Genomic DNA, 280,877 nt, shown 5'->3' on the forward strand with positions numbered 1-280,877 from the left:
ACCAATGATGGGGCACTATTCCTCCTCCCCAATGACACCAATGATGGGGCACTATTCCTCCCCCACTTACACCAACGATGAGGCACTATTCCTCCCCCCACTGACACCAACGATGAGGTACTATTCCTCCTCCACACTGACACCAATGATGGGGCACTGTTCCTCCCCCACTGACACCAATGATGGGGCACTATTCCTCCCCCACTGACACCAACGATGAGGCACTATTCCTCCCCCCACTGACACCAACGATGAGGTACTATTCCTCCTCCACACTGACACCAATGATGGGGCACTGTTCCTCCCCCACTGACACCAATGATGGGGCACTATTCCTCCCCCACTGACACCAATGATGGGGCACTATTCCTCCCCCACTGACACCAATGATGGGGCACTATTCCTCCTCCCCAATGACACCAATGATGGGGCACTATTCCTCCCCCACTCACACCAACGATGAGGCACTATTCCTCCCCCCACTGACACCAACGATGAGGTACTATTCCTCCTCCACACTGACACCAATGATGGGGCACTGTTCCTCCCCCACTGACACCAATGATGGGGCACTATTCCTCCCCCACTGACACCAACGATGAGGCACTATTCCTCCCCCCACTGACACCAACGATGAGGTACTATTCCTCCTCCCCACTGACACCAACGATGGGGCACTATTTCCCCCCCCCACTGACACCAATGATGGGGCACTATTCTCCCCACTGACACCAATGATGGGGCACTTTTCCCGCCACTGATACCAACGATGGGGCACTATTCCTCCCACTGACACCAATGATGGGGCGCAATTCCTGCCACTGATACCAATGATGGGGCGCTATTCCTCCCACTGACACCAATGATGGGGTGCTATTCCTCCCACTGACACCAATGATGGGGCGCTATTCCTCCCACTGACACCAATGATGGAGCACTATTCCTCCCACTGACACTAATGATGGGACACTATTCCTCCCACGGACACCAATGATGGGGCACGATTCTTCCCACTGACACCAATGATGGGGCACTATTCCTCCCACTGACTAATGATGGGGCACTATTCCTCCCACTGACACTAATGATGGGACACTATTCCTCACACACTGACACTAATGATGGGGCACCATCATTGGTGTCAGTGGGAGGAATAGTGCCCCATCATTGGTGTCAGTGGGAGGAGTAGTGCCTCATCATTGGTATCAGTGGGAGGAATCGTGCCCCATCATTGGTGTCAGTGGGAGGAATAGCACCCCATCATTGGAATACCATACTGAAATAGCATACCATATTGAAATCAAATCTGATGTTTTTTCATTTTTATTTGGTGTGTGTTGGAAGAGGGGTTCTCCAGGGTCTCTTCTTTCAATATATAATGTTTAGGGGTTTTACATCATCTTCAATGATTTTTAAACATGTGTGCAATACATGCAAAAATGTCTCTGGCAGTGAAATGATTGAAGTAGAGTTCAGAGGCACAACATAGCACACAATTAATAAGGGACACTCATTACAATGAGCCTGTCTGTTCCTTGGTATTAGCAGTACCTCAATCTTCATGCGCAGAGGTACACTTTTATGGCTTATGAACAAGAATGGCTTCCAAGTAAGTGCTCATTAAAAAACAATTACAGGAGCTTTAAAAATTTGGCAAAGTAATAAAACTGTGAAATCGTGTGCTCAATTATCAATATAGCCACAGTGTCGCATCATTGCAGTCTTATAAATCTGTTCCTCAGTGACAAAAAAGTGCAATAAGAGAGGAAATCAGACAGAGGCAAGCCATTGTTATGGCAATGTAAAGAGAAATGGGGAGATTTACTTAAACTGGAGCACACAGAATCTGGTGCAGCTTTGCATAGTAACCAATCAGCTTCTAACGTCAGCTTGTTCATTTAAGTTTTGACAATAATTCCTGGAAGCTGATTGGTTACTATGCAAAGCTGTACCAGATTCTGTGTGTTCTCCCCCAAAGTCTTGAGAACTAAGTGTCTTCTATTGCATAGAGCAGGGCTTGAAATTTCCACTTGCCTGCTCGCCAATGGCGAGTGGAAATTATGGTGGGGGCGAGTGTGTCCCCTAGGGCCGTCTTGCTGAGCAGGCTCGGAGCTCAGGCCGGATCTGTCATTGGCACTGGGAGCTGTCAGACTGCTCAATAGCTGAGCACAGTGAAAGCAAAGCAAGGAGTGTGTGCTGTGCTCTCTGCCTCCCCCTAGAGTGCAGTACCCAGATCTGTGAGTGAACAACGAAGTACTGCAACCTTTTATAGGGGTGGGTGTGTGTGTTTGTGTGTGCCTGTGTATACATGTACAATTGTACATGTGTATGTGTGTATGTACATGTGTGTGTGTATATATATATATATATATATATATATATACAGTTGCAAGAAAAAGTATGTGAACCCCTTGGGATTACGTGGAGTTTTGCATGAATTGGGCATAAAATGTGCTCTGAACGTCATCTAAGTCACAATAGAAGAACACAGTCTGCTGAACATAATACTACACAAACATTAGATGTTGCCATGGTTTAATTGCACATAACATGTAAACATTCACAGTGCAGGGAGGAAAAAGTATGTGAACCTTTGGACTTAATAACTGGTTGACCCCCCTTTGGCAGCAATGACCTCAACCAAACGTTTCCTGTAGTTGCAGATCAGACATGCACAATGATCTGGAGTAATTTTGGACCACTCCTCTTCACAAAACTGTTTCAGTGTAGCAATATTCTTGGGATGTCTGTGTGAATCGCTCTCTTAAGGTCATGCCACAGCATTTCAATGGGGTTGAGGTCAGGACTCTGACTGGGCCACTCCAGAAGGCGTATTCTGTGCTGTTGCAGCCATTGTGTTGTTGAATTACTTGTATACTTTGGGTCATTGTCCTGTTGCATCACCCATCCTCTGCGGAGCTTCAGTTGGCGGACAGATGGTCATACGTTTTCCTGCAAAATGTCTTGATAAACTCTGGAATTCATTTTCCCATCAATGACAACAATCCGTCCAGGCCCTGGGGCAACAAAGCAGCCCCAAACCATGATGCTCCCTCCGCCATGTTTTACAGTGGGGATGAGGTTTTGATGTTGGTGTGCTGTGCCTTTTTTTCTCCACACATAGTGTTGTGTGTTCTTCCCAAACAACTCAATCTTGGTTTCATCTGTCCACAGTATATTTTGCCAGTAGTGCTGTGGAACATCCAGGTGCTCTTTTGCAAACTTCAAACGTGCTGCAATATTCTTTTTGGACAGCAATGGCTTCCTCTGTGGTGTCCTCCCATGTACTCCATTCTTGTTTAATGTTTTCCTTATTGTAGATGTGTCAACAAAAATGTTAGCATGTGCCAGAGATTTCTGTAGGTCTTTAGCTGACACTCTGGGATTCTTCTTTACCTCATGCAGCATTCTGTGCTGTGCTCTTGCAGTCATTTTTACAGGACAACAACGCCTAGGGAGAGTAGCAACAGTGCTAAACTTTCTCCATTTGTAGACAGTCTGTCTTACCGTGGACACATGAACATCAAGGCTCAAGGAGATACTTTTGTAACCCTTTCCAGCTTCATGCAAGTCAACAATTCTTGATGGTAGGTCTTCTGAGAGCTCTTTTCTGCGAGGCATGGTTCACATCAGACAGTGCTTCTTGAAACCAGTAAACCCAAAACAGGTGTGTGTTTTTTAAGGGCAGGACAGCTGTCAGCAACACATCCAATATCATCACACTGATTGGAGTCAAGGTTGGCTCACTCCTGGCTCCAATTAGCTCTGGGAGAAGTCATTAAGCTAGGGCCTCACATACTTTTTCCTCCCTGCACTGTGAATGTTTACATGTTATATGCAATTAAACCATGGCAACATCTAATGTTTGTGTAGTATTATGTTCAGCAGACTGTGTTCTTCTATTGTTGTGCCTTAGATGACATTCAGAGCACATTTTATGCCCAATTCATGCAAAACTCCACGTAATCCCAAGGGGTTCACATACTTTTTCTTGCAACTGTATATGTATGTGTGTGTATACATGTGTGTGTGTGTACATGTGTCTGTGTGCATGTACATGTGTGTGTGTGTGTATGTATATACATGTGTCTGCGTGTACATGTGTCTGTGTATGTATCTACATATGTCTGTGCATGTGTATTTCTGTGTATTTACATGTATTTGTCAGGAGCTGACTGACAACTCATGGGGCCCCCGGGCAATAGGGATCATGGGGCCCCTGTGTCCTTGCCCAAACTCAAAAAAGCCAATGAAAAAGGTACCAGGGGCATCTCATGGGGCCCCTACTACCCCCGGGCCCTTGGGCAGTGCCCGAGGTTCCAAATGGTCAGTCCATATGCCTCTGTGCGTGTGTGTACATGTTTCTGTGTGTGTATATGTCTGTGTGTGTGTACATGTGTCTCTGTGCGTGTTTGTACATGTTTCTGTGTGTGTATGTGTGTATACATGTCTGTGTGTGTGTACATGTTTCTGAGTGTGTGTACATGTCTGTGTGTGTGTACATGTGCCTCTGTGCGTGTGTGTACATGTTTCTGTGTGTGTGTGTGTGTGTGTGAGTACATGGTTCTGTGTGTTTGTGTACATGTCTGTGTGTGTGTACAGGTGTCTCTGTGTCTGTGTGTATGTACATGTCTGTGTGTGTGTACATGTTTCTGTGTGTGTGTGTGTATGTACATGTATGTGTGTGTGTGTACAGGTGTCTCTGTGTGTGTTTGTTGGTGGCGAGTAACTCTAAGGCCTGGCTAGTAGCTTAGGGCTCGAAATTGTAAGCCCTGGCATAGAGTATGTGTATACATGTATATAATATACACATCACATACATAGTCACCTATTTAAATTAAGTGGTTTTCAGATACTTGAAAATAGCCAGGGTAAAGAAAAACAAAGTAAGACAATAACATTGATGCCTTGACATCTATAAAGCGTAGATCCTGTGAAATGCCTGTTTATCAGATCATCTATAATAGATGTTTGCTGATAGCTGGAAATGTGGAAAGGAACAAACAGATTGCCCAATTGCTGTTTCCAGAAGCAGAGCTGTGATTGATGGTTGTGTTCCCAAAGATGTGCCTCAGCTGTCATTTTTTTAGCCTGATGTCACCTCCAATTGTTTCACTCACAACATATGTTCTTGAAGATGTGATGGTATATATACATCACTTTTTAATACTGATGAGGGAATTGCAGTAGAGAAGATCAACAGTTTCTTCATTATGACATCCTGTAAAATAAAGACACCAATTACAGAAGTTTAATTAATCAATTAGAAATGCTCTGTTTCCTCCATTTACAGTGTATTATTACGGCCGGGTGCGAGGAAGCAAGCTGTGTCTCCCTGATAAACATGAGAACTTGCCAGGCTAAGTGTGATCACACTTCTAGCAAAATAACAAAACCATCGAGATATATTTGAGTGCAATACAGTCCAGTACAATTCGCCGCGGCAAGAAGTAGAGATTTCGAGTGACTGCGTTCCGCTTAATCAGTCTTCTTTTAAATGGATTTCTAGGAGAACATATGCTGCATTGTTGGAAGTGCACAAGCTCCATCTAGTGCAGCTTTCGCAAACTGTTGAATTCACGTATTGGAAAAAAAAAAGCATATTGTGTGTCAGATAAAGTTGAGTGAAACATAAAAAGAAAATGCTAACAAATCTGTACTTGGCCTGCATTAGTTGAAGTTTTGACAGGATGGGAGCACCACAGCAGCTTGTACAGACTTGCTAAAATATTTTTATTTTGTAACAAAATAAAAAATATTTTACAAAACAATAGTGCTGGTGTGGCACTCCCATCCTTTCAAAACTTCAACAAACTCCTCTAGGGGTCCTGCAAGACCCCACGGTTGCTGATGAGAAGCCTCTAGGACAGGGGTGGGCAAACTTTTTGACTTGAGGGCCGCAATGGGTTCATATATTGGACCCGGGGGCCGGACCAAGAGTAGATGAATGATGTGTATGTGTCATCCATAGTAAGTATAGTAAATTTCCCCCATAGTAAGCATAGTAATTCATCCCCCATAGTAATTCATCCCCCATATAGTAATTCATCCCCCATATAGTAATTCATCCCCCATATAGTAATTCATCCCCCATAGAGTAATTCATCCCCCATAGAGTAATTCATCCCCCATAGAGTAATTCATCCCCCATAGAGTAATTCATCCCCCATATTAATTCATCCCTCATATAGTATTTCATCCCCCATAGTACTATTCCCCCCCAAGTAGTAAGCCAAGTCCCCCCTGTGTCAATTCACTTACCTTTGCTCCGCGCGTTCCTCTCGCCGTGTTCCCGCGCCGCTACGGTCTTCAGGGCGGACTGTGAGAGGAGCCTAGCTCCCCTCACGTTCGTCACGCTGCCTGCCCCGCCTACACACATCCTGACAGCCAATGTATCACGCTCCGTGGGCCGAATTAAAAGGTCCGCCGGGCCGTAGTTTGCCCATTGCTGCTCTAGGACCAAAAACCACCCCGTTGCATTAAAACACATCCACATAACGTGCAGCGCTCCTACATCACAAAGTTTGCCCACACAAGGAGAAGTATCAGACTTGCTGTACTGTATGCCCCAGAACAGGGGCGGACTGACCATTTGGAAACTCGGGCACTGCCCGAGGACCCGGGGTCAGTAGGGGGCCCCATGAGATGCCCCTGGTACCTTTTTCATAGGCTTTTTTGAGTTTGGGCAAGGACACAGGGGCCCCATGATCCCCTATTGCCCGGGGGCCCCATGAGGTGTCAGTCTGCCCCTGCCCCAGAAGTTGTTTTATCTCCTCCCTTGCTATCATAATGCTGACAGAGAGCTCTGCATTTCTTGTGCAAGTTTTAATTTTCTTAAAGTGATTGGATCCTCCACTTGCACTCCTCGCTCCTACCACCGTCAAGTGCACCAATACCAAGCTGTTGGCAAGGGGGCACTTGTGCAGGCTCAATCCTGAGCTGTTCTCTGCCCCAGTTTCTGCTCGCTGGCTGTGATTGACAGCAGTAGGAGCCAATGGCTCTCTCTCTCTCCTCCATCCAGTGAGGAGAGAGAGAGAGCTGAGAGAGCACTGCTCTTGATCGTAGTGCTGGATCAAGATCGGGCTCAGGTACGTATAAGGGGGGCTGGGGGGGGGGGCTGCATACAGGTTTTTTATCTTAATTCAGTGAATGCATTAAGGCAAAAAAAAAACAAACAAATTCAGCCTTTAGAACCACTTTAAATCCCATCTGTAGGAAAAACTTTAACAACCTGCCACTCTTCTTTCCCTCCCCTTCTAACCCATTAAGGAATTTCTTTTCTTCCTCTTACCTTGTAAAACATTTATACTTAACTAAGACTGCCATATTAGGGTCCGTGTCAGCGCCGATTCCGGGTGCAGGAGATCAGTAATCTAGCACTGGTTCTTGGTTGCTCAGACACAAATTCTGAATTATGAGAAGGCAAAGGGGGTGTTATGTGCTCCCTCATTCCCAGAAGTAGCAAATATTTCTTAGTACTACAGGATAAGTATTGGAGAATTGGAGAGGTATATATGGTGTCTACAGTGTATTACTGCATTGGGAAGGTGTGTGGCAGCAGGGGCGGACTGACAACTCAAGGGGCCCCCGGGCAATAGGGGATCATGGGGCCCCTGTGTCCTTGCCCAAATTCAAAAAAGGACTGTTACTCAGCGCGGTGTTGACCCAGCTGTTCTTTATGATGTGCCTTGACTATATTGTCGTTTGTGAGTACAACATCTACTTTATTTATTTTTTATTAAACATTTTTTATACAAATAGTACAATGACCACATTACAATTTCTTATCAGTTCCATTTCTATTGACCATGGTTTATTTTTACATTTACTTTTTACTAAAGAGTCTAAAACTGTCCTCCATCTATGAATAGTCTTACCTAGATCACCTAGTATGGCCAAAGTACACAGCTGACTTTAAATTAGTATGTAAGCAGTTCACGAAGTGCTAAGCATACTGCTAAAAAACTAACTTGAAGAAGCACTGTGCAATTGTATTGGAAACCTTCAGTAAAGATCGCTAGTGGCAAGAAAGACTTTATCCCAACAACCTGCAGCAGAATAACATGTAAATTCTGGTGACAGCCTGATAGATGACAGTTGCAGCACACTTCCCAGAACCTGTCACTTGTTATTGTAGTCATTTACTAGTTGGAAATATTCCAGGTACAATATTTTCTAGGAATAAGATACAAAAATGATGAGCAAAAGCAAACACTATTACAACTTAATACCTGTGAGAACTCGCTACAAATGGTAGAACTTTAACCACATGCCAACCAGCCACTGTAAAAATACGGTGGCAGGGCGGCACGGCTGGACAAAACCGACCCTACCTGTCCCGCCGATCACGGCCGTGGATGTCAGTCGCCGGGTCACAGCCGGTCGTTACCGGCTATGTCCCGGCGATTAGCGGCAATCACTGACAGAGAGCAGGGCTGCAGTAGCTGTGCTTTCTGTCAGTTCCCTGTCAGCTCCTGACATGCTGATCAGGACAGAAGAGTTTATCTGTCCAGATCAGTGTGTCTCTGTGCAGTACACACCCCCGCCCCCTAGTAAAACACTCCCCTCACACAGTTAACCCTTTCACTGAATAATAAACTTAACCCCTTCCTCCCCAGTGCCGTTAGTACAGTGTCAGGGTTTTTTTTTTTTGCACTGATCACTGTATTGGTGTCACTGGGGATGTCAGTGACCCCAAGTCAGTTCCCCCCCAGTGTCAGAGTGTTCGCCGTAGTCCCGCAGTCCCGCCATAAATCGCTGACCGCCGCCATTATTAGTATAAAAAAAATTACAAATCCCAGTATCTTTCCCGCCATTTGTAGACGCTATAACTTTCACGTAAACCAATTAATTTACATGTATTGGAGTTTTTTTTTAGCAAAGACATGTCGCAGAATGCATTTTTGGCAGAAATTTATGACTAAATTTGATTTTTACATTTTTTTTTATTGGACATGTTTTATAGCAAAAAGTCCAAAATATTGTTTTTTTTTCCTCAAAATTGTCAGACTTTTTTTTTTATAGCGCAAAAAATAAAAAACGCACAGGCGATCAAATACCACCGAAAGAAAGCTCAATTTGTGGGAAAAAAAGGAGGTAAATTTCATTTATGTACCATATTGCATGACCGCGCAATTGTCCGTTAAACTAGCGCAGCGCTGTATAGCAAAAAAAATGGCGTAAATTGCAGTATCTATACCATAGTTTGTAGACGCTATAACTTTCACACAAAGCAATCAATATACACTTATTGGGATTTTTTTTTACCAAAAACATGGAGCAGAATACATTTAGGCCTAAATTTATAAATAACTTTTAGTTTACTATATATTTTTTATAGCTGAAAGTAAAAAATATAGTTTTTCTTCAAAATTTTTGGTCTTTTTTTGTTTATAGCGTAAAAATAAAAGCGCACAGGTGATCAAATACCACCGAAAGAAAGCTCTATTTGTGTGAAAAAATGGACGTAAATTTCGTTTGGGTGCAGCATTGCATGACCGCGCAATTGTCAGTTGAATTAGTGCAGCGCCGAGTAGCAAAAAGAGGCGTGGTCATTAAGGGGGGTAAATCCTCTGGAGGGTAAGTGGTTAAGGACATAGCAACTCACTTTCCTTCTTTTTTAAGAGCTGTTCTTGCCAAATTTTAATTAAAAGAAAGTTTCGTAAATTAAAATCAAAGAGTTTACCTCGCAGGGGTTTTCAGCATTTCTCTTTCTCAAAGAAATACATATGTAGCCTACTGGCTTTTACTTGCACTGCTTCTCTGGCCTTATACTTTAGGCCTTTGTATGTCTTCTACAGTCTTCACACACGGAGGTTCAGTTCACACATTTACCACCTCCTTGTTCTGGCTCCCACCTCTCTTCTAGCTGGAAACCTCCTGACTCCTGGCAAAGACCTACTCTGTCTGCTGGGGTGGAACCCAGAACCATGGCCAAGTCTCTACAAAAAGCCCAGCACACACCTGCCCAATTAGTGTACTGGAGGTTCCAAAATCCATGACCCAAGATTGGAGATTTCATCCCTCCCAGATCACTATGAAATCTCTGGGCTTAAGGCCAGAAACTAGATTTTACCAACCAATGAGTTACGGTAACTTAAAATTTCCTGAGAAGGACATAAGTTTCCTGGAGGCCCTCAGCCTGCGTTGAGGGGCTCTTATAAAGTTCTGTAGTAAGCTTCTAAGTCCTAATGATAACAAGAACCTATGTGTTTCTGAGATATGAAAGCAATTGCAGTCATTTAGACAGAAAGGGGATTAAATTAGCAAAATATTTGACATGGTGTGATTTTTAAGGCACAACACAATTGCTCTGTTAAAACATACAATTTATTTATATGCACATATTTAACCTCCTTAGCGGTATTCCCGAGTGTAGCTCGGGGTAAGGTTTCTGTACCAAGAGCGGTAACCCCGAGCTACACTCGGGCTTACCATGCGGCGTTGCTCTGGGGGTCCCTGCAGCGCTTACCTTGTTCTTCTCTCCCACGATGCGTCCCCTGCAGCGTCCCCGGCCATCTCCTCCGGCCGATGCCGGCATCTGGCTTCCGTGTTCCGGTTCCTGTGACGTCGGGACGTACGGGCGCCGGAACCGACGGCAAATTTGAAAATTTAAAAAAAATGACATTTTTTTTTAAAACGATTATTTCATAGCAAAACATTCCTCTATCAAAGCATTTCACATACATTTTGTCCCGAGTGCTTTGTCTGGCGCCCTGCCTGCATTTCGACTGTTCTTTCTGCCTGGAAAAAGTCCACGGCGTCCAAAAAGCGTCCCTTTAGGTCAAAATCGGTTTTAGACCGGCTAGAGAACAGCGATAGTAAATCAGAACCACTTGCAGAATTGAGTGATAATGATTCGTGGGGGAAATTCATCATCAGACACTGAAAACAATTCTGCGACTTTGCTCAGTGATGTGCGAACTTGGCGCTATATTTCAAATTTCAGTGGTTTTGGTTTGATTATATTATTGAATTAAATTTGTTATTATATTATTATTTTTTATGAGTATTTATTAAATTATAATTTATGATTTTGTGTTTCAAGTTTTATCATACCCGGGATGTTTACTAGACTCTTGTTCGGACAGATTTCAGGGAGTTATTCCTAAATTACAGGCCTACAATAAAAAAACTACATATTTCCATGCAAAAAAATGGTACAGCTTTCAGCACCAAAAATCTGAAGTAATCAGACCGCCAGGGAGGTTAAAGAAAAAAAATTACATCAAATTTAGTGTCTAAAACCACAGGTGTTGAAATTTGCATCTCAAATACAGTACAAATTACAAATTCAGATTCTCATAAGGCTCAACGCATTTCATGGATTTTATCCACTTCATCATATATGGTTTTATTAGTTTCCATTTACTTGACTATGTTCAAAAAAGAGAAAGGAGAAAGGATAGCTGTTGGAGGCTCAGGCCGGGAGGCACATATTGATGTAAGGATCCCATTAAGATGATTAGGATAGAAGACACTACAACAGCATATTGGTGGATTATCCCACGTATCAGGTAAACAAAAACTAAAAAAAAATATATGAACGTTGGGCGGAAAACAGAATATAATATGTTTTAACAATATACAGTATATGTTTTTATGTTTAGCTCTTGATGAAGTGGATAAAATTCAAGAAACGCATTGAGCTTTCTGAGCATCTGAATATGTACTTTGTACTGTATTTGAGATACAAGTTTCAACACGTGTGGTTTTAGACACTACATTTTTTTTTGTTAAATATGTGTGTATAAATAAATTGTATGTTTTAACAGAACAATTGTGTTGTGCCTTAAAAATCCCACCACATCAAATGTTTTGCTAATTTAAATGAAATAGGGATGTGGCACTTCTTGGGCCATTTATTTTGAGAAAGGGGATTAAAGTGGATCTACATGCAAAACGTTTTTATTCTGAATAGAATAAGGGAGGGTTAAAACCCCTGTCAGTTTTTTTCCATCTTTGTCCCACAGGAGATATTTCCCCTCACTTCCTTTCTCATAGCCAAAATGGGAAGTGAGAGGAAATCCCTCCAAAGTGAAGGAATCCCTAGCTGTCCGCAGAACTAGTTTCCCTACTGGAAAATTTCCCTCTATTCCCATTCTGGTGACAATACAATATTAGGGATTTTCTTTCAGCTTCACTCCCAGTGATAACAACAAACAGTACAAACAGAGAAGGTGAATCTCTCTAACCGGTACAGGCAGGGGCGGACTGACAAGTCATGGGGCCCCCGGGCAATAGGGGATCATGGGGCCCCTGTGTCCTTGCCCAAAATCAAAAAAGCCTATGAAAAAGGTACCAGGGGCATCTCATGGGGCCCCCTACTGACCCCGGGCCCTCGGGCAGTGCCCAAGTTTCCAAATGGTCAGTACGCCCCTGGGTACAGGTGTTCTAAACTCTCTCCACTCTGTCCAAAACTTTAAAAAAAAAAATTTGCCTGTTGATAATATTTTAAAATGGTTCTAAAGGCATTTTTCCCTGAAATTACAAATATGGCATACCTATCTGCAATGGTATTGCACAAAGCCAGGGGCGGACTGACCATTTGGAAACTCGGTCACTGCCCAAGGGCCCGGGGTCAGTAGGGGGCCCCATGAGATGCCCCTGGTACCTCTTTCATAGGCTTTTTTGAGTTTCTCAAGGACACAGGGGCCCCATGATCCCCTATTGCCCAGGGGCCCCATGAGTTGTCAGTCCGCCCCTGCACAGAGAATCCCCGAACCTCCTCTTCTGGGGTCCCCCACTAGTGCTTTTGGTGTACCGTAGCAAGCCTCTTGCTATAGGGACAGATGTGCAGGATCGATCCTGAGCCAGGCTGTTTGTGTCTATTGACACACATAGTGTGGGTTTTCTCCACTCCTCTCTCCCACCTAACTGAATTTGACTGACAGCAGCAAGAGCCAAGGGCTCCTGCTGCTGCCTGTCAGTCCTTGTGTGAAGAGGGACTGACAGGCTATTCCCCAAGGTCCACCTGCTTTAAACATTACAGCAGTTTACTGCGATCCCAGACTCTCTGGAGAAATGGGATAGCCTGGGAACCATCACTGGCACCTGCAGAGGAGAGCGGCACCTCGCAGCCCTGGAGATCAGGCAGCTCTAGTGCTGAGCAGATCACTTTTACTAGAAAGCCAAGACTTAGCTTTAGAAATCAATGCCAAGCTCACGGCTGAGCTTATTTTTAACTTCTATGAATATTATTAGTAGTATTATTTTTATTATAATACAAATTTTTTTTATAGTGTCAGCATTTTACAGAGCACTTTACAAAGTGGAGGGAGACAGTACAGTTAGTATACAATTCAATACAATATGGAACAGAGGGCACTGCTTGTTTCTAGAGCAGGGTTTCTCAACCAGGGTTCCATGAAGCCCTAGGGTTCCTCCAAAGTTTGCTAGTGGTTCCTTGAGCAATGATCAGCTTCTGCCTCTCAGATAAGTTCTCACTGTCATCAATGATCTTTTTAGAGATCTATAAGAGTTTAATTCTTCCCAGTGACATCAAGTGTAAGGAGCGTTCTACCTACTGACCATCACACTAATATATCATGGGTTGTAGATACAGTCATTTTTTGCAGGGGTTCCCTGAGACCGGAAAATTATTTCAAGGGTTCCTCCATGTTGAAAAGGTTGAGAAAGGCTGTTCTAAAGCATTCAAAGATGTACCTTGTGAGACAAAGGGGTAAGGAATTCAAAGGGCAACTCTAACAAGAAACTTATTCCAATTAAAGAAAAAAAAAAACAGGTTTCATTGGCGGGAATCAATGTCTCCAGCAAGTGTGAAAGGTGAAAGAGAATAGCCAACTTGCTTTCATAATACATGGGTGTATTAAGCACAGAGATTATGTCTTTTTTATGCATAGACCGTAACTATTAGACACCACTGCCTCACTGCACATTAGTTTAATGGAAACTGTACAGTGTTTTTTTTTATATATTTATTATGGACAGGACTGTGCTATCTAAGGCAGCCTTTCTCAACTAGGGTTCCTCCACAGAGTTATAGGCGCTCCTTGAGTAATGAGCAACTTCTGCCTTTCAGATGAGTATCCGCTGAGAACAATGATCATTTTAGCTATCTGTAAGGGGGGGATTCTTCCCAATGATCATAAATGCTAGAAGCATTCTTCCCGCCGATCATCACACTAACGTACTTTGAGCTGTAGATACAGTTATTAGCAGGGGTTCCTTGAGCCCAGAAAGTTATTTCAAGGGTTCCCCCATGTTAAAAAGAGGCTGCTCTATGGCTTCTGTTAATCATTTATCACATATAAATGATTATTTGTAAAATTGGCCAATAAATGGCATTGTTCAGTTGCACAGGGCTTATTTAAACGTACTATCCTGCCCACTCCCATTGTGTTGATTGTGTCCAATGAGATGAATCTAGTACCTAATTGATCTAGTATAATAAAATATTGGAGGCTGTGGATTGTTGGGGCATGTGCGTCACTAGTAACAAGCAGGGGCGGACTGACAACTCATGGGGCCCCCGGGCAATAAGAGATCATGGGGCCTCTATGTCCTTGCTCACACTCAAACCACACCCAAAAAAGCCTATGAAAGGTACCAGGGGCATCTCATGGGGCCCCCTACTGACCCAGGACCCTCGGGCAGTGCCCAAGTGCTCGAATGGTCAGTCCGCCCCTGGTAACAAGTGTTACACTAGCTCATAAGGGAAGGGCGTTTTGCCAAATTAGTATTAGGAACACTAACTGCAACATGCAATGAGCTTGGTGAGTGTTTAGTATTTGAGTATGAAGTAATTTTATCCCGGACTGGAACTTTTTCTTTGTGCTAGCACCAAGATCTGTAAAATTTCAGCTGAGCCATGCTGTAATGCCTGGAACCAGACTTCCCTGTACAGCCTATACAGACAAGCTGAGTTTTCAGAAATAGATACGGAGAATGTATATTTCTTCTGTTTTTTAATAAATTCCTCATTTACAAATAAGAATGAGCAAATCAATTTGCAAATCAGGTGAACTGGCAAATATTTGAATTGCAAATTTTATTGACTTTCCTGAATATATGCATGCATATTTATTCTATCATACATACATTTGCTAATTCATGATTGTGTGGATTACTGAATGTCATGATTATCCACAGATAAATCAGGTTCCCATGATTCAGGTGAAAATGTATGTTTAGTCAATATGCTAAAACCACTTTATTAATTTTCCAAAAAAGCATCATACATATATCATCTATGGATTTAAGTCTGATAAGTTAGCCTATTACATTTTAATACAAAATTATTAAAATACACCAGGAAATCTTAATCACATCTAAAATCCGGCATTTGTATCATGTCATGAAAAGAAATAAGAACAGATTATAACACATTTATGCATTTGCTCATGAACTATTATCTATAGCCAGCAAGAATAATAAAACAAAACATTTTTATACAAGTATATGCAGAAAGGTTAGAACCTCTATCAGGGCTTTATTGTTGGTGGTGTCCTATTTACAGAGATATCCCCTAATAGTTTATTATTGTTGCCCATTGTTTCTGGGTGTATATACTGTATGTATTTATTTTTGTATTTATTTATATTTGTATTTATACAGGTGAAACTCGAAAAATTAAAATATCGTGCAAAAGTTAATTTATTTCAGTAATGCAACTTAAAAGGTGAAACTAATATATGAGAGAGACTCATTACATGCAAAGCAAGATAGTTCAAGCCGTGATTTGTCATAATTGTGATGATTATGGCTTACAGCTCATGAAAACCCCAAATCCACAATCTCAAAAAATTTGAATATTACATGCAATCAATAAAACAAGGATTGTACATAGAACAATATCGGACCTCTGAAAAGTAGAAGCATGCATATGTACCCAGTACTTTGTTTGGGCCCCTTTTGCAGCAATTAATGCCTCAATGCGGCGTGGCATGGAAGCTATCAGCCTGTGGCACTGCTGAGGTGTTATGGAAGACCAGGATGCTTCAATAGCGGCCTTCAGCTCTTCTGCATTGTTCGGTCTCATGTCTCTCATCTTTCTCTTGGCAATGCCCCATAGATTCTCTATGGGGTTCAGGTCAGACGAGTTTGCTGGCCAATCAAGCACAGTAATCCCACGGTCATTGAACCAGGTTTTGGTGCTTTTGGCAGTGTGGGCAGGTGCCAAGTCCTGCTGGAAAATGAAGTCGGCATCCCCATAAAGCTAGTCTGTGGAAGGAAGCATGAAGTGCTACAAAATCTCCTGGTAGACGGCTACGTTGATCCTGGACTTAATGAAGCACAGTGGACCAACACCAGCAGATGACATGGCTCCCCAAATCAACACAGACTGTGGAAACTTCACATTGAACTTCAAGCATCTTGCAGTGTGTGCCTCTCCATTCTTCCTCCATACTCGAGGTCCTTGGTTTCCAAATGAGATGAAAAAGTTGCTCATCAGAAAAGAGCACTGTGGACCACTGAGCAACAGACCAGGTCTGTTTTTCTTTAGCCCAGGTAAGATTCTTCTGACGTTGTTTGTTTTTCAGGAGCGGCTTGACAAGAGGAATACAGCATTTGAAGCCTATGTCCAGGATTCGTCTGTGTGTGGTGGCTCTTGATGCACTGACTCCAACCTCAGTCCACTCCTTGTGAAAGTCCCCAACACTTTTGAATGACCTTTTCCTGACAATTCTCTCCAGGCTGCGGTCATCCCTGCTGCTTGTGCACCTTTTTCTTCCACACTTTTCCCTTCCACATAACTTTCTATTAATGTGCTTTGATGCAGCACTTTGGGAACATCCAACTTCTTTTGCAATTACCTTTTGAGGCTTTCCCTCCTTATGGAGGGCGTCAATGATGGTTTTCTGCACAAATATCAGGTCAGCAGTCTTTCCCATGATTGTGATTCCTACTGAACCAGACTGAGAGACCATTTAAAGGCTCAGGAACCCTTTGCAGGTGTTATGGCTTAATTAGCTGATTAGAGTGGGACACTTTGAGCCGAGAATATTGCACCTTTTCACAATATTCTAATTTTCTGAGATTGTGGATTTGGGGTTTTCATGAGCTGTAAGCCATAATCATCACAATGATGACAAATCACGGCTTGAACTATCTTGCTTTGCATGTAATGAGTCTATCTTATATATTAGTTTCACCTTTTAAGTTTCATTACTGAAATAAATGAACTTTTGCACGATATTCTAATTTTTTGAGTTTCACTTGTATTATGTATTTTTTTTATTTAACGACTAGTGACAGAAGTATATCTGTTCTCTTGTGAAACTCATGAAGCCAATTGAAACCTCATATAGCATATTGTTAAGCCCTCATAAGTGCTCAAACAACTCATACAACAAAAGAATGACATCTCTATAAATTGAAGTGCTCCTAAATAAACATAAACCACATGTACACATCTATCCAGTACTCCAACAACCTGTAAACAAATCTTCAAAAATGTTAATTCAAAGGAAATACAACATTTCCAATTCACTCCTTCTGTGCATCTCTCAGTTTCCAATAACAACAAATTCTTCCACCCTGGGTTTTGTTCTGTGCATGAAATCCAAAGTACAGGTGATCATTAGATCAGCACCTACTAGACATTAATGCCTGTATCTCTGAAGATAGGCACATATTAGCTATAAATTATCCCTCTGTTGTTTGGACAAAGTGACCCACAAGTCAGATTCCCACTCAGTAATATAATAAACAGGTTTCAAAATCTTGACATAGAGGTACAGAGTACCCTCCACTCTTCATAGGATCTTCCCATAAACCTCATCCAAGTGCTGGAGATGTAACACCCAGGAAGGCACCTACCTTAACATATTTTGGTCATGTCTGGTTATACAAACTAACTGATGTACAGCTGGAAGATGACCCAGTGGCCTACCTGCTTCACCTGGCTCCCCTGCCATCCAAACATTATAAAGCTTTCTCACAATTCATTTGCTTAATGCAGCCAAGGAATGCCTTCCACTCTTTTGGCAACAGCCATTCCCACACCCAATGGTGGTCTGGTTACATAAAATGCAGGAAATCTGTACAATGGAGGAGATTCTGGTCTCATCCAACCATAAAGAAGAACAATTTCATAAAACCTAGTTCTATTAGTTTGATTACACTTTCTCTACAGCATACCCTGCGGACCTTGTTAGTGGAATTCTACCCCTGATTTTGGACTCCTCTGGTTCAACAGCGGATCCAGATCATCAAAGCCCTCTGATATCTTCATTTGCCAGGGCACTATGGGCTGCCTGATGGGTCAATGGGCCCCAAACCCCATCACTTTTTCTTTCTTTTGTTTATGTAGTGATATGGCGTGACCCCAAAAATCCGCTGGTGTGAGAGACCCCCTGCTTTTATCCAAGTCTCACCTGAACTACATCATGCGGATGTGTTCTGTGATAGCATACTCAAGAGTTATCCATCCATGTAGACTCCCAGTGTGCCGTAGCACACCCTCCCATACCAAAGTTCACAGCCAGATGCTCTGTAAATGTGAATGACTCCTGGGCTCCTGCACTGGATGTGCCTGTCTACACTGTCATGCCCAGGGGCGGACTGGCAACTCATGGGGCCCCCGGGCAATAGGGGATCATGGGGCCCCTGTGTCCTTGCCCACACTAAAAAAAGCCTATGAAAAAGGTACCAGGGGCATCTCATGGGGCCCCCTACTGACCCTGGGCCCTCGGGCAGTGTCCAAGTTTCCAAATGGTCAGTCCACCCCTGGTCATGCCATCCAACGCATTTCATCACTATGGTAACTTTATCAAGAGGATCTTTAATTATTTTAATATCTGTTCCCTTGTTGCTATCTAACATGCAATGTACCAGGTAGATTAGCCTGTGACATAGTGTGCATGTGTAGTGGTCACCCTGCTTTATATGCAGCTCCTGCTATATTAGTTAACCCTGTCCCTTCTGAATGGGGATTCTATAGCTAGTTTTAGCTTAGGACCTAATAACCAGCATAGACTAGAGCCAGGTTAGGCATCTGAGAGCCACTTCTGGTATTTAGAGGTCTGGTTGTATGACAGATTAATTGCTATTAGATATTAGGCACTGAGAAGATAAGCTGACTGTCACATCATGGTTTTTGCTGGTAAAAAATCTGCATTCCAGGCTGGCAGGACAATGGCTGAATGGTCTTCTCATCACTGCAGATCCATACTGATGTGTGTCTATGCAGTTATGGTTAATGTTATATGCTGGTTACAGTAGTTTCTTTGCTCCCAATTACCTTGATTACTGGTTGAGTTCCCAAGAAGGGAATCCCTTCTGTTCACAGAGGCCCTGTCCTGCGTGGAGGTACTGCCAACTTTATTCTCAAATCCATTCTTCTACCTAGGAAGGTTCTCGTTCTCTAATTTACCTACAGGTTTAACGTAATATCCTTTTTAGGTTGGGCCATTTGTCATACCCCCCAAAAAAAGAAGGCTACACTAGTTCTATGTAAAAATATATATTTAAGGGTCCATATTTGGTGGACTTGCCCCAAGGTGTGCAAATTGTGGATCAGATTTTCTGCCCTTCTCCGCACTATGTTCCACACAGACATTAAACGCAACCCGTACGAAGCACTGTTATTTAAACCATTAGTGGGCCTACTTCATCCTGAACGGCAGCTGGCAACGCATTTGTTCATGGCCACCAAGCTGACGATTGCGAGAGCTTGGAAGACTCCCCTCCTCAGCTTCGAGGCTGTCAAAAACCGGATGAACTTTATAATGGTCAACGAAAAGTTGACAGCTATACTGTTAGACACCCATACAAAATTTTTACAGACATGGCGTCCTTGGCTTGATATAGCTCAACCGTCCAGATTCGACCAATCCCTCTTGTCGATATAAAACTTATATACCAGCTTATTTTTATATTTCTTTTTTCTTTTCTCTGCCGCAGTCCCCCTGGAGCCCCCCCCCCCCTTTTTTTTATTTGTGTCTGTTTGTTTGTCTCCTTTCTCTTCGCTCCTTTCTTTCCTCTTGTCTAGTCTGTCTTCTTCAGGTCATTTGTGTGATTGTGATTCCTGTTTTGAGTCCCGTACCAGCAATACTGCACCCATGTGCTGGACTCTTTGAGAGCCCTCGTGTTAAGTACCTCTCTGTACTCAGAGAGGCTCTTTCTCCTATTCATCTCGCTTTCTGCATGTTGACTCTGCAACAATTTTTCCTGAGAGTTTATTATGTTATTAGTCTCTAAATGTCTGTCAGGGATCCCCGCCGCGATGGGCTCGGCGCAGGCGCAGTGCACCGCCCTGTGTCAGAATGCGGGCACTGAGACCTGGCCGTCCGCAGCGAGGGAGTTCGCGCATGCGCAGTAGGGACCGCGGGCGTGCGTGGCACCAATGGCAGCGCAGGGCGGGATATTTAAATGGCCCTGAGCTGTCATTCAGTGCCTTCTGGTCTTTCCTTGTATCCTGTATTTGCGAACCTGTTCTAAGTAAGTTACTGACCCGGATTGTACCTGACCTTGTTGCCTTCTCCTGCCCTGACCTTGTTGCCTGACCTCTCTCCTGAATGCCCCCGTTTGGATCTGACTTTCCGTTGCTGACCTGGCGTGTGACCCGACTACTCTCTGCCCGCTGCCTTGTACTGCTCCGTCCCCACTGTTACCGACCCGGCCCGTTTGACCTTGCACTTGCTCAGCCATCCATCCCGACGGGATCACCTGACCTCCTCATATCAGGCTCTTCCCTGTGGGAGCCCCTGGCGAATACTGCTACCACTGACAGGCGTGCTCAGTAGCCACGACCTGGTCTCGGGGTACTTCAAGTCCATCCCCACCATCAGGGGCTCTGGTGAACACGTACCCTGGGGCTTAGATTCCGTGCGCTGGGGACGTCTGGCCAGTGGAGTGCTAGTGGTACCACCAGGTGGTCCCTTACAATGTCTATCATTTTTGCAATTCATTGTCTTTTCTTTCTGTACGGCACTTATGTATGTAGTTTATTTTCATGTTTTTTCATCAGTACATATTCTGTATTATCCATCGAATCTTTTGTATGTTATATTCCTGCTGGTCATTGCATATGTTCTTGACTGATTCTTTGCTGTTTCCTATTCTATAATAAAATTCTTTGTAAAAGAAAAATATATATTTAAGGATGTGCTATTGAACACATAACTGGAATAAATTGTGATTTCTTATATCTGTCTAAGTGAACACATTAAAATATTTGTCTAGAGTTAACACATAGTAACACATATTATCACATATACATAATATTCTTCACAAGTGCCCGTAGAGCACATTCTGTTTTCAAGATACCGTATATACTCGAGTATAAGCCGACCCGAATATAAGCCGAGGTACCTAATTTTACCACAAAAAACTGGGAAAAACTATTGACTCGAGTATAAGCCCCATAATTAGTATCAGTGGGAGGAATAGTGCCCCATCATTGGTGTCAGTGGGAGGAATAGTGTCCCATCATTGGTATCAGTGGAAGGAATAGTGCCCCATCATTGGTGTCAGTGGGAGGAATAGTGTCCCATCATTGATATCAGTGGAAGGAATAGTGCCCCATCATTGGTGTCAGTGGGAGGAATAGTGTCCCATCATTGATATCAGTGAAAGGAATAGTGCCCCATCATTGGTGTCAGTGGGAGGAATAGTGCCCCATCATTGGTGTCAGTGGGAGGAATAGTGCCCCATCATTGGTGTCAGTGGGAGGAATAGTGCCCCATCATTGGTGTCAGTGGGAGGAATAGTGGCCCATCATTGGTGTCAGTGGGAGGAATAGTGCCCCATCATTGGTATCAGTGGGAGGAATACTGCCCCATCATTGGTGTCAGTGGGAGGAATAGTGCCCCATCATTGGTGTCAGTGGGAGGGATAGTGCCCCATCATTGGTATCAGTGGGAGGAATAGTGCCCCATCATTGGTGTCAGTGGGAGGAATAGTGCCCCATCATTGGTGTCAGTGGGAGGAATAGTGCCCCATCATTGGTATCACTGGGAGGAATAGTGCCCCATCGTTGGTGTCAGTGGGAGGAATAATGCCCCATCATTAGTATCAGTGGGAGGAATAGTGCCTCATCATTGGTGTCCGTGGGAGGAATAGTGCCCCATCGTTGGTGTCAGTGGGAGGAATAATGCCCCATCATTAGTGTCAGTGACACCAATGATGCGGCACTATTCCTCCCACTGACACCAATGACACTTGCTGACCCCTGTTGCAGTATGGTGCTGCTGCAGCCAGCATATGTGGTTGCAGCAGCACCTCTGCACTGCACACTTACCGGCTTTTCCCTCACTCGATTTTCGCGGGTCTGCTCGGCTCCGCCTCCTCGCCCGTGATTGGCCGCCTGTGTACCTTTCCTGAGCTACAGTTCTGGCGGCCAATCACCGGTGAGGAGGCGGAGCCGAGCGGCAGGAGTGAGGGAGTGGCCGGAGTGACGGAAGGAGCAGCACTTCCTGGATGGATCATCGTGGGAGCCAGGTAAGAGACAGCAGCCCTCTGCCCACCCCTGTACGCGCCCCCCTTGACGGAGCCTCGCGCCCCCCCTGACATCTGCAGACGTTGACTCGAGTATAAGCCGAGGGGGTCGTTTTTCAGCACAAAAAATGTGCTGAAAAACTCGGCTTATACTCGAGTATATACGGTACATAGCCGGAAATATTAACAAAAGGACAAAACTGATTTGCCTTGTTGTAGGTAAAATGTAATTTTTTTTCTGAAGGCACTGAGAGCAGAGCCCGAAGAAAGAAGCTAAATCCCCTGGAGTTATGATTGAAAGTGATTTAATCCCATATATAAGCCTTGTGAATATTAAAAATGACTAGATTTAGCTTCTTCTGGTCATTTGTACTTCATACGAATCTTGTGGAGTGCGAACATACTGTAATGCTTGAAATAAATTAGTGTATGAATTAATTTGAGTTCTTCATTAGTCATGATTGCAGTTAAAGAGATTACGTATTCAAATTTATTGAAAGCCTGTGATTTAAACAGGTATTTTATGTCTTTCTAACAGTAAGACTCTAAAGATTGAAGGTTCCCAGCATAACATTTTAAAATGGCAAACCGTTTTATTCCTCATTATAAAAATTAATTAATGTACCCTTTATACTTCCCAGACCAGTAGTGTCACCTTCAACCCTAGCCCACTGCTATTTTAAATAGAAAGTTAGCAAGCTATTCTGGTTATTATGAAACATTTGGCTATGTATATGTAATAACTATTAAAAGTTATGGTTCAAACCATTTGACCTAGATTGATGATTAGGCCCCTTGGACCAGGTTTACCAGTGAATGCAGGAGGGTGGCTCCTACACAGTGGTGTATTTTGGTATTGTGCTGCCCTAGGCAACACAAAAATCATCTGACCCCATGGACACTGACCAACACCTCCCCCTTCCCCCTCCCAAGGAGAGAGCCTGACATTGACCAACAGCACCCCTACCCCCCATCTGGGAGAGCCTTCCACTATCCCCACCTTCCCGGCAACAGAGAGAAAGACACCCATCTTCACAGCTCTGGACATCCCCAGAAACAAGAATCAGGCTCTACATAGACCATCAAGCAGCCCGCAGCCTCTCTCAGATCCCATCTGGTTTCCATGGCACACGTGTCCCTTCTTCCATCCCTTCTTCTGGGAAGAGGTGCTGCCCCGCTGAAAAATGCTGCCCTAGGCAAGTGCCTTGTTTGCCTTGTGGTAAATACGCCCCTGCTCCTACAGGCACATGATGTACCTGTATGTTGCTGCCTGTTTCCGGGTTCACGGTGTGCACGTGCACCCCCATCCACTGATTCCCACTGTGATCAGCTGTGTTCTATCACAGCCCAGAGCTCTGTGTTGACAAATCACTAGGGCTCTGTACAAAGGGAATGGTCTTTTTGTTTCTTCTCCCTGCAAAGCAGGAAGAAGAAACAAACAGATTTTTAGCAGCACACAATACACATATTAAAACTTGTTAGGCACTGTCAGGGATCCGGATGTGACCAGAAATGTGTGGACTGACACAGGGAAGTAGCAGGCTTCAGGAACACAGGCGTAGTCAGGGCTGGAGAAGTGGAATGGTCAAGCAGGCCGTAAGGTACTGTCAGGCACTGCCCGGCGGGATCTCTAGTGACCCACAGAACAGGATTCCCCAGGGCGCGGAGTCTAAGCCCCAGTCTGCCTTTTCACCAGAGCCCCTGATGGTGGGGATGGACTTGGCGCAGGACTGAGACCAGGTTGCGGCCCCTGAGTGCACCCAACTGTGGTAGAGGGGTCCGCCGAGGGTATGTACCGGGGGAAAGCCTGATGTGAAGGGGCTGGCAGGTTTGGACAGTAGTGACTGGATCCATGCGTGATGGATGGATCGTCTGGGTAGTGTCAGGCAGGCCAGGTCAGCAACGTGCGGGCAGTGAGGTACCGGAGGAGCAGGCAGAGAATAGTCAGGGTCACAAGCCGGGTTCAGTAACTCACGGGCAGCGCGGTACAGAGGATCAGGCAGAAGGATGGTCAGGCAAGCCAGGGGTTCAACAGGAGAAGTCAGCAGAGGTCAGGATCAGCAACAAATCAGATCGGCAGAGGAACAGGACATAGGATACAAGGTACAGGGGCTCATGGGAAACATACACCAAGGCACTGATCACAGGCCTGGTCATTCCTTAAATACACCGCCTGCAATCAGCTCCAGGTGTTGGCTGACTGCAGGAGTGAGCTTCTGGCTGCTGAGAGCACCCGCTGGTCAGCCCTGGTACTGCAGCCCACACGGCAGGTGAGTCCCACCACCAGTGCTGAGTCCATTCCTGACAGGCACACATTTAGCCTCTTGATTACCCATAGATGTTAACCCCTTCCCAGCCAGTGTCATTAGTACAGCGAAAGTGCATAGTATTATCACTGATTACTGTATTGGTGTCAGTGTCAGTTAGTCAGTTCCCACCCAGTGTCAGTTAGCAGCAGATTGCCCACTATCGCAGTCCCCATCACAGTCCCATTAAAAGTCGCTGATCACTGCCATTACTAGTATAAAAAAATAATAAATAAAAACTGGATGCTTTAACTTTCATACAAACCAATTAATTATACACTTATTGGGATTTCTTTTTACCAAAGACACGTAGCATAATATTTTGGCCTAAATTTATAAACAAATTTTATTTTTTTTTAATGTGTTTTTTATTGGATGTTTTGTAGCAGAAAGTACAAAATATTTTTTTTTCAAAATTTTCAGGGTTTTTTTGTTAATATAATACTAATACTCCCAGGTATGAAGAATCATGGGTCCTTCTCCCACAATGCAGTGATCTGAGTGTCCAATCATTAAGCCTAAACACTGTCACATGAGATGAGGGTGGGGAGGAAGTCATCATGCCTATGTATGCTTGCACACTATACAACACAAAGTTTATACGGGCTCCCAGCTCCAATGGGCTCCTGGCTCTGGTGGAGGAATGGAGTCATAGGAGCTTGGATGGGCAAGGTGGTTTGTTTTAAGACATTATATATATATATAGTGCAGCGCTGAAAATGTAATAAAATAAGATATATAAAATATATAAAAGTCTTTCTCATGACAATAAAGTCAAATATGTGCAGGTCTTCTCCTCATTAGGTGACTGGAAAATAACAAGATTGCGCACTCACCGACCGCACATTTAAAATGCGCCTGTGTATGATATATTCCAAAAGACCAGCCAGGTATACAGCTCCAGAGACCACACGAAACCTCCCTCTTCCACACTCTCATCCGCCTTGGGTGTAGCAATATCTCCAGATCCAAAGGTAGAAAGACAGAGATCCCCCTTTTTTGGTTCCAGACACCCCAAGAATGGAAGATGTATATCTGCACTCTCCAACAGGAGAGTCAAAGAAAAAGGGAACGCCAATAGTGTGGTACTATCAAAACTTTATTGGAGCAATAATGCCTGGGTCATATGCACACACATATCCATACACCATAAGCCAATAACGGACAGGTAAGTATGAAAAGAAAATTGTACTAACCCGGCAATGGCATAAAAACAAAGACCACTAGACCTCCTCTTGGTCTCAGTGGTCTGGAAGTCACACTTGCTACTTGGCTCCTCCTGAGGCCTTTCGTGCAAAAAGCACTTCTTCAGAGGATGGACGCCACTCAACGGGTTGTTTTACAAGGTGAGGGTTTACTATCAAACCTTCTGGGTGTAGCTCCCCCCTCAGCCCCCTCTTATACTTACCCAAGCCCCAACTCGATCCAGCGATATGCATGAGAGCCACAGCTCAGCTCTCCCGGGTCTCTCTCTCATCATTGGCTTAAACAGCAGTGGCAGCCATTGGCTCCTGCTGCTGTTAACCACAGCCAATGAGGAGAGAGCTATATATGAGAGAATACTATGGTTGCCTCTCACCCACACAGCACTCTTGAATTGATAAATAAGTTGTCCTAGATAAGAGAGCAGCTACATAATACTAACCATAAGTGGTTCAAAATTGATATGTCATTAGACAGAATAAGGTCAGTAATGCACCTGGACCGGATGGCATACACCCACGGGTCCTAAATGAATTGAGCTCTGTCATTTCAAAGCCATTGTTTCTCATTTTTAGGGACTCTTTAATGACTGGCATAGTACCACTGGATGTGTAAGGCCAATGAAGTGCCTATATTTAAAAGAGTATCAAAGCCTTTGCCAAGTAACTATAGACCTGTTAGTTTACCTTCTATATTTGGAAAGATAACGAAGAATTTAATGAAAGATCACATGGATACATTTTGCTAGGAAAAAAAAGCATTTTAAGCAACAGCCAGCATGCATTCATTCATTCATGGATTCAGAAGTTGTCAAATAAATCTGATTTCTTTTTATGAGGAGGTAAGCAAAACCTTAGACAAAGGAGTGGCTGTGGACGTTGTATACTTGGATTTTGCAAAAGCGTTTGACACAGTTCCCCCCCACATGGCTAATTTTAAGGTAAAGTCTACAAGCTTGGAAAAATCAGTATGTAAATGGAAAGAAAACCTGCTTGTATTCAGAGAGTAGTGGTTAATGATCCATATTCTGAATGGTCTAAGGTTCTTAGTGGTGTACCCCAAGGTTCAGTGTTGGGATATATTTATAAATGATAAAAGATCTGGGAATTAAAGTACAATATCAGTCTTTGCAGATAGTTACATAGTTAGTCTGGCTGAAAAAACACAAAAGTCCATCCAGTTCAACCATTACAATAAAAAAAAAGTTATAATCCTATACCCACAGTTAATCCAGAGGAAGGCAAAAGAAACCCAGCAAAGCACGATCCAATTTGCTCCTGCAGGGAAAAAAATCCCTTCCTGATCCCCCGAGAGGCGATCGGATATTCCCTGTATCAACTTTACCTATAAATGTTATATCCAGTTATATTCTGTGTATCTAGGAAAGAATCCAGGCCTTTTTTAAAGCCACAGAGCTGGCCAGAACCACATTATTACAGCTCTCACTGTGAAGAAACCTTATGTTGGAGATTACATTTCTTTTCCTCCAGATGTAAAGAGTGCCCCCTTGTCCTCTGTGATGACCTCAGATGACACCAAGCTGTGCATTGGAATAACATCGTTACAAGATGTCTCTAACTTACAAGCCAACCTCAATGTACTGTTGTATTGGGCAATTATGTGGCAAATGAGAAGCTATAAATGTTCATGCATCATACATACTAGGGGGGGGGGGTACAACTGGGGGAATCAATGGTGGAGAAGGATCTGGGAGTTCTTGTAGATCACAAGCTTAATAATGGCAGCAATGCCAAGCTACTGCTTACAAAGCAAGCAAAATCCTCTCTTGTATTAAAAGAGGTGTAGACTCCAGAGAGAGAGATATCATATTACCCCGTACCAATCATTAGTAAGACCTCATCTGGAATATGCAGGTCAGTTTTGGGCACCAATTCACAAAAAGAACATTGGGGAACTGGAGAAAGTACAGAGAAGGGCAACTAAACTGATACGAGGCATGGAGGAGCTCAGCTATGAGGAAAGATTAGAGGAACTGAATGTATTCTCACTTCAGAAGAGGAGATTAAGCAGGGATATGATCAACATGTATAAATACATAAGTAGTCCATATAGTGAACTTGATGCAGAGGTTTTCACTTTAAGGTCATCACAAAGGACAAGGGGGAACTCTTTACATCTGGAGGAAAGGAGATTTAATCTCCATATACGGAAAGGTTTCTTCACAGTAAGAGCTATGAAAATGTAGAATAGACTCCTTCAAGAACTAGTTCTGGCCAGCTCAGTAGATTGTTTTAAGGAAGGCCTGGATTCTTTCCTAAATGCATTTAACATACTTGGATACTAATATTTGTAGGTAAAGTTGATCCAAGGAATATCTGATTGCCTCCTAGGGGATCAGGAAGGAACTTTGTTCCCCCCGCTGGAGCAAATCAGATCATGCTTTATTGGGTGTTTTTTTGCCTTCCTCAGCATCAGCTGTGAGTACAGGATTGTGTATATGGAGGTTTTCTATTTGTGTGTGTTGGTTTTTTTGTTTCTCTATCGGTTGAACTGGATGGACTTGTGTTTTTTTTCAACCAGACTAAGCATGTAACTATACAGTGGGGCAAAAAAGTATTTAGTCAGCCACCAATTGTGCAAGTTCTCCCACTTAAAAAGATGAGAGAGGCCTTGTGATCATTTTGACCCCACGGGGTGAGATCTTGCGTGGAGCCCCAGATCGAGGGAGATTATCAGTGGTATTGTATGTCTTCCATTTTCTAATTATTGCTCCCACAGTTGATTTGTTCACACCAAGCTGCTTGCCTATTGCAGATTCAGTCTTCCCAGCCTGGTGCAGGTCTACAATTTTGTTTCTGGTGTCCTTCGACAGCTCTTTGGTCTTCACCACAGTGGAGTTTGGAGTGTGACTGTTTGAGGTTGTGGACAGGTGTCTTTTATACTGGTAACAAGTTCAAACAGGTGCCATTGATACAGGTAATGAGTGCAGGACAGAGGAGCCTCTTAAAGAAGAAGGTACAGGTCTGTGAGAGCCAGAAATCTTGCTTGTTTGTAGGTGACCCAATACTTATTTTCCACCATAATTTGCAAATAAATTCTTTCCAAATCAGCCAATGTGATTGTCTGGATTTGTTTTCTCATTTTGTCTCTCATAGTTGAGGTCTACCTATGATGCCAATTACAGGCCTCTCTCATCTTTGTAAGTGGGAGAACTTGCACAATTGGTGGCTGACTAAATACTTTTTTGCCCCACTGTATATAACTATGTAGCATCCACTACTGACTTACCTAACGCTGTTTGGAGGATAGCTTTGTCCAAAGTCCACTTTAAAAAATGATGTATTTTTTCTTACTGATGCATCCGTCTGCGCTATTTATTTGTCCTGGAAATCTGTAATTTGTCTCATGTTACTTATATGAGAAATACACACACTAAAATGCTACACAAAACTTTATTTATAGCTGACAAGTACTGATAACTAGCAATCAACCTAGTAAGACTTATCTTTGCAGTTATGTTTGTAACTGATTAATCTTCTTCAAAATGAAACTATTGTCTAGTGTTTCTGTAATATTTTTATTCCCTCTGCATAAGATGTACTGCAGCTGATGAGAAATGTAGTATCAAAATATTGATTCAAAAATATTGTACAACTGAAATAGTACAAAGCAGGCTCAGCCCGGGCTCACACTGCTGAGACTTATCCTGCGACTCGCGACACTTAAAGTTGCATGACAAGTCAAAACACATTCATTTCAATATGTGCCGTCTCAATCAAAGCTACTCAAGTCGCAGCAACAAAAAAAATGTTTCTGCTCTAATTTTCTGTGACTTTGGTGCAACATGAGTGACATGGAGTGCAATGTTAACCAATTCAATACCGGGCACTTTTACCCCCTTCCTGCCCAGGCCATTTTTCAGGTTTCAGCGCTCTCACAGTTTGAATGACAATTGTGCGGTCATACAACATTGTACCCAAACTAAAATTTTATCATTTTCTTCACACAACTAGAGCTTTCTTTTGGTGGTATTTAATCACCGCTGGGGTTTTTATTTTTTGCTAAATTAACAAAAAAAGACCGAAATGTTGAAAAAAAAACACGTTTTTCTTTGTTTCTGTTATAAAAGTTTGCAAATAAATAATTGTTCTTCATAAATTTAGGCCAAAATGTATTCTGCTACATGTCTTTGGTGAAAATAACCCAAATTAGGATGTATTTTTTAGTGTGTAGGAAAGTTCTAGAGTTCACAAACTATGGTATAGATCTGAATATTGATCAATCCTGAAGTACTGACAGCCAATCTAATTTTTTGAGGTCCAAGAATGTCAGAACAGTACAGATATCCCCCAAATGACGCCTTTTTGCAGAGTAGACAGTCCAACGTACTTCATAAGAGGCATGGCGAGTTTTTTGAAGTTGTATTTTGTTTGTCATAATTTTTTGGAAAATTAAAAAAATTATTTTCACTATTTTTTTTTACATATTGTCACCAGTGCAGTACAGCGTCACCATATAACTGGCATGGCGGTGATCAGGGACACTGACTGGTGACAGTATGAAAAAAAAAAATATATTTTTTTTATTTTTGTTTTAATTTTTTTATTATTTTTAATTTTTTATTACATTTTTTTTTTCTTTTTTTTAAGATTTGTTTTCATATTTCACTATATCCAAAGTAGTACAATGTTACTATAGTAACATTGTACTACTTTGGGGAAGTGATCAGTATTTTTTTTTACACAATTTGCTTACAGCAAAGAATTACTTTTCTATAAGCAAGCATTTACCTGAATGACATCGATTCATTCAGGGTTTTTTTTTTTTTTTTTTTTTTTTTTTGTGCTTAGCTGTGATTTGGCCACAGCTAATCACATGACATGTGCATGTGATCGCTGTGACCATTCACAGCTAGACACTAGTATACAACTGTCATGTGACCTGCTGTGATTGGTCACAGCAGGTCACATGGTACCAGCAACGGGGGCCGGTACTCAGATCTCTCATCGGCTGTGTCCGAGGTACACGGTCGGTGACAGATCGCGCCGCTGCGTGGCTCTGCAAGCGCGATGACTGTGCATGCCCGGGAGGACGCCATATGGCGTGCACCCGGAAATCTACAGCATTTTTCCGGCTGCCAAATGGCTATTGACCGGGCGGCTATTGTTTAAATCACAAAAGTCGCAAGCAAGTCGCAAGGAAGTCACAAGAAAATTGCAAGTCCTGCAACTTTGGGGTCCCAGTAGTGTGAACTGAGCTCAATAGAATAGACTAAAGAATACAAAGTGCAATAGACAGTTGTATTAAATAATCTACTACAATGTGCAAACCATCTGTTTGATGTACAATGAGCACAGGTACATCAGTAATGTAATAAAATACATTAGTGCTGGCAGAGATTGGACACAAGCTTCCAGGCCCAGGTACTTGTGAAGTGTATTTACTGGGTTCAAACTGAATTCTTTATCAAGGTGATCTTCAATGAAATTTTAATACATTGCCTTTGATAAACTAAGCAATTTAATTCCTTCCTAGAGAAAATACATGGTTATAAAAAATCTTTTGAAGTACATCAAAAAAGCATTTATATATGTCACCAAATACTTAGGAGCAAGGTCACCGTAAAGTAACTTGGTTCCCCATGTAAAATTGTAATATGCGCTCCTTTATTCAGCAAATAAAGAGAATTCTACTTGTTATCACGTAAATTTAAATCAGGAAAAGCGGCCTTCTCTCTGACTGCCTTATCTTTTTTACAATATAAATGATTCCTGCTAGGCACACAAAGAACCTTGCTCTGATATGTATATGATATTAGAAGTTCATACCATGTTGCATTAGTAATGCAGTGTAGCAATGCAGTGGCATACAAGTCAACTAACTGTTAGATGCCAGTAAGAAGGGGGAATCTAAATGAAATCAGTGGGACAAAAAGAGAATTAAAGTTCCTGGGTATATGCAGTGGTGTATTCAATTCTTGTGCTGCCCTAGGCAATACAAGAATTGGGCCCCCCTCCCCCCCCAAGCACCACCACCTCCAGCCACTAACCTGCAAAAGAAGTAGCTGGCCATCAATGGACCCTCCAGCAGCGCGCAGCCTCTTCACCAGGTCCCCGTCCCTGACACTTCTTTCGGGGGGGAGGGGGGGCGCCCCCCCAAAAAAATTGCCGCCCTAAGCAAACATATAATATTAGTGTATGTATTTATGTCTTCTCTTATCCAATAACTAATGTTGGTGTGTGTTTTTATTTCATGTCTTACCCAGCATCTAATGTTGGTATATGTTTTATATGTTCCCTCTTATCCAACATCTAATGTTGGTGTATATTTTTTATGTTCAAATAGTTTTTTATTGAAAGGTTTTTACACAAATGCAGTAAAACAAAACGTAATACACTGTGGTTCACATTAGAATGAGGTGGTACATAAGGTATGTATAACCTGAGGATGTATTTTCCCACCAATTGGCTGGGGAAGATGTGGATCTGTTTTCATATTATTGGTAGATAAGAATAAACTAATGTGAATCTAGTGGTTTCGGAATACATTATGAATGGGGTTGGACGGGGATGGAGGAAGGGAGGGGGGGGAAGGGGAGAGTACCAGTCAAGCGTTATGTACTTAGTAGAAATGATATTATATGAATGTCAATTAATAGAGCAGTTAGGGTCATTGAGCCAACGAGACCATTGGAATTGGAATTTATGGTATGTGAGGTTTCGGGATGCTGTTCTCTCTTCCATTTCGCATTGGTAATTTAGGTCATTGATAAGGGTTGAGAATGCAGGGATTTTGGTGGACTTCCACAATCTGGTGATATTATTTTTTGCCGCTGCCAATATGTGGATTATGATAGTTCGTGTGTTTGTGTCTATTCCTATATTTAAAAGGGCTAAGGCTGGATTTGGGGGGATGCGGGATTCTGCTATTGAAGAAATTAGTTGAAACACTTTATTCCAAAATGATGTAAGAGATTTACATTGCCATAGTGTGTGAGTGATCGAGCCTAATTCTCCGCAGTGCCTCCAACATTTAGGTGAGTGTTGGGGGTAAAAAAGAGCGAGTTTAACTGGTGTTAGGTACCATTGGTGTAATGTTTTTAAGTATGAATCCCAGTGGAAGCTACACTTGGAAGCATTGTATGTGATGTTGAAGGTTTTTGCCCATATATGTGGGGAGATTGATTGGTGAAGATTGCTTTCCCAGTTAGTGAGCGAGGTGGTGTTTATGGCAAATTGGGCATTAGTCAGTAGTTTATAGAATGTTGAGATTCCTTTTTTAGGATATTGTGTTTTGTGAAAAAAGATATAGGCCGTGGCGGGGATTGTTAGTTCTGAAGATACAGTCATTGTAAATAGGAAGCGAGATATTCTTAGATAATTAAAATTTTCATTATCAGGTAAGTGATATTTTGTTTGGAGAGTAGTGAAGGAATTTAGTTTGTGGTTGGTGTATATATCTCGTATATGTGTTATGCCGTTGGATTCCCATTTTGAAAGGTTTAAAAAAGGGATGAGTAGATGCAGGGTTGAGATAGGTGCATAGGTACTCTTCAATTCAGAATCGGGGTGTTTTGATGATAAAAATTCAAACCAGGCTTGTAGGGTGGCCTTCATACAGGGGTGTTTGATTTGTAGGAGTGTTTTGGAATTTTGTGGTATGAACAATAATTTGTCAAGTGTATATTTTAGGGGAGGAAGGTTTTCCGTGTTGGACCATGTCTTGTCTTTAGTAGGGTGCCACCAAAAGAATAATTGATCTAGGAGTGTGGCATTGTAGTAGGATTTTAGATGAGGAAGTCCTGCACCTCCCTTAGAGGGCGAACGTAGTAGTAAATTTGTCGAGTATCTAGGTTTTTTGGAGTCCCATGTGAATTTATTGAGGATCGTCTGGAGTTTGGAGAAAAAGGAATTGGGAACTGGGATCGGAAGAGTTCGGAAGATGTACAGTATTTTCGGCAAAATACACATTTTTAATGTAGCAATTCTGCCCAGTGTTGAGAGGGTAGATGTACGTAAATGCTTGAGTTCTCGCCGAATAGAGTCGAGTAATGGTTTGTGATTAGCATTATATAGTTGGTTTGTTGTATTAGTAAGTTTAATTCCCAAATAAGGGATATTATATTGTTCCCATGTAAAAGGGAATTGGTTACGGATTAAGTTCTGGATTCTAGGTGGGGTGTATAAGTTCAAAATGGAAGATTTTGGCTCGTTAAGTTTATAGTAAGAGATGTCTGAGTAATTGTGGAGATGAGTGCGTATCGTACAGAGTGATTTGTAAGGGTTAGTAATCATGAGAATAATGTCATCGGCAAATAGACTAATTTTATTTTCTGTTCCAAGATGGGAGATACCTGTAAAGGAGGGGTCGTCTCTGAGTTTGGATGCTAAGGGTTCAATCAGTAATGTAAATATTATGGGTGATAATGGACATCCCTGTCTAGTGCCATTGGAGATTTGAAAGGTTTGTGAGAGAGTGCCATCGGTTAAAACTTTGGCGGAAGGATTGGAGTATAGGGAGAATATTGCTGATAATAACCAATCTATAATCCCAAATTTCTGTAAGGTGAGTTTCATGAATAGCCAATTGATTCGGTCAAATGCTTTTTCGGCATCTAGGGATAAAAGTAGTGAGGGTTGTTTAGTAGATTCTAGGTTGTGTATCAGGGATATAATTCTCCTAGTTGCGTCAGGTGCTTGTCGGCCAGGGATAAAGCCCACTTGATCTGGGTGGATTAGTGTAGGGAGGTATGGAAGTAACCTTTGTGCAATAAGTTTGGCGTATAGTTTTATGTCCGTATTTAATAGTGAAATTGGCCTGTAGTTTTGAACTAATTGGGGGTCTTTATTTGGTTTGGGTATTGTGGTGATGATGGATTGTAACATTTCAGTGGGGAAAGAGCCTGTGGTGGCAGCATGGTTGAATAATGAAGATAGGTGTGGTGTGAGGTTGGGTGCGAATGTTTTGTAGAATTGTAAAGCCGTCATTTCCTGGAGATTTGTGAAGAGGTAATGTTGATATGCAGCGTTGTATCTCTGTGGGAGAAATTGGTAGTGATAAGGATGTAAGCTGAGATGGTGTAAGACGCGGAAGATTGGTAGTGTTTAAAAAATTTTGAATGTTTTCAGTTGTGGGTTGGCATGTGTCAAGGTCATTATTGATATTGTACAATTGTCGGTAGTATGTCGCAAATGCATTCGATATATCTTGTGGGTTAGTGAGTAGCTTTTGTGTGGTTGGGTGATGGACATTTACAATCTTTGATCTAAGTTGCTTTTGTTTAACTGTTTTTGATAGGAGTGAGGTTGCTTTATTACCTAGGGCGTAAAATAAGGATTTGGATCTCTGGAGGTTGAGATCGTATTTGTGTAGTAGAAGGATTCGTAATTTATTTCTATCTGAGGTCAAATTTGCGGCCGTGGAAGGGTTTGGGTTGGTTTTATTGGACTCTTCATTAAGTTTGATGAAGGAAAGTAGTTGGTCAATTTGGTGGGATCTTTGTTTTTTGATACGGGAGTTTAGTTGTATGAGAATTCCTCTCATGTAAGCTTTATATGTGAGCCATAGTGTTGTTATGGATATGTCTGGAGAGGAATTGGTGTCAAAGAATAAGTTGTGAGCATCTTATAGATGTTTCTGGTTGTCTAAGTCAATAATATAGAATTTAATCTCCAAATGGGCGGTAGGGTTGCGCGTTGATTGTCGTCTATCGAAACGTTGATTGGAGCATGGTCTGACCAGGTGATCACGCCGATGCTGGACGAAGTTATGTGTTGCAGTGTCCATTTGTCCGTCAGGAAAAAATCAATTCTGGAATAAGCAAGGTGTGTAGGAGAGTAATAGGTGAAGTCTCTTTCAGTTCCATGTTGGCATCTCCAGATGTCGTAAAGGTCGTGGTTGTGTAGAAATTGATTGAGGGATTGTTTAGGTGTTTTTCTGAGGAAGGATGAGTCCATTTGTGTATCGCCGATAATATTGAAGTCTCCTCCAATTAAAAGTCTGCCTTGTTTTAAGGATGTGACGGTTTTGTAGAGCTTATTGTAGAACTTGATCTGATGTTTGTTGGGACCGTAAACGTTTACTAACGTATAAAGAATGTCATTTAGTCGACAGATGAGGATATGATAGCGGCCTTGGGAGTCGGCAGTTTCGGAGACTAAGGTGAATTGGATGGAGTCTTTTATGGCGGTTATGGTGCCATTTTTTTTTCTTGGGATTAGTAGCCAAGAAGATTTGCGAGAATCGGTTGAGGTTTAGTTTGGGAATTCTTTTTGTAGCAAAGTGGGATTCTTGTATAAAGATAATGTCAGCCTTAGATTTTCTCGTTTCCTTTTGGAGCATCGACCTTTTGAATGGCGAGTTCAGTCCACGCACATTGAGAGAGGTGATATTAATCATTTTGTATCTTTTGCGTGTTGAGTTGAGAGTTGCGTTGGAGTCTTGAGGGAATGAGAGGTTTTGTGGTTATTGGTGTAGAAGAGGATGTGTCGTTAGTTTGGTTGGAGCTTTTTAGGTTAAGTCTCGTATTTATGATGAGATCTTCACAAGAGTGCATCGGGGTCCGGTAATCAGTAGATCTATAGGAGATGACTATTGGTACTGAGGAGGAGGAAGAGGGAGGTGGAGGTGGTAGGGGGTAAAAACAGTACTCGCAGATAATGCGAGTGATCTGAGTAGCTAAATTTGCTACTACAGCTGTGGGGGGTTTAACTAGGCTTTGACCATAGTAAAGGTCATGCCAACTCGAACTGGAAAACATGAAAAGTTTCTCAAAACATGGCCGACCGCCAGTGAATAGTGATTTGTTATAGTAACTAGAGGTGCGAGAATGGTGAGATGACAGAGGTTGGGTGCAGGTGGATTATTCATCTTCCATATTTTGGAGTGTAGTAGGAGTGGGTTGTTGTTGTTCACCAGGGATGATATTCCAGGCTTTAAGGAGGTTAAGGCCTTCTTCAAGGTTTTTGACCGTAAAAATTCGACCTTGTTGTCTGATGGTTAATTTTGTAGGGAAACCCCATTGGTAGGCTATGCCGTGGTTTCTTAGAGCTTTAGTGATGTTTATCATTTTCTTGCGATTAAGTAGGGTAGTCTTCGATAGGTCTGCAAATAACCGGATATTGGCGTGTGACGGTGGGAGTGTAGTTGTGTTCCTGGCTGCTAGCATAATTTTGTCTTTGATGTGATAGAAATGAATTCTAGCCAATACATCTCTAGGGATAGATGCTGAAAGGAACACGGGTTTGGGTAAGCGATGGGCTCGATCAATAGCCAATTCGAGGTCAGAAAGAGATGGAATGAGGAATTTCATGTATTGTTGAAGGTAGGGAAGCAGTGCTTCATTGGTGACAGTTTCAGGGATGCCCCTGAATTTGATATTATTTCTTCTAGAACGATCTTCTAAATCAGCCAGTTTCAAATTGATTTGATCGATTTCGGACAGTGTGTTCAGTATGTGCGTCAATCAGGTCGTTGTGTGCTGTCACGATGTCACTCATTTTAGCTTCAATATGTTGTATTCTGAGTTCCTGGCGTTGGACCGCGTTATCTATTTGTAGTAATGATGATGATATGTCATTGTGCAGGGTCTGTCTTAATGATAGAAGCATATTTTTCATTGATATTTCAGTTAATGGCTGTTCTGCTGCTGGAAAAGCCTCTATTGCTGGGAGATCAGTATTGATTTGAGGCAGTGGGTGAATAGTGGCCTGAGATTTTGGACTCTGGTGATCTAGGTCCAATCTAGGTCTTGATTTGGCCGGGCTACTTGTAGTAGGGGACATAGGGGGAGACAACTCACCAGGGTCCCCTGGGTACAATGAGTGCTGCAGCCTGGGATCTGTCATCTGACTCCGTGCTTCAGTGTCCTGTCTGCAATCCCCTGTATGCCCGCCTCTGGCGCCATCTTGGCTTCCTGCCGTTATGACAGGAAAGAATTGGGACAGTTTTCCAGGCTGTCCCAGGGTTTTCCTCCTTCGTGACATGCCTGTAGAGGTGCGGGCACTCCTTATGTAAGGTATGGTGTGCCCGGAATTCCCTGGTGTCTGAGTGAGCCGCTCGTTTCACTGGCGGCTGGACGGAGAGCAGCGCTCTAAGCGTCCATACGAGTGCCGGCCGCGCATGCGCCCCTGTATATTTTTTATGTCTTCTCCCATCCAACATCTAAAGTTGGTTTAAGTTTTTTTATGTCTTCTCTCATCCAACATACAATGTTGGTGTATATTTTTTGTCTTCTCTCATCCAACAACTAATGTTGGTGTGTGTTTTTATATTGTGTCTTACCCAACATCTAATGTTGGTGTACAATGTATGTTTTCATGTCTTCTCCTACCCAGCTCCTAATGTTGGTGTATAGTTTGTCTTCTCTTATCCAGCATCTAACATTGGAGTACGTTCTTTATGTCTTCTCTTATCCAATATCTAATGTTGATACATGCTTTTATATGTATGTTTTCATGTATTCTCCTACCCAGCTCCTAATGTTGGTGTATATTTTATGTCTTCTCTTATCCAGCACATAACATTGGTGTATGTTCTTTATGTCTTTTCTTATCCAACATCTAATGTTGGTGTATGCTTTTATATCATGTCTTACCTGACATCTAATGTTGGTGTACAATGTATATTTTATGTCTTCTCCTACCCAGCTCCTAATGTTGGTGTATAGTCTATGTCTTCTCTTATTCACCATCTAATATTGGTGTATGTGTTTTATGTCTTCTTTTCTCCAACATCTAATGTTGGTGTTTGCTTTTATATCATGTCTTACCTGACATCTAATGTTGGTGTACAATGTATGTTTTCATTTGTTCTCCTACTCAGCTCCTAATGTTGGTGTATATTTTATGTCTTCTCTTCTCCAACATCTAATGTTGGTGAATGCTTTTATGTTGTGTCTTACCTGACATCTAATGTTGGTGTACAATGTATGTTTTCATGTGTTCTCCTACCCAGCTCTTAATGCTGGTGTCCATTTTTATGTCTTCTCTTATCCAACGTCTAATGTTGGTGAATGCTTTTATATCATGTCTTACCTGCCATCTATTGTTGGTGTACAACGTATGTTTTCGTATCTTCTCCTACCCAGATCCTAATGTTGGTGTATGTTTATAGGCCATTATTGTCTTGAAGAGTTAAGTATTCTTTATGGAACAGTAAGTCGTGACTTGAAGAGAGAACTATGGGGGAAAGTGTGCTTACATGATTAAGTTGTTTCAGTACTTTTATAGTTTTGTCTATAAAATTAGACTAGCTTACGTCTTTGCAGTCAGTAATAAATTAGTTGCAACAAAAAACAAGTCAAAAGGCCAGTGCAAATCAATAAGGCAGTTTTAATGCATAAAACATATAAATAGAAATCACTCACAAACACAGAAGAATGAAGTAGCCTTTTAGTTTGAGTGCTCAGTTCAATATACATGCAAAGAATATTTCAAGCTTAGAATACATGTTGAGTACAAATGGAACTTGTTCTGTCTTGACATTTCAATGGAAGGTTCTGAAAAGCTAATGGTGTCTAACGAAATATCCTGCAGCATTACTACTGTTATGGTAGAGAATGATTCAGAAAATTGTAGTGAGCCAATCTGTTTTCAAATTGATAATATACTCTTTACTACATACAGTGTAGTGCATGTTGGCTACATTGAAAATCGCTATAGTCACATAGATAAAGAGATCTAGCCTTGATTTTTCATGAAACCTCATGATTACAATGATCCATTGTTCATTTTACAATAGTGTCAGCTAAGACTGAGTAGGCCTCAAACTCACTCAGACATTGATGTTTGTTAAATCAACTTCAGTTGAACAGACAAGTTAGAAAACTTTTCAGTGTAACCTGCCAGCACCAATTCCCGCTATCAGAATGCAATGTCCCAGCAGGTGGAATTCCTCCATCCACTTCATCTCTGTGGATGAAGGATTCTATTTGTTTTTTTTTGGGGTGGGGTTGCATTTAGCCAGCCAAACCCATTTACAGCCAGCTTCAGTATGCAGTAAAGGTCATACCTGGAGTCCAACTTTAAAGGAAATCTGGGGTATTAAGGGCAAATGGTTTTGTGCTTATTCTGATCATTATCGAATAGGAAACTGATCCATGCAAGCCAAACTTTTTTGGTGGATCAAACTGCTGTGCAAGGGGCAGATGGATTATTTATGGATGATAATAAGCTGCTATGCCACTACTGGTGTCATCTTGCATCCATGGCTGTGTTTGTGGTGACACTGGCAGTCCTTAACACAACTCTTAACACACACTGTCAGGAATGGACTCAGCACTGGTGGTGGGACTTACCTGCCGTGTGGGCTGCAGTACCAGGGCTGACCAGCGGGTGCTCTCAGCAACCAGAAGCTCACTCCTGCAGTCAGGAGGTGTATTTAAGTAGGACCAGGCCTGTGATCAGGGCCTTGGTGTATGTTTCCCATGAGCCCCTGTACCTGGTATCCTGTGTTCCTGCCTAGTTGCTGACCCTGCTTTGATCCTGACCTCTGCTGACCGTCTCCTGTTGAACCCCTGGCTTGCCTGACCATCCTTCTGCCTGATCCTCTGTACCATGCTGCCTGTGAGTTACTGAACCCGGCTTGTGACCCTGACTATTCTCTGCCTGCTCCTCCGGTACCTCACTGCCCACACGTTGCTGACCTGGCCTGCTTGACTACGCCTGACGCTACCCAGACGATCCATCCATCCTGCACGAGTCCAGTCACTACTGTCCAAACCTGCCAGCCCGTTCACATCAGGCTTTCCCCCGGTACATACCCTCAGCGGACCCCTCTACCACAGTTGGGTGCACTCAGGGGCCGCGACCTGGTCTCAGTCCTGCGTTAAGTCCATCCCCACCATCATTGGCTCTGGTGAAAAGGCAGACTGGGGCTTAGACTCCGCGCCCTGGGGAATCCTGTTCTGTGGGTCATAGAGATCCCGCCGGGCGGTGCCTGACCATTCCACCTCTCCAGCCTGACTACGCCTGTGTTCCTGAAGCCTGCTACTTCCCTGTGTCAGTCCACACATTTCTGGTCATACCCGGATCCCTAACAGGGGTGAAGTGTATAGGTACACAGGTGCAGGCTGACAGGGCACTATGCAGGTGTGACATTGGAAAAATAGTTATTGTAGACAAACAGACGACCTCACTTGGAGCTGAAGCCATTCACTAGGTAGTTTCGAGTGGCAACAAGTTTGATGGTTATTGAAAAGCAACATGGAATAGTAGCTCTCTGTACAGTACATTGCTCCCTTTTATTGACCGCACCCAGGACCACTGTCCAGCCCTTCATACACTACTGAATGGGGGTATGAGAAAGATTGAATATTTGGGAGAACCTACAGTATATCTATTATGCTCATCCTAGGATGTAGACATATAGTAGATACACTTATGCTATCTCTCATCAGCATTTTGTAAATGCAACCATTTTAATTGTTCAGAACGTCTAACCTGAGAATGTTTTGACAAGCATATCATAGGTTACTATAAGCCAGGAGCTATGTTTTCAGAAGGCACCTTTACAGCAGTCCTTAATACATATTTTAATTGCTTGCACAGTAGGGTTTTTTTTTTACTCTGCTGGCAGCTGGCATTAGTTAATAGTGCAATTGAGAATCATGATGACATACGGAGTCAGATCCACCTAATTAATGCCGTTAATTTGAAGTAAAACTAATTTAATGTCACATTAATACAGATTTAGAATTTATAGAGCCTACTAAAATGACATTAATGCTGGTTAATATAAATGATCTAATAAACAGCTATTTACCAAGGTCATCTAATTAAGTGCTGTAAACTGCATTTATTTATATTTTATACATTTCCAAAATATACATGTTCTTTTACATTCCACATTTAACCTCATGAAACTCTTATAACATGTAAATACCAGAACATAATACCTTTACTAAGTCTCAGAATACTAAATGTACAGAAGCTTGGTATAAGGATTTCCTTTAAGATACAGTGAGGATTATATAAAGCAAAACAGCAATTACCATATTTTTCGCTCCATAAGATGCACCTAGATTGTAGAGGAGGAAAACAAGAAAAAAAATATTCTGAACCAATGGACTGCAGACATAGTACAGGAGATGACCAGAGACTGCATATATAGTACAGGAAATGACCAGAGACTGCAGACATAGTACAGGAGATGACCAGAAACTGCAGACATAGCACAGGAGATGACCAGAAACTGCGGACATAGTACAGGAGATGACCAGAGACTGCGGACATAGTACAGGAGATGACCAGAGACTGCGGACATAGTACAGGAGATGACCAGAGACTGCGGACACAGTACAGGAGATGACCAGAGACTGCGGACATAGTACAGGAGATGACCAGAGACTGCGGACATAGTACAGGAGATGACCAGAGACTGCGGACACAGTACAGGGGATTACCAGAGACTGCGGACACAGTACAGGAGATGACCAGAGCCTGCGGATACAGTACAGGAGATGACCAGAGCCTGCGGATACAGTACAGGAGATGACCAGAGACTGCGGACACAGTACAGGGGATGACCAGAGACTGCGGACATAGTATAGGAGATGACCAGAGACTGCAGACATAGTACAGGAGCTGACCAGAGACTGCATATATAGTACACGAAATGACCAGAGACTGCAGACATAGTACAGGAGATGACCAGAGACTGCGGACATAGTACAGGAGATGACCAGAAACTGCGGACATAGCACAGGAGATGACCACAGACTGCGGACATAGTACAGGAGATGACCAGAGACTGCGGACATAGTATAGGAGATGACCAGAGACTGCGGACACAGTACAGGGGATGACCAGAGACTGCGGACATAGTACAGGAGATGACCAGAGACTGCAGACATAGTACAGGAGAAGACCAGAGACTGCGGACATACTACAGGAGAAGACCAGAGACTGCGGACATACTACAGGAGAAGACCAGAGACTGCGGACATACTACAGGAGAAGACCAGAGACTGCGGACATACTACAGGAGATGACCAGAGACTGCATATATAGTACAGGAAATGACCAGAGACTGCAGACATAGTACAGGAGATGACCAGAGACTGCAGACATAGTACAGGAGATGACCAGAGACTGCGGACATAGTACAGGAGATGACCAGAGACTTCGGACACAGTACAGGAGATGACCAGAGACTGTGGACACAGTACAGGAGATGACCAGAGACTGCGGACACAGTACAGGGGATGACCAGAGACTGCGGACATAGTACAGGAGATGACCAGAGACTGCGGACATAGTACAGGAGATGACCAGAGACTGCGGACAGTACAGGGGATGACCAGAGACTGCAGACATAGTACAGGAGAAGACCAGAGACTGCGGACATACTACAGGAGAAGACCAGAGACTATGGACATAGTACAGGAGATGACCAGAGACTGCGGACATACTACAGGAGAAGACCAGAGACTGCGGACATAGTACAGGAGGAAACCAGAGACTATGGACATAGTACAGGAGATGACCAGAGACTGCGGACATACTACAGGAGAAGACCAGATACTGCGGACATAGTACAGGGGATGACCAGGTACTGCGGACATAGTACAGGAGATGACCAGAGACTGCAAACCTTTGGAGAGCGGAGGGGGAGTGGGTACCCAAATTTGACAGGTACCCACTCCCACTTTCACGGAGTTGTCCTCCCCGTAGTCTTGTGGGACACGTGACAGGTCCCAGAAGACTACAGGTGGCCATTCACAAAGCGCAGCGCTTCTCGCACATGCGCAGTGGGCACCAAGCTGTCACAGTCGGGTGCCCACACTGAAGATTCCAGCGCCGGGGAGAGAAGATGGCTGGTGAAAGCAGGACACCGCTGGACCGAGGAAAAGACCGAGTAGCAGGTTCTTCTACACAGTAGAGCCAAACGGCCAGCCCGGTATTCTAACACAGCGGCGGGAATATCGGGCCGGCTGCTCCATATTTGCTTCATAAGACACACAGACATTTTCCCTCATTTTCTGGGGGGGGTAAAAAGTGCGTCTTATGGAGCGAAAATACGGTATATAGTAATGCCTAAATTTTGATAAAGCTTACTCATAAAAATGTTTTTAAAAATAAAGGTACACTCCAGCAAAAAAAAAAAACTCAAAAAAATGTTGAGCCCCCACCCTCATGTACACATATGTACGTACGTAAACGATCATGTTGGCAAATGTATGTATGAAAATGAAATTGCACTTCATGTTACATAATGCCAGGCACATCATAGTGAGACATGCATGAGATTTTGAAGTGTAGCCCCTTAAATTAAGGATGGTTATATTTGTGGATGGGGTACCATTCCAATGTTTGGCCCTCTATATGAGCAGATTATGGGTTATTATCCCCATACATATCATCTTTATTGTTTGTCTTTGGTGGTAGTTTTTTATACAGAGTTCTATGTTTTGTTATTATCATCCTTCTGATGTAGGTTTGAGATTATGTATATTTCTACTACCACTCTTAGCATATATATATGTTTAATACTCACCTATATTTCTATAGGACCATTTGTGTATTTATATGTTATTTTGATTATGACCATTTGATTATGCCACACCAATTTGCTGTTATATGTTATTGCCACATATTCCTATTGACTGCGGAGATTGAGCTGTAGTTTGGTATCAGATTGATGTGCTGATCGACTGCAGCTGATCTCGTATGCGGAAAGGGTATATATTTTAGGAGCAGACGTCTGATATCCACTCCGCCCCTTGAAGATGTCAAGTGACGAAACGCGTTGGGCCTGGCCTAGTGGATGTGACGTTGGAACATTCCTCCCAGCTGTCGGCTGTTTGATCGCAGTGCAGGAGGTTCGTCCCTTGGTTTTTCCCTTGTGGATGTGGCATTTTAGAGGCTGTCATTGCTGGTGTCGGCTAGACACCTTCTCTGTGAGTGCAATACTTTATTAATAAAATTTTACTGGTTTTAAACGTACTGCACCATCATATCTCTTCTGATTCCTCGAGCTTTGCCCATGTTATTGGAAGATCATTTGCTGCTTAGCTGTTCCATATGTGCTGATTGGATCACTATTGGTTGCTGTTCCTCTACTGGGATATCCTGCAGATCATCGCTCCCAGAGCAAAATGCTATCATGCTGGTTTATAATATAATCAGCATATAGCTCTGGTGAGTGTATTCATTTCATCTGCTGTCGGATTTGCACATGGGGGTTTGTTTTCAAGATTGACATTAAGTTGATATTGGACTATCACAGTTATGGTGGCTGGACTTATGTTTATATTTATGAATTCATTTATTTTTATTATTTATCCTTGCATGTTTTGTGAATAATTAGCGCACTTTTTATTTGTACAATATTTTACCTTTTTTGTTAGAGGTGCTGCTTATTTGATTTATTTTGCATTTTCTGTGGCGCTTCTTATATCTGTTACATCATGAAAAGCACCACATTACAACAACGCATGTGTGAGCATGTCCTGCCAAACAAAATGTATATAATGTCAGTCAAGGGTAGGATCAGGGTAGGATGCAGGGGCGGACTGACAACTCATGGGGCCCCCGGGCAATAGGGGATCACAGGGCCCCTGTGTCCTTGCCCGAACTCAAAAAAGCCAATGAAAAAGGTACCAGGAGCATCTCATGGGGCCCCCTACTGACCCCAGGCCCTCGGGCAGTGTTCCAGAGGAAATACACAGTCAACAAAGTTACAGGAATCCTGAGTTCCATATTTGACAGTGACTCACTAACTAGGATGGGTGAAATTGCCTGGACTTGAATCTTTAAAAACACTCTAGCAGTGACACCCCTCAATTTATATCCTAAAGCTGGCCATAGACAGGTAGTTTTTTATCATTCAGCCAGTGGTTCCTCCATCCACACAAATGAGATGGATGGAGGAATCCCCCCTTCTGGGATATTGTATTCTGAATACAATGATCAATAGCCACTGATTGAGAACTGTTAACTAACATTTCCATTAAAAGTTCAAATTCTGTTCAGCCGGGGCAGCCACACACTGACTGAAAATCAGCCAGCCTTGCTCAACCAGACAAATTTCGATCCTTCTTTGGCCAGATTTACAGGTTGCTTTTATTAAATGTAATACATTCTGTGTTGGGTTCCATTTCTGTTAATAACAGCAACGGAGTTCATTAAGGGACACAAGATTCAGTTATTCAGAGACAATTAGGTTATACTTCCACCTACAGGAGAAATTGGACACTGGCAAACAAAAAAAAACATTGGACAGCCATCTTTCCGACTCCCAGCATGCTTCAGTTTTGTAAAAAAGCAGTACACAAAAGAAACTGACTTTACAGTAAGTACAAAAAAACTGTTTTCTTTCTTGTTCATCAAGGGGCACAGGATTCAATCAGTGAGAGACAATTGGGATGTCCAAAAACAGTCCAGCTATGATTGGGGAACAATAGCAAAACACATAAGGAACACATAACAAAACAACAGAAAGGAGGAAAACCTGCAGCTAAAAGAGCTACTTGAGAGAACTTAAACCAGAAGCTGGCATCAGATGAGGCCTGAACAGGGGTGGACTGACAACTCATGGGGCTCCTGGGCAATAGGGGATCATGGGGCCCCTGTGTCCTTGCCCAAACTCAAAAAAGCCTATGAAAAAGGTACCAGGGGCATCTCATGGGGCCCCCTACTGACCCTGGGCCCTTGGGCAGTGCCCGAGTTTCCAAATGGTCAGTCCACCCCTGGGCCTGAATATCCACCTCTAAGTAAAACATAGAAATCGTTTTAACAGAAGACCAGATGTCAAAATTTCAAATCTGAGAAACAGATGCCTGATGCTGAAAAATGCAAGACGCACTCACAGAACTAGTATAGTGCACATTGACAGGAAAGGATGGAACCTTTTATATTAGGACCATAAGTTTGTATGATGCCCTGTCTGAGACACCAAAAAATGTTGACCCCCCCTGGGAAATGTTTCTTTTGATGAACTGAAGCTGGTCAGAGAGACTGAGATACCTAAAGTGGAAATAAGCCCATCTATCCTTTACAGCCAAGGATGCTTCCATCTTGCTTCTGTTTGATCTGCAATTGCCATGGTGCTTTGCATGTGATCAATTGTGGCACAGGCCATTTGTTGGCTTCACAGATTGGTTGAGAGCACAAACACTTGTGACAGTTATCATTCGTGGCATACCTTGAATGTAATTGTTCTAGAAAACTGATAAATTGATGGGTTTAGTTATGATTTAAGAAAGAAGGAGGCTCTAAGTCTCAACAACACCATATCCTTGTTTAAGACTAGATAGGGTTCTTTACAGGGCAAGCTGTCAACTGAGATGCACATTTCACAGAAGTGCTGGTAAAAAATGCTATCTTGTAAGTGAGCGTAGAAAGCGAAATAACAGTGATGGGTTCAAATGATGGTCTTTGAAGACCAGTTTCAAATCCCAGGGAATCCTAGGTGGCTATAAGAGGAACCACATTAGGGACACCCTGTAAAAAGTCTTACACAATGAACAGGAGACCAGTAATCTTTAAAATAGATCACAAGAGAAGAGATTTGCTCCTTGATGGTGCTTATATAGAGCTGACTTCAAAAAATGTTAGGATTCTTTCTATTCTTTCTTTTTCATGGAAACCAGTGGAAACAGGGAGATAATGATGACGCTCAATGATTGCAATAATTGTAGTAGCTCCTGATGATCAGCCCATATGGTGTTCTCACAAAAGAGTCTTAAGAGATACTGTAGGTCATGAGATGCTGTGCCATGGCTTTGAACTTAGAAAGCACTATACAGCTAGCCAGGGGTGGACTGACAACTCATGGGGCCCCCAGGCAATAGGGGATCATGGGGCCCCTGTGTCCTTGCCCAAACTCAAAAAAGCCTATGAAAAAGGTACCAGGGGCATCTCATGGAGCCCCCTACTGACCCCGGGCCCTCGAGCAGTGCCTGAGTTTCCAAATGGTCAGTCCACCCCTGCGGCTAACTAACACAATATACCACAAGCAGAGCCTAATACTCAGCAGCAAATACATGGAGTCTTGCGTTAAAGAAAAAAATAATCATGAAAGAAAATGCTAGAAGAATACTTAAAGTATAACTAAAGACAAAAGATTTTTTTTGTTTATGGACAGAGTGGAGAGGGATCAGAACATCTGTCATGTTTGTACTGCTATCTGTGCCTTCGTTAGGGAAATACACCTTCTCTCTTCGCCCTGTTTACCATTATTGCTAAAAATGAAACTGAAAAAATTCCCAAAGCTTGAGTTGTCATCTGAATAGCAATAGAGGGGAAATATTTCAATGGAGACACTGGTCCTGGTGGCCTTCGTGACAACCAGGACCTTTTTTTCAGTGGGAACACAGGAGTAAGCAGTTCTAGCACCTCCAGCACTTGGATTGGGTGCCATCTGCTATAGTGTCATGCTAGACAGTACCCCCATGGCTGCCAAAAGGGTAGGTTAGGTGCTGCATTGAAAATGAAGGTTAGAAATCCCAGAGGAACCCTTTACACACTGCTATATACCCTTTCCAGCAAATCTTGCAATAAAAATAGGGAGTTTTAGTTCACATATATTGCAATACATGTTATTAGCTGGCCAACTGAGTCAAAATAATTCCTTTATAGCCAATCTCACTCTGCTCTGCCAATGCAAATGCTACTGCGGATCCAATGCCAACCTGGGCAAACAGACACATGGTGGAGAGCCACTAAGTTTAGATCTGGCTACTCACCTACTATGCAACAGAAACAAGATATACCTATGCTCAAATCCCAATGGCTTGTACATGCATTTATCTATCAGGTGCTAAAGAGGTGTAGGCACATATTAACACTAGAGATCCCAGAGGAACCCTCTGCACACTGCTAATTACCCTTTCATGCAAATGTTTCAATACCAATAGGGATTTTTAGTTAACACATATTGAAATACATGTTTAAGCTGGCCAACTACCTCAAAGTAATCCATCTATGGTCAGTCATACTCTACTCTGCCAACGTAAATGCTACCGTGGACACAATGCCAACCTGAGACAAACAGTCACAAAGTATATTTTTATTGCAACGTTTGCTGGGAATGGTAATTAGCAGTGTGCAGAGGGTTCTTCTGTGATTTCCAGTGTTATCATGTGGTGACACCCCTTTAGGACCTGATAGATAAATGCATGTACAAGCTACCGGGATATGAGCATAGGTATATCTTGTTTCTGTTGTATAGCAGGTCAGTAGCCAGACCTAAACCAAGTAGCTCTCCCCCACTTTGTGTCTGTTTGCCCCAAGTTGGCATAGTGTCCACAGTAGCATTTGTGTTGCCAGATCAGTGTAGAACTGGCCGTAGAGGGATTACTTTGACGCAGTTGGCCAGCTTTAACCACTTCCAGTCCGGACACTTTTACCCCCTTCCTGTCCAGGCTAATTTTCAGCTTTCAGCGCTATCACACTTTGAATGACAATTGCGCGGTCATGCAACACTGTACCCATATGAATTTTTTACCATTTTTTGAGACAGATAAAGCTTTATTTTGGTGGTATTTATTCACCGCTGGGATTTTTATTTTTTTTGCTATATAAATGAAAATCCAAAAATTTTGAAAAAAGTGTTTTTCTTATAAAATTTTGCAATAAATAATATTTCATCATAAATCTTGGCCACAATTTATTCCGTTAGCTTTTTAGTAAAAAAAAAAAAAATATGCCAAATTAGTTTATAACCAAAAATTATAATTTTTAAACATTTTTTTTTATATTATTTTTTTTTTTTTTGTTTTGTTTTTTTTTTTTACATACCCTCACCCTAGCAGTACAGTGTCACCATGGTGACACTGTACTACTTGTGGGCGGTGATGAAGATTTTTTTTTTTTTTTTTTTTTACAGTGATTGCTTTTACACCCATATAGGATATAAAAGCAATCATTTCTCTTTCTCTCTGTCTGCATTGAGAAATACTGTGTGAGCTGTGATTGGTCAGAGCTTGTCACATGGTACAAGGCTGTTGTGAATAGCCCTGTACCATGTGACCTCTGTGATGATTCACAGATTTCACACGTAGTAAGCAATGATGTCACAAGTGACATCTTGCTTACCACTTTGCATGTGATCACTGATTGGCCAATCAGTGATCACATGATCGGGACCTCGTACAGAGGTCCCAGCTGACGATCAGTGTTTCACTGTGTCCGGAGGACACAGCGGGCACCGGATCGCGGTGCTGTGCGCTCCCAGGGAGCGCGCACAACTAGAAATAGCGGGTGCCGTTTATGAACAGCAACCCGCCCCTGGAGTGCCACCGTCCTGCCGTTTAAAAACAGCAGACAGACGGCAAGTGGTTAAGTAATGTATTGCAATATGTGTGAACTAATGCAGGCCATAGATGGGGAGAAAAACTGCAGATTTTTCTTTTAAAAAACGAAAAATCGGTTGTTCAAGTGGCCGACGTTACCATCAATGGTAAAATAAATCGGCCGATTCTCTACCCGTCTAGAGCCGGCAAAAAGTGTCCCTGCAGAGAGCTCTGCTATTTCTTTGACAGTTCTCTGACATTTATAGAAGTTGCAACAATGTATCTATTTGTTTCCATTTAGGATACAGATGTTTTTATTCGGAAACAAATAGATACAATGTTTCAACCGCTGTAAATGTCAAGGAACTGTCAGAGAACTGTCAGAAATAGCGGAGCTCTCTGCAGATACACTTTTTGCTGGACTGGAATTCTTCTTATTTTCATCCTACTTCTTCTTCTTCTTCTTCTTCTTCTTCTTCTTCATCCTCATCCTCATCCTCTTCTTCTTTTTCTTCTTCATCCTCATCCTCTTCTTCTTCTTCTTCTTCTTCATCCTCATCCTCATCCTCTTCTTCTTCTTCTTCATCCTCATCCTCATCCTCTTCTTCATCCTCATCCTCTTCTTCTTCTTCTTCTTCTTCTTCTTCATCATCCTCATCCTCTTCTTCATCCTCATCCTCTTCTTCTTCATCCTCATCCTCTTCTTCTTCTTCATCCTCATCCTCTTCTTCTTCATCATCCTCATCCTCTTCTTCTGCATCCTCATCCTATTCTTCTTCTTCTGCATCCTCATCCCCTTCTTCATCATCATCCTCATCCTCTTCTTCTTCATCCTCATCCTCCTCTTCTTCATCATCATCATCCTCATCCTCTTCTTCTTCTTCTTCTTCTTCTTCATCCTCATCCTCTTCTTCATCTTTTTCTTCTTCATCCTCATCCTCTTCTTCTTCCTCATCCTCTTCTTCTTCCTCTTCCTCATCCTCTTCTTCTTCCTCATCCTCATCCTCTTCTTCTTCATCATCCTCATCCTCTTCTTCTTCTTCTTCATCCTCTTCTTCTTCCTCTTCTTCTTCTTCATCCTCTTCTTCATCGTCTTCCTCTTCTTCTTTTTCTTCTTTTTGTCTTCCTCTTGCAGGTCACTGCTCATGCGCAGATTTTTTATCGGTAAAAAATCGGCCGATTTGCTCACTAATTGCCGCGAAAATCGGCCGATCGGCAAAATCGGCCGATTTTTTTCCAACTTTACCGAAAAAAAACCGGCCAAAATACCGAAAAACGGCCGACCAAATCGCCCACTAACGATCCGAAAATCGGCCGATTTTCGACCCATCTATGGCCTGCATAAAACTCCCTATTGTTATTACAATGTTTGCTGGAAAAGGTATATAGGAGTGTGAAGAGGGTTCCTCTGGGATTTCTAGTGTTAATACGTGGTTTCCCCACTTTAGTACCTGATAAATTAATGCATGCGATAGCTATTGGGTTTTTGGGCACAAGTATATCTTGTTTCTGTTGCACTAAAAATGAACGTTTACCAAATGAGTCAATCCAAAGGTCAGAGAAACGTTAGCCCTATTCATGACTGTTTTAGCTATATGAAACACTAGCACAAGTAGCCATACATACAGCCATAACTAGTGAGATAGACACCAAATCCAAATCATTGGATTCAGGTGTTCCAATCACCTCCATGGCCACAGGTGTATAAAATCAAGCACCTAGGCATGCAGACGGCTTCTACAAAAATTTGTGAAAGAATGGGTCGCTCTCAGGAGCTCAGTGAATTCAAGTGTGTTACCGTGATAGGTTGCTACCTGTGCAATAAGTCCATTTGTGAAATTTCCTGGCTACTATATATTCCACGGTAAACTGCTAGTGGTATTATAACAAAGTGGAAGCAACTGGGAACAACAGCAACTCAACCACGAAGTGGTAAGCCACATAAAATAACAGAGCGGAGTCAGTACATGCTGAAGTGCACAGTGTACAGAAGTCTCCAACTGTCTGCAGAGTCAATAGCTAAAGACCTTCAGATTAGGACAACAAAGTGAATAGAGAGCTTCATGGAATATGTTTCCATGGCTGAGCAGCTGCATCCAAGCCTTACATCACCAAGTGCAATGGAAAGGGTTGGATACAGTGGTGTAAAGCACGCTGCCACTGGACTCTAGAGCAGTGGAGATGTATTCTCTGGAGTGATGAATCACGCTTCTCTGTCTGGCAATCCGATGGACATGTCTGTGCTTGGCGGTTGCCAGGAGAACGATACTTGCCTGACTGCATTGTGCCAAGTGTAAAGCTTGGTGGGGGGGGGGGTTATGATGTGGGGTTGTTTTTTAGGGGTTGGCTTGGCCCCTCAGTTCCAGTGAAGGGACCAATTGAGGTGTCAGCATACCAAGACATTTTGGACAATTTCATGCTCCCAACTTTGTGGGAACAGTTGGGGGATGGCCCCTTCCTGTTCCAACATGACTGTACACCAGTGCACAAAGCAAGGTCCATAAAGACATGTGTGAGCGAGTATGGGGTGGAGGAACTTGACTGAGCTTGGCCCAATAGAACACCTTTGGGACGAATTAGAGCGGAGACTGCGAGCCAGGCCTTCTCGTCCAACATCAGTGCCTGCCCTCACAAATGAGCTTCTGGAAGAATGGTCCAACCTTCCCATAGACACCCTCCTATACCTTGTGGACAGCCTTCCTAGAAGAGTTGAAGCTGTTATAGCTGCAAAGGGTGGGCCAACTCAATATTGAACCCTACGGACTAAGACTGGGGGGCCATTAAAGTTCATGTGTGTGTAAAGGCAGGTGTCCCAATACGTTTGGCAATATAGTGTAGTTAGTATGAGCATTTAAAAGTTACATAAAATCTTCAGGTTTCGACACAAAATAATTACCACATAGTTATAAAAAACTCTCCTAAAGATTTATGTATGACTGCCAATTACAATCAGGTTTTTTCTTTGTCAATGTCTAGAAAAGGGTCAGAAGAGCAAAGTGAAAAAATGCATAAGAGGGGAAGGAAGATAATTAAATATAATTGAGAAAATAGAGAACACACAGCAAAAATGTCACAGGCAGAAATATTATAAAGGTGAACTTCTAAGGAAAAGAAAAGGAATTGTTATTGAAGCTATATAGTCAGGGGTGGACTGACAACTCATGGGGCCCCTAGGCAATAGGGGATCATGGGGCCCCTGTGTCCTCGCCCACACTCAAACCATACCCAAAAAAGCCTATGAAAGGTACCAGGGGCATCTCATGGGGCCCCCTACTGACCCCGGGCCCTCGGGCAGTGCCCGAGTTCCCCAATGGTCAGTCTGCCCCTGTATTTAGTTAACTAAGAAGTGTTGGGCTACAAACTGTATGGCCTCTTGGCTGCAAACCAAATACCTAATAGATATACAAACTGGCACACGTCATCTAGCAGTTGTGCTCTAAAGTTCTTTAATTGTAATTGAAATAATTTTATCACATGACTTATACAAACTTTAACAATGGTTAAAAGAACAAAGCAACAAGGTTTGTGTATTTGCTGAACTAGTCAAAAGTCTCAAAGTATATCCAAGGATTCCTAAGCCATTCTAATATCAATTCTTACTGGATAAAGCAATCTCTCTTTAACCATTTCAATACCGTGCAATTTTACACCTTCCTGCCCAGGCCATTTTTCAGGTTTCAGCGCTCTCACACTTTGAATGACAATTGCGCGGTCATACAACATTGTACCCAAACTAAAATTTTACATTTTCTTCACACAACTAGAGCTTTCTTTTGGTGGTATTTAATCACCGCTGGGGTTTTTATTTTTTGCTAAATTAACAAAAAAAGACCAAAAATTTTGAAAAAAAAACACATTTTTCTTTGTTTCTGTTATAAAAGTTTACAAATAAATAATTGTTCTTCATAAATTTAGGCCGAGATGTATTCTGCTACATGTTTTGGTGAAAATAACCCAAATTAGGATGTATTATTTAGTTTTTAGGAAAGTTATAGAGTTCACAAACTATGGTATAGATCTGAATATTGATCAATCCTGAAGTACTGACAGCCAATCTAATTTCTTGAGGTCCAAGAATGTCAGAACAGTACAGATATCCCCCAAATGTCAGGACAGTACAGATATCCCCCAAATGACCCCTTTGTGCAGAGTAGACAGTCTGACGTACTTCATAAGAGGAATGGCGAGTTTTTTGAAGTTGTATTTTTTTTGTCATAATTTTTCAGAAAATGAAGAAATTAAAAAAATTATTTTCACAATTTTTTTTTTTTTACATATTGTCACCAATGCAGTACAGCGTCATCATATAACTAGCATGGCGGTGATCAGGGACACTGACTGGTGACAGTATGAAAAAAAAAAAAATATATATATATATATATATATATTTTTTATTATTATTTTAAATTTTTTATTACATTTTTTTTTATTTTTTTAAGATTTTTTTTCATATTTTACTATGACCAAAGTAGTACAATGTTACCATAGTAACATTGTACTACTTTGGGGAAGTGATCAGTATTTTTTTTTTTTTACACAGTTTGCTTATAGCAAAGAATTACTTTGCTATAATCAAGCATTTACCTGAATGAAATCGATTCATTCAGGTTTGTTTTGTTTTTTGTGCTTAGCTGTGATTTGGCCACAGCTAATCACATGACATGTGCATGTGACCTGCTGTGACCATTCACAGCTAGGGACTAGTATACAATGGATGGCATGAATGAAGCCATCCATTGTATACAACTGTCATGTGACCTGCTGTGATTGGTCACAGCAGGTCACATGGTACCAGCAACTGGGGCCGGTACTCAGATCTGTCATCGGCAGTGTCCGAGGTACACGGCCGGTGACAGATCGCGCCGCTGCGCGGCTCTGCAACCGCGTGAACTGCGCATGTGCGGGAGGACGCCAAATGGCGTACACCCCGGAAAGCTAGAGCATTTTTGCGGCCGCCAAACGGCTATAGGCCGGGCGGCAAATGGTTAAAGTGTATGTAAACCAAAATTAAAAAATGTAATATATTGCAACTACTAATCCTTACATGAGGTGGCTGCACTAGTTTTTCTTTTTACTTTTTTCCCTTTATTTTCAACTAGTGATCTTGTCAGTGTCTTATTTTTCAACTTCCTCATGCACAGAAGCACATTTGGGTGTATAGAGGGAAATATGTTTACATCTTAATGCTGCTAAGTGCTGATTTGCATCCTTCAGCTTCTTGCCCTCCGGAGGATTTACCCCCCTTCCTGACCAGGCCATTTTTTGCGATAAGACGCTGTGTTACTTTTACTGACAATTGTGCAGTCATGCAATGCTGTTCATAAACAGGGGCGGACTGACCATTTGGAAACTCGGGCACTGCCCGAGGGCCCGGGGTCAGTAGGGGGCCCCATGAGATGCCCCTGGTATCTTTTTCATAGGCTTTTTTGAGTTTGGGCAAGGACACAGGGGCCCCATGACCCCCTATTGCCCGAGGGCCCCATGAGTTGTCAGTCCGCCCCTGTTCATAAATGACATTTATGTCCTTTTTTTTTCCACAAATACAGCTTTCTTTTGGTGGTATTTGATCATTTGTGCATTTATTTTTTGTGCTATAGACAAAGGTAGAGCGCATGCGCCCACGCACCCCTTACCCGGAAATACAAAATCACGTATATATACACGTGATTTTGCACATCCCTGCTGCTCTGTAGCAGTACTTCTGCTATAGCGCGGTCGGGAAATCGTGAAAGCCTCTTCACGTGCACTGTCTACCGCCATAACTGGCTGCCCTTCACTGATAACTGCCGGTATGTGTTTTTTCACATATTTGTGTAGGGTTTTTTTGAATAGGGGATCAAGGATAAGCAACTGGTATGTGTTTTAGGGGGAACCCCAGGCTTTTTTTCTTCTTGGGGAGTGGTGATATGTAACACTTGTATCACAAGTGGGGGGTGGGGTAGGCTCAAAACTTTATTTTTTTTTTTTCGCATAAGGGACAAAAAGTTCTCTGTGTTATATATTACTTTAAGGACAGGTACTCTTTAATGTGACATCAGGGGTCTAAAAGCTCATTTGAATTTATTGAAGCTATTGGAGCACAGATCGGGCTCCATTAGCTTCTTAACAAAAAATAGCAGTATGACAGATGCAGTGCTGCTTAAACAAAACTGGTTACTTTTTAAATCCAAGCGGAGTAATATTGTTATTCAAAAAACTTTATTCGATCACATGGATCATATAGAGGTTAGACATAGATATGGTAAACAAGTGATAATAAAATCACTTAAAAACATTCGGCGTCTCCAAATACAGTAGTTGTGCGGCAGTTTGAGGATCCATATAAGGCAATGGAGTTCCTAACCACTAGATCAAAGAATTTTCCATATTTTCCATAGAAATTCAGCATAGGGAGATCATTCTTCAGAAACCATTATGGTAATAATCACAATGAGTAGAATGACTTCCTAAAATGGAAAAACCAAAAAGAAAGATCATAGTAGGTGGAACTATAGTAGGGTAAATATACTGGGCGAATGGATCAGCCCAGCAAACACAAACCTAATGTATATTTAAATCATTACCTTCTCAAAAGCTTGACCATCATTGAAGGATGGATATATGGCCTTCCTGGGTAACCACCCCAGATGAAAGTGTATCCACATTAACCCCTTGCCTACCGGGCACTTATACCCCCTTATTTACCAGGCCAATTTTCAGCTTTCAGCGCTGCCGCACTTTGATTGACAATTGCGCGGTCATGCAACATTGTACCCATATGAAATTTTGATCATTTTTTTCTCACAAATAGAGCTTTCTTTTGGTGGTATTTAATCCCCTCTGGGCACTTTACTTTTTGCGCTATAAATAAAAAAAGTGCAAAAAATTTGAGAAAAAAAAAAAAGTTTCTTTGTTTCTATTATAAAATTTTTCAAACAGGTATTTTTTCTCCTTCACTGATGTACGTTGATGAGGCAGCACTGATGGGCACTGATAGGCGGCACTGATGGGCACTGATAGGCAGCACTAAAGGGCACTGATAGGCAGTACTAATGAGGTGGCACGGATAGGCGGCACTGATAGGCAGCACTAATGAGGTGTCACGGATAGGCGGCACTAATATGCAGCACTGATAAGCGGCACTGATAGGTGACACTGATGATGGGTACTGATAGACGGCACTGACTGGCATCACTGCTGGGCACTGACTGGCGGCACTGACTGGCACAACCCCTGGGCACTGACTGGTGGCACTGACTGGCAGCACTGCTGGGCTGCACTGGTGGGTGGCACTGGTGGGTGGGCACAGGTGGGTGGCACTGGTGGGCACAGGTGGGTGGCACTGCTGGGCACAGGTAGGTGGCACTTCTGGGCACAGGTGTGTGACACTGCAGAGTGGCACAGGTGGGTGCACTGCTGGGCACAGGTGGGTGATCTGCTGGGCACAGGTGGGCGGAGCTAGTGGGCGCACTGCTGGGCACAGGTGGGCGGAACTTGCGGGTGGCACTGCTAGGCACCGATCATCAGGGCACTGATCATCAGTGCCCTGATGATCGGTGCTGATCCCCGCTCTGACAACTGCCGGTTCTCGGCAGTACTTTCCTCACGATCCGACAGCGTGAGGAAAGTGCAGCCGAGAACCGGCACTTGCATTTCCCTCTGATCAGCGTGTCACTGGACACCGCTGATCACATGGTAAAAGGCCGCTGTGATCGGCCTTTTACCACATCACGTGATCAGCTGTGTCCGTAGGACACAGCGATCACGGAGATCGCCGGGTGCGCGCCCCCTGGGGCGTGCAGGAGATCGCGTTCTGGGGGGACGTCATATGACGTCCACTCAGAACTGGCCGGCCGCAGTTTAGCTGTCATTTGGGCTATCTGCGGTCGGCAACTAGTTAATAGATGACTCTAAAGAGGTGTATAAATGTGAAACATCAATGAGGTAAAAAATCTAAATATTACCATTTAGAAGATCAAGAGGACTTAATCCACTTGAAGTACGATCAGGTCTTGATGAAAAAAGTGAATGCAGGGGTGGGAAGCCAGGTGGTAAATGTATATAATCCAGACTGATATATCTCAGTCTCAATATACTGTGAAATATATACCCATAATTGGGTTTCCAAAAATTGCTCAAATGATGAGGAGGCAATGTAATCCTAATGGATATGTGAGACTATTGTCACATGCCACAGCACATATGTAGCGTAATAAATATGTATTACTCCAATGGGAGAGCAAAAAATTCCCCCAATTCTGAGGTAAAAATAAGCACAGATTTTTTAGAGGTGTAAAGGTATACCTCATATATACAGGTTAGGGTTTAAGCCTCAATATATTATACGACTAATAACTTGCCACCGGTGGAAGTATGCTGTGCCTCAGGATCATCATGTGCGGGCTGCTTATGATGGTGTATTCATCGTGATTTCAATGTCTCCTGCCTTTCAAATGTGGAGCTGAAGCAAACCGCTTCTTCCTTCCTCGTGGGCACCGCGCCCTATGGAGACGCCGAGCGTAATGATGTCATCACGTTGACGCGTTTCGTCCGCCAATCGCTGCAGACTTCGTCAGAAACGTGTCAACGTGATACGTTAGGTATATATTGGGTTTATAAATCCACACTTAATATGAGTGAGACGGAGATATTAATATGACATATTTATAGGTGTCATATTAGGTGGCTCTTTTTCGTTTGGTTGTTCCATTAGCTTCTTCCCTGAGCACAAGGGCGAGGGACAACCAGACATAAAGTTTTAGGCTGCATTCACACCTAAGCATTCAGGGAATGTGGGTAGAAATGTGTGTTTCTGCTTTCATTTTCAAAAATGTGAAAAAGCGGAAAAAGCGCATTGAGCTTTCAGTGCCATTATTTGTTAATATTACTCCAAACGTGGGTAGCAATCATGTGTGTTTTCACACATTTGTTGCGTGCTAAAATGTGCTTCGCAAAATTATCTTGGTTCACTGCTAATGAAAGGGGAAAGAGCTGCTTTTGCACAGTTGTTGCACACGGGGAAGCTCATTCAAATGAATGGGCTGCTCCATGCTGTCTCAAAACGTGCAAAAAACAGAAAAAAAAGTGTTGCGTGGCGCAGGTGTGAATGCAGCCTTACACATTAATTCTCTGTTAATTCTAGCTAGGGGAGATCAGTGAACGGATGTTTCCCTCCCCAGCATCTGATGGCGCATTGGTATCCACATCAATCTTCTTTAGATCAGGGTGTAGGGGTCAGTAGTAAGTAATACACAGAGGAGTTTAGAGGTCAGGGGTGTGTGGTGTACAAAGTGTAGGGGTAAGTACAGGGGCGGACTGACAACTCATGGGGCCCCTGGGCAATAGGGGATCATGGGGCCCCTGTGTCCTTGCCAAAACTCAGAAAAGCCTATGAAAATGGTACCAGGGGCATCTCATGGGGCTCCCTACTGACCCTGGGCCCTCAGGCAGTGCCCGAGTTTCCAAATGGTCAGTCCGCCCCTGGGTAAGTAGCATGTAATGCATAGAGTGCAGGGATCAGTAGTATGTAACGCACAGAGTGCAGTGGTTAGTAATATGTAATACACAGAGGAGTTTAGAGGTCAGGAGTATGTAGTATACAGAGTCTAGGGGTTAAGAAGTATGTAATGCATAGATTACAGGGGTCAGTAGTATGTAACACACAGTGAGCAGGGGTCAGTAGTAATAGTGTACAAGTACAGGGTTTAGTAGCATGTAAAGAACAGAGCATAGGGTTCAAAAGTATGTAATGCTCAGAGTGCAGGGGTCAGGAGTATGCAATGAATGTGGACTGCAGGGCTCAGGAGTATGTAATGTACAGATTACAGGCATCAGGAGTAATGTAGAGATTACAGGGATATGGAGTATGTATCCCTCTTTCCCAAGCGTGGTCTAACTCTAAAGTACTATTTAAAGTTTACTAAAACGTGGCGATCAGCTTTGAAGTAACCTTGTTTAAGTTGATGTTGACTATTTGTTCTGCAGCCATATATTAGTATGCAAGATGCTTTTACTAAGAACGTTTCTCACAGCTCCTAATACAGTACTGAAAGTGTTTAGTGTAACTTACCTATTCCTGTTTTGCATATCTTTGCTTTTTGCTGCTTTGCAGGAAACACAAATTACGTCTAGAGGGATTTATTATCTCAAAACAATTTCATTTTGTAAATTTAGCATTTATGTTGGAGATTATATTGTGTACAGTACTTGTGTGTTGATAATTATTCAAGTGCATATATCTTATTGAAAATTTTCAAGAACCATTGAGCAAGCATCTTCAGAATGCACAATCAACGCTTTTTTGTTGGTTAGCAGCTCCGGAAGCAGGCTTAGTTGATCAAGCTGTAAAGTTTTGTTATTTAGATCATAAGGGTCATTATTTTATTTTGTCTTAAGTATCATTATTTTCAGCCATATGACTATTTTCAACTCACATTGGCCGCCATTGCTAAAAATAACATTTGTTAAGGAAAACAACTATTTTTATAATGGAGTAAATTGAGCATACTGATAATGAGTAATGTAGCCTTAATCGTTTGTTCAGAAGTTCTAGAAATAACTGGTTAAAGTAACTGGTTCATTATTGGAGCCTATAGAGCAGCCTTTCTCAACCAGGGTTCCGTGAAGCCCTGGAGTTCCTTTAGAGCAGGGCAACCTATTGATCGCAATCTACCAGTCAATTGCAGAGCCCCACAGTGAAGGAACATACCTAATGTGCTGCACTGATCCCCATTGGCCCTCCTCTCACATCAATCCCAAGAACTTGTGTGTGACATCACATGGGATGGACGATAGAGGAGGACCTGCAGTGATGAGCGCCAGAAGAAAAACCATTAGTGTGTAGCCTGGGCTTTTCTGTTCTGCATTTTTGGGAAGTTTCTTCCCTGCTGTGACTCCCTGTACACACAAGTCTCTGCCCTACTGGCTCCCTGTTTTCTTCTCTGAGAACCCCTATAATCTGCCTTACAAAGTACTGACCTCTGTACATCGCCCTACATCCTACTGACATCTACTCTACATCCTACTGACATCTACTCTACATCCTATGGACCTCTGTACACTTCCGTACATCCTACTGACCTCTGTACACTTCCCTACATCCTACTGACCTCTATACACTGCTCTACATCCTACTGACCTCCGTACACTGCCCTACATCCTACTGACCTCCGTACACTGCTCTACATCCTACTGACATCTACTCTACATCCTACTGACCTCTGTACACTTCCCTACCTACTACTGACCTCTGTACACTGATCTACATCCTACTGACCTCTGTACACTTCCCTACATCCTACTGACCTCTGTAAACTGCCCTACCTACTACTGACCTCCGTACACTGCTCTACATACTACTGACCTCTGTACACTGATCTACATCCTACTGACCTCTGTACACTGCCCTACATACTACTGACCTCTGTACACTGCCCTACATCCTACTGACCTCTGTACACTGATCTACATCCTACTGACCTCTGTACACTGCCCTACATCCTACTGACCTCTGTACACTGCTCTACATACTACTGACCTCTGTACACTGCCCTACATACTACTGACCTCTGTACACTGCTCTACATACCACTGACCTCTGTACACTGCCCTACATCCTACTGACCTCTGTACACTGATCTACATCCTACTGACCTCTGTACACTGCCCTACATCCTACTGACCTCTGTACACTGCCCTACATACTACTGACCTCTGTACACTGCCCTACTGACCTCTGTACACTGATCTACATCCTACTGACCTCTGTACACTGCCCTACATCCTACTGACCTCTGTACACTGCTCTACATACTACTGACCTCTGTACACTGCCCTACATACTACTGACCTCTGTACACTGCCCTACATCCTACTGACCTTTGTACACTGTCCTATCTACTACTGACCTCTGTACACTGCCCTACATACCACTGACCTCTGTACACTGCCCTACATTCTACTGACCTCTGTACACTGCTCTACATACTACTGACCTCTGTACACTGCCTTACATACTACTGACCTCTGTACACTGCCCTACATACTACTGACCTCTGTACACTGCTCTACATACTACTGACCTCTGTACACTGCCCTACATCCTACTGACCTTTGTGCACTGTCCTACATCCTACTGACCTTTGTGCACTGCACTACATACTACTGACCTCTGTACACTGCTCTACATACTACTGACCTCTGTACACTGCCCTACATCCTACTGACCTCTGTACACTGCTCTACATCCTACTGACCTCTGTACACTGCCCTACATCCTACTGACCTCTGTACACTGCCCTACATCCTACTGACCTCTGTACACTGCACTACATACTACTGACCTCTGTACACTGCCCTACATCCTACTGACCTCTGTACACTGCCCTACATCCTACTGACCTCTGTACACTGCTCTACATACCACTGACCTCTGTACACTGCCCTACATCCTACTGACCTCTGTACACTGCACTACATCCTACTGACCTCTGTACACTGCCCTACATCCTACTGACCTCTGTACACTGCCCTACATCCTACTGACCTCTGTACACTGCACTACATACTACTGACCTCTGTACACTGCCCTACATCCTACTGACCTCTGTACACTGCACTACATACTACTGACCTCTGTACACTGCCCTACATACTACTGACCTCTGTACACTGCCCTACATCCTACTGACCTCTGTACACTGCCCTACATCCTACTGACCTCTGTACACTGCTCTACATACCACTGACCTCTGTACACTGCCCTACATCCTACTGACCTCTGTACACTGCACTACATCCTACTGACCTCTGTACACTGCTCTACATCCTACTGACCTCTGTACACTACCATGCATACTACTGATGTCTGTACACTACTATACATACTACTGACCTCTGCAATTCTCTACATACCACTGACCTCTGTCAGTAGGGCAGTGGATGGTATCAGGGCAGTAGATGGTGTCAGTAGGACAGCGATTGGTTAGTAGGGCAGTGATTTGTTTGTACAGCAGGGCAGAAACGTCCCTCACATGAAGAGCATGGAAACACCGACAACACACCACTGCTTCTTCTTTTGGCACACTCATCCCTATTGGTCCTCCTCTCTCCTCAATCCCATGTGATGTTACGCACAAGTGCCTTGGATCAGACCTTGGAGAAGGGTCAGGAGGGATTAGCACAGCATACTAGGTATGTTCCTTCCCTGTGCCACTATGCACATGTGGGGGGGAGCTTAGACTAAAAGGGTCAGCAAGGCAGGAATGCGATCTGTCACTTGTCCACGATCGACAAGTAGATCGTGATCGACAGGTTGCTGTCCCACGTTCGAGGATGGCTATGTTCGTTCTCCTCGGTTCCTCTATAGCAGTGGTTCTCAACCTTCCTAATGCCGCGACCCCTTAATACAGTTCCTCATGTTGTGGTGACCCCCAAGCATAAAATTATTTTCGTTGCTACTTCATAACTGTAATTTTGCAGTGGGAGGAGTAGTGCCACATCATTGGTGTCAGTGAGAGGAGTAGTGCCACATCATTGATGTCAGTGGGAGGAATAGTGCCACATCATTGATGTCAGTGGGAGGAATAGTGCCCCATCATTGGTGTCAGTGGGATGAATAGTGCCCCATCATTGGTGTCAGTGGGAGGAATAGTGCCCCATCATTGGTGTCAGTGGGAGGAATAGTGCCCCATCATTGGTGTCAGTGGGAGGAATAGTGCCCCATCACTGATGTCAGTGGGAGGAATAGTGTCCCATCATTGGTATCAGTGGGAGGAATAGTGCCCCATCATTGGTGTCAGTGTGGGAGGAATAGTGCCCCATCATTGGTGTCAGTGGGGGGGGGGAATAGTGCCCCATCATTGATACTAGTGTGGGGGGGAATTGTGCCCCATCATTGGTGTCAGTGGGGGGGATAGTGCCCCATCGTTGGTGTCAGTGGGGGGAGGAATAGTGCCCCATCGTTGGTATCAGTGGGGGAGGAATAGTGCCCCATCGTTGGTGTCAGTGGGGGGAGGAATAGTTCCCCATCGTTGGTGTCAGTGGGGGGAGGAATAGTTCCCCATCGTTGGTGTCAGTGGTGGGGGGGGAGAAAATAGTGCCCCATCATTGGTGTCAGTGGGAGGAATAGTGCCCCATCATTGGTATTAGTGACACCAATGATGGGGCACTATTCCTCCCACTGACACCAATGATACTTACCTTGCTGACTCCTGCTCCAGCCTGGGCTCGCTCCCTCCCTCTCCCATCTACAGCCAGCATACCTGGCTGCAGCAGCACCATCTGCATGCTACAGACACTTACCTGTCAGCTGTCTTCCTTCTCCGGCCGCTCCCTCGCTCGATCTTCTTTGATCTTCGCGCTGCTGCTCGGTTCCTCCTCCTCGCCGGTGATTGGCCGCCTGTGTGCCTCTCCTGAGCTACAGTTCTGGCAGCCAATCACTGGCGAGGAGGCGGAGCTGTTGCGTGATCCCGGGGATTTGGCCAGATGACAGGGGTGGCATGTCATCCCGCGTACACATCGCGGTCCAGGGAAATGTGGACGTATCTGCATGTGGGCGGACCCGCCTGGAGACTGATAGAGGAGCGGTGTCTCGGTTCCTAAGACCATCGGAAATATGTGTTTTCTGATGGTCTTAGGAGACCCCTGTGAAAGGGTTGTTCGACCCCCAGGTTGAGAACCGCTGCTCTATGGGCACCCTCACTTGCTCACTCCCAAGTTGGACTAAGGACTATGAACTATGGGATTTGTAACGTGCACAGAGCAGTACACATGACTACAACTAACAAGAACTGCTTGCTCCAAACTAATGGAAGTGAGGGGAAAGTAGAGGTTTAGGAGATCCCAAAAGACGTTACAAGGAGGCAGAAAAGTCAAGAATTTATTTCATGAAAAATTGATTATTATATAACGGTGGATAGTAGTGGACGAGTATAAATTATTTCTGAAAGAGCTTTCGTATGCCAGTAGATGTGTTTCTGCATTTTTTGTTTTAGTTGTTGGAAGACCGAAGAGCACCAAACACGATGGTTTTATAGAAGACGTTTATGTACGAGAACATTGTAGCAACATCTGTTTGTCACGTAATGTTGGGGATAGTTGTATGGTTGTAAATCTGTAGCTTTGTAAAACAAATTAAAACATTATGAAACTCATTTATTTGTGAAGAATAAGGATATCGTTTAGTGCCAGTCCAATACTTAGTCCCCTGGAAATGTAACAGAGGATATTTGTAACACATTCAACATATCTTCTGGTGCTGGAAAAGCATTTATGAATCCAAGACTCTGAGCCCATTCACACTCCCCTGTACATTGCCTCAAGGCTGCTCATTCATTTTGAAGTAACTGCCAATGTACAAAAGGAGTCAAAAATCGACTTGTCAAATGCTCTCTGTAAAAGCGTGTCACACATATTGCAAATATCATTTTGCCGTGATTTCTGTGTGATTCTGACACGTGACAATCGCGGCAGAATCATACCGCATTTGGAGTAAAGAATAATGGCACCTAAAAGTGTGTTGGGCTTCCTATCGCGCTTTTGAATCATGGCCAGAATAGCAGCAATTCTGCCCGCAATTTCAAATTCAGAAATCGCATGATTTTAAATTGCAGCGGTGTGACCAGTGACTAATGCTATCAGTGCATCACTAGTGGTAATAATGCAGCATGCAGGACTTTTAAAAACGCACCACACCCACAGCACAGTGGTACGAAGAGTTCCATAGGAGTTAAAGGGATACATTTTTCATGCACTTTAACCACTTGCCCGCCGTCCTATAGTAGAATTACTGTTACAGGGCGGCAGGGCTGTGCAAAATCACGTATATATACATGATTTGCATCTCCGGGTAGGCGGCACGTGCTGCCCTACCTGTGCTGCTATTGGCAGCTAGGGATGTGAATCACTGGGTCCCGGCCAGCACTCAGCGATCATCGGAGAAAGATGACAGGGTCAGAGGCGGACTGACAACTCATGGGGCCCCCGGGCAATAGGGGATCATGGGGCCCCTGTGTCCTTGCCCAAACTCAAAAAAGCCTATGAAAAAGGTACCAGGGGCATCTCATGGGGCCCCCTACTGACCCCGGGCCCTCAGGCAGTGCCCGAGTTTCCAAATGGTCAGTCCGCCCCTGGACCTCACTTGTCATTTACCCCAGGTTCACACCTAAGTGGTTTTCTGCCACGTTTTGCACAACACAGGTCTCTCTCCTGTCAGCAAGGACATGCTGCTTTGTATCTCTTTGCACTGCAGAGAAATACAAAGCAGCATCTCTCCCTAGTAAAACACACACAGCACAGCATGTAAAAAAAGCACACAGTTAACCTTTTGATCACCCCAGATTTTAACCCCTTTCTGCCCAGTGTCATTAGTACAGTGTCAGTGCTCTTTATTAGCACTGATCACTGTATTAGTGTCATTGGGATGTCAGTGACAGTCAATCCCACCCAGTGTCAGAATGCCCGCCGCAGTCCCGCAATAAGTTGCTGATCACCGCCATTACTAGTATGAAAAAAAAATCCCAGTCAATATACCGCCAGGGCAGCACAGTGGCTAAATGGTTAGCACTTCCGCCTAGCAGTACTAGGGTCGTTGCTTCGAATCCCAGCCACGGCACCACCTGCCTGGAGTTTGCATGTTCTCCCTGTGTGGGCTTCCTCTGGGTACTCCGGTTTCCTCCCACACTCCAAAGACATGCTGGTAGGTGAATTGGCTCCTGTCTAAATTGTCCCTAGTATGTGTATGTATGAATGTAAGTTAGGGACCTTAGATTGTACGCCCCTTGAGGGTTAGGGATTGGGCAGCACAACGCCTAAATGGTTAGCACTTCCGCCTGGCAGTACTAGGGTCGTTGGTTTGCATCCCAACCACGGCACCACCTGCCTGGAGTTTGTATGTTCTCTCTGTGCCTGCGTGGGTTTCCTCTGGGTACTCCGGTTTCCTCCCACACCCCAAAGACATGCTGCTAGGTTAATTGGATCCTGTCTAAATTGTCCCTAGTATGTGTATGTATGAATGTGAGTTAGGGACCTTAGATTGTACGCCCCTTGATGGTTAGGGACTGATGTGAATGTACAATATATATGTAAAGTGCTGCGTAAACTGACAGCGCTATATAAGTAGCATAAATAAATTTGTAGACGCCACGAAAACCAATTAATTTCACGTATTGGGATTTTTTTTTAGCAAAGACATGCAGCAGAATACATTTTGCCATACATTTATGACCAATTTTGATTTTTAATTTTTTTTTTTAATTGGATGTTTAACCATTTGCCGCCCGGCCAATGGCTGTTTGGCGGCTTCAAAGTTGCTTCTCCACTCCGGGTGCACGCCATTTGGCGTGCTCCCGCACATGCGCCGTTTGCGCTAATGCAGAGCGGCGCAGCGGCTCGATCTGTCACCGGGCGTGTACCTCGGACACGGCCGATGACAGATCTGAGTACCGGCCCCCGTTGCAGGTACCATGTGACCTGCTGTGACCAATCACAGCAGGTCACATGACAGTTGTATACAATGGATGGCTTCATTCATGATGCCATCCATTGTATACTAGTGCCTAGCTGTGAATGGTCACAGCTAATCACATGCACATGTCATGTGATTAGCTGTGACCAAATCACAGCTAAGCACAAAAAAAAAAAAGAAAACCCTGAATGAATCGATGTCATTCAGGTAAATGCTTGCTTATAGCAACGTAATTCTTTGCTATAAGCAAATTGTGTAAAAAAAAAAAATAACTGATCACTTCCCCAAAGTAGTACAATGTTACTATGGTAACATTGTACTACTTTGGACATATGAAATATGAAAAAAAAATCTTAAAAAAAGAAAAAAAGTAATAAAAAATTAAAAATAATAAAAATAAAAAAAAAAATATATATATATATTTTTTTTTCATACTGTCACCAGTCAGTGTCCCTGATCACCGCCATGCCAGTTATATGATGACTCTGTACTACACTGGTGACGGTATGTAAAAAAAAAATAGTGAAAATAATTTTTTTCATTTTTTCATTTTACGAAAAATTATGACAAAAAAAATACAACTTCAAAAAACTCGCCATGCCTCTTATGAAGTACGTTGGACTGTCTACTCTGCAAAAAGGGGTCATTTGGGGGATATCTGTACTGTCCTGACATTTGGGGGATATCTGTACTATTCTGACATTCTTGGACCTCAAGAAATTAGATTGGCCGTCAGTACTTCAGGATTGATCAATATTCAGATCTATACCATAGTTTGTGAACTCTATAACTTTCCTACAAACTAATTAATACATCCTAATTTGGGTTATTTTCACCAAAGACATGTAGCAGAATACATCTCGGCCTAAATTTATGAAAAACAATTATTTATTTGTAAATTTTTATAACGGAAACAAAGAAAAACGTGTATTTTTTTCAACATTTTTGGCCTTTTTTTTATTAATTTAGCAAAAAAATAAAAACCCCGGCGGTGATTAAATACCACCAAAAGAAAGCTCTAGTTGTGTGAAGAAAATGATAAAATTTTAGTTTGGGTACAATGTTGTATGACCGCGCAATTGTCATTCAAAGTGTGAGAGCGCTGAAACCTGAAAAATGGCCTGGGCAGGAAGGGGTAAAATTGCCCGGTATTGAATTGGTTAATAGCAAAAAGTCAAAAATATATATTTTTTTTCAAAATTGTCATTTTTTTGTTTACAGCGCAAAAAATAAAAAACACACAAAAACCAAAAGAAAGCTCTATTTGCGGGGGAAAAAAGAACATACATTTCATTTGGGTGCAGTGTTGCATGACCGCGCAATCATCAATTAAAGTAACGCAGCACCGTAATGCAAAAAATGGCCTGGTCAGGAAGAGGGGGAAATTCTCTGGAAGGTAAGTGTTTAAAAAGCAAAAGTGCATCCAGGGGCGGACTGACAACTCATGGGGCCCCGGGCAATAGGGGATCATGGGGCCCCTGTGTCCTTGCCCAAACTGAAAAAAGCCTATGGAAAAGGTACCAGGGGCATCTCATGGGGCCCCCTACTGACCCCGGGCCCTAGTTTCCAAATGGTCAGCCCGCCCCTGGTGTAGAAGGGTCCCCAGGGTGGGGTGCAGCACATCTACAGGGAGGCGGGGGTGTCTGTTCCAGATCCAGGAGTGCTGAGTGAGGGGGCGGGGCCTGTCAGCGTCGTCCGTCTCCTAGCAACCACTTGTCACGCTACAAGCAGGAGGTACGGAAGGTCCCGCTCCGCTGTAATGGAGAGTATCGATGTCTAAGAAGACGCGCGATCTGCAGACACACGGAGACTCTTCCCAGCGTTACCCACAGAAGGCACCTGATCAGCAGGATCGGCCATGGTGGTGCACAAGACATACACGGGACGATCTGCAGTCCGACACCAGCCCAGCGATGGGCGCAGATCACATCCGTTTATGAAATGGAATCCACACTCCACTTCTCCAGACATGTCCGGATACTGCCTGAGCCCCCTCCGGGATGACGTGCCTTTGGTCGATCCGTGCTCGGGATTTCTGAGTGCTGGGGCGGATGCAGATCTGAGACCTGGAACCGGGAAGCCCATCCCATGTCTGGCCAATCACAGCGATGGAAAAGCCGGCCACAGCGATCCCTGGGGGAGGAATAGGTGTAAAACAGCGCCACCTACAGGAAGTGTCATCAGTCAGACACCACAGCAGCCCTGTGTCCCCAGCCAGAGATCCAAGGAGGGTGACTACAGAGATCTCATCCACAAGGAGGGCACAACGTGGAATTCTGTAGTCAGATCAGATGCTGCCCTCAGGGCACACCTGGGAGGTAAGGTGCCAGTAGAAAGATGGGTCTGTTAATTCACCAGATGTATTTATTCAATATAGTTAACATAGTTTAAAAGTTTTATTTCAAACTAATTACTTCGCTAGGATGTCAGTAAAGTGGGTCTATATATATATATAATAAATATTTAATTGGTTGTGTCAGTAAAATTTGGGAGCAGTGTTAGTGAATTTCAATCAGATAAATTGTCAACACTGGGGGAGAGACGGATAATAAAGGTAACTGGGTACTTGTCTGTTAATTCACCAGATTTATTTATTCAATATAGTTAACATAGTATAAAAGTTTTATTTCAAACTAATTACTTAGCTAGGATGTCAGTGAAGTGTCTCTCTCTCTCTCTCGTTGCAAGAAAAAGTATGTGAACCCCTTGGGATTACGTGGAGTTTTGCATGAATTGGGCATAAAATGTGCTCTGAACGTCATCTAAGTCACAACAATAGAAGAACACAGTCTGCTGAACATAATACTACACAAACATTAGATGTTGCCATGGTTTAATTGCACATAACATGTAAACATTCACAGTGCAGGGAGGAAAAAGTATGTGAACCTTTGGACTTAATAACTGGTTGACCCTCCTTTGGCAGCAATAACCTAAACCAAACATTTCCTGTAGTTGCAGATCAGACCTGCACAACGATCTGGAGTCATTTTGGACCACTCCTCTTCACAAAACTGTTTCAGTGTAGCAATATTCTTGGGATGTCTGGTGTGAATCGCTTTCTTAAGGTCATGCCACAGCATTTCAATCGGGTTGAGGTCAGGACTCTGACTGGGCCACTCCAGAAGGCGTATTCTGTGCTGTTGCAGCCATTGTTTTGTTGAATTACTTGTATGCTTTGGGTCATTGTCCTGTTGCATCACCCATCCTCTGCGGAGCTTCAGTTGGCGGACAGATGGTCGTACGTTTTCCTGCAAAATGTCTTGATAAACTCTGGAATTCATTTTCCCATCAATGACAACAATCCGTCCAGGCCCTGAGGCAGCAAAGCAGCCCCAAACCATGATGCTCCCTCCGCCATGTTTCACAGTGGGGATGAGGTTTTGATGTTGGTGTGCTGTGCCTTTTTTTCTCCACACATAGTGTTGTGTGTTCTTCCCAAACAACTCAATCTTGGTTTCATCTGTCCACAGTATATTTTGCCAGTAGTGCTGTGGAACATCCAGGTGCTCTTTTGCAAACTTCAAACGTGCTGCAATATTCTTTTTGGACAGCAATGGCTTCCTCCGTGGTGTCCTCCCATGTACTCCATTCTTGTTTAATGTTTTCCTTATTGTAGATGTGTCAACAAAAATGTTAGCATGCGCCAGAGATTTCTGTAGGTCTTTAGCTGACACTCTGGGATTCTTAAAGCAGTAAAAATAATTAACGAGCGCTTGGAGATGGATAGTAAGCAGCTAACATGAAAGGCACAAACCCCAAACCTTCATACTATAAACAATAACACATGCAGTGCTACAAAAAGAATAATATATACAAATGAGTGATAAGCTACTGGTGCTTAAAGTGATTATAAAACGTCCTCATATCATCCAGACTTCCTCAACCAGGGCATTCATACAAGATATCCACCTTGAGAGAGGGGGGGGGGGGGCTTGGCCAAACAGCCCACCCCAAAAAACACTGATAGTGTAGTACGTTCAAAAAAATCTTTATTGCAGAGTAAAGGTAACTGACTCACAAGGTATCCCAGAAGCAAAGATGGCCGTCGGCCTCCACGAGGTACGGAACGGCGTGACGTCACCGGCTAGGCTCCCCCTTGACGCGTTTCGTGCGGACGAGCACGTTGTCAAAGGGGGCCTCGTGGAGGCCGACGGCCATCTTTGCTTCTGGGATACCTTGTGAGTCAGTTACCTTTACTCTACAATAAAGATTTTTTTGAACGTACTACACTATCAGTGTTTTTTGGGGTGGGCTGTTTGGCCAAGCCCCCCCCCCCCTCTCTCAAGGTGGATATCTTGTATGAATGCCCTGGTTGAGGAAGTCTGGATTAGGTATACCAAGTATTTCCTGATGCCTGGAATCCCTCTGCTGGTTGAGGAAAGGTGTATCCTACCAGAGTAACAGTCTGCTAGATGATCCACACAGGTTCAGCTTTCTAGGACCAGGAGTGGTCTGACAACTCAAATGCGCATATTATGCGCTTTCTGGTGAGTGCATAATATTATACACCTTTCAGCACGGAGTGGACCACCTTTGCACTGTTTATTGGGACTATTGAATTATGATATGAGGACGTTTTATAATCACTTTAAGCACCAGTAGCTTATCACTCATTTGTATATATTATTCTTTTTGTAGCGCTGCATGTGTTATTGTTTATACTCTGGGATTCTTCTTTACCTCATGCAGCATTCTGCGCTGTGCTCTTGCAGTCATTTTTACAGGACGACCACGCCTAGGGAGAGTAGCAACAGTGCTAAACTTTCTCCATTTGTAGACAGTCTGTCTTACCGTGGACACATGAACATCAAGGCTTTTGGAGATACTTTTGTAACCCTTTCCAGCTTCATGCAAGTCAACAATTCTTGATCGTAGGTCTTCTGAGAGCTCTTTTCTGCGAGGCATGGTTCACATCAGACAGTGCTTCTTGAAACCAGTAAACCCAAAACAGGTGTGTGTTTTTTAAGGGCAGGACAGCTGTCAGCAACACATCCAATATCATCACACTGATTGGAGTCAAGGTTGGCTCACTCCTGGCTCCAATTAGCTCTGGGAGAAGTCATTAAGCTAGGGCCTTACATACTTTTTCCTCCCTGCACTGTGAATGTTTACATGTTATGTGCAATTAAACCATGGCAACATCTAATGTTTGTGTAGTATTATGTTCAGCAGACTGTGTTCTTCTATTGTGACTTAGATGACGTTCAGAGCACATTTTATGCCCAATTCATGCAAAACTCCACGTAATCCCAAGGGGTTCACATACTTTTTCTTGCAACTGTATATATATATATATTAAATAAATAAATCCAGTGAATTAACAGACAAGTACCGAAAGATGATCACTTTACAGGGATTTTCTACAAGAAATGATAATTATTTAGAACTATTTTTTTTGTTTTAATAATAATCTCACCAGGGGCGGACTGACAACTCATGTGGCCCCCGGGCAATATGGGATCATGGGGCCCCTGTGTCCTTGCCCAAACTCAAAAAAGCCTATAAAAAAGGTACCAGGGGTACCTCATGGGGCCCCTTACTGACCTCGGGTCCTCAGGCAGTGCCCGAGTTTCCAAATGAGTTAGTCCGCCCCTGGACTTCACTTGTCATTTACCCCAGGTTCACACCTAAGTGGTTTTCTGCCACGTTTTGCAGAAAATGAAACAAAATTGCATATAGTTCTACTTAAAGTGTTACTAAACCCCGGACCCTGCATTCACTATATCTGATCTCCCACAGTACACAGAACATGGAAGTTCAATTATTTTAGTAAATATAAACTGCTAAATACCTTTTCTCATCAGAAGTTTTTGTTACTTCCATCACTGTCCAGCCAAGCACTGGTTAAAGTAGAAGGAGTTTTCATTCTGGTCCAGGAGGATGCAGGACCCCTGACCTCTGTCTAAACAGTGCTATTTGGCCCTGTGCTGATCACATGCACTCTCCCAAGAAAAAAAACAAAAACAAAAACAAAAAACCTCTCTAGCAATACACACCAAACCGAGCATGTGCAGAGTGACTCCACGGGATATGTCTTATCGGGAGATAAGAGGGGTATTCTGGAAGAAGGGGAGGATCATAAAAGTCAGGATCAAACATCCTTTTGACACAATGCAGATGATTAACCCCTTATGTTCCACATTGAATATAACAAGCATGCTTTACTGCATCTACAGACTGATTTTACTGTTGTGGGTTTCTTAACACTTTAAAGACTTCTGTGTAGAGAAAAAAGTGTTACATTGTAATTGACATCATCCTGGAGCTGCAGCTGACTACAATGTGAACATTTTTGTATTTTATTTTAACAACCACAAGCACTGTTAACAGTGATCACAGTTCGGGCTCGTTCACACTTGACTGTTTTACCAACGCTTACCAAACGCCCCTATAGCGTTTGGCAAGCGTTGGTCCGGTGTTTGCAGAGCGTTTTTTAACACTCGGCAAACGCTGCATGCGCAGTTTAGCGGAAGGTTGCTAGGCATTTACCGAGCGTTAAAAACTCCCCACAAACGCCTATAATGAAGTTTGAATGGTGTTACCGCTCCACAAACGCCCTGCAACCGCGTGCAACCGCACCGCAAATGCCGGCCGGGCGTTTGCGGAGCGGCACCATAGACTAGAATAGGAGGCTTCAACACCTCCTGACTCGACCAGAGGAATCCGTTTTGCCGCAACGCTAACGCTCCCGTTAGAACAGCACCATGTGCTGCAATGTGCAGAATTGTCCGAGGCGTTTGGGAAGCGGTAAAAACGCTTCCCAAACGCCTCTCTGCCGCCTACACACAACGCTAGTGTGAACGTAGCCTTCCAGTGATCATTACAGAACGAGCTGCTTATACTGGCACTTTTAGGCAAAATTTACACTAGTGTTTAAACTGCTCCTCTGAAAAGTGATCCATGTTTGGGACATTTTTAGGAGGCATTGGACAGGTAGTGAGCAGGCACACTATAGCGACATGTGTTTTGTTCATTTTTAGTTTGAGGTCTACAGCCACTTTAAGGGGGGGAGGTGTTGGGAGCCCTAAAAATGTGGCTCAACTGCTCATTTTTAACCACTTGCCTACCAGGCACTTATACCCCCTTCCTTACCAGGCCAATTTTCAGCTTTCAGCGCTGCCGCACTTTGATTGACAATTGCGCTGTCATGCAACATTGTACCCATATGAAATTTTGATCATTTTTTTCTCACAAATAGAGATTTCTTTTGGTGGTATTTAATCACCGCTGGGCGCTTTACTTTTTGCGCTATAAATACAAAAAGTGCAAAAAATTTGAAAAAAAAAAAAAAGTTTCTTTGTTTCTATTATAAAATTTTTCAAACAGGTAATTTTTCTCCTTCACTGATGTGCGTTGATGAGGCAGCACTGATGGACACTGATAGGCGGCACTAAAGGGCACTGATAGGCAGTACTAATGAGGTGTCACGGATAGGCGGCACTGATAGACAGCACTAATTACGGGTCACGGATAGGCGGCACTAATATGCAGCACTGATAGGCGGCACTGATAGGTGACACTGATGATGGGTACTGATAGAAGGCACTGACTGGCATCACTGGTGGCACTGACTGGCACAACCCCTGGGCACTGGTGGGTGGCACTGGTGGGTGGCACTGGTGGGTGGCACTGGTGGGTGGGCACAGGTGGGTGGGCACTGGTGGGTGGCACTGGTGGGTGGCACTGGTGGGTGGGCACTGGTGGGTGGCACTGGTGGGTGGGCACTGGTGGGTGGGCACAGGTGGGTGGCACTGCTGGGCATAGGTGGGTGTCACTTCTGGGCACAGGTGTGTGACACTGCAGAGTGGCACAGGGGGGTGCACTGCTGGGCACAGGTGGGTGCACTGCTGGGCACAGGTGGGTGATCTGCTGGGCACAGGTGGGCGGAGCTAGTGGGCGCACTGCTGGGCACAGGTGGGCGGAGCTTGCGGGTGGCACTGCTGTGCACCGATCATCAGGGCACTGATCATCAGTGCCCTGATGATCGGTGCCGATCCCCGCTCTGACAACTGCCGGTTCTCGGCAGTACTTTCCTCACGATCTGACAGCGTGAGGAAAGTGCAGCCGAGAACCGGCACTTGCATTTTCCTCTGATCAGCGTGTGATTGGACACCGCTGATCACGTGGTAAAAGGCCGCTGTGATTGGCCTTTTACCACATCACGTGATCAGCTGTGTCCGTAGGACACAGCGATCACGGAGATCGCCGGGTGCGCGCCCCCTGGGGCGCGCAGGAGAGCGCGTTCTGGGAGGACGTCATATGACGTCCACCCAGAACTGGCCGGCCGCAGTGCAGCCGTCATTCGGCTATCTGCGGTCGGCAGGTAGTTAATACTCCCAACCATAAGTCTAAGGCTAGGTTCGCACAGATGCGTTGGGTACATCGCATGTGATTTGCACAGGAACCGTACCGCATTCCTGTGCAAATCACATGTGATTTGTGTGCAGTGCAATCGGAGCCATACATTATGTATGACTTAAATCGCACCAAAAAAGGTGCATGACCCTTTTTTTTGGGTCCTCACTAGAATCGGATCGCATGGGTATTCACACCTATGTGATCCGATTCTGGACATTGCATCGATTTCGGGGTGTTGTTAACTTAACATACACACCCGCATCGGTTCGCATGAACGGGGTGCGATTTGGATGCGGTGTGGAATTCGCTGTGAATTCCGCACCGCATCAGTGTGAACCTAGCCTCAAGGCAGTTGAGTTTTTAACGCCCCCCCACCGCCCCCATTAAGCTGCAAAGGAAACTGATGGGGGTATTTAAAAACTGGGGTCACAATGCTTTGCTTCACAATCGCTGCAAAAATGATTGCCCCTGTAATGCTCAGCGAACAGTAAGCTCACCAAATGTGACCCATTCAAGTGAATGGGGAAGCTCTGTAGCGGGGTTAAAGCAGGCAGTGAGAAGGCATCACATCGCCTTCTCACAGCCTGTCAAACACTTCTGAAAAGCAATCCAAACATGGATCACTATTCAGAGGTGCAGCGGCTTAGATGTCTAAATTTAGCCTAAACAAGCCCTTACATGGACAAGGACCTGGGCTGTCAACCTGACATTGATCCTGTGATTGAACATGGTGCAATGGTGAGGGACTGTAGGATGTACACGTGACACTTGTGGTCCTAGCATGGCCTTGTGATCTAGATAAGGCTTTTCTTCCCTTTAGAATTACTTTGAGTCTTATTGGCAACATCTGACAGTTGGAGCCGTTATGTTTCAGGGCCAGTTCACACTACATGCGTTTCAGTTGCTTTTTTCCTGCATCCAAAACGCACAGAAAGTAGGTTATATGGTTGTCAATGTCATAGTTCACATCAGCGCTTGCAGTTCCGATGTGTTCCAGCTGCAGAAAAAAAAGTAGAACATGCTGCATTTTTTCTGCACAGAACTGTATTGGAACGCATTGGAATAAAAATGCACTGGAACGCACAAAAACACACTGGAATGCACATGTTCCTATTTAGATTTAGCCCGGGGTCACACTGATGCGGTGCGGCAACAGCCTGTGCAAATCACATGCGATTTCTGTGCAGTGCAATTTGAGCCATACATTTTTATGGCTCAAATCGCACCACCAAAAAAGTGCAGGAAGCTTTATTAGTCCGCACCAGAATCGGATCGCATGGATGTTCACACTTATGCAATTCGATTCTGCACATTGCACCGCGATCTGCGAACGGATTTCAGGGTGTCGTTAACTTAAAATACACACCCGCAGTGGTTCGTATGAATGGGGTGCGATTATGATGCGGTTGTGGAAATTACATGGAAGCCAGTCAGTGTGAACCCAGGCTGAAGAAAGAGAAGGTCAAAAGCACAAAACATGCACTGGAACGTGCCAAAAACACGCATGTAAAAACACACCCAGAACGCATCTGGACTGCATTTCTATAGTGTGAACTGGTCCTGAAGAAAAAGAGACGGGGGAATCGAACTGGAATGCATAAAAACGCACTGGAACACGTAAAAAATGCACTGGAATGCACCAAAAATGCGTAAAAAACGTGCATGCAAAAACGCTCCCGGAACGCATCTGGACTGCGTTTCTATAGTGTGAACCAGCCCTCAAGGTGGTGACTTCATGAACGCACCAAACATACATGGAAGTGAGCATCCAAGGAAGATATAACCCTCTTAGCAAATTCAGGGGTGTCAACCTGGCGGCCCTCCAGCTGTTGCGAAACTACAAGTCCCATCATGCCTCTGCCTTTGGGAGTCATGCTTGTAACTGTCAATCTTGCAATGCCTCATGGGACTTGTAGTTTGGCAACAGCTGGAGGGCCAATCTGACACAGTATGTTAAACGGTGCAGCTTCTAATTAACACCCAGATCAATGCACAGGGAGCACATCTGTTTGAATTTCCTACTACATGTTACTATCTAATGCAGACCATAGATGGGGAGAAAAATGGCTGATTTTTCTTTAAAAAAAACGAATAATCGGTCTTTCAGTCGGCCGACGTTACCAGGAACGGTAAAAGAAATCGGCCGATTTTCATTCCGTCTACAGCTGGCGAAAAGTGTCCCTGCAGAGAGCTCCGTTATTTCTTTGACAGTTCTTTGACTTTTATAGCAACTGCAACAATGTATCTATTTGTATCCATTTAGGATACAGATGTTTTTATTCGGAAACAAATAGATACATTGTTGCAGCCGCTATAAATGTCAAAGAAATAGCGGAGCTCTCTGCAGGGACACTTTTTGTCGGACTGGAATTCTTCTTCATCCTCTTCTTCTTCTTCTTCCTCTTCTTCTTTTTCTTCTTCTTTTTGTCTTCCTCTTGCAGGTCACTGCTCATGCGCAGATTTTTTATCGGTAAAAAGATCGGCCGATTTGCCCATCATTGCCGCGAAAATCGGCCGATCGGCAAAATTGGACGATTTTTTTCAAACTTTACCGATAAAAAAAATCTGCCAAAATACCGAAAAACGGCCGACCTATTAACCCACTAACGATCCGAAAATCGACCGATCTTATTTTCGGCCGAAAAATCGGCCGATTTTCGACCCATCTATGGCCTGCATAAGTAGGCTTCAAACAGACATTCTTTTGTAAATGATTTATCTATGGTTCACATATTCATGTATAATATGTATCACGTGTTTCATTTAAATGTATTTGTTTTTCTTTCCTTCTATATGGTGTATCACTAATAATAAATCCATAACATTTTAGCCTTTTTGTTTTGATGAAAACTATTTTTTCACAGATGTCATTAATTATTTTGACAGGTTGGACAAGTAACATGAAAGTAACCCCTCAAATGAAAAATGGACATGGCAGTTCCATATTGCCGAAGTTTGTTCTTCAAGTAGGTGCATTTTCTTAAAGGTTGATATTCCTAATTTGCTTGGACGTTTTTACTGCTCTGAACATTCATGCTGTGTATTATTATTATTATTATTATTATACAGTATTTATATAGCACCAAAGGGTTTGCTCAGCGCTGTACAATAGCGAGGGGGACAGAACATGAGACAAGACAGTAACAATACAAGACACGAGGGGTTCGAGGGCCCTGCTCTTTCGAGCTTACAATCTAGGAGGGAGGGGATAGTGGTACAGGAGAAAGTGGCTGTGGGGGATGGAGTGGTAGGAGGAGTGGAGGAGGTCAGTTGTTAGGTGAGGGGGGGGTAGGCTTCCCTGAAGAGATGGGTTTTCAGGGTGCGCCTGAAGGTGAGGAGGGTAGGTGACAGTCGGATGAATTGGGGTAGGGAGTTCCAGAGGATGGGGGAAGTCCTAGAGAAATCCTGCAATCGGGCATGGGAGGAGGAGACCAGGGAGCTAGAGAGTAGGAGGTCCTGTGACTAGAGAAGGGCACGGGTGGGGTGGTATTTGGGTATCAGGTTGGTTAGGTAGTTTGGGGCCGCATTGTGAATGGCTTTGTAGGTCAGAGTTAGTAAATTGAATTTGATGCGCTGGGCAATCGGGAGCCAGTGAAGGGATTGGCAGAGGGGGGTGGCAGATGTGGAGCGGTTGGTGAGGTGGATGAGTCTAGCCGCTGAGTTCAGGATAGACTGGAGTGGGGATAGCGTTTGTTTGGATAGGCCAGTGAGGAGGGAGTTGCAGTAGTCCAGGCGTGAGATAATGAGGGAGTGTACGAGTTGTTTAGTAGTGTCTGGGGTGAGGAATGTACGTATCTTGGAGATGTTGCGGAGGTGGAGCCTGCATGACTTTGATAGTGATTGGACATGAGGTTGGAAGGAGAGGTTTGAGTCCAGGGTGACACCCAGGACTTTGGCGTGTGGGGTGGGAGTGATGGTGGCATTGCCAGTCGTGATGGAGAGGATGGGGGGGGGGCGCAGGCTGGGGGGAAAACCAGGAGCTCGGGTTTGGACAGGTTTAACTTGAGGAAAGGAGCGACATCCAGTCTGATATGTCGTTCAGGAGGTGGGCAATGCGGGCGGAGAGTGAGGGGGTGAGGTGGGGGGTGGAGAGGTAAATTTGTGTGTCATCGCCATAGAGGTGATAATTGAAGCCGTGGGAGTGTATTAGTTTGCCAAGGGAGGAGGTGTAGATGGAGAAGAGGAGGGGCCCAAGGACAGAGCCTTGGGGGACCCCTACAGAGAGAGGGAGAGAGGGGGAGGTGGCAGTGTTGTAGGTGACGCTGAAGGAGCATTGGGAAAGGTAGGAGGAGAACCAGGAGAGAGCAGCGTCCCTGATGCCAAGGGAGTGCAGTTTAGTAAGGAGGAGGGGGTGGTCGACAGTGTCGAAGGCCGCGGAGAGGTCAAGGAGCAGGAGGACTGAGTAATGGCCATTACCTTTGGCGGTTAGCAGATCGTTGGTGATTTTAAGTAGGGCGGTTTTGGTGGAGTGTAGGGGACGGAAGCCGGACTGTAGAGGATCAAGGAGGTTGTTATCAGTGAGGTGGGCGTTTAGGCGATTGTAGGCCAGGCGTTCAAGGAGCTTGGAAGTGAATTTTTCTGCCTGAATGCCAGAAAAATTAATGGAAGCTAAACTAAATGTCCCCGTATGTTTTCAAATAGATTAACTCCTTTAATTGTCAGCTCCATCTAACTGCCAAAATGCAGTGTTGGTTTTCTGAAATACCTCAATTAAAAATTAAAAATTATACCAAATTTGGGCCACTAGATGGAGCTGATAATGCAGGAGATAATCTATTGAAAAACACAGGAGATTTAGTTCAGTTTGCACAAACTTTCTGACAATTGTCCAACTAATGTTTTCTGACTAAACCCCATAGCTTTAGGCTCCATGTACACGGGACACTTCTGAACGATGGAAACTGACTGCTGGAAAACGTAGGTTAAAAAACGTGTGTTTAGCTGCGTTTGCATACCGCGTTTATGCGCGTTTATGAGCGTTTAGAAGCGTTTTTTAAAGATAACCTCAGGAGACCATTCAAAATGCCCACAATGCACTGAAAAACAGTAAAAAATGAACTATTTCAGAAATTTTGAGAGAAATAGAGAGCAGAAGCAGAGAGAGCAGTATTTGTTGAGATTAGCTGTCTTTTTTTTTTTTTTGTGGTGTTTGGATGTGTTCCAGCTCATTTCTGTGCAGAAATTATTGCAGCCGTGTCTAACATATTTTATTTCATGCGAAACTTCAAAGTATGGTGTACCGGGTCCATTTGAGTATCGGGAAAACGCTTTGCATGCATTTTTCATGATGAAAAAAGGCTCTGGACATCATCTGGAAATGGAAGAATTAAAAAAATTTTCCAAACGCAACCGCTTATAAATGCGGGTTAGCCTCGTTTACACACGTTTACAAGAGTTTGGCGTTTGAAATACTGATAAAATCTACTCCTGAACGCATGTTTGGTGCGTTAAAAAAAAACGACTGTAAACTCAACTGCCTGTAAACAACTGTAAACAACATAGTGTACATAGACACATAGGAAAACATTAGGGAGAGTTCAGGGGCTGCTGAAAAAAACGCAGAAAAGCTCCTAAACGTGAGTTTATCAGCTGCAGTGTACATGGAGCCTTTATGACTAGGAACAAATAAATCAATTTATGTAAATCAGAACTTGTGACAAATCCAGAGGAATGGTTTTGCACCAATATATGTACAGTGGATATAAAAAGTCTACACGTCTCTGCTAAAATGTCAGGTTTCTGTGTTGTAAAAAAATGAGACAAAGATAAATAATTTCAGAACGTTTCCCACCTTTAATGTAACCTATAAACTGTACAACTCAGTGGAACAACAAACAAACCTTTTAGGTGGAGGGAAGTAAAAATAAAAACTAAAATAATATGGTTGCATAAGTGTGCACACCCTTAAACTAATATTTTGTTGAAGCACCTTTTGATTTGATTCCAGCACTCAGTCTTGTTGGGTATGAGTCTATCAGCACGGCACATCCTGACTTGGCAATATTTGCCCACTCTTCCTTGTAAAAACACTCCAAATCTGTCAGATTCCGAGGGTATCTCCTGTGCACAGTCCTCTTCAGATCACCCCAAAGATTTTCAATCGGATTCAGGTCTGGGCTCTGGCTGGGTCATTCCAAAACTTTCATCTTCTTCTGGTGAAGCTATTCCATTGTTGATTTGGATGTATGCTTTGGGTTGTTGTCATGCTGAAAGATGAAGTTCCTTTTCATGCTCAGCTTTCTAGCCGTAGCCTGAAGGTTTTGTGCCGATATTGACTGGTATTTGGAACTGTTCATAATTCCCTCTACCTTGACTAAGGCCCCAGATCCAGCTGAAGAAAAACAGCCCCAAAGCATGATGCTGCCACCACCATGCTTCACTGTGGGTATGGTGTTCTTTTGGTGATGTGCAGTGTTTTTGCACCAAGCATATCTTTTGGAATTATGGCCAAAAAGTTCAACCTTGGTATCATCAGACCATAACACATTTTCCCACATGCTTTTGGGAGAATTCAGATGTGTTTTTGCAAAATTTAGCCGGGCTTGGATGTTTTTCTTCGTAAGAAAAGGCTTCCGTCTTGCCACTCTACCCCATAGCCCAGACATATGAAGAATATGGGAGATTGTTGTCACATGGACCACACAGCCAGTACTTTCCAGATATTCCTGCAGTTCCTTTAATTTTGCTGTAGGCCTCTTGGCCGCCTCCCAGACCAGTCTTCTCCTCGTCTTTTCATCCATTTTAGAGGGCCGTCCAGTTCTTGGTAATGTCATTGTTGCACCATATTTTCTCCACTTGATGACTGTCTTCATTGTGTTCCATGGTTTATCTAATGCCTTGGAAATCTTTTGTACCCTTCTCCTGACTGATACCTTTTAACAATGAGATCCTTCTGATGCTTTGGAAGCTCTCTGTGGACCATGACTTTTGCTGTAGGATATGACTAAGAAAATGTCAGAAAAGACCTACTAGAACAGCTGAACTTTATTTAGGGTTAATCAGAGGCACTTTAAATGATGGCAGGTGTGTACTGACTCCTATTTAACATGATTTTGAATGTGATTGCTTAATTCTGAACACAGCTACATCCCCAGTTATAAGAGGGTGTGCACACTTATGCAACCATGTTATTTTAGTTTGTTATGTTTACTTCCCCCCCTAAAAGATTTCAGTTCGTTTTTCAATTGAGTTGTACAGTTTATAGGTCCCATTAAAGGTGGAAAAAGTTATGAAATTATTTATCTTTGTCTAATTTTTTTTTTTACGTTACAGAAACCTGACATTTTAACAGGGGTGTGTAGACTTTTTATATCCACTGTAGATAAGGACTGATCCATGATTTTGGAACTCACGGAATATTTAAAGCACATGCATGTTGGCCATCACATTGGCAAGCTTACCCATAATCCTTAGCATCCCTCGAGTAAACAGTTTCCTGCTTCCTGTAGTAACCACAAAGCAGGGATAAGTGCATAGGCACTCTCCCATATTAACACTTCTCTCACAGCATGATGGGCATTTCATGTGTTACATAGAATGGACGTGATAGGAAGGACAATACTTGTAGATCATGGATCTATGACCTATCATGGAATGCCAGGCTGCAGCTAAGAAAGGAAACAGAATATTACCAGTCATTAGAGTGGTATTTTAATAAATATATATATTTAATAAATAGAGATACAGTTAGGTCCATATATATTTGGACACAGGCACAATATTAGTTTTTTTCAGGTATTTACTAAAACATACTCAAGCTATAGTTATATAATGTAAAATAAATTGAATAACTCAAGTGCTAACTATAGTGAAATTAAAACAAAAAATTAAACGTATAAATACTGTAGCCGCTAGTACACACAACCTATGTCTCAGTGGGGCAAATTATACAAACATATTGTGAAGTGAAAAAATGCTGCGCTAAATGAAACAATGGCACAATCCTTATATAACAAAAAAAAACAAGTGATAAAAAAAATATATATATATATATATATATATATATATATATATAGAATATAAAATAGTAGAAAAAATATTAATATTGAAATAAAATTATAAATAAAATAAAAAAATATATATATACATATATAGACCTCAACTATGAGAGACAAAATGAGAAAAAAAATCCAGACAATCACATTGGCTGATTTGGAAAGAATTTCTTTGCAAAATATGGTGGAAAATAAGCATTTGGTCACCTACAAACAAGCAAGATTTCTGGCTCTCACAGACCTGTACCTTCTTCTTTAAGAGGCTCCTCTGTCCTGCACTCATTACCTGTATCAATGGCACCTGTTTGAACTTGTTATCAGTATAAAAGACACCTGTCCACAACCTCAAACAGTCACACTCCAAACTCCACTATGGTGAAGACCAAAGAGCTGTCGAAGGACACCAGAAACAAAATTGTAGACCTGCACCAGGCTGGGAAGACTGAATCTGCAATAGGCAAGCAGCTTGGTGTGAACAAATCAACTGTGGGAGCAATCATTAGAAAATGGAAGACATACAAGACCACTGATAATCTCCCTCGATCTGGGGCTCCATGCAAGATCTCACCCCGTGGGGTCAATATGATCACAAGAACGGTGAGCAAAAATCCCAGGGCCACACGGGGGGGACCTAGTGAATTACCTGCAGAGAGCTGGGACCAATGTAACAAAGGAAGCATGGGGGTGGCAACATCATGCTTTGGGGCTGTTTCTCCACAAAGGGACCAGGATGACTGATCCATGTACAGGACAGAATGAATGGGGCCATGTATCGTGAGATTTTGAGTGCAACCTCCTTCCATCAGCAAGGGCATTGAAGATGAAACGTGGCTGGGTATTCCAACATGACAATGATCCCAAACATACCACCCGGGCAATGAAGGAGTGGCTTCGTAAGAAGCATTTCAAGGTCCTGGAGTGGCCTAGCCAGTCTCCAGATCTCAACCCCATAGAAAACCTTTGGAGGGAGTTGAAAGTCCGTGTTGCCCAGCGACAGCCCCAAAACATCACTGCTCTAGAGGAGATCTGCATGGAGGAATGGGCCAACATACCAGCAACAGTGTGTGCCAACCTTGTGAAGACTTACAGGAAACGTTTGACCTCTGTCATTGCCAACAAAGGATATATAACAAAGTATTGAGATGAACTTTTGATATTGACCAAATACTTATTTTCCACCATAATTTTGCAAATAAATTCTTTCCAAATCAGCCAATGTGATTGTCTGGATTTGTTTTCTCATTTTGTCTCTCATAGTTGAGGTCTACCTATGATGCCAATTACAGGTCTCTCTCATCTTTTTAAGTGGGAGAACTTGCACAATTGGTGGCTGACTAAATACTTTTTTGCCCCACTGTATATGTGTGTATATACAGTTGCAAGAAAAAGTATGTGAACCCCTTGGGATTACGTGGAGTTTTGCATGAATTGGGCATAAAATGTGCTCTGAACGTCATCTAAGTCACAACAATAGAAGAACACAGTCTGCTGAACATAATACTACACAAACATTAGATGTTGCCATGGTTTAATTGCACATAACATGTAAACATTCACAGTGCAGGGAGGAAAAAGTATGTGAACCTTTGGACTTAATAACTGGTTGACCCTCCTTTGGCAGCAATAACCTCAACCAAACGTTTCCTGTAGTTGCAGATCAGACCTGCACAACGATCTGGAGTCATTTTGGACCACTCCTCTTCACAAAACTGTTTCAGTGTAGCAATATTCTTGGGATGTCTGGAGTGAATCGCTCTCTTAAGGTCATGCCACAGCATTTCAATTGGGTTGAGGTCAGGACTCTGACTGGGCCACTCCAGAAGGCGTATTCTGTGCTGTTGCAGCCATTGTTCTGTTGAATTACTTGTATGCTTTGGGTCATTGTCCTGTTGCATCACCCATCCTCTGAGGAGCTTCAGTTGGCGGACAGATGGTCGTACGTTTTCCTGCAAAATGTCTTGATAAACTCTGGAATTCATTTTCCCATCAATGACAACAATCCGTCCAGGCCCTGAGGCAGCAAAGCAGCCCCAAACCATGATGCTCCCTCCGCCATGTTTCACAGTGGGGATGAGGTTTTGATGTTGGTGTGCTGTGCCTTTTTTTCTCCACACATAGTGTTGTGTGTTCTTCCCAAACAACTCAATCTTGGTTTCATCTGTCCACAGTATATTTTGCCAGTAGTGCTGTGGAACATCCAGGTGCTCTTTTGCAAACTTCAAACGTGCTGCAATATTCTTTTTGGACAGCAATGGCTTCCTCCGTGGTGTCCTCCCATGTACTCCATTCTTGTTTAATGTTTTCCTTATTGTAGATGTGTCAACAAAAATGTTAGCATGTGCCAGAGATTTCTGTAGGTCTTTAGCTGACACTCTGGGATTCTTCTTTACCTCATGCAGCATTCTGTGCTGTGCTCTTGCAGTCATTTTTACAGGATGACCACGCCTAGGGAGAGTAGCAACAGTGCTAAACTTTCTCCATTTGTAGACAGTCTGTCTTACCGTGGACACATGAACATCAAGGCTTTTGGAGATACTTTTGTAACCCTTTCCAGCTTCATGCAAGTCAACAATTCTTGATCGTAGGTCTTCTGAGAGCTCTTTTCTGCGAGGCATGGTTCACATCAGACAGTGCTTCTTGAAACCAGTAAACCCAAAACAGGTGTGTGTTTTTTAAGGGCAGGACAGCTGTCAGCAACACATCCAATATCATCACACTGATTGCAGTCAAGGTTGGCTCACTCCTGGCTCCAATTAGCTCTGGGAGAAGTCATTAAGCTAGGGCCTCACATACTTTTTCCTCCCTGCACTGTGAATGTTTACATGTTATGTGCAATTAAACCATGGCAACATCTAATGTTTGTGTAGTATTATGTTCAGCAGACTGTGTTCTTCTATTGTTGCGACTTAGATGACGTTCAGAGCACATTTTATGCCCAATTCATGCAAAACTCCACGTAATCCCAAGGGGTTCACATACTTTTTCTTGCAACTGTATATATATATATATATAACAAAAATCACACAAAAAATAAAAATGTTTAGGTATGAATCAAACAAAAGTCATTCAAAAACTCAAGTTCAATCAATAAAGTGTTCATTTAGTGAACCCTCCTTTGGATAATGAAAAATATGTGCATCTGTCATCAATTCCTGTGCAAAGACATCCTCCACCATATACAGTGGGGCAAAAAAGTATTTAGTCAGCCACCAATTGTGCAAGTTTTCCCACTTAAAAAGAGGAGAGAGGCCTGTAATTGGCATCATAGGTAGACCTCAACTATGAGAGACAAAATGAGAAATAAAATCCAGACAATCACATTGGCTGATTTGGAAAGAATTTATTTGCAAATTATGGTGGAAAATAAGTATTTGGTCAATATCAAAAGTTTATCTCAGTACTTTGTTATATATCCTTTGTTGGCAATGACAGAGGTCAAACATTTCCTGTAAGTCTTCACAAGGTTGGTACACACTGTTGCTGGTATGTTGGTCCATCCTCCATGCAGATCTCCTCTAGAGCAGTGATGTTTTGGGGCTGTCGCTGGGCAACACAGACTTTCAACTCCCTACAAAGGTTTTCTATGGGGTTGAGATCTGGAGACTGGCTAGGCCACACCAGGACCTTGAAATGCTTCTTACGAAGCCACTCCTTTGTTGCCCGGGTGGTATGTTTGGGATCATTGTCATGTTGGAAGACCCAGCCACGTTTCATCTTCAATGCCCTTGCTGATGAAAGGAGGTTTGCACTCAAAATCTCACGATACATGGCCCCATTCATTCTGTCCTGTACATGGATCAGTTGTCCTGGTCCCTTTGTGGAGAAACAGCCCCAAAGCATGATGTTGCCACCCCCATACTTCACAGTAGGTATGGCGTTCTTTGGATGCAACTCAACATTCTCTCTCCTCCAAACACGACGAGTTGTGTTTCTACCAAACAGTTCTATTTTGGTTTCATCTGACCATATGACATTCTCCCAGTCCTCTTCTGGATCATCCAAATGCTCTCTAGCAAACTTCAGACGGGCCCCGGACATGTACTGGCTTAAGCAGGGGGACACGTCTGGCACTGCAGGATCTGAGTCCCTGGCGGCGTAGTGTGTTACTGATGGTAGCCTTTGTTACGTTGGTCCCAGCTCTCTGCAGGTCATGCACTAGGTCCCCCCGTGTGGCCCTGGGATTTTTGCTCACCGTTCTTGTGATCATTTTGATCCCACGGGGTGAGATCTTGCATGGAGCCCCAGATCGAGGGAGATTATCAGTGGTCTTGTATGTCTTCCATTTTCTAATTATTGCTCCCACAGTTGATTTGTTCACACCAAGCTGCTTGCCTATTGCAGATTCAGCCTTCCCAGCCTGGTGCAGGTCTACAATTTTGTTTCTGGTGTCCTTCGACAGTTCTTTGATCTTCACCATAGTGGAGTTTGGAGTGTGACTGTTTGAGGTTGTGGACAGGTGTCTTTTATACTGATAACAAGTTCAAACAGGGGCCATTGATACAGGTAATGAGTGCAGGACAGAGGAGCCTCTTAAAGAAGAAGGTACAGGTCTGTGAGAGCCAGAAATCTTACTTGTTTGTAGGTGACCAAATACTTATTTTCCACCATCATTTGCAAATACATTCTTTCCAAATCAGCCAATGTGATTGTCTGGATTTTTTTTCTCATTTTGTCTCTCATAGTTGAGGTCTACCTATGATGCCAATTACAGGCCTCTCTCGTCTTTTTAAGTGGGAGAACTTGCACAATTGGTGGCTGACTAAATACTTGTTTGCCCCACTGTATCTGCTCACCTCATGCAGTGTGACCTCACATTATACAATGTTACGGTCTAACTGCACTTTTGGTCCCATATGGACTCAGATGCTCAGCTTGCTGAATGAAGACAAGCTCCCTCCAAAGTAAGCTCCCTCCTGATAAGCGTCTTTCATCTGCCATATTACTCATTAAAAAGAACTCTACATAGTGCTTTATCCTTTTATACTTTTATTCATCAATTAAACATAAAAAAATACACTCACATTCTGGAGGTGTATTTTGCACCAAGTATGATGAACATCCAGTGATGTACTGATTAAACACAAGATGGCAGTATTATCAGAGTCCTGTGCATGCTCAAAACAGACACCATACATATTGTAATGCAAGGCAAAGCAGAGGCCCACCTAGTGAATGCTATTGCCTGCTGTATTGTCGTTCCAAGAGCCGTTTGTAGAGTACGTGACTAGTGACGAAACACGTCTGGGAGGAATGTTCTATTTTATCTTCTATATATATATTTTTTTTATCACTTGGTTTTTTGGTTATATAAGGATTGTGCCATTGTTCCATGTAGCGCAGAATTGTTTCACTTCACAATATGATTGTATAGTTATATAATGGATATGGGCTGAGAGTGCACACTCTCAGGTTAATTTGAGGGTATTTACATCCAAACTGGAGGAATTTTTAGGAATTACAGCTCTTAAGAGTAGCCGTCCCCCCTTTTTCAAGGGACCAAAAGTAATTTGAATTGAATATAATCATAAATAAAATGCTAATTGTTAATATTTTGTTGGGAATCCTTTACTGGCAATGACTGCCGGAAGTCTGGAACCCATGGATATTCCCAAAGACTGGGTTTTCTCCTTTCTGATGCTTTGCCAGGCTCTAACTGCAGCTGTCTTCAGTTGTTCTTTGTGGGTCTTTCTGCCTTTAGTTATGTCTTCAGCAAGTGAAATGCATGCTCAATTTGGTTGAGATCAGGTGATTGACTTGGCCATTGCAGAATATTCCACTTCTTTTCCTTCAAAAGCTCCTGGGTTGCTTTTGCAGTGTGTTTTGGATCATTGTCCATCTGTTCTGTGAAGCGTCGTCCAATTAACTTTGCTGCATTTGGCTGAATCTGGACTGACAGTATATCTCTAAACACTGTAAGATATAGTGCAGCGCTAACAATTTTATAAATAATCATATCGTTCAATAAATGTTCATAAAATCTTGTGCATAGTTATGAAGAGCTTCCTCTTTTGAAATACACTGATGCCAAAAAAATCATATAGCAGAAATGCGCACCGACCGTGCATTAAAAATGCGCATATAAGTGACCATCAACCCGAATGGCTGGCAGCAGGTGGTACATCCCTCGGGGGTAAAACATCAGCCTTGGGTGAAGTAATACACAGCATGGCTCAGAAATCTCCTCAAGAGTGAGTGGACAACCTAGATGAATGGGTTCCCTCCTCTGGATGATGGATGAACTGACAGACTGCTGTTATGGATCTGAAACCAAAGAAAAAAGGAAAAAGAAAACACCCGGCGTGTTGGCCACAAATGCAAGCGTTCTCCAGTCGCGAATGTAATAGCCCAACAAGGCATATACCGCTATGCCAACAGCAAAAGTGAGATTAGTTAAGGAACCTGTTAATGCCCAGTATGATTTCCCGACATACTCTTGTGTTAATACAAAAGAGACCAAGGCCATTCCACCATTCATTATCCCAACAAATAATTGTGATGCAGCAAAAAGGCCATAGCTTGGAGCCAAAGCTGTTAGGTAGCCAAAAATGACATCAAATAAGAGACCTATTAAATATACCGGCCTTCTTCCCAGTTTATCAGATAATGGTCCGAACAAAATGTTCCCAACGAGGAGACCAGCAAATAACAATGATGATGCCAAGTTAACCTTGTAGGCTTGATGCTTAATTAGGTTCCACTCAGATACTATGGAAGTGAAGTTGTTTGCATATCGGATATGCTTGATAAATTCTTCATCGCTGAGGCCTTCTTCCTTATCACTCTGATATTCTGGTACAGTGCCCACAATGACAATCAGCATCGACTGAAAAGCCACATACACCTGCAGCAGCACTAAGAAGCCGGTCAGCCGCTTCTGATATCAGCCGAACTCCCCGACTGGCAGGAAAGCCTCATCCTCAGTGGAATAATGGGTGTGGTAAAGGCTCAGAAATGTAAATCACACAAGGCATAAGGATTACGAATGTGTAACACACAGAGTACAGGATTTACGAATGCATAGCAAACACGGTGCACCCCACCATCCACAGCTCATCTCTTCTCCTCTCATCCACAGCTCACTTATGCACCCCACTATCCACAGCTCACTTCTTCACCCCACTGTCCACAGCTCACCTATCCACCCCATTGTCTACAGCTCAGCTCTTCTCCCACTGTCCACAGCTAACCCCTCCCCCCCCACCCCCCCATCCACAGCTCACCTATGAAGCCCACCATCCACAGTTCAACTCTTCTTTCCCTGTCCATAGCGCTCCTATTAGCCCCACTATCCACAGCCCATCTCTTTTCCACCCATCCATAACTCACCTCTTCTTCCCCTATACAGAGATCACTTATGCACCCCACCAACCACAGCACACCTTTTCTCCCCTCATCCACAGCTCACCTGTACACCCCACCAATCACAGCACTTCTCTTCTCACAACTCACCTCTTCTCCCACCGTTCTCAGCCCACCTCTTTTTCCCGTGTCCACAACTCACCTCTTCTCCCCTTATCCACTGCTCACCTATGCACCCCACCATCCACAGCTCATCTCTTCTCCCACCATCAACAGCTCGCCTCTTCTTCCCCCACCCACAACTTACCTATGCACCCCACCATCCACATCTCAACTATGCACCTTACCGTCCACTGTTCAACTCTTCTCCTCCTGTCCACAGCTCACCTCTTCTGCCCCCATCCACAGCTTACCTATGTACCCCACCATCCACAGCTCACCTTTTCTCCTCTCATCCACAGCTCACCTATGCACAACCACCATCCACATCTCACCTGTTCTCTCACTATCCACAGCTCACCTCTTCTCCCGCTGTCCACAGCTCACCTCTTCTCCCGCTGTCCACAGCTCACCTCTTCTCCCGCTGTCCACAGCTCACCTCTTCTCTCGCTGTCCACAGCTCACCTCTTCTTCCCCTATCCACAACTCCCCTTTCCTCCCCTTATTCACAGCTCACCTATGCACCCCACCATTCACAGCTCACCTCTTCTCCTGTCATCCACCACTCACCTATGCATCTCACCATCCACAGCTCACCTCTTTTCCCCCCATCCACAGCTCACGTATGAGTAGGCCTGTTTCTGCAAATCATTATGGTGTTATCACCAAACTAAAAGCTGTCTGTTGTGATAAAATACATTATTGATTAGTTCCAGGACTTAATAGTATGCTTCCAAAAGATGTACTTATTTAGGAAAGGTTTATTTTCACAAAATATGTATATTGCTATTTTCAGTCCAAGAGCTGACAATTTATTCTTTATATAGTGCGATAAAGGCTGCACTTTTTTAAAGAAAAACAATGGGAGCCTGCTTTAACAGAATACATTGTTTTTTCAGGTCAAAGTGCTGACTATTGACGAGTAGGGATGATCTGAGTGTTTGGATTAAGCATAAGTTCAAATCAAACATTTGCTGTTCAGGCATTCTTCTGAATATATAGCATTTGTTATGGACAAACACAACAGCTTCCTGCTGTCAATGGTTACTTAGGAATCAGTGGGTGCCTGCACCTGCTGTGTCCTCAGCAACCACTGACCTCACCTAGCCCATCCACATAAGCAAAGGGGAAGGTATAGGGAGTGCTATAATTTCCTAAATGTGGCCACATGGCCATATTTGGGCAAAAACATTGCTCAGATATGACCATGACCATATTTGGGCAATGATGTCACCACCATCCTCGCCCCTTACTTTTATTACCAATCACAGCTCGAAAAGTTGTCATTCAGCGATTGGCATTGTCTCGTTATGTTCATCATGATTGACATGGATCTACATTGTGGGACTTTTTTCAATAACAGACTTGTCAAAAACTGTGTTTGTGTGTTTATTTGCTTCTCACTTGTTTTGTGTACTTATTTACATTGGCAATATAAGAGGGCTCCCTTATTGTTAAAAGGGTCTTCCAGATTCCATTAAGCCCCCACCCACAGACCCCCACAACCATCAAGCCAGGGTTGTAGGGAAGAGACCCTTGTCCTCATCAATGTGAAGACGAGGTGCTGTGGCCTGTTTTGGTTTATGAGTGTGACAGCTGCACATTCATTCCCCCCCTTCTCTTTTCTACTCTGCCAAGCTTCGTGCCTAGATAAGGGTCTGATATGGATTCATGCTGGGCTTTTTTTAAATTGATTTTTGCATGGATTTCCCTTTAAAAACCCATACCAGACTTAAATATCCTGAAACAGAATTTAGAGCCATACCTAAAGGGCCAGTATAAATTATGGGATATATGATAAGGGTTTGGTATAGATGAAGGTCTGTTTAGATGCAGAAATATAATATTGCCAGCAAATTTCCCCCACCATTTTTCCTTTGTAAATGTCAGTTTTACTGTAGTAGGTGGTATACTGTATGTCATGCAGGTACACCACTTCACAGTCAGGGTCAAGGCATCCCCCAGCTTTGTTGTTTGTTTGAGTTTTGCATGTTTAATGGTTCACTTTAACCACTACTAAAACCACTGAAAATACTTTTTTTTGCTTTAGAACATGTTTGACAATTACCTGCCTATTAGCCTAGAAAATGGACATTACGGTTTTTTTAAACATTTGGCTCCAATTGACTTCGATGTTGGCTGGATTTTGCACTCAAAGTTTAGAAAGGTAGCCGAATCACACACAAACGTAACCCAGGTACAGTAAGTTTGGCACATCACTAGTGCACAATTCAGTTGGTGGATATTTCCTGTACAAATAAAAAAAATCTACAAACCCAAATCCCAAACAAAGTCTTGGTTCAAGGCCAATTTGCAAGCTTTTGTACTAAAAGTGACATTTAGAAAACAAAAAACAATTGCCACTAAATGGCTTTTCCCAGCTGACTTTCTTCTGTTTACAGTGGGGCAAAAAAGTATTTAGTCAGCCACCAATTGTGCAAGTTCTCCCACTTAAAAAGATGAGCAAGGCCTGTAATTGGCATCATAGGTAGACCTCAACTATGAGAGACAAAATGAGAAAACAAATCCGGACAATCACATTGGCTGATTTGGAAAGAATTTATTTGCAAATTATGGTGGAAAATAAGTATTTGGTCACCTACAAACAAGCAAGATTTCTGGCTCTCACAGACCTGTACCTTCTTCTTTAAGAGGCTCCTCTGTCCTGCACTCATTACCTGTATCAATGGCCCCTGTTTGAACTTGTTATCAGTATAAAAGACACCTGTCCACAACCTCAAACAGTCACACTCCAAACTCCACTATGGTGAAGACCAAAGAGCTGTCGAAGGACACCAGAAACAAAATTGTAGACCTGCACCAGGCTGGGAAGACTGAATCTGCAATAGGCAAGCAGCTTGGTGTGAACAAATCAACTGTGGGAGCAATAATTAGAAAATGGAAGACATACAAGACCACTGATAATCTCCCTCGATCTGGGGCTCCACGCAAGATCTCATCCCGTGGGGTCAAAATGATCACAAGAACGGTGAGCAAAAATCCCAGGACCACACGGGGGGACCTAGTGAATGACCTGCAGAGAGCTGGGACCAACGTAACAAAGGCTACCATCAGTAACACACTACGCCGCCAGGGACTCAGATCCTGCAGTGCCAGACGTGTCCCCCTGCTTAAGCCAGTACATGTCTGAAGTTTGCTAGAGAGCATTTGGATGATCCAGAAGAGGATTGGGAGAATGTCATATGGTCAGATGAAACCAAATCAGAACTGTTTGGTAGAAACACAACTCGTTGTGTTTGGAGGAGAGAGAATGCTGAGTTGCATCCAAAGAACACCATACCTACTGTGAAGCATGGGGGTGGCAACATCATGCTTTGGGGCTGTTTCTCCGCAAAGGGACCAGGACGACTGATCCATGTACAGGACAGAATGAATGGGGCCATGTATCGTGAGATTTTGAGTGCAAAAATCCTTCCATCATCAAGGGCATTGAAGATGAAACTTGGCTGGGTCTTCCAACATGACAATGATCCCAAACATACCGCCCGGGCAACGAAGGAGTGGCTTCGTAAGAAGCATTTCAAGGTCCTGGAGTGGCCTAGCCAGTCTCCAGATCTCAACCCCATAGAAAACCTTTGGAGGGAGTTGAAAGTCCGTGTTGCCCAGCGACAGCCCCAAAACATCACTGCTCTAGAGGAGATCTGCATGGAGGATGGGCCAACATACTAGTAACAGTGTGTGCCAACCTTGTGAAGACTTACAGGAAACGTTTGACCTCTGTCATTGCCAACAAAGGATATATAACAAAGTATTCAGATGAACTTTTGATATTGACCAAATACTTATTTTCCACCATAATTTGCAAATAAATTCTTTCCAAAATCAGCCAATGTGATTGTCTGGATTTGTTTTCTCATTTTGTCTCTCATAGTTGAGGTCTACCTATGATGCCAATTACAGGCCTCTCTCATCTTTTTAAGTGGGAGAACTTGCACAATTGGTGGCTGACTAAATACTTTTTTGCCCCACTGTATATATAAAGTTGCCTGGGGAATCCCCCTCAACATTTGTACATGAACCTTTTCCTTGATGAGGGTCTGGTAAAGATTTTGAGGAGGGACCACACACACACACACACACTTGAAAAGGCACGAGCCCCCCTAAAAATCCATATAAGTCGCTTCAGGTCTAGTAAAGATTTTAGGGGGGACCAAGCATGGTGCCTGGCTGTCAAGGAATGGGAAGGGGATCAAGGATGTGTCCTTTAAATATTTTTAAAAAGTCATATGGTCTAAATCCACCATTGGACCTTGGCATCCAGTGATGTAGATCCATCGTCAAGCACAGTTAGTGATTCCCCACCCATACGAACATGGCGCCCTGCTCCTGGCCGAGTCTTGCTGGGAGAGACAGCTTGCCAGCTGGCTGCTAAGTGTAAAAAAGCTGGCCAGTGATGCTGACTGATGTAATTGGCTAATAAGTCATTCATTTATTGGCAGTAGAATTTATTAGTAAATGAATCACTTCTGGCTACAGCAGCAGCCAAAGGTCTGGAGGCTAAACAAAGCCAAACCTTGCCATTTAGTTCCCCCATTTGGTAAACCTTGAACAACTAGAGTTCAGTTCAAACGCTCCATTGACCTGAGCCTGAAGCTCATTCCTGGCTCTGACAATTTATATTACAAGTAGGTGCATTACATTTGTAGTTTAGCAGTAGACTAAAATCGGGGCAATTTTGCTACAAATACCTTTGCTTCTTTATTATGACAAAGTACGTTGTACAATATCAAGAGCTGTCAGTCTATTTTTTAAATCTGTGTACTCTGGGCAGCAATTTTATAGAAACAGCTGGCAATTTATTTACACAGTCAGGCTTATAAAATTTCTTATTATTTTTGAAGAACAAATTGAGGTTCTTTTTACCTGGTTATAAGAACATGCAATCAATGTTCATTGCCTTAGTGCCTTGCTTATTAGTGAAGGGTATGTCTCTATTTTCAAAAACAGACCAGTGTTATATAGGTTCCACCAAAAAGAGCTGTTGGTCATGTTTTTGGCAGAGGTTATGGCAATGACCTCGCCAGACAAAATCAAAATATCCAAGGTGGTAAGAAAGGAAGCAGTAACACGCAGTCTGGCATCTGCAACACATAGCAGCCGTGGCCTTTGTTTTTAAGAATAGATCTGAGTGGCCAATCCACAAGAGATTGCCAAGTGTGCATTCTAATGCAAGCCATAGATGGGTCGAAAATCGGCCGATTTTTCGGCCGAAAATAAAATCGGCCGATTTTCGGATCATTAGTGGGCTAATTGTTCGGCCATTTTTTGGTATTTTGGCAGATTTTTTTTATCGGTAAAGTTGGAAAAAAATCGGATGATTTTGCCGATCGGCCGATTTTCGTGGCAATTATGGGCAAATCGGCCGATCTTTTTACCGATAAAAAAATCTGCGCTTGAGCAGTGACCTGCAAGAGGAAGACAAAAATAAGAAGAAAAAGAAGAAGAGAATGAAGAAGAAAGAAGAAGAGGATGAAGAAGAAAGAAGAAGAGGACGAAGAAGAGGATGAAGAAGAGGAAGAGGAAGAAGAAGAAGAGGAAGAAGAAGAGGATGAAGAAGAAGAGGATGAAGGAGAGGATGAAGAAGAGGAAGAAGAAGAAGAGGAAGAAGAAGAGGATGAAGAAGAGGATGAAGAAGAGGATGAAGAAGAAGAGGATGAAGGAGAGGATGAAGAAGAGGAAGAAGAAGAAGAAGAGGATGAAGAGGATGAAGAAGAGGATGAAGAACAGGAAGAAGAGGACGAAGAAGAAGAAGAGGATGAAGAAGAAGAAGAGGAAGTAGAATAAGAGGAAGAAGAAAAGGATGAAGAAGAAGAGGATGAAGGAGAGGATGAAGGAGAGGATGAAGAAGAGGATGAAGAAGAGGATGAAGAAGAAGAAGAAGAGGATGAAGAAGAGGAGGAAGAAGAAAAGGAAGAAGAAGAGGAAGAAGAAAAAGAAAAGCATGAAGAAGAGGATGAAGAAGAAGAGGATGAAGAAGAAGAGGATGAAAAAGAGGATGAAGAAGAAGAAGAGGATGAAAAAGAGGAAGAAGAGGAAGAAGAAGAAGAGGATGAAGAACAGGATTAAGAAGAAGAGGATGAAGAAGAAGAGGAAGAGGATGAAGAAGAAGAGGATGAAGAAGAAGAGGAAGAAGAGGATGAAAAAGAAGAGGATGAAGAAGAAGAGGATGAAGAAGAACAGGATGAAGAAGAAGAGGAATTCCAGTCCGGCAAAAAGCGTCCCTGCAGAGAGCTTCGCTATTCCTTTGACAGTGCTTTGACATTTATAGCGGCTGCAACATTGTATCTATTTGTTTCCGAATAAAAACATCTGTATCCTAAATGGATACAAATAGATACAATGTTGCAACAGCTATAAATGTCAAGGAACTGTCAAAGAAATAGCAGAGCTCTCTGCAGGGACACTTTTTGCCGGCTGTAGACGGGATGAAAATCGGCCAATTTTTTTTTTACCGTTCCTGGTAACGTCGGCCGCTTGAACGACCGATTTTTCTTTTTTTTTAAAGAAAAATCGGCCGGCTTTCTCCCCATCTATGGCCTGCATAAGGGTCTAATACAGAAACACAATTAATTATGAAAAAATGTAATATCTAAATCTTATCTGAAGCACAGTTGTCAATTCTGCAAGTAAACATACTCATCACTACTGCTCTCTGTCATTAAATTGAGCGGTCAGAAGAAAATGAGTTTTTCTTATTTAAACTGGAAAATTGAGTACATGTTTATTTAATGAACTCTCCGTCTGTGTAGTCGACACCTTAAACCAGGGGTCTCCAAAATTTTCAGTACAAGGGTCACATTGTATAATTTACAAATATTCGCAGGCCTTAAAAAAAATCCCCGTCAGAGTAGAAACAAAGACCATAGACAACCTCAGCTGACTTTAACCCTTAATTAATGTACACTGAGGATTCGCTACTGACCCTAGCTGGAAGCCAGATAAAAACTTGTACTGGCCAGGATGTGGCCCATAGACCATAGTTTGGTGATCCCTGCCCCAAACAGTTGTTGTTTTCCTCTCTGATGATTCCTTGATGCCTTATTTGCCACTGAAGAAGCCTTAGTTTCAATTTGCTTAAAGTCTAAGCTTTCAAAAAGTACAGAGCTAGAATGTTCTTCCTGCTTTACCTTTGTACAAGAGTTTAATCTTTAGACCAGTGGTTCTCAACCTTCCTAATGCCACGACCCTTTAATACAGTTCCTCATGTTGTGGTGACCCCCAACCATAAAATTATTTTCGTTGCTACTTCATAACTGTAATTTTGCAGTGGGAGGAATAGTGCCACATCATTGGTGTCAGTGAGAGGAATACTGTCCCATCGTTGGTGTCAGTGGGAGGAATAGTGTCCCATCGTTGGTATCAGTGGGAGGAATAGTGCCCCATCATTGGTGTCAGTGGGAGGAATAGTGTCCCATCGTTGGTGTCAGTGGGAGGAATAGTGTCCCATCGTTGGTATCAGTGGGAGGAATAGTGTCCCATCATTGGTGTCAGTGGGAGGAATAGTGCCCCATCATTGGTGTCAGTGGGAGGAATAGTGCCTCATCGCTGATGTCAGTGGGAGGAATAGTGGCCCATCATTGGTATCAGTGGGAGGAATAGTGCCACATCATTTGTGTCAGTGGGAGGAATAGTGGCCCATCATTGGTGTCAGTGGGAGGAATAGTGCCCCATCGTTGGTATCAGTGGGAGGAATAGTGCCACATTGTTGGTGTCAGTGTGGGAGGAATAGTGCCCCATCATTGGTGTCAGTGTGGGAGGAATAGTGCCCCATCATTGGTGTCAGTGGGGGGGGGGAATAGTGCCCCATCATTGATACTAGTGTGGGGGGGAATTGTGCCCCATCATTGGTGTCAGTGGGGGGGTATAGTGCCCCATCGTTGGTGTCAGTGGGGGGAGGAATAGTTCCCCATCATTGGTGTCAGTGGGGGGGGGGGGAGGAAATAGCGCCCCATCATTGTTGTCAGTGGGAGGAATAGTGCCCCATCATTGGTATTGACACCAATGATAGGGCACTATTCCTCCCACTGACACCAATGATACTTACCTTGCTGACTCCTGCTCCAGCCTGGGCTCGCTCCCTCCCTCTCCCATCTATGGCCAGCATACCTGGCTGCAGCAGCACCATCTGCATGCTACAGACACTTACCTGTCAGCTGTCTTCCTTCTCCGGCCGCTCCCTCGCTCGATCTTCTTTGATCTTCGCGCTGCTGCTCGGCTCCTCCTCTCCAAGCTTCACCTCCTCGCCAGTGATTGGCCGCTTGTGTGCCTCTCCTGAGCTACAGTTCCGGCGGCCAATCACTGGCGAGGAGGCGGAGCTGTTGCGTGATCCCGGGGATGTGGCCAGATGACAGGGGCGGCATGTCATCCCGCGCACACATCGCGGTCCAGGGAAATGTGGACGTATCTGCATGTGGGCGGACCCGCCTGGAGACTGATAGCGGAGCGGTGTCTTGGTTCCTAAGACCATCGGAAATATGTGTTTTCCGATGGTCTTAGGAGACCCCTGTGAAAGGATTGTTCGACCCCCCCAAAGGGGTCGTGACCCACAGGTTGAGAACCGCTGCTTTAGACTGTCAGCAGATCAGCCTCTACAAATTTGGCACAGTGCCTAAGGTGATTGTAGCCGTATTAGTGCATTTGCGACAGGAACAATTGAGTACTGATGTGATACTTTTTTTATTTGCACTAACATACAATTTTGAGGACAAGCTTTCGGGGAATGTCCCCTTCTTCAAGGTCCAAGCAGTATTATTACTAGTACATATTACTATTACTATTACTGTACTAGTAATAGTACTGCTTGGACCTTGAAGAAGGGGACATACCCCGATTGCACAGTGCCTAGAAATGCGTAAAAATGGAGAGCAATTGAGCATGTGGGACAGTATTACTGGATTTTAAGCAGTATAGGCACTTATTTTTAATGTTTTACATAGCTATACCTACAAAAGGGGCCAGCCTGAAGTGATTAGCAAGACTTAATTTTCTGACTAAAGTTCCTCTTTAAGGTGTGCTGGCAACATATCATTTTATTTGATTGCTGTGGCTCTATTCACCATTGCTCCAGCAAACTACAATTGGGTATATAGTGGTCTGGTGTCCAATGGAGATATCTTTATATTGGTGGAACCCACTCACCTGCATGCTGACAGTTTACTTTCACATTAATATACAGGATTATTATTATACAGGATTTATATAGCGCCAACAGTTTAGCGCTTTACAACATAAGGGCAGACAGTACAATTACAATACAAATTAAAGTGTTACTAAACCCAAAACAGTAAAATCAGCCTGTATGTAGTAAAGCATGCTTGTTATACTCACTGTGGAACCCAAGGGGTTGTGTAAAAAGGCCGTTTGATCCTCATTGCTCTGTTCCTCCCCTTGTTCAAGTGACCACCTCTTATCTCCTGATAAGGCAGACTGAACCGTAATACTCAGTTTGGTGTGCATTGCTAGAGAGGTTTTTTTTTTCTTGGGAGGGTGCATGTGATCAGCACAGGCTCAATCAGCACTGTCCAGACAGAGGCCAGGGGTTTTGCATTCTCCTAGAGCAGAAAGAAAACTCCTCCTACAAGCATTAGCTAGTGCTTGGCTGAACACTGATAGAAGTCACCAGACTGCTCTAACTTCTGATGAGAATAGGTATTTAGCAGTTTATATTTACTAAAATAATTGCATTTCCATTTTCTGTGTACTGTAGGAGACCAGATATAGTGAATGAAGGGTGCCCGGGGTTTATTAACACTTTAATACAGGAGGATTCAGAGCGCTTTGCTCGTTAAAGCTTACAATCTAAGCAGGAGGGTCGAGAGATACAAAGTTGTCAGCCTGCTCTTGTCTAGGATCCAAAAACAACTCCGCGCTCCAACATTCCCTTCTCCAATAGCAAACACTGCTTCAGGTCGCTTAGACGATGGAACTGTTTCTATTATATTGGTGTTGGTGTCAAAAGTCAGCGTTGCTCACAAATATTTATATACTTTCTCTCAATGGGTATTGTTCAGGAACTCTCTGACTTATGAGCCAGAGTGAATATAAACAGTGTTTTCTTTTAGAAAAAGCAAAGGTGTTTAGAGATTGCTAGGTTGCTGTAGCTGCAGGACGAAAAAGGAGAGCAGTGCAGCAGAGAAAGATGGCAGTCAAGTGGGGATAAAGAAAGTCAGTCCACCTGGGGGGACACTCACTCCGCAATGCAGATGTAATGATGTCAGATCCTAATCTGAATTAATAAAGGGGTGTTAAGGAGATCAGTCACCCAGCATACAGAGAATTGGCTGCAGCTACTGGCCCCTTCCTCAGGGACTTGGATACAAGAAAAGGGGGCTGTGAGGGGGACTGGGGTATGGGGGGCTGTGAAGGGGACTTGGATGCAAGAAAAGGGGGGTGGCACTGTGAAGGGGACTGGTATACAGGAAAGAGGGGCAGTGAAGGAGACTGGGATACAAGAAAGGGGGGGCTGTGAAGGGGACTGGTATACAGGGAAGAGGGGCAGTGAAGGAGAGTGGGATAGAAGAAAGGGGGGGGGGCTGTGAAGGGGACTTAAATGCAAGGAAAGAGGGGGTAGCTGTGAAGGGAACTGGGATGCAAGAAAGGGGGGCTGCAAAGGGAACTGGGATAGAAGAAAGGGGGAGCTGTGAAGGGGACTGGGATGCAAATAAAGGGGAGGGAACTGTGAAGAGGACTGATGTAAAGGGGTAGATGTGATGTGATGGGGGACTGGGGACACTGAAGGAAAGGAGACACTGTGATGCAAAGGGGGCCTGTGTCATAACGGGGCACTGTCATGTATGGAGGAGGGGGACTGTGATCTAAAGGGGGGCTGTATTGTACAGAAGGGAATGTATTATAAAGGGGTGCTGTAATGTAAAGGGGGGCTATGATGTGAAGGGAGTGATGTAATGTAAAAGGGGGCTATATTGTAAAGTAGGGTTGCTATGATATAAAGTGAGGCACTGTGATGTAAAGCAGGGGGGGCTGCAATGTAAAAAGAGGGTGCTGCGGCATAAAGGGGAGACTGTGATGTGAAAAAGGCTGCAATATAAGGGGGGGCTGTGATGTAAAGGGGAAACTGCAATGTACAGATGGGGAGGGGCTGTGATATGAAACATCTGGCACAATATGAGACTTGGACGCCTGATGAATAAAAATTTTACTGACCGGACCTCTGTGAATTTTAATTCCATACTCCTGCTCTAAGCCAAAGTCATGCTGGACCCGCACCAGCCTGTGAATGAACAGTGAAATGAGAAGCAGCACAGTGATGGACTCATCTCTGTTTCTCTGCTATCTCAACCTATCACATGAACTGATTGGGTCCTTATGCTGCTTCTTCCTTACACTTCGGCTCTGTTGTACAGCAACTGCAAGAGGCTCATATCAGGTCAAATTTCAGCATTTGTACTGTGACGTTTGTACAGTAGCTCATCTTTCTTTTGATTTTTTTAGTTCCTATATATTTTTAAATCTTTTTCATTCTAAATTCTCTAAATATTCTAAACAGAATTCAGAAGATGCTTGCTCAAGGGATGCCTTGGTCCACAAATTTATGTACACTTCATCTACACAAAGGTAAGATACTGTATGTTCCAATTTAAACTTTAAGTGTCCTGAAATAATGTGTACTAGTATATCTTGAAGAATTATACTTCCTAGATATTTTTATTTTCTTTGCAAAAGCATACTTTGTTTTAGCATTGAGTCAATAAATGGCTCACTATTACTTATCTTACAGTTTTCTGCACATACAAGCCTGTTGTAAGGGACCGCCCGGCGACACCACTAGCACTCCACTAATCAGGCGTCCCCAGTGCACGGAGTCTAAGTCCCAGAGTACTTGTTCACCAGGGCCCCTGATGGTGGGGATGGACTTGGAGTACTAAGCAAAATGGTAGTGTGACAAGAACACCCCTACCTGGAAAAAGAAGGTTACTAGGTGATCCACGCGGAGTAATATAATTTCAAAAATATTCCAAACAATACTTTATTTGATCACATAGATCATAAGGAGGTTAAACATGAGCACGGTGTACATATGAAAAAATAAATAAAATCATGTTAAAAAGCACTAGGCGTCTTCAGTTTCGGGTCATCTTAGCAAATAGAGTACCATAAGGCAGAGTTATATAGTGGTGATGTAGTTATCCTGGGTTTCCATGGGTTTTCATCTAGTATTCAAATGAACCATGTATTCAGCAGATGTGTTCCCAATATATGTCAGGTATCTCCTGGTATGAAACAGCTGGAACACAGAGATACATAGTATATATATAGAAGTATGAAAACCAAAACACATCCAAAGTTCACCAGACCTCCCTCTACAGTAGTCAATGGATACTACTATTACCTTCTCAATAGTGAAATTAACAGGCCAACTTCTCAAATGTAGGGACTTCCTGGATAGCCACCCCAAGTGAAACAGGGTCCACAGTACCAAATGATTCTGAGGATATATATAGAAAAATAATGATACATATAAAAATCGTAGGCATCAGGTCACCCTGAAAACAAGACACACATAAAGTGGGTATATTACCATAAATGAAGATCAAGAAGACTTCTGTCGACTTGAAATAAGATCAGGTCCTTGATGCTTTTCCAAGATACATGTAGGGGTGGGAAGCCAGGTAGTCACAATACATGGATTGTCCGCAAACGGCAATCGTTTAGGGAAATTTATCTTCCACCGGTGGCAAGTTATTTCAGCTTACGGCTGTTGAGATCTATAGAGCATTTATGGTATTAAAAGGGCATGCTATATGGGCCTAAATTACCCTGTGTACTCGGGGAATTTTTTGTAAATCCTCTTTTGAGGACGATCTACATATCTACAGATCTACATACCCTCACTCAGCTAGGAAGTGGAGCGACATCCAGTCTGATATGTCGCTCAACAGGTGTGTGATTCGGGTGGAGACCGAGGGGGTGAGGTGGGGGGTTGAGAGATAGATTTGTGTGTCGTCGGCATAGAGGTGGTAGTTGAAGCCGTGAGAGTGTATGAGTTGGCCAAGGGAGGAGGTGTAGATGGAGAAGAGAAGGGGCCCGAGGACAGAGCCTTGAGGGACCCCAACAGAGAGGGGGAGTGAGAGGGAGGTGGTGGCATTATAGGTAACGCTGAAAGAGCGTTGTGACAGGTAGGATGAGAGCCAGGAGAGAGCAGAATCTCTGAGGCCGAGGGAGTGTAGTTTTTTGAGGAGGAGGGGGTGGTCGACTGTGTCGAAGGCCGCAGAGAGGTCAAGGAGTAGGAGCACTGAATAGTGGCCATTAGCTTTGGCGGTTAGCAGGTCGTTGGAGAGTTTGAGTAAGGCAGTTTCGGTGGAGTGTAGGGGACGGAAGCCAGACTGTAGGGGATCGAGGAGGTTGTTGTCGTTGAGGTGAGAGCATAGGCGGGTGTAGACTAGGCGCTCGAGGAGTTTAGATGTAAATGGGAGCAGGGAGATGGGTCTGAGGTTGTTCGGGTCATTGGGGTCCAGGGAGGGCTTTTTAAGTATGGGGGTGATGTGTGCATGTTTCAGAGGGGAAGGGAAAGTGCCGGAGGAGAGGGAGAGATTGAAGATGTGGGTGAGGGAGCGTAGGATGGAGGGGGAGGGAGGTTGTAGGAGTTGTGAGGGGATAGGGTCAAGGGGGCAGGTGGTGAGGCGGGCATCAGAGAGGATCTGGGAGACTTCTTCGATGGTAGTAAGGTCAAAGGTGCGGAGTGTTGGGGAAGCTTCAGTATGAGGAATGTAGGGTGGGGTGGGAGAGGAGGTAACAGCAGTGGTGGGGCCGTGGGAGAGGGGTGTAGAGGGGGTAGCTGAGTGAGGGTATGTAGATCTGTAGATATGTAGATCGTCCTCAAAAGAGGATTTACAAAAAATTCCCCGAGTACACAGGGTAATTTAGGCCCATATAGCATGCCCTTTTAATACCATAAATGCTCTATAGATCTCAACAGCCGTAAGCTGAAATAACTTGCCACCGGTGGAAGATAAATTTCCCTAAACGATTGCCGTTTGCGGACAATCCATGTATTGTGACTACCTGGCTTCCCACCCCTACATGTATCTTGGAAAAGCATCAAGGACCTGATCTTATTTCAAGTCGACAGAAGTCTTCTTGATCTTCATTTATGGTAATATACCCACTTTATGTGTGTCTTGTTTTCAGGGTGACCTGATGCCTACGATTTTTATATGTATCATTATTTTTCTATATATATCCTCAGAATCATTTGGTACTGTGGACCCTGTTTCACTTGGGGTGGCTATCCAGGAAGTCCCTACATTTGAGAAGTTGGCCTGTTAATTTCACTATTGAGAAGGTAATAGTAGTATCCATTGACTACTGTAGAGGGAGGTCTGGTGAACTTTGGATGTGTTTTGGTTTTCATACTTCTATATATATACTATGTATCTCTGTGTTCCAGCTGTTTCATACCAGGAGATACCTGACATATATTGGGAACACATCTGCTGAATACATGGTTCATTTGAATACTAGATGAAAACCCATGGAAACCCAGGATAACTACATCACCACTATATAACTCTGCCTTATGGTACTCTATTTGCTAAGATGACCCGAAACTGAAGACGCCTAGTGCTTTTTAACATGATTTTATTTATTTTTTCATATGTACACCGTGCTCATGTTTAACCTCCTTATGATCTATGTGATCAAATAAAGTATTGTTTGGAATATTTTTGAAATTATATTACTCCGCGTGGATCACCTAGTAACCTTCTTTTTCCAGGTAGGGGTGTTCTTGTCACACTACCATTTTGCTTAGTATGTACCTTTTGGGTTTATGGATCCACACTTATACAAGTGAGTCGGAGATAAGTCAATGACACCAGCTATACGTGTCATTCTGGGTGGCCTGTTTGTGTTTTATTGTTGTGATGGACTTGGAGTACCCCGGGACCAGGTCGTGCCTACTGAGGATACCCGTCAGTGGTAGGGGTGTTCGCCAGGGGCTCCCACGGGAGAGAGCCTGATATGAGGAGGTCTGGAGACCCCGTTGAGAGGGATGGATGGATGGATGGATGGATGGCTGAGCAAGTGCAGAGTCAGGCAAGCCGGGTCGGTAACGGGGAGGACGGTACGGTACAAGGCAGCGGGCAGAGAATAGTCAGGTCACACGCCAGGTCAGCAACAGCAGGTCAGATCCAATAGGGGGCATTCAGGAGAGAGGTCAGGCAAAGCAAGGGTCTGGGCAGGAGAATACAGCAGTGGTCAGGTACAATCCGGGTCAGCAACTTACTTAGAACAGGTTCAGGATACAGGACAAGGATAAGACCAGAAGGCACCGAATGACAGCTCTGGGCCGTTTAAATATCGCGCCCTGCGCTGCCATTGGTGCCCAGTGGGCGGCCGCGGCTTCTACTGCGCATGCGCGAACTCGCGCGCCGCGGCCGGCCCGGACCTAGAGCTCGCGTCCCTGCACAGGGCGGCATACTGCGCCTGCGCCGGGACCATCGCGGCGGGGATCGAGGGGATCCCCGACACCTGTACCTTTCATGGGTGGTTCGTTAGTGAACATTTAGAAAATAAGCTTCACCATGTGCTGGTAATCACTGCTGCTACCTTAATCCCCAGGCCACCTGCATTTGGGCCTCTTTTTCATTGGGACTCTTTGATATCCAAAATAGTGGTTTTATTGTTTTTTAACAATTGGGTCTGTCATTGAGTTTCTCTAAAAACAGAAAGACCTTCAGGTTGCAAATAGGCCCGTAATGTCACCAGCATTCTTGTGGGTAACTAAAGTTGGGTATAAGTTCGAAAGACAAAGTGAGAATGGAGGTGTCCCATACTGGAACTTAAATAATTTGAATGAGTTTCAGCCCGCCAAAGCTCTTTTTACAAGATGCAACAGTAACAGGAAGAGTCAGAAATGTTCAATGTTGTTTCAATATTCAGATAGGAAGTAGCACATGAATAGTAATGTATTATCTGACACAGATCAAGAGGTGTTGCTGATTTTATATCTGACTGTAAAGACTCAACCAGAAATGGAAAGCTTTCAGTCATAGCTGAAATTTCATCCAGATCTTTGTTGTAATTAGAAGCCAAGTTAAATGATGCTTTCTGTAATTCTGTCACAGTCATTGTGACAGGAGGAGAGCAAGAGAGGATCTCAAAATCCTGGGATGTTTCCAGTCTTGTGACTTCCATGTCAGGTGATTAGAACATCAAAAACCTAGTTAAGGTTGATTCTAAAATGGTCTGCTATACTCAGGTTGACTTGCGCATCTTGAGACTCATACAAGGCTCTGGTCTTAGTTTTACTTTGCCTCTTTTGTGGAAATGTAGGAATCTCACATTTTCACATACTTCTTCAGCATAACTAAATATTTCCTAGACATCCATATTATGCATTTCTTGAAAGTTGCCTCTTAATCCATTTTTCATTTGAGATGCTTGTAGTATGGAAATTCCTTTGGCCAGGATAGCATGGTTTACTCAATCAACCTGACTCAACATTCTGTTCCAAACAAACAGTGTACACAAAAAGCGATAACTAACCTGCAGCAGAAGACTTTCAGAAGTAGACACAGATTCAGGATTTGATGAATTTTCTATAATAAATAAACAAAAATTACGGTACTCCTCTTGTATTGAATACCCTAAACGCACACAAACACTTTAACCCCAAAAAGTGTATAAATCAAGTTATGAAAAGTGCTACTACACCACAAAAGAATAATAAGATACGAATAAATAAAAAAAATGCAAATAAAAAATAAAAATTAATAGTAAATGAATAAAACTTGGACACTTTTTAAGTTTTATTCATTTATTATTAATTTTTATTTGCATTTTTTTTATTTATTCGTATCTTATTATTCTTTTGTGGTGTAGTAGCACTTTTCATAACTTGAATTTTCTATAATGCCTGTAAGAGCTTTAAATACTGTAGCTATTACAGTACATCTGGGCCTCTGTGTGTGGTCTCTCCCTGACTGTGTATCACTGGGCCTGAGCCTTGCCTACACTATGCTTTTTTTTCCTATTGATAATACCAGTGGCACTTCTCAGCAGGTGTCCAGTATCTATCTGTCTCAACAGCAGCTGTATTTAAACAAACTCTTCATAATTTATATCACTTTATTTAGGGGCTCTCTTGGTAGTAAAATTATATGAATTTTAGGAATAGATATCAAAAACTGAAAATTGCTGGGGGTGCATGCGCACAGCTGACTAATCTGGACATGCCTGCTTAGAGCTCCACTCCACAGTCACTCACTTGGCCACGAGAAGCACGACTAGGCTACCTCCGTGGTACACTCGCCTCCCCGCAGATCTGGTAAGCACCAGAGCACTGGTAGGATGGTCTCGGGAGGGTCCCGGCAGACACCTGAACCAAAAAGCATCTGCGAGGTGCTGGCACAGGCCTCCCCTAAAATGGTGGCACTGCCATCTACACATGCAAGCGGGTCCCACTCACCTAAACAGAAAGCCTCTACCATCAGGGAAGATGCGGAGTCGGATACAGACACCCTGGCCTCTCCTCTGCCATCTCAGACCACCTCTCCTCACTCAGACATGTTGAGGCAATTCGAATGGATGCTCCAGAAAGCTCTGGGAAATCCCAGAGTTGAGCCAGCGCAATCGGTTAATGACCTGGAGACCTCCCTCAGCAACCATGCAGATGAGCTGGAAGCCCTCAGGGAAGAAAACTTTAGCCTGCAGTCCCAACTGGAAGACTATGAAAATTAGGCCAGATGCTCTAATCTTAGAATACGTGGTATCTCTGAATCTGTTGTAGATATCCAGTCTAAAATCACGGCCCGATTTCAGGAATTAGCTCCATCTATTCCTATTGAGAGGCTTGAAATGGATTGTATTCATAGAGCCCGACCCCACGCATACTGGAGGGCCCTCCGTGTGATATTATTACTAAGTTCCATTTCTACCGCACCAAGGAGCAACTCCTGTCAGTTGCACGTCACCGTGAGTCACTTTCTTTTCAGGGCCATGAGCATCAATTGTTTGCTGACCTCTCACAGCTGACCATCTCTAAACACAGGACTGTCAAACCCCATCTTTTGATATTGTAACATCACCATATCACCTACACATGGGGCTTTCCCTTTAGCCTTTGTTTCACTTATCAGGGCACCAAATACACTTGCAAGACCTCCGAGTAACTCCAGGACCTCCTGCAGGACTTACACCTAGCAACTCCATCCTCTCCACCTGCAGAGTCATTGTCGCAGATCCTCAGAAAGCAACCTCCTCACTCCATGGATCTGACCACTGTGGATCCAGTGAGCATGGCTGTTTCGCCTCACCAGCTCAAGGTCCACCTGATTCCATGGACTTACAGTAACCTGAGGAACTCCTACTTTCCATTCACTCTCGGAGTCCAGCCGGAGCTACTGTTGACCCCCCTTTTTTTTTTCCTGTTGCCCGTCTGGGGCCCACCATTATTACCATTGACTCTTAGTTGTGGGCTATACAATGTCCATTACAGATCTGCCTTAAAGCTACTGAGTCTGGGTACCCTTCAAATGTTTACAGGTATATATACTCTGTTTGTTCATGGCTGCAAAGGAGGCAGAAAGCTTCTATCCCCCCCTTCTGCCCCCCCCCGCACCCATCACTCCAGAATACCACTTATTCATAGTCTATGTGCCTTATGGGTTCTCGAGGAGCACTACAGTGTATAAGTTTCATGTGCCCCTATCTACGAGGATCTGGGACTGACTCGAGCATAAACCCATACAACCACCACCCTTTTCCTCCTCTAGAACCCATGTTCATTTAGGGTTCTCATGACCCCTCCTGCTTTATTGTAAGTTTGATCTGCCCTGCAGCATTCTCTCTTGTGCTCCCATACCGACTATAACACTTAAGCCGCAGAACTCACATAGAATCTCATAGCCTCTCCCCTTTATCTCATTCTCAGGGGGCACTTAGACGCCCCTGGTTAATATGCGGGAGCTTTCCTATTGATTTTTGCCCCACTTGCTTCTGATCCATACTGTACCGCTTCCTCTTAACCTGTTACTGAGTTTACATAACCACCATGCAATGCCTGGCCCCCCGAGACCCTTAGTATATACATGAAAATCAGGTCTCTGGGATTCATGCATGGACTAGCTGCACATGTTGACATTACATTCTACAATGTTGTTTCATGACCGTTGTGAACTTTGTTGGCTGTCACTGCTACCCTAAACTTTGTCCCCAGTTATCCCCATGTGGGCTCTAGCAGGACAATGTTTAGTCTCCCGGCTTTTGGCTTTCAGCCCTTCCTGATTAAGCAGCCTATTACTACTACTGATTGTCTATGCTCTTCTCAGAAAACCAGTTTTCCTATTTTCTCTTGTTTCTAGGTCTTACCCTTCCCTCCCTGCCCTTCTTCTTTCTCCTTCCCTTTCCCACTCCTTGGGGTGGCCACAACCTAGGCTAGCCATGTCCTATAGCCTATGCAACTTTATATCACCATGGCCCCATTAAATGTCCTCACCCTCCATGTCCAGGGTCCTAATTCCCCTGAAAAATGGGTTAAAGCATTTAAGTCATTTAACTCGAGGCCCATGCTGTCTTCTCACAAGAGACCCACTTCACAGTCACACTCCCCGAAGTTCTTTAGCACTTCCTACCCCCAAGTATACACAGCCTCTGCGGACACTAAATGCAGAGGGGTATTAATAGCCTTAATTAATAGCACTGCCCTATTTACACCCCGAATAGAAATCAAGGACCCTGAAGGGCAGTATATGATACTCACTGGTCTTCTCCCAGAAACTACGATCAAGCTAGCAATTAAAGATTACCTAACCCATAACAACACGGCTGATGTCTCGCCTATAACATTTTGGGAAACTCACAAACCAGTAATCCGTGGTATATGCATAAGCCAGGCACCAACCTAAAAAAAGAGAAGCTGTCACTACACGGAAGACTAGACTCCACATTCCAACTATCCCATGCAGCCTTTCAAGCTGACCCCTCCCCTGCTCATAGACGGGCCCTCGAAAAAGCTCGTCTAGAGCTGGATCTCTTCTTAACTGAGTCAGCTGAAAAAGTACTCTGTAGGTCCAGACACAGACTCTGTATGAAGGCCAATAAACCTGACACTTTTCTTGTTCTGTCTCTCTGGATAATTTCAAGCGGAGACAGATAATTTGCAGAGACAAATATTCTAGCAACCCTTTACACATCCTGTGGGTGTTTTGCAAACACCTAGCAGACCTCTACTCATTGAAAACCTTGTTCGATGAATCTCAAGCTGAGGCCCTCTTTTCCAATCTTAAACTTCCGTCTCTATCATCATCACAACACGCATCCTTAGAACAGCTGATTGCTGACTTTGAGGTCCTAAATACACTCAAACCCCTTAAACCTAACAAGCGTACAGGCCCAGATGGCTTTTCAGCCTCTTACTATAAACACTTTGCTGGTCTCCTCGTCCCGCTCTTAGTGGGCACCTTTAACTCCCTGCTAAGGAATCACTCTTTCAGGCCAGATTCGCTCACCCAATCCACATTTAGCATGGGGCATGCCAGGGCTGCCCCCTGTCCCCCTTGCCCTTGCCATTGAGCCTCTTGCCCAATTGATCTGCAACCATCCTGACATCCGTGGCTTGGAACTGGGAGGCCACCACCACAAATTGAGCATCTTTGCAGATGAAATACTAATTTTTATGATATCTCATATCTACCCCCAACCTTTTGGCCACCTTAAACCAATTCTCAGCTATCTCTGTACTACAGGTCAATCCTCAGAAGTCTAAAGCGCTTAACATCTCCTTTCCCCCTCCCATTCTTGCACAACTCCAACAAGCCCTTCCGTTTTCTTGGTCGGCTCACCGTGTTCCCTTCTTGGGCATTAAACTCACTGATGATCCTTCAGCCCTCTACTCTGCCAATTTTCCCCCATGTTAGCCCATCTCACTAACCTTATGACCTCCTGGTTCTCCATACCCTTGGCATGGATGGGACGTATTACTTTTGTCAAAATGTCCATCCTACCCAAAATCCTATTCCTTTTTCGTGTCTTACCTGTCCCAGTCCCCCCACTTCCTCAGAATCATACAACTCCAAACGCTGATTTATGTCTGGAGCAACTCCAAATCCTGAATCTCTAAACCAGTTTTCTTTTCTCCTAAAATTAAAGGCGGTTTGGGCCTCCAACACTTCACCAAGTATTACCAGCTGGCCCACCCTGCTCAACTTCCTAAATATCATGCAGTCCATGAGATACCGCTCTGGGTCGCACTTGTCACATGGACTGTGATCCACTCTCAGTTACATACCTGTTGTCGCTCCACCCAAAGGACCGCTGGTTCCTATGTAACTCTGTCACCAGACATTGTTTGTCTCTCTGGGACTCCCTTAAACTAAGTTTTGGTTTGCAATCCCCCACAACCCACTCCTGTCCTTCCTCTGCAACTTGGGCTTTTACCCAGCCTGGACATCCCCTTCTACATTTCTCATCTGGTCTTCTAGCAATCTCATTCAGGCCCATAATCTCACAACTCCAGACACCTTCAAATTCTTCTCAACCCTACGTGAGACCCATGGTCCCAGGTACTGAACTTATCTGAATCGATATCTTCAAATTAAGTATTTTCTCACTCCCTGCCTATGAAAAGATCTTCCTTTCCAGACATAACCAGATTTGAAAGGACCTGTAAGAGTGACCAACATGCCTGTGGCTTAAAGCGTTATTAAATCCAGGACCTGCATTCACTATATGTGGTCTCCCACAGTACACACAACATGGAAATGCAATTATGTTAGTAAATATAAACTGCTAAATACCTTTTCTCATCAGCAGTTAGAGCAGTCTTGTGACTTCTATCAGTGTCCAGCCGAGCACATGTTACAGCTTGTAGGAGGTGTTTTCATTTTGCTCTAAGCAGATGCAGAACCCATGACCCTCTTTCTGGACAGTGCTGTTTGACCCCATAATGATCACATGCACCCTTCCAAAACCAAAACAACATCTCTAGCAATACACACCAAACTGAACATGTGCAGAGTGACTCCACACGATATGTCTTATCAGGAGATAAGAGGGGGACACTGGAAGAAGGGGAGATCAGAGAAGTCAGGAACAAACAGCGTTTTTACACAATGCAGAGGATTAACCCCTTAGGTTCCACAGTGAGTATAACTAGTATGTTTTACTGCATATACAGACTGATTTTACTGTTGTAGGTTTAGTAACACTCCACACTTTACACTCAACTACTCGCTCCTCCAACACACTCAACCCTGCCGTACACAATAAGATGGGAGAGAGACCTAGGTCTCTGTCTGGAATCCATGGACTGGGATGATATTTGGTTAGCCACACAATCTGCTTCCCAAAATCTAGAAGCTCTGGAAACCAACTACAAAGTGCTTATGAGATGGTACCTGGTACACTAAATATTTGAGCATGAAAAAGCTGAAAAGTGCTTTACTTTAACATATATAGTTGCAAGAAAAGGTATGTGAACTCCTTGGCGTTACGTGGAGTTTTGCATGAATTGGGCATAAAATGTGCTCTGAACATCATCTAAGTCACAACAATAGAAGAACACAGTCTGCTGAACATAATACTACACAAACATTAGATGTTGCCTTGGTTTAATTGCACATAACATGTAAACATTCACAGTGCAGGGAGGAAAAAGTATGTGAGGCCCTAGCTTAATGACTTCTCCCAGAGCTAATTGGAGCCAGGAGTGAGCCAACCTTGACTCCAATCAGTGTGATGATATTGGATGTGTTGCTGACAGCTGTCCTGCCCTTAAAAAACACACACCTGTTTTGGGTTTACTGGTTTCAAGAAGCACTGTCTGATGTGAATCATGCCTCGCAGAAAAGAGCTCTCAGAAGACCTACGATCAAGAATTGTTGACTTGCATGAAGCTGGAAAGGGTTACAAAAGTATCTCCAAAAGCCTTGATGTTCATGTGTCCACGGTAAGACAGACTGTCTACAAATGGAGAAAGTTTAGCACTGTTGCTACTCTCCCTAGGCGTGGTCATCCTGTAAAAATGACTGCAAGAGCACAGCGCAGAATGCTGCATGAGGTAAAGAAGAATCCCAGAGTGTCAGCTAAAGACCTACAGAAATCTCTGGCACATGCTAACATTTTTGTTGACACATCTACAATAAGGAAAACATTAAACAAGAATGGAGTACATGGGAAGACACCACGGAGGAAGCCACGGAGGAAGAATATTGCAGCATATTTGAAGTTTGCAAAAGAGCACCTGGATGTTCCACAGCACTACTGGCAAAATATACTGTGGACAGATGAAACCAAGATTGAGTTGTTTGGGAAGAACACACAACACTATGTGTGGAGAAAAAAAGGCCCAGCACACCAACATCAAAACCTCATCCCCACTGTAAAACATGGTGGAGGAAGCATCATGGTTTGGGGCTGCTTTGCTGCCTCAGGGCCTGGACGGATTGTTGTCATTGATGGGAAAATGAATTCCAGAGTTTATCAAGACATTTTGCAGGAAAACGTACGACCATCTGTCCGCCAACTGAAGCTCCGCAGAGGATGGGTGATGCAACAGGACAATGATCCAAAGCATACAAGTAATTCAACAAAACAATGGCTGCAACAGCACAGAATACGCCTTCTGGAGTGGCCCAGTCAGAGTCCTGACCTCAACCCGATTGAAATGCTGTGGCATGACCTTAAGAAAGCGATTCACACCAGACATCCCAAGAATATTGCTACACTGAAACAGTTTTGTGAAGAGGAGTGGTCCAAAATGACTCCAGATCGTTGTGCAGGTCTGATCTGCAACTACAGGAAACATTTGGTTGAGGTTATTGCTGCCAAAGGAGGGTCAACCAGTTATTAAGTCCAAAGGTTCACATACTTTTTCCTCCCTGCACTGTGAATGTTTACATGTTATGTGCAATTAAATAATGGCAACATCTAATGTTTGTGTAGTATTATGTTCAGCAGACTGTGTTCTTCTATTGTTATTACTTAGATGACGTTCAGAGCACATTTTATGGCCAATTCATGCAAAACTCCACGTAATCCCAAGGGGTTCACATACTTTTTCTTGCAACTGTATCATACATATGCACCAAAATCAGAAAACAAATAAAATGATCCACTATTATCTAATTACATTTCTATATAATTATTAAGTATATTCTATGTACATAATCCTATATCCTAAAATACACCATAAAGTAAAAGATGTGTATGCTGAAGACATGTTTTGCTACCATTATTAGTGTTCGGAAAAAGCTATGCTGTTTTCAACCTAAACCTATCTGTAAATGTTGTCATGCTGCTTGATAACATGTCCCAGGAAGGGGGGGGGGGGTTGTTTAAAAGTCAAGCTGGGCTTACAGGAAATGAGCAGACTGTCCAAAGAGAACTACTACTGCTGGATGGAGGATGAAGCAGGGGACAATGCTGGAGGGTGGGGTGGGTAATTATAAATCAGGAGTAGTTTTATATGTATATGCGTATACAGTATATATAAGATATATGTAAGATTTTAATCAATATCTCAGTGAACACAAGAACAATTTCCAAAACTTTGACAAAACTGAGTTTTATAGAACATTTTGTTTAGCTCATTACATGAAAGTAAGGTTAATGATATAACTTAGATTACAAAATCTTCAGTTTTACTCAAATTAGTTGATGCAAAAATGAATACATCCCACAACAAAAACTACTACAACTAGTATTTTGTATGATTTGTAAGGACAGCACTTTTATTTTGCTTGAGGTGATTGTAGCCGTATTAGTGCACTTGTGACAGAAACAATTGAGTACTGTCCGTGATACTTTTTTTATTTGCACTAACAATTTTGAGGACAAGCTTTGGGGTATGTCTCCTTCATCAAGGTCCGAGCAGTACTATCAATAGTAATAGATAGTACTGCTCGGACCTTGAAGAAGGGGACATACCCCCAAAGCTTGTCCTCAAAATTGTTAGTGCAAATAAAAAAAGTATCACGGACAGTACTCAATTGTTTCTGTTCTTAAGGACAGCACTGAGTCTTGTAGGCATGGAATGAACAAATTGGCGACATATTGCTACATCTATCTTTTTCCATTCTTCAAGAACGACCTCTTTTAGAGCCTGGATGCTGGAAGAAGAGTGATGCTCAGCTTGTCTCTTCAGAATTCCCCATAGGTGTTCAGTTGGGCTCAGATCTGTAGACATACTTGGCCACTGAATCACTTTCACTGAAATTTCCTTCAGAAATGCAACAATGGCCTTAGATGTGTGTTTTGGATCACTGTCATGTTGGAAAAGTGCATGACGACCAAGGGCAGGGAGTGATAGTGGCATATTCCCTTTCAATATATGGCAGTACATGAATTCACGATACCATCAATGAAATGCAGCTCCCCGACAACAGCAGCACTCATTGTCACGGATCCACGGTCGCCGCCACCAACATGCGACAATCGCATGACCGCGACTAACAGTAATACGTCACGCCCACGGAGTCGGACCCCAGACCTTCTCACAAAACTCGTGACCGAAGGACCGGCCGATCTAAAACCGCGGTGTGACGCGTGTAACAAGGCCCCACCCAGTTGCACCCTGCACAGCGATTTTGCCCTTGAGTCTGCCCAATACAATATGTTGGGCAGAATGTCAGTGGACTCTCAGTTAAAACTAACAGCTTCATAATCCATGACATGAAACATACAGTTGACCTGAGGAATGTTCAATTCTCTTTCAAGTCCGGGAGAGAAGCTATCTTATCTTGATTACGATGGGGGAGAAAGTTACACTTCGGCAAACTGCTGCACCAGACTAGGGATGCTTAACCTGGCTGATCCACCCCATCTGTCAGGAGATAACGTTTGCCTCTCAGGACTGGAGGGGGGGTAGGGAATGAGGGCTGAGGAATTTCCACTAAAAGCAAAGGAAAAGGGGAGCTCCGCTTCCAACTCTGATGAGCAAGTTTGCTACACTCATGCAGCCCCACAGAAATATACTGCCACCACAATGTTTCACTGTTGGCACCATATGTTTTTCTTTGTACGCTTTACCTTTGCGATGCCATACAGTTTTGAAGCCACCAGTTCCAAAAACATTTATCTTGGTCTCATCACTCCAGAGTACAGAGTCCCGGTAGTCTTCTTCTTTTTCAGCATGGGCCCTCACAAATTCTAGGAGGGCTTTTTTGTGCATGGGCTTTAGGACAGGCTTCCTTTGTGGATGACACCCATGCATGCCATTCCTCTGCAGTGTGCGCTGTATTGTGTCATGGGAAACAATCACCTCAGTTTGGTTTTCTACTTCTTTAGTTAACTGCAGTGAACTTGGTGATTTTCTTCAACCCTTCTCATCAGAAGACACTCCTGTTGGGGTTTTAGCTTCCGTGGAAGGCCTAGACATCTCGGTTGCAGTTCCATCTTTGTTAAATTTTTGTATTACGTTTTCTACAGTATTCTGACTGATAAGTAAAGTTTTGCCAATTTTCTTGTAGCCTTCACCTTTCCTGTGTAAAGAAATTATTTTCTTTCTCAGGCCTTGTGACATTTCTCTTCCACGTGTTGCAATTGCTGACAGCATGAAATGGAAAGGAGTTTTCTTTGTTAAGTAACGCCCTTTTATAATCAGCTGTCTGCTGGCCATCTGTTTAATGAATAATTAGACTCACCTGTAGTTGAATTCTTGTTTAATTAGGATTTTGTTGTCTAAAATTTAGCTTTGCTCCTAAGACTTTCATTGGGGTGTATTCATTTTTGCAACATTGTCTTGAATAAATTTCTTAGGAAAAATACTTTTTTGTGTGTGAAAATTACCAAATCTTGCTTGCAATCAATGGCCTACATTTGTGGGAGTCTTTTGTAGTTTAGTGTCCCATAGCAAATGTTGATTCTTAAAGCATCTTCATACAACGTACAATCCATATGACATATAGGGACTGCACAGTTTCAAGCATCCCTGCTCTTCATCAAACTGTAGGTCCTACAGCTGTATGAAGATGCTTCTTTGAAATAAAGACTATTGCACTTGGAGTATGTGTCCTCATTTTATTTTATGTTTATATTGGTCGATGATTGGTAGCCCCCCATTGACACTGTTGTTGGATTTGGACTAAGATATAAGGGAGTGACTCATCTATATTTTTGTATGTATATATAACATATTGTCAGGGCTCCAGGTATGACCAGAGGGGTGTGGACTGACACAGGGAAACGCAGGCTTCAGATATGGTATAAACAATATAATTTATTAAGACTAACAATACAAAACGCAGTACAAAACTAAACATAAACACAGTGCAAACAAACCAAACCAAACCACCCACAGATAACAATACATACAATACAAAGAGTAGTCAGGCAGGCCGGGTCAGTAGCAAACGGCAAACGGAGTACCAGGAACAGGTGGGAGAGTGGTCGGGGTACAAGCTAGGTTCAGTAACTCACGGGCAGCGCGGTGCAGAGGGTCAGGCAGAGAATGGTCAGGGTCACAAGCCAGGGATCAAACAGGAGAAGTCCACAGAGGTCAGGATCAGGAGCAAGTCAGGCAGAAACAGGAACAGGAACACAGGATACAAGATACAGGGGCCCATGGAAAAACACACACCAAGGCCCTGACTGTGAGTCTGGCCATTCCTTAAATACAACCCCTGCAATCAGCTTCAGGTGTTTGGCTGACTGCAGGGGTGAGTCTCTGATTGCTGAGAGCACCCGCTGGCCAGCCCTGGTACTGCAGCCCACAAGGCAGGTGAGTCCCACCATTATTGGCAAGTCCATTCCTGACACATATGTACTGTACTCTTTACAATTTTTTAAATTTAAAATGAGGAGTGGTACCAGCAGGGTAAAGGAAAAGTGCTGGGGAGTAGGGTCTGGAACATACTGAAGAGTTGGACATTAAAATACTGCTTTGCACACTACCAGTATAGAATATTTTTGCCAAAGTAGTTCTAAATATGTGTATCATAAACTTGGCTACAGGCAAAGGACATTTGGAAAATAGAAAATTAGGAAAATATTCAGGAGATCATACGCTAATGGAAAATATAGCATACGAATATTCTAATGTTAATCAGTTACAGACAATTTTATGCAAGCAACACAATGCAGGTTATGCATGTTATTATTTAAGGGGTTATTTTTTAACTTCCAGATTCCAAAGATGCTGTGAAATTTTGGCAGCAAGCAGTGAAAGTAATGATGCACAGAAACAATACAATTTTATAGTGCGCCAGTGCCGTGTATAACTTCTAAAGATTATTCTATTATGACATGTTTACTAGGCTGATCAAGAAAAGGATGTACAGCTGAGAGCAGCAAGCAACTAAAACATATATTAGCATAATATTTTCTCGCATTATTTTTATTGTCAAATACATTTTAGCTCTGTGATAGTTTGTTTTTATCCTTATCATTCCAATAAGGTGTACTTGAATAAATGACAAATACAACATATTTTGAACCTAAGTGAAATTCCCGTGTAGGCCACCTTTAGTATGCATGACCCATAACACACTAAGGCAAATCTATATTAAACTGGGAATTCATGTGTAAGGGAGAGAAAAAAAACAGGATTTTTGCACTCGTTATAAAATCCATTTCTTGGAGTTCATTGAAAGAGAAGTATGAGCTTTAGAAAAAAAATATTTTATTCTCCTAGGTGGATGCAGCATTGATCCAATATTGCATCTGCCCCCCGCTTGCCTGAGATCTGAGTGCTCAAACACCACTGATCATTCAGTTCTCCCCTCCACTCTGAGCAGAGAGCGGTGACTTGCAACTTAGAGAGTTGCCTGCAGGATCTTATGTCCAACGTTCATATTAGATGATGCAGGAACATCTACCTGTTAAAGAGAACTTAGAGAATGTATAAACAGAGCACTAGTTTCCTGATGCCTAAAATCCCAAGAGGCATTTGCTGACCTAGTAGAGTATGCCTTGATAAGAAAACATTGAACTTTGTTCACCCGTGTCCTGAACTGTCCCTGTTGTGCGCACAGACCCCTGGGTTATGCACTGCCCTACTACACGCCTAGACTACCCTTACTTGAACCGCCCCATGGCGTGCCCGGAGTATAGCTACCTGTGGTACCCCTGAGTGCTTGAGCCATCGCTACCCGTTGAGTACCCATGAACCCAATGTCCCTAGAAAGCTGGGTGGGAGCTGTGCTGAGGCCAGACTCCACAGCTAAAGTCCCGTTGAGTCCCCGAGACCCCTGCCCAGGGGTAGGTTGCCGCCTGTTGCCCGAGGCCCCTGCCCAGTGGTAGGTTGCCGCCTGTTGCCCGAGACCCCTGCCCAGGGGTAGATTGCCGCCTGTTGCCCGAGGCCCCTTCCCCAGTGGTAGGTTGCCGCCCGTTGCCCAAGTCCCCTGCCCGGGGGTAGATTTCCGCCTGTTGCCCGAGACCCCTGCCCAGTGGTAGATTGCCACCTGTTGCCCCGAGACCCCTGCCCAGGGGTAGATTGCCGCCTGTTTCCCGAGGCCCCTGCCCAGGGGTAGATTTCCGCCTGTTGCCCGAGTCTCCAATCCGCTGTCCAGTCACGGAGGGAGCTCGGCTGAGGCCCCAAACCTAGGGGGGAGATTGCCTGCCTGTTGCCTGAGACCCCCGCTCAGGGGTAGGTTGCCTGCCTGTTGCCCAAATCTCCAATCCGCTGTCCAATCATGGAGGGAGCTCGGCTAAGGCCCCAAGCCTAGGGGGGAGATTGCCTGCCTGACGCCAAAGACCCCCCGTGCCTGGAATCGTCCTTGGTTTGCGCACACATCACCCTCCCTGCCATTTCCCCATTGAGTGTCTGTCATTTGTTGCTTCAATAAAGCTTTGTGTGTTCCCCATCTTCTCCGTGTGCTCTGTCCTGCCTACGCTTCCGTTACACCTCCATTTTAGTGATAACTAGAGATGAGCGAATTATTCAAAAATTCGATTCGGCTGATTCGCCGAATTTTCGGAATAAATTTGATTCGATGCGAATTTATTCGCTGCGAATTTAACTTATTAAAAGGGTTTCTAGGCTTCAGAGAGCCTTTATATTAGTGCAGAACACTGTACCTTTAATTTAAATGCCCTTGGAGTCTGCTGGGGAAGAGAAATAATACTGTCAGTCAGTATGACATGCAGATGAGTGGCGTCGATCTTAGAATCACCGCACACTTCACTCATTTGGGCAGTCACGGGGCACGACGAAGAAGATGAAGAAGAAGATGAAGAAGAAGAAGAAGAAGAAGAATGAGAAGAAGAAGAATGAGAAGAAGAAGAATGAAAAGAAGAAGAAGAAGAATGAAAAGAAGAATGAAAAGAAGAAGAAGAAGAATGAAAAGAAGAATGAAAAGAAGAAGAAGAATGAAAAGAAGAAGAAGAATGAAAAGAAGAAGAAGAATGAAAAGAAGAAGAATGAAAAGAAGAATGAAAAGAAGAAGAAGAAGAATGAAAAGAAGAAGAAGAATGAAAAGAAGAAGAAGAATGAAAAGAAGAATGAAAAGAAGAAGAATGAAAAGAAGAATGAAAAGAAGAAGAATGAAAAGAAGAAGAAGAAGAATGAAAAGAAGAAGAAGAAGAATGAAAAGAAGAATGAGAAGAAGAATGAAAAGAAGAATGAAAAGAAGAATGAAAAGAAGAATGAAAAGAAGAAGAAGAAGAATGAAAAGAAGAAGAAGAATGAAAAGAAGAAGAAGAATGAAAAGAAGAAGAAGAATGAAAAGAAGAATGAGAAGAAGAATGAAAAGAAGAATGAAAAGAAGAAGAAGAAGAAGAATGAAAAGAAGAAGAAGAAGAATGAAAAGAAGAAGAAGAAGAATGAAAAGAAGAAGAAGAATGAAAAGAAGAAGAAGAAGAATGAAAAGAAGAAGAAGAATGAAAAGAAGAAGAAGAAGAAGAATGAAAAGAAGAATGAAAAGAAGAAGAAGAATGAAAAGAAGAAGAATGAAAAGAAGAATGAAAAGAAGAAGAAGTAGGATGAGGATGAAGAAGAAGAAGAAGAAGAAGAAGAAGTAGGATGAGGATGAAGAAGAAGAAGAAGAAGTAGGATGAGGATGAAGAAGAAGAAGAAGAAGAAGTAGGATGAGGATGAAGAAGAAGAAGAAGAAGAAGTAGAAGTAGGATGAGGATGAAGAAGAAGAAGAAGAATGAGGATGAAGAAGAAGAAGAGAAGAAGAATAAGAAGAAGTAGGATGAGGATGAAGAAGAAGAAGAAGAAGAAGAAGAAGTAGGATGAGGATGAAGAAGAAGAAGAAGAAGAAGTAGGATGAGGATGAAGAAGAAGAAGAAGGATGAGGATGAAGAAGAAGAAGAAGTAGGATGAGGATGAAGAAGAAGAAGTAGGATGAGGATGAAGAAGAATTCCATTCCAGCAAAAAGTGTATCTGCAGAGAGCTCCGCTATTTCTGACAGTTCTCTGACAGTTCCTTCACATTTACAGCGGTTGAAACATTGTATCTATTTGTTTCCGAATAAAAACATCTGTATCCTAAATGGAAACAAATAGATACAATGTTTCAACCGCTGTAAATGTGAAGGAACTGTCAGAGAACTGTCAGAAATAGCGGAGCTCTCTGCAGGGACACTTTTTGCCGGCGGATCGGGGAAAATTTGATTCGTGCATCCGAAGTTTGCTAATATTCGGATTCGACGCAAATCAAATTTTTCCTAATATTCGAAACGAATTCCACTTCGCCAGGTTCGATTCACTCATCTCTAGTGATAACACACAGTGCCCTCCCCTAGATGACCATGCATATAATGAACGTTATAAAATTCTGCCACTTTTAAATTTTTTCTTTGAGAAGGTGACCCCGGGGAGGGGGGTTCTGCCTCCATGCTGGAGCTGTGGTAGGCAGGAGAAGAAGCTGGAAAGATTGATCTTCACTACCCTACAGTCTTATCCAGGAGACACCATGTCTAGCATGGGAAGACTTGTACAGCAGAAGGTCTGAACAGCAGTCTTATCCAAACCAGCAGGATACAAAGGACAGTGTGAACACCTCTACACCGCCAAGGCCTACAAGGGAGAAGGCTGCCAGATGCAATATCCAGCATGTTTTCATTGGAACAGTGTCACAGCTAACCTAAATCCCTTGCTCTGGGAACCTTTACAGGGTAGCCAGGTGAGCTGGTATTTTCTGTAAGTATTGGGAATTTATGTGAGTTTCACTCAGGGGAACTTAGAGCTACAATCCAGAATCTGTATGTTCTTGTATATAGAGAAGGAAGTCTATCCTCAAATTGTTCTGCCAAGTCAAGCTGGGCATCCCATATTCCTTAATCCCCATCCAAGTTGTTTCCCCTCAATAAAACAACAAAAACAAGCCCATGTAATGGTTACTGACATGAGAAAGTTGAAAAAATTTGTGTTGCCTGGCTATGCAGATAAAGGGGGACTCAAAATCCAGTGGCTCCTTAGCGTAGCACTACACTTTCTTCAGTCCACAATGACACCTCCATGGAATTCCATGGAAGCAATGGCCCAGTCCAGAAACCCAAATGTGTGCATGAGTACAATATGTTCATGGGGGGCGGAGTCAATTATAACGATCAGATAATCCAGCCATATCTTGCAACAAGAAGAACCCACCAGTGGTGCAAGAAAGTCTACATTTATCTTTTCAATTGGGCAATTTTATAATTCTTATGTTATCTACCAAAAATCCACTGAAAGACCCAAACCCTTTCTCAGATATCAGGAGGAAGTTATCCTTGCCCTTGTGTACCAGGAAGGCCCACCAAAAAGCATTCGCTGAGATGCAGTGAGCAGACTCCACGAACTCCATTTTCCAGGTAAAGTCCCTTTCAGAGAAACAGGCCAAAAATGTAAAAAAAATTTTGGGTATGCTCTAGAGAGGGAGTTAGACAATACACCGTTTATCATTGTCCCATATTTCCTTCCCAACCAGGCCTATGCATAGGAGACTGCTTCCATTGTTACTATATTTCTCTACAATATTAGTGAAGTATGGTGAATGTAGTTATGAATTTTTGCCCTTTCCCAGTATTTAATGTCCACCTAATGTGCTGACCATTTGCCTTCACACTCATTATGCCTCTGCCTGCTCCTGAACTGACCCTGGCCTGTAATTCGACCTCACTTCTGCCTGCCACCTACACTTACCATGCCTCTGCCTGCCACCTGAACGGACCCCGGTCTGTTATTCAACTACACCTCTGCCTGCCACCTAAACTGCCCATGCTTCTGCCTGACTTGAATGGACCCTGGCCTGTTAATCAGTGATGCTTCTGCATGCCCCCTAGATTGTTTATCAACCATGTTTCTTCCTTCCACCTTAACTGACTTCTGCCCGTTGATTGACCAAGTTTTTTGCCTGCCGCTTGGATTGATCTTTTGCCCTACTACTGGAGTAGTAAGATTTAAGATAATATAGGGGTCTCATCTATGTAAGGGGCTCCAGAGTAGTTTTTCCGAGTGGAGAAAACTACGTTTTTGGTTTTCACTGGGTTTTGTAATTCTCAGATTAGGGTCTGGAAACCGAAGGCTTTGAAGAGATTTGGGTGCGAAGAATCTTCTACTCCTGTGTCCAGGTCCTACCTGAGCAATACCTTAAGCCTGATAATTCTGCTAGCTGCCGACTAAGACTGGCCTGTTGCTTGATCATGCCTCTGCCTTCTGCCTGAACTGACCACATGTCTGCCTGCTACCTGTACTAACTCTGGCCTGTTTATGAATCATGTTCCTGCCTTCTGCCAGTAGCAACATTTTGTGCTGACCATGTCTCTGGCTGCTGCCTGGACAGTTCCTTTGGCTGTTGCTGACCACATCTCTGCCTGGTGCCTGAACTAATGCTTTGGTTGTGATGACAATATCTCTACCTGCTGCCTGTACTGACTATGGACAGTATTCTTGATGCCTGGACAATTCCTTCGCTGACCACGTCCCTACCTGCCACTTGGATCAATGCTCTCCTCTGTGGACAACTGCATTACTAAAACAACAGGTATAATCATTTGTTTACCCTTTACTCATCGGAATGTGTTTTGGTGTGTAATTCTTGATGTGTCCATGCTGTGTGTTAGAAGCCTAAAGGTGTTACTTGGATGTTGGGCCTCTGCATATGGCCAGGCTGTGGAAATTCTCACATATGTGGTATTGCCATACTCAGGACAAATAGCAGAATGTAGTTTTTGGTATACACATGCTATGTGTTAGAAATATCTTATAAAATGACAACTTTTTGTAAAAAAAAAATTTAATTTTCTTTCCACGTATTCCAAAACATTTTAGGAAAAAATATCATGTTCAAAAGACTCATTATGCCTCATAGAATATTATTATTATTATTATACAGTATTTATAAAGCTCCAATAGTTCGCTCAGCGCTGTACATTACAAAGGGGGACAGAACATGTGACAGAACAATACCAATACAATGCAAAACATGAGGGGATCGAGGGCCCTGCTCTTTCGAGCTTACAATCTAGGAGGGAGGGGATGGTGGCACAGGAGGAGATAGCTGTGGGGGATGGAGTGGTAGGAAGAGTGGAGGAGGTCGGCAAGTTAGCAGGGGGTGGGGTAGGCTTCCCTGAAGAGATGGGTTTTCAGGGTGCGCCTAAAGGAGAGGAGAGTAGGTGATAATCTGATGGGTTGGGGCAGGGAGTTCCAGAGGATGGGTGACACCCTGGAGAAGTCCTGGAGGCGGGCATGGGAGGAGGCGACCAAGGAACTAGAGAGAAGGAGGTCTTGTCAGGAGCGGAGTGTGCGTGCTGGGCGGTACTTGGATATTAGGTCAGTGATGTAGTTCGGGGCAGTATGGTGGACAGCTTTGTACGTCAGCATTAGGATTTTGAATTTGATCCGTTGCGCAATCGGGAGCCAGTGAAGGGATTGGCAGAGGGGGGTGGCGGAGACAGAGCGGTTGGAAAGGTGAATGAGTCTGGCAGCCGTATTCAGGATCGACTGAAGCGGGGATAGCCAGCGGCGAGGCAGGCCAGTGAGGAGGGAGTTGCAGTAGTCGAGTCGTGATATGATGAGAGAGTGGATGAGCTGTTTAGTGGTTTCTGGGGTTAGGAACGTGCGGATTTTGGCGATGTTGCGGAGGTGGAGTCTGCACGAGTTTGTTAAAGATTGGACTTGGGATTGAAAGGATAGATTGGAGTCCAGAATGACACCAAGTACTCTGGCCTGCAGGGCGGGTTTGATGGTAGCGTTGTTGGATGTGACGGAGAAAGCAATGGGGGGTGGTGTCCGGGCTGGGGGGAAGACAAGAAACTCGGTTTTGGAGAGGTTCAATTTAAGGAAGTGGAGCGACATCCAGTCTGATATGTCGCTCAGTAGGTGTGTGATTCGGGCTGAGACCAAGGGGGTGAGGTGGGGGGTTGAGAGATAGATTTGTGTGTCGTCAGCATAGAGGTGGTAGTTGAAGCCGTGAGAGTGTATGAGTTGGCCAAGGGAGGAGGTATAGATGGAGAAGAGAAGGGGCCCGAGGACAGAGCCTTGAGGGACCCCAACAGAGAGGGGGAGTGAGGGGGAGGTGGTAGCATTATAGGTAACGCTGAAGGAGCGTTGTGACAGGTAGGATGAGAGCCAGGAGAGAGCAGAATCTCTGAGGCCGAGCGAGTGTAGTTTTTTGAGGAGGAGGGGGTGGTCGACTGTGTCGAAGGCCGCAGAGAGGTCAAGGAGTAGGAGCACTGAATAGTGGCCATTAGCTTTGGCGGTTAGCAGGTCGTTGGAGAGTTTGAGTAAGGCAGTTTCGGTGGAGTGTAGGGGACGGAAGCCAGACTGTAGGGGATCAAGGAAGTTGTTGTCGTTGAGGTGAGAACATAGGCGGGTGTAGACTAGGCGCTTGAGGAGTTTAGATGTAAATGGGAGCAGGGAGATGGGTCTGAGGTTGTTCGGGTCATTGGGGTCCAGGGAAGGCTTTTTAAGTATGGGGGTGATGTGTGCATGTTTCAGAGGGGAGGGGAAAGTGCCGGAGGAGAGGGAGAGATTGAAGATATGGGTGAGGGAGCGTAGGATGGAGGGGGAAGGAGGTCGTAGGAGTTGTGAGGGGATAGGGTCGAGGGGGCAGGTGGTGAGGCGGGCATCAGAGAGGATCTTGGAGACTTCCTCGATGGTAGTAAGGTCAAAGGTGCGGAGTGTTGGGGGAGCTTCAGTATGAGGAATGTAGGGTGGGGTGGAAGAGGAGGTCAGAGCAGTGGTGGGGCCGTGGGAGAGGGGTGATGAGGGGGTAGCTGAGTGAGGGTGAAGGGGGTTGGAGAGAGTTTGAGCAGCGACGAAGTCCCTGCGGGTTATGTCGAGGAGGAGGGGGGATAAGGGGGTAGCTGTGTGAGAGGGGACGGGTTGAGAGGGTGTGTGAGTTGCGGCAATGTCCTTGCGAATTGTGTCAATCTTGTTTTTGAAGTGATTGGCAATCTCAAGGGCAGTGAGTGAGGTGCTGGGTGGAGGTGGGGGTGGAGAGAGTAGAGAGTTGAAGGCGGAGAAGAGTCGGCGAGGATTGGAGGAGCGGGCCTTGATGAAGGTCAAGAAGTAGGCCTGTTTGGCAGCATGGAGGGAGGAGGTGTAGGTGTGGAAGGCAGATTTGCAGCGGGTGAAGGCTTGTTGGGATTTGGTTTTGCGCCATAGTCGCTCCAGGGCACGACTGTGTCGTTTGAGGGTTTTGGTGTGATCAGTCTGCCAGGGCTGGAGCGGTCGGGGTCTGATGTTGCGTGTGGTTAAAGGTGCTAGTGAGTCAAGGGCTGTTGAGAGCACGTTGTTGTAGGCAGTCATAGCCAAGTCAGGGCAGGACAGGGTGAGGATGCGGTCGTGGAGTTGATCAGCTGCAGAGTGGAGGGAGGCAGGGTTAAGGTTGCGGAGGTTACGGCTGGTAGTAGTTTGACATTTGGAGGGGTAGGCGTTGGAGGACGAGGAGATAGAGAAGGTGATCAGGTTGTGGTCAGAGAGAGGGAAGGGGGTGTTAGTGAGGTTGTGGGGAGCGCAGCGGTTGGAGAAGACGAGATCAAGGATATTCCCGTCGGAATGGGTGGTGGATTGTATGCACTGTGCAAGTGTAAAGGAGGAGTTTAAGTGGAGGAGACGGGCTGTGTCCGGGTTGTCGAGGTTGACAGGGATGTTGAAATCCCCAAGGATGATGGTGGGTAGCTCAGAGGAGAGGAAGAAGGGTAGCCAGGAGGAGAAGTCATCCAGGAAGCGGGGTATGGATCCAGGAGGCCGGTATATCACAGCAATCTTCAGGGGGGTTGGGGAGAATAGTCGGACGCAGTGGGCCTCGAAGGAGGAGAAGGATAGGGAGGGGGGGTTTGGGAGGACTCAGAAGGTGCTCTGCGGTGACAGGAGCAGACCAACCCCACCACCTTAACGACCGTTGGGCCTGGGTGAGTGGGTCCAGGTGAGACCTCCGTAGGAGAGTGCAGCAGGGGAGGTAGAGTCAGTGGGATTGATGCAGGTTTCCGTGATCGCTAGGAGGTTGAGGGAGCGGGAAACAAAGAGGTCGTGGATGGCAGTAAGCTTGTTGCACACCAATCGGGCATTCAGGAGTGCACATGAAAACGGGGGGGAGATTTTAGGGAGCAGGGAGACAGATACTAAGTTGCGGGGGTTGCGGCAGGACGTGGAGGCGAGAGGGTGTTGTGCGGTTGAGGGAAGTGGTGGAGGGCCAGGATTCGGGGAGATGTCCCCCGCGGTTATGAGGAGGAGAAGGGTGAGAAAGGTGGCATGGGAGCGGGATGTGCAGGAGCGTGAGAAACTACTAGTGGAGGTGTTCGGGTCAGTGGGAGAGTGGAGTAATAGGAGGAGGTGGTGGGTGCCGTAGAGGGGTGAAGGAAGCAGTGAGGACACAATATACAAGTGTTTAGGAGGAGCAGAGGGATATAGTGAATGGATTTTGGGAACGGAGGAGAGGAAAATGAGAAGGAGGAGTGGAAGAGGCATTTTGGGGAGGTGAAGAGAGCAATAGTAGGGAGATGATAGCAATGAGGGGGCTTTGGGGTGGAGCAGAGGGGTAAAGAAATGAGATTTGGGAATAGAGGATAGTAATGTGATAAGGAGAAGAGGGGTGTATTATATAAAAGGTACACGGAGTGCGTCTCAGGCATGAAGAGATGTTTCCCAGGGTGTTTGCTTGCAGTCTGTCCAGCGTGCAGTAGAATATACGTTGAAGTGTTTGCTTTCCAAAATACGGTCATTTTGTGGGTGTTTCTACTGTCCTGGTGCTCCAGGACCTTCAAAAATGTGATAAGTAGTCATGAAGTTAAATGTGTAATTTATGCCCCTAGAATGCCTGAAGATGCTCCTTGAATGTTGTGGCTAGGCTTTAAAAAGAGTCTCACACATTTGGTATCCCCTTACTCAGGAGAAGTAGCAGAATGTATTTTGGGGTGTAATTGCAAGTATGTCTATGCCATGTGAGAAATAACTTGTTAGTATGATAATTTTGTGAAAAAATAATTATTTAATTTCTTCATTTTCCAGCCTCAAAAAACTTACAATGGCTTACTAAATACCTTGGACTGTCTACAGGTCATTTGGGGGTATTTGTACTGTCCTGGCATGTTAGGGCCTCAAGAGATGAGATAGGTAGTCAGTATATCAGAATTGATCAATTTTCAATCATACGTAGCATAGCTTGTAGATTGTATAACTTTCACACAGACTAAATAATATGCACTGATTTGGATTATTTTTACCAATGTAGCAGTATAAAGTTTGGACTAAATTTATGAGGAAATATTACTTATTTGCAAAATTGTATAATAGAAACTTAAAAAAAGTGTGTTTTTTTTTTCCACAAATTTCAGTACCGATATGGCTAAAAAAAATGAGTGGTGATTAAATACCATCAAAGGAAAGCTCCACTTGAGTATAAAATTTTTTTAAAAAAAATATAAATTTTGTTTGGGTACAGTGTTGCATGACGGAGTACTTGAGATGAATATCACCAGACATGCACAGTTCAAATTCCTGATCATTGTCACTGTTTGTGCCTGGACAGGGGTGGACTGACAAGGGGATCATGGGGCCCCTGTGTCCTTGCCCACAATCCAACCACACCCGAAAAAGGCTATGAAAGGTACCATGGGCATCTCATGGGGCCCTCTACTCACCCCGGGCCCTCGGGCAGTGCCCGAGTTCTCGAATGATCAGTCTGCCCCTGTGCCTGGATGATGCACTGCAGAATCTTCATCTGTTTCTTCTAAGCTCAATTTCTCTGGTGGCTTCGGTACTGGCAGAATGTTGTCATGTGGCAGACCGCTGGCTAAATGCAGATTGGGGTATTCAACTGACTTCTTATTTTTTAGCAGAGAAGCTAGCAGCATTAGTCAGAAAGAAGGAACAGACTGTCACATTATCATGTTTTTGTTGTAGCATCAGAACAGCAAACAGCATTGAATTCCAAGTTCCTCTGAGCCAAGCTCTAAGATTGACAGCACATCTTTTACAACAAATGTAAGGAACCCGAGCCTTGTCTTGATCTCCGGTCTTACAACCAATATACAGTTCATATGCTTTCTAAACGATTCCAGCCATGGTGTGTCTTTGAGGCTTAAGCGTGTATGTGCCACAAATGTAGCAGAATGTAATGTTGCTGTTTGGACCTTGGCAAGACATTTCTGCTAATAATTCAAAAACATAAAAACAATATGTTGCGCTCCTTCTTTGAATATTAACCACTTAACGCCCAGCCAGTGTATAAAAACAGTGGCAGGGCGGCACGGCTGGGCAAAAGGACGTTTTAAAACGTGCTGTTTCAAAACAGGTAGGGGGCACGCGCGAGGCGCGCCGCCACCTTACCTTCACCGCTGATCTCAGCCGCGGGTGTCAGTCGCCGGGTCACAGCCGGTTGTTATCAGCTGTGTCCCGGCGATTTGCGGCAATCAGTAACAGAGAGCAGGGCTGCAGTAGCTCTTCTTTCTGTCACTTCCCTGACAGTTCCTGACATGCAGACCAAGAGAAATTAGTTTCTCTGTCCCGATCTGCATGTCTCCCTGCAGTACAGACCCCGCCCCCTAGTAAAACACTCCCCTCACACAGTTAACCCTTTCAGTGCAAAAAAAAAGTAAACCCCTTCCTCCCCAGTGCCATTAGTACAGTGTCAGTGTTTTTTTTTTTGCACTGATCACTGTATTGGTGTCACTGGGGATGTCAGTGACCCCAAGTCAATTCCCCCCCAGTGTCAGAATGTCCGCCGCAGTCCCGCAGTCCTGCAGTCCTGCCATAAGTCGCTGATCGCCGCCATAAGTCACTGATCGCCGCCATTATTAGTATAAAAAAATTTTTTTAAATCCTAGTATCTTTCCCGCTATTTGTAAACGCTATAAAGTTCACGTAAACCAATTAATTTACACGTATTGGGGATTTTTTTTTAGCAAAGACATGTCTCAGAATGCATTTTGGCCGAAATTTAAGATGAAATTTGATTTTTAAATTTTTTTTTACTGGACATGTTTTATAGCAAAAAGTACAAAATATTGTTTTTTTTCTCTCAAAATTGTCAGACTTTTTTTTTATAGCGCAAAAAATAAAAAACGCACAGGTGATCAAATACCACCAAAAGAAAGCTCTATTTGTGTGAAAAAAAGGACATAAATTTCATTTATGTACCGTATTGCATGACTGCGCAATTGTCCGTTAAACTAGAGCAGCGCTGTATAGCAGAAAAATGGCGTAAATTGCAGTATCTATACCATAGTTTGTAGACGCTATAACTTCCACACAAAGCAATCAATATACACTTATTGGGATTTTTTTTACCAAAAACATGTAGCAGAATACATTTTGGCCTAAATTTATAACTCATTTTGAGTTTGCTATATATTTTTTATAGCTGAAAGTAAAAAATATCGTTTTTCTTCAAAATTTTTGGTATTTTTTTGTTTATTGTGTGAAAAATAAAAAGCGCACAGGTGATCAAATACCACCGAAAGAAAGCTCTATTTGTGTGAAAAAAGGACGTTTGGATGCAGCATTGCATGACCGCGCAATTATCAGTTGAATTAGTGCAGCGCCGAGTAGCAAAAAGAGGCCTGGTCATTAAGGGGGGTAAATCCTCAGGAGGGCAAGTGGTTAAATCAATACAAATTTCCAATAAAGATATCAAAAAATCAATATTAATAAACTTGTGAAAAACAGAAAATCGTGTGAAATCAAAATGTCATCCCGTGGTCATCATACAAAAAAATATATATAATATAAAAAATATATAAAAATTAATCAGTCTTCAATGAAAAAAATATATGTGACTTTTTCCAGTGATTCAAATCAAATCAATAATTCCAGGTGACTTCCTTAGTGAGTATAAGATGTGCGCTCACCTCCAGATTAACCTGTAACAGGCTAATAACACTTTTTGTCCACTCAATGGGACTGATGTTTGTTGCACCATATGAAGAGTGGTGCAGTCCGGACACTTTTACCCCCTTCCTGTCCAGGGCAAATTTCAGCTTTCAGCGCTATCACGCTTTGATTGACAATTGCGCGGTCATGCAACACTGTACCAATATGAGTTTTTTACCCTTTTTTTGAGACAGATAAAGCTTTATTTTGGTGGTATTTATTCACCGCTGTCATTTTAATTTTTTTTGCTATATAAATGAAAAAGTCCAAAAATTTTGAAAAAAGTGTTTTTCTTATAAAATTTTGCAAATAAATAGTATTTCTTCATAAATCGTGGCCAAAATTTATTCCATTATCTTTTCAGTAAAAAAAAAAATAACCCAAATTAGTTATAACCAAAAACTATAATTTTTAAACATTTTGTTTTACATTTTTATTTTATTTTTTTATGGTTTTTTTTTGTTTTGTTTTTTTTTTACATACCGTCACCCTAGCAGTGCAGTGTCACCATGACACTGTACTACTTGTGGGGGGTGATGAAGATTTTTTTTTTTTTTACAGTGAATGCTTTTACACCCATATAGGATGTAAAAGCAATCATTTCTCTTTCTCTCTGTCTGCATTCCTGCAGCCATTGAGAAATACTGTGAGAGCTGTGATTTTTATTTTATTTTTTTATGGGTTTTTTTTGTTTTGTTTTTTTTTTACATACCGTCACCCTAGCAGTGCAGTGTCACCATGACACTGTACTACTTGTGGGGGGTGATGAAGATTTTTTTTTTTTTTACAGTGAATGCTTTTACACCCATATAGGATGTAAAAGCAATCATTTCTCTTTCTCTCTGTCTGCATTCCTGCAGCCATTGAGAAATACTGTGAGAGCTGTGATTGGTCACAGCTTGTCACATGGTACAAGGCTGTTGTGAATAGCCCTGTACCATGTGACCTCTGTGATCATTCACAGATTTCACACGTAGTAAGCAATGATGTCACAAGTGACATCTTGCTTACTACTTTGCATGTGATCACTGATTGGCCAATCAGTGATCACATGATCGGGACCTCGTACAGAGGTCCCGTCCAACGATCGGTGTTTCGCTGTGTCCGGAGGACACAACGGGCACCGGATCGCGGTGCTGCGCGCTCCCAGGGAGCGCGCACAACTAGAAATAGTGGGTGCCGTTTATGAACGGCGACCCGCCCCTGGAGTGCCACCGTCCTGCCGTTTAAAAACAGCAGGCGGACGGCAAGTGGTTAAAGAGGATGTGTTGTATGTTTGCGATCCTGTAATAGCAGTGAGTGGCTCGCAAGTACATCTTTGTTTTTATTTGAAGACATTTCTGCTGTCACCAATTGTCCTATAGCAAGCCTAGAACTGGATTATTGTTATGTAAATGACATGTACAGACAGTAGACAATGCTATGCCTTGAAACAATTGCATCAAAATACATAACAACTTATACCAACAAAAGGAGTAGCTACATTTATCCAGCCTATGCATGTATAGGCATGCCCAAACTTTACCAATTACACACATGTTATGCAATATGCCCTGAGTGCATGCCTGGACATGCATGAGCTACACAAAGAATCATATAACAGAAGCGTAAAGGAAACTTAATATATGTATAAGAAGAAATTGCAAAAACAGAAGATTTCTAAAAAAAACGATAGATTAAATTACAGGTTATTTTCATGATTAGTTGCCAAAATTCTATAATACACAAATGTTTTCAAGAAGGAAAATCTTTGTTGTCCAGTAATAAGGGGTAATGTATTGGATTTGTAAAGGATAAGATCACCTTTTGCATAAAAATAATAAATACACATTTTTTTTGCAGGTAAATTTATTTTTGTCTGCAGGAGCCTGTAAAGCATTGCACCAGTGATCAGCAGATCGCTAGCACCATGCAGGCCTCCTGCAGACCTGTCAGTATAGCTGCTTGCCTGTATGGGATGTACAGGCAAGGAGGTATACTGACAGGAAGATTCAGTGAACTACCTCGGCCCTCCAAGCCTCGGGACTTGCGGTTCATTCATTCACAGAACTCTGAGAATGAATGATGTGGTTTTCAAATCTGATAGCTGGTACGGGGAACCAGGGGCGGACTGACAACTCATGGGGCCCCCGGGCAATAGGGGATCATGGGGCCCCTGTGTCCTTGCCCAAATTCAAAAAAGCCTATGAAAAAGGTACCAGGGGCATCTCATGGGGCCTCCTACTGACTCCGGGCCCTGGGGCAGTGCCCGAGTTTCCAAATGGTCAGTCCGCCCCTGCTCCATAGTAAAACAGCACACAGTGTAAGCACAACACAACAGTTATTATTATTATACAGTATTTATAAAGCGCTAATAGTTCGCTCAGTGCTGTACATTACAAAGGGGGACAGAACATGTGACAGAACAATACCAATACAATGCAAAACATGAGGGGATTGAGGGCCCTGCTCTTTCGAGCTTACAATCTAGGAGGGAGGGGATGGTGGCACAGGAGGAGATAGCTGTAGGGGATGGGGTGGTAGGAAGAGTGGAGGAGGTCGGCAAGTTAGCAGGGGGTGGTGTAGGCTTCCCTAAAGAGGTGGGTTTTCAGGGTGCGCCTAAAGGAGAGGAGAGTAGGTGATAATCTGATCGGTTGGGGCAGGGAGTTCCAGAGGATGGGTGACACCCTGGAGAAGTCCTGGAGGCAGGCATGGGAGGAGGAGACCAGGGAACTAGAGGGAAGGAGGTCTTGTGAGGAGCGGAGTGTGCGTGTTGGGCGGTATTTGGATATTAGGTCAGTGATGTAGTTCGGGGCAGTATGGTGGACGGCTTTGTACATCAGTGTTAGGATTTTGAATTTGATCCGTTGTGCAATCGGAAGCCAGTGGAGGGATTGGCAGAGGGGGGTGGCGGAAACGGAGCGGTTGGAAAGGTGAATGAGTCTGGCAGCCGTATTCAGGATCGACTGAAGCGGGGATAGCCTGTGGCGAGGCAGGCCAGTGAGGAGGGAGTTGCAGTAGTCGAGTCGTGATATGATGAGGGAGTGGATGAGCTGTTTAGTGGTTTCTGGGGTTAGGAACGTGCGGATTTTGGCGATGTTGCGGAGGTGGAGTCTGCATGAGTTTGTTAAAGATTGGACTTGGGGCTGGAAGGATAGGTTGGAGTCCAGAATGACACCAAGTACTCTGGCCTGCAGGGCGGGTTTGATATTGGCGTTGTTGGATGTGATGGAGAAGTCAATGGGGGGTGGGGTCCGGGCTGGGGGGAAGACAAGAAACTCGGTTTTGGAGTTACAGTTAACCCTTTCATCGCCCCACTCCTTCCTGCCCAGTGTCATTAGTACAGTGTCAGTGCTTTTTATTAGCACTGATAACTGGATTAGTGTCACTGGAGATGACAGTGGCTGTTAGTTCCCACCCAGAGTCAGAATGCCCGCCGCAGTCCCGCTATAAGTCGCTGATCGCCTCCATTACAAGTATTAAAAATAAATAAATATTCCATTATATATACCACCATTTGTAGACACTGTAACTTGTAGAAGAACACATTTTGGCCGAAATTTATTAAGAAATTTAAATTTTTTATTGGATATGTTTTATAGCAAAAAGGCACAAATATTTTTTTTTTCAAAATTGACAGTATTTTTTTGGTTATAGCGCAAAAAATAAAAACCACAGAGATGATCAAATACCACAGAAAGAAAGCTATATTTGTGGGGGAAAAAATGACATATATTTAATTTATGTACAGCATTGCATGACAGCTCAATTGTCAGTTAAAGTAACACAGCGCCGTATTGCAAAAAAAAAAAGGGGCCCCCTGGCAATAGGGGATCATGGGGCCCCTGTGTCCTTGCCCAAACTCAAAAAAGCCTATGAAAAAGGTACCAGGGCCATCTCATGGGGCCCCCTATTTACCCCGGGTCCTCGGGCAGTGCCCGAGTTTCCAAATGGTCAGTCCGCCCCTGCATGGAACTTCTCCCCATACTTCTGTCAGAGAGGAGAGGGAGGGATAGCGGGCAGCAGCTGCAGTATTGGCAACATGTTACATGTTCCATCCTAAAAATGGGAGTAACATGTAACATGTTACAAAAGGTGAACTTATCCTTTAAAGTAGTACTATAGGCAAAACTTTTTTTCCGTTTGGTTAGAGCAAGGGAGGATTATAACTCCTGTTAGATTTTTTTTCACTATCTGTGTCCCATGGTGAAGACTTCACTTCCTGTTCCATAACCAAAAAGGAAGTGAGAAGAAATCCCTGCAAATTAAGGGATTTCCTTGGGGACAACCAAGTCACCAGACCTAGCGTCCCCATTGGAAGATTTCCCCTCTATTACTTTTCTGGGGACCTCCCACATATTGGAATTTTCTTTTACATTCACCTCGAATGATAATGATATACAGGACAAATAGAGCGGGTGAATCTCCTTAACGGGGGCACAGACAGCGATAAAAACTGACAAATGTTCTAATACCTCTCCACTCTATACAAAACTAAAAAAAAATAGTTTTGCCTTTAGTTACACTTTAATATCAGATAAGTGCACTTTAGGATTAGATTGCATTTTGCTTTAATTCCTCCATAGTAAATGTTATTGCATTTTAAATGTATGTTACATCGTTACATAGTTAGTCTGGCTGAAAAAAAGACAAAAGTCCATTCAGTTCAACCATAGAAAAAAAAAATTAATATCCTATACACACAGTTAATCCAGAGGAAGGCAAAACAAAACCCAGCAAAGCACGGTCCAATTTGCTCCTGCTGGGAAAAAAATTCCTTCCTGATCCTCCAAGAGGCAATCAGATATTCCCTGGATCAACTTTACCTATAAATGTTAGTATCCAGTTATATTCTGTGTATCCAAGAAAGAATCCAGGCCTTTTATGAAGCAATACACTGAGCTGGCCAGAATCAACTCTTGAGGGAGTCTATTCCACATTTTCACAGCTCTCACTGTGAAGAAACCTTTCCGTGTTTGGTGATTAAATTTCTTTTCCCCCAGACGTAAAGAGCGCCCCCTTGTCCTCTGTGATGACCTCAGGGGGAATAGCTCTACACCGAGTTCACTATATGAACCACTGATGTATTATACATGGTGATCATATCCCCCCCTGATGTATTATACATGGTGATCATATCCCCCCCTTATGTATTATACATGGAGATCATATCCCCCCCTTATGTATTATACATGGTGATCATATCCCCCCTTATGTATTATACATGGTGATCATATCCCCCCCTGATGTATTATACATGGAGATCATATCCCCCCCTTATGTATTATACATGGTGATCATATCCCCCCTTATGTATTATACATGGAGATCATATCCCCCCTTATGTATTATACATGGAGATCATATCCCCCCTTAATCTCCTCTTCTCAAGAGAGAATAAATTCAGTTCCTCTTATCTTTCCTCATAGCTGAGCTCCTCCATGCCTCTTATCAGTTTGGTTGCCCTTCTGTGTACTTTCTCCAGTTCCCCAATGTTCTTTTTGTGTAAACACATCTAAATTGGTTGAGTACATTAGCCACCAACACAACCCCGAAGATGAACTCTTATTTTACTCTGTAACTTCCTGCTTTAATATTTGACTTCATTTCAGGCAGTAATATAATTATTAAATATTCCCTACTCCTTCCCACCTGACAAACAGTCAAATGCGTTTTGTTTTTTGTATTATTTGCTTAAATCCAGAGTGCCAGTCTTTCTCCTCTTCAGTTCAAGTTGTGACCAGAGGGCCACCATGCTGTTCTTCTTGCCTGTAACCAACCGGTCTTGTCGCTGCCTCTGTTGCTGAGGTTATCATGTACAATGCAGGACAATTGGCTTTGTCCCATCCTGATGACATGGCTGCTGGTTCTGCATTTTATGTGATGATGTCCAGCCACCCAAACTTTAAAATTTAAAAATGCAGCACTAAGTATATCTCTAAAATAACATGATATAATAAATTCAACATATAGAACAGTGGTCTCCAAACTGTGGCCCAGGGGCCAGATGCAGCTCTTTGCCTACCTTTATCTGGCCCTTGGGGCACTTTTCCTCCCGCTGATACAAGACACTATTCCTTTCCTCCCACCAACAATTGGGCATAATTACTGCTACTGACATCAACAATGAGGCACTATTTCTCCCATTGACACCAACGATGGGGTACTATTCTTCCCACCAATACAAATGATGGGGCACTATTCCTCCTACTGACACCATTGATGGGGTACTATTGCCCCCCACTGACACAATAGGACACCATTCCTCAAACTGACACCAATGATGGGGCACTATTCCTCCCACTGACACCAATGACTGGGCACTATTCCTCCCACTGACACCAATGATGGGGCACTATTCCTCCCACTGACACCAGCAACTGGGCACTATTCCTCCCACTGACACCAGCAACTGGGCACTATTCCTCCCACTTACACCAACGAAGGGTCACTATTCCTCCCCATAATACCAAAGATACTCTCAATGGCCACAGTCCGCCCCCCCGAAAATCTGATAGACAGTAATATGGCCCTTTTGTTTAGAAATTTTGGAGATCCCTGATATAAAATATAGAAAGTCCAGTGTTAAGAAAACAGCATGAGTCCAATATGTGTCCACAGAAACATCGGAGGGAAAAAGATCCTTCACCAACACCAAACACAATGGCCCTTACCAGATAATTTTCACCCCCAAAGGAAGGTCAATAAACGCTGTATGTTTCCCAGAAACAATCACTGGACTAAATGTACTTCATAAGAATCCATCCTTCAGAACAAAACTCCTGACAAAAAGCACCTGAATATCTTGTAACCTCATATGGGATATTCCAAAGCAAAGAAAAAATCCTCATAGTGTAGTAAATTGTGGTCATTTAATAAGAAAAATAGTAATGCACGTACATAATCAAGTATAAAAACAGCATGTCACCATAAACACAGAAAGTTAATTTCAAATCAATAAGATAGCCGCCACATTCTGGTGCATGATGACATCAAACACTCAACCCAACGCGTTTCGTCATCGGTGACGTCATCAGTAGATTTTATAATTCATCTCAAGAGCAATTTTAGGTTTTTATTTTTACATTCCAAACTTAATTAAAAAATTGTGGACTGCCAACTAGCACAGGACCGCCAGCTGTGAAGGTCAGTAGTACGCTGTGTGTCTCATCTCCTTGAAAAAAAACTATAGATCCTTTCGTCCACTGGGGACAATACTTATTGATTATCTTACTGCCACATACATTACTTAGTGTAATGTATGTGGAAGGCCTACTAGTGCTGGGCACTACCAAAACTTTTGCACTTTACCTGTCCAAAGTGCAAAAATTGCTGTGCAAACACCTTATTTTTTCTTCATTGTTAGCCATCACATTTCTGCTGTAGAACTTATGTTTAGTGCAACCATGCCTTGGGATGTTCACTCTTTGGCAAACCACGTCAATGCCTTCTTTAATAGCCATGCCTGAAATAACCCTTTAACTTTACAACAGCCTCCAACATCATCAAGGAGCCACACATAATTTTCAGTATATGTAATGTTAAAGTGATTCTAAAGGCTTTTTTTTTCCAGTTGATTTAAAAAAAATAAAAATCAGCAGCTACAAAAATTGTAGCAGCTGACTTTTAAAATACAGACACTTAGCTGTCCCATGATCAAGCGGTGTCCTCACCATGGCTGGTTTCACCAGCCATCTTCTCTCCCCAGCACCGGCATCTTCAGTGTGGACACCCAGCTGTGACAGCTTGTGGCTTCACAGCCAGTTGCCCACTGCGCATGCGTGAGTAGCGCTGAGCTTTGTGAATGGTCCCGTAGTGTTCTGGGACCTGTCACGTGTCCCAGAAGACTACAGGGAGGGAGGGGGGGTGGAGGACAACTTCCGCTTCCAATCGCCTTAGGCGATTGCAGCGGAAGTGGGAGCAGGTACCTGTCAAATTCTGCTATCCGGTCCATAAAGGTGCCAGTCCTCAACGGGATGCTGGGGATAGTGCATTAAAGTATTAAAGTGGAACTTCCCTTTTTGGGTGGAGCTCCATTTAATAACAAACATGTCTATACTTACAGTTGCAAGAAAAAGTATGTGAACCCCTTGGGATTACGTGGAGAGTACTTAAATTGAGAGAACAGTAAAGCTGGGTACATACTGATAGTTTATGTTTTCTTCAAGCCAGCCAGTTGACCGATAAAACAACTGACAGATCGCTGTAGTAACACAAGAGATGGTGCGGCATAAATTCCTTCTGCAAGTTAAAATTTTGCCCAAACAAAAATACAAAAATTCCTCATCCTCGCAATCCAAATCCCCCTCCCAGCACATATGTTTGCTCCCCAATCCCACCATCTAGCTCAAATCTCCCCCAATTGCCCACAAATCACCTCTTCTAGCACACATCCTCTTTCCTTCCAAATTCCCCCTCCTAGCATACATTCGGCCCCAAATCCCCCCTCCTAGCACAAATCCTCTACCACAAATCTCCACTTCTAGCAATAATCATCACCCCTGAATACCCACTTCTAGCTTAAATCCTCCCCTGAAATCTGCACTCCGAGCGTAAACCCTCCTCCCACATCCCCACTCCTAGCATAAACTCTCCTCCCAAATTCCCACTCCTAGTACAAATCTTCTCCCCCAAAGTCCCCCACCTCAAATCCATCCACTTAGCACAACCCCCTGGAAATTACCCTTCCCAGCACGATCCTCTGCCCCCCCCCAGCACAAATATTCCCCCATGCTGCCCTCTAACACATACGTGGGCGCAGCCTACCACAGCAGCACCCCTTAGGTCCAGCCATGTACAGAAATGACACCTGTAGGCACTTGCCTAATGAAAGATCCAGCCTTGCTCCCGCCCTCCCCCCTACACCCCCCCACCAGAATTCTCAGACCAGTGCTCACAGCCATCACTGATTGGATGCTGGTTTTCCAGCCACATCATTAGAATGGCTTCTATTGGAAAGACAACTATACACACTGATCAAAAGTCGGCTGGTTTCTGCTGAAGCAGCTGATTTTCAGCCAGTGTGTACCCAACTTTAGCACATACCTGGCTCACTGTACAACAACATGAATCTTAAAGACAAAACCTGAAAAAATTGTGTTATCACAACACTCAAAACCCTCTCTTTCTGAAAAACAAATCCAAAAATACATGAAAATTTAGGTAGAACTCTGAGGACCTGAGGCCAACCAACCTGAGACCTGAGGCCAACATGCAACCTTTGGTACTTGTTGTGCATCCCATAGACCCCAACAGTTTGTAGCGTCAGTGGCAGCATTGATTTGCAAAGAGGTAATAGCAGTGATCTCCTCTAGCCTCCTGTACTATGTTCCCTGTCTGTTACTGTCTATAATCTTTGACCATCATTTCCGCAAGTATGTCTGCAGGCTTTAACAGTCCTCATTAAAGTTTTTGTAAAGGCTCAAGGTTTTATACCTTCATGCATTCTTTGCATGAAGGTAAAAAACCTTCTCTGTGCAGCATCCCCCCCCCAGCCCCACCTAATACTTACCTATACCCCTCTAGAACCAGATGTGCACTGGAGTCTCGGCTATCCTGGGACTCCCTCTCCTCATTGGCTGAGACAGAAGCAGGAGCCATTGTCTTCCTCTGCTGTCAATCACAGCTAGTAAGCCAATGAGAAGACAGAGGGGGCAGGGTTGAGCGGCAGATCCGTGTGTGAATGGATACACGGAGCAGCGGGTGCCCCTATAGCATCTGCTTGCTGCGGGGGAACCCAACAGGAGGGAGGAGCCAGGAGCATCAGCCGGGGACCCGAGAAGAGGAGGCTCTAGGCTGCTCTGTGCAAAACCACTGCACATAACAGGTACAGTTGCAAGAAAAAGTATGTGAACCCCTTGGGATTACGCAGAGTTTTGCATGAATTGGGCATAAAATGTGCTCTGAACGTCATCTAAGTTACAACAATAGAAGAACACAGTCTGCTGAACATAATACTACACAAACATTAGATGTTGCCATGGTTTAATTCAGCGGTTCTCAACCTGGGGGTCGCGACCCCTTTGGGGGGTCGAACGACACTTTCCTAGGGGTCGCCTAAGACAAACACATATTTCCAATGGCCTTAGGAACCGAGACACCGCTCCTTGATCCGTCTGCAGGTGTGGGCGGGATGACATGCCGTCTCTGTCATCTGGACACACCCCCGGGATCAATCCTTCCTCGTCGGTGATTGGCCGCCGGAACTGTAGCTCAATAGAGGCACACAGGCGGCCAATCACCGGCGAGGAGGTGGAGCTTGGAAAGGAGGAGCCGAGCGGCACCGCGAAGCACGAGCGAGTGAAGAGGAGGAAAGCGGCCGGAGAAGGAAGCCATCTGACTGGTAAGTGTTTGTACCATGGGAGAGGGAGGGAGCGAGCCCAGGCTGGAGCAGGGGTCAGCAAGGTAAGTATCATTGGTGTCAGTGGGAGGAATAGTGCCCAATCATTGGTGTCACTATTACCAATGATGGGGCACTATTCCTCCCCCCACTGACACCAACGATGGGGCACTATTCCTCCCACTGACACCAACGATGGGGCACTATTCCTCCCACTGACACCAACGATGGGGCACTATTCCTCCCACTGACACCAACGATGGGGCACTATTCCTCCCACTGACACCAATGTTGGGGCACTATTGCTCCCCCTGATGCCAACAATGGGGCACTATTCCTCCCACTGACACCAATGATGGGGGCACTATTCCTCCCACTGATACCAATGATGGGGCACTATTCCTCCCACTGACACCAATGATGGGGCACTATTCCTCCCACTGACACCAATAATGGGGCCGTATTCCCCCCACTGACACCAATGATGGGGCACTATTCCTCCCACTGACACCAGTGATGGGGCACTATTCCTCCCACTGACACCAATGATGGGGCACTTTTCCTCCCACTGACACCAGTGATGGGACACTATTCCTCCCACTGACACCAGTGATGGGGCACTATTCCTCCCACTGACACCAATGATGGGGCACTATTCCCCCCACTGACACCAATGATGGGGCACTATTCCCCCCACTGACACCAACGATGGGGCACTATTCCTCCCCCCACTGACACCAACGATGGGGCACTATTCCTCCCACTGACACCAACGATGGGGCACTATTCCTCCCACTGACACCAACGATGGGGCACTATTCCTCCCACTGACACCAACGATGGGGCACTATTCCTCCCACTGACACCAACGATGGGGCACTATACTTCCCTCTGATACCAACGATGGGGCACTATTCCTCCCACTGACACCAATGTTGGGGCACTATTGCTCCCCCTGATGCCAGCGATGGGGCACTATTCCTCCCACTGACACCAATGATGGGGGCACTATTCCTCCCACTGATACCAATGATGGGGCACTATTCCTCCCACTGACACCAATGATGGGGCACTATTCCTCCCACTGACACCAATAATGGGGCCGTATTCCCCCCACTGACACCAATGATGGGGCACTATTCCTCCCACTGACACCAGTGATGGGGCACTATTCCTCCCACTGACACCAGTGATGGGGCACTATTCCTCCCACTGACACCAGTGATGGGGCACTTTTCCTCCCACTGACACCAGTGATGGGACACTATTCCTCCCACTGACACCAGTGATGGGACACTATTCCTCCCACTGACACCAGTGATGGGGCACTATTCCTCCCACTGACACCAATGATGGGGCACTATTCCCCCCACTGACACCAATGATGGGGCACTATTCCCCCCACTGACACCAATGATGGGGCACTATTCCCCCCACTGACACCAATGATGGGGCACTATTCCCCCCACTGAAACCAATGATGGGGCACTATTCCCCCCACTGACACCAATGATGGGGCACTATTCCCCCCACTGACACCTATGATGGGGCACTATTCCTCCCATTGACACCAACGATGGGGCACTATTCCTCCCCCCACTGACACCAACGATGGGGCACTATTCCTCCCACTGACACCAATGATGGGGCACTATTCCTCCCACTGACACCAATGATGGGGCACTATTCCTCCCACTGACACCAATGATGGGGCACTATTCCTACCACTGACACCAATGATGGGGCACTATTCCTACCACTGACACCAATGATGGGGGCACTATTCCTACCACTGATACCAATGATGGGGCACTATTCCTCCCATTGACATCAGTGATGGGGCACTATTCCTCCCACTGATATCAATGATGGGGCACAATTCCTCCCACTGATACCAATGATGAGGCACTATTCCTCCCACTGATACCAATGATGGGGCACTATTCCTCCCACTGCAAAATTACAGTTATGAAGTAGCAACGAAAATAATTTTATGGTTGGGGGTCACCACAACATGAGGAACTGTATTAAGGGGTCGCGGCATTAGAAAGGTTGAGAACCACTGGTTTAATTGCACATAACATGTAAACATTCACAGTGCAGGAAGGAAAAAGTATGTGAACCTTTGGACTTAATAACTTTTGGCAGCAATAACCTCAACCAAACATTTCCTGTAGTTGCAGATCAGACCTGCACAACGATCTGGAGTAATTTTGGACCACTCCTCTTCACAAAACTGTTTCAGTGTAGCAATATTCTTGGGATGTCTGGTGTGAATCGCTCTCTTAAGGTCATGCCACAGCATTTCAATCGGGTTGAGGTCAGGACTCTGACTGGGCCACTCCAGAAGGCGTATTCTGTGCTGTTGCAGCCATTGTTTTGTTGAATCACTTGTATGCTTTGGGTCATTGTCCTGTTGCATCACCCATCCTCTGCGGAGCTTCAGTTGGCGGACATATGGTCGTACGTTTTCCTGCAAAATGTCTTGATAAACTCTGGAATTTATTTTCCCAACAATCCGTCCAGGCCCTGAGGCAGCAAAGCAGCCCCAAACCATGATGCTCCCTCCGCCATGTTTCACAGTGGGGATGAGGTTTTGATGTTGGTGTGCTGTGCCTTTTTTTCTCCACACATAGTGTTGTGTGTTCTTCCCAAAACAACTCAATCTTGGTTTCATCTGTCCACAGTATATTTTGCCAGCAGTGCTGTGGAACATCCAGGTGCTCTTTTGCAAACTTCAAACGTGCTGCAATATTCTTTTTGGACAGCAATGGCTTCCTCCGTGGTGTCCTCCCATGTACTCCATTCTTGTTTAATGTTTTCCTTATTGTAGATGTGTCAACAAAAATGTTAGCATGTGCCAGAGATTTCTGTAGGTCTTTAGCTGACACTCTGGGATTCTTCTTTACCTCATGCAGCATTCTGTGCTGTGCTCTTGCAGTAATTTTTACAGGACGACCACGCCTAGGGAGAGTAGCAACAGTGCTAAACTTTCTCCATTTGTAGACAGTCTGTCTTACCGTGGACACATGAACATCAAGGCTTTTGGAGATACTTTTGTAACCCTTTCCAGCTTCATGCAAGTCAACAATTATTGATCGTAGGCCTTCTGAGAGCTCTTTTGGCTCACTCCTGGCTCCAATTAGCTCTGGGAGAAGTCATTAAGCTAGGGCCTCACATACTTTTTCCTCCCTGCACTGTGAATGTTTACATGTTATGTGCAATTAAACCATGGCAACATCTAATGTTTGTGTAGTATTATGTTCAGCAGACTGTGTTCTTCTATTGTTGTGACTTAGATGACGTTCAGAGCACATTTTATGCCCAATTCATGCAAAACTCTGCGTAATCCCAAGGGGTTCACATACTTTTTCTTGCAACTGTACCTGTTATGTGCAGTGGTTTTGCACAGAGCAGCCTAGATCCTTCTCTTCTCGGGTCCCCCGCTGATGCTCCTGGCTCCTTCCTTCTGCTGGGTGCCCCCGCAGCAAGCAGATGCTATAGGGGCACCCGCTGCTCCGTGTATCCATTCATACACAGATCTGCCGCTCAGCCCCTCCCCCCTCTGTCTTCTCATTGGCTTACTAGCTGTGATTGACAGCAGAGGAAGCCAATGGCTCCTGCTTCTGTCTCAGCCAATGAGGAGAGGGAGTCCCAGGATAGCCGAGACTCCAGTGCACATCTGGTTCTAGAGGGGTATAGGTGAGTATTAGGTAGGGCTGGTGGGGGATGCTGCACAGAGAAGATTTTTTACCTTCATGCAAAGAATGCATGAAGGTAAAAAATCTTGAGCCTTTACAAAAACTTTAATGAGGACTGTTAAAGCCTGCAGACATACTTGCGGAAATGATGGTCAAAGATTATAGACAGTAACAGACAGGGAACATAATACAGGAGGCTAGAGGAGATCACTGCTATTACCTCTTTGCAAATCAATGCTGCCACTGACGCTACAAACTGTTGGGGTCTATGGGATGCACAACAAGTACCAAAGGTTGCATGTTGGCCTCAGGTCTCAGGTTGGTTGGCCTCAGGTCCTCAGAGTTCTACCTAAATTTTCATGCATTTTTGGATTTGTTTTTCAGAAAGAGAGGGTTTTGAATGTTGTGATAACACAATTTTTTCAAGTTTTGTCTTTAAGATTCATGTTGTTGTACAGTGAGCCAGGTATGTGCTAAAGTTGGGTACACACTGGCTGAAAATCAGCTGCTTCAGCAGAAACCAGCTGACTTTTGGGCAGTGTGTATAGTTGTCTTTCCAATAGAATCCATTCTAATGATGTGGCTGGAAAACCAGCATCCAATCAGTGATGGCTGTGAGCACTGGTCTGAGAATTCTGGTGGGGGGTGTAGGGGGGAGGGCGGGAGCAAGGCTGGATCTTTCATTAGGCAAGTGCCTACAGGTGTCATTTCTATACATGGCTGGACCTAAGGGGTGCTGCTGTGGTAGGCTGCGCCCACATATGTGTTAGAGGGCAGCGTGGGGGAATATTTGTGCTGGGGGGGGCAGACGATCGTGCTGGGAAGGGTAATTTCCAGGGGGTTGTGCTAAGAGGATGAATTTGAGGTGGGGGACTTTGGGGGAGAAGATTTGTACTAGGAGTGGGAATTTGGGAGGAGAGTTTATGCTAGGAGTGGGGATGTGGGAGGAGGGTTTACGCTCGGAATGCAGATTTCAGGGGAGGATTTAAGCTAGAAGTGGGTATTCAGGGATGATGATTTGTGCTAGAAGTGGAGATTTGTGGTAGAGGATTTGTGCTAGGAGGGGGGATTTGGGGCCGAATGTATGCTAGGAGGGGAAATTTGGAAGGAAAGAGGATGTGTGCTAGAAGAGGTGATTTGTGGGGAATTGAGGGAGATTTGAGCTAGAAGGTGGGATTGGGGAGCAAATATATGTGCTGGGAGGGGGATTTGGATTGCGAGGATGAGGAATTTTTGTTTGGGCAAAATTTTAACTTGCAGAAGGAATTTGTGCCGCACCATCTCTTGTGTTACTACAGCGATCTGTCAGTTGTTTTATCGTTCAACTGGCTGGCTTGAAGAAAACATAAACTATCAGTATGTACCCAGCTTTACTGTTCTCTCAGTTTAAGTACTCTAAATAGCCCTTTATCTGATTTTGATATAATGTAGGACTCCCAAACAATGATATCAATAGGCAAAATCATTTGACATTTGGGAATGGTGCATTTCCCTATCATTTCATTTCACAAACAACCAGATCTATTTCTATTGGAGAAGAAAAAGCTTCTCCAAAAACCATACCCAGTTTGTATGGTGTAAACCAGTATTTTTCCTCCAGAGGTTGCCAGGGGATCCTTGAACAATAAGCAACTTCTGCTACTTACAGTAATTATAGACAGCAGTGATCTTTTTTTAGCTATCTGTAAGGGTGGGATCCTTCCCAATGATCACAAATGCAATGAGAATTTTTCCCGCTGATCGTCACACTAATGTAGTATGAGCCGTAGATGTAGTAATTAGTAGCAGAGGTTCCCTGAGCTTGGAAAGGTATTTTAAGGGTCCCTCCTTGGTAAAAAGGTTGAGAAAGACTGGTGTAAATATACGCCATGAAAATGTGTACCACTTTGTAGCTCACTGAGGCTCCTTTCACACTAGTGGCATCATTGTTTTCAGAGGATGGTGAAGGTGTCAAGGTCCTACCTTTCCTCAGAGCTTGTGCATCCCATGTGCTGGCGTCAATCTTGGGTTTCTGCAAAGCATGGTGGGAACCTTTATGCCTTCAGGCTTCTGCTGCTCCTCCTCAGAAGGGTGTAGTTCATCACATTTAAGCCTGCTGTCTGCAAGTGCTCTTTGCATTCGTGTCTTGTGTGTTAGTGTTGCTATAGCTCTGTTTATACTTTCGTGGCTCTCCTGGAAACTGACTAGACCATTCTCTGCGTTTTCCATTGATCTGACCTTCCGTTGCTGAACCCGGCCTGTGACCTGTTATTTTTGTCTACCATTCTGTACCGTTTGTCCCGTTGTTATCGACCCCGCCTGCCTGACTACGCTTTGTCTGATCTGGTCACTACCAGCTACACGCCATTGGCGGTGGCCATTACCGCAACTGGTGTGTCTCGGGGGCCACGACCTGGTTCTTGGCTGCGTCAAGTCCATCCCCACCATCAGGGGCCCTGGTGAAGGGCAGCCTGGGACTTAGACTCCGCGCCCTGAGGGACTCCGGTCTGTGGGTGGTGGTTGTGGTCAGTCGGTGCGTGACCCGGCCACTAGGCCTGCCTGTCCGTTCCACAGCTCCTGCCCTGACAGAAGGGAGGTTAGCAGGCATTTAGGAGACAATACTGATGCCTGTTTTTTTTTTTTTTGGTTTTTTTTTTGTGTTTTTTTATAGCTCAATGGTAATTTTACATCAAGAAACTGCTGCAAATGTAAGCCAAGCATTAGGCTCAGGGTTGAAACAAGGCCCCATTTACGTATATAGGAGAGTGTGACAGGCAGTGCCACCTGTCCAACACTGCATATACAGGCGTACCTCAGTTTACGAATTTAATTCGTTCTGTGGGACTTTTCGTATTGCGAAAAATTAGTAAACCGAAACGTGGTTTCCCATAGGAATGCATTGAAAACCAACTAATCCGTTCCAGAGGTCAGAAAGAAGAAAAAAAAAGTCTTTTATCTGTTCAAAACTCTTTATAAAGTGCACTTTAAAGGCATAAATACTGTACAGGGACATGATTAAAAATTAATTCATAAATGCATTGAAAACCAATTAATCAGTTCCGGAAGTCAGAAAAAAGTCAAAAAAGTTTTATCTGTTCAAAACTCTTTATAAAGTGCACTTTAAAGGCATAAAGGGACATGGTTAAAAAAAAATATGTAAATGCATTGAAAACCAATTAATCTGTTCTTGAGGTCAGAAAAAAGTTAAAAAAGTATTATCTGTTCAAAACTCTTTATAAAGTGCACTTTAAAGGCATAAAGGGACATGGTTAAAAAAAAATACGTAAATGCATTGAAAACCAATCCGTTCTTGAGGTCAGAAAAAAGTTAAAAAAAAGTATTATCTGTTCAAAACTCTTTATAACGTGCACTTTAAAGGCATAGTACTGTACAGAGACATGATTTAAAAAAAATTTGTAAATGCATTGAAAACCAATTAATCCGTTCATATTGCGAAAAAAATTCATAAACCGAGCCATTATTTTCAGTGGATTTTTCTTCGTAAAAAATTACATTAACTGAGGCGTTCGTAAACCGAGGTACGCCTGTAGTATTAAAAGCAAAGCATCATGACCATAGCAATGTGTAGTGCTATGAGTAACACTATATCTGCTTGTAAGTAGACAGTCAGGGGCAGGGGCGGACTGACAACTCATGGGGCCCCCGGGCAATAGGGGATCATGGGGCCCCTGTGTCCTTGCCCAAACTCAAAAAAGCCTATAAAAAAGGTACCAGGGGCATCTCATGGGGCCCCCTACTGACCCCGGGGTCTCGGGTAGTGCCCGAGTTTCCAATTGGTCAGTCCACCCCTTGGCAGGGGAGAGTATGTTACCGCCTCCTGGTCATCCATGTGAAATGAGCCTTACTGTGCACCAAAAATGGCTGTTCATTTTGTCTTCTCCAAGTTAAGGCCTTGCTGTGCAATAACAAATGATTTTTTGTTGTATCCCTTCCTCTTCTGGAACTTTCAGTAGATATGTCAGAGATCTAGATCTCTCTAGCTTTTGAGTACATGGTGGCTGGACTTATGTTTATATTTATGGATTTTAATTGTATTTCTATTATTTATCCTTTTTTTTTAGTGAATAATTAGCGCACTCTTTATTTATACACAATTTCACCTTTTTTTGGTTAGAGGTGCTGCTTATTATTTTATTTATCTTGTTATTTTCTGTGGCGCTTCTTATATTTGTTACATGAGAATGATAGTCAAAAATATTGCGGTGAATATGGTTTTTATTATTAGAAACATAATTTGTAAGAGGCAACTCATATTTTTGGTATTTTGATTTGATTTTTACTCCATTGGCAATCTCTGGTTACTGTGTAGGACTATATGCAATTGTGCTTTGTTGCCAAATATGTATAATGACTACATATACATATATCTGACCTTTTGTATTTTAAGCATTTGTATCTATAAGATACAGATTATCCACAGTTCTCTACGCTTGTACCTGTGAACAAAATGTGTGTCCTCTTGCTCACCTTGAGGTTCAGATGTCGGTTAGGAAAACATGCATCAATTGTATCAACACATTTCATGTAATTTTTAGCCTGGAAAAGCTCAGTGATGAAGAACTTTCAAAAACCAATTTCACAGGTGATTAACAAAATGATTATCTTCCTCGTGAAGAAAAAAATGACTATCTCATTGGTAACCCATACAAAAATCTATTTATTTAAGTAGTGTCTGCTTGAATTATATAGTAATTGATTGGCAAGCTGTAGTATTGCTGCTTTCAACTGAAAAGTTTTAGAAGCTTACATTTATACCGGCAACTTCTAGGAATGCAATAAATGATTGCTAGTTTGCACAACCCTAATCCTAGATTAAACAATGGATATATGTATTTTATGCACATACTGTATATGCATTTTGGAAGTTCAGACACAAAAAGAAAATCAGATTGGTTGGCCTTAACCACTTCCAGTTTGGACACTTTTACCCCCTTCCTGTCCAGGGCAATTTTCAGCTTTCAGCGCTATCACACTTTGAATGACAATTGCGCGGTCATGCAATACTGTACCCATATGAATGTTTTACCATTTTTTTGAGACAGATAAAGCTTTATTTTGGTGGTATTTATTCACCGCTAGGATTTTTATTTTTTTTGCTATGTAAATGACAAGTCCAAAAATATTTTAAAAAAAGTGTTTTTCTTATAAAATGTTGCAAATAAATAATCTTTCATCATAAATCTTGACCAAAAGTTATTCCGTTATATTTTTAGTAAAAACAAAATAAGCCAAATTAGTTTATAACCAAAAATTATAACTTTTAAACATTTTTTTTACATTTTTATTTTAGTTTTTTTATATTTGTTTTTTTTTTTTTTTTTTTACATACTGTCACCCTAGCAGTACAGTGTTACCATGGTGACACTGTACTATTTGTGGGGGGTGATGAAGATTTTTTTTTTTTTCTTTTTACAGTGATTGCTTTTACACCCATATAGGATGTAAAAGCAATCATTTCTCTTTCTCTCTGTCTGCATTCTTGCAGCCATTGAGAAATACTGAGTGAGCTGTGATTGGTCACATATAATCTTAAAACAACATAGTGCAGCGCTTAACAAGGTGAAAAAGTCAATAAAGTAATAATCGAGCATCCACAGTGATTCACTGGAGAAATACGAATTCCCACGACATCCACTCTGTCAGATAACAGAAATGCACACTCACCAGAAACGCATGGAATATGCGCATGTGTGATCATGCATCACAGGCAGTGGGTACATCAGAGGTTAGGCAGCAGGCATCTCCCTCACGGTGGGTCATCACAGACTTTTTAATCTGGTCCAGGGGTCCCCTTAAGGTCAGCCAGGTGTTCCATACAAAAAACCTCCTCCCAGGATGGCAAAGTGCTTTCTCTGTGGGGATGATAGCTCCAAGAAGGAGCCCCAGAAAACAGATGCCAGAGATAGTGTAGTATTTCCAGAAAAGTAATCCCAGTAATGATGACCGCCGGGCTTCCTCGTGGCTCCGGCGGTGGAATGACGTCACGCTCTGCACAGCTCCTCCTTAGGCCTTTCGTGCTACAGGCACATCATCAGAGGGGAGGCTGTACAGAAGCGTGACCGACGTCTGTGTTAAAAATAAGGAAATCGGCACATGCGCAGTTAGCCGCGGCCATTTTCCCGAAGAAAGCGGGTACTGCGCATGCGCGAACACGGCAGCGCCATTTTGCCGTGGATCCGCGATCTATCACATTGATTGGTCACACCTTGTCACATGGTACAAGGCTGTTGTGAATAGCCTTGTGCCATGTGACCTCTGTGATCATTCACAGATTTCACACGTAGTAAGCAATAATGTCACAAGTGACATCTTGCTTACTACTTTGCATGTGATCACTGATTGGCCTATCAGTGATCACATAATCGGAACCTCGTACAGAGGTCCCGTCCGACGATCGGTGTTTCACTGTGTCCGGAGGACACAGCGGGCACCGGATCGCGGTACTGCGCGCTCCCAAGGAGCGCGCACAGCTAGAAAAGGCGGGTGTTGTTTATGAACAGCAACTCGCCCCTGGAGTGACACCGCCCTGCCGTTTATAAACAGCAGGCGGACGGTAAGTGGTTAAAGCAAACCTTCATTTTTAATGCAGTTATACTTATTTCTGTAACACCCACCCCATTCCAGTGGCTAGTATAGCCAGCAAGAAAATGATGCAATGGAAACAGGTGAGTGTTCTCTTTTGGTCCAATTGCTGGTGAGTTGCAGTCAACTACACTGCAGCCTGCATTTTTTTTTTCCAAAAAAGTTTTAGTGAAATGGAAGCATCGGTTACAAGTGAAATAACACAACTTTCAGGTAAAACATTAATGTCACAATATTTCAGTAAACAGATAAGGAAAATAGGAAAGTATCGAGGTCAAGGAACATACAGATAATGCGTCAAGTAGCATGACCTTATAATGCGGAGTAGCATGAAAACTTATCTAGCTTCAGATGGTCATATAGGATTTCGATTTGTCTAGATCGCCTATAATGTGGCTGGCATGCAAACTGGCTGCAAACTGACTGCAGCCTGCATTTTACTTTCTATTCTGAAACAGCAGTTGGGAAAAGGAACCCTTCCAATCTGAGAGATCTGGAGCAGTTGGCAAAAGAAGAGTGGTCCAAAATTCCAGTAGAGAGGTGGAAGAAACTCATTGATGGTTACAGGAAGCCATTGATTTCAGTATTTTTTCCAAGGGGTGTGCTACCAAAAATTAAATTTAGAATGCCAATAATTTTGTCCAGTCCATTTTTGGGGTTTTGTGTAGAATGTGTCAGATTTGGGTTTTTGTTTCTCCACCTTTTTGTGTCATACCAATACAAACAAAAGAAATAAGCATGAGAATGCCTAAACATTTGTAATTGCAACAGTTTTCTGGGCAAAGTGGTGCATTATCTGACAGAAATGCAGGGGTGCCAATAATTTTGGCCATGACTGTATATACACACTAGAGATGGGCTAGATGTTGGAGTCGAACATAAGTTCAACTCGAACATCGGCCATTCGGCGGTCTGTTTCCCTGCCGCGCCCCACAATGCACTGCGCCCTGACAGTGCATTTTGAGTGGCCAAAGCGCATGATGACATCACAAGGGGTCAGGTGTGACCCCGCCCCCTTTTGACATCATAACAGTATTTAAGAACTGTCATCCTGGCACAGCTGTCAGACGGTGGAAGGAGGCGTAGACAGCAGAGCGTTTTTTTTTTCCATGTCGACGGTGGTGGTGGGCATCGAGATTGACATTGGATCTACTTCGGGGGACATTTTTTTATTTTTATTAAAATAAAAAATTGTCTCCTGTCATTTTTTCACTACACTTTTTTTTTTTGTGAATGGGTAGCGGTACCATATACCCCATACTCATTTACATAGGGGTAGCCAGGATCTGGGGTCCCCCTTGTTAAAGGGGACTTCCAGATTCCGATAAGCCACCCACCTGCAGACCCCTACAACCAATGGCCACAATTGTGGGGAAGAGGCTCTTGTCCCTATCAAAATGGGGACAAGGTGCTTTGGGGGCAAAAGCCCCAAAGCACCCCCCCCCCATGTTGCGGGCATGTGGTCTGGTATGGTTCAGGAGAGGGAACTCGCTCATCCCCCCCCCCCTTTCCTGACCTGCATGCTTGGATAAAAGGGTCTGGTATGGATTTTGGGGGACCCGCACACCATTTTTAAATAAATTTGGTGTGGGGGTTTCCCCACAAAATTTACACCAGACCCAGAGAGCTTGATATGGATAGGGGGAGGGGGGCACATGTTTTTCTAAAAAACATTTTAATTGCCAGGCAATGCTGGCAATTCTTTTTACATTCAACTGTCAGCGGGAACCGCATGAGCACCGGGGTCCCAGGCCATGGCACACAGCTCTGAAGGAACGGCACAGATTTTCCATTCCTTCAGAGCGCACACACCGGTTTAAAAAAAAGAGAGAATATCTCCTAAATGGTACACGTTTAGGAGATATTCATTTTGCTTTTTACTTTTATTATATATTTTTAATCTTTGTATAAAAAATTTGGATTACTCATATTGTTACATTGAGACCTATTTTGGAACAACTTAAGGTCCCACTTCTGCTATCCCTTCCCCCTTTGGAGAATTAGAAATATTTGTTTTTCATATTCAAATAGGGATGATGCCTCTATAGGTACATTTTTTATTTCTAAAATAGTGTATAGTGTTGCGCTGCTCAAAAAAACGTAAAATCATAAATACCATAAACACAAAGTCCAAAAGCACCTAAGTGAAACTAAAACGTGAAAGTCCAAAGAAATTAAAAGTCCAAAGGAAACAACTCTTCAACAAATCTTGGTGGACCATATATCTATTGGAGAGTGAGCCCACAATCCTGGTGCTGTAAGTCTTTAAGAGGTATACACCACCACTGTGAACATATGGTATAGATGGACCCTCACCTTCATGTATCGACCCATATGAGAGACAGGTCAATCTCCCCTCCTATTGGGGGTAAAGTAACGATTTCTCTTCTGTGAATAATCCTCCCCTCATATATGGTCACTGTGTCCTCCAACAAGCCCTCTACTCTCCAGTAGATATATGGTCTTTTCCACCAAGATTTGTTGAAAATATATTTTTTTCCTACATTTTTTATTTCACCCACAGTACTGTATTAGACATATTAGATTTTCGCTCTCTTAAATTCCTCCTTCTGGGGTTTTCAACCCAACAACCCAGAGACAAGAAGTACTATACATAATGAATTCTGTGATAAGCAGTGCAGCTATTTACAAATACAGGCACTGGAAGACAACAACTGATGTCCACTCTTCATTCAAACACTGAATACTCGGGCAACAACAATGTTATTATTTACTACACGCTTTGTGTGATTGAAGCTGGTGCCTGCCTGGAAACAAGCCCCATCCCGTGCCATTTACAGTAGGAGAATAGACTTATATATTGCAAAGGAAGTTGCACTTTACAAGAAAGTTTGCCCAGAGCTTGGTGAATAAGGTAAAGTGAGCTCTGCTGACATCATCCAATCATGTGCAATCAAATTGATGTTTTTTTTTTTGTACTTGAGTGGTTATGCTTTTCAAAGTGAAACTTCACCAAAGGCAGTAAGGGAATATTCCCTTGCACAATGCAACTTTACTTGCAGATCCATAAATTTCCCTTTTACTCCTCATAAGCAGCATATAAGGAATAGAAGGGGAAATGTATCTTTTAAGTTGTGACCCTATAGTAATTGTATCTCATAAAATGTATAATTACTCCAAAGACATGCTGGTAGGTTAACTGGATCCTGTCTGGCCCTAGTATGTGTATGTATGAATGTAAGTTAGGGACCTTAGATTGTAAGCTCCTTGAGGGTTAGGGACTGATGTGAATGTACAATATATATGTAAAGAACTGCGTAAATTGACAGCGCTATATAAGTACCTGTAATAAATAAATAAATTAAATCATTGCTTCTATTATGCCCTGCCTTACTATGTAGCAGTCATAATGAATCATGCCAAGAGAGTGATCAGATCAGCCCATTACATAAAGTTAAAGTGACACTAAAGCTTCATTTCTTTTTTTCTAAAATAACAAACATGTCTATACTTACCTGCTCTGTGCAGTGATTTTGCACAGAGCACCCCCGATCCTCTTCTTTTTGGTTGCCCTCCAATGTTCCTGGCTCCTCCTCCTCAAGCAGTGCCCCAAGGGAAAGTTGCTGGCCCTGGGGACACCTCTACGTGCTCATCCTCGAGCTGCTGCTCTATGCGTCCATAAGACATAAGTCCATAAGTGCTCTGCCCCTCCCCCTCTCTCTTCATTGGCTCACTGGCTGTGATTGACAGCAGTGAGAGCCAATGGGCTCCTGTTGCTGTCTCAGCCAGGGAAGGAAGAGGAGGAAGAGTCCCCAGACAGCAGAGGCAGTCGACAACATCGCTGGATTGGAGAAGGCTCAAGTAAGGATTGGGGAGGGACGGAGCTGCTGCACACAGAAGGTTTTTTTACCTGCATGCATAGCATGCATGCAGGTAAAAAAACCTTGAACCTTTAGAACCACTTTAATAATGAGGTATCTTGTATGGGGCAGTGGTGGCACAAGTATGGAACGGTATGCATGTGTCACTTAGGTTTCTCGCTTATATATGGGGAGGGGCTACAGGATTTGTGACTGATGTGGAGAAAAAAATTGTTTTTTGTTTTCACAGAAATGTATTAAGTTGTTGTGGTTCCTTTTTTGGGTTTGGGAGCCCAGAGGCTTTGTAGAGCTTTTAGCTGGAAAAGCCTCATTTTCTGGGTCCACAGCTTATCTGGCAGCCAAACCTAATTATTAGTTTTAGCTGTACACAGACCTTGAGGTGGCTAATGCTCAAGGATCTCTCTATGCTGTGGGAACCTGCCATGAGTGAAAAGGCTGACTGCTGACAGAACACTAGAAAGGTACATGTTTTGCCTGCTTGTTTGTGGGAACCCAGTAGGGGACACCCTGTTAGTCTTGCTGAATAAAAGTGCAAGACAAAAATTCCTTCCTTTACGGCTGCCAATACCATTTGAGTCTGTGTCCCCCTTACGCTTGATTTATAGACAGGGTGAATATTCTTTTTTTGCATAAATAAATGTGTTCAATGTTTGATTTAGAAATGACTTACAGTATTTACTATGTTTTTTAAAATATTTTGATGAGGATAGATAGCATGTATGCGAATTAGATGAATCTAAACATTTCAGCAACTGAAAAAGAACCCTTTGCAATATATTTGAAATCTCAAAGCTGTTAAATTTACTTACACAGAGCTTATGAAGATGTTCCATGGGACGTTAAGCTGCCACCAAAGCTACAACCTCCTGAGTCTACATTCGAAAAAATGCCAGATCCAATCTCACAGCATTTCACCCTGAAAAGATATGAACCCGAACCAGAAATATGGCAAGTATGTAAACTGTGTGATATTATTATACCTTTCTTTTTTTTCAACCTGATAAACTGTGAAACTGTGTAAATGTGAAGAAAAACTAGCAAAAGTGTGCTTGTTCTTTGAGTGGTATTTAAAGGTGAACTCTAGGCAGTAATAAACTACACAAATGAATGCAGCTGTGTAATCAATACTACATCATTAAAGGCTACATTCACCTTTTAGGAGCGTGTTACGTTGAGGGGCGGACTGACCATTTGGGAACTCGAGCACTGTCCGAGGGCCCTGGGTCAGTAGGGGGCCCCTTGAGATGCCCCTGGTACCTTTTTATAGGCTTTTTTGGGTGTGGCTTGAGTGTGGGTGAGGACACAGGAGCCCCATGGTCCCCTATTTCCTGGGGGCCCCATGAGTTGTCAGTACGCCCCTGGTTACGTTACACCCATATTTAGGGTGTAACGTGTAACATGCTCCTATGCAATCATCTCCTGCCGCTAGTGCTTCCCTCTCTGTGACAGTACACTGGGGATCTTTTGTCCACACCCGCTATCACAATTTGAAAACAGCGTGGCCATTGCAGCTGATGGCTTTGAGAATTGCGAGGGTGCTGGTGAGCACCCTTGTATTCCATTGATTTTTCCCGCCTTTCAGTTACTGCCTGCCTGTATCAGAGGTACAGGAAGACAGCTTACTGAGACTCTGCAGGATCCTGGTATTGAATCCGCAAACTGCACTCTTTTCTTCTGGAGCTTGTAGTCCCACACAGTCTCTTCATTGACAGGTGCTGACTTCTTTGGGCTACCTTTCCCATCAGTCCTCTCTCACCCCAGCAATCACAGGGCTGCTTCCTCCTTCCTTGTTGCTGTCCTGTGATGTCCCATGCAGTGGTTGGGCTCTCCTTTTTGACCGTAGGCATGCAGCTCCTTAAATCAAGCATAGGAATGCGCTACAAAAACACATAAAAAGTGTCCATAAATCAGTATGTGAAAGTCCAAACCATCTTAAAAATATAACAGGGTACCGCCCTGTGAGTACGTTGTGGTGACGAAACGCGTAGGGCGGGGCCAGTCGAATGCTGACGTCAGGACTCTCCCTGCGATTGTCGGAAGCCAGCTGAATCGAGCGGAGCTTCTGTTCTCTTTTCCTTGCCTATACGATCGATACTGGTGTCGGTTTAGACACCTTATTTGTGAGTGGTTTTTATCTTTTAATAAACGCATTTTGTAAAGACATGCTGCACTATTATATTCTTCTTTTGTCTCTGAATATGGTCCCTATGCACATGGAGCTATGGTGATCAATCACTCATGAAAGAGTGGCTGCAGAGTATTCCTCCTATAAAATCTGCCTATACTACAGAGGGGTGCCTTCCAGCTGAACATTATCACTGCAAAGTATTGCACCAAAAGTCTGGAGTTTGCTGCTTTCATCGCTCCCAGAGCAAAAGCGCTGAGGCTGGTCTATAATTTGATCAGCACTTAGCTCTGGTGAGCAATTTATTCGGTGGTGGATTGATCACGGTGGTTTATATATTTTTTCACACAAATTATTCATATTTTTAAGATGGTTTGGACTTTCACATATTGATTTATGGACACTTTTTATGTATTTTTTTAGTGCATTCCTATGCTTGATTTATTTAATACCAAAGTACTTTTTGGATTTGGAGTTGCTGCTATATATAATTAAGGGTGTGGCGCTTTCCTAAGTTCATTTTATGCAGCTCCTTAGTATTCTCTCTCCCTTGTCTTCTGTCCAGGGGCAGACTGACCAAACTCGGGCACTGCCCAAGGGCCCGGGGTCAGTAGGGGGTCCCATGAGATGCCCCTGGTACCTTTTTCATAGGCTTTTTTGAGTTTGGGCAAGGACACAGGGGCCCCATGATCCCCTATTGCCCGGGGGCCCCATGAGTTGTCAGCCCGCCCCTGCTTCTGTCACAGCACAACTGCTCTGTTCATTCACAGCCAGGGTGAGAGGGAGAGGGAGATGGCAGTTGCAGCAGGTGGCTTTGTGACAGCCTGGGCACTGCAAAGAGCTATATTCTACATATGCCACATGTATTCCTCAGTAGCCACAAGGGGTTTAAATCAACTTTGCATTCACTAAATGCATTTCAGCCAAATATTAGCTTGTAAAAGTAGAAGTGACATCATCACTGCTGCACATACTCTATACATATTATTATTATTATACAGGACTTATATAGCACCAACAGTTTGCTCAGCACTTTACATTATGCAGGGAGACAGTACAGTAACATACAGTTCAATACAAGAGGGATTTGAGGGCCCTGCTCCTTGGAGCTTACAATCTAGGAGGGAGGGGATAGTGGTACAAGAGGTAATTAGCTGTGGGGGATGGAGTGGTAGGAGGAGTAGTGGATTCCAGTATTAGCTGGGGGCGGGGTAGGCTTCCCTGAAGAGATGGGTTTTCAGAGTGCGCCTAAAGGTGAGCAGAGTAGGCAATAGCCTGATAGCTTGGGGTAGGGAGTTCCAGAGGATGGGTGAAGCCCTTGAGAAATCCTGGAGACAAGAATGGGAGGAGGAGACAAGGGAGCTAGAGAGTAGGAGGTCTTGCGAGGAGCGGAGAGTACGGTTTGGGTGGTATTTAGAGACAAGGTCGGTGATGTAATTAGGGGCAGTGTTATGAATGGCTTTGTACGTCAGTGTTAGTGTTTTGAATTTTATCTGTTGGGCAATGGGAAGCCAGTGGAGGGATTGGCAGAGAGGGGTGGAGGACACTGAGTGGAGGCCAGTGGAGGGATTGGCAGAGGGGGGTGGCAGATACAGAGCGGTTAGTAAGGTGAAAGAGTCTGGCAGCAGCATTCATGATGGACTGGAGTTGGGATAGCCTGCGGTGAGGTAGGCCAGTGAGGAGGGAGGTACAGTAGTCAAGGCGTGATATAATAAGGGAGTGAATGAGTTGCTTAGTGGTTTCCGAGGTTAGGAACGGTCGTATCTTGGAGATGTTGCGGAGGTGAAGTCTACATGAGTTTGTCAGTGATTGGACCTGGAGCTGAAAGGACAGATTGGAGTCTAGGATTACACCTAGTACCCTGGCGTGAGGGGTGGGGCTGATGGTAGTGTTGTTGACATAGAGCAAAGCTGTAGGTGAGACCAAATAGGTCAGCCCACTAGGGGTTGTAAGGGTTGTTTTACATAGTTACATAGCTAAATAGTTAGTCTGGCTGAAAAAAGACAAAAGTCCATTCAGTTCAACCATAGAAAAAAAAGTTATAATCCTATACCCACAGTTGATCCAGAGGAAGGGAAAAAAAAACCCAGCAAAGCATGTTCCAGTTTGCTCTTGTAGGAGAAAAAATTCCTTCCTGATGCCCCCGAGAGGCAATCGGATATTCCCTGGATCAACTTTACTTATAAATGTTAGTATCCAGTTATATTCTGTGTATCTAAGAAACAATTCAGGCCTTTTTTAAAGCAATCCACTGAGCTATCCAGAACCATCTCACTGTGAAGAAACCTTTCCATGTTTGGAGCTTAAATTTTTTTTTTCCTCCAGACGTAAAGAGTGCCCCCTTGTCCTCTGTGATGACCTCAGGGTGAATAGCTCTACACCGAGTTCACTATATGAACCACTGATGTATTTATACATGGAGATCATATCCCCCCTCAATCTCCTCTTCTCAAGGAGAGTAAATTCAGTTCCTCTAATCTTTCCTCATAGCTGAGCTCCTCCATGCCTCCTATCCATTTGGTTGCCCTTCTCTGTACTTTTTCCAGTTCCCCAATATTCTTTCTGTGAATTGGTGCCCAAAACTGCACTGCATATTCCAGATGAGGTCTTACTTTTAATGCAGGATTATATATATGTACAGATATGACACTATACACCTAGGATACCAAGATTCTAATAACTCTTTGGAGCCAAGCACACACAAATATGCGGCCTCTCGGCGGCTGGGCCTTTGTGCCTAGGGGCCGCATAGTTGCGTACCCGATGTAAGCAAAGGATGTGTTGAGAACACTCGCCCGGCCTCACGGAAAGGTCCCTGTCGCTACTTGCAGTCGGGAGCTTTCCGACCATGTGACCGCAGTGACAACCTATCATAGCCACATGACCCTAAACCCCGCTCCTCCTCCTGGTGTCACAAACTCCTTAAAGGGCTGAGAGGCATCGGTGTCAAGGGCTTAAGGATGCACATGACTCCAGTCCATTTTTTACAAAGAGCCATCCATACTTGGATCAAAATTTGTCTGGTTCAGCAGGCACTGGCTGAATTTCAATCTATGTATGGGCTAGCTGGTTCTATACAAATTAATCTATTGATCTACAGTTGCAAGAAAAAGTATGTGTTAACCCTTTGGGATTACGTGGAGTTTTGCATGAATTGGGCATAAAATGTGCTCTGAACGTCATCTAAGTCACAACAATAGAAGAACACAGTCTGCTGAACATAATACTACACAAACAGATGTTGCCATGGTTTAATTGCACATAACATGTAAACATTCACAGTGCAGGGAGGAAAAAGTATGTGAACCTTTGGACTTAATAACTGGTTGACCCTCCTTTGGCAGCAATAACCTCAACCAAACATTTCCTGTAGTTGCAGATCAGACCTGCAAAACGATCTGGAGTCATTTTGGACCACTCCTCTTCACAAAACTGTTTCAGTGTAGCAATATTCTTGGGATGTCTGGTGTGAATCACTCTCTTAAGGTCATGCCACAGCATTTCAATCGGGTTGAGGTCAGGACTCTGACTGGGCCACTCCAGAAGGCGTATTCTGTGCTGTTGCAGCCATTGTTTTGTTGAATTACTTGTATGCTTTGGGTCATTGTCCTGTTGCATCACCCATCCTCTGCGGAGCTTCAGTTGGCGGACAGATGGTCGTACGTTTTCCTGCAAAATGTCTTGATAAACTCTGGAATTCATTTTCCCATCAATGACAACAATCCGTCCAGGCCCTGAGGCAGCAAGCAGCCCCAAACCATGATGCTTCCTCCGCCATGTTTCACAGTGGGGATGAGGTTTTGATGTTGGTGTGCTGTGCCTTTTTTTCTCCACACATAGTGTTGTGTGTTCTTCCCAAACAACTCAATCTTGGTTTCATCTGTCCACAGTATATTTTGCCAGTAGTGCTGTGGAACATCCAGGTGCTCTTTTGCAAACTTCAAACGTGCTGCAATATTCTTTTTGGACAGCAATGGCTTCCTCTGTGGTGTCCTCCCATGTACTCCATTCTTGTTTAATGGTTTCCTTATTGTAGATGTGTCAACAAAAATGTTAGCATGTGCCAGAGATTTCTGTAGGTCTTTAGCTGACACTCTGGGATTCTTCTTTACCTCATGCAGCATTCTGCGCTGTGCTCTTGCAGTCATTTTTACAGGACGACCACACCTAGGGAGAGTAGCAACAGTGCTAAACTTTCTCCATTTGTAGACAGTCTGTCTTACCGTGGACACATGAACATCAAGGCTTTTAGAGATACTTTTGTAACCCTTTCCAGCTTCATGCAAGTCAACAATTGTTGATCGTAGGTCTTCTGAGAGCTCTTTTCTGCGAGGCATGGTTCACATCAGACAGTGCTTCTTGAAACCAGTAAACCCAAAACAGGTGTGTGTTTTTTAAGGGCAGGACAGCTGTCAGCAACACATGCAATATCATCACACTGATTGGAGTCAAGGTTGGCTCACTCCTGGCTCCAATTAGCTCTGGGAGAAGTCATTAAGCTAGGGCCTCACATGCTTTTTACTCCCTGCACTGTGAATGTTTACATGTTATGTGCAATTAAACCATGGCAACATCTAATGTTTGTGTAGTATTATGTTCAGCAGACTGTGTTCTTCTATTGTTGTGACTTAGATGACGTTCAGAGCACATTTTATGCCCAATTCATGCAAAACTCCACGTAATCCCAAGGGGTTCACATACTTTTTCTTGCAACTGTACATGTGTACAACCATCCTGTCTGCTTTTTTCTGAAGGATCAGCACTTTAGTTGACAGCACTGATCATTGTATTCTGCTAGCAGAAAAGGCTCCCCACTGGCAGAATACAGTAGCTCAGTGGGAGTGATTCACCCAACCACATGGAATGTGTGGATAGGAGAATCAGTTCACTTTTTTTTCATGAATCATGTATGGCCTGCCTTAGTCTTTGTGGGTAATTAGTTTCTAAATAATAAGTCACTAAGCCCCAGTGAAGTGAAAACTACAGGTTTGAAGCAGGCCTATGGGTCAACAGTAAGATATACAAAAGACCCAAACCTCTTTTGATACAAAGGATTTTGAGGGACTAATGTCAGGGCACTGTTTATGAAGATATTCACTGGCTGGTGCTTTCTAAATAATCTCCTGACAGCAGTCCCCGAGATCCACAGGAAGACAAAATGTGACCAGTGAGCCGGCATCGGTCATATGGCAGGATCCAGATATGATCGAGATTCATCATATTAAAAGTGTAATATTTGTAGGTATGTGATTAGGTTTCAATTGCAACAAGGGAGGTTTGTATGTACAGTTGTGTTCAAAATAATAGCAGAGTGTTGAAAAAAGTGAATAAAGCTCAAAATCCTTCTAATAGCTTTTATTTCCATCCACACAAATGCATTGGGAACATGACACATTCTATTCCAAATCAAAACATGAAGAAAAATACATCAAATTTGTGTTGTTCCTCTAAAAACATTGCAGAAAAGTGAATATTAGACGGTTCAAAAAAATAGCAGTGTTTGTATTCTTCTTTACAAACTCAAACATTCACTATTTGACACAAAGGATAACGGCCTGAATTTGGACATGGGATTCCTCAACCACTATCCAACAGCTTTATGACTATCTATTAGCTGAAGCTTGACCCCCTCTGTGTGAGTGTAGTATTCCCCCCCTCCCCCCCTCGCTTTTGATGTATCTTATCTGTAGCCTTTTTTTTTTTTTCTCAATCCCTTCTAACATTCTGCTTAAACTTTGTGATTTGTAATAGTACTTCTTAGACCTTGAAGAAGGGGACATACCCCGAAAGCTTGTCCTCAAAATTGTATGTTAGTGCAAATAAAAAAAGTATCACGGACAGTACTCAACATTCACTATATAAACTGAGAAATGTTTGAAGATTTTGCTTTCCTTTGAATGACTTCATGAATATTTGGTTGTAGTCGCACTGTTTCTGAGAACTGCTGTACATCTGTGTTGCATGGAATCACCCAACTTCTGGCCCCTGTGATCAGGTATTCCAGCCCAGGATGATTGGACGACATTCCACAGTTCTTCTCTATTTCTTGGTTTTGCCTCAGAAACGGCATTTTTGATGTCACCCCACAACTCTTCTATTAGATTAAGATCCGGGGATTGGGCTGGCCACTCCATAACGTCAATCTTGTTGGTCTGGAACCAAGATGTTGCACGTTTACTGGTATGTTTGGGGTCGTTGTCTTGTTGGAACACCCATTTCAAGGGCATTTCCTCTTCAGCATAAGGCAGCATGACCTCTTCAAGTATTCTGATGTATTCAAACTGATCCATGATCCCTGGTATGCGATAAATAGGCCCAACACCGTAGTATGAGAAACATCCCCATATCATGATGCTTGCACCACCATGCTTCACTGTCTTCACAGTGTACTGTGGCTTGAATTCAGTGTTTGGGGGTCGTCTGACAAACTGTCTCCGGCCACTAGACCCGAAAAGAACAATCTTACTTTCATCAGTCCACAAAATGTTGTGCCATTTCTCTTTAGGCCAGTCAATGTGCTCTTTGGCAGATTGTAACCTCTTCAGCACGTCTTTTTTCCAACAGTGGGACTTTGCGGGGGCTTCTTGCAGATAGCTTGGCTTCACATCGGCGTCTTCTAATTGTAACAGTCCTCACAGGGAACGTCACACCTTCTTTCATCTTCCTGGAGCTGATTGTTGGCTGAGTCTGCGCCATTTTGGCTATTCTTCTATCCATTCGAATGGTAATTTTTCGCTTTCTTCCACGTCTTTCAGGTTGTGGTTGCCATTTTAAAGCATTTGCGATCATTTTAGCTGAGCAGCCGATCATTTTCTGCACTTCTTTATATGTTTTCCCCTCTCCAATCAACTTTTTAATCAAGGTACGCTGTTCTTCTGAACAATGTCTGGAACGACCCATTTTCCTCAGAATTTCAGAGAGAAATGCACTGTAACCAGCATGTACAACATTTGCTGCCTTCCTTCCTTACATAAGGGCAATAATTGCCACCTGTTTTTCAAAGAATGAATGACCTCACTAATAGAACTCCACACGGCTATTATTTTGAACATGCCCCTTTCAATTAGTGATTTCATTACACAGAATCAGCAGCATGCATGTCATGACTGTTGGGTCTGTTGGATTTCTATTACTCTACTACACCTGCTAGTAAATTATTTGCCATGTAGAAATATCATTTCTACCAAAAACAGTGATTGATCCGGTTAGTGATGTCTGACTGCTATTATTTTGAACACAACAGTATATATATATAGACTATATTCCACTTTGATTGACCTGCAGCTTTCAGTGTATGCCAAGGACAATGATATGCCCCCTCTGAGGAGAGCATGGAAACTGCTGTATTCAGTGTTCTTCTACTGTCACCCTGCGTGGCACCACAATTGTTTTGTGTAAGCAGAGACTTAGAAAAGAATGAGAATGAATTATTAAAGAGCATCTGTCATCTTAGGGATAACATGAGACAGTATCTAAATAGCTGTCTGCTTGGGAAAGTAAAAAATAAAGCTTTCACCTAATTTGCTAGCTAAACTTAAAAAAGAAGATATATGAAGCGTGACAAAACGGTTGACAAAACGGTTGACAAAATGGTTGATGTTTGGGCTTTGGTGCTTATTTTTAAGAATGGCCAAATGTAAAAATTGTTGTTGTACTGTACAATTTATGCACTTAGGTATGAATGCAATGCTCACTATTTTCTATGGCTGTGCCAAGAATACTAATGGATTAAAACCAGAATTGACACTGTTCCTTAGTAGAGGTCATTTTATTAATTTCATTGTTTCATGTGTGTCCCCCCCCCTTGGCATCTTAACTGCAAGGTTTCCTCTTATTTCTTGTTCAAGGTACAGTTATCACCAAGATAATTTATGTAGTACAATCCTAAACTAAATAAAGAATTAATTAAAACTGGAGTTAAATGTTAATATGAATGTGTGGGGGCGTGGTCTGCTGAGTCCCAGCATGGCCGCTTAAGCCTGGAGCTTCCGCCGGCCGAAGACCCCATACTGCTATTACAGAGGATCGGGTGAGCAGAGGGCAGTGACAGATGGGTAAAGTTCTGCTCCCTGCGGGCTTCTAACACTTCTAGGCTTCTAGGCTCCAGAATAGAAGGGGTGGAAATCTCTTAACAGACATCATGCAGATGCCACATTAGAAATACAGCTGACGGTCTCCCAGTCCCACCACATCCACAAATTCTACAGACACATAGAAGATCTGGATAATCCCGGACGCAGGTACAACATCAGAATTTGCGGCCTGCCATTGAGTCCATTGAGCCAAGTGATATCCCTAAAACGATCGTGGTGATATTTAACGACCTTTTAGGTCGCCCGCCAGAAACCCCCATTGAATTAGAACGAGCGCACAGATCACTTTGACCCAGGGGCAGGGACACCGACCCACCACGGGACATTATTTGCTGTTTAGTAAACTTTCCACTTAAGGAAGATATCCTGAGAAGCGCAGAGAAAGGAAGTGCCTTCTATATCGTGGCACAGAGATTCACCTATTCCAAGATCTCTCTAACCTCACCCTGCAACAAAGGCGGGAACTCCTAGACTTGCTCCGCTCTCACAACATTCCATACAGATGGCGTTTCCCATTCTGCCTCTCGGCCCAAGCTCAGGGCTCAAGGTTCCGGAAGACTTACCGCATTTTTGTTCCACCTTAGAGATCCCGATGATTGATCTCCCGGACTAGTACAGAACCATGCATCTGCCAAATATCTTGGAGGGCAGACCAGAATCTAGTGAAATGGACTGGCAAGGCCATTCGGCCCGTCGTCGCCGCTCTTTCCCTGAGACGCCTTTGAGACCATCTACCAGAGGACCTGCAGCGGTGAACAGCCCGACTGCTTCACCGACACACCGCTGGGCCCGCTGCGAGGTGTAGGCTCCCCTACTGGCCCACCTTTTTTTTTTTGCTGACCTTTCCTGCTTTTTGCTCCCGAGTGCGGGTATCAGACTACCTCTTCGTGCCCTACACCTTGGAGCCTCCACACCCCACCCACTGCATTTTCTCTCAGGATGCATTGATTTGCTTTCCCTGGACACCTTCTGCCTGATCTACCTTGTCTTTCAGGGGGACCCACCGGATCTTCATCCCACCATACCTGACACCCTTCCTACCACCTGCTATATTTCATGCATCGGCTTCCTCCCCTGCCTCACATTATTTCGAGACTCTACCTATGACCCTTCAACTATGATGTAGCTCTGTGACACTTAGACAACTTCTGTCCAGCCTCCTCAACCCCCTTTACAGAATGACCGACATCCTTTGATTTCTTGAGGCCCTGAGATGTCCTCAGCATTCCCATTCTCCTCACACATCTGGACACGGACTACCACTCTGGGCCAATGGGCTCCATTGCCTGCTCACCATAGCTCCCTGACCTCCCCCCTCCACACCAAGGCTGCCTCGCTCTGCATTGAACTCTGTTGGATGACCCCAGTGTTCTCAGCAAGGCCCTCCAAGCAACTCCTATCCTTTAGAATTGGGTCTTCGATGGGGGGGGGGGGGGGAGGTGAGTGGGAGGGATTGGGGTGGGGGGGTGGTGGAATGAGATCTGGGTATACGGAGCACTATGTCCAGGATATTTGCCCCCTCCCGTGGGTGAGCAGCACCTATAGTGGTTCCCGAGGTGCTTGATTTTCCTGTGTTCTTCTATTGTTGTGACTTAGATGACGTTCAGAGCACATTTTATGCCCAATTCATGCAAAACTCCACGTAATCCCAAGGGGTTCACATACTTTTTCTTGCAACTGTCCATCCATGCCCTTATGCAGAGACCTATGCAGAATTTGTGAATAAAAATAGCCTATCCTTTATTTTTGATGTAATCCCTTGCAGTCTGCATTCTCTTCTCACATTGTATATTGATTGTGTATTTCAGACAAACTGTATCGCCTAAATCACTGTGCCTTCCTATCTGCCTTGCTCACTGTGATCCTTTTGATACCCTCTCTTTGTTGTACCTGTTGACTTGTGTTGTCTCTTTGAACCTAATAAACGTTATGGAAAAACTTTCTAAAGCGAGCAATATGATGAGCTCAGCTATGAGGAAAGATTAGAGAAACTAATTTATTCTCTCTTGAAAAGAGGAGATTAAGGGAGGATTTGATCAACGTATAAATACATCAGTGGGTCTCTGTGTAGAGCTATTCACCCTGAGGTCAACACAACACAGAGGACAAGGGGGCACTCTTTACGTCTGGAGGAAAAGAAATTTAATCTCCAAACATGGAAAGGTTTCTTCACAGTGAGAGCTGTGAAAATGTGGAATAGACTCCCTCCAGAGTTGGTTCTGGCCAGCTCAGTGGATTGCTTCAAAAAAGGCCTGGATTATTTCTTATATACACAGAATGTAACTGGATACTAACATGTATAGGTAAAGTTGATCCAGGGAATATCCGATTGCCTCTCGGCGGATCAGCAAGGAATTTTTTTTCCCAGCAGGTGCAAATTGGACCATGTCTTGCTGTGGTTTTTTTTGCCTTCCTCTGGATCAACTGTGGATATATGATTATTTTTTTGGTTGAACTGGATGGACTTTTTTCAGCCAGATTAACTAATAACTAATGTAAAAAATGTAAATGCTTCTATTCTATAAACCTTAATCGTTGTTTAATCATTTTCCAGGTGACAGGTGGAATGTGGGACAGATTTCAAACAAGGGTGTTTCATGGTAAAAAAAAACCTCTGACATTGTAAGTTTGACTATAAATCCATAGTATCTATTATATTTGTTCTACAGATATTAACTTTAGATTAATGTAATTGCAATAGAGTGAGAGGAATAATTCTATGGACCATTATCTCTAAAAGGGTGAGCTGTAAAGGCTTTTAAAGTGTCTCCTATGTAAATTTTGGATATCTGATTTTTTCACCACTTCACACAAATTTACGTCTTGACATTTTTTGTAAATTCTCAGGAAACATTATCAAAATAAAGTAGTTTTTGGCATTCACGGAATTACTGAGCCCTTCTTCTTAAATTCTTAAACCACTGATGGCTGCAAAAAAGATGAAAGTTGTCCATGTGGCCCAAAAACATTACTTGACACACCTGGCTTAAAGTGTTGTGCAGTTTTTCTGTAATTACACATAACACTTTGATTTTAACATAGTATTTAAAGCCACAAAAAAGCCATCAGTTATTTGGGAAAATTGTTCACATGATTACCGTAATGTTCCTTTCCTGAAATGTCAACAATTTTTCCAATGGTTTATCTTCCTCATGTCTGCCTACTATGGGTCTTAACAAACAATGCTAAAAAACAGGCTGAGAAGGAAAGAACAAAGTCCAACTTTATCCATCCTTCAACTGCTTCTTCAGACAGAATGTCCAGAGGAATGGATTCCTAAATTAAATACAATAGATTTGAGACCTTCAGTAAAAAATCTGGAACTGACCTCAGAATGATTCTGTGGTTGAAAGAAACAATACTTTTTTTAATAGAAAATGTAGAGAACTGTACTAGCAGAAGCAATAGCTGTGGAAAACACTGTCCTTAAAGCGGAGCTCCACCCAAAATGGGAAGTTCCGCTTTAATGCTTTGTTCCCCACTCCACATTAAGGATTGGCACCTTTGGGGAGCGCGTGGGGAAGCGGGTACCCAAATTTGACAGGTACCCACTCCCACTTCTGCTACGATCGCCTAAGCGATCAGAAGCGGAAGTTGTCCTCCCCCATCCCACCCTGTAGTCTTCTGGGACACGTGACAGGTCCCAGAAGACTACAGGGCCATTCACAAAGTGCAGCGCTTCTTGTGTATGCGCAGTGGGCTCCTGGCTGTGAAGCCACAAGCTGTCACAGCTGAGTGCCCACACTAAAGATGCCGGCACCAGGGAGAGAAGACGACCGGTGAAACCAGCGGTGGTGAGGACACCGCCGGACCGAGGGACAGGTAAGTGGCTGTATTTTAAAAGTCAGCAGCTACAGTTTTTGTAGCTGCTGACTTTTATTTTTTTTTTTCAGCTGGAACTCTGCTTTAAAGTGATTGGAAAGATTCCAATTTTTAAAAAAATATGTTATACTTACCTGCTATGTTTAAAGGTTTTGCACAAAGCAGCCCTGTCCCTTCTCTTCTCCAGCCCCCTGCTGGCGCTCCATTCCTCTCTCTCCTCTGCTGAGTTCCCCCAGGGCAATATGCCCCCCAAAGTAAAAAACCTTCAGGCTTTAGAACCTCTTTAATCCTAGATAAAACCATGAACAGGAGAAGAATGAACCAAAAGGAGTGCTAGCAAAGCTCTAAGGATTGAAGACAAGTCCAGTTTTTAAAAATAAAAAAAAAAACTCTGACCGATGGAGGCCTCCTAAAACATAACACCAAATGAAGAAAAGCTAATTTCTTATTATACATGGCTTATAAAGCAGACTTGCATCCTTACTGAATTGTATGCCATACCTTTATCCAAGCCCTTCTGTAGCAAATCAAATGTTCAATACCAAAGGAGAAATCGAGCTCCAGTACTCCACAGAAGACTTCTGTAAAAAAGGATTTCCAAACATGATGGTTGCTGGAATTGGATTAGATTATTTTTGAGATGGTAACAAAGTTTAAATGCGAATAATGCCTATTGTCTCAACCATCTATTCTTAAAATCGAGGCCATTAAGTTCAATCCCCTGCAGTTCAGGGATGCTGGGCTAGGAAATCCCAGCAACACGATAGGGAAATCCGTAGATCCAGTTTCATTCTCCATAACAATGACTTCTCCAAAAACATGGACCTCTCCATTGATACTAGAGATTCACTATGGCTTGGATTCCCTTCTGCAGGATTTTGAGTAGGACTCAAACAATTACAGGTGGTCTACAATTAATTGTGGTCTACAAATCTTCTGCTCAAACTGTCCTCCACAATGTTCTGAATTCCCAGGAGGTACAAAGCCATCAAGGCCCACAAAAAGGTTTGAGAAGTGACCCACAGCAGATGAAGGCTCCTGGTTCCGCCCTGGAAAACCATAGAGTCCAATGTGAGGTTATCTGAGAGAATCTTCATTTTTAATAAATCAGTTGGTGGGAGGAATTTGCTTCCATTGACTCTGTGCTTGATGGCCCAAGAAAGGGGTTCCATAGCCCAACCATCTGGCATCCATCATGACCATAACCAGAGCAGGATCCCGGAGAAATTCCAAATGCTGGACTTCCTCAGGTCTACCTATTATGAGTCATGACAAGCAAAGAAAACAATTTGGACACAATCCCAGGGATTGGACTATCAGGCCAGGTATGACAATTCTGTGAATCAAAGAATGATGAAGTAAAATAAATTGAGACTTCCGCCATCACCAACTGGGTACCACCAGTTTCACTGTTGATACAGGATAACCACTATTGCCTGGATTCACTCCTCATGGATTTTGAGTAGGACTCAGAATTAGTGGGATCGGTGGAAAATCATACACCAGGTGATAACTCCAAGGCTTTTTTATCTTGACCCAAAGTTTTTGGGTCCTGGAAATGAGAGAAAATAACTGGGTGTTCACAGCCAATGCCATCAAATCTATGGACTGAATTTTCATCAAAAATCTTGTGGTCTACAGATCTCCTGATCAAACTGTCCTCCACAATGTTCTGAATCCCTGGGAGGTACAAAGCCATCAAGGATAGAACATTCTGCTCTGCCCACAGACAGATCTGAGAAGTGACCCACAGAAGAGGAAGGCTCCAGGTTCCACCCTGGAAAATCATGTAGGCCACCATGGTTTTGTTGTCTGAGAATAAATTTACTTCACTTTTAATAGATTGGAGCTGGTACAAGGAATTTACTTTCATTGACCCTGCACTTGATGGCCCAAGCAATGGGCTCACCAGCCCAGCCATCTGGCAGCAATGACTATAACCAGGGCAGAAGGCTGGAGTGGAATTCCTGGAGACAGACTGTAGGAATTCAGCCACCATCTGAAAGACTGGGCTATCAATCCATGCATGACAATTCTTTGAATCAAGGAATGGTGACAAAAATGAACTGAGACTTCTGCCTTTACCACCTGTTCCACGGTACCACCATAATCATGGAAGATAACAGACCCCAATCAGCTGCAGCGAGAAGTGTTGCCATGAAGCGGAGAAAGCCAGGAACCCCACACCTCCACTGCATAACGTGACAGGCAAATCAAGAGCTGCCATGTTAAATGCTGACCTGCAGATGCTGAAACATTGCAAGGAGACCAGGAGAGAAGGTATCTTACAAAAAGGAAGAGGAAAAACAAATAACTGTCCAACAATGGAATTACATAGCCAGCCAGCATAGCAGTGGTCTATACTGCTGTGGTCATATATCCCAATCTGTAGTTACACAGCTGCAACAGTAGTTTATCCTGAAGGCATACAAGCAACCTGCATAGAAACATAGAAGAGTAACGGAAGTAAAAGGCAGAGTGGTCTATAGAGTCTGCCCATTTTTTGTTTGTTTTTTGGAGTTTTATTTTTTTTTGGGGGGGTTGTTTTGGGTTTTTTTAATCCATTTATTGTTGACCTGAGTACCACAGGTACCCATCATATGGAAGATTTATAACCCAAACAAAAGGTCCTTTTGCCTAGGAGAGTTTGAATCCAAAAAACACCAGTGTCCAGCGTGAGGATAGATAAAGAACAGTGGGTAGGGGGTCCAGTTTTAATTTATAAGATAGTTAGAGATGGTCCTGGAAAGGTCAGAAGGGTGGAGCTGAGCCCTAGTAGGTTGACATGAGGAGGTTCAGGAAAAATATATAATTCTATTATATTCTATTATGTTTAAAGATATTTTAAAACATTTAGAACTAAAACAGATTAACCTTATTTTCTTCTCAATTTCAGCATTTCTCCATATCCTCGTATGGATCATATTCCAGGTTATTGGTATGTTTTTGTAGAAATCAGTTTGCAAAACATCTGTTTTCAGCACCAGAACTTACAGCACCCAAAACAAATGAGAACAAATTGTGCTTAAGGCAGACCTCAGGGCAAAAACTTTTTTTTACATGTCCTTGTTGCTGATTTCCTACCTTCACTGAATATGTCATCCATCTTCTGGTTCACTCAGTAGTTGCTCTGCAATAGCCTATTCATTTTCAAATCAAACCGCCAATTCTCTTTGGTTTCCTGCTGGTAAGACCAATGGCTGCTATCCCTCCTATTCCCCTAGCCACTGGCACATCCCTTCTGTAGTTCTTTCTCCAGGAAGCAGTGATGTAATTCAGCTCCACTTGCAATGGTGGACGGACTAAGACTCATTCAACATGTACAGACCTAGTGTACCCACCCACATTCACTACAATTCCCTGTGGTTGCTAGGAACTGTAGTTTCCTTTTACTGTACAGAGAGTGGAGAGGATGTGATGTAATCCCTGCTGTTACACCTCCTCCTTGGCAGAGTAAATGCTGTTATCTTTTGAATCACAGAGGTGAGGTCATCAAAATCCAATTAGACTTTTCTCCTAAATGGTAAGCATTTTCAAAATTGTATTAACCGTTTAGGATTTTGTGTTTGGGGGTGTACCTAATGGGTGATTTTTTTTTGCCTATCCCGAAGTTCTTCTTTAAGCATCTTCCTGACCTCTAACTTGTTTGTATTTTTTAAAGCAGAACTAAAGTCCGCAATATCTGCTTCTACAGTCCAAGGTCCCTTGCCGGCACTTGCATCATCTTCTCGGCTTCTTCTAATTGCATGCACAGCTCAGCTTACATTCTACAGATAACTGCAAAGAAGCAGGTAGGTTTATTTTATTGCAGAAAATATATTGCATGTCTCTTCTGCAATAAAGAGCCTACCTGCTTGCAGTTTACTTTTATTTAAGACTTCAGATAAAATGCTGATCCTTAAACCCTCACCTGACCCTATCACTTAAATTGAACCCTTAGCCTAAAACATAACATACGTAACCTGAATCTTTAACCTATGGTTAAAAGTTATCACTTAACCCTGAAACTTAACCCTTGACCTAATTTTTAAATAAGATGAACCCTTCACTTTAAAGTAAACTGCACAGTCCACTTATTACATCACATACCCATAGCCCCTCCCTCTTTCCTCCTCATCTGTCCCTTTTGGTCTGATATATAGTTGTATATAACATGCACTACTTATCTATCAATATGTGTTTTACAGTGCTAAACCTTTCATCCAATTTCTAAATTTCTGCATTTGTAAATTCCAAAAGCCAATATAAAGCAATCATAGTGGTAAAAAAAAGCACTTGTGGGTTTAACCAATCAATTTGTTTGTACAATTCTCCTTTAGGAGGGGCGTGACTGGGGGTTTATCCTATGCCTACGTACTTTTGCTAATAGGTGTCCCTCATTCCCATCTCAAAAAGTGGAATGGGGAAACAATAGTCACTCCCTCTATTCTCCTGAAGTCCCCCTCCCACCCATTGTGGGTTATATACTCTTTTGCATACTTACCCTTATCAGAAGATTTCAGGCTGAACATGTATGCTGGGTGGTCCTTAACCACCTTCCACCCGCCATATAGTACAATGACGGGCACAAGGTGGTTCTCTCGTTCTGATAGGACATCATATGACGTCCTTCCATTCTCACCGCGCATGCGCGGCTCAGGGAGCGTGCAGCGCGGCGATCGCTGGTGCGCTGTGTCCCTCGGACACAGCGGATCACGGAAACAGCTGAAGATGTCGGCTCGGTCATGTGATCAGCTGTGTCCAATCACAGCTGATCACATGTAAACACGGAAATGCCGGTTATCGGCATTTCTCTCCTCCCGAGTTGTCACGCTGACAGAGGAGAGGAGAGCCGGTAATCGGCTTTCCGCGGAGGGGACATGTACACTGATCATCAGGGCACTGATGATCAGTGTGCCCTGATGATCAGTGTGGCCCCAGAAGTGCCATCTGTCAGTGTCCATCAGTGCCAGCAGTCAGTGCTCATCAGTGCCACGTGCCAGTGCCCATCAGTGCCACATCAATGCCACATATCAGTGCATATCAGTGCACATCAATGCCACATATTAGTGCCCATCTGAGCTGCCTTTCAATGTCACCCATCAGTGCCAGTCAGTGCCACCTATCAATGCCAATCAGTGCCACCTATCAGTGCTGCCAATCCGTGCCACCTAACAGTGCGCATCAGTGCCGCCTATCAGTGCGCATCAGTGCCGTCTATCGGTGCCAGTCAGTGCCGCGTATCAGTGCCAGTCAGTGCCGCCTATCAGTGCCATATATCAGTGTCATGTATCAGTGCTGCCTTTCAGTGCCCATCAGTGATGCCTGTCAATACCCATCAGTGCAACCTACCAGTGCCTCCTCATCAGTGCCCATCAGTGCCACCTATCAGTGTCCATCAGGTCAGCCTATCAGTGCCATCACTGCAGCCTCATTAGCGCACATCAGTGAAGGAGAAAAATCACTTATTTACAAAATTGTATAACAAAAACTAAGAATAAACTTTTTTTTTCAAATTTTCTGTGGTTTTTGGTTTGTTTAGGAAAAAATAAAAATCCAAGGGGTGATTAAATACCACCAAAAAAAAGCTCTATCTGTCACAAAAAAATGATAAAAATGTCATATGGGTACAGTGTTGCATGACCGCGCAATTGTCATTCAACATGTGACAGCGCTGAAAGCTGGAAATTGGCCTTGGCAGGAAGGGGGTATAAGTGCCCGGTAGGCGAGGGGTTAAAGTGGTTCTACAGTCAAAACATTTTGTATCTTAATGCATTCTGTGCATTAAGGTAAAAAACAGTCCAGTATCTGTCTTAGCTCCCCTTCCCCCACCTCTAAACGCTTACCTGCAGGCCCTGACTGGAACAAAAAATAGGCTCCAGCAATTTGAACTGAGCAGCCCCAAGCCCATAGAGTTCTCGGAGTCCGGTGATGGAATGCCAGGGCCCGGGCGCAAGAGCGACCTTTGTGACCCAGGTAGTGTCCTCACTAGTGTCAGTAGGTTTTTATCTTTATTTTATTTTTTCCAATTTTATTTATTTATTTTTTTTACTTGTTTTTGTAGGGGTCCCATTGGGGGGCTTTGGTGAAAGGGAAAGAAGAGAAGAGAGAAAGAAAGAGAAGACAGAGATAGAGAGAAAAAGAAAAAGAGAGGAGAGCGAGAAAGAGAGAGAGGAGAGCGAGAAAGAGAGAGAGGAGAGCGAGAAAGAGAGGAGAGCGAGAAAGAGAAAGAGAGGAGAGCGAGAAAGAGAAAGAGAGGAGAGCGAGAAAGAGAGGAGAGCGAGAAAGAGAGGAGAGCGAGAAAGAGAGGAGAGCGAGAAAGAGAAAGAGAGGAGAGCGAGAAAGAGAGGAGAGCGAGAAAGAGAGGAGAGCGAGAAAGAGAGAGAGAGAGGAGAGCGAGAAAGAGAGAGAGAGAGGAGAGCAAGAGAGAGAGAGAGGAGAGCAAGAGAGAGAGAGGAGAGCGAGAGAGAGAGAGAGGAGAGCGAGAGAGAGAGAGGAGAGCGAGAGAGAGAGAGAGGAGAGCAAGAGAGAGAGAGAGAGAGAGAGACAGAGAAGAGAGAGAGAGGAGAGCGAGAAAGAGAGAGGAGAGCGAGAAAGAGAGAGAGAGGGGAGAGTGAGAAAGAGAGAGAGGGGGGAGCGAGAAAGAGAGAGAGGGGAAGAGCGAGAAAGAGAGAGAGAGAGGAGAGCGAGAAAGAGAGAGGAGACACAAGACTGCTGTGGAGTGTGGGTGGGGCAGATACTGGAGGAGAGGACGGGAGGAAGGACAGAACCAGCATTTGCTCTCCTCTCCCATTTGTGGTGGTGGGGGAACTCTCAGCACGGGGGACAGTCTATCCTAACAGATACTCCACAGCAGCTGCAGAGAGGGGGGAACCCGGCAGCATCGCTGCAGGAGATGAGGGGAGGGCAGCCACGGGGGAGCATACAGGAGCCCACAGCAGCAGGAGATGGATAGGAGTGGTAGCCTAGCAGCATATAGAGGAACCGAACCGAGTACTTCTCACCTATTGCCAATAAGTGCCTGCAGGAGGGAGAGGAAAAGAAGCAGACATTCAGTGGCTGCTGGAGAGAAAAGCACGGTCCGGCTCCTCTAAGTGCCACCTGGCTGCCCCTCCTATCAAGGTGGCCCCAGCCCACCAGGCAAATGCCCGGTGTGCCCTATGGCCAGTCTGGGCCTGGTTACCTGGCTCCTTCCATGGATCCAGTGCTGTTCCATCTGCAGCACTGCTTCTCCACTTCCTGGTCTCACAAGAGACTCAAGCAGCAACGAGAACCATAAGCTCCTGCTGCTGTCAGTCAAACTCCTGTGAAGAGGGTGCGGGGTCATGATTTACTATGCACACACGAACCAGCTCAAGTGTGCACCCAAACAGGTGCCCCATTAGCACACGGCTTGCTGAGGTGGCAACCGTAAGAAGGAGGAGTGGACAGCACAGGCAGGGGTATCCAGGAGAGGAGGGACCACTCCTTGCACAGAGCAGGTAAATATATTACCTTTTTTTTTTTATTTTTATTTTAAAGCAAAAAATGATATATCCTTTAGTATCACTTTAATGATGCAGAAAGTGGCACTGACTTGAAGATGCAATTACCGCTGTCTGCATTACATCACTGTGAGTGATGGGTACCAAGGTGACCGCCCCTCAAGGGTCGAGTCCATGACACCGTGCACTGAAAGTATATCCTAAGTCTTTATAGTGAGCAGAAGAAATGTTCTAAATTAATTTCCGTTAATACACTTACCAGCCATATCCAGTCATACCCCATGACAGAAAACATCTTTGTAAATAATTATTATTATACAAATTGATGGTTAGGCTACAAAAGCTGCAAAAATATATAACAAATGGGCAATAAAATTAGCAAAAAAATGCAAACAATGTTTTTATAAAAGGGGAAATACACAATGTTGCCAAAAGTATTGGCATTGGCAATCATTGGATTCAGGTGTTCCAAACACCTCCGTTGCCACATATGTATAAAGCCCCTAGGCATGCAGACGGCTTCTACAAACATTTGTGAAAGAATGGGTCGCTCTCAGGAGCTGTGAATTCAAGTGTGGTATCGTGTTAGGTGGCCACCTGTGCAATAAGTCCATCCGTGAAATTTCCTTGCTACTACATATTCCATGGTCAACTGTTAGTGGTATTAGAACAAAGTGGAAGCAATTAGGAACAAAAACTCAGCCATGAAGTGGTAGGTCACGTAAAATGACAGAGCGGGGTCAGCGCATGCTGAATCGCACAGTGCACAGGAGTCGCCAACTGTCAATAGCTAAAGACCTCCAAACTTCATGTGGCCTTCAGATTAGCACAACTGCAGTGCATAGAGAGCTTCATGGAATGGGTTTCCATGGCCGAGCAGCTTCATCCAAACCTTACATCACCAAGTGCAATGCAAAGCGCCGGATGCCGTGGTGTAAAGCACGCTGCCACTGGACTCTAGAGCAATGGAGACGTGTTCTCTGGAGTGATGAATCACGCTTCTCTGTCTGGCAATCCGATGGACGGGTCTGGGTTTGGTGGTTGCCAGGGGATCGGTACTTGCCTGACTGCATTATGACAAGTGTAACATTTTGGAGGATGGGGGGATTATGGTGTGAGGTTGTTTGTCAGGAGTTGGACTTGGCCCCCTAGTTCCAGTGAAGGGAACTCTTAAGGTGTCAGCATACCAAGACATTTTGGACTATTTCATGCTCCCAACCTTGTGGGAACAGTTTGAGGACGACCCCTTCCTGTTCCAACATGACTGCACACCAGTGTACAAAGCAAGGTCCATAATGACATGGATGAGCGAGTTTGGGGTGGAGGAACTTGACTGGCCTGTCCTGACCTCAACCCAACAGAACATCTTTGGGATGAATTAGAGCGGAGACTGCGAGCCAGGCCTCCTCCCCCGACATCAGTGCCTGACCTCACAAATGCGCTTCTGGAAGAATGGTCCAACCTTCCCATAGACACCCTCCTAAACCTTGTGGACGGCCTTCCCAGAAGAGTTGAAGCTGTTATAGCTGCAAAGGGCGGGGCCAACTCAATATTGAACCCTACGGACTAAGACTGGGATGCCAATAAAGTTCATGTGCGTGTAAAGGCAGACTTCCCAATACTTTTGGCAATATGGTATATGATTGGTTGTTGCTGGCTCACAGCATAATATTACCCCGTTCTGCTCCTTTGTTAGATAATCTTAATGGTGTGTCAGGCAATGGAGACGCAATAAGCAGCTTCTCCATACATTTCACTCATCCTTTACCCTTTTATTAAAACCAGTACAAAAAAAATCAGTACAAATAAGTAGAGAAACAAATATAAAGCCAGGCAATTGTGGAGGAAATAATTTAAAGCACAACTGATATTTCAAACGTGTATTTGTTTATAGTGCTGTACCCCCAACATATAATATTATTTACCACTGATATGTGTTTGGAAATGCCTTAAAATACCATTTTCTGTCAGTGAAAATGCCAGTTTGGGCCTTCCCACTTAAGTGCTATGTACTGAGAGAACTGAGCAACAGCTACACCCCTAATCACAAGTGTGTTCACGTAGCCTTGCATCGCAAAGAAAGAGAGGGGTGTGTCAGACCAGTTCTGTTACTGATTGCTGATTACTGAGAGCACTGGCTTTAACCCTGGTGTGAATTGAACTGTACACTCATATATATACACCCTGTACAACTGCTTTCACAGGAAAATGGTGGTAATGCAAAAAGAATGTTAGTAAAACATCTAGTGTATTTGACTGCATATCTATTTCTGTAACTTTGGACTTAAACGTTGTTCTTTTATTTCATCTAAACAGTGGTTTTACTGGCTCTGTGGATACTGAAGACATTGACAATCCGCGGGAAGTCTTCACACCTTTTACCAAAGTTCGAACCTTGCAGCCTCGATACACAGAGACAGCACAGTATGTCTGTTTGCTCCCCTTATTTTATTGTGCATTGATAACAACTGAAGATTTCAGTTATACATTAAAAAATGTGTGTTGTCGGTGTATTTGTTAGCCTATAGCTGTATGCCTCAAAGGACAATTTGATAAATCCCAGAACGCGCTCTCCTGCGCGTCCCCGGGGGCGCACAGCCGGCGATCTCCGTGATCGCTGTGTATTACGGACACAGCTGATCACGTGATGTGGTAAAAGGCCAATCACAGCGGCCTTTTACCACGTGATCAGCCGTGTCCAATGACACACTGATCACAGGGAAATGCAATTGCCGGTTCTCGGCTGCACTTTCCTCATGCTGTCAGAGTGTGAGGAAAGTACTGCCGAGAACCAGCAGTTGTTAGAGCGGGGATCGGCACCGATCATCAGGGCACTGACAATCAGTGCCCTGATGATTGGTGCCCAGCAGTGCCACCCACCAGTTCCGCCCACTTGTGCCCAACAGTGCACCCACCTGTGCCCAGCAGTGCAACCACCAGTGCCACCCACCAGTGCCACCCACCTGTGCCCACCAGTGCCACCCACCTGTGCCCATCAGTGCCACCCACCAGTGCTCATCAGTGCAGCCCAGCAGTGCTGCCAGTCAGTGCCACCAGTCAGTGCCCAGTGGTTGTGCCAGTCAGTGCCCAGCAGTTGTGCCAGCCAATGCCTAGCAGTGCCGCCAGTCAATACCTAGCAGTGCCACCAATCAATACCTAGCAGTGCCGCCAGTCAGTACCCAGCAGTGATGCCAGTCAGTGCCACCTATCAGTGCTGTCTATCAGTACCCATCATCAGTGCCGCCTATCAGTGCCGCCTATCCGTGCCACCTCATTAGTGCTGCCTATCAGCGCTGCCTATCAATGCCCTTCAGTGCTGCCTATCAGTGCTGCCTCATCAACGCACATCCGTGAAGGAGAAAAATTACCTGTTTGCAAAATTTTATAATAGAAACAAAGAAACTTTTTTTTCCAAATTTTTTTGTTTATAGCGCAAAAAGTAAAACCCCCAGCGGCGAGTAAATAACACCAAAAGAAAGCTCTATTTATGAGAAAAAAATGCTAAAAATTTAATATGAGTACAATCTTGCATGACCGCGCAATTGTCAATCAAAGTGTGAAAGCTGAAAATTGGCCTGGTAAAGAAGGGGGTATAAGTGCCCGGTAGGTAAGTGGTTAAAGGAGTAGACGATGTTCACTGTGCAAAGTGAATTTTTAGTTTTAATTAGCTTAGTGAACATGGGGAAGCTTTTCACGTGATTGGGTGTTACTAACAAAGTGAATTTTCACCACATTATCTAACCTAAGTAAAAATGTATTTGCAAAGTGAATAAGCACTAATTCTTTAGTAAATCAGAGTCGGGTATCATGACATGCTGGAACTTGTAGGTTTTGATCAGTCGTTTGGAAGAAGTTTTCCCAAACAATCAGCACTGGATAAATCCAATGTCAGAGGTATATCCTATCCACATAAACATGTTTAATATGTTTGGGATGACAATATTTATGGGAAAAAGAATAATTAGAAAAACCTTTTAGCAGTGATTTTTTTTTTTTAATCACATCCCATGTCTACAGATAGCTTTTGTTTTAGATATGATCTGTCAAATCAACCAAATTTAACAAATGAATCTTCCTAACTGAATATAATTTTAATAAGTTGTTTCGGTAGTCTTTAACACTTCTTTACTGTTATAACATTAATATAGTAAAAGTGCAATCACTATATATAACTGCTTAATTATACCGTATGTTTAAAAAATTACTTTTTTTAATATAAAAAACTAAACTGATTGTTGCCATAGAATTACTGAACATAGACACAGGTGTCCGTTTATGAACCAGCAGTAAATGATCGCTGCTCAGTTCTCTGGAATTCTCGGAGAATACAGTTCTCCTGTGAATGCCATTTATGAAGCATATGTAGATCAGTTCTCCAAACGAAGGGAGAACGGTCTACAAACGCTGGAGAACGGTCTACAAACGCTGGAGAACGGCTGATTTTACTATAATCTCGCGAGATTACAGTAAAAGATCAGTTTTACTAAGCAGAGGTAAATTATCTCTGCTTAGTTTGCGGTCCCTCCGATTCTCCAGCTCTGGGCTGGAGAATCTGGAGGGAGAACACAGATCTCCAGTGAAGGGCTGAACATGTTCTCCTGAGTGTCATAAACTGTGAATGACCAGAGAATAGTTGTGATCCTCTGAATCGCAGCTATTCTGTGTGTCATAAACGGACACCACAAACTGATCAGTAACACCAAAAACAGCTGCTTCTTTAAAAAAAAAAAAAAAAAACATAAAAAAAGGGAAAGTATTGTATTTATACTAACATTTTATTTCTTTTAGCATATAAAAAGTTGATTTTGAGACATGCAAACATAGGAATGTGTATATGAATGTGAATGTTTAAATGTTGACTTGTAAAATAAATACTTAATATAAACCATCTGAAAATATAAACACTAGTATAAAACACCTACAAGGGATGAAGGAGAGGCTTGTATTACAATCAATTGTTAATGTATTTTTTTCCTAAATTCTTAAATATTAATAGAATAGAACACAAACAACATTGTGAAATGCTAAACCTGAAAAGTAGAGAATTGGCAACTGCTTCTGATGAACTAAACCAGCAATGAGACAACTAAATGCAGTTAAAAAAAAGAGAAACATATTCTTTCACTTTATTACGTGACCCTCCCACAATCCATGTAGAAATGCATTATTGTATATACTGTAAATCAGGCATGTCCAAAGTCCGGCCCGCGGGCCATTTACGGCCCAGGGGTCGGTTTATTACGGCCCTCCAACAGCCCTCCCTGCTCTGTGTAATGTGGCCCTCCCACAGCCCTCCCTTCTATGGCAGACAGTCTTCTGCTTGAGAGCAGAGGGCAGTGTGCATGCCTGACTGCGGCGCGTTCTCCCTGGTCTGTGTAAATGCGGCTGTCGCACGGCCCTCCCTTCTGTGGCAGACAGTCTTCTGCTTGAGAGCAGTGCGCATGCGTGACTGCGCCGCGCTGGGAGCGACAGAGGGCGGTGACGTCAGGGCCGGGCTTCCAGCGTGAAGTGTGTTTCTCTTCCCCTCCCGGCTGCCGAGCAGAGACTTCAGCTCCAGCTACCTTTTTCACCCTTCACATTAGTGCAGGTAAGTTTTTTTAAAATATATTTTCAATACATTGTGAAAACTCAGCTGTCAGTTGATCTTAATGTTATGAAATGAAAAGTATGTCGTTTGCAATTAACTTGGCATAAAATAATTTATTTGCATTTAATTGTAATGGTTCAAAGAATGTTCGGAAAAATGTTCGGCCCTCCACCATGTTCACTTCATCCAATCTGGCCCTCTTTGAAAAAAGTTTGGACACCCCTGCTGTAAATGATTTGAATCAAAGTAGTTTAAGTTGCATTTACTTACTTGGCCACAAGATGTCTCTATGTTGTCATACATTGGAAAGGTTTTCCTAGTTTCAAGTTTAGGGGAAATTACTGACTTGAGCGTTGATGCAATTGTGAACTCTTTCCATCTGTTCAGCATAATGTACGGAACGTTCAAACTCCAAATAAATGTGTATTTTTCCTCTTCCCAGCTACAGCACAATTGTAATCAAAACTTTTTAACCTTTTGGAAAATAAAGAAAAAACCTCCTGCGCTTAAATGGATATTTCTACTAAAAGCTGCTAACACCCACCTTTTTACCAAAAAGTATGCACGATAATGGAATCTATTTGGTGTAGCGTTGATGACATTAATATCAAATAGCAATATATATTCAGTAAATGGCACACAAACCAAGTGAATAATTAAACAAAGCAAATGAGTGGAAAAACATACAAATCACTCCCCCTTTTAAATCCCCAACTGGGGGAAATATATCAGTGAATATAGTGGATCCCTAAATAGGAACACAATGTACAGAACAGTGCTGGTGTAACCCACTCAATCAAGCAATAGGTGATAGTAATACAGTTCATAAACAGTCCACTTCAAACAAACTGGTGTTAATAGCTCTGCACACGTGAAAGGGCCACTGGTGTCAAAATTCTTGGTGATAATCCTTAACCTCCCTAGCGGTCTGATTATGTCCATATTTCTGTGCTCAAAGCGGTACATTTTTTTGCATGGAAATATGTATTTTTTTAATTGTAGGCTGTAATTTTTAGGGATAACTCACTGAAATCTGTCCGAACAAGAGTCTAGTAAACATCCCGGGTATGTTAAAATTTGCATGACCTTGCAATTACCAATTTAACCACTTGACCTCCAGAGGATTTACCCCCCTTAATGACCATGCCTCTTTTTGCTACTCGGCGCTGCACTAATTCAACTGATAATTGCGCGGTCATGCAACGCTGCACCCAAACGAAATTTACGTCCTTTTTTTCACACAAATAGAGCTTTCTTTCTGTGTAATTTGATCACCTGTGCGCTTTTTATTTTTCACGCTATAAACAAAAAAAAGCCAAAACTTTTTAAGAAAAACAATATTTTTTACTTTCAGCTATAAAAAATATATAGTAAACTCAAAGTTGGTTATAAATTTAGGCCAAAATCTATTCTGCTCCATGTTTTTGGTAAAAAAAATCCCAATAAGTGTATATTGATTGCTTTGTGTGGAAGTTATAGCGTCTACAAACTATGGGAGAGATACTGCAATTTACGCCATTTTTCTGCTATACAGCGCTGCGCTAGTTTAACAGACAATTGCGCGGTCATGCAATACGGTACATAAATGAATTTTTTGCGCTATAAAAAAAAAGGCTGACAATTTTGAGGGAAAAAAAACAATATTTTGGACTTTTTGCTATAAAACATATCCAGTAAAAAAAAATGCAAAAATCAAATTTAGTCATAAATTTCTGCCAAAATGCATTCTGCGACATGTCTTTGCTAAAAAAAACCCAATACGTGTAAATTAATTGGTTTACGTGAAAGTTATAGCGTTTACAAATGGCGGGAAAGATACTGGGATTTTTAGTTTTTTTTATACTAATAATGGCGGCGATCAGCGAATTATGGCTGCAATCAGTGACTTATGGCAGCGATCAGCGACTTATGGCGGGACTGCGGCGGACATTCTGACATTGGGGGGTACTGACTTGGGGTCACTGACATCCCCAAAAACACTAATACAGTGATCAGTGCAAAAAAAAAAAACACTGACACTGTACTAATGGCACTGGGGAGGAAGGGGTTAACTTTATTTTGCAGGGAAGGGTTATCTGAGTGAGGGGAGTGTTTTACTAGGGGGCGGGGGTGTGTACTGGACGGGACAAGGCTGATCGAGAGAGAGAAACTCTTCTTTCTTGATCAGCTCGTCCACGAGCTGTCAGGGAAGTGACAGACAGCACAGCTACTGCAGCTGTGCTGTCTGTCACTGTTTGCCGCTGATCGCCGGGAAACAGCCGGTAAAGACCGGATGTGACCCGGCGACTGACATCCGCGGCGGTGATCGGCGGGACAGATAGGGCGGCGGCAGCAGCAAGGGTTAAAATACCCTATTCTGACAGCACTTTGGACAGTCAGACCACTAGCCATACAGTCTCTATCTCTCTGACACCCCATCCCCCATGCCTATACACAGCCCCAATCAACAGTGCTGTTACATTCTTTTTTTTTTTTTTAAATCAGCCGTTAATATGACTTTAAAATGAAATGTATATGTCATACGTGTGAGGTTAGGTTTGGTGAGTGCAGTTGTAGGGAGCACGGGTTTGATGAAGGTTATAGGGAAAGCAAAATGTTGAGGATGGGAGAATACAAGTCTAGGAGGGAAATGTGTGGAGTAGTAAGAGGACGTCAGGGACCCCAGTGTTGGCCGTGATCTCACACGAGTCTGCGCATGCGCGGTGTGCCCGGCCGCACTAGCGTGCGAGCATTGGGACCAGGGCACCCGTGATTGCAGCGGTGCTCGCACATGCGCACTCACGAGCCTGGCACCAATCAGGGCACAAGGCGCCCTATTTAAAACAGGTCAGGTCTGACTCTCATTGCCGTATGGTCTTACCTGTGTCCTGAGTTCCTGTATTGAAGATTGTCTTGTTGCCTACCCTGCCTGACCCCGATTTGCTGTCTGTCTCCTGTCCTGATCCCTGGCTTGTCTGACCATTCTCCTGCTTAACCCTGCACGTTCTGATCTCCTGGTACCGACCCCGGCTTGTGACCTATTTATCCTTCTGCCAACTGATTTTGTACTACGCTGCCTCCACCATTACTGACCCGACCTGCCCGACGCTGCTCTTGTTACCTCCTCACATCGGACTCTCACCTGCTATACACCTCCAGTGGTGCTTCTACCACAGCTGGGTGAACCCAGGTGCCGCGACCTGGTCTCGGCCTGCTCCAAGTCCATCCCCACCATCAGGGGCCCTGGTGAACAAGCAGGTTGGGACTTAGATTCCGCGCCTTGGGGGATTCCGGTCTGTGGAACGCTAGAGGTTACCACTAGTAGGAACCTAACAGAGGAACACAGGTGTTATATGGAGTTGGGATAGCACCGATAATGCAGGTGCATAGATTAACCACTTCAATACTAGGTACCAGGGGCGGACTGACCATTTGGAAACTCGGGCACTGCCCGAGGGCCCAGGGTCAGTAGGGGGCCCCTATGAGATGCCACTGGTACCTTTTTCATAGGCTTTTTTGAGTTTGGGCAAGGACACAGGGGCCCCATGATCCCCTATTGCCCGGGGGCCCCATGAGTTGTCAGTCCGCCCCTGCTAGGTACTTTCACCCCCTTCTTTCCTAGGCCAATTGTGCAGTTATGCAACACTGTACCCAAACGAATGGGTACTGATAGGCAGCACTGATGGGGCTGCACTGATCATCAGGGTACTGATGATCAATGCCTTATATTATCAGTGTAAACGTTGCCTGTGTGAATTGCCAGCTACCAGCTCTCCTCGCTTCACACTGTGACAGAATGTGAGGAAAGGACTGCCGATAGCCGGCAAGTCTGTTTACAATGTGATCAGCTGTGATTGGGCACAGCTGATCACATGGTAAAGGGCCACCGTCATTCACCTTTTTACTGCAATCTGTGATCAGCTGTGTCCGAAGGACACAGCAATCACAGAGTGTGCCGGGTGTGCGCCCCAGGGGGCTCGCAGGGGGGCGTGGTTCTGGGAGGACGCCCTTCCAGAACTGGACGACCATGCTGTACCTGCCTTTTGGCTATAGCGCAGTCAGGAAGAACTTAAGGGGCAGGAGAATAACGTTTTGGTAGGAATGTGGGTTTGGGGTTGAGGTGACACACTTGAAAAGTTGTTACCTGGAAGGTACAGCACTCAGATACATGTGAGCCAGGGACGGACTGACCATTTGGAAACTCGGGCACTGGCCGAGGGCCCGGGGTCAGTAGGGGGCCCCATGAGATGCCCCTGGTACCTTTTTCATAGGCTTTTTTGAGTTTGGGCAAGGACACAGGGGCCCCATGATCCCCTATTGCCCGGGGGCCCCATGAGTTGTCAGTCCGCCCCTGATGTGAGCACACAGGATTCAGATAAGTGACAACAAACACAGTTTTTTTCATTCATGTACCTCAATGTCATACTTCCATGTATCCATATGTAATATTTGTACTGTAGCACGCTTTTCATACTGATGAGGCCTCAGAAATCTCACATATTTCATTAATGATTTGTTTGTTTTAGATATGAATTGCGTGTTGACAATTAACTATTTTACTAAAACAGTTTTTCATGCACTTCATGTATCTACTGTATATATAGTATGTTTAAATGTATTTAGTCTTAGCTTTCTATGGACTGTACCGAACGTTTTTGTTATTTGACAATGCAGAATGCACTTTGTATGCCATTAGTTGTAGTTTAAACTATATCAAGGACATGCTGCTCTCTGATTGTTATGTTATTTATCGCCCTTTGGACTCTTTCAAGCCTGAATTTTTCTGGCATCCCACTGCCTTTTAGTAGTATTTGATCACAACAAAATACATTCTGTATTCTAATCATTGTTATCTAATTGTTAAACAAGTAAAAAGATTTTTCTTTATCGTTCATTAAGGGACACAGGATCAGAAGGAACTGTGAGGCAACCATGTTATACTGCTGCCTACAGGAGAGCTGGACACTGGCAAACCATACAGCTGTTAGTCATCCAACCCCTCCCACTCCCATTATGTGTCAAGGTCCTACCTTTTTACCAGAGGTTATGTTACTCCATGTGCTGGCATCCATCTTGCATTTCTGCTGAGCATGGTGGGAATCTTTTATGCCTTCAGGTCTCTGAGGTCCATCCCCCAGAGGGGTGTGGCTGATGACATATAAGCCTGTGTTCCGCACATGCTCTTTGCACTTGTGTCTTGTGTCTTTGTGTTGCTGTTACTCTGTTCTGACTCTCGTGACTCTCCTGGAATCTGACTCGGCTTGTGACCTGACCATTCTTTGTGTTCTCCTTTGATCTGACCCTCCGTTGCTGAACCCGGCTCGTGACCTGTGATTCTCGTCTGCTGTCCTGTACCGTTTTTGTCTCGTTGTTGTTGACCCGGCCTGTCTGACTACTCTATTGTCTTTACCACTAGCTACACACCATTGGCGGCGGCCATTACCGCAGCTGGGGTGCCTCGGGGGCCGCGACCTGGTTCCTGGCTGCGTCAAGTCCATCCCCACCATCAGGGGCCCTGGTGAAGGGAGGCCTGGGACTTAGACTCCGCGCCCTGAGGGACTTCGGTCTGTGGGTGGTGGTTGTCGTCAGCATGTGCGTTACATTGTTATTAGGCCTGCCTGTCCGTTTCCCAGCTCCTGCCCTGACATTATGTTTTAGTTTCTTGCTTGTGTCCTAAGAGAATAAATGTCTTTTCTCCTCAGAGAAAAGCAAACCCATTTTACTTGGCGGTTTTTTGTTTTTCTTTATCAAGATTTGTTTTCATTACTCAAGATTCTTAACTTGCTGCAGCGACAAGTTAGCTCATTTTGCAGTTTTCTGGATTGGCTAGTGCAAGATTGTCCCTAAAGACTTCCCTGGGAGTATCCTCACCTAAAGGCAAAATCTGTCTGAAATGTGACAAATTTCGCTTGGTCCTTCATTTGCGCTCTCCAGTACATTGTTGTCATGTTTTCTTGCAGCAGTGCGCTCTCTAAACCTCCACTGCATAAGTTATTGGGGTTTGTCCCTTTTTCTGGAGCCTGGGGTATGTTGCTTATCTCCTTTATCTTCCATGTTATTTATCTCCTTTATCTTTCCTGTGCTGGTTAATATGTGTCAGGTATCCCTCCTCCACGCAGCCGCGCGCCGGATCCCTTCTGGCCGCGTTGGTGCGAGTGCGCATGTGCGGGAGCGTGAGGGCGCGAATGCGCAGGAGCGTGCGAGTGTGCGCATGTGCAGTAGAGTACATGTCACCGCAAGGTGAGCTATTTAAACCTCCAATACAGTTCAGTCAATGCCTTCTGGTCTATACCATTCTCCACTCCATAACCTGATTCTGTTGCCTGTATCTGATCTGACCTAAGAAAGAACTCCGCCTGCACTGACCCCGGCTTATCCCTGACTATCCGCTTGCCTGCTTCCTTGTACTTGATTTGCTCGTTTGATCCTGACCCGGCTTGTCTGACTCTGCTGCACCTACTTACCTGCTGCTGCACCCACGGTCCTGTACCTGGCCTGCATCCTGGTTACCGCCATACCTGCCTGCTGCCGCATCCACGGTCCTGCAACTGACCTGCATCCTGGTTACCGCCATAATTACCTGCTGCTGCATCCACGGTCCTGTACCTGGCCTGCATCCTGGTTACCGCCATACCTGCCTGCTGCTGCACCCACGGTCCTGTACCTGGCCTGCATCCTGGTTACCGCCATACCTGCCTGCTGCTGCACCCACGGTCCTGTACCTGGCCTGCATCCTGGTTAACGCCATACTTACCTGCTGCTACACCCACGGTCCTGTACCTGACCTGCATCCTGGTTACCGCCATACCTGCCTGCTGCCACATCCACGCTCCTGTGTCCGTTCCCGGTCTGTATCCTGATTGCTGCCATACTTACCTGCTGCTGCACCCACGGTCCTGCACCTAGCCTGCATCCTGGTCACCGCCATACTTACCTGCTGCTGCACCCACGGTCCTGCACCTGACCTGCATCCTGGTTACCGCCATACCTTCCTGCTGCCGCATCCACACTCCTGTGTCCGTTCCCGGTCTGCATCCTGATTGCCGCCATACCTGCCTGCTGCTGCACCAACGTTCCTGCATCCACACCTGATCTGCATCCGGATCTCTTGGGTCTTCACCTGCCTGCTATCAGCTCCAGACCCACCCGGAACTCGTGCCACTCCTGGCTCTGCGCCCTCTGTTCCCACTATCAGGGGCTCCAAGTGGGAGTAGTAAGAGGACGCCTCCTCTCTACATCAGGATCCCCAACCAGGTACGTGACAATATGTCACTAACACTCTATGGCAGGAGTCTGCAACCCATGGATTGCAATCTACTTGTCGACCACGGGCAGGTGACAGGTAGATCACGAACATGTCCCTATTTGCCGACCCTGTGTTTTCCCTCACTGCTGCAGAGCAGCGTAGGTGCTCGCTCAGCCAATCCTAGGCTGCAGAGACAGCACCCGCCCTGCAGCCACATGTATGCAAGGGGTCAGAGCTGCGCCGTGGGGAAAGCCTCCAAAATGGCTCGGATGGGTTCGGGCACTTGTCTGAGCACCACTGCGGGTAGTGCATGCTTCCACCCCGGCCTGCCCCTCCGATCCATCAACGGCATTTGCAGGTAATTTCATGTTAGAGGAGGGCCAGCAGGAATCAGCACCAGAACATGCAGCTGTGCCATGGCAGCTTCCCTGTGACACTGTGCATATGGAAAGAACTTTTGTGCTATCCTGACCCCCTAATACTATACCCTCCTGCATGTCCTTCTAACCACCCTGTACTCGGCCCTCCTGATACCCCAGGATCTTGCTCCACTGACCTCCCTGCACCGTACCCTCCTGACCCCCCCCCCCCCAGTACCATGCCCATCTGACCCCCAGTACCCTACCCTCCTCACCCCCTAGTACCATATCCTCCTGTCCCCCTGTTCTCTATCCTGCTAAATTTTAAGGTATGTTTCTACAGTGACATTAGTTTTATAAGATTTTCCTAAGTTTTCTTCATGCTGTTTTTACGTAAAAAAAAAAAAGTTTCCTACCCCTGCTCTATCTAAACTCTATTCAATCAGCGCAACACCCGCTAAAATAATACAATAGTACTCTAAATAGTTGCTGCTAAAACACTGTTAGTGACTTCACAACACCAAAATGAATAACAATATAATGTAGCGCAACAAACTAATATCTCATATTAAAATGAATCAGAAAAAAATAATTAAAGTCACATAAAAAGTCTCTTATAACACCACTGTGCAATGGGTATAAAATAAATCTTCTGTCTTCTTCAGTGCCAATCGTGCCACCACCGTTAGGTGCAAAACCTGCTCACCTCACTTTATGACCTCATCAATAGTTCATTATGTGCTCAACATATGGACACAATTGCGTTCACCCTCTGTGGTCTTCCTCCAGCTCCTCTCCGGGTACCACCAAAGTATACACTCCAGCTGACGCTCTCACAGAATATGTATTATCGAAAACAGAAAAGTGGAACCATAGTGCCCTCTAGTTATAAAACGATGCATTACACCCAGATTAACCACTTGCCTACCGCCCTATAGCAGATATACTGCTACAGGGTGGCTGCTCGTATATATGCGTGATTTTGCAGTTGCAGGGGGGTGCATGCGTGCCCGCGCTGCCATTGCTTGCAGCGGATGTCAATCATCGGGTCCTAGCCAGCGATTCTCGGCCAGCACTCGGTGATCGCTGCAAAAGCTGAGAGGGGAGAGATCTGCATGTAAACAACACAGATCTCTCTCCTGTCATCAAGCAACATGTCTCCATAGCAGGGGCGGATGGACAACTCATGGGGCCCCCGGGCGATAGGGGATCATGGGGCCCCTGTGTCCTTGCCCAAACTCAAAAAAGCCTATGAAAAAGGTACCATGGGCATCTCATGGGGCCCCCTACTGACCCCGGGCCCTCGGCCAGTGCCAGAGTTTCCAAATGGTCATTCCGCCCCTGCTCCATAGTAAAACAGCACATAGTGTAAGCACAACACAACATACAGTTAACCCTTTCATCGCCCCACTCCTTCCTGTCCAGTGTCATTAGTACAGTGTCAGTGCTTTTTATTAGCACTGATCACTGTATTAGTGTCACTGGAGATGACAGTGGCCGTTATTTCCCACCCAGAGTCAGAATGCCCGCCGCAGTCCCGCTATAAGTCGCTGATCGCCTCCATTACAAGTATTAAAAATAAATAAATAAAAATTCCAGTATATATACCGCCATTTGTAGATACTGTAACTTTCATCTAAACCAATTAATTTACACATATTGGGATTTTTTTTTAGCAAAGACGTCTAGAAGAACGCATTTTGGCCGAAATTTATGAAGAAATTAAAATTTTTTATTGGATATGTTTTATAGCAAAAAGGCAAAAATATATATTTTTTCAAAATTGACAGTATTTTTTTGGTTATAGCGCAAAAAATAAAAACCACAGAGATGATCAAATACCACAGAAAGAAAGCTATATTTGTGGGGAAAAAAATGACATAAATTTAATTTACATACAGCATTGCATGACAGCTCAATTGTCAGTTAAAGTAACACAGCGCCGTATTGCAAAAAATGGCCTGGTCAGGAAGGGGAGTAAATCCTCTGGAGGGCGAGTGGTTATAACACTTACAAGATGTAACAAACAAGCCAGCATATAATGTATATTTCATTATGGCCCACCACCCCGCTCTCCTGGATGGTCATCAATTCAAACTGCCTAGTGCTCAGCTCCTTCCACCTATACACATTACACCCCAGATTCGGGCTTTCTCAGTAGGCCGGGAGATGGCAAATGTGGAGCCCATAAATAACCCATGTATTCCTTCTCCCTACCTCTGGAAATTTCATCACTTCCTAGCCATCTTGGATCACCTTGGGACATCTCCAGACCCAGAAGTGGGGAAAACTCTGCTATTTTATACACATTGTTACAAGATACTGTATTTTTCGCTCCATAAGACGCACCTGACCATAAGACGCACCTAGGTTTTAGAGGCAGAAAACAGGAAAAAAACAATTCTGAACTAATGGACTGCAGACATAGTACAGGAGATGACCAGAGACTGCAGACACAGTACAGGAGATGACCAGAGACTGCAGACACAGTACAGGAGATGACCAGAGACTGCGGACACAGTACAGGAGATGACCAGAGACTGCGGACAGTACAGGGATGACCAGAGACTGCGGACACAGTACAGGAGATGACCAGAGACTGCGGACACAGTACAGGAGATGACCAGAGACTGCGGACACAGTACAGGAGATGACCAGAGACTGCGGACAGTACAGGGATGACCAGAGACTGCGGACAGTACAGGAGATGACCAGAGACTGCGGACACAGTACAGGAGATGACCAGAGACTGCGGACACAGTACAGGAGATGACCAGAGACTGCGGACACAGTACAGGAGATGACCAGAGAATGCGGACACAGTACAGGGGATGACCAGAGACTGCGGACAGTACAGGGATGACCAGAGACTGCGGACAGTACAGGAGATGACTGCTGACCTTTGGGGAGGGGGGGGAGTGGGTACCTGAATTTGACAGGTACCCGCTCTTACTTCCGCGGAGTTGTTCTTTGATCTTACCTGTTCCTCTATCCAGCAGCACGCTGTCTTCCCGGCTTCTGTAATGATGCTCAACATGACAGCCGGGTGCCCAGTGCGCATGAGTGAGAAGCACTTGCGCTTTGTGATTGGTCCGGCGGCATCTGGGATCTGTCATGTGTCCCAGGTACCGCCTTACCATTCACAAAAAGCACCGCTTCTTGCGCATGCGCACTTGGCACCCGGCTGTCAAGCCCAGTGCCCACACTACAGAAGCCGGGAAGACAGCGCACCGCTGGATAGAGGAACAGGTAAGGTCAAAGAACAACTCCACGGAAGTAAGAGCGGGTACCTGTCAAATTCAGGTACCCGCTCCCCCCCTCCCCCCCCTCCCCAAAGGTCAGCAGTCATCTCCATAAGGTCCCGCTGCAGAGCTGAGCGGCCGGCCCAGTATTCTGACACGGCGGCGTTGGAAATACCGGACCGGCCGCTCCATATTCGCTCCATAAGACGCACTGACATTTTCCCCCCTTTTTTGGTGGGAAAAAAGTGCGTCTTATGGAGCGAAAAATACAGTACTTTAATTTTTATATGAGATATTAGTATGTTGCGGTACACTATATTGTTCATTTTTTTACCCCTGCTTTACGGCAACATGGGAGCAATGATTTTCTATGTGTCACCAGCCTTCTGTTATTTCTTAGATTGTAAGCTCCAAGGATCAGGCCCTCCAATCCCTCTTATATTGAACTGTATTGTTGCTTTATTGTCTCCTGTTATATTGTAAAGCGCTGAGCAAACTGTTGGCGCCATATAAATCCTGTATAATAATAATAATAATGTTTACTACGCCTGTTCAATGTGCCCATGCACAGCCTTTATTAACTTGCACTGTCAGGTGAGGTACCTTACCACCCAGTGCTCCCAGGAAGACAATTTTTATTGCTGCTGCTTAAAGTGACACAGTCATAGGCAGCCAGTTAGCCTCCCTTGCTTTGCAGCTACATTTTTAAGTACCCATTTTACTGGGCAATTTAAATATTTGCATACTCACAGTATGTCAGATCATAGGGAAGGGAAGTGGTCCTGCTGGCCTTTTCAGCTTATCATCTGCTAACAGCTCTGTGTGGCTTGCAGTGCCCCTCCTCAACGACCTATCGCTGGCAGCTTGGACTGTTTCTCCTGCTGAGTCTTCTATGGCTCAATCATCTGTATTATCCAGAGAGGGATTTTCTGTGGCTATTTCAAAATTTAGGACCACAGTTTCTGTCATGATAGCTGACTCAGAACATAGTAGCCACAAACATAATTCTACACTTTGTCCTCCAGAGTTTCATATCCCAAATTTCAGATTTTCTTGCAGCTGCATGTTTTCAGCAAAATAATCGAGCTCTCAGAGACAGCTCCTGGTATCTATTTATTACTGCATACCCCATTTTGATGGAGAATGTCTTTTTGGCACCTCCCTGGACAACCTTATCAAGCATGGCAGTGGAGGCAAAAATATTCTTTAGAATCTCCTACCTCTGAAGCTAAAGAAGAGCTCCTTTTTGTTTTTCCCATACCTCTAAATTCAGAGCTGGGAATCAGTTCCTTTACAAGCCCTGGACTCCCAAACCTTCCAAACCTGTGATGTTCATTGCACTAAATCTGGCTTAAGTGGATGCAGTACCTGGACCTCATCAGGCTCCTGGCAGACTCTCTTTGGCTTTCAGATTGCACAGAACTTTTGTCCCAAGGACCAGTTTAGCACAATGCTTCACAGTCGCTGACTTTGACTGCATGGCTGTGGAATCCCAGGTCCTAAAGGAATCAGGACTCTCCAATTCTTTTATTCCTATACTCCTCTAATCTACGTAATCAACCTCTTGTAAGGTCTGCAATTGCATCCGGAATGGATACTTTGCATGGTGCAAGGCAAGGGAGTTTTATCCCAAAATTCTCCATTGGACATGCTGACCTTTCTCCAATACAGTTTGGAGCAGCATTTGGCTTTCTTTGGTAAAAGCTTTTATACAGGGTGTTGCTCATAAAGGTATACTTGTACATCCACCTTGCACCTGTCAGAGATAATGCCTGTCAACAATTACACACAAGGTTGTCTTCATTATTGCTATCAACTCGGCTAGACCAGTTTTTGAGTTCACGACCCTTTCTTGCCTTAAGAATTAGGTTCACTTTTCTCCCTTTATGACCCTTTTCCTATTTTCCTATTTCCCTGCTCTTGGACATTACCCAGGAGTTCCTTCTCTCTATCCTGCTGCAGTTTATTTTTGTCAGGGAGCGAGGAGCCAGACACACAAGGAGGTGCAATTAAAGGTAGGTTTATTTACACAGAAACAAGGCAAGAGTCTATGCAAGTCCGACATCAACAGCGGATGACTTGGTAGGACAGAAGTTCTCCTGCCGAGGTCGTCTTCCAGGATAATCAAGTCGAGAACCAGCGGGAATCGTAGCCAAAGCCGGGGTCAGAAGCCAGGAAGAATGGTCGCTAGAGCCGGGGTCAGAAGCCAGGAAGAATGGTCGCCAGAGCCGGGGTCAGAAGCCAGGAAGAGTCTTAGCCAAAGCTGAGTCGGTATCCTGGAGAGCAAAGAGTTAACTGAACAGGAGCTTGCTGCTGTGCAACAGACAGGACACGAATGCAATGGACAGCTGCAAACAGCAGACTTATATGTGATAAGCCGCCACCTCCTGGGAGGAGCCGCAGAGGGCTGAATGCATAAAGGATCCCACAATTCTTTGCAGACCTAAGATGGATGCCAGCACATGGAGCAGCACAAGCTCTGAGGAAAGGTAGGACCTTGTTAATTTTAAGAATTTCCTCCATTGTTTGGATGTGGTATGAGCTGTTCGAGTTTATTTCTCAGCTACTACTTCCTTCTGATGAATTGGCTCTTTTTTCATCATTCCGAGGGACCCCATAAAGGGGACAGTTTGCTTCTCAATCCAACCGGATATCGTATGTACTCTCCAGCGCCTCAGGATATGCACAGCCAAAAGGGAAGCCAAGGGTACCAGGACAGCGACAACCAAAGGAAATGTTCCAGGGGTGCAGCCCTCCTCAGATGGGGAAATCAGCCACTGGATAGAGAGAAAACAGGTGGAGCACACACCTAGTGCATTATCCAAGGTTTATTGTGGGGAGTGAAAGAATAAAAACATACTCACAGACAAAGCATGTATCTAAAAAGCATAGAAAAATGACAATGGCCACAACGGCGGGCAAGGTGTTCTCACTGTCAGTGTGGTCAAATGGCTGACGCGTTTCGGGGACGAATCCCTTTCCTCAGAGCTGATGACCAACCTCTGATGCTGATGTATGATGTATGGAAAGAAAGAGCCTCGCTGTTGATGCCTTAAGTCTGATGCAGACTTAAATGTGATAAGCCGCCACCTCCTGGGAGGAGCCGCAGAGGGCTGAATGCATAAAGGATCCCACAATGCTTTGCAGACCTAAGATGGATGCCAGCACATGGAGCAGCACAAGCCCTGAGGAAAGGTAGGACCTTGTTAATTTTAAGAATTTCCTCCATTGTTTGGATGTGGTATGAGCTGTTCGAGTTTATTTCTCAGCTACTACTTCCTTCTGATGAATTGGCTCTTTTTTCATCATTCCAAGGGACCCCATAAGGGACAGTTTGCTTCTCAATCCACCATTTCCAGTTGCCTTAGGCAGCTTATCATTCCAACCTATAGGTTCAATGACAATGTTCCACCTTTTCCTGTCAAGGTACACTCCACTAGATCAGTAAGTGCCATATAAGCTTTTGAGCATCAGGTATCTGTTTTCTGGATTTGCAAGACTGCCACCTAGTCTTCCATTTTCGTGTTCTCTAAATTATACCAGGTTGGTGTTTGGCCTGATGCTTGTTTCAGACATAAGGTCTTTCAGGCAGCTCTTTTTTCACACAAAGAGGTAATTGGGTAAACAAGGCTTTTTATAAAGATGTACATGGTTATAATTTGAGCAACGCTGATGGAACCTTGATCAAGGATATTTGAATGTCCTCTAACTCAGAATTTGGCATTACTTCTAAACTGTTAGAAGAACAATGCTGCTTATTGTTATTTTTTATTTTGTTTTTACTTAAACAATACAAATAATGTTATGGCCCCCATTCAAGAGATGCCAGCTTGGAGCACCATACATATGAACTCAACAGTCATTCCAAGGCTTTTGACTCTTGGCTCTTGGCAGTTTTTGGGCTTTGTTTCATCTCTTACCAGTAATTAAGGAGATGTTGACACTAACACAGTTGTTAACATATTTTTAAAACATATAAACACACTAGAGCTTGTTGGCATGTTTGTAAACATGTCTTTAAAATTAAACAATAGTATGTAACTTCCAATTATTCCCATCAGAGTGAAATTAATTATCCAAATAGAGGATAGAGGGTAGGATATTTAAATCAAAATTTTCTATTTGTGATTACCTGACTGTCTTAAGAACAGGGGCGGACTGACCATTTGGAAACTCGGGCACTGCCCGAGGGCCCGGGGTCAGTAGGGGGCCCCATGAGATGCCCCTGGTACCATTTTCATAGGCTTTTTTGAGTTTGGGCAAGGATACAGGGGCCCCATGATCCCCTCTTGCCTGGGGGCCCCATGAGTTGTCAGTCCGCCCCTGCTTAAGAAGGAACAAACTAGTAAACTCATGGTGCATGATTATGTTGGACACAACACAAGACCACTAAAACAATGAATAAGCAAAACAGTGAGATATACAGTTGTCCATTCTGTGCAGACAATTCTAGAAGCCCCTGACTAACCACATAACCAGGTCCTGATTCACTCTACAGCTGCAAGAAAAAGTATGTGAACCCGTTGGGATTACGTGGAGTTTTGCATGAATTGGGCATAAAATGTCCTCTGAACGTCATCTAAGCCACAACAATAGAAGAACACAGTCTGCTGAACATAATACTACACAAACATTAGATGTTGCCATGGTTTAATTGCACATAACATGTAAACATTCACAGTGCAGGGAGGAAAAAGTATGTGAGGCCCTAGCTTAATGACTTCTCCTAGAGCTAATTGGAGCCAGGAGTGAGCCAACCTTGACTCCAATCAGTGTGATGATATGGGATGTGTTGCTGACAGCTTTCCTGCCCTTAAAAAACACACACCTGTTTTGGGTTTACTGGTTTCAAGAAGCACAGTCTGATGTGAACCATGCCTCGCAGAAAAGAGCTCTCAGAAGACCTACGATCAAGAATTGTTGACTTGCATGAAGCTGGAAAGGGTTACAAAAGTATCTCCAAAAGCCTTGATGTTCATGTATCCACGGTAAGACAGACTGTCTACAAATGGAGAAAGTTTAGCACTGTTGCTACTCTCCCTAGGCGTGGTCGTCCTGTAAAAATGACTGCAAGAGCACAGCGCAGAATGATGCATGAGGTAAAGAAGAATCCCAGAGTGTCAGCTAAAGACCTACAGAAATTTCTGGCACATGCTAACATTTTTGTTGACACATCTACAATAAGGAAAACATTAAACAAGAATGGAGTACATGGGAGGACACCACGGAGGAAGCCATTGCTGTCCAAAAAGAATATTGCAGCACGTTTGAAGTTTGCAAAAGAGCACCTGGATGTTCCACAGCACTACTGGCAAAATATACTGTGGACAGATGAAACCAAGATTGAGTTGTTTGGGAAGAACACACAACACTATGTGTGGAGAAAAAAAGGCACAGCACACCAACATCAAAACCTCATCCCCACTGTGAAACATGGCGGAGGGAGCATCATGGTTTGGGGCTGCTTTGCTGCCTCAGGGCCTGGACGGATTGTTGTCATTGATGAGAAAATGAATTCCAGAGTTTATCAAGACATTTTGCAGGAAAACGTATGACCATCTGTCCGCCAACTGAAGCTCCGCAGAGGATGGATGATGCAACAGGACAATGACCCAAAGCATACAAGTAATTCAACAAAACAATGGCTGCAACAGCACAGAATACGCCTTCTGGAGTGGCCCAGTCAGAGTCCTGACCTCAACCCGATTGAAATGCTGTGGCATGACCTTAAGAGAGCGATTCACACCAGACATCCCAAGAATATTGCTACACTGAAACAGTTTTGTGAAGAGGAGTGGTCCAAAATTACTCCAGATCGTTGTGCAGGTCTGATCTGCAACTACAGGAAACGTTTGGTTGAGGTTATTGCTGCCAAAGGAGGGTCAACCAGTTATTAAGTCCAAAGGTTCACATACTTTTTCCTCCCTGCACTGTGAATGTTTACATGTTATGTGCAATTAAACCATGGCAACATCTAATGTTTGTGTAGTATTATGTTCAGCAGACTGAGTTCTTCTATTGTTGTGACTTAGATGACGTTCAGAGCACATTTTATGCCCAATTCATGCAAAACTCCACGGAATCCCAAGGGGTTCACATACTTTTTCTTGCAACTGTATCTATAGACTACATTGCAGTTAAGCTACATACTGGGGGGATTTACTAAAATTAGAGAGTGCAAAATCTGGTGCAGTTGTGCATGGTAGCCACTCAGCCAATAGCACAAAGGCGGCCGGTAAAACACCTCGTCCCTCCAAGTGGATGCCATATTGCGTACTTTCAGGAATACACAGTGCACCTGCATGCAGGGCCACTCTGCGGCGCGATCTGTCACCGGCCGATGACAGATCTGTGTACCAGCCCGTTTCCAGTACCATGTGACCTGCTGTGACCAATCACAGCAGGCCACATGACAGTTGTATACAATGGATGGCTTCCTTTCATGCCATCTATTGTATACAAGAGTGTCTAGCTGTGAATGGTCACAGCAATCACATGCACAAGCTGGGCCAATCACAGCCCAGCTGTGTCATATGATTAGCCATGGCCAAATCACAGCTAAGCACAAAAACCCTGAATGAATCGATGTCATTCAGGTAAATGCATGCTTATAGCCAAGTAATTCTTTGCTATAAGCAAATTGTGTAAAAAAAAAAAAAAAAAAAAACTGATCACTTCCCCAAAGTAGTACAATGTTACTATGGTAACATTGTACTACTTTGGTCATAGTAAAATCTGAAAAAAAACCTTAAAAAAAGAGAAACAAATGTCATAAAAAAAATAATAAAAAAATAATAAAAAAAAAATTATCAAAAAGTTTTTTTTCGTACTGTCACCAGTCAGTGTCCCTGATCACCGCCATGCCAGTTATATGATGACGCTGTACTGCACTGGTGACAGTATGTAAAAAAAAAATTGTGAAAATAATTTTTTTCATTTTTTCATTTTCCAAAAAATTATGACAAAAAAATTACTTCTAAAAACTCTCCATGCCTCTTATGAAATGTATTGGACTGTCTACTTTGCAACAAGGGGTCATTTGGGGGATCTGTACTGTTCTGACATTCTTGGACCTCAAGAAATTAGATTGGCTGTCAGTACTTCAGAATTGATCAATATTCAGATCTATACCATAGTTTGTGAACTCTATAACTTTCCTACAAACTAAATAATACATCCTAATTTGGGTTATTTTCACCAAAGGCATGTAGCAGAATACATCTCGGCCTAAATTTATGAAGAACAATTATTTATTTGCAAACTTTTATAACAGAAACAAAGAAAAACTTGTTTTTTTTTCAAAATTTTATGTCTTTTTTTGTTAATTTAGCAAAAAATAAAAACCCCAGCGATGATTAAATACCACCAAAAGAAAGCTCTAGTTGTGTGAAGAAAATGATAAAATTTTAGTTTGGGTACAATGTTGTATGACCGCGCAATTGTCATTCAAATTTTGAGAGCGCTGAAACCTGAAAAATGGCCTGGGCAGGAAGGGGGTAAAAGTGCCCGGTATGGAAGTGGTTAAGCTTTGACTTGAAAACCTGGAAGCTGATTGGTTTCTATGCAGAGCTACACCAGATTTTGCACTCTTACGTTTTAGTAAATCAACCCCAGCATGTCAGGACACACCCCAGGCTATGACTGAACAACAAAGGAGCATCAGCTCAATGTAGTCATCACTCCTGTCAGCAAGCTCCTAGTTTTAGACAGCCTGCATTATGCAATGCAATAAAGCTTGATTTAAGTGCAGAGCTCTTTCTCTTCTTCCCAGTCCTGATTACAGGAATTACAGGAAGGTAATATCAAATGAAATTCATATACTATGTTTACACTCTGTAAAAATGTTTTATTTTTCAAATCACAACTGGAATACATTTTTATATATACCCGGAAAACTGCCTAAAGGAGGAATGGCTAATAATATATACGAATAAGATCAAGGCATACACCATAGAAAGGTTTGGGGTTCTCATTGTTTTTTAGATGGGACAGCTTTTGTATGCATTTCTAGAATCATAAGGACTTGCATAATAGAACCATAAGTGTGAAACACATCAGTTTTCATTGATATGGACTTGTACGATATTATTGAGAGTACAAATGCTTTGTGGAGGGAGAAGAAGAGTTAGGGGATGATGGCATCATAAGGTACATTTATATCGACATTGACCATTAGTAGATCATTGGGGTTGATTTAGTAAACTGTGCATTGCAAGTGCAGTTGCTCTAGATCTAAAGGGAAGCTCTAAAATGATGGGAAGCTCTGCTGATTTCTATCATCCAATCATGTGCAAGCAAAAATGCTGTTTTTTATTTTCTTTGCATGTGATTGGGTATTCTTTGCAAAGTTAAACTTCACTTCATTTACTAAGCTCTGGAGCTACTGCACTTGCAGTGCACAGTATATTTGCCTTTAGTAAATCAACTCCATTGTGTTCTAATAGTTTATGAGCTTTAAAAAGTGTATCCTGTAATCATTGTGGGCTATATATTGACTGGAAGGTGTGGGAGACCAGCACAATGCAATGATTGAAATCACTGGCTGTGCTGGAAACCCTGATGTTTGTATATACAGTAGATAGATACTGTAGAGAGATAGATAGATTATTATTATTATACAGTATTTATAAAGCGCCAATGGTTCGCTCAGCGCTGTACATTACAAAGGGGGACAGAACATGTGACAGAACAATAACAATAGAATACAATGCAAAACATGAGGGGATCGAGGGCCCTGCTCTTTTGAGCTTACAATCTAGGAGGGAGGGGTGGTGGCACAGGAGAAGATAGCTGTGGGGGATGGGGTGGTAGGAAGAGTGGAGGAGGTCGGCAAGTTAGCAGGGGGTGGGGTAGGTTTCCCTGAAGAGATGGGTTTTCAGGAGAGGAGAGTAGGTGATAATCTGATGGGTTGGGGCAGGGAGTTCCAGAGGATGGGTGACACCCTGGAGAAGTCCTTGAGGCGGGCAAGGGAGGAGGAGACCAGGGAACTAGAGAGAAGGAGGTCTTGTGAGGAGCGGATAGATAGATAGACAGATAGATAGATACCGGATAGATAGATAGATAGATAGATAGATAGATAGATAGATAGATAGATAGATAGATAGAGCTATAGATGTGTATATAAAAAGCCAAAATAAAATTCTATGGGCTTAAAAAAAAACGAACAAAATATAATGATATAATGCAGCCAAACCCATTGTAACTTCCTTTCAAACAGTTAAACATGTAATGGTAGAATAATCCACTCTTTACCACCAAGTAGATAAAGTTGATTAGTTGATTAATCCTTTCAGAGAAGCTATTTCTAGATATTGTTGAAAATCATCTTTTTTTTTTTTGTTGTTGCAACTTCTATTTATTAGGAATTAAAATATATACTGTAGATATAAAACAAAGCTTATTGGGCATACACAGGCTTACATTACAACATAGGTAACTAAATACCTAACAGTTAACCAACGCTTCTGACACTCACAGATCAGCAGATTAGCACCAAAAGAGATATGACTAGAAAACTACCAACAATACCTCAGTATTTACTATAATTGGACAAATGAAAGAAAGGCTGCAGATGGCCTAAGACTTAGGATTGGCTAAGGCCGCAGTAGCAGGTGAATCTATCCATATATCCCATACCTTGGAAAATTTTGTTGGGCACACCCTGGATTCATAAATGAATTTATATAGTGGCACAGCTGCATTGACTAAATGCTTCCAAAAAAATCCAGAGTAGGGGCTAATGGAGACTTCCATGTAAAAAGTATGGCTTTATGGGCATAAAACAATAGTAGTCCTATCAACATTCTCATTGATCTAGGCATGGCCAATAAATGTACTAGGCCAATAAAAATTACATCAATGGCCAGGGGACTGATATGGAGGTTGTAGCACCTTTGCACCTGGACACCTCTTCCCAAAATGGTCATAAAACAGGACAATGCCAGAAGATATGAGTAAACACCATCATCTAGATGGTAAAGCAGTGTAAATCCTATGCAGTCTTTGGGGTATGAAGTATACTCTATGAAGGATCTTGAATTGGATTAACTAATCCCGTAAACAGATCAATTGCTGCATAGGATAAAACCAGATATCTTCCCAATCCTCCGTATCCAGTTCTGGGACCTCCACACGCCGGCAAGCAAACAATTTTCCAAGGCCATCATGAATAGTTGGATGAAGAGACTTACAGATAATAGACAGCTAGAGAGTCATCCCGTAGTACAGACTCCATCCCCGACACCACAAGGGCAACCCGTTGACCACGGAATTGTGACTGAAATACATGGCTTAGTTGAAGGTACTGGAACAGATAGGAGTTAGGCAGGACATATTGGGCTTTCAGAGAATCGAAATTCCCAAGGACACCACACTCTCATATTTTGGCCAAGATATTTAATCCCCTTACCAGCCCAAGCGTTGGAAATCATCTTTAATTTTGATGGTCCAGGAGTCACCTTGCCAAACTTTAGAGTATTTCTCCTAGAAAGCCTTAATATATTGCAGTTTACCATTCCTTAGATGTGGTGGCTATATTGGTTTTGTTTTTGCTTTTTTTCCCCTTTGTTTCACCTGGTAATCCTGTGGGAAACACACATTCTGTCCCTTTTTGGCTATACTCAGTCTTTTACTTTAACTATGGAGGAAAGCATGGTTGTCACAAAGGTTAGTTGTTAAACTTGTCTTCCTCTTTATCTTGATTACAAGTTGGGGTGGGATGAGAAGTAGTTAAAGTGGTACTAAATGCAAAATCAAAATGACATACTGTAAATGATTCAGTCTGTCACTAATATTAACAAAGCAGTGCCCTGTACCTTATAATAAAAGTGATGAAAAAAATTCAAGGTACAGTGTTTTACTAAACAATTAGGTATTATATTGTGTTTTTGTGCTGTAAAAATCAGTAAAGTGTATTTGTTCCAAACAAAATTGCATTTGAAAAACCACTGCACAAGTACCACGTGACATGAAAAAATTGCAACACCCATTTTATTTTCTAGGGCCTCTGCTTAAAAAAATATATAATGTTTATGGGTTCTAAGTAATTTTCTAGCAAAAAATACTGATTTTTAAACTGATTTGTTCACATATGTGTTGTTACGATCTATCCCATTCGGGTCTGCAAAATACAGAACAGGTCTTAAACCATTTTATGGATGTGGGTGGGTGTAAATGAATGCACATCTGTCTACATCCGCCTGCCCGCTCCATTTAGATCCATATTCAAAATAGACAAACAAAACACTTGTCTGAAAGGGGCCTTCACATGTAATAGCGGGGGGGGGGGGTTTCAGCAGGAGGCAGAGAAACAACAGGACATTGATCTTCCAAGTGAAGAGCTGTGCGGTGGGTGGGTGGGAGGGGGGGGGTCAGCACAAGTCTGACCACCGGAGAACAGGCAGTCGGATTGCAAAGAATGAACCTGGCCAGGCTGGGATGATTGTGCTTCCATGCTTTTCATGGTCAGTTTGAAATGGGAAAGCAGGGGGGCAGGCAGGATCACCAGGTATATCACACAAAGGAAGCAACACAAAGAGAACAGGATACTTTTTAATACAAGTACAACAGATGTACAACAGATGTCTGCCAGGTATATGAAATGTTAGGGGAAACATACACTTTAACAGTTGTGAGAAAGTGTGTCCCACTATTAGCCCCCATTTACCTAATGAAGTGCATGGGTCTGGGTGGCACACCATATAAACCTCAGAAGGATGTGAAAAACTGTATAGTATTTAGTTTATGAATTTCTGATTGTGTGCAAGAAGGAGATGCTTCTTTAATTTGCCAGACAGAGGCACTGAACATCATGTGTGTTTTTCCCAGTTACCTTGAGTTCTTATGATTCACTGTCACGACTTCAACTACCACCTATATGCCGACGACACACAAATATATCTCTCAACCCCTCTCCTCACCCCCTCAGTCTCCGCCCGAATTACACATCTACTGAGCGACATATCAAACTGGATGTCGCTCCACTTCCTTAAATTGAACCTCTCCAAAACAGAGTTTCTTGTCTTCCCCCCAGCCTGGACCCCACCCCCCATTGACTTCTCCATCACATCCAACAACGCCACCATCAAACCCGCCCCGCAGGCCAGAGTACTTGGTGTCATTCTGGACTCCAACCTATCCTTCCATCCCCAAGTCCAATCACTAACTAACTCATGCAGACTCCACCTCCGCAACATCGCCAAAATCTGCACGTTCCTAACCCCAGAAACCACTAAACAGCTCATCCACTCCCTCATCATATCACGACTCGATTACTGCAACTCCCTCCTCACCGGCCTGCCTCGCCGCTGGCTATCCCCGCTTCAGTCCATCCTGAATACGGCTGCCAGACTCATTCACCTTTCCAACCTCTCCGTTTCCGCCACCCCCCTCTGCCAATCCCTCCACTGGCTTCCGATTGTGCAACGGATCAAATTCAAAATCCTAACACTGACGTACAAATCCGTCTACCATACTGCTCCGAACTACATCACCGACCTAATATCCAAGTACCACCCAACACACACACTCCGCTCCTCACAAGACTTCCTTCTCTCTAGTTCCCTGGTCTCCTCCTCTCATGCCCGCCTCCAGGACTTCTCCAGAGTGTCACCCATCCTCTGGAACTCCCTGCCCCAACCCATCAGATTATCACCTACTCTCCTCTCCTTTAGGCACACCCTGAAAACCCACCTCTTCAGGGAAGCCTACCCCACCCCCTGCTAACTTGCCGACCTCCTCCACTCTTCCTACCACTCCATCCCCCACAGCTATCTCCTCCTGTGCCACCATCCCCTCCCTCCTAGATTGTAAACTCGAAAGAGCAGGGCCCTCGATCCCCTCATGTTTTGCATTGTATTGGTATTGTTCTGTCACATGTTCTGTCCCCCATTGTAATGTACAGCGCTGAGCGAACTATTGGCGCTTTATAAATACTGTATAATAATAATAATAATGAAATGCTGTTGGGTGTCATGTGGTGTTATTTGCTGCCTAGAAATGTTGAGGATTGTAATCCGTTATCTGTTTTCATACTGATGCAATCTACTACTTCTGGACAGTTGTTGGGCTATTAATGATGCATGAAATGTGTGAATAGTTAAAGTGTTACTAAACTTAAAACAGTACAATCAGTCTGTACATGCAGTAAAGCATGCTTGTTATACTCACTGTGAAACATAAGGGTTAATCTGTCACATCTTGTAAAAAGGATGTTTGATACTTTCTTCTCTGATACTCCCCTTCTTCTGCTGTCCTCAATCCATCTGCTGATAGAACAGACCCTTAGGGGCAAGCTGCACATGCTAAGTTTAGTGTGTATTGCTAGAGAGGTTTTTTTTTCTTGGGAGAGTGCATGTGATCAGCACAGAGCCAATCAGTGCTGTCCAGAAAGAGGGGTCAGGGGTTATGCAACCTCATAGGACAATCAGGGGAGAATTAAAACTCCTCCTGCTAGCTTTAACCAGTGCTTTTCTGGACACTGATAAATGTCACAAGACTGCTCTAACTGCTGATCAGAAAAGGTATTCACCAGTTTATATTTACTAAAATAATTGCACTTCAATGTTCTGTGTACTGTGGGAGACCAGATATAGTGAATGCAGGGTCAAGAGTTTTAGTAACACTTTAAGTACTTCATCATTATTCTGCAGTTAATCAGTTAAATTGAGTACATATAGTAAGTTTATCAAAAACAAACAAAAATTCCCAGCTCACTTACCAGCTAGCCTGCAACAAAACCAAAGTGACCCTGTCTAACATGTTTAAAACAAGGGCTTCAGCCTGGGTTCACATATTTGCAGTGCTGTCAATCACATGTGATTCGCACAGGAACTGCTCTGCATTCCTTTTTGTATGGCTCCAATCGCACCGCACCCACACCATAAACGCGCAGGACCCTTTTTTTGGTCCACACTAGAATCGGATTGCTGAAACGCAAAATATGGCCTGGTCAGGAAGGGTGTAAATCAGGAGGGCAAGTGGTTAATTATATTGCAGCTTACCAGTTCCTAAATGTGGTGACTGCATTGTTTTCACTTGGTAATCCTACAAAAAAACACTTCCCGTCCCTTCATGTCTACATTCATATCATATAGTATCTATGGAGGCAGCTATTGTTGTCATACAGGCTGGTCTTCAAACATGCCTGTCGATATTTATCTCATTTTACAGTCAGGTCCATAAATATTGGGACATCGACACAATTCTAACATTTTTGGCTCTATACACCACCACAATGGATTTGAAATGAAACGAACAAGATGTGCTTTAACTGCAGACCGTCAGCTTTAATTTGAGGGTGTTTACATCCAAATCTGGTGATCGGTGTAGGAATTACAACAGTTTGCATATATGCCTCCTACTTGTTAAGGGACCAAAAGTAGTGGGACAGAATAATAATCATAAATCAAACTTTCACTTTTTAATACTTGGTTGCAAATCCTTTGCAGTCAATTACAGCCTGAAGTATGGAACGCATAGACATCACCAGACGCTGGGTTTCATCCCTGGTGATGCTCTGCCAGGCCTCTACTGCAACTGTCTTCAGTTCCTGCTTGTTCTTGGGGCATTTTCCCTTCAGTTTTGTCTTCAGCAAGTGAAATGCAATTGGATTCAGGTCAGGTGATTGACTTGGCCATTGCATAACATTCCACTTCTTTCCCTTAAAAAACTCTTTGGTTGCTTTTGCAGTATGCTTTGGGTCATTGTCCATCTGCACTGTGAAGTGGCGTCCAATGAGTTCTGAAGCATTTGGCTGAATATGAGCAGATAATATTGCCCGAAACACTTCAGAATTCATCCTGCTGCTTTTGTCAGCAGTCACATCATCAATAAATACAAGAGAACCAGTTCCGTTGGCAGCCATACATGCCCACGCCATGACACTACCACCACCATGCTTCACTGATGAGGTGGTATGCTTAGGATCATGAGCAGTTCCTTTCCTTCTCCATACTCTTCTCTTCCCATCACTCTGGTACAAGTTGATCTTGGTCTCATTTGTCCATAGGATGTTGTTCCAGAACTGTGAAGGCTTTTTTAGATGTCGTTTGGCAAACTCTAATCTGGCCTTCCTGTTTTTGAGGCTCACCAATGGTTTACATCTTGTGGTGATGGGCTGAGAACTCTGTTGCTTATCCAAAAAGCTAGGAAGGGGAAAACCCCAGTAGTAGTGCTTTTGATCGATGCTGAAAAGGCATTCGATAGAGTAGATTGGGGCTTTATGATGGATACCCTGGAAACTCTAGGAATGGGAGTAAGAATGAGAGAGTGGATAGGAAAGTTGTATAGAGAGCCCTCAGCGGTTGTCATGGTTAATGGAGAGAGGTCGGAACCTATTGGGATGTCAAATGGAACTAGACAGGGATGCCCACTATCCCCATTGTTGTATGTACTGGCATTGGAACCTTTATTGGCAACTATTAGGAAGAATATAGATATAAAAGGAGTGCAGATAGGGGAAGTCGAACATAAAGTAGCTGCCTTTGCGGATGACCTGTTGTTTTATGTGGGAAATCCTAGGATAACACTCCCAAATCTAATTAAGAGCTTATAGGATTATGGGGAGCTATCAAACTTGAAAATCAATCCAACAAAAACTGAGATCTTAAATGTAAACCTTCCAAATAGTGAAAAAGAAAAAATACAAAAAGAATTCCCCTTTATATGGAAAAATAGAGAGATAAAGTATTTGGGGGTTAAACTTTCTGCTTCATATACGGACCTGTATAAATTAAACTATATCCCACTCTTAAATGAGATCAAGGAGGAACTAAGGAGATTGGGAGGAGGTAATCCGTCTTGGATAGGCCGTATAAACTTGATAAAAATGATAATTGTACCAAAAATCCTCTATAAATTCCAGATGATTCCAGTCAAAATCCCGGAGGTCCTTTTTAAAGTAATAAAAAGGATGTTAACAAAATACATATGGAAAAATAAAAAACCTAGAATATCATATGACTTGTTAAGTAGAAAAAAGGAGAAGAGAGGTTTGGGAGTGCCAGATATTAAGAGGTATTATAGAGCAGCAGTCCTAGCGAGATTTTATGATTGGACACATAACCCAGAGGGGAAAAGGTGGGTTCAGACTGAGAATGAATTAAGTGGAGTTACCTTGAGTAAAATTATATGGGCACCAGCACAATATAGAGGGTTAAAAAATACCAAAGTGTTTTTACATTAAATGTTTTTAAGGTTTGGGGTAAATTGCATAAACTTATGAAATGGGATTTTAATTCACAATTAATATCACTGAGGAACATGGATTATTTTCCTCCAGGTAAGGAGGAGAGCACAGGAAAATAGTTTAAAAAAGAAGATATCCAATTGAGAGATATAATGGAAGGACAGGAATTGAGAACACTTAAGGATTTGAAAAAAGATAAAAGGGAACTCTTCATTAAAATAGATGAGTGGAGATATCACCAATTAAAACACTTTGTCAGAAAACTTCCAAAACCGTTGAGATCGAGAAAGGATTGGAATCTGTTTGAGAGGTTGTTAGAAACACGAGGTGACGGGACCCTCACTGAGTTAGACACTTACCCAAAGCCAATGTATATAGTAAAATGGGAAAGAGATTTGGGAATAGAGATAGATGAAGATAAACAAAGGAAAATATATAATTTAATACACGAGAATATAAGTATGAGAGAGGTGGAGGTAAATTATAAGTGTTTAACGAGATGGCACATTACACCGAAGGTTGAGTATAAGATATGTGGGGAAAATTCACAAGAGTGCTGGAGGGGTTGTGGAAAAATAGGCACGTTATATCATATATGGTGGGAGTGCCCGAAGATGCAAGGTTTCTGGGAGATAATTGTCCAACTAATTGAGAATATCTCTGGGATAAAGATAGGACTGGACCCAGATGTATGTCTACTACATAGTACAGAGTTATCAGTAAATAAATATAAGGACTCGGGTATATGGTGCTACCTGAATGTGGCGAAGGGTTTGATACCTAAGTTTTGGCATAGACCAGAGGTGCCGAAGATAGAGGACTGGGTGGAAAGAACGAATCAAATTTGTAAGATGGAGAGATTGTGTTATATGCAGGAAGACAGGATGGGGTTGTTCTCTAAGAGGTGGAGAAAATGGGAAGAATTTATGGTGAAATATATGAAGTAGCAATGTGAGAAAGATGAAAGGATTTACATACCCTATATTCTCATTGGGAAAAGGGGTAATAGAACAATGCAGAGTGGGTGGGTTTACATGGGGGGAGGGAGGTTTTTATTTAGGTAGGAGGGGAAATTAGATAGAGGGGGGGGAGGTAAATGGGAATAAAGATAGTAAGAAATGTTATTAATGATATGGAAATGGTTTTTGTATGAGAATAATGATGAAATATGTATTATATATGAAAAATAAATAAAAATTTAAATAAAAAAAAAAAAAGTTGATCTTGGTCTCATCTGTCCATAGGATGTTGTTCCAGAACTGTGAAGGCTTTTTTACATGTCGTTTGGCAAACTCTAATCCGGCCTTCCTGTTTTTGAGGCTCACCAATGGTTCACATCTTGTGGTGAACCCTCTGTATTCACTCTGGTGAAGTCTTCTCTTGATTGTTGACTTTGACACACATACACCTACCCCCTGGAGAGTGTTCTTGATCTGGCCAACTGTTGTGAAGGGTGTTTTCTTCACCAGGGAAAGAATTCTTCGCTCATCCACCACAGTTGTTTTCCGTGTCTTTTGGTGTTGCTGAGCTCACCGGTGCGTTCCTTCTTTTTAACAATGTTCCAATGTATCTCTCTGATGAGTTTGTTTTGTTTTTTTCAGCCTAATGATGGCTTGCTTCACTGATAGTGACAGCTCTTTGGATCTCATCTTGAGAGTTGACAGCAACAGATTCCAAATGCAAATAGCACACTTGAAATGAACTCTGGACCTTTTATCTGCTCATTGTAATTGGGATAATGAGGGAATAACACACACCTGGCCATGGAACAGCTGAGAAGTCAATTGTCCCATTACGTTTGGTCCCTTAAGAAGTGGGAGGCACATATGCAAACTGTTGTAATTCCTACACCGTTCACCTGATTTGGATGTAAATACCCTCAAATTAAAGCTGACAGTCTGCAGTTAAAGCACATCTAGTTCATTTCATTTCAAATTCATTGTGGTGGTGTATAGAGCCACAAATGTTAGAATTGTGTCTATGTCCCAATATTTATGGACCTGACTGTATATGGTGGATTGATGGCACTAGTAATGTAAACAGTATAGATCAGGATGTTGCCTGTACTTGCTGAAAATGTGCCTGAATAATGAAAACTAATTCAGCCACCACACCTAAACTTTGGTAACCCAATATCTGTTGCTTTTTTTTGTTTTTAGGTTTGGATTTGCTTTCTTTTCACAGCTTAATGCATCCAGAAAAAGAGCTTCTTACATACCATAAATGTCCCTTTTCATTTTTGATCCACTATAAAAAAAAAAAATGAAATATGTGAACATTGTGTGAAGGGAGCCAGTTAGTGGCGTTGCTACAGGGGTACAAGGAAAAACACGGGGGGGGGTATTTACCCCCCTGTAGCAAGGCCACTAACTGTGTGCCTCTGCTAAATTAGGCTGCTAGACAGTGGCGGAACAACCAGGGTCTCAGCATTACGCCACCTGGGGGAGTGCCCTGAACAAGTGCAACGGGGCCCCACTGCCATCATAGGCAGTATCGGGGCCCCTCCTGCATCCAAGCATCTGTGCACCCAGTGGCATTGCTAGAGGGTGCAGACCGGATCACTCCTGTCACAGGGGTGACACCCAGCATTCAGAGGAGAAAGATATAACTACCTCTTCCAGAGCTGCTCCACTTCTAGTGCTGTTCTTCCCTGCTCCAGGCTTTCTGCTGACAATGGAACGGGCTGAAGAGAACTGTCTGGACCTGGACACTGCTGCTGAACTGACTGGCCAGAAGTGTGAGGGGACCTTCATGCTGTCCGGACCAAGACACTGCTGCTAATATGAGTGATGATCCTGGGGGGAAAGTAAGCAGAGGAGTCTGGCTCCGGAAGCTGCACACAGAGGAGAGGGAGAGGACAGGGATCACACAGGTGTACTCTAGAGCACAGGTGTCAAACACAAGGCCCACGCCTTGGTCCAGGCCAACATTTATGTTTATACTAGTGATTTATCTCCTTTGTCCCTGTATACCGTATTTTTCGCTCCATAAAACGCACTTTTTTGCCCCCAAAAAAGGGGGGAAAATGTCAGTGCGTCTTATGGAGCGAATATGGAGCAGCCGGTCCGGTATTTCCACCACCGCCGTGTCAGAATACCGGGCCGGCCGCTCAGCTCTGCAGCGGGACCTTATGGAGATGACTGCTGACCTTTGGGGAGGGGGGGGAGGGGGGGGAGCGGGTACCTGAATTTGACAGGTACCCGCTCTTACTTCCGCGGAGTTGTTCTTTGACCTTACCTGTTCCTCTATCCAGCGGCGTGCTGTCTTCCCGGCTTCTGTAGTGTGGGCGCTGGGCTTGACAGCCGGGTGCCAAGTGCGCATGTGCAAGAAGCGGTGCTTTTTGTGAATGGTAATGCGGTACCTGGGACACAGGACAGATCCCAGAAGCCACCAGACCAATCACAAAGCGCAAGTGCTTCTCACTCATGTGCACTGGGCACCCGGCTGTCATGCCGAGCGCCCACACTACAGAAGCCGGGAAGACAGCGCGCTGCTGGATAGAGGAACAGGTAAGGTCAAAGAACAACTCCGCAGAAGTAAGAGCGGGTACCTGTCAAATTCAGGTACCCGCCCCCCCCCCCTCCCCAAAGGTCAGCAGTCATCTCCTGTACTGGCCGCAGTCTCTGGTCATCCCTGTGCTGTCCGCAGTCTCTGGTCATCCCTGTGCTGTCCGCAGTCTCTGGTCATCCCCTGTACTGTCCGCAGTCTCTGGTCATCCCTGTGCTGTCCGCAGTCTCTTGTCATCCCCTGTACTGTCCGCAGTCTCTGGTCATCCCTGTGCTGTCCGCAGTCTCTGGTCATCCCCTGTACTGTCCGCAGTCTCTGGTCATCCCTGTGCTGTCCGCAGTCTCTGGTCATCCCTGTGCTGTCCGCAGTCTCTGGTCATCCCTGTGCTGTCCGCAGTCTCTGGTCATCCCTGTGCTGTCCGCAGTCTCTGGTCATCCCTGTGCTGTCCACAGTCTCTGGTCATCTCCTGTACTGTGTCCACAGTCTCTGGTCATCTCCTGTACTATGTCTGCAGTCCATTAGTTCAGAATTTTTTTTTTCCTGTTTTCTGCCTCTAAAACCTAGGTGCGTCTTATGGATTTATTCCCACCATCCAAGTATTAAACTCACATTGCACAGGTTTAAATATCACAATATCGCATTAAGAATCCTCTGCTGGCCTCTGAGTCATACACCTGCCGTCTATCGTGTAGTTCGGCTCCTCCCAAGTGATGATGTAGCCCCTCCCCTACGCGTTACGCCACCAGCCATGTGGCTTCATCAGGGAGTTGTGGTTTAGATTTTTTAATTAAATTAATTGTGGGTATTATGAATTTAAATGAAATTGAGGGTATTAGTAAGTATAATATGTCACTAATTGATGATTAATGAGCACCCGATCACTATTTTTATTTTTAGAGGAGTATTTAATGTGAAATTAATTTGAAATTGATTTGAAGGTGATAATTTGGTTTTAAAATTATTTAATTACTTTATTTGGCATTTATACACTTTTATGAGTTGTTTGTATTATGAATTTGAATTAATTTAATTGCATTAATTTAATTATTATTTATCAGTAATTGAGAAATATTCAGGAGCGCAACATATATTTGTAAATCTCATGGGGCTCCTTACTAACCCCGGGCCCTCAGGCAGTGCCCGAGTTTCCAAATGGTCAGTCTGCCCCTGGTCAGCACACTTATCCTTCATGGTTAAAATGCCCCCTCACCTCCACTCTGCAACCCAAAGGGCCACTAAGCCTCCAGGATCACTCCTAGATCCTTCTCCAATAATGGCTGGTATCTTCTCTACTTCTCCTGTGGTCCCTTTCTCAGGTAAGTAATCTGTACTCCAGGCCTCTCAGGATAGGTACACCAGCTATATATACAGTCAGGTCCATAAATATTGGGACATTGACACAATTCTAACATTTTTGGCTCTATACGCCACCACAATGGATTTGAAATGATGTGCTTTAACTGCAGACTGTCATCTTTAATTTGAGGGTATTTACATCCAAATCCGGTGAATGGTGTAGGAATTACAACAGTTTGCATATGTGCCTCCCACTTGTTAAGGGACCAAAAGTAATGGGACAGAATAATAATCATAAATCAAACTTTCACTTTTTCATACTTGGTTGCAAATCCTTTGCAGTCAATTACAGCCTGAAGTCTGGAATGCATAGATATCACCAGACGCTGGGTTTCATCCCTGGTGATGCTCTGCCAGGCCTCTACTGCAACTGTCTTCAGTTCCTGCTTGTTCTTGGGGCATTTTCCCTTCAGTTTTGTCTTCAGCAAGTGAAATGCTCAATCGGATTCAGGTCAGGTGATTTGACTTGGCCATTGCATAACATTCCACTTCTTTCCCTTAAAAAGCTCTTTGGTTGCTTTTGCAGTATGCTTTGGGTCATTGTCCATCTGCACCGTGAAGCGGCGTCCAATGAGTTCTGAAGCATTTGGCTGAATATGAGCAGATAATATTCCCGAAACACTTCAGAATTCATCCGGCTGCTTTTGTCAGCAGTCACATCATCAATAAATACAAGAGAACCAGTTCCATTGGCAGCCATACATGCCCACGCCATGACACTACCACCACCATGCTTCACTGATGAGGTGGTATGCTTAGGATCATGAGCAGTTCCTTTCCTTCTCCATACTCTTCTCTTCCCATCACTCTGGTACAAGTTGATCTCGGTCTCATCTATCCATAGGATGTTGTTCCAGAACTGTGAAGGCTTTTTTAGATGTCGTTTGGCAAACTCTAATCTGGCCTTCCTGTTTTTGAGGCTCACCAATGGTTTCCATCTTGTGGTGAACTCCCTGTATTCACTCTGGTGAAGTCTTCTCTTGATTGTTGACTTTGACACACATACACCTACCTCCTGGAGAGTGTTCTTGATCTGGCCAACTGTTGTGAAGGTGTTTTCTTCACCAGGGAAAGAATTCTTCAGTCATCCACCACAGTTGTTTTCCTTGGTCTTCCGGGTCTTTTGGTATTGCTGAGCTCACCGGTGCATTCCTTCTTTTTAAGAATGTTCCAAACAGTTGTTTTGGCCACGCCTAATGTTTTTGCTATCTCTCTGATGGGTTTGATTTGTTTTTTCAGCCTAATGATGGCTTGCTTCACTGATAGTGACAGCTCTTTGGATCTCATCTTGAGAGTTGACAGCAACAGATTCCAAATGCAAATAGCACACTTGAAATGAACTCTGGACCTTTTATCTGCTCATTGCAATTGGGATAATGAGGGAATAACACACACCTGGCCATGGAACAGCTGAGAAGCCAATTGTCCCATTACTTTTGGTCCTTTAACAAGTGGGAGGCACATATGCAAACTGTTGTAGTTCCTACACTGTTCACCTGATTTGGATGTAAATACTAGAGATGAGCGAAGAAATGAAAAATTCGATTCGGCTGATTCGGCGAATTCCAGTGTGAAATTCGATTCGATGCGAATTTCTCCGCTACGAAGATGACTTATTTAAAGGGTTTCTAGGCTTCAGAGAGCCTTTAAATTAGTGCAGAACACTGTACCTTTAATTTAAATGCCCTTGGAGATGAGGAAGGAGAAGGAGAAGGAGAAGGATGAGAAGAAGGAGAAGGAGAAGGATGAGAAGAAGGAGAAGGAGAAGGATGAGAAGAAGGAGAAGGATGAGAAGAAGGAGAAGGATGAGAAGAAGGAGAAGGAGAAGGATGAGAAGAAGGAGAAGGATGAGAAGAAGGAGAAGGAGAAGGATGAGAAGAAGGAGAAGGATGAGAAGAAGGAGAAGGATGAGAAGAAGAAGGATGAGAAGGAGAAGGATGAGAAGGAGAAGGATGAGAAGGAGAAGGATGAGAAGGAGAAGGATGAGAAGGAGAAGGATGAGAAGAAGAAGGCTGAGAAGAAGGAGAAGGATGAGAAGAAGGAGAAGGAGAAGGATGAGAAGAAGGAGAAGGATGAGAAGAAGGAGAAGGAGAAGGATGAGAAGAAAGAGAAGGATGAGAAGGAGAAGGATGAGAAGAAGGATGAGAAGAAGAAGGATGAGAAGAACGAAAAGGATGAGAAGGAGAAGGATGAGAAGAAGGAGAAGGATGAGAAGAAGGAGAAGGATGAGAAGAAGGAGAAGGATGATAAGAAGGAGAAGGAAGAGAAGAAGGAGAAGGAGAAGGATGAGAAGAAGGAGAAGGATGAGAAGAAGGAGAAGGATGAGAAGAAGGAGAAGGATGAGAAGAAGGAGAAGGATGAGAAGAAGGAGAAGGATGAGAAGAAGAAGGATGAGAAGAAGGAGAAGGAGAAGGATGAGAAGAAGAAGGATGAGAAGAAGGAGAAGGAGAAGGATGAGAAGAAGGAGAAGGATGAGAAGAAGAAGGATGAGAAGAAGGATGAGAAGAAGGAGGAGAAGGATGAGAAGAAGAAGGATGAGAAGAAGGAGAAGGATGAGAAGAAGGAGAAGGATGAGAAGAAGGAGAAGGAAGAGAAGAAGGAGAAGGAGAAGGATGAGAAGGAGAAGGATGAGAAGAAGGAGAAGGATGAGAAGAAGGAGAAGGATGAGAAGAAGGAGAAGGAGAAGGATGAGAAGAAGGAGAAGGATGAGAAGGAGAAGGATGAGAAGAAGGAGAAGGAGAAGGATGAGAAGAAGGAGAAGGATGAGAAGAAGAAGGATGAGAAGAAGGATGAGAAGGATGAGAAGAAGGAGAATGATGAGAAGAAGGAGAAGGATGATAAGAAGGAGAAGGAAGAGAAGAAGGAGAAGGAGAAGGATGAGAAGAAGGAGAAGGATGAGAAGAAGGAGAAGGATGAGAAGAAGGAGAAGGATGAGAAGAAGGAGAAGGATGAGAAGAAGGAGAAGGATGAGAAGAAGGAGAAGGAGAAGGATGAGAAGAAGGAGAAGGATGAGAAGAAGAAGGATGAGAAGAAGGATGAGAAGAAGGAGGAGAAGGATGAGAAGAAGAAGGATGAGAAGAAGGAGAAGGATGAGAAGAAGGAGAAGGAAGAGAAGAAGGAGAAGGAGAAGGATGAGAAGGAGAAGGATGAGAAGAAGGAGAAGGATGAGAAGAAGGAGAAGGATGAGAAGAAGGAGAAGGATGAGAAGAAGGAGAAGGATGAGAAGAAGAAGGATGAGAAGAAGGATGAGAAGGATGAGAAGAAGGAGAAGGATGAGAAGAAGGAGAATGATGAGAAGAAGGAGAAGAAGGAGAAGGATGAGAAGAAGGAGAAGGATGAGAAGAAGGAGAAGGATGAGAAGAAGGAGAAGGATGAGAAGAAGGAGAAGGAGAAGGATGAGAAGAAAAAGGATGAGGAGAAGGAGAAGGATGAGAAGAAGGAGAAGGATGAGAAGGAGAAGGAGAAGGATGAGAAGAAGGAGAAGGAGAAGGATGAGAAGAAGGAGAAGGATGAGAAGAAGGAGAAGGATGAGAAGGAGAAGGAGAAGGATGAGAAGGAGAAGGATGAGAAGAAGGAGAAGGAGAAGGATGAGAAGAAGGAGAAGGAGAAGGATGAGAAGAAGGAGAAGGATGAGAAGAAGGATGAGCAGAAGGAGAAGGATGAGAAGAAGGAGAAGGATGAGAAGAAGGAGAAGGATGAGAAGAAGGATGAGAAGAAGGATGAGAAGGAGAAGGATGAGAAGAAGGACAGTTCTGTGACAGTTTCTGTCTATTTCTGACAGTTCTGGGACATTCACTCCATACAGCGGTTTCAACCGCTGTATGGAGGGAATGTCATAGAACTGTCAGAAATAGACTATTAATGACAGTTCTGGGACTGTCCTTCCATGCAGCGGTTGAAACATTGTATGTATTTGTTTCCATAAATGGATCCATTTATGGAAACAAATACATACAATGTTTCAACCGCTGCATTGAAGGACAGTCCCACAACTGTCATTAATAGTCTATTTCTGACAGTTCCATGACATTCCCTCCATACAGCGGTTAAAACAGCTGTATGCAGTGAATGTCCCAGAACTGTCATAAATAGTCTATTTCTGATAGATCTGGGACATTCACTCCATACAGCTGTTTTAACCGCTGTATGGAGGGAATGTCATGGAACTGTCAGAAATAGACTATTAATGACAGTTGTGGGACTGTCCTTCCATACAGCGGTTGAAACATTGTATGTATTTGTTTCCATAAATGGATCCATTTATGGAAACAAATACATACAATGTTTCAACCGCTGTATGGAAGGATAGTCCCACAACTGTCATTAATAGTCTATTTCTGACAGTTCCATGACATTCCCTCCATACAACGGTTAAAACAGCTGTATGGAGTGAATGTCCCAGAACTGTCATAAATAGTCTATTTCTGATAGATCTGGGACATTCACTTCATACAGCTGTTTTAACCGCTGTATGGAGGGAATGTCATGGAACTGTCAGAAATAGACTATTAATGACAGTTGTGGGACTGTCCTTCCATGCAGCGGTTGAAACATTGTATGTATTTGTTTCCATAAATGGATCCATTTATGGAAACAAATACATACAATGTTTCAACCGCTGCATTGAAGGACAGTCCCACAACTGTCATTAATAGTCTATTTCTGACAGTTCCATGACATTCCCTCCATACAGCGGTTAAAACAGCTGTATGCAGTGAATGTCCCAGAACTGTCATAAATAGTCTATTTCTGATAGATCTGGGACATTCACTCCATACAGCTGTTTTAACCGCTGTATGGAGGGAATGTCATGGAACTGTCAGAAATAGACTATTAATGACAGTTGTGGGACTGTCCTTCCATACAGCGGTTGAAACATTGTATGTATTTGTTTCCATAAATGGATCCATTTATGGAAACAAATACATACAATGTTTCAACCGCTGCATTGAAGGACAGTCCCAGAACTGTCATTAATAGTCTATTTCTGACAGTTCCATGACATTCCCTCCATACAGCGGTTAAAACAGCTGTATGCAGTGAATGTCCCAGAACTGTCATAAATAGTCTATTTCTGACAGTTCTGGGACATTCACTCCATACAGCGGTTTCCGGCAAAAAGTGTATGTGCAGAGTTCCTCTATTCTGCAGATACACTTAGAGGAGCTCTGCAGATACACTTAGAGGAGCTCTGCACATACACTTTTTTCCGGTTTGGAATTATTCTTATTTTCATCCTACTTCTTCTTCTTCTTCTTCATCCTCATCCTCATCCTCTTCTTCTTCTGAGGATGAGGATGAAGAAGAAGAAGAAGAAGAAGAAGAAGAAGTAGGATGAAAATAAGATTAATTCCAAGCCGGCAAAAAGTGTATGTGCAGAGCTCCTCTAAGTGTATCTGCAGAGCTCCTCTAAGTGTATCTGCAGAATAGAGGAACTCTGCACATACACTTTTTGCTGGCTTGGAATTATTCTTCTTTTCATCCTACTTCTTCTTCTTCTTCTTCTTCATCCTCATCCTCAGAAGAAGAGGATGAGGATGAGGATGAGGATGAGGAAGAAGAAGAAGAATGAAAAGAAGAATAATTCCAAGCCGGCAAAAAGTGTATGTGCAGAGTTCCTCTATTTCTGACAGTTCTCTCACAGCTTCTTCACATGTACAGCGGTTGAAATATCTGTATCCTAAATGGAAACTAATAGATACAAATTGTATCTATTAGTTTCCATTTAGGATACAGATGTTTCAACCGCTGTACATGTGAAGAAGCTGTGAGAGAACTGTCAGAAATAGAGGAACTCTGCACATACACTTTTTGCCGGCTTGGAATTATTCTTCTTTTCATCCTACTTCTTCTTCTTCTTCTTCTTCTTCTTCATCCTCATCCTCATCCTCTTCTTCTGAGGATGAAGAAGAAGAAGAAGTAGGATGAAAAGAAGAATAATTCCAAGCCGGCAAAAAGTGTATGTGCAGAGTTCCTCTATTTCTGACAGTTCTCTCACAACTTCTTCACATGTACAGTGGTTGAAACATCTGTATCCTAAATGTAAACTAATAGATACAATGTTTCAACCGCTAAACATGTGTTCCTTCTGTCAGAGAACTGTCAGAAATAGCGGAGCTCCCTGCAGGGACACTTTTGCCGGCTGATCGGGAAATGTTCGATTCGCGCACCCGAAGTAGGCAAAATTTCGGTTTCGACACGAATCGAATATTTCCTGAAATTCGACTCGAATTCCGGTTCGCCTAGTTCGATTCGCTCATCTCTAGTAAATACCCTCAAATTAAAGCTGACAGTCTGCAGTTAAAGCACATCTTGTTCATTTCATTTCAAATCCATTGTGGTGGTGTATAGAGCCAAAAATGTTAGAATAGTGTCGATGTCCCAATATTTTTGGACCTGACTGTATCACTCACCATGCACCATGGTAAGTGAAAAAAAGATCCAAGATGGCACCCGCGCCGGATGTGCATCACCGCAAACCGGAAGCTGCATCATGGTGTATCTACGCATTGCATCACTATACCTCGTGACTTCATCAGGATAGCCTGTCTTGTTTAAAAAAAAAATATATTTCTTTTTAATTTTCCAAAAACTTGTGGAAAAAAATTAATCTTCCATGGACTCAACATGCCTCTCAGCAAATAGTTTAGGGTGTCTACTGTCCAAAAATGGGTAATGGGAGGTGTTTGTACTGCCCTGGCATTTTAGCGCCTCAAGAAATATGATAGGCAGTCAGAAAGTAAAAGCTGCGTAGATTCCAGTATCTATAGCATAGTTTATACATGGTATAACTTTCACACAAACCATTGAATATTATTATTATTATACAGTATTTATAGTTCGCTCAGCGCTGTAACATACACTTATTGGGATTTTTTTTTTACCAAAGACTTGTAGCACAAATACATTTTGGCCTAAATTTAGGACTAAATTTAAGTTTACTGGATAGAAGTAGAAAATTAGTTTTTTTTTCTTAAATTTTGGTCTTTTTTGTTTATATCACAAAAAATAGGAAACCCAGTGGTGATCAAATGCCACCAAAGGAAAGTTCTATTTGTGTGGAAGAAAAGGACATACATTTTGTTTGGGTACAGCGTTGCATGACCGAGCAATTACCAGATGAAATAGAGCAGTACCAGATAGCAAAAGATGGCCTGGTCATTAAGGGGGGTAAATCTTCCAGAGGGCAAGTGGTTAAAGCTGAATTCCACTGTTTGTTGCAAGCATGGACTTTGTCATAGCTTATCTGAAAGAATACCTAAGTCCTCAGTTGTACATAGTTCTTGTTTTTGGAGCATCCCACTTAATTCCTTCTATCCTATTCAAGTTCTCTAAAAATAAAAACAACTCCCCTAGACTGGTGTGAATAAGCCTATGTGCCTGACTGTGGGGCAAGACCTGGACAGAATTCTTGCAGCTCCTACGGGAGTAGTGCTACAGATGTTTCCTAAAATGGTCACAAAATTGTTCCATTTTTCCGGAAACGTGTTGTTTACAGCTGATCAAATAAGAAATAGCATAGATTACATACAGTATATTGTATAGCTTTGCAACTGCAAACTAGGCACAGTTACTGTCAGGGCTCCGGGTGTGACCAGAGGGGTGTGAACTGACACAGGGAACCGCAGGCTTCAGATATGGTATAAATAAGACAATTTATTAAGACTAACAATACAAATATAAACGCAGTGCACCAAACCCCAAGCTAACACAAATACAACCCAAACCTAAACTGATATAGATACACAGGTACATACACATATAGAGCACAACGTAGTCAGGCAGGCCGGGTCGATAACTATCGGGCAGGTAGGTACAGGAGGAGCAGGCGGAGAGAATGGTCAGGGTCACAAGCCAGGGATCAAACAGGAGAAGCCAGCAGAGGTCAGGATCAGGCAGGGTCGGCAACAAGTCAGGCAGAAACAGGAACAGGAATGCAGGTTACAAGATACAGGGGCCCATGGAAAAACACACCAAGGCCCTGACTGTGAGTCTGGCCATTCCTTAAATACAACCCCTGCAATCAGCTTCAGGTGTTTTGGCTGACTGCAGGGGTGAGTCTCTGATTGCTGAGAGCACCCACTGGCCAGCCCTGGTACTGCAGCCCACAAGGCAGGTGAGTCCCACCACTATTGGCAAGTCCATTCCTGACAGTTACGCTTTGTCTAATTTTGAGTGTAATCTGAGATTTAAGTGGAAGGGATGGACACCCCCCCACACACAGTCTCATAGAAAAACATGTACAGCTGAGGCTGTCAGTCACAAGCTGTGTGCTGCTCTCCAGCATGACCTATACTTTGCAGAATGGAGTAATGCATTGAGCGATCTGGCAGGGGCTTCAGAAATTTCCTGACTAACACCACACACTCATGATTTGCTCTGAAGATTTGCTATCTTGTAACATATTGTCTGACAAAAACCTGATTTTTATCATGAAAAAGATGTCTGATAGTAACTTATATAGAAGCTTATCTTACTATATACTGTATATTTAGTTTTCAAGTAGTTGCATTTTTGGTAGTTTTTTTTTTTTTTGTGTGTTATTTTTTTAACCTTATGTCAGGATGACCAGACATAAATAAAATTCTTAGTCTTAGAGTACTAAACTTTTCTATTATTTAAGCCATGTATTGTCCCTGGATCCCTATTATTTCTTTATAAATTATGAGTAAATATGAAACATGAATAATCAGATTGTTTGTTTACTTCTTTGTTGTATAACCTTGACAATGATGGCATCTCATTGTCTTTGGCATTGCTAATGCTATTTACTTTTTCCTTTTTAGCACTCCAAACATTCCTGGATACACTGGCAGGGTTCATTGGATAGCTATCCACCCAGCAAATTCTAATCTTCCATCTCCCCCTTCATATGCAGACAAAAAAATGAATGGGTATGTGTGAGTTGAATTTCTGAAAGAGTTTTCGTATGCTACGGTGTTAACCCTCTAGAGTGCTGCTTCAATTTGTCCTTTGTGCATTTTATATCTATTAAGCAGTTTCTACCTTCAAAGAAATCTTGTCTGTGAAGAACAACCACAGAATAACAGTCAATTTACAACCATATACTGTATATTATATAGTGCGTGACGAACTAGTAGTGCAGAGAGAGCACACAGAGGTGAATCACAAGGGGTCCAACATGCAGGGTGTTTGTTGAGGGTATTTCAGTACATTATTATTATACAGTATTTATATAGCGCTAGAAGGTTTGCTCAGCGCTGTACATTACAATGGGGGACAGTACATGAGACAATACAGTACAATACAATACACGAGGGGTGCGAGGGCCCTGCTCTTTCGAGCTTACAATCTAGGAGGGAGGGGATAGTGGTACAGGAGGAAGTGGCTGTGGGGGATGGAGTGGTAGGAGGAGATCGGCTGTTAGGTGAGGGCGGGGTAGGCTTCCCTGAAGAGATGGGTTTTCAGGGTGCGCCTAAAGGTGAGGAGGGTAGGTGACAGTCTGATGGATTGGGGTAGTGAGTTCCAGAGGATGGGGGAAGTCCTAGAGAAGTCCTGCAGTCGGGCGTGGGAAGTGGAGACCAGGGAGCTAGAAAGTAGGAGGTCTTGTGAGGAGCGAAGATTACGGGTTGGGTGGTATTTGGGTATCAGGTCGGTGAGGTAGTTTGGGGCAGCGTTATGAATGGCTTTGTATGTCCGTGTTAGTAGTTTGAATTTAATGCGTTGGGCAATCGGGAGCCAGTGGAGGGAATGACAGAGGGGGGTGGCAGATGCGGAGTGGTTGGTAAGGTGGATGAGTCTGGCCGCTGAGTTCAGGATAGACTGAAGCGGGGATAGTCTGCGACGAGGTAGGCCGGTGAGAAGGGAGTTGCAGTAGTCCAGACGTGAGATAATAAGGGAGTGAACGAGTAGTTTAGTAGTGTCTGGGGTTAGGAGCGAACGTATTTTGGAGATGTTGCGGAGGTGGAACCTGCAAGAGTTTGCCAACGATTAGACATGGGGTTGGAAGGACAGGTTTGAGTCTGGAGTGACACCTAGGACTTTGGCTTGTGGGGTGGGACTGATGGTGGCGTTGTTGGTCATGATGGAGTGGGTGGGGGGGAGGGTGGCACAGGCTGGGGGGAAAATCAGGAGCTCGGTTTTGGAAAGGTTCAATCTGAGGAAATGGAGCGACATCCAGTCTGATATGTCGTTCAGTAGGTGGGTGATACGGGCGGAGACTGAAGGGGTGAGGTGAGGGGTGGAGAGGTAAATTTGCGTGTCATCGGCGTAGAGGTGATAGTTGAAGCCGTGGGAATGTATCAGTTTGCCGAGGGAGGAGGTGTAGATGGAGAAGAGAAGGGGCCCCAGGACCGAGCCAGTAGGCAGAGGCAGTACATTAGCTAGTTCTAAAGGTAATTTTTTCCTTAAATGAAAAATAAGTCATATTTACCTGCTCTGTTCAACGGTATTGGAGTGGCTCTTTACCCCCCTCTCTTGGAGTCCCACACCAGCGGTCTCTGCTCCTCCAAGTGCTCCCTCAGCCGGCTGTTGAGGGGCACTTGTGCGGGCGTACTCTGTGAACACACACAGCATGGCTCGGCCATGCAGCCTGCTCACTCCTTACAGGATTTGACTGACAGCAGCAAGAACAAATGGCTCTCACTGCTTTCACAGTCTCTTGTGAGAAGAGGAAGAGAGAGCAACATTGCTGCAAACAGGAACAGTGTGGGATTGAGAAGGGACTAAGGTACAGTGGGGCAAAAGAGTATTTAGTCAGCCACCAATTGTGCAAGTTCTCCCACTTACAAAGATGAGAGAGGCCTGTAATTGGCATCATAGGTAGACCTCAACTATGAGAGACAAAATGAGAAAAAAAATCCAGACAATCACATTGGCTGATTTGGAAAGAATTTATTTGCAAATTATGGTGGAAAATAAGTATTTGGTCACCTATAAACAAGCAAGATTTCTGGCTCTCACAGACCTGTACCTTCTTCTTTAAGAGGCTCCTTTGTCCTGCACTCATTACCTGTATCAATGGCACCTGTTTGAACTTATCAGTATAAAAGACACCTGTCCACAACCTCAAACAGTCACACTCCAAACTCCACTATGGTGAAGATCAAAGAACTGTCGAAGGACACCAGAAACAAAATTGTAGACCTGCACCAGGCTGGGAAGGCTGAATCTGCAATAGGCAAGCAGCTTGGTGTGAACAAATCAACTGTGGGAGCAATAATTAGAAAATGGAAGACATACAAGACCACTGATAATCTCCCTCGATCTGGGGCTCCACGCAAGATCTCACCCCGTGGGATCAAAATGATCACAAGAACGGTGAGCAAAAATCCCAGGGCCACACGGGGGGACCTAGTGCATGACCTGCAGAGAGCTGGGACCAACGTAACAAAGGCTACCATCAGTAACACACTACGCCGCCAGGGACTCAGATCCTGCAGTGCCAGACGTGTCCCCCTGCTTAAGCCAGTACATGTCCAGGGCCCGTCTGAAGTTTGCTAGAGAGCATTTGGATGATCCAGAAGAGGACTGGGAGAATGTCATATGGTCAGATGAAACCAAAATAGAACTGGTAGAAACACAACTCGTCGTGTTTGGAGGAGAGAGAATGCTGAGTTGTATCCAAAGAACACCATACCTACTGTGAAGCATGGGGGTGGCAACATCATGCTTTGGGGCTGTTTCTCCGCAAAGGGACCAGGACGACTGATCCATGTACAGGACAGAATGAATGGGGCCATGTATCGTGAGATTTTGAGTGCAAACCTCCTTCCATCAGCAAGGGCATTGAAGATGAAACGTGGCTGGGTCTTCCAACATGACAATGATCCCAAACATACCATCCGGGCAACGAAAGAGTGGCTTTGTAAGAAGCATTTCAAGGTCCTGGAGTGGCCTAGCCAGTCTTCAGATCTCAACCCCATAGAAAACCTTTGGAGGGAGTTGAAAGTCCGTGTTGCCCAGCGACAGCCCCAAAACATCACTGCTCTAGAGGAGATCTGCATGGAGGATGGGCCAACATACCAGCAACAGTGTGTGCCAACCTTGTGAAGACTTACAGGAAATGTTTGACCTCTGTCATTGCCAACAAAGGATATATAACAAAGTATTGAGATGAACTTTTGATATTGACCAAATACTTATTTTCCACCATAATTTGCAAATAAATTCTTTCCAAATCAGCCAATGTGATTGTCTGGATTTTTTTTCTCATTTTGTCTCTCATAGTTGAGGTCTACCTATGATGCCAATTACAGGCCTCGCTCATCTTTTTTAAGTGGGAGAACTTGCACAATTGGTGGCTGACTAAATACTTTTTTGCCCCACTGTAAGTGTTTGGGTGAGGCAGGGGGGAACAAGTAGTAGGAAATTTTTTACCTTAATGCAAAAATGCCTTTACTTTAGACCCACTTTAGGGCTAGGGTTACATCAAGGGGGGTGTAGGATAACAGTATGATGCAGCCAATGAGAATCAGCACGATTACTGAATGGAAACAGGATGCAGCAAAAATGGTAAGTTCAGTAGTAACAATCCAGGGTACAGCAAGGGATAAGCAGCAGGTTCACAGGTCAGCAATATGGCACAGCAAAAGATAAGTCCAGATTCACAAGGCAGCAATCCAGGCACCTCAAGGGACAAACAGGAAACAGGAGGATCACAAGGCAACAATAAGAGCAAAAGATGAGTCCAGAATCACAAGTTACCTATACGGTACATCAAAAACATTAAAAGACTTACACTGTAGATGTCAAACAATCCTGGCAAGCTGGCTGTTTTGGCTCAACAGGAGGCTCTTTGCAGGATGGTCAGCAGACTGGGGGTGCACTTCCAGGAATCTACTGGGTCCTGGGCATTGTGGAGGCCCCAGTCACAGCTTCAGGTCTACCAAGCAGCAAGAAAGCAATGGAAGAAGACAGCAGAGTGTAAACAGGGAGAAGATCCTTAGTGGCATCAGGTCCCCATAGGCACAGAGGGCCAACAAAACCAGAATTCAGATTGTTACTGGCCCTTGTTTAGGTATATGAACCCAAGCCAGGGATGTGATCCTCCAGTCCTCTGATGCTTAGCATTGTCTGCAATAGTGATAGGCTCTGCCTTGTTCTGCCCCGACCCTATCACTGTCACAGCATTGTAAGAAGAGCATACTGTACCCACCGGGACCCCAGGTGGTGCCAGGTGGGAGGAAATCTGTGTCCTGCAAAAGCAGGGTTGGACTGCCCACAACCTCACATGCAGGTGCTGTGGAGTCCCGGAAACTGTGTGCCAGGTGCTGAGGAAGGAATGGCGCCTCTCGCTGGTGTGTCTCTCCCATGTAAGGAGTGTGCCCACGTAAGGGATGTGGGGGGATAGGGATATATGTGGAGAACAGGAGAGAGGGTACCTGTGACAGGTTATAAAATAAAAGGGTGTCATAAATAAGAGATTATCTTAAAGTGGAAGTAAACCCAATTTTGTATCTTTTACTTACAGCTAAGCTTATAATAAAGCTTGCCTGTAGGTAAAATTAATATCTCCTAAACATGCACCATTTTGGAGATATTCACTCTTTTTGACAACCAGCGCATGCACTCTGAAGGAACGGCCTGAGTATGCACTGTGTCGTGGCCCGAGACTGCGTGGTTCAGCCAGTCAGGCGGCCAGAGCTCACGAACCTGGAAGGAAGACCGTGTGAAGATGGAAGCCTCTGCATTGGGGACAGCATGCCGCTGGAGGGCTTCGTTTTATGGTAAGTCCTTCATAATGAGCTAGTATGTGATGCATACTAGCACATGACATTAGCTTTCGGGGGATTTTTTTTATCAAGCGGTGGTGAAGTACCGCTTTAAACCAGTGATAAAATGATTATCTTGAAGAAATGTACCTCTCAGATGCAGAAAATCAAAAAGTGGACATAAATAAACTGAAAAGTATAAACTATAAAAGTATTTAGGGAAATATTTAACTTGACATTGCTGAGTACTTTTTTAAAATGCCAGCACCCTGTTGACATGTTGATGCCATATTCATCCTAGCAAAACACACTGCATGTGCACTGTTTGCTTCAGATCTTAATATAATACCCCCAGCAAGTAGTATGACTGCTTTCAATCCTGATCTTCAGTACTTAAAGAGATATTGGGGTTGATTTAGTAAAACTGGAGAGTGTAAAATCTGGTGCAGATTTGCATGCTAGACAATTAGCTTCTTAGTTCACCTTGTTTAATTATTATTATTATTATACAGTATTTATATAGCGCCAAAGGGTATGCTCAGCGCTGTACAGTAGCAAGGGGGACATAACATGAGACAAGACAGTAACAATACAATACACAAGGGGTTCGAGGGCCCTGCTCTTTCGAGCTTACAATCTAGGAGGGAGGGGAAGGTGGCACAGGAAGAGATGGCTGTGGGGGATGGAGTGGTGGGTGGAGTCAAGGAGGTTAGTTGTTAGGTGAGGTCGGGTGTTAGGTGAGGTTGGGGTAGGCATCCCTGAAGAGGAGGGTTTTCAGGGTGTGCCTGAAGGTGAGGAGGGTAGGTGACAGTCTGATGGATTGGGGTAGGGAGTTCCAGAGGATGGGGGAAGTCCTGGAGAAGTCCTGCAATCGGGCGTGGGAGGAGGAGACCAGGGAGCTAGAGAGCAGGAGGTCCTTTGAGGAGCGGAGGGCACGGGTAGGGTGGTATCTGGGTATCAGGTCAGTTATGTAGTTCGGGGCGGCATTGTGAATGGCCTTGTAAGTCATGGTTAGCAGCTTGAACTTGATGCGTTGGGCAATCGGGAGCCAACGAAGGGATTGGCAGAGAGGGGAGTCAGATGTGGAGCGGTTGGTGAGGTGGATGAGTCTAGCCGCTGAGTTTAGGATCAACTGGAGTGGGGATAGCGTTCGTTTGGGTAGGCCAGTGAGAAGGGAGTTGCAGTAGTCCAGGCGTGAGATGATGAGGGAGTGTACGAGTTGTTTGGTGGTGTCTGGGGTGAGGAATGTACGTATCTTGGAGATGTTGCGGAGGTGGAGCCTGCAAGATCTAGATAGCAGTTGGATGTGGGGTAGGAAGGAGAGGTGGGAGTCCAGGGTGACACCCAGGACTTTGGCGTGTGGGGTGGGATTGATGGTGGCGTTGTTAGTAGTGATGGAGAGGATGGGGGGGGGGCACGGGGTGGGGGGAAGACCAGGAGCTCGGTTTAATTAAACTTTGCCCCAAAAAAAAAATGGAAGCTGATTGGTTGCAATACAGAGCTGCACCACATTTTGCACTTTCCCGTGTTAGTAAATCAACCCCAATGTCACTTTGCCCCGGATGGGTAAAAGACTGGGGTTGATGTACTAAAACTGGAGAGTGCAAACTCTAGTGAAGCTGTGCATGGCAGTCAAGCAGCTCCGTCCTTCAGCTTTAACAATAAAACCTGGAAGTGAATTGGTTTCTGTGCTGAGCTGCACCCAATTTTGAACTCTCCCGGTTTAGTAAATCAACCTCACTGTGTTATTTATGAAGTTTCTTCCTTCCTGATCCACTGATTATATTTCTAGAGACCCCCACTGACAGCAATAAAAACTTCACAGAGGTTCTAATTCTTTCTTACTTTAATCTAAAACAAACAAAAATACATTTTTACTAGGCACACACACAATTTAAGTACTTTTAAATACTAAAATGACAAAAAAAAACCTCTAGTTTATAAATGTAAATATGTTTATAGACATGACATATTAAAACAGAAATCTGTGATCATACATTTTCATACTTTTGTTTCAGATCTCTTATTGGAAGTAGAAGCGGTTCTGCATACAAACACCAGGGGCCTCTTTCCAAAATGATAACTACAGTTTCACCATGCAATCCTTACAATAAAGTGGAAAAAGAAATGCTCTCTTAAGGAAACAGATCATTTGTGTTGGTAGAAAATTAGTTAAAAAAACAAATAAGTCACAAATCTAGTTATTCTCAGTTTGTATGGTTGAATGAGAAGTAAGTGTTTTAACAAATACAGAAAATTGTAGAAATAAAACTTCATCTCAATTTAGAAACTTGTTAGAAATGATCTTTGTTCCTTCTTTTAAATATGTTTGAAATATTATAGCTATAATTTGCAAGATGATTCTTACAATCCAATCTAATCTTTTTAAGGTTATCTAATCTTTTTAAAGCAACTCTGTAATTGAAAAAAAAACAAAAAAATACAAGATCTTGTAAAGTAAGAGATTTTATATTTACCCCCCCCCCCCCCCCCCCAGTCCTTGTTTGTAGAATCATTGTTCTATTGCAGAGCCAAGCTGTCCATAGAAATTTCACATCCAAAATACTTTCTGGTGTGTCAGATGCTGGTGCCTCTGCCATACTCAGTGGGTCCTCCCTTGGGCCTCTATGTCACTATTGTGTCTTGTAGTGTGTAGAAGCTAGCAGGAGGATCCACAGGTCATGATTATTATTATTATTATTATTATTATAATACAGGATTTATATAGCACCAACAGTTTGCTCAGCGCTTTACAATATAAGGGAGACAATACAATTACAATACATTTCAGTAAAGAAGGAATAGGAGGGCCCGGCTCGTGGAGCTTACAATCTAAAGGAAGGGGGAGGTGGTACAAAAGATGATAGCTGTAGGCCATGTTCTGATGGGGGTAGCTCAAGTACAGTTCTTAGGTGGAGGTGGGGTAGGCTTCCCTGAATAAGTAAGTTTTCAAAGATCGCCTAAAGGCCGACATGGCAGGGGCTGACCGGACATATTGTGGTAGGGAGTTCCAGAGGATGGGAGAGGCTCTGGGGAAGTCCTAGAGGCGAGCGTGGGAGGAGGTGATGAGGGAGCTAGAGAGCAAGATGTCTTGGCAGGAGTGGAGTGGGCGATTTGGACACTATCTGTGGATGAGGTTGGTGATGTATCTAGGGGCAACGTTGTAGGTGGCTTTGTATGCTGTGGTTAGTATTTTTAATTTTATACGTTGGGTTAGTGGAAGCCAATGAATGGATTGGCAGAGAGGGGCAGCAGTCACTGATTGGTTGGTAATGTGTATGAGTCTAGTAGCAGCATTTATAATAGACTGAAGGAGGGATAACCTGTGTAATGGTAGACCAGTGAGGAGGGAGTTGCAGTAATCGAGGCGGGATAAAACCAAGGCGTGGATACGTTGTTTTGTGGTGTCATTGGTCAGAGAGGGGTTGAGGCGGCAGGATTTAGCCAGGGATTGGATGTGGGGCCCAAAGCAGGGGTCAGAGTCTTGGATTACACCGAGCACCCTGGCATGATGGAGGATACAACGTTAAATGCTCATTCAGTTATGTAAGGTGCCTCATTGCTGCTCAATAGGTGTACAAAAATATTCCTTTAGGTTGCTTTGCTCTCCTATTGTTAGAATTTACCTTTTCCACCTTTACAATTGCCATAGGTGCTATAACCACCACCAACCACAAATGTGGTTAACATTAGTCCCATAAACATTAGTAAGCATTAGGCCCATCCTTCTCATTACATCCCATTTTTTTGCCTAATCACATCATACGCAAAACTTTTGTGAATTTTGTATGGCTTCTTGTGTTCCACAAATTGAATGTGTTCAGATTTATGTAAGAGCTTTGTGCCGTCACCTCAAATGGCAGCGTCTCTTACGAAAGGGACGGGTAGAAATTAAAAAAAAACATTTCAACAGGCAAAGAGGTGTTAGAAGAGATGAGGAGGAATATATGGCAGAATAACTTTATTAAGAGTTATCCTTCTGTTGTGACTGAAGCTGAACCATGAACAAGGTCAACTGTTTGGATAGGATAAATTGATATATTACAGCAACAAGTTCGGGAACCACAGTACCTTCTAAAAAACTTTGCTGCTACTAGAAACATTTTTGCTATCGCCACTGAAATTTGTATACTATGATAAGATGGCACTGGGATGTTATTTTTTTCATTGCCATAGCTAGTGCCACTCTCTTTATATGACTTTTGTCATTATTGCTTGCTTCTTGAGGGTTGGTTCACACCACAAAAAATGCACTCCAGATCTGTTCTGGATGTGTTTCTGCATGCAGGTTTTTAACACTTTTTTCTTCTTCTTTTTTCCTGTTTTGTTTTCAATGTACCGGGATATTGGCGTTCTTGATGTGTTTTAGTGCGTTCCAATACAGTCTATTGCAGGAGAAATGCATCATGTTCTCCTTGTTTTCTGTAACTGGAACACCCTAGAACTGACATCATTGGTGTGAACTATGCCATTGGAAACCATACAGTTGCAGGAAAAAGTATGTGAACCCCTTGGGATTACGTGGAGTTTTGCATGAATTGGGCATAAAATGTGCTCTGAACGTCATCTAAATCACAACAATAGAAGAACACAGTCTGCTGAACATAATACTACACAAACATTAGATGTTGCCATGGTTTAATTTATGGAAGACACTGCAAGAAGTTTACTGTATAGTGTGAATCTTAAATGATTATAAAAGAAAATCCAAGATATAATTTGCACAGAAAATACTTTCACTGAAAAATAATAATGCACAAACACATAGTTTTTCTTTGCAAACTACAAAAGGTTAATAGTATACTTGTTCTTACTCAACTAACAGTGGCTTGCATATGAATTTTTCTGAGATGCTCCATAACAAAGAAAAAACTGGTCACCTACCCAGGTCTATAACTGGCTTTTTAAACAGTGAACATGGAAGGCGTCACAAAGTAAAAAATAGGACTATCCAGATCAACTTGCCAGCCTACCCCAGTGTAATAATGGCCATTGTCAGCAAGGAACATGGATAAGTAGAACTTATCAAAAGAGGGGGATAAGAAAGCCAGTTCAAACTGCCAGCCAGTTAGCCAACTATCAAAAACCAAATTACCTGTCTAAGAACATGCGTTTAAAAACAGGGGTTTAGTTAGCACACATTTCCAAATACATACGTAAGCCACAGAGCCACATCACGGCACCCTGAGTATCTGTGGTCCTAACTCTATAAATCTTGTGAGTCCTCACAATGGAGGCACATGCATTTAAATGGATAGAAACAAGGGCAGGTGAACCTGAGGGAACCCCCCTCATTAAGGTCATGGGAGCGCACCTGACACCCAGCATGTAGCACAACGGCAGCCAGGGTGTCCAATGCACCCACTGAACCTCCACAATTAACCTCCTTGGCAGTCTGATTCTTTCCAATTTTTTGTGCTGAAAACGGTACCATTTTTTTGCATGGAAATATGTAGTTTTTTATTGTAGGTCTGTAATTTTTAGGAATAACTCACTGAAATCTGTCCGAACAAGAGTCTATTAAACATACCGGATATGATAAAACTTGAAACACAAAGTAATAAATTATAATTTAATAAATAATCATAAAAAAAATTAATATTCCAATAATAAATTTAATTAAATAATATAATCAAACCAAAAACACTGAAATTTGAAATATAGCGCCAAGTTCGCACATCACTGAGCAAAGTCGCAGAATCGTTTTTAGTGTCTGATGACGAATTTCCCCCACGAATCATTATCACTCAATTCTGCAAGTGGTTCTGATTTACTATCGCTGTTCTCTAGCCGGTCTAAAACCGCTTTTGACCTAAAGGGACGCTTTTTGGACGCCATGGACTTTCCTAAGTTTCCAGGCAGAGAGAACAGTCAAAATGCAGGCAGGGCGCCGGACAAAGCACTCGGGACAAAATGTATGTGAAAAGTTTTGAAACAGCAGTGTTTTACTATGTAATAATAATTTTTAAAAAAAAAGGCTTTTTTAAAAATTTCAAATTTGCCGCCAGTTCCGGCGCCCGTACGTCCCGACGTCACAGGGACCAGAACACGGAAGCCGGATGCCAGCATTGGCTGGAGGAGATGGCCGGGGACGCTGCAGGGGATGCATCGCGGGAGCGAAGGACAAGGTAAGTGCTGTAGGGAATCCCTATGCAACGCTGCATGGTAAGCCTGAGTGTAGCTCGGGGTTACCGCTTTTGGTTCAGAAACTTTACCCCGAGCTACACTCGGGAATACCGTCAGGGAGGTTAAATGGATAGAAACAAGGGCAGGTGAACCTGAGGGAACCCCCCCCCTCATTAAGGTCATGGGAGCGCACCTGACACCTAGCATGTAGCACAACGGCAGCCAGGGTGTCCAATGCACCCACTGAACCTCCAAAATTAACATACAAAAAAAAAACTACTCAGGTCTATAACTGGCTTTTTAACCTCCCTGGCGGTATTCCCGAGTGTAGCTCGGGGTAACATTTCAGTACCAAAAGCGGTAACCCCGAGCTACACTCGGGCATACCCTGCGGCACTGCTCCGGCATGTGTTCTTCACTTACCTTACCCTGCGCTCCCACGATGTGTCCCCTGCAGCGTCCCCGGCCATCTCCTCCGGCCGATGCCGGCATCCGGCTTCTGTGTCCTGTCCCTGTGACGTCGGGACGTACGGGCGCCGCCGCCGGTGGCGGGAAATTTAAAAATTTTAAAAAATGTCATTTTTTTTTTTTTACATTTTACATAGTAAAACATTGCTGTCTCAACCCATTTCACATACATTTTGTCCCTAGTGCTTTGTCCGGCGCCCTGCCTGCATTTTGTCTGTTCTTTCTGCCTGGAAACTGAGAAATGTCCATGGCGTCCAAAAAGTGTCCCTTTAGGTCAAAAGCGGTTTAGATCAGCTAGAGAACAGCGATAGTAAATCAGAACCACTTGCAGAATTGAGTGATAATGATTCGTGGGGGAAATTCGTCATCAGACACTGAAAACGATTTTGCGACTGAGCTCAGCAATGTGCGAACTTGGCGCTCTATTTCACATTTCAGTGTTTTTGGTTTGATTATATTATTGAATTAAATTTTTTATTATTTTTATATTATTTTTATGATTATTTATTAAATTATAATTTATGATTTTGTGTTTCAAATTTTATCATACCCGGGATGTTTACTAGACTCTTGTTCGGACAGATTTCAGTGAGTTTTTCCTAAAAATTACAGCCTACAATAAAAAAAATACATATTTCCATGCAAAAAAATGGTACCGCTTTCAGCACCAAAAATCTGAAATAATCATACCGCCAGGGAGGTTAAACAGTGAACATGGAAGGCGTCACAAAGTAAAAAATAGGACTATCCAGATCAACTTGCCAGCCTACCCCAGTCTAATAATGGCCATTGTCAGCAAGGAACATGGATAGGTATAACTTATCAAAAGAGGGGGATAAGAAAGCCAGTTCAAACTGCCAGCCAGTTAGCCAACTATCAAAAACCGAATTAATCTAAGAACGTGTGTTTAAAAACAGGGGTTTTACTTATCCATGTTCCTTGCCGACAATAGCCATTTTTAGACTGGGGTAGCCTGGCAAGTTGAACTGGATAGTCCTATTTTTTACTATGCTCCATAACAAATCATTAATTTCATGCAATATAAGCCGTATGTTTAGTGATCACAAAGTACAATGCTTTAATTTGTCTAAGGAAATTTTAAGCCAAACGTAGAAATGCAACAGAAGATGGACATTTTTTCTGCTATGTACAACAGGATAATAGTATAATTGTTTTTTTTTCTTTATGGTTTTCTTTATTGAACTAAATAACACATTTTGGGATGTTGCAGTTTAATATGACTGACTCTGTGGAACAGCATTTTTAAGCTAAAACATAGTGGAAGATTTCCAGCCCGAAAAATGGAAATAAAGCAGAGCTCCACCCAAAAAGGGAAGTTCCGCTTTAAGGACTGCTCCCCCGCTCCCCATTAAGGATTGGCACCTTTGGGGAGCGGGGGAGGGAGCGGGTACCCAAATTTGACAGGTACCTGCTCCCACTTTCGGTCCAATCGCCTAGGCGATTGGAAATGGAAGTTGTCCTCCCTGTAGTCTTTTGGGACACGTGATAGATCCCAGAAGACTACAGGACCATTCACGAAGTGCAGCGCTACTCGCTCATGCGCAGTGGGTACCCGGCTGTGAAGCCGCAAGCTATCACAGCCGGGTGCCCACACTGAAGATGCCAGCCTCCTGGAATACGAGCTGCGGGGGACACACCACGGGACCAGGGGACAGGTAAGTGGCTGTTTTTTAAAAGTCAGCAGCTACAGTTTTTGTAGCTGCTGACTTTTTTTTTATAGGTCAGGTGGAACTCCGCTTTAAAAATAAAAATTTGCATGAATGCTAGACGATGGTCACTCTACTACAGAAGGGGAAGTTTCTCCCCTTTTCGGGTCCGGGTTCTTGCAGAGCAAGCAGGAAACTTTCCCTAATCTCCTATTTCTTGCACTACTTTTACTCACACTGTAGCTCATAGTCTCCTAATCTGTAAAAAAAGAAAATGCAGTGGTTAAAACTTTGAAAGGTCATAAAGGAGTCAAAGCATAGACTCACCTTTGAGACTGCCGGGAGATACTGGATGTTAATGCAGGACTGGTTACATTCTGGGGCTTGTACTGATGTATTGGACCTTCATTGGAGACCTGTAAACTGTTTCTTCTGAGACAGGACTGACATTTCGGGCTTTGTGGTCTGTTTATGACATCCCTTGTGTAAGGTCTGGATGTCCTTTGGCCTTTTTTGTCACTCTATTGTGTCCCCCTCTTAGAAATGACACTTTGTACTAGCCTTGGTTCAGCAGACAACAAACACACCTATTGTTTTTAAAAAAACTTGGTTCAACTGCATAGATTGTATTCATGCAGTATGTGCTCCTAAGATGCTTTGATCATTCAAAACACATTGAAGTGACATGCGGATCGTTTGATGGAAAATATTTGTGAACCCTGTGTTTAAAGTATTGGACATGGTTTTGATGTGTGTTTTTAACATTGTACAATAAACTTCATGTTCTATGTGCCCTTTAAAGTCTGTGGCTACAATGTTTTGGTGTCTTGCATTGATTCAAACTAGGAAAGCAACATGGGAGTGGTGATGCCATCCGGTGCTTGTTCCTCTTTTGGAGTAGTTGTATAAGAGAAACCTGAACCTAAAAAAACATGTTTATTATCTGCTCCTCCAAAGACATAAGCAATGATACCTACATTCTCCATATTAAGGAAAAAATGTTAAACTCAAAAACCTCCACCCACTATGCTTTCAAAGCATATAAGGCACTATGGTGTTCGTTTATGACACACAGAATAGCTGCGATTCAGAGGATCGCAGCTATTCTCTGGTCATTCACAGTTTATGACACCCAGGAGAACTGTTCAGCTCTTCACTGGAGATCTGTGTTCTCCCTCCAGATTCTCCAGCCCAGAGCTGGAGAATCGGAGGGACCGCAAACTAAGCAGAGATAATTTACCTCTGTTTAGTAAACTGATCTTTTACTGTAATCTCGCCAGATTATAGTAAAATCAGCCGTTTCCCAGCGTTTGTAGACCGCTCTCCCTTCGTTTGTAGACCGTTCTCCCTTCGTTTGGAGAACTGATCTACATATGCTTCATAAACGGCATTCACAGGAGAACTGTGATCTCCGAGAATTCCAGAGAACTGAGCATCGATCTATTACTGCTGGTTCATAAACGGACACCTCAGTTATGGGTATTCTTTTACGTTACCTCCCTGGCGGTATGATTATTTCCGATTTTTGGTGCTGAAAGCGGTACCATTTTTTTGCATGGAAATACGTAGTTTTTTTATTGTAGGCTGTAATTTTTAGGAATAACTCACTGAAATCTGTCCGAACAAGAGTCTAGTAAATATTCCGGATATGATAAAACTTGAAACACGAAATCAACCTTTTTCTACCACGGTTTTTCCTTCCACTCAACTTTGCATAAATATGCTTGGATACAGCACTCTTTGGCCAGCCAGCTTCTTTAGCAATGACCTTTTGTGACTTACCCTCCTTCTAGAGGGTGCCAATGACTGTCTTCTGGACAACTGTTAAGTCAGCAGTCTTCTCCATGATTGTGTAACTTACTGAACCAGACTGAGAGACCATTTAAAGGCTCAGGAAACCTTTACAGGTGTTTTGAGTTAACCTCCCTAGCGGTCTGATTATGTCCATATTTCTGTGCTTAAAGTGGTACATTTTTTTGCATGAAAATATGTATTTTTTTTTATTGTAGGCCTGTAATTTTTAGGAATAACTTACTGAAATCTGTCTGAACAAGAGTCTAGTAAACATCCCGGGTGTGATAAAACTTGAAACACAAAATCATAAATTATAATTTAATAAATAATCATAAAAAATAATAATATAATAATAATAAATTTAATTCAATAATATAATCAAACCAAAAACACTGAAATTTGAAATATAGCGCCAAGTTCGCACATCACTGAGCAAAGTCGCAAAATCGTTTTCAGTGTCTGATGACAAATTTCCCCCACAAATCATTATCACTCAATTCTGCAAGTGGTTCTGATTTACTATCGCTGTTCTCTAGCCGGTCTAAAACCAATTTTGACATAAAGGGACGCTTTTTGGACGCCATGGACTTTTCTAAGTTTCCAGGCAGAAAAAACAGTCAAAATGCAGGCAGGGCGCCGGACAAAGCACTCGGGACAAAATGTATGTGAAATGGTTTGAAACAGCAATGTTATACTATGTAAAATTAGTTTTGAAAAAAATGAAATTTTTTTTAAATTTCAAATTTGCTGCCGGTTCCGGCGCCCGTACGTCCCGACGTCACAGGGACCAGAACACGGAAGCCAGATGCCGGCATCGGCCTGAGGAGATGGCTGGGGACACTGAAGGACAAGGTAAGCTCTGCAGGGACTCCCTATGCAGCGCCGCATGGTAAGCCCGAGTGTAGCTCGGGGGGGTTACCGCTTTTGGTACTGAAACTTTACCCCGAGCTACACTCGGGAATACCGCCAGGGAGGTTAAAGTTATCATTCAAAAGCAGCAGTATATGAAAAGATGCTGTCTCTGAAGATGCCAAGTGGGAGGGGTAAAACGCATTGGACAGAGCTCCCAGTTTCTGGTGATGTCACATCCGTCCCGTGGAACACACGGGGTCCAGCGGCGTTCCTAGACTGTGATTCAGCTGCCCTAACAGGTCTTGTTCAAAGTGGATATTTGTGATTTTTAGGTGTAAGTGCAATTTCTCTATCTTCTAAATAAAAATGAATACTACACTGTGATGGTTCCATCTTTTCATCTGATTTCCTGTGCCTGAAGGAACAGTCACCCTTACTCATAGCCATTATACCTCACATCATTAACCTCCCTGGCGGTATTCCCGAGTGTAGCTCGGGGTAAAGTTTCAGTACCAAAAGCGGTAACCCCAAACTACACTCGGGCTTACCATGCGGCGCTGTATAGGGAGTCCCTGCAGCACTTACCTTGTCCTGCGCTCCCGTGATGCGTCCCCTGCAGCATCCCCGGCCATATCCTCCGGCTGATGTCGGCATCCGGCTTCTGTGTTCCGGTCCCTGTGACATCGGGACGTACGGGTGCCGGCGGGAAATTTGAAAATTTTTTAAAAACGTAATTTTTTTCAAAACTAATTTTACATAGTAAAACATTGCTGTTTCAACCCATTTCACATACATTTTGTCCCGAGTGCTTTGTCCTGTCCCCTGCCTGCATTTTGACTGTTCTTTCTGCCTGGAAACTTAGAAAAGTCCATGGTGTCCACAAAGCGTCCCTTTAGGTCAAAAGCGGGTTTAGATCAGCTAGAGAACAGCGATAGTAAATCAGAACCACTTGCAGAATTGAGTGATAATGATTTGTGGAGAAATGCGTCATCAGACACTGAAAACGATTTTGCGACTTTGCTCAGCAATGTGTGAACTTGGCGCTCTATTTCAAATTTCAGTGTTTTTGGTTTGATTATATTATTGAATTAAATGTATTATTATATTATTTTTTATGATTATTTATTAAATTATAATTTATGATTTTGTGTTTCAAATTTTATCCTACCCGGGATGTTTACTAGACTCTTGTTCGGACAGATTTCAGTGAGTTATTCCTAAATATTACAGCCTACAATAAAAAAACTACATATTTCCATACATAAAAAGTACCGCTTAGAGCACAGAAATATAGACATAATCAGACCGCTAGGGAGGTTAATGTATGGAAAATGACAAATACAAGTTACCCAATATACAGTATAGCTATTACCAAGGAAGACCATCTCCTTATTACTGCTGCACTTCTTATTATATCACAAGAACATTGACCAAAAAGAGACATCCAGATCTCCTCCAGGTTCCTAGGATACCAAATGCCACACCAAAAATCTATATACCATTTCACATAGAAACATTCCATGAATGATTTTATTTAATAAGAAACTTTTTAGACACGAGTCTTTGAGTTGATTTTAGTAGAACAGTGTAAAATAATGGTACCGCTTTCAGCACAAAAAATCTGAAATAATCATACCGCCAGGGAGGTTAAATGGAGCTGAATATCTAAAGAAGAGTGGAGAACAACATAGAGTGGAATAAGGGAGGCATTCCTCACCAGAAGGAGCTCATTTGACTCTTCTGCTAACAGCAGGGGGTCCATCTTATCTGGTGTGTGTGGTCAAAGGAGTGGGCACAGATCACATCACAGATCACATTGTGTGTTTTTTGAGCATGAAGTCACTTTATGGTTTGCAGAGCATGGTGCACTTTATGAAGAAGGATTCAATATAGAAGTGGAAACACTGCATAACACATTGGATGTGGATGGACACGTTATAACTTGTTATCATTTTTTATTTTTATTATTATTCACTTATACTGTTGAGCGCTGTGTTAAAACTGCTTTTTTCATGGCCAAAACATGTCTATACAAAGCACACAGTATGGTCCTTTCTGCAATCAACTTCAATTTTATCAGAGCACACTTCAGTATTAATATATGAGTGCAAAATAGATAACATATGCATGATAGACATTGGAGGAAAACCTCATTTTAGGAATTTACAACTTTTCTAGCATACAGTATGTTTAGGTACTGGAGCATGTGCAGTTGAGCAAACTATGGTGGCCGTTTATGACACAGAGAATAGCTGCGATTCAATAGATCTCAGCTATTCTCTGGTCATTCACAGTTTATGACACTCAGGAGATCATGTCAGCCCTTCTCTGGAGATCTGTGTTCTCCCTCCAGATTCTCCAGCCCAGAGCTGGAGAATCGGAGGGACCGAAAACTAAGCAGAGATAATTTACCTCTGCTTAGTAAACTGATCTTTTACTGTAATCTCGCGAGATTATAGTAAAATCAGCCGTTTTCTAGAGTTTGTAGACCGTTCTCCAGCGTTTGGAGACCGTTCTCCCTTCGTTCGGAGAACTGCTTCATAAACTGCATTCACAGGAGAACTGTGTTCTCCGAGAATGCCGGAGAACTGAGCAGCGATCTATTACCGCTGGTTCATAAACGGACACCTATATTAGCCACTAAATAATCCATATGCGTACCATCACAGTTGTGTGTATGGCTGTGAGCATTGCATTCACAAATACTATGAGTGTTGGCTTTGGCTGTTTGACCAGGTTTGCAGGTACATCATTGTGACAGTGTATGCACATTTTATTTAGTAAATCAGACCCATTGTGTGCTTGTTTTGAACACAATAAAATGTATACTTGTTAGGAACAGTATATTGCCAGGTTTCATATTACAATGCATTTTCCACAATTTTGCAAGCGTTTAATTCATAATCAAAGAAAAGTTTGCAATTTATGTTTAATGTATATGTGTGATCACATCAAACTATTTAAAAACGCTGTAAAATGTGTTCAGTAATAAGTAATCATGTTATATAGTACTATTTAATTTCTGAAAAAAATGAAATCCTGATATCCTTTGGAATGCATTGTGCTGTGGGATGTCTGAGTAAATTAAATTCTCCTTTGCACACTAAAGCATCAATTTCCTTATGGTAATTATCTGCAAGATTGGATCTGTCAGTAGCATGGAAGCAAAGGCTGACATTATACCCTCTTTACAGAAAATGATTACAAAAAATTAAGACGAATGAGTAAAATTAAAGATGTGTCTGCTAAACGAATGCAGCACTCTCATAGATCACTTTATGTAGATACAATTTTAGTAGATACAAGGCTTTTAATGAGTGGTTGCATAATGAAGTGAAGTCCATTAGATCGCTCAGGGGCAACTGATTGCAAAAAATCAGACGCTTGTAAAATGATTTCTTTAGCCAAAAGTAATCATTTATAATATGAAGTTGTGCTAACAACATTTCTTTAAAAACAATGAAAAAAGCAAAACAAAGGAACTATTTACTGGAGATTAAGCTTTTATTTTATTTTTTTTTTATTATGTTTTTTGTGACATAAAATGGATCATAATTAAAGTATTGATGTCACAGTGTAGGAGTGCTGTTTAATGGTGACAGAGATAAAATATGTCTCCTTCTGATATAACAATTTGCTAAAGGGTGTGTGCCTTATGTCAGACAACCAGTGTTTACTTTAAACAGCCAATTACTGTATGTAAAGGGGAATACATTGATATTTTCTTGCATTTTAATTTGTCCAGTTATTAGAAGTGATAGTAGTGGATTCTAGTAAAAAGGAATACATTATATTAAATCACCCTCTGTGAATTAATATATGTTGATGCATGAATACATGATATTGATTCCTAATTTTTGGAATGGCTGATACTAAATTTGAAAAGTTGAAATCGTCGATACTTTTCAAGTCCTGAAATTTAATGAAAATGATAAATTGAAAAGCATATAGCAGAGCTACTACCTTAACATCAACCTTAACCTTACCTTAAAGCAGTGTTTCTCAACTCCAGTCCTCATGGACCCCCAACAGGTCATGTTTTCAGGATTTCCATTATTTTGCACAGGTGATTTGATCAGTTTCACTGCCTTAGTAATTACCACAGCTGTTTCATCTGAGGGAAATCCTGAAAACATGACCTGTTGGGGGTCCATGAGGACTGGAGTTGAGAAACACTGCCTTAAAGTAACATTTGGTTCTGTATTTCTTCTTCATCAGGTTAGCTGTGTAGAATCATGCAGTGAACCTTTTATATTGATTATTAAGTGTTCTTGCATGACGACCACTTCCTGTTATCTCACATATATATTATTATTATAGCCAAATTTACCACCCTAACTCCTCCCACAGTTTTTACACTACATAGACAGTAATATACTGAAACGTGCGGATTGTTCCCGATTGGTGCGCTACTACTTTGTGGAACGTTTCGCCGAATGGTTCACAAAATATCGGCGTTTTTGTGGTGAAATTGGTCCCATAGGAATGAATGGCGAAATGTTCAAAACTAGAGTGGGAGCTGACAAAAGCTAGAGTGTGAGCTGAAAAATCAGGACATGATTTCTAAACTGCCACCACTCCCTCATTTTCAAGCCCGCCTACACAAATCTTATATCAAAATGTTCAGCTATCCCTGCTGCCACTAAAAATGTCCACGGCTAAGCCATAGTCCTGATAGTTTTCACAATATAACCATTTGTTTGCAACTCACGCCACACATTGACATTCATTGAAACTGCATTCTAGCCACCTCACATTTTTAAAAGTTGAAATGCATTTCTCACTCTATCACGCTTGCCATGTGCACTTTTATAATTTGATCAATTAATTGGTTAGTGTAATGTTTACTATCTTTACTCACTCCAAACACTCCACACAGTTACTCTGCCCACTCCATAAAGTTACTCTGCCCAGTCCAACCTTTTCACAGCCACTCCAACCACACAACAGTTACTCCAGCCACTTCACCCAGTTACTCCACCCACTCCAGTTGTAGACTACTGGTGGAGGCAAGAACACTTCACAATTTCCCTAGAAATTGTAGATTTTCTAGTTGTTATTATCATAACCATATCATTTGTATTATCTGTTAGTTATCATGCACAAACATATTGTCCACTAGAAAGTGCTGTATACATTTACTTTGGGTGATCAGTGATATTCAAGTACAGACAGGGGTCATTATAGGAGGACCATTTATTGCTGACAGAACCACTTAAAAACAGTTATGTTATTGACTCAATCAATTAGAGGCATTTCTAAAGGATTAGAGCCCATATTAACTAAAAAACACTCTGCAATTCCTGCTGATTTGTTGGTCATACACACATGCTGCAAACCTCCTATTCTAACTCATCTCAAAGGATTAATGCCATAAACATCTAGCATTTATCATGATTAGACCATACAGTGATTTTCCAGCTTTCATTCTTCCAGTTTTTGTTGATCCTGTGCTAGCTTTATGCTAATTTAGCTGCTCTGCCCTGTTTTCTTGAAGGTTTACCATCCAAGAACTTTCCTTCAAAGTATCCTTTAGATTGCTCACTCCATTTTCTGTAAACACTAGACACAATGGGGTTGATTTTCTAAAACTGGAGAGTGCAAAATCTGGTGCAACTCTGCATAGAAACCAATCGGCTTTCAGGTCCTTTTGTCAAAACTTAATTGAACAAGCTGAAGTTAGAAGCTGATTGGCTACCATACACAGACTGTGCACTCTCCAGTTTTAGTAAATCAACAGAGGGCGCACAGGCCTAGTGCATTACCATAAAAAATGTTTAATAAAAAATAAAGTATGTGTTGTACTCACAAACGACAATATAGTCAAGGCACATCATAAAGAACAGCTGGGTCAACACCGCGCTGAGTAACAGTCCACAATAGGGAGTGTAGACATCCAATAGGCTGACGCGTTTCGAGGACACTGAGTGGCTCTGAGGAAGAGGCAAGTCCTTGAAATGCGTCAGCCTATTGGATGTCTACACTCCCTATTGCGGACTGTTACTCAGCGCGGTGTTGACCCAGCTGTTCTTTTATGATGTGCCTTGACTATATTGTCGTTTGTGAGTACAACACATACTTTATTTTTTATTAAACATTTTTTATGGTAATGCACTAGGCCTGTGCGGCCTCTCTTTGTTCTTTCCTCATTCAGTATATTTGGATCCCCCGGTTTATTTGAATGCAGCAAGGTGTGCATGTTCCAGGACATTCTTAATGTGGTTGTAGCCTGCATCCAGTCCATATCCAAGTGCAGGAGCATTTTTGTTTGCTGGTTCTTTAGTAAATCAACCCCTGTATTGCTTGAAATGCCTGGAGGGCAGCAGTTTCTGAGATGCTGCAAGTATGGTACCAACATTAATTACACAGTTTCTTGGAAGATCATGCATCTACCCATTTCTAATGGTTGAACAACAGCAACTATTTTTTTTTGCTAGTTTATATGCTCTTTACATTAAGTTTCTGACACATGATTTGCTTTACAGCCACAAATTATATATACAATACATACAAAAATACTCATACTTTAACATTTAGTGTAACTATGTTTTCAAATGGAAATTCTTATGTCCCTATGTCTAGATGATTATACTTCTGTATGATTACCAGCATTGATCATTACAACCAATTATATTAATTTGCAGTAGCCTCCCTGGCGGTATTCCCGAGTGTAGCTCGGGGTAAAGATTCAGTACCACAAGCGGTAACCCCGAGCGGCACCGGGGCTTACCATGCGGCGCTGCTCCGGGATCTGTTCTTCTCTTACCTTGTCCTGCGCTCCCGCGATGTCCCTCCTGCAGTGTCCCCTGTAATGTCTTCCGGCCGATGCCAGCATCTGTCCTCTGGGTTCTATCCCCTGCGACGTCGGGACGTACGGGGACGGAGCGGCGGGAAATTTGAAAATGACAAAAAGTGACATTTACTAAATTCACTAAAATCACATAGTATAACATTCCTGTATCAAACCATTTCACATACATTGTGTCCCGAGTGCTTTGTCCGGCGCCCTGCCTGCATTATTACTGTTCTTTCTGCCTGGAAACTGAGAAACGTCCATGGCGTCCAAAAAGTGTCCCTTTACGTCAAAAGCGGTTTTAGACCGGCTAGAGAACAGCGATAGTAAATCAGAACCACTTGCAGAATTGAGTGATAATGATTCGTGGGGGAAATTCCTCATCAGACACTGAAAACAATTTTACGACTAAGCTCAGCGATGTGCGAACTTGGCGCTCTATTTCAAATTTCAGTGTTTTTGGTTTGATTATATTATTGAATTAAATTTATTATTATTATATTATTATTTTTTATGAATATTTATTAAATTATAATTTATGATTTCGTGTTTCAAATTTTATCCTACCCGGGATGGTCACTAGACTCTTGTTCAGACAGATTTCACTGAGTTATTCCTAAGAATTACAGGCCTACTATATAAAACGCCAAATTTCCATGCAGAATAATGGTACCGCTTTCAGCACCAAAAATCTGAAACAATTATACCGCCAGGGAGGTTAAATTATAATTTATGATTTCGTGTATCAAATTTTATCCTACCCGGGATGTTTACTAGACTCTTGTTCGGACAGATTTCAGTGAGTTATTCCTAAAAATTACAAGCCTACAATAAAAAAAATACATATTTGCATGCATAAAAAGTACCGCTTAGAGCACAGAAATATGGACATAATCAGACCGCTAGGGAGGTTAATGTATGGAAAATGACAAATACAAGTTACCCAATATACAGTATGGCTATTACCAAGGAAGACCATCTCCTTATTACTGCTGCACTTCTTATTATATCACAAGAACATTGACCAAAAAGAGACATCCAGATCTCCTCCAGGTTCCTAGGATACCAAATGCCACACCAAAAATCAATATACCATTTCACATAGAAACATTCCATGAATGATTTTATTTAATAAGAAACTTGTTAGACGTGAGTCTTTGAGTTGATTTTAGTAGAACAGTGTAAAAGCACATGGATGAATGGGTCATATGGGTGCTTGGACAGAACGAAGAAAACAACATTTAAAACAACTGTATTAGGTTAGGTTCTACATTTTTGGTAGAAGTGTGCTAGTCATGCTTACTATTATTTACACCTAAAACATTGAAATTGTATGCTGTAAAACAGACTGTTGATACCTGCAAGGTATTTAAAAGCCATTTTAGTTTATTGCTTTTTTGCATAATTTAAAATCATACGATGTTGATTTAACCATTAGCCGCCCAGCCAATGGCCGTTTGGCGGCTGCAAAAGCGCTTCAGCATTCCGGGTGCACGCCATTTGGCGTGCTCCCTCACATGCGCAGTTTGCGCTCCTGCAGAGCCGCGCAGCGGCGCGATCTGTCACCGACCGTGTACCTCGGACAGGGCCGATGACAGATCTGAGTACCGCCCCCCGTTGCTGGTACCATGTGACTTGCTGTGACCAATCACAGCAGGTCACATGACAGTTGTATACAATGGATGGCTTCATTCATGCCATCCATTGTATACTAGTGCCTAGCTGTGAATGGTCACATGCACATGTCATGTGATTAGCTGTGACCAAATCACAGCTAAGCACAAAAAAAAAAAAAAAAAAAAAACCTGAATGAATCGATGTCATTCAGGTAAATGCTTGCTTATAGCAAAGTAATTCTTTGCTATAAGCAAATTGTGTAAAAAAAAATAAAAAAAATACTGATCACTTCCCCAAAGTAGTACAATGTTACTATGGTAACATTGTACTACTTTGGTCATAGTAAAATATGAAAAAAAATCTTAAAAAAAAATAAAAAAAATGTAATAAAAAATTAAAAATAATAAAAAAATTAAAAAAATTTATATATTTTTTCATACTGTCACCAGTCAGTGTCCCTGATCACCGCCATGCCAGTTATATGATGACGCTGTACTGCACTGGTGACAATATGTAAAAAAAAAAATTGTGAAAATAATTTTTTTAATTTTTTCTTTCTCCGAAAAATTATGACAAAAAAAAATACAACTTCAAAAAACTCGCCATTCCTCTTATGAAGTACGTCGGACTGTCTACTCTGCAAAAAGGGGTCATTTGGGGGATATCTGTACTGTTCTGACATTCTTGGATAGAGATGAGCGAATCGAACCAGGCGAACCGGAATTCGATACGAATTTCAGGAAAAATTTGATTCGCGGCGAATCCGAATATTTGCCTACTTCGGGTGCGCGAATCGAATTTTTTTTTTCAGCCGGCAAAAGTGTCCCTGCAGAGAGCTCCGCTATTTCTGACATTTCTCTGACAGTTCCTTCACATGTACAGCGGTTGAAACATTGTATCTATTAGTTTCCATTTAGGATACAGATGTTTCAACCGCTGTACATGTGAAGAAGCTGTCAGAGAACTGTCAGAAATAGAGGAACTCTGCACATACACTTTTTGCCGGTTTGGAATTCTTATTTTCATCCTACTTCTTCTTCTTCTTCTTCTTCATCCTCATCCTCTTCTTCTTCTGAGGATGAGGATGAAGAAGAAGAAGAAGAAGTAGGATGAAAATAAGAATAATTCCAAGCCGGCAAAAAGTGTATCTGCAGAGCTCCTCTAAGTGTATCTGCAGAATAGAGGAGCTCTGCAGATACACTTTTTGCCGGCTTGGAATTAATCTTATTTTCATCCTACTTCTTCTTCTTCTTCTTCTTCATCCTCATCCTCATAAGAAGAAGAAGAGGATGAGGATGAGGATGAAGAAGAAGAAGAAGTAGGATGAAAATAAGAATAATTCCAAGCCGGCAAAAAGTGTATCTGCAGAGCTCCTCTAAGTGTATTTGCAGAATGTCATTTATGGAAAAAAATAGATACAATGTTTCAACCGCTGTATGGAGTGAGTGTCCCAGAACTGTCAGAAATAGCGGAGATCTGCAGATACACTTAGAGGAGCTCTGCAGATACACTTTTTGCCGGCTTGGAATTATTCTTATTTTCATCCTACTTCTTCTTCTTCTTCTTCCTCTTCATCCTCATCCTCATCCTCTTCTTCTTCTTCTGAGGATGAGGATGAAGAAGAAGAAGAAAAAGAAGAAGTAGGATGAAAATAAGAATAATTCCAAGCCGGCAAAAAGTGTATCTGCAGAGCTCCTCTATTCTGCAGATACACTTAGAGGAGCTCTGCAGATACACTTTTTGCCGGCTTGGAATTATTCTTATTTTCATCCTACTTCTTCTTCTTCTTCTTCTTCTTCATCCTCATCCTCATCCTCAGAAGAAGAAGAAGAGGATGAGGATGAAGAAGAAGAAGAAGAAGTAGGATGAAAATAAGAATAATTCCAAGCCGGCAAAAAGTGTATCTGCAGAGCTCCGCAATAGGCTATTTCTGACAGTTCTGGGACACTCACTCCATACAGCGGTTGAAACCGCTGTATGGAGTGAAAGTCACAGAACTGTCAGAAATAGACAGAAACTGTCACAGAACTGTCCTTCTTCTCATCCTTCTCCTTCTCCTTCTTCTCATCCTTCTCCTTCTTCTCATCCTTCTTCTTCTCATCCTTCTCCTTCTTCTCATCCTTCTTCTCATCCTTCTTCTCATCCTTCTCCTTCTTCTCATCCTTCTCCTTCTTCTCATCCTTCTCCTTCTTCTCATCCTTCTTCTCATCCTTCTCCTTCTTCTCATCCTTCTTCTCATCCTTCTCCTTCTTCTCATCCTTCTCCTTCTTCTCATCCTTCTTCTCATCCTTCTCCTTCTTCTCATCCTTCTTCTCATCCTTCTTCTCATCCTTCTCCTTCTTCTCATCCTTCTCCTTCTTCTCATCCTTCTCCTTCTCCTTCTCCTTCCTCATCTCCAAGGGCATTTAAATTAAAGGTACAGTGTTCTGCACTAATTTAAAGGCTCTCTGAAGCCTAGAAACCCTTTTTATAAGTTAACTTCGTAGCAAATTAATTCGCATCGAATCGAATTTCTTCCTGAAATTCACCGAATCAGCCGAATCGAATTTTTGAAAAATTCGCTCATCTCTATTCTTGGACCTCAAGAAATTAGATTGGCTGTCAGTACTTCAGGATTGATCAATATTCAGATCTATACCATAGTTTGTGAACTCTATAACTTTCCTACAAATTAAAAAATACATCCTAATTTGGGTTATTTTCACCAAAGACATGTAGCAGAATACATCTCGGCCTAAATTTATGAAGAACAATTATTTATTTGTAAACTTTTATAACAGAAACAAAGAAAAACGTGTTTTTTTTTCAAAATTTTGGTCTTTTTTTGTTAATTTAGCAAAAAATAAAAACCCCAGCGGCGATTAAATACCACCAAAAGAAAGCTCTTGTTGTGTGAAGAAAATGATAAAATTTTAGTTTGGGTACAATGTTGTATGACCGCGCAATTGTCATTCAAAGTGTGAGAGCGCTGAAACGTGAAAAATGGCCTGGGCAGGAAGGGGGTAAAATTGCCCGGTATTGAAATGGTTAAGCACCCATATGAAGTGCACGGCACAAGGGCTTAATGATTTTTCCCTGAAATGTTTCTTTTTTCAGGAATTGCCCAGTACGCTAAACGCATTCTGAAGAATTCAAGTATAAATGCTAACTGTTCTAAAGTTCTATGTATCAAAAAAACTATTTTTGTTAATAATGTATTATTAATAAAATAAAGTAATTATTTGTTAATAATGTACTTTGTTCACATTTTACAGTACATCTTTTGTTATACCTTAATGCTGTTGATCTCGTACATCCTCTTTATAGCCATTTCCTGACCACATGCACTCCAGTAATGCCTGCTTATTATTGCTATGGGAACCTCTCTTGATAATGACATACATGTGTTGAAATGGCCATTTGTAGTCCAAGTGATAACGCATTGCAGTAAGTATGTGAACTAGGACCTTTATAGGAAGATCACCAGGTATTATTTTAATGAAAGCTGCAGATTTAAACAAGTTTAAAAATAACTATTAACCACATGCCGCCCATCCACTGTAGAAATACGGCGGCAGGGTGGCACGGCTGGGCAAAACCACATTTAAAACGTGTGTTTTTAAAACAGGTAGGGGGCACACGCGAGGCGCGCTGCCGCCCTACCTGTCCCGCCAATCACAGCTGTGGATTTCAGTCGCCGGGTCAGCCGGTCGTTACCGGCTATGTCCCGGCGATCGGCGGCAATCACTAACAGAGAGCACAGCTGCAGTAGCTGTGCTTTCTGTCAGTTCCCTGACAGCTCCAGGACACGCTGATCGGGACAGAAGAGTTTCTCTCTCCCGATCAGCGGTGTTCCCTGCAGTACACACCCCGCCCCCTAGTAAAACACTCCCCTCACACAGATAACCCTTTCCCTGAATAATAAACTTAACCCCTTCCTCCCCAGTGCCATTAGTACAGTGTCAGTGTTTTTTTTTTTTGCACTGATCACTGTATTGGTGTCACTGGGGATGTCAGTGATCCCTAGTCAGTACCCTTCAATGTCAGAATGTCCGCCGCAGTCCCGCCATAAGTCACTGATCGCCGCCATAAGTCGCTGATCGCCGCCATTATTAGTATAAAAAAAAAACTAAAAATCCCAGTATCTTTCCCGCCATTTGTAAACGCTATAACTTTCACGTAAACCAATTAATTAACACGTATTGGGTTTTTTTTTTTTTTAGCAAAGACATGTCGCAGAATGCATTTTGGCAGAAATTTTATGACTAAATTTGATTTTTAAATTTTTTTTACTGGATATGTTTTATAGCAAAAAGTCGAAAATATTGTTTTTTTTTCCTCAAAATTGTCAGCCTTTTTTTTTATAGCGCAAAAAATAAAAACTCTGTAAAAAAGGATGTCAATTTCATTTATGTACCGTATTGCATGACCGCACAATTGTCCGTTAAACTAGCGCAGCGCTGTATAGCAGAAAAATGGCGTAAATTGCAGTATCTATACCATAGTTTGTAGACGCTATAACTTCCACACAAAGCAATCAATATACACTTATTGGGATTTTTTTTACCAAAAACATGGAGCAGAATACATTTTGGCCTAAATTTATAACTAACTTTGAGTTTACTATATATTTTTTATAGCTGAAAGTAAAAAATATCGTTTTTCTTCAAAATTTTTGGGCTTTTTTTGTTTATAGCGTGAAAAATAAAAAGCGCACAGGTGATCAAATACCACCGAAAGAAAGCTCTATTTGTGTGAAAAAAAGGACGTAAATTTTGTTTGGGTGCAGCGCTGCATGACCGCGCAATTATTAGTTGAATTAGTGCAGCGCCGAGTAGCAAAAAGAGGCGTGGTCATTAAGGGGGGTAAATCCTCTGGAGGTCAAGTGGTTAAATTACATTAATATATTAAAACCTATATAAGATTTCAGCGATTTGACTTACATAAATTTCAGATAGATGGTAAGCTTGAACATAGCAGGGAGATAATGAAATTCAGTCACTAAAAGAGTAGAAAATGCTCACTAAAATTAATGTTCATCTTAATGAAAAAAGTAAAGTTCTATAATTTTAAAGCGGAGTTCCACTCACTCTGTAAAAAAATAAAAGTCAGCAGCTACAAAAACTGTAGCTACTGACTTTTAAAAAACAGCCACTCACCTGTCCCACGATCCTGCGTTGCCCCCGCTGCAGCCCGTTTCACCGGCTGTCCTGTATTCCAGGAGGCCGGCATCTTCAGTGTGGGCACCCGGCTGTGACAGCTTGCGGCTTTACAGCCGGGTACCCACTGCGCATGCGCGAGTAGCGCTGCGCTTCCTGAATGGCCCCGTTGTCTTCTGGGACCTGTCATGTGTCACACAAGACTTCGGGGAGGGAGGGTAGGACAATTTCCGCTTCCAATCGCCTAGGTGATCGCAGCGGAAGTGGGAGCAGGTACCTGTCAAATTCGGGTACCCGTTTCCCCCCAAAGGTGCCAATCCTTAATGGGGAGCGGGGGACCAATCTTTAAAGCAGAACTTCCCCTTTTGCGTGGAACTCCGCTTTAACCACTCGCCCTCCAGAGGATTTACCCCCCTTCCTGACCAGGTGACAGATCGCGCCGCTGCGCGGCTCTGCATTAGCGCAAACTGCGCATGTGCGGGAGCACGCCAAATGACGTGCACCCGGAATGCCGAAGCACTTTTGAAGCCGCCAAACGGCCATTGGCCGGGCGGCTAATGGTTAATACTATAAGTGGCGGTGATCAGCGACTTATAGCGGGACTGCAACGGATACTCTGACACTGGGGGAGGGGAACTAAGTAACTGTCACTGACATCCTCAGTGACACTAATCCAGTTATCAGTGCTAATAAAAAGCACTGACACTGTACTAATGACACTGGGCAGGAAGGGGTTAAATTCATGCACAGCAAAATTAAATGATGAAAAAAACATGAAGTGAACATTCTCTTTACTGAGTGAAAATTCTCTAATTCTCAAGTATTATTTATTTATTTCAGGTACTTATATATCGCCATAAATTTTACTCCATGCTTTACACATATATTGTACATTCACATCAGACCCTAACCCTCAAGGAGCGTACAATCTAAGGTCCCTAACTTACATTCGTACATACTAGGGCCAATTTAGACAGGATTCAATTAACCTTCCAGCATGTCTTTGGATTGTGGGAGGAAATCGGAGTACCCGGAGGAAACCCACGCAGGCACAGGGAGAACATGCAATCTCCAGGCAGGTGGTGCCGTGAACCAGTGATCCTAGTACTGCCAGGCGGAAGTGCTAACCGCTTAGCCACTCTGCTGCCCACAGTAGGTGAACTGTTCATACTTTGCTCCAACTAGATAATATTTTTTTATATGAATCCATAAGATTGGGTTCTACTATAGTGGACATAGAGCATTAGCTGAGTTTTATGGCTTGTGTACTTTATTTATGGAGAAGACGATCGAAAAAAGCGGAAAAGGTAAACTCCAGCGTAACAGCTAAATATACATTTGAAATATTTATTTCATGGAGCTAATTAAAGACTGCTCCCATTGCACAGGTAATATTCACTTTGGACAGTAACTATTCAGTGATTATAGTGCGACATGATGAAACTGTGCGCATCAACAAGCCAAATCTGTTCCAGCAAAAATCTTGTTTTTGCAATTTGCTTTGCACATGGTTGGGAAATCCAAGTGAACATTAATTCACCTTATTTACTAGCATTCATTTTCCTACATGCTCAGCCTCTTCTATTTTAGTAAATCAACCCCACTGTTACTTGGCTTTTGAATTTGTCATTTTTTTTCAGCCATTCTTGCGATGGAAATGTCTCTACATCACAGGCAGACAGATTACTACTATTTCATGGATCACCTCCCTGATAACTGAATAGATTGAACAGATATGAAAATGAAGTGTAATATGTAAATCACCTTATCTCGGCGCAGTCCTTTATAAGAACAACTTCCCAAAATTCTGATGGGAGCACAGCAGTACCATTAGTTCATTACTTCTGGTCCCTGCATTTTCTGCTTCCAATCCCTGCTAGTACTTGAATGGAATTAGTTGCTCAAATTACAGTCTATGAGTCCACTATTGCAGCAACTAATTCCATTGAAATTATGCACAGTTATCACAAACACCAAGCTGATAGTATTGCTGAACCCTCATCAGAGTTATCAGAGATACATACAGTATTTTCCGGCGTATAAGGCGACTGGGTGTATAAGACGACCCCCTAATTTTCCAGTTAAAACACAGGTTTTGGGCTATACTCGCCGTATAAGACTACCCCCCTTCCGAGGCAACACCATTTAAAAACATCAGATTTTTTACTTGAAATGGTTATGACTTACCGGTACTTAAAATCCTTCAAAATCCTCATGTTCATCCTCTGACATCATAAGTTCATGAATGACATCTTGTGATACATTTGTAAGACATCATATGGATCAAATTCCAAATCAGATGGTTACCACTGGATGTGCGGTAATACGGTAGCTTCGGCTACATACAGTATATATACAGCCCGCTGGATGTGCGGTAATACGGCAGCTTCGGCTACATACAGTATACGGTATATATACAGCCCGCTGGATGTGCGGTAATACGGTAGCTTCGGCTACATACAGTATACAGTATATATACAGCCCGCTGGATGTGCGGTAATACGGTAGCTTCGGCTACATACAGTATACGGTATATATACAGCCCGCTGGATGTGCGGTAATACGGCAGCTTCGCCACATACAGTATACGGTATATATACAGCCCGCTGGATGTGCGGTAATACGGCAGCTTCGGCTACATACAGTATACAGTATATATACAGCCCGCTGGATGTGCGGTAATACGGCAGCTTCGGCTACATACAGTATACAGTATATATACAGCCCGCTGGATGTGCAGTAATATACATACAGTATACCGCGCTGAGACAAGCTGGCTCAAAACAAATGTCCCTATGAGAGATTAATCTGTCAGCCCGCTGGATGTGCGGTATATACAGTATACTGAGCCAAGCGGTTTCAAAACGTACCGGTACGTCCCTACTGTAATCAAACCGCTGGATGTGTGTATGTACAACAGTAGCTGAGGCTACATACAGTATACACTGGGCCAATCACGGCGAGCTATAAACTCTACTAATGAATACAAAGCCTGCTCGGATTGGCTGAGGTTGTGACATCATCAGCCCACCTCTCTGACTCAGCCAACCCGAGCAGGCTTTGTATTCATTAGTAGAAAACATCACTCGCCGCGATTGGCCCAGTGTATACTGTATGTAGCCGCAGCTACCGTACATACATGTATCCAGCGGGCTGATTACAGAAGGGACGTACCGGTACGTTTTGAAACAGCTTGGCTCAGCGCAGTTTACTGTATATTATTATATTATTATTATACAGTATTTATAAAGCGCCAACAGTTTGCTCAGCGCTGTACATTACAGAGGGGGACAGAACATGTGACAGAACAACAACAATACAATGCAAAACATGAGGGGATCGAGGGCCCTGCTCTTTCAAACTTACAATCTAGGAGGGAGGGGATGGTGGTACAGGAGGAGATAGCTGTGGTGGATGGGGTGGTAGGAAGAGTGGAGGAGGTCGGCAAGTTAGCAGGGGGTGGGTTAGGCTTCCCTGAAGAGGTGGGTTTTCAGGGTGCGCCTAAAGGAGAGGAGAGTAGGTGATAATCTGATGGGTTGGGGCAGGGAGTTCCAGAGGATGGGTGACACCCTGGAGAAGTCCTGGAGGCGGGCATGGGAGGAGGAGACCAGGGAACTAGAGAGAAGGAGGTCTTGTGAGGAGCGGAGTGTGCGTGTTGGGTGGTACTTGGATATTAGGTCGGTGATGTAATTTGGGGCATTATGGTGGACGGTAGAGATGAGCGAAGTATTCAAAAATTCGATTCGACTGATTCGGCGAATTCGTGGACAATATTCGATTCGAGTCGAATATATTCGCTGTGAATTTAACTTAAAAAAGGGTGTTTCTAGGCTTCAGAGAGACTTAATATTAGTGCAGAACACTGTACCTTTAATTTAAATGCCCTTGGAGTCTGCTGGGGAAGAGAAATAATACTGTCAGTCAGTATGACATGCAGATGAGTGCCGTCGATCTTAGAATCACCGCACACTTCACTCATTTGGCCAGTCACGGGGCCAAAACCAGTGTTTGGAGCCACAGTGTGGCGGTGGAGGCAGCAGCAATGGGAGGCCATACAGCAACCTATGACAAAATGGAAACCAGCAGGAGTGTGAGGAGACCTCAAAGTGGCACATGGCAGAGTGGGAGCAATGGGAGGCGGTACAGGGACCCATGTCACACTGTGGACCCAGCAGCAGCGTGACGAGGCGGTACGGGGGCCCATGGCAGATTTGGGGCCTGGCAGCACCTATGGGAGGCCTGTAATCTGCCAGCAACCTATGACAAAATGGAAACCAGCAGGAGTGTGAGGAGACCTGAAAGTGGCACATGGCAGAGTGGGAGCAATGGGAGGCGGTACAGGGACCCATGTCACACTGTGGACCCAGCAGCAGCGTGACCAGGCGGTACGGGGGCCCATGGCAGATTACAGGCCTGGCAGCAGCAATGGGAGGCCCGTAATCTGTCAGCACCCTATGACAAAAAATGGAACACACCAGCAGTGTGTGAGGAGACCTGAAAGTGGCACATGGCAGAGTGTGGCGATGGAGACAGCAGCAATGGGAGGCCGTACAGGGACCCATGAGAGACTCTGGACCTGGCAGCAGCATGAGGAGGCGGTATAGGGGCCCATGGCAGATTAGGGGCCTGGCAGCAGCTATAGGAGGCCCGTAATCTGCCAGCACCCTATGACAAAAAATTGAACACACCAGCAGTGTGTGAGGAGACCTGAAAGTGGCACATGGCAGAGTGTGGCGATGGAGACAGCAGCAATGGGAGGCCGTACAGGGACCCATGAGAGACTCTGGACTTGGCAGCAGCATGAGGAGGCGGTATAGGAGCCCATGGCAGATTAGGGGCCTGGCAGCAGCTATGGGAGGCCCGTAATCTGCCAGCACCCTATGACAAAATGGAACACACCAGCAGTGTGAGGAGACCTGAAAGTGGCACATGGCAGAGTGTGGCGATGGAGACAGCAGCAATGGGAGGCCGAACAGGGACCCATGACAGACTCTGGACTTGGCAGCAGCATGAGGAGGCGGTATAGGGGCCCATGGCAGATTAGGGGCCTGGCAGCAGCTATGGGAGGCCCGTAATCTGCCAGCACCCTATGTCAAAAAATTCAACACACCAGCAGTGTGTGAGGAGACCTGAAAGTGGCACATGGCAGAGTGTGGCGATGGAGACAGCAGCAATGGGAGGCCGTACAGGGACCCATGAGAGACTCTGGACCTGGCAGCAGCATGAGGAGGCGGTACTGGGGCCCATGGCAGATTAGGGGCCTGGCAGCAGCAATGGGAGGCCCGTAATCTGCCAGCACCCTATGACAAAAAATGGAACACACCAGCAGTGTGTGAGGAGACCTGAAAGTGGCACATGTTTGGGGCATGATTCATGGCGGATTTAGTCAGTTGTGTCAGGAACTGGTGGTTTGAAATCCAGACTAATCCACGCCTGATTCATTTTCACAAACGTGAGTCTCTCCACACTTTGGGTGGACAGTCGTGTCCTCCGCGGAGTTACAATACCTCCTGCCGCACTAAACACGCGCTCCGATGCCACGCTACTGGCCGGGCATGACAGCCTTTCAAGGGCAAATTCAGCTAGTTGGGGCCAAAGGTCAAGTTTCGTTGCCCAGTAGTCAAGGGGATGGTCTACCTCGGTTGGCAGGGTGCTGTCCAAGTAGGCCCAAGCCTGTTGTTTGAGGTCCTGCTCCAGGTCCACCTGATGCTGCTGCTGCTGCTGCAGCTGGTTAGTAGTTTCCTCACTGCGCTGGTGAAGAAAGCTACTCATCATCGACTGCAGACTGAGGCAGCCGCTGCTGGTGGAGCTGCCACTGCTCTTACCACCCCACCCCTCCTTTGCTGCCATGGCAGCGGAACGCGAGCGCACAGGGCCCACAGTGTCTGAGGATGGACGTTGGCGCACAAAGGCAGAGACCAACTGACTACATAGGTGGTTTTTATAGTACGTTATTTTGGCCTCCCTCTCAGCAGGTGTGAAAAAGGCCACCATTTTGGAACGGTAGCGAGGGTCCAACAAGGTGGACAGCCAAAAGTCATCCCTCTGTCTGATGGTTATTATTCGGCTGTCGCTACGCAAGCAACCAAGCATGCTATGGGCCATTTGTGCCAAGGAATGCGAGGGACTCCCTGCCTCCATCTCCACAGCATACTGCCACGGTGCATCTGGGTCCTCTGTCTCCTCCTCCTCCTCCTCTACCAGATGCTCCTGCTCCTCCACTCCTGTCCGCTGAGTGGAAAAACCACCCATTTCACTCAATAATTCCTGAGCACAAATGTCCTCCTCTACCTCCTCCTCTTCTTCCTGTCCTGCCCCCACAGGGGTCATGTGGCGTTGAGATCTGTGCGCCACGTCTACCGCACCCTGACCAGCCATTGTTAACAGCATTTATTCCAGGACGTGCAACAGAGGAATGACGTCATTCATCCCATAGTCCTGCCGACTCACGAATAGCGTGGCCTCCTCAAAGGGCCTGAGCAAGCGGCAGGTGTCACGCATGAGCTGCCAATGGCTGACATCGAAGTTACACAGGGGAGTACCTTTATCCGCTTGTAACATCAGGAAATCGGTGATGGCCTTTCGCTGTTCGTAAAGGCGGTCTACCATGTGTAGGGTTGAATTCCACCTTGTTGCAACGTCGCAGATCAGGCGATGCTGTGGAATTCCGTTCTGCCGCTGCAGCTCAAGGAGGGTGTGCTTTGCGGTGTAGGAATGGCTGAAATGCATGCAAAGTTTACGTGACATTTTAAGGATGTCTTGCAGTGGGATGGTGGATTTTAGGAACCGCTTGACAACCAGATTGAACACGTGAGCCATGCATGGCGCATGGCACAACCTTCCTTGACGCAGAGCAGACACCATGTTCTTTCCGTTGTCGGTCAACATGGTTCCGATTTTCAGTTTGCGCGGAGACAGCCATCTGTCGATTTCTCTGTTCATTACACTGAGAAGTTCCTCCCCTGTGTGACTACGTTCGCCTGGACCTGGCAGCAGCATGAGGAGGCGGTATAGGGGCCCATGGCAGATTAGGGGCCTGGCAGCAGCTATAGGAGGCCCGTAATCTGCCAGCACCCTATGTCAAAAAATTCAACACACCAGCAGTGTGAGGAGACCTGAAAGTGGCACATGGCATGAGACACTGTGGACCTGGCAGCAGCATGAGGAGGCGGTACAGGGGCCCATGGCAGATTAGGGGCCTGGCAGCAGCTATGGGAGGCCCGTAATCTGCCAGCACCCTATGTCAAAAAATTCAACACACCAGCAGTGTGAAGAGACCTGAATGTGGCACATGGCAGAATGTGGCACATGGCAGAGTGTGGCGATGGAGACAGCAGCAATGGGAGGCCGTACAGGGACCCATGACAGACTCTGGACTTGGCAGCAGCATGAGGAGGCGGTATAGGGGCCCATGGCAGATTAGGGGCCTGGCAGCAGCAATGGGAGGCCCGTAATCTGCCAGCACCCTATGTCAAAAAATTCAACACACCAGCAGTGTGTGAGGAGACCTGAAAGTGGCACATGGCAGAGTGTGGCGATGGAGACAGCAGCAATGGGAGGCCGTACAGGGACCCATGAGAGACTCTGGACCTGGCAGCAGCATGAGGAGGCGGTATAGGGGCCCATGGCAGATTAGGGGCCTGGCAGCAGCTATAGGAGGCCCGTAATCTGCCAGCACCCTATGTCAAAAAATTCAACACACCAGCAGTGTGAGGAGACCTGAAAGTGGCACATGGCATGAGACACTGTGGACCTGGCAGCAGCATGAGGAGGCGGTACAGGGGCCCATGGCAGATTAGGGGCCTGGCAGCAGCTATGGGAGGCCCGTAATCTGCCAGCACCCTATGTCAAAAAATTCAACACACCAGCAGTGTGAAGAGACCTAAATGTGGCACATGGCAGAGTGTGGCGATTGAGACAGCAGCAATGGGAGGCCGTACAGGGACCCATGACAGACTCTGGACTTGGCAGCAGCATGAGGAGGCGGTATAGGGGCCCATGGCAGATTAAGGGCCTGGCAGCAGCTATGGGAGGCCCGTAATCTGCCAGCACCCTATGTCAAAAAATTCAACACACCAGCAGTGTGTGAGGAGACCTGAAAGTGGCACATGGCAGAGTGTGGCGATGGAGACAGCAGCAATGGGAGGCCGTACAGGGACCCATGACAGACTCTGGACTTGGCAGCAGCATGAGGAGGCGGTATATAGGGGCCCATGGCAGATTAGGGGCCTGGCAGCAGCTATGGGAGGCCCGTAATCTGCCAGCACCCTATGTCAAAAAATTCAACACACCAGCAGTGTGTGAGGAGACCTGAAAGTGGCACATGGCAGAGTGTGGCGATGGAGACAGCAGCAATGGGAGGCCGTACAGGGACCCATGACAGACTCTGGACTTGGAAGCAGCATGAGGAGGCGGTATAGGGGCCCATGGCAGATTAGGGGCCTGGCAGCAGCTATGGGAGGCCCGTAATCTGCCAGCACCCTATGTCAAAAAATTCAACACACCAGCAGTGTGTGAGGAGACCTGAAAGTGGCACATGGCAGAGTGTGGCGATGGAGACAGCAGCAATGGGAGGCCGTACAGGGACCCATGAGAGACTCTGGACCTGGCAGCAGCATGAGGAGGCGGTATATAGGGGCCCATGGCAGATTAGGTGCCTGGCAGCAGCTATGGGAGGCCCGTAATCTGCCAGCACCCTATGTCAAAAAATTCAACACACCAGCAGTGTGTGAGGAGACCTGAAAGTGGCACATGGCAGAGTGTGGCGATGGAGACAGCAGCAATGGGAGGCCGTACAGGGACCCATGACAGACTCTGGACCTGGCAGCAGCATGAGGAGGCGGTATATAGGGGCCCATGGCAGATTAGGGGCCTGGCAGCAGCTATGGGAGGCCCGTAATCTGCCAGCACCCTATGTCAAAAAATTGAACACAACAGCAGTGTGTGAGGAGACCTGAAAGTGGCACATGGCAGAGTGTGGCGATGGAGACAGCAGCAATGGGAGGCCGTACAGGGACCCATGAGAGACTCTGGACTTGGCAGCAGCATGAGGAGGCGGTATATAGGGGCCCATGGCAGATTAGGGGCCTGGCAGCAGCTATGGGAGGCCCGTAATCTGCCAGCACCCTATGTCAAAAAATTGAACACACCAGCAGTGTGAGGAGACCTGAAAGTGGCACATGGCATGAGAGACTGTGGACCTGGCAGCAGCATGAGGAGGCGGTACAGGGGCCCATGGCAGATTAGGGGCCTGGCAGCAGCTATGGGAGGCCCGTAATCTGCCAGCACCCTATGTCAAAAAATTCAACACACCAGCAGTGTGAAGAGACCTAAATGTGGCACATGGCAGAGTGTGGCGATGGAGACAGCAGCAATGGGAGGCCGTACAGGGACCCATGACAGACTCTGGACTTGGCAGCAGCATGAGGAGGTGGTATAGGGGCCCATGGCAGATTAAGGGCCTGGCAGCAGCTATGGGAGGCCCGTAATCTGCCAGCACCCTATGTCAAAAAATTCAACACACCAGCAGTGTGTGAGGAGACCTGAAAGTGGCACATGGCAGAGTGTGGCGATGGAGACAGCAGCAATGGGAGGCCGTACAGGGACCCATGACAGACTCTGGACCTGGCAGCAGCATTAGGAGGCGGTATATAGGGGCCCATGGCAGATTAGGGGCCTGGCAGCAGCTATGGGAGGCCCGTAATCTGCCAGCACCCTATGTCAAAAAATTCAACACACCAGCAGTGTGTGAGGAGACCTGAAAGTGGCACATGGCAGAGTGTGGCGATGGAGACAGCAGCAATGGGAGGCCGTACAGGGACCCATGACAGACTCTGGACTTGGCAGCAGCATGAGGAGGCGGTATAGGGGCCCATGGCAGATTAGGGGCCTGGCAGCAGCTATGGGAGGCCCGTAATCTGCCAGCACCCTATGTCAAAAAATTCAACACACCAGCAGTGTGTGAGGAGACCTGAAAGTGGCACATGGCAGAGTGTGGCGATGGAGACAGCAGCAATGGGAGGCCGTACAGGGACCCATGAGAGACTCTGGACCTGGCAGCAGCATGAGGAGGCGGTATATAGGGGCCCATGGCAGATTAGGGGCCTGGCAGCAGCTATGGGAGGCCCGTAATCTGCCAGCACCCTATGTCAAAAAATTCAACACACCAGCAGTGTGTGAGGAGACCTGAAAGTGGCACATGGCAGAGTGTGGCGATGGAGACAGCAGCAATGGGAGGCCGTACAGGGACCCATGACAGACTCTGGACCTGGCAGCAGCATGAGGAGGCGGTATATAGGGGCCCATGGCAGATTAGGGGCCTGGCAGCAGCTATGGGAGGCCCGTAATCTGCCAGCACCCTATGACAAAAAATGGAACACACCAGCAGTGTGTGAGGAGACCTGAAAGTGGCACATGGCAGAGTGTGGCGATGGAGACAACCCACCGACTTTTTTGCTCGCTGCCAAGCTGCCACCCTCTTCTCCTGATGATGCGGAAGCAATAGCCTGATGACGACGAGGCTGCCAAGTGCGATCAGCCTCATCATCATCAATTAGGGTCTCCGCCTCACTACTAGCCCCCTCGGCTGCGTGTGGGTCAGGAGACAGACCTGTCTCTAGACCGGCTACCGAGCCACTCTCCTCGCCACTACTTCTTCGCCTGGCTGCTGAAGAGGCGGATGTCTCCCCCCGTTCCTGACCGCCCTCTGTTAGCTCTTCCTCACTGTACTGGATGACACCGGGAGCACTAGCCTCTGGCTGCGAATAGTGCTGCCTCGACCCCTTCCTCTGCTGCCACGTCTGCTCGCTCCTAAAACATTGCCTCCTCTGCCACTCCTCTGCATGTTGACTGACATACTCTTTAATTAAACGATTCTGTGTCCCTGAGTAACAATTCTGTGACCCTGAGTAACGTTTCTGTGGCCCTAAGTAACAGTTCTGTGGCCCTAAGTAACAGTTCTGTGGCCCTCAGTAACAATTCTGTGTCCCTCAGTAACAATTCTGTGTCCCTCAGTAACAATTCTGTGTCCCTCAGTAACAATTCTGTGTCCCTCAGTAACAATTCTGTGTCTCTCAGTAACAATTCTGTGTCTGTCCCTGAGTAACAATTCTGTGTCTGTCCCTGAGTAACAATTCTGTGTCCCTGAGTAACGTTTCTGTGGCCCTAAGTAACATTTCTGTGGCCCTCAGTAACAATTCTGTCTGTCCCTGAGTAACAATTCTGTGTCTGTCCCTGAGTAACAATTCTGTGTCCCTCAGTAACAATTCTGTGTCCCTCAGTAAAAATTCTGTGTCCCTGAGTAACAATTCTGTGTCCCTCAGTAACAATTCTGTGTCCCTGAGTAACAATTCTGTGTCCCTCAGTAACAATTCTGTGTCCCTCAGTAACAATTCTGTGTCCCTGAGTAACAATTCTGTGTCTGTCCCTGAGTAAGAATTCTGTGTCTGTCCCTGAGTAATGTTTCTGTGGCCCTAAGTAACGGTTCTGTGGCCCTCAGTAACAATTCTGTGTCCCTGAGTAACAATTCTGTGTCTGTCCCTGAGTAACAATTCTGTGGCCCTAACTAACGGTTCTGTGGCCCTCAGTAACAATTCTGTGTCCCTGAGTAACAATTCTGTGGCCCTAAGTAACGGTTCTGTGGCCCTCAGTAACAATTCTGTGTCCCTGAGTAACAATTCTGTGTCTGTCCCTGAGTAACAATTCTGTGGCCCTAAGTAACGGTTCTGTGGCCCTCAGTAACAATTCTGTGTCCCTGAGTAACGTTTCTGTGGCCCTAAGTAACGGTTCTGTGGCCCTCAGTAACAATTCTGTGTCCCTGAGTAACAATTCTGTGGCCCTAAGTAACAGTTCTGTGGCCCTCAGTAACAATTCTGTGTCCCTCAGTAACAATTCTGTGTCTGTCCCTGAGTAACAATTCTATGGCCCTAACTAACGTTTCTGTGGCCCTAAGTAACAGTTCTGTGGCCCTCAGTAACAATTCTGTGTCCCTGAGTAACGTTTCTGTGGCCCTAAGTAACAATTCTGTGGCCCTCAGTAACAATTCTGTGTCTGTCCCTGAGTAACAATTCTGTGGCCCTAAGTAACGGTTCTGTGGCCCTCAGTAACAATTCTGTGTCCCTGAGTAACGTTTCTGTGGCCCTAAGTAACAATTCTGTGGCCCTCAGTAACAATTCTGTGTCTGTCCCTGAGTAACAATTCTGTGGCCCTAAGTAACGGCTCTGTGGCCCTCAGTAACAATTCTGTGTCCCTGAGTAACGTTTCTGTGGCCCTAAGTAACAATTCTGTGGCCCTCAGTAACAATTCTGTGTCTGTCCCTGAGTAACAATTCTGTGGCCCTAAGTAACGGTTCTGTGGCCCTCAGTAACAATTCTGTGTCCCTCAGTAACAATTCTGTGGCCCTAAGTAACGGTTCTGTGGCCCTCAGTAACAATTCTGTGTCCCTGAGTAACAATTCTGTGGCCCTAAGTAACAGTTCTGTGGCCCTCAGTAACAATTCTGTGTCCCTCAGTAACAATTCTGTGTCTGTCCCTGAGTAACAATTCTGTGGCCCTAACTAATGTTTCTGTGGCCCTAAGTAACAGTTCTGTGGCCCTCAGTAACAATTCTGTGTCCCTGAGTAACGTTTCTGTGGCCCTAAGTAACAATTCTGTGGCCCTCAGTAACAATTCTGTGTCTGTCCCTGAGTAACAATTCTGTGGCCCTAAGTAACGGTTCTGTGGCCCTCAGTAACAATTCTGTGTCCCTGAGTAACAATTCTGTGTCTGTCCCTGAGTAACAATTCTGTGGCCCTAAGTAACGGTTCTGTGGCCCTCAGTAACAATTCTGTGTCCCTGAGTAACAATTCTGTGGCCCTAAGTAACAATTCTGTGGCCCTAAGTAACAATTCTGTGTCCCTGAGTAACAATTCTGTGTCTGTCCCTGAGTAACAATTCTGTGGCCCTAAGTAACGGTTCTGTGGCCCTCAGTAACAATTCTGTGTCCCTGAGTAACAATTCTGTGGCCCTAAGTAACAGTTCTGTGTCCCTGAGTAACAATTCTGTGTCCCTGAGTATCGTTTCTGTGGCCCTAAGTAACAATTCTGTGGCCCTCAGTAACAATTCTGTGTCTGTCCCTGAGTAACAATTCTGTGGCCCTAACTAACGTTTCTGTGGCCCTAAGTAACAATTCTGTGGCCCTCAGTAACAATTCTGTCTGTCCCTGAGTAACAATTCTGTGGCCCTAACTAGCGTTTCTGTGGCCCTAAGTAACGATTCTGTGGCCCTCACTAACAATTCTGTGTCCCTGAGTAATGTTTCTCTGTCCCTAAGTAACGTTTCTCTGTCCCCAAGTAACGTTTCTGTGGCCCTAACTCTGTCCCTAATACAGAGCGGTCTGCCTCTCTTGAATGACTGGAGGTAAATGAAGAATTCTAAAATGGCCACCATTTATAGCTCGACCATTACACAGTGCTGGCTGGCTGGCTGCTGATTGGCTAATGCGATCACATGTCATTAAGGAATGCATTATGGGTCAGCGCGCCTTGTCTGCGCGCCTTCACAGACATCCCCGCTCCGTCGCCGCACATGTCCGCCGCCATTTTAGGAAAAATTTCGATTTGCGCGTCCGAAGTAGGCTATTTTTCGGATTCGGCGAAATATTTTCCAATATTCGAAACGAATTCCACTTCGCCTACTTCGATTCGCTCATCTCTAGTGGACGGCTTTGTACGTCAGTGTTAGGATTTTGAATATACCGCACATCCAGCGGGCTGACAGATTAATCTCTCATAGGGACATTTGTTTTGAGCCAGCTTGGCTCAGCACGGTATACTATATGTACAGTATTACCACACATCCAGCCAGCTTGACCCAAACAAACTCAAGGTTCACATTTTATACCCCGCGTATAAGACGACCCCCAATTTTTGGGGTATATTTTTAAGTATAAAAAGTAGTCTTATACACCAGAAAATGCTGTATATCCCAGATGTTTGCATGTAGGAAGATGTAAATTAAACATTAAACCTACCTTCTGCAGTTATGTCTGAAGATTGTGTTTGAAACTCTGCTTTAAACGGCATGTTTAGCTCTTTGCTTTAACCTCCCTGGCGGTATTCCCGAGTGTAGCTCGGGGTAACATTTCAGTACCAAAAGCGGTAACCCCGAGCTACACTCGGGAATACCATGCGGCACTGCTCCAGCAAGTGTTCTTCACTTACCTTACCCTGCGCTCCCACGATGTGTCCCCTGCAGCGTCCCCGGCCATCTCCTTCGGCCGATGCCGGCATCCGGCTTCTGTGTCCTGTCCCTGTGACGTCGGGACGTACGGGCGCCGCTGGCGGCGGGAAATTTAAAAATTTTAAAAAAAGTCATTTTTTTTTTTTTACATTTTACATAGTAAAACATTGCTGTCTCAACCAATTTCACATACATATTGTCCCGAGTGCTTTGTCCTGTGCCCTGCCTGCATTTTGTCTGTTCTTTCTGCCTGGAAACTGAGAAATGTCCACGGCGTCCAAAAAGTGTCCCTTTAGGTCAAAAGCGGTTTAGATCAGCTAGAGAACAGCGATAGTAAATCAGAACCACTTACAGAATTGAGTGATAATGATTTGTGGGGAAATTCGTCATCAGACACTGAAAACGATTTTGCGACTGAGCTCAGCAATGTGCGAACTTGGCGCTCTATTTCACATTTCAGTGTTTTTGGTTTGATTATATTATTGAATTAAATTTTTTATTATTTTTATATTATTTTTAGGATTATTTATTAAATTATAATTTATGATTTTGTGTTTCAAATTTTATCATACCCGGGATGCTTACTAGACTCTTGTTCGGACAGATTTCAGTGAGTTTTTCCTAAAAATTACAGCCTACAATAAAAAAAATACATATTTCCATGCAAAAAAATGGTACCGCTTTCAGCACCAAAAATCTGAAATAATCATACCGCCAGGGAGGTTAAGATCCATTTCAAGTGAAATTTTCTAGTTCCATTGATTGAACAGATGGAGGTGGAAATTTCACCACTAAGTTAATGGAACTTGAGTTGAAAGGAATTCTCCCAATGGAAATACCTGTCCTTGTGACAATAATCAAAATATTAACCCCTTCACGCCTAAGGGTAAAACAAATCTAAATGCCTAAGCACAATTCTGCAACGTTGACATGTGATAGTAAAACCGTCCATATCATCACAACTACTTTGTACATCCAGGCGATTTTTTCAGGGCAAATTGGGCTTTCATTTGGGGGTAAATGGCAATGGATATCTCCTGATTTTTTTTTTTTTTTATTATCAAAGGAAAACTGGCCCAAAATAGTAAAAAAATAAATCATTTTTTTTATTTTAGCTGTGTGTTTCTTGCTATGACCATAATCTACCACCAAAGAGCAACCCAAAATAAATTCTCCAGCTCTTGACGATCGCAGCGATACCATATATGTGTATGTTATTATTATACAGGATTTATACGGCGCCAACAGTTTGCTCAGCGCTTTACAATATAACGGGAGACAATACAGCAACAATACAGTTCAATACAAGAGGGATAGGAGGGCCCTGATCCTGGGAGCTTACAATCTAGGATGTTATTTGTTGTTTGTAACCGGAGGACAACCCAGAAACAATAAAGCGCATTTTGTTTTTGTCTTTTTTTTTTTTTACCTAAAACACAGTGAGACTGACATTAACACAGTGTTTCTCAACTCCAGTCCTCATGGACCCCCAACAGGTCATGTTTTCAGGATTTCCATTATTTTGCACAGGTGATTTGATCAGTTTCACTGCCTTAGTAATTACCACAGCTGTTTCATCTGAGGGAAATCCTGAAAACATGACCTGTTGGGGGTCCATGAGGACTGGAGTTGAGAAACACTGCATTAACACTAACTGACACTGATACCAATTTTTTTTTAATCCTGACCTTTGACCCTGACCTTGACCCAAACACTAACCCTGGCACAGAACTAGATCAAACCTTGATCTAGATATTTATCTTTATTTTTTATTTTATTTTTAAATATTTATCTTTTTAATTTTTTTTACAAACATATTTTTTTCTCTCTATGCCAGGAGTTAGAGAGATACAATGTATCTCTCTTCTCCATTCATAGAGATAGAAAAAAGCAAGGGGGCCGGGCTGTACAGTGACTGATAACTGTGATAGCCAATCAGAGGCTATCACAGCGTTCATGTGACCCGGAATCGGGAGTCCTGGGTCCCGATCGTTAGAACGGGACCCGGGGCTCTCAGTGACACTGCGGTCTCTGTGCTGGGAGCGCGCTGAGCGGCGCTCTCCCAGCACAAAGACAGGTACGCAAATATGCGGCCCCACAGAAAAAAGTCCAGTTCTGTGAAGCCGCATATTTGTGCGACGTCGGCGTCAAGGGGTTTATGTTCATGTAAGGGGAGATATTTCAGATTTGGTGACCTCAAAGCATGAAAGAGGTCAAAAATTGCAAGTGATATAAAATATCCAATAATAAACTAATCCCACCACGTGCTTGTGTCAGATCAGCACCTCTATTAAGAATCCAAATATACACTCACCAGAAACTCACCAGAAATACTTCAACAGCATTCCTAGAAGTCAATTTGTGCTTGATTCAGCAACTATAAAAAGCCCCAGGCTTCTATGACCATATGAAACTCCCAATGGTGGCATATATGAGAAAAGAATGCTCCACTAGTGTAATAACATTTTCTTTAAAAATACTACACAAAAGTACAATGTATAAAATAGCCAAAGAACTTTAATCTCTCATAGAATCCTATCATTCTGTCAGGGCAGGAGCTGTGGAACGGACAGGCAGGCCTAGTGGCCGGGTCACGCACCGACTGATGACAACCACCACTTGTAAACGCTATAACTTTCACATATAACAGACCGGAGTCCCTCAGGGCGCGGAGTCTAAGTCCCAGGCTGCCCTTCACCATGGCCCCTGATGGTGGTGATGGACTTGACACAGCCAGGAACCAGGTCGCAGCCCCCAAGACACCCTAGCTGCAGTAATGGCCGCCACCAATGGCATGTAGCTGGTAGGAACCAGATCAAAGCATATTCAGGCAGACCAGGTCAATACCAATGGGACAAACGGTACAAAACAATAGACAAGAATAACAGGTCACAGGCCGGGTTCAGCAACGGGAGGTCAGATCAATGGAAACCGCAGAGAATGGTCTAGTCAAAAGCTGAGTCAGTTTCCAGGAGAGCCACGAGAGTATAAACAGAGCTATAGCAACACTAACACACAAGACACGAATGCAGAGAGCGCTTGCAGACAGCAGGCTTAAATGTGATGAACCACACCCTTCTGAGGAGGAGCCGCAGAAGCCTGAAGGCATAAAGGTTCCCACCATGCTTTGCAGAAACCCAAGATGGACGCCAGCACATGGGATGCACAAGCTCTGAGGAAAGGTAGGACCTTGACACATTCCAATTGAGCTAACAGTGTATGGTGTGAGTATGCAAAGCTCCTCCAATGCGTTTCATTTTACAGGATGTCATGATTGCACTATTGTTTAGAATTTGTTTAAATAAAACATTAACTATTGGAGCATTTTTTTTTCTTACTCTGCCACTATTGGGAGATACATATGATCAACCTCTAGGAATGCTGTTAAAGTATTTGGCTCTGGTGAGTGTACATGTGGATTCCTGAAAGAGGTGGTGATTAGACAGGAGTACATGGTGGGATTTGTTTATTATTGGATGTTTTATATCGCTTGCACTGTTTGACCTCTTTCATGCTTTGAGATCCCCATATTGGGTGAGTCGGTATATTGGATGTATCAGGGGCGGACTGACAACTCATGGGGCCCCCGGGCAATAGGGGATCATGGGGCCCCTGTGTCCTTGCCCAAACTTAAAAAAACCTATGAAAAAGGTACCAGGGGCATCTCATGGGGCCCCCTACTGACCCCGGGCCCTCGGGCAGTGCCCCAGTTTCCAAATGGTCAGTCCGCCCCTGGGATGTATACAACAGCAGGATTACCCTTCATGACCTATATAGTGCAATAAAAGTCACTACTAGCGCTGCAAATTTTGTTATCTATCAGTTGGAAGATAATATGTATCAATCCTGGTTGCAAGCAGCTAACAGAGACATTATATATACTAGTGTGGAAATTATTATGTATTTTGTTAGGGAGATAATCAGTTTCATCCTTAAAGCCTAAAGAAGAAAACTAATGCAGACCCCACATCTAATGATTGGTAAGCTGTGATATATTACATTTTTGGTTTTGGGTTTAATTCCATTTTACCTCTTGACCTCCAGAGGATTTACCCCCCTTAATGACCACGCCTCTTTTTGCTACTCGGCGCTACACTAATTCAACTGATAATTGCGCGGTCCTGCAATGCTGCACCCAAACAAAATTTACGTCCTTTTTTTCACACAAATAGAGCTTTCTTTCGGTGTAATTTGATCACCTGTGCGCTTTTTATTTTTCATGCTATAAACAAAAAAAAGCCAAAAATTTTGAAGAAAAACAATATTTTTTACTTTCAGCTATAAAAAATATATAGTAAACTCAAAGTTGGTTATAAATTTAGGCCAAAATGTATTCTGCTCCATGTTTTTGGTAAAAAACATCCCAATGAGTGTATATTGATTGCTTTGTGTGAAAGTTATAGCGTCTACAAACTATGGTATAGATACTGCAATTTACGCCATTTTTCTGCTATACAGCGCTGCGCTAGTTTAACGGACAATTGCGCGGTCATGCAATATGGTACATAAATGAAATTTACATCCTTTTTTTCCCCACATATTGAGCTTTCTTTTGGTGGTATTTGATCGCCTGTGCGGTTTTTTATTTTTTGCGCTATAAAAAAAAGGCTGACAATTTTGAGGAAAAAAAAACAATATTTTGGACTTTTTGCTATAAAACATGTCCAGTAAAAAAAAATGCAAAAATCAAATTTAGTCATAAATTTCTGCCAAAATGCATTCTGCGACATGTCTTTGCTAAAAAAAAAAACCCAATACGTGTAAATTAATTGGTTTACGTGAAAGTTATAGCGTTTACAAATGGCGGGAAAGATACTGGGATTTTTAGTTTTTTTTTTATACTAATAATGGCGGCGATCAACAAATTATGGCGGTGATCAGTGACTTATGGCAGCGACTTATGGCGGGACTGCGGCGGACATTCTGACATTGGGGGGTACTGACTTGGGGTCACTGACATCTCCAAAAACACTAATACAGTGATCAGTGCAAAAAAAAAAACACTGACACTGTACTAATGGCACTGGGGAGGAAGGGGTTAACTTTATTTTGCAGGGAAGGGTTATCTGTGTGAGGGGGAGTGTTTTACTAGGGGGTGGGCGTGTGTGCTGGACGGGACAAGGCTGATCGAGAAAGAGAAACTCTTCTTTCTCGATCAGCTCGTCCTCGAGCTGTCAGGGAAGTGACAGACAGCACAGCTACTGCAGCTGTGCTGTCTGTCACTGTTTGCCGCCGATTGCCGGGAAACAGCCGGATAAAGACTGGCTGTGACCCGGCGACTGACACCCGCGGCGGTGATCGGCGGGACAGATAGGGCGGTGGCGTGCCTCGCGCGCGCCCCCTATCTGTTTACAAAACACGCGTTTTAAAACATGGTTTTGCCTGCCAGTGCCGCCCTGCCGCCGTATTTCTACAGTGGCAGGGCGGCAAGTGGTTAATATTGGGAGCAGAATCATGTAACTACTGTGATTACCTGTCACAGTGTTCACACAATTGGGAGCCATCCCCAGCTCTTGATCAGAAACAGTGATCCAAAGCTGTCACCAGTTGCTTGGTCATTGTAGTGGGAATGCTGAGCATGCTGTCAACATGCAGCATCAATATGGCACCATGGAAGAAAGCCCACCTCCATAGTGTGACATACTGTATGTGTGATGCCAGTGGGAAGGTATTAAGCTCAGTTCACACCTGAGCAATTTGAAGTATTTTTCTAGTAGCATGTTAATGCTCTCCATGAGTATTCCTACTGTATCCTATGGTGCGTGTTCATACCTGAGCATCATGTCGCTTGAAGCATGATGCCGGGAACGCAAAAAAATAAACAACCTTCTTTGGGGCAGAGTCATGTTTTTTGGCCTCTATAGACTTCAGTGGGAGCACCTACAAAAAGGCCTACAAATTGTGCGTAACATGCACTTTTCACGCACATTCTTGCTTCTTAGCTTTCCATTGGGTAACGCAATAACTCTCAAGTCTGAAAAATGCCTAAAAAAAACAGGTGTATAAACGCACATAAGAAAGGTTTCAAGAATTCTTGAAGAAACTGAAGCTCAAGTGTGAACCTTGCCTTAGAAAGATAAGCACTGCTCCAGGTCTATGATAAAGAGGACCTCCTGTGCTCAGAACCTAATATAACTATAGAAGGCTGCTAACACCTGCACCTTATTACCTAAAAGTGAAAAAGCAAAAATACATATAATTGGTGTAGCGCTCTTTAACTGAACAGTGACTAGAACCCCCCGGGATTAATAATGTGACAAATAGTGAAAAAAACAAACTTATGGTGTCCCAATACTGGATAAAATTGCACAAGTGAATAACCTCAATACAATGTATTGATCAGGGGCGGACTGACAACTCATGGGGCCCCTGGGCAATAGGGGCTCATGGGGCCCCTGTGTCCTCGCCCACACCCAAAAAAGCCTATGAAAAAGCCAATTAAAGGTACCAGGGGCATCTCATGGGGCCCCTTACTGACCCCGGGCCCTTGGGCAGTGCCCGAGTGCTCGCATGGTCAGTCCGCCCCTGGTATTGATATATAGTGAAAACACACATGTGATCCCAACACTGGGAGATAAATCCTGCACAAAAAGTGACAAACAAGTGCTCCGTGCCCAAACACTCAAATCCTGTAACAAATTTGTAAATATATAAACCCCTATAAAAATATGATTAATCCAGTAATATACACATGACTGAATAGAAAAAAATATATATATATTTAAATCTTCAGCAAAATGCAAATCTATTTTGACAATATGTGACACCAGTGTCCACAAATATATAAAAAACATGCAGGTGATTCTTGTGCGTTGCTGCCTCTGGTGATGGTTCCACACACACAGCTAGATTGGCTCCTCACCTCCTTGCAGTGACCCAAAAAGGGCCTTTAGGATCACTCCTGGATCCTCCCAAATCAGATCGTATCCTCCAAACAATTTCACAATAGGGGAAACAGCATATGACTTCCAGACCAAGACCAGCTCGATATTCCCCTTTAAATGGCTCTAATCAATGCGACCAGCTCCCACAGGATCCATAAAGAGAAAAAACCTCCATAGCATGATATCGTTTATTAGCAGTAAAGATAAGTAAACCCAACGCACTCACATTATGTTGCATCTTGTACTGCTCCAGGCCGTACCCCTGTTCCACTTCCACAATCACACTACCAGGTGCTGTCCCTGTCCATCACAGTTCTCATAGTATAGAAAAAATTCTGGTTGGCCACACATCCAATAAAATCACCTTTATTAAAGCATATCTTCATAAAAGCATTCCAAAATACAAAAAGGAATTGAATTTTTGCAGGACAAAAAGAAACCCCTTCAAGCCAATAATGTTCCTGTTTTTCCACTCCTTACAATGCTGAGTGTAATAAGATTAAAACCATTACTGAAAGATGCTTAACAATTTTTTCAATGATCCTATTTACATGCAGGTGCAGGGGCGGACTGACAACTCATGGGGCCCCATCTCCTCCATCCCATGACCTCCTTTCCCTCCATTCCACATTCACCTCCTCCAGTTGCATCTCCTCCATCCCATGTCTTCCTCCTCCATCCTACGTTCTCTTCCTCCAGTCCCATCTCCTCCATCCCATGTCTTCCTCCTCCATCCTACGTTCTCTTCCTCCAGTCCCATCTCTTCCATCCCATCACCTCCTTTCCCTCCATCCCACGTTCTTCTCCTCCAGTCGCATCTCCTCCATCCCATGTCTTCCTCCTCCATCCTACATTTGCTTCCTCCAGTCCCATCTCCTCCATCCCATGTCCCCCTCCTCCTCCAGTACCATCTCCTCCATCCCATGTCCTCCTCCAGTACCATCTCCTCCATCCCAGGAAAATACAAGTGAACGGTTCTAGTAAATGCTGCCTCTGGGTCCTTCAGAATACAATGTAGGAATGCAGTAGAGTTTAAGTAGAGTATAAGTGCAGCACAGTGTGGTCCCTGGGGCCCCAGCATACTATCAAAGGGTGGCAGCAGAATTTGCCCCCCTTACACAATATAGAAAAACAGTGTGGCCCCCCAAGGATCCCTAAGCTGCCTAAATCATAACACATACAGCCTGTCCCTGTGTGGCCTCCAAGTCCCCTCTTCACACATTCCAGCACAGCCCCATTTTAATCTCACCGAAATGAGCTGTATGGTGAGAGCAGACTTCCCGACCCCACCTCCTGGGATGGGATCACCACCAACGGCCAAAACTTTTTTGTCTGTACTCTCCTGTGATTCACAGGAGTACAGTTTATTCTGAACTCCCATGACCCATTTTAAGCTGACAGTGGGCTGAAGCCTGCTGTCGGCTGACGTCACTCAGCTGGTCCAGGCTGGGGAAAGATCCCGACTTTACAGTTGGGGTCTACCCCAGAGTCTGGAGCGGTACCTGGCCAGCCACGCCCACCCCCTCCACAGACCAGCGGTCTAGAAAGAGCAAGGGAGGGGGGCAGAGCAGAAAGCAGTGACTGGCAGTCCCGCTCTCTGCTCAGAGCAGTTTGAGAACTCGTATGCTAGAATATTATGCCAGTGCATATAAAAATCTACATATTTAGTGTGATTTGGTCACATATTTAGCTCAACAATTTGTCCTTTTTAGATGGTGAGATATCTTTCTTACTGTTAGTGACAACTGTGGTCAGGAACAAACTGTTCTAGAAATAGAAAGCAAGAACCCTTTATTACTCACCATATTTGAGGGATACATATGTACTCTAAATATTCATTACTGGCTTGCAATGGAAATTTAATAGCATGAAAAAGACAATAACCACTCAAAAAGTACATAAAAGTAACCTGCTAAAATGGAGCTTTCATTTAATAACAAAATTCTGAAACTGCTTTCACTATTCATTTGGGAAACTCATAGTTTGACCTGATTGATAAAGTGACATTGCGTACCAAGCCAAGCAGGTTCTGTTTTTAATACTGTCCTGTTCTGTTTTTATATTATAGATAGTTGAGTAGATACATAATATGTCAAATGTACCACGTGAAGCCATACAATTTCTAAAACCACTTGTATGATAATAGTACATCGTCTGGGTACTGACATTAATTCTATTTAGTTAAATGAGTTATCCTGAACGTCTTCAAAATTGATAAGCGATTTTCACCTCATCAAGCTGAGACCTGTCTCTCTGTTAACTCCGTCATTCCCATCCACTGTATGTGACCTGTATATTAACTCTTTCACTTAGTCCTACCTCTGTGTATTACCTATAGATAATATACACCATAGATAATACATTACCAGGCTCCAAATTTAACTACAGTTCCTGCATGTTTCTTCCTTTGCAAAAAATGTGACAAAAATGATATCAAAAAGGGGTCATCTGGGGGATTTCTGGGGGATTTCCTACTGTCCTGGCATTTTTTATTTGATATGTTCTAAAACATAAAGTAAGAGAAACAGGTTTAGTCTTTCTTATTTTATAAATTACAAAATGTGGTTCATAAATACCACCTAAAAAGAGCTCTGTCTGAAAAAATTATATAAAATTCATTTGGTAGAGTGCTGCATGGCCAAGTAAGCGGCAGTCAAAATTTCACAGCACGTGAAACTGAAAAATGACCTGGTAATGGAGGGGCATTACAAGCTGGTACTCACATGGTTACATTTTTAATTCAGTTGTTTAAAACTGAACTCCAGGTATGATCTTAATTCCACCTTGGATTGATGCCGGCCTCCTGGAATACAGGAAAGCCGGTGAAACAGGCTGCAGGGGACATACCACAGGACCAAGAGACAGGTAAATGGATGTTTTTTAAAAGAAAGCAGCTACAGCTTTTGTAGCTGCTGTCTTTTATTTTTTCACAGGGTGAGTGGAACTCCTCTTTAAGAGGTCATGGATGGTTGGTGAGTGCAATATATTGGCATACGGTGGTGGAGGATTTGCATGAAGCAATTTATTGGGCACCAGAAGATTATGTACTGTTTATGATCCACAATTTTCGATATGGGACTTTTGTTTTTGGATTTGCTGATTTATATAGAACACTACGTTCTTTTGTTTTTATTTGTACTGCAGCCGGAATATTGTTTGTGTAGCATGCATGTGAAGCGCCATACATTGCTTTAAATATTTTGTTCACAAGTGATTTTGCACTTTAAGGGGCAACTAACACATTTTAAATTTTATGTTGGTACATCATATGGTTGATATAGAAATTCACATTTAGCGGATACGCATTTTTGCAAGAACAGTTTATCATCCTTGGATGGTAAGAGAAGTCACTTATGCCGGCCATAGACGGGTCGAAAATCGGCCGATTTTTCTTTTAAAAAACGAAAAATCGGTCGTTCAAGCGGCCGACGTTACCAGCAACGGTAAAAAAAATCAGCCGATTTTCATCCCGTCTACAGCCGGCAAAAGTCTTTATACTAATTGGAATTTTATTGTGGTGTATTTTCTTTTTCTTTTTTTTTCAAGTGTGTGTGTGTTTTACTTACCATTTATGTTAGGAACTTTTTATCAAAGTTGGTCAATTTCCATCATGCAGCTGTAAAACTGTTTCTTTTGTTAGGATTTGTAAAAACCAAGGATCTGTTCGTCTTGTAGACCTTGAATGAAGTACACAGCTTTCTCATCCAAATGTTTTTTTTTTTGGGTTTCAAACACACCTGTGCTCAACATAAAGCGTTAGCCTTCTGTATGAGCTGTAGCTCCATGGTAGCATACATGGTTTTTATTCATAGAATAGATATAGGTTCTTATTTGTAATAACTAAAAACAGAAAGGTTGACCATCTGCCTCAACATCATTTGCCACACTTCATCCTTAGAGAATGAATTTACTACAACGAAATGACACAAGCACTAGAGTGGTGTTACACATTTTCACAGTAGCGGGCAAAGTGGATCAGACAGGTATCAGGAAGGATTTTCTTTCCCTGTTGGAGAAAATAAAATGCGAGCAGGGGGTGTAACTGAGTAATTATATATTAAGCAGGGCCTGTTTTCAGCTGGAACTTGGTGGAACTCAGGCCCTCTACTCCCTGCTCACCACTATCATTTTGTAAGCACAAATGTCCGGCTTCTGTGTTTACAAGTGATAGCTTATCTCAAAGCTGCTCCCACAGATCTGATCTCCTGAGCAGATCCCACTGAATGTAGAACAGTGACCAGGTAGATGTAGGTGCCCATGGTGCGGTGCAGTCATGTGAAGAGGTTTGAGCTAAAGAGGGAGGAAAATGAGATGTTCATGAGAGATGCAGAGGAAGAGGGCTGGATGCTGCACTCTGTGTATAGCACACCCCTGAACTCTACACTCTGCATGTAGCGCACCCCTAAACTCTGCACTCTGTGGTGTACTCTTGAACTCTGCACTGTATTCATACCACACCTCTGAACACTGCACTCTGTGTGTAGCACACCCCTGAACTCTGCACTCTGTGTGTAGCACACCCCTGAACTCTGCACTCTGTATGTATTACACTCTTGGACTCTGCACTCTATATGTAGCACATCCCTGAACTCTGCACTCTGTTTGTACCTCACCTCTGAACTCTACACTCTGCATGTGGTGTACACCTGATCTCTATTTGTAGCGCAATCCTGAACTCTGCACTCTGTAACACACCCTTGAATTCTGCACTCTGGACATAATCTAATCCTGGTATTTAATGCCTCTTTAAGACCCTCCCACTTGGTAGGTGTGCATGTGGGGGGAGGGGGTTGTTTTGTGGGGGACATGGTTGAGTTCCTGCAACTGATATTAGGTAAGTATAAGCTGAGAATTGTAATCAAACACATATTCAGTGTTCGACTGCAGCATTTTACGAGGAACAATAGCCATATATACGCTGTGCAGATATGCAGAGAGGGGCTATTCCAAGCTGTTAAAGCTGTTTAAGAGGTTTTGTCTAAAAATATCCTTAAGGCTTCTTCAGTTCCTTTAAACTGACAGGTTAGATTGAAGATAGGAAGTTTGAAGATATGCAGAAGTAAAGATGGAAAAGAGATACAGAATAGGGAAGTTTATGGCTGCTGTATTTGGATTCATGCATTAGTTTGCTTATCTGATACATTTAGGTAGTTATGGTAATTAAGTTCAACTGAATTTGACTTGCTTGTTTTGAGCTCTATTAAATCCATGTATGTCTGTTAATATATAAATATATATATATATCTATATATATATATATATATCTATATATAAATATATCTATATATCTATATCTATGTATATATATATATGTATGTATGTATGTATGTATATATATATATATATATATATATGTATGTATGTATGTATGTATGTATACAGTCATGGCCGAAATTGTTGGCACCCTTGATATTTTTCCTGAAAATCAAGTATTTCACACAAAAAAGGTATTGCATTAACACATGTTTTGCTATACACATGTTTATTCCCTTTGTATGTATTGGAACAAATATAAAACAGAGGCAGAAAAGCAAATATGACATAATGTCACACAAAACCCCAAAAATGGGCTGGACAAAAGTATTGGCACCCTTAACTTAATATTTGGTTGCACACCCTTTGGAAAACATAACTGAAATCAGTCGCTTCCTATAACCATCA

General features: G+C 43.7%; 1 protein-coding gene and 2 long non-coding RNA genes across 3 annotated transcripts; 2 read left to right on the plus strand and 1 right to left on the minus strand.

Annotated features, from left to right (window-relative positions):
* The first annotated feature begins 69,271 nt into the window (after positions 1-69,271).
* On the plus strand, positions 69,272-231,945 carry SPMIP7 (sperm microtubule inner protein 7). Its single transcript, XM_089654931.1, has 9 exons — positions 69,272-69,867; positions 78,797-78,876; positions 102,890-102,957; positions 157,837-157,975; positions 169,796-169,863; positions 173,960-174,001; positions 180,843-180,950; positions 224,775-224,882; positions 231,680-231,945. The coding sequence occupies exons 1-9, from the start codon at positions 69,408-69,410 to the stop codon at positions 231,798-231,800; spliced, it is 1,194 nt and encodes a 397-aa protein (XP_089511057.1). The 5' UTR covers positions 69,272-69,407; the 3' UTR covers positions 231,801-231,945.
* Positions 103,354-103,846, minus strand: LOC149444099 (uncharacterized). Its single transcript, XR_016306555.1, has 2 exons — positions 103,733-103,846; positions 103,354-103,627 (listed from the first exon to the last, which is right to left on the minus strand). It is a non-coding gene; the product is annotated as an uncharacterized LOC149444099 (long non-coding RNA).
* Positions 105,572-106,064, plus strand: LOC149444100 (uncharacterized). Its single transcript, XR_016306556.1, has 2 exons — positions 105,572-105,685; positions 105,791-106,064. It is a non-coding gene; the product is annotated as an uncharacterized LOC149444100 (long non-coding RNA).
* Positions 231,946-280,877: the final 48,932 nt, after the last annotated feature.

The sequence above is a fragment of the Staurois parvus genome, unplaced genomic scaffold (genome assembly GCF_062004578.1).
Source record: "Staurois parvus isolate SC_StPar_1 unplaced genomic scaffold, SC_StPar_1.0 ptg000814l, whole genome shotgun sequence".
Taxonomy (NCBI): Eukaryota; Metazoa; Chordata; class Amphibia; order Anura; family Ranidae; genus Staurois; species Staurois parvus.

Excerpts from the sequence above, each read along its gene's own strand:
- SPMIP7 (XM_089654931.1), top strand. The coding sequence starts at position 69,408 with ATGGTGGTGCACAAGACATACACGGGACGATCTGCAGTCCGACACCAG. Across the intron at positions 69,868-78,796 it reads CCTCAGGGCACACCTGGGAG|GTTGGACAAGTAACATGAAA; the intron begins GTAAGGTGCCAG and ends TTATTTTGACAG. Across the intron at positions 102,958-157,836 it reads TACACTTCATCTACACAAAG|AGCTTATGAAGATGTTCCAT; the intron begins GTAAGATACTGT and ends TTACTTACACAG.